The 288358-nt window shown below is 42.5% G+C and overlaps 1 protein-coding gene and 1 pseudogene across 2 annotated transcripts in view; one reads left to right on the forward strand and one right to left on the reverse strand.

The window, feature by feature from the left end:
* The first annotated feature begins 30011 nt into the window (after positions 1-30011).
* LOC103563958 (ER degradation-enhancing alpha-mannosidase-like protein 1) lies at positions 30012-151724 on the forward strand (annotated as a pseudogene).
* A 114574-nt stretch (positions 151725-266298) lies between these two features.
* Positions 266299-288358, reverse strand: part of HS3ST4 (heparan sulfate-glucosamine 3-sulfotransferase 4) — a 74055-nt gene continuing 51995 nt past the window's right edge. Inside the window, exons 1-2 of one of the 2 annotated variants that reach the window (XM_070568276.1) lie at positions 273707-273785; positions 266299-268314 (exon numbers count right to left, since the gene is read on the reverse strand). In XM_070568276.1, coding sequence (XP_070424377.1) covers positions 267678-268307 — 630 coding nt within the window. In that variant the 5' untranslated portion in view covers positions 268308-268314; positions 273707-273785 and the 3' untranslated portion in view covers positions 266299-267677. Of the gene's footprint in view, positions 268315-273706; positions 273786-288358 lie in introns of those variants that run through there. The other variant, XM_070568274.1, reaches the window with a different exon arrangement.

The raw sequence follows: 288358 nt of genomic DNA on the forward strand, positions 1-288358 counted from the left end.
ATGCTCCCCCTTGAATGACATAAAGACTGATCAGGCCACTAGTGAATTCCACTAATTAAAATTTAGCAGCATCCTGGTTCCCTCCTAGTGAAACACAAGGAGTTGTCTGTTGTGGGAGCGCTCTACACTCGGGGACCAGACTGTAACCTCATGTAATGGGACACTTTATAAGGTACATAAATCAAATGAAAACGTGAATTACATTGAGATTAATGACTCAAGGTAAACCATCACATCATTATATTTGTTTCTTTTGTAGCTAATCTTCATCAGATTACCTTCTTTAAAATCTTCATTTACTCGTTTATTTTCCGTTACCCCTATTTAGGGGCGGGGATCTTGTCTCTCTCAGGGCTATACCGTCAACGCCTAGAACGGAGCTTGACACATAGTAAGAATTGTATATATTTGGTGAGTACATGTATTTTGAATGAGTGAACGAAGTTATCCCCTAATACAAATATTCCTACAATTGGAGAGAAAACAACTTGAGGAAAACAGGTAGGAGAGACCTGGAAGGCCACTTGAAAGGGGGGCAGAGAGTGGGACAAAGTCCTTTTGTCTTCCCTCCTTCCTTACTGTTCATGTTTCCAGGTATGTGGATGTTATGCCTGGGGCTGCTGCAGCCATCTTGGACTGTGACCTTGAAGATGAAAGCCAGGTGTCAAGACCAGCAGAGCAGAAACACAGAAAGAACATGGGTCCTTGCTGACTCCAAGGAGATGTCATCCTCGGCTAGACCAACTACATTCAAATTTTTTGACATTAAAGATAAAACTCTTTTGTATCTAAATTATCAATAATTTGGATTTTTCTCTTTTATGTTGACAAACTTAATCTTAACTGAAAACTATGCCCATTATAGGGAATAGGAGACACAGGTGTTGGTGGCTTCTATTTACCGGGGAACAGCTGCAGATGTTGGAGTCAGCTTATGGATTTCTTCTAAGCTGTATTTTCTGAGTTTCCTGGGCCCCAGGCTGGATCTAGAGACAGACACTGCAGTCAGAGGAGGCCCCTGGGTCTTGTCCGGTCAGTGCGATTTCCTAAGGCTCAAAAAGAGTCCCTAGGGATAAAAACACATTCTTTGGGTTCAAATAGCAACTTGTCTCCATAAAAAAAATCCTCCAGAGTCAGATGGCTTAAGGTCAGATTCTGCTATTTCACCTGCCCGTTGTGTGAACTTTATGAAATTGTCTAACCTCTCTGTGCCTTGGTTTCCTCATCTGTAAAGTCAGGATAATGATAGTAGGTACCTGAGAGGTTGGTGTGAAAGTCAAATGAGGCAACCCATATTAAGCACATAAACAGCCCCAAGCACTCGGGTAGCGTTTAACAAATTAGTTAAAATAAATACCACAATCTCATTTATAGGACAGAAATCATCATCATCCTTCTCCCATGGGGTTGTTATAAGGAACAAATAAGACCAGACATGGGCGGAGACTGAGCCTCCCAGCACATAGTAAGCACCTAAATGTGAATTCTCTTCACCCCTCCTAACAAAGTTCAGGAGATGGCTGCCCTGGACAACCAGTTTGCGCATCGGCCCCTGAGCCTTGTAGCCACAGATAAGGCAGCCTGATATTCCACAGAAGTGGGGATAGAGGGCTTCCAGACAATGGACAAAATGTTGCCCTCAAAAAGCCCAGGTAAGGGGCCAATCCCGTGGCTGAGTGGTTAAGTTCCCACACTCTGCTTTGGCGGCCCAGGGTTTCACCGGTTTGGATCCTCGACAAGGACGTGGCACCACTCATCAGGCCATGCTGAGGCAGCGTCCCACATAGCAGAGCCAGAAGGACCCACAACTAGGATATACAACTATGTACTGGGGGGGCTTTGGGGAGAAGAAGAAAAAAAGGAAAAGAAGATTGGCAACAGATGTTAGCTCAGGTGCCAATATTTAAAAAAAAAAAAAAAAAGCCCAGGTAAGAGAGATCCCTTTGAATTGTTTCTGAAAACATGGGGAAGCATCCAGGAAGGAAGAAAAATGCAACCATTAAGCAGAGGGGCTTTAACGTGAAACTACGCTGGGTTAGGATCTCACCTTCACCACTTGTGAGCTGAGCATCCTCAGTAATCCAACTCCTCTGAGCCTCATTCCCTTTGTGTGTTCAATGGAATAAATAATGTGTGTGAAGATAATCTGTGAGTGGCTCTGAGTATGGTCATGGCCATATCAAAAGCACTCAAGAAATGGTTCCTATGAGTCTAACTATTGGTACAAATCAGAAGCAACTAATTAGCAAAGCATTAGAATGGGCAGAACCTTGAGTTTGATGTCGGACATCCTCAGTCCTCTGCAGCTGGGGGAATTGACGGGTCTCTGTCGTAGGCTCCTCACTACTCCATTTCCACACTTATCATGACCCAGGCAAGAGGTAAGTGCTTCATCAGACTGAGGGGGGCAATTGGGAAGGGAATTATATGTGGCTGTCAATCCAGACACTTCTGGTACCTGGGAGGAGTCACAAAGCTTCCAAGTTATGTCACATCATATACATTCATCAAACATTTTTATTTTATTTATTCTTTTATCCTTCTATCCCTTTATCTTTTAACTGAAGATACATTAATAATAGTTAACTTTACACCTCAGTATTTACATTAGAGTGTATCAAAGGAGAAATGTGAATTAGCTAGGAGAAAAATAAATATCACACAAGGGCAAGAAAAAGGATTTTGAATTCTTTCTTGGGGAAAAGGAGAGTATGCTTTCTCTTACATATGTGGTAGTTGTATCACGTCATGCAGAAGTATAATGTTGTTATTGTCATTATTCGAAGATTAAGTAGGTATAAGGAGATGTGTGTGGGAGCCAAGTTGACAGGAGATGGGGGTATTTGTGCTTCCACCAACTTGGCTGGGGTGAACTACACTTCCCCAAATTTACTTCCTTGTATGTTTCTGGTTAGAGTGGACGCAGGAAGATTCCTGGGAGATTTGGAGTGCGAAGGGAAAGAGAAGCCTTTTTGAGGCTTGTCCATGTTGCTGCTGATCTCCTGGCTCACCTCCTCGGTGTGAAGCAGTAGCCTGGCCCTCTGTTGCTTTAGCTTCCCCTGGATTCTCCTTTAGTTTCTCTGACCAAGGCTAGAAGTGTGCGTTTAGCTCCATGATTAAGTGCCCCAGCTTGATCAGGATTCCTTCATCACCAAGAACAGAGGCAACGAGACCGGATACAGGTTTCAATCCATCCCCTTGGAGTTCTAGCTCGTGCTTATGTGTTCCAGCCTGCTCCTCATCTTCCATCCCTGACTGCCTGCTTTGCGAACTTCAGGCATCAGCATCAGACATGGACCCAGCAGCTTACAAAGACTGCTTAACCAGCTCCCACAATTGCATAAGCTGATTCTCTAACAAATCCCTTAAATATATATCAGGCACGATTCCTTCCTCTGGGGGCTCATGCCCGTAGCACTGTAGTGTGGGAGACAGATAAGTACCCTGATAGTCATTTCATAACCACAAAACAGAATGTGTGTATGTAAGTATATACAGATATACATGTATATGTGTGTGCACATGCATACAGACACACACACACATGTAATCTCTTACTGGTTCTACTTCTCTGACGTAACCCTGACTGATACACAAGCTTCCCCACAGACTAATTAATACCTGATGGCATCAAAGACTTCTCCACAGAAGATATAGGATTCTTGATCTGGCATTCCAGGGAGACATTATAAGGAAGTTAACTGATCATTGTTTGGAGCTCAGAAGACTTTTTTGGGGCGGGGCAAGATTAGCCCTGAGCTAACATCCGTGCCCATCTTCCTCTAGTTTATATGTGGGACGCCTACCACAGCATGGCTTGACAAGCGATGCGTAGGTCCATGCCCGGGATCCAAACCAGCAAACCTTGGGCCACCAAAGAGGAACATGTCAATGTAACCACTGGACCATCAGGCTGGCCCCCAGAAGACATATTTTTGACACCTCATTTAGATGCTTAAAAACTGTATGACCTTGAAAAAAAAAAGGAAAAAAAACTGTCTGACCTTGGAGGGGGCAGGCCCAGTGGTGTAGTGGTTAAGTTCACGTGCTCTGCTTCAAAGGCCTGGGGTTTGCCGGTTTGGATCTCGGGCACAGAACTACAAACCACTCATTAGGCCATGCTGTGGCAGCAACCCACAAACAAAATAGAGGAAGATTGCCATAGATGTTAGCTCAGCAACAATCTTCCTCAAGCAAAAAGAGGAGGGTTGGGGGGCAGATGTAAGCTCAGGGCCAATTTTATACACACACACACACACACACACACACACACACACAAAAATCCTTTATGGCCTTGGATAAGCCACATAACTTCTTTGACCCATAGTTTCTTCCTCTGTAAAATGGGGGAGCACAATACCCACTTGTGTCCAAAACATTTACTGTCAAATATTAACATTGTCCCATCCACCACCCATTTTCCAGCCTTCTTGCAGTCAGGCAGGACCACGTAAATAATTCTGGCCAATGAAGTGTGAATGGAAGTGATGTGCCATGTCCTGCTGAGGCATTTAAAAGCCAAGGTGCACCTCTTCAGCTCTTGCTCCCCCGATACAGCAATTGTGGAGGCTGCATGATGAGCGTCCATCAGCCTGGGTCCCTGAGTGACTATGTGGAACAAAATTACCCACTGACATAACTGGACACCTAGCATGAGGAAGACATAAACTGTTGTTGAGAGAAGCCACTGAAATTTCAGAGTTAATTGGTTAATTGCAGCATAACCCAGAAAGTCCTGACCAATATACAAGATGATATTGATTTGAGGACCATATGAAAGTATTCAAGTGAAAACATCCAACAGGGTGCTAGACATAGAGTAAGTGCTCGGTCATCATTTTCACCCTTTTGTTTACATCCAGTTTCCTATTTGGGTGGACCAAAGTCATCATCTCGCGTTCCAGCCCCAAGCTCGCCTTTCTTCCCCGCATGTGAAAGCCCATTTAGGAAAATGTGAATCTGTGAGGCCTCTAACTGAGAGCAAGAGAATTTTCTTCTTGGCAAAACGTTCTTTCTTTTTTAAGCAGGACTCGGCGTAGGAGTCCTTGGAAACAGAAGGTGTGTCTGTACAATAGATATGTTTGCTGATAAATGGCGGGTGAAAGCCACCTGCTCTGGAACCTGCCAATTGTGTCACCAAATGAGCAGCTGGCTGCAGGTGTTATTGGAGATGCACAAATGTTTTGTGGTAACAAAAGCCCCGAGACCTGAAGAACAGCTTCTCCCTGAGACACAGATAGCAAGGCGTCAGCATTCTGAGATCCCAAACAGCATGATTTTATTGTCATTGGACCGCGTAGAGTGCAAATTGCAGCAATGGTGGAATCTTTGCAATGGTACAGTTGTACAGACCATTTAGAGTGGTGCCTGGCACAAACTGAACACCGATCTCAGCTCAACACTCACTACCTGTGTGAGCTCAGGCAAAGATTGAACCTCCCCGAGCTTCAGCTTTCATCTGTGAGATAAGGATAAAATTATCCTGCCTACGTTACGGGTTATTGAGAAGACCGAGTAGGATAGACAGGTAAAGCAATTATTACAGTGTCTGGCACATAGTCCATTCTCAATAAATGCTTACAATAATAAGGATGATCCGTATCATCATCACCATTATTATTTTAAGAATGCTGTCTGCGACATCACTCTATCTTCCATGATTACACAGATTGTTTTTAACGTGCTGGTAATTACACCTTAAAGGAAATTCTCCGAGTTCTTCTTATATCTAGTCCAAATTTAATTTAACAAATTAACTCTTTATCAGGCACTGTATTGTGTGTTCACAAAGGTGATTTCGATTTATTCGTATAAAACCTCTATATAATAATTAAAACTATACAGCTAGAAACACATAGGCTCCAGAGGGTTAAGTAACTTGCCCAAGATGAAACAGTTCATATTTTTTGTATTTTAAATCTTAGAGAGTACAAACTAAGATCTTCTGATTCTATAGCCCTTGTTTCGCCCATCCTTCAGGATAATTTCGAGTGACTCAAGATAGCCACTTTGAGATTTGGGTGGTCCCCTGATACAGACATTGCTTCTCTAAAATTAAACGTTTAGCAATATTCATAGATATTATTTCCCTGTGCTTTAATTAAAAATGCATTTACAGACAGGATCTTGTTTGAGTCTTGCAATAGCTGTCTCGTCCAATAGAAACCCATTCATTGTCTTTTTCCAGATGAGGAGATGAGTGCTCAGAGCAAACAGGTGGCCTGCCTGGGGTCCGAGAGGTACTCAGCGGCCATGCGGAGAACGCAACACAGGTCCTCTCATGCCCAGCCCTCGACTCCTCCTCTTGTAGCCATAATTAGAGGCCATCTATAACTGTGTTCTCACCATCACAATTAGAGAAAATAATATTAAATTTGTGTTCCCAAGTGCATCCCAGGAAGCACAAAGCACTCAACATTCTTATACAGCCAAGCTCTTTTCCAACTATTTCGTTTTCATTGCTGTGACGAAAATGCCAAAGGAAATGCTTCGTGCTAGAAAATAACCCCCAGGGGTATACTGATGAACATTTTGCCTAAAAACAAGCTGAGTTTGGCAAGAGCAGCTGCTGTTTCCTAGGAAGTAGCTGGGGGACCACAGCTCTGAGGCCCTCAGGGGTTTGTTTCCTCTCGCTTTTCTTTCCAAACTCCCTATGTTCTCTCCATTTTTAAATCAATGTCACTGAGGCATAATTAACACACAATCAAATGCACATATTTTAAGTGCACAGTTCTATGAGTTTGGCGAATACATAGACCTCTCTAACCATCACCCCAATAAACATAGAGACTGTTTCTATCAGCCCAGATGGCTTTGGCGGTAAATCTCCCCTCACCTCACATCCTGGGCAACCGCTGACCTGACTTCTATCACTGTAGACTGGTTTTGCCTAATCTTCAAATAAATGGAATCATGCTTGTTTGTTTGTTTTCTATCTGACTTCTTTGCTCAGTATAATGGTTTTGAGTTTCATCCATAATATTGTATTTTCAGTAATTTGTCCTTTTGTATTGATAACAAGTCTCCAAGGTGCAAATACCTCACATTTTTTTAATCCATTCACCTGTTGATGGACACTTGATTGTTTCCAGTTTTTGGTTATTATGAGGAATGCTGCTATAAAATATTTGATGTACTAGGCTTTGGGGGAACATATAATTTTATTTCTCCCATAAATTGCCAAGTCATATAGGAATTATAGGTTTAACTTTGTAAGAAACCTCCAAACCTTCTTCCAAAGTGGTTACAAAGTGCGAAGGTTGTAAGTGCACCACATCCTTCATCACTCTCTTCTCCCAACATGTCCTCAAGCGGCCACTGGTCTGATGTCTGTCCCTACAGGTGAGATTGCATTCTGCGGAATTCTATAGAAATGGAGTCATCCAGTATGTATTCTTTTTGTCTGGCTTTTTCATTCAGCAGAATGACGTTGAGACTCATCTATGTTTTTACATGCACGCATATTTTGTTACTTGTTATTGCTGAATAGTATACCATCATGTAGATGTGCCAAAATTTGTTTACTCATTCACCTGTTGATGTACCTTTGAGTGATTTCCAATCTTTGGCTGTCGCAAATAAAGCTGCTATAAACTTTTATTTACAAGTGGTTGTGTGGCCATATGCTCTCATTTTTCTTGAGTAAATACCTAGGAGTAGAATAGCTGGACCATATGGTAATTGTACGATTAATTTTTGAAGAAACTGCTGTATTGTTTTTCAAAGGGGTTGTACAATTTTGCATTCCCATCAGTAGTATATGAGAGGTCTCCTTGCTTCCTATCTTTACCAGTATTTGTCACAGTCGGTCTATTTATTTTTAGCTGTTCTAGTAGCTATGTAACATTATCTCATTATGGTTTTAATTTAAGATTTCCCTATGATTAATAATATTGTATATCTTCTCATGTACTTATTTTCCATCTATATGTCTTTTTGTGTGAAATGTTTGCTCCAACCTGTTGCCTTTTTTTAAAGAAAATTGGGACATCTGTCTTATTGAGTTGTGAGAATTCTTCATCTTTTTTAGACTTGTCCTTAGATGGGTATATGTTCTATAAATATTTTCTACCAGTGCATGACTTGCCTTTTCATTTTTCTAGTAATGTCTTTCGAGGGACAAATTTTTAAATTATGCTGAAGTCCAACTTATTAATTTTCTTTTATGAATTGAGTTTTTCATGTCATTTATAAGCAATATTTCCCTAATGCAAGAGCACAAACATTTTCACCCATCTCACCTTCTAAGACTATTATAGTTTTAAAATTTGCATTTAGGTCCCTAATCTGTTTGAGTTCTCCTTTTTTTTCTTCTTCTTCTCCCCAAAGCCCTCCAGTACATAGTTGTAGATTCTAGCTGTGACTGTCTCTGGTTTTGCTATGTGGGACACTGCCTCAGAGTCACCTGATGAGCGGTGCCACGTCCGCACCCAGGATCTGAACCGGCAAAATCCTGGGCCACTAAAGCAGAGCGTGCAAACTTAACCACTCAGCCACAGGCCGGCCCCTTGAGTTCATTTTTATGTGGTGGGGGATATAAGGTCAAGGTTTATTTTTTTGCTTTTGGATATCCATTTGTTCCAGGACAAGTTTTTTAAAGACTATCATATTTCATTGAATTGCTTTTGCACCATTTTTGAAAATCCATTAATCATTTATGTGTGCATCTATTGCTGCACTCTATTCTGTCCCAATGATTTATTCTGATACACTGGTTTTATTAATCCCACATTGTCTTCATTACTGTAGCTTTACTTGTAACTTTGCTTTTAATTATTTGTTTTTAAATTCAGGAAGTGTAAGTTCTTCAACTTTGCTCAGTTTTGGAAAATGTTTGGATTATTCTTGGGTTTTTCTGTTTGGTGACATAAATTTTAGAGTCGGTTTATTGATTTCTGCAAAAAAGAAAATGCTACTAGGGAATTAGATTTGAATTTCACTGAATCTCAGTTTGGGAAGAATTGACTTCTTAATCATATCATGTCTTCCAGTCTATAAATGTGGAATTTTTCTCCAATTATTTAGATCTTCTTTGATTTCTTTCATCAGCGTTTTATAGTTTTCAGCATACAGATGTTGCACATATTTTGTTAGGTTTCTAAGTATTTCATGGGTTTTTTTGCTATTGTAAATGGAACCATTTGTTAAATTTCACTTTCCAGCTGTTCACTTCTAGTATATACAAATATAGCAGATTTTCGTTCACCTGATGTCCTGCTAAACTCATTTATTAATTCTGATAATCTTTATATAGGTTCTTTAAGATATCCTATGTAGGCAATCATTTAATTGTGGATAGAGAAAATTTTATCTTTTTATTTCGAATGTGTACGTTATATATATTTTTCTTGCCTTATTACACTGGCTGGGACTTCTTTATAATTTTGGATACAAGTGGTGACAGTGAAAGGACTTGCTTGGTTCCTGATATTAAAAGGGAAAGCATTTGTTCATTCACCATTAAGTATGATGTTATCTCTAGGGTTTTTGTTTATTTGTTTTGTTTTTGTAGATACTCTTTATAAAGTTGAGGAAATTCCCTTCTATTTCTAATATTTCTAATTTGCTGAGAGTTTCCATAATGAAGACTGTCAAATTTTGTCAAATACTTTGCGTGTTTGTGACTATGGAGATAATCACATGATTTTTGCTTTTTTGGTCTTTTGGTCTGTTAATACAGTGAATTACATTGATAGAGTTTTCAATGTTGAACCAACATTAAATAAATCTCACTTGCCCAATTAATGGTTAATTTTATGTGTCAACTTGACTGGGCTAAGGGATGGCCATGTAGCTGGTAAAATATTATTTCTGATGTGTCTGTGAGGGTGTTTCCAGAAGAGATTAGTGCTTGAATCAGTAGACTGAGTAAAGAAGATTGCCCTCACCAATGCAGGTGGGCATTACCCAAACTACTGAGGGCCTGAATAGAGCCAAAGGTAGAAGAAGGGTGAATTTGCTCTCTTACCTAAGCTGGGACATCCATCTTCTCCTGACCACAGACATTGGTGCTCTTGGTTCTTAGGAGCTGGACTAGGACTTTACACTCTTGGCTTCTCTGGTTCTCAGGCCTTCATATTTGGACTAGAACTACACTACCAGCTTCCCTGGCCTCCAACTTGCAGACAGCAGATCGAGGTTCTTCTCAGCCTCCGTAGTTACATTAACCAGTCTCTCCGTAATAAATGTCTTTCTATCTATCTGTATATATCCTATGGATCCTGTTTCTCTGGAGAACCCTGACTAATGCAGTCATCCTATATTTTGTTTTTCATACATTACTGAATTCATTTTCCTCATATTGAGGTCAGGATTTTTGTGTCTACCTTCATGAAGGATATTGATTTGTGGTTTTCTTTTGAAGGGTAAAAGTTTTAATTCTGATGAGATCAAATTTTTCTTTTTTTCTTTTATAGACCATGACGTTGTTATCATAGCTATGAAATCTTTGCCTAACTCAAGAACTTAAAGATTTTCTCCTATGTCTCCTTCTAAAATGTTATTGTTTTAATTCTTACATTTAAGTCTATATAAACGTCTTTTTTTTCTCTGGCTACTGTCAAGTTTTTTCTTTTTGTTATTGTTGGGTTTCAGCAGTTTGACTATTATATGCTTAGGTGTACTTTTTTGCACTCATTCTGCTTGGTTTTGCCAGAATTATTGGATCTATAAGTCAACGTTTTAATAAATTTGGAAAAATTTCTGGCATTATTCCTTCATCTATATTTTTTGTCTCATTCTCAATCTCATCTACTTCTGGGACTCCAATGACATGTGTGTCTTAACTATATTTTCTCATAGCGCCTAGGGTTTTGTTCATTTTTCTTCAATATTTTGTCTCTTTTTTCTTCTTTACATGTCTAGCAGTTTTTGACTGTATGCTGGAAATTATAAATGACTTGTAGATTATATTTTCTTTTTCTAAAGAGTGTTTCTCTTTTATTGCTAGACAATCCAATTATTGATTTACTACCTTCAACTTGTATAGGCTTAGTTGTGTTAGAGCAGATCTGTAGAATTCCCAAGTTTTCCAGACCCCTCTAACTTTTAAGATCATAACCACCAAACTCTGCCTCCTCTGCAGACCTATTAGTGCATCATTATAGAGTTTGTTCAGGCAGGTACAGAAAGGTCTTACTCTAGGGTGATATTATTACTCTTAAGCTATGGCCTTTCTGATTTCTCTTACTAAAGACTGGGGCAGGGTAAGTAACAAGTTGTTAATGAATGAAAACTCTATTCTGACCAGGCTGGATTTCTAAAATACCCTTGATATTTTCACTCTAGTTTCTGTTTCGCTTTCATCCCTGTAGTAGTCTCTTACTTGTAAGCCTCACATCGTCTCACCCTGCATATGTGCAGCCTAGTCTTTAGCTATGGACTCATGAGGGACGCTCACACAGACTTCTGGGACACTCTCCTTTTATTATATTGTATTTTATTATTATATTATCTATTGTATATATTATACTATTATTATAAATAAAATATGTCCCTTTTATTTATGTGTGTCAAGATCTCAGCTTCTTCAGCTACCCTAGAGTCTATTATCTGCTTCCTTGGCACAGTACAACTGATGTGCTCTGCTTAGCCTAGAGCTTATTCTATTCATTTGGGAAATTATCTCCTTACAGAGAGCTAGGGCAATTTGGGACTCACCTTGTGAATTTTCCTTCTTTCAGGGATTGTAGTCTTGTTTTGTTTGAGGTCCAATCCCTGTAAACAGTCGCCTCATTTATGTTGTTTAGTTTTATAGCTGGTTATATTGGAAAGGTAAGTCTGCTACCAGCTACTCTGTCACAGCTGGAAATGGAAGTTCTCTCCAACGTTTTTTGACAAACGAGAATAAAGAAGGCAAATATGTTCATTTCATCTGCCTGTCCTAAATGACTGGTCGTGCATTGAGAAGGATTTTGGATCTGGGTTCAGAGTTTTGGGACTGATTAGTAAGTTCTTCCACAGATGATGGTGGTGAAAGTGGCGACTCATATTACATACCAGCAACAGCCTTTGTCTTGAATCTTAGCTCCTCAAAGAAAGAAAGGTCTTCAAAGGTCATCTTGTTTAAATATCCCACAGGACAGTCAATCCTTTTGGATACATGAATTTCCACTTTATTTTGGCCCAAGCACTCCTATCATCCAAATGTCATATTGAGAATTTAACTCTTGGCTTTCTCTGTTCCAAACTTCATGTAGACAATTCCCAATGGAGTAAAGACTGCTAGTGCTCACCTCTGTTCAATCCTGCTCTCATTCTTGGAAACACAGAAAGGCTATTATTCCCAGCTCATGGCAGTCAGGCAGGATCATGTGACTTGATCTAGGTAGGGACATGTGAGCAGAAGAGATAGGTGTTACTTCTTAGTTGAAGCATTAAAGAGCTGACGTGCCACCTTACACCCATTCTTCTCAAGCCACGGTGATCTTAGAAGCCACATGTTAAAGTGGTAGCAAGAAAAAAGGGAAGAAGATTGGACCCCTGAGTCCCTGGATGGAACAGAGCTCCCACCAATCTAAACTGGCCCTTTTAAAAGTGATATATAAACTTCTATTATACTGAACTACTGAGATTTGAAGTTTTATCTGTCACAGTAGTTATTTAGTAGTTATTTAGCTTATTACACTCTGTTCCTTCATAAATTCTGTCTTCTGTTTCATTAAAGAATCAGCATTCATCCTTTTTTTTCTCACCATCCTTGGATTAAAGTTCTAAATGCTTAAGATGACTTTTACAAGTGGTTCAACTTCTCCCATTATTAGTGAACTTTAATCATTTTAACCTCAGCAACTCTAAGCTCTGCAGTCCTGTGCAATGGCATGTACCTTTCCATGACTATCTTAGGTTTCATTCTGGCACTTCCAGTCAACCTCACAACACACAATCTAAAATGTGAACCTAAATCTAAAAATTTGAACCCACAATCTAAAATCTAAACCTACCACTTCTAGTCTTGCCCTCCATGGTCAGGTAGCGTGTTCCTGTTCTTCAAGGGCCTGATTTCTAAGCTGAGGTCTCACTCAGGCCTAATATCCAAAGGGAGAGACAAGGGATATTTTGAGGAAATGAACTACTGCCTTGAGTGTGAGAGGCAAATATCCTGAGGCAAATCCATTGAGTGCTTTGACATGGCTTTCTTTGATTTGGAGCTTATAAAACCTCTCTATCTGAGTCAAGCCTAGGCTAAGACATACTCATGTCTCCATGGCCACGGGTGTAGTATGTTTGCCAATAATCTTTATTAAGCCAAATTGTCCCTGTCTAATTTAGATTATCCCAAGAAAATGCATCTAAAAGTTTTGGCAAATATAATCACCATCAACGCACCCAACACTCTCAACAGCTTCTCCACTATCACTACCATCAGCTTGAGTTTCACCACCATCACCATGACATGACCACCATTCCAATTAAACCCAGTATCACATCTTTACTAGTGACATAAATGCTTTCATCCATATAATGATCACTTCTGTAGCTATTTCCACCATTGCTCCATCATCGTCATAATAATCACCTTTAAAATCATTATCATTATTGCATTCTTTACGTAAGCAATTATCACCAACATCATCATTACTACTATTCCTTTATCAGTAAACTCATTCATTGAACAAGCGTATATTGCCTATCTAAAATGGCCAGGCACCATAGTAGATATTTAAATAATAGTGATGAACAAGTTAGAAATGCTCCTTCTGCCAGTGAAGACAGATATTTAAACAAATATTTACAGAAAATATCATTAATGTTGTTATATAGAAAGTATATAGAAATATAGTGTATATATATATAATGTTATATAGAAAGTGCTGTGACAAGACATAGGGGACAATTTTGTCTGGATGAGTTAGGGACGATCTCTGGGAAGAAATGATTTTAAGCTGAGCTTTAAAGGGTATGTGGGAGTTAGCTAGATAAAGATGGTATGGAGACAGAGGAAATTTTAGGCAGAAGAAATGGTATTTCACAAAGGAAACCAAAAGCAAATGGTAAATATATGATGCATCAGCCTCATTAGTAATAAACACTTAAGTAAAGGAAGCATCACGGTCGCCTGTCAAGTTGGCAAAGATTAAATACTAATGCCCACTTTTGTTAAGAATGCCATCAGAGTAGCATCCCCTTAGACTACAGAACACCTAAACCTTGCATAACTTTCTGGAAGGCATTGTAGAAATATATCAAGAACTTTCTAAAACTGTTACAATTTTTAGAATTATCTTCTAGGAATTTATTTTGGCAAAAAACCCCGACAGACAGGAAAATGGTAAAAAAAAAATTCTGGTGCAGCCACAAAATGAACGAATAAACAAATATTGCACAGTCATTAAAATTATGATTTTGGAGAATGTGTGTTGATGTGGGAATTTGCATATGATAAAAGTAAAGTAAAATGACTAAAAGTAGAACGTGAGTCTGTGTGTACAGAGTGTGCTAGTCAAGACAGGCTAGGGCACGCTGTATTGGAACAGACTCTCAAATCGCACTTGCCTAATGCAGCAAAAGTTTATTTCTCACTTGTATCCCAATCAGGTGCAGATCACACAGCTCTCCTGTTTGGCTCTCCGTTGAGTAGTAACCCAGGGAATCAAGGATGCTTCCACCCTAAGACAAATGAGGCAGAGAGAGCTTGGGGCTGATTGCGAAGGGGGCTTTGACGCCATGGCTAGAAATGGTGTGCGTCACTTCCACCCCATCTTTTGACCAGGCTCAGCCTCATGGCCCAACTAACTTGAAAGGAGGTGGTGAAATGTAGAGGAACACATTGATAGTTGGTAAGAATGCACAATCTCTGACACATTATCATCTCACCTTTTAGAAAATCAATCCGCATGGCTATTTACCATCTGTCGGACCACCCTCCTATTCATCCACCCATGCCTTCCTCCACCCATTCATTTATCAACTTGTATTTAAGAGGAGATTGGAAGGAATACATGGATGTGCTTCTAGTGATTATAAACAGACATAATGGGTGATTTTTTTCATTATCTTGTTCTGAAATTTCTAAATTTATTACATTGTAGGTGCACTTACATAATCAGAAAGAAAGGATGTTCTAGTTAATTTTAAAAAGGGCAAGCCAACACACTTCAGTAATCTCCTTGATTGAGGGGGAGGCTGATTTGAACTAGCAGCATCCTGAGTTAGAGACTGTTTGCAAAGAGATGCAGGTTTATTACTTTTAACTAGCATCTTGGACCTGCTTTAATGAATAGGTAGAAGTGATTTATAATTAACCTAGTAATTGTTTGTATCTAATTGAGTACTTCTAAATTGGCTTGAGAACTTTCTTATGTGCTTTTTAACATCAACTCAATTTGTCTTTCAGTATCACAAATTCTTGAATGGGTACAATCCAAATTCATGAGATTTTATTGTCAACAAATCAAAATAAGTGCTCACACTAACAGGAAAATAAGATTTCATGTTTTGGGGGGCGAGGCATTGACCAACAGCAGGTGTTTACCAACGTTCTACTGTATATAATATCTTGAGATAATCCCAGGAGTAACATGATTTTCATCATGTGGAAACTCACAGGAGTATTTTTCTCCAGCCCGTAGACACAAAGAGGTTAGACTCTACCTGTAGCCCTAAGGCAGACTCAAAGACATCTCTTATTTTCATTTCACTTCCTGGAGGAAAGTCTGAATGTGTTTAACTATCTCTTCTGCTTCATCTCCGAGCACACACTCTCTCAATCTTGCTTTACAGCTGCAGTGGCCTTCCTAATCGATACACTTTTTGCCACCCCAGGGCCTTTGCATATACTCTCCACTGTGCACTCATTGAGCTTCTTTTCTCCTTTTCTCTACTTAACTCTTACTGATACCTCAGAACTCAGTTTAATTTTCTTGAGCAAATGCCCTGTTTAGGCCAAATCCCCTTATTGAATGCTGTGTATTTCTCTTTCAAGTACTCATCACAGGAATAGCTTTACAATTTGCTATGTGGCATTTTGATTTGTGCCTATTTCCCCAATTAAAATGCAAGTTCCATGAGGACAGAATGACTTATTATTTTGTCCTTCTTTATTTCTCCAGGGTTAAACACTGGGCTCAGCTCAGAATAGGCGTTGAATAAACATGTGGTGAACTCATGGGTCAATGAAGGATTTGGTGAGGAAACTATGGCACAGAAAGGTTAAGTAACTTGCCCGAAGCCTGGCAGCTAGGCAGAGCATTCTGCCTCCTGAGAGATTTGTATTATGAAAATAGAAAAGAAAACAATAACTGATAGCTCACATTAATAAATAATGCCAGAGATGCCTGATAAAGGTCACCACCACCTATTGTCTCAGGCACTGTGCCAAGTGCTTTATCATCTTACTCAGTCCTCATAGAACCTCTATGGTTGGTTTCATTGCCCACATTTTACAAATTGAAGGTTAGGGAAGCTACCTTTGGGGGCTTATAAAAGTTGTTTTTCAAATAAGAAATATTTTAAATTTATCGAGAATAACGTGACAAAGAGCCATGAGGTCAGAGAGAACTAACCGGCAGAGTGACGATTCCAATTCAGGACTTCCTGACTCCAAGGACCCCAAGTCTAACTCTTTGCCTCATAAAATTCACGCAAAGGTAACCGAGCTACATCATAGCGAGTGATCGGGGAGGGACGGGGATGCTGTGAGAGTTTACAGAGTGGAGAGACAAGTCTTGACTGGAAGAATGCGGGGAGGCTTGGTGGGAAATTTGACATTTGAGTCAGTCCATCTGTGAACATGTGCAGATGAGCAGGGACAGGCATTCTAAGCAGAGGGAACAGCAGGAGCAAAGGCCTGGTGGATGTCAAGTGCAGGGCACATGGCTGGGGCCGCAAGTGCAGTGGGGAGGCACGTTGAGATGCAAACGTGTGTGGCTTTCTCTACCCTGCCGTGGGATTTAACAGCCTGGGAGGAGTCACTGGCCACTCAGATGATCAGGTGACCAGTCTTCGTAGCTGATTAGAACAGGGGTAACCATGTGATCTCATGATCTACGAATCTATGGGAAGCAGCCTACAAGTGGCTCAGAACTTTCTGAACCAAGCAGACACTCAGTCTTAAGGAGTTTAACATGCAAGATAGAGAGGGAGCAGTTTACAGCAGCTACCCTCTGAACCGGAAGCAAAAGCAAGGAGAGAAATAGAGGGTAGAAAGGGAAAGCCAGGAGTAGACATGCATAAGGATATGTCCTAGGTAGCAGGTGCCATGCGAAGGCAGAACTATCATATAGAGATGGGACTACAGATGCAGGACAACCTGGAGACACAGTTGCTCTGTTACCAAAATGGCTGAGCCCAGGAATACAGACCAGTGGAGGCTGACGTTCAGATCTGTGCTCACAACAACCAAGATTCTGCTGCTGAGAGGCTGGCTAGATGCCCTGGATATGACAGAGATGCTGTACCCCAAAAGCGTCCAGATGTTCCACAGTAGTTTTGGGGTTCCTTTTCTTCTCAAGGATTCTTAGAGAGAAAGATGCAGTTGCTAAAATTCTGACTTGAAACCAGATTACCTGGATTTTTAATCATTACTCTACTAATATATCAGTTAAATTGCCTAGGTCATAGGTCAATAATAAAAAATAATAATATTAATTTTTTATAGCTTAAAACAATAAAGTTTTATTTCTTGCTTCTTTTACATCTTCATTGAGCGTCAGTAGGAGACCCTATGCTGTGTCGTATCACATTGACCGGGCTGAGGAGGCCGCCACCATCTGAAGTGACTGCAGATGGGAAAAGTGAGCATCATAAATTGAGGACTGATCCTTAGAGCTTCCACCCCTTGGTGACACATGTCACATCTGCTCACATTTCATTGGCCAAAGCAAGTCACATGGCTCATTAACTTCCAAAGGGCAGGGCTGCCCAACAACTCCTTGTATTTAGAAAGTGAAAAGCCAGGCATATTTGGGTGAACCCCACGGAAGAATACTATAACTATTATCAACTGTGTGACCTGGAGCAAGTTTCTTAACTTCTCCGTCCCTCAGTTTTCTTATCTTCAGAATGGTTGTAATTATAATACCTAATAAGCTGTTGTGAGAAATAAATTCAAGCCTGCAGAAATGCTTAGCACAATGCATAACTCTTCATACATTTTCGATAAGTATTGGTGTTATTATAGTTAGGAATTAAGGAATTCCTCTTACTTGAAGTGACTTGGCTCCATTTTCCTCCTGGTCTAAACTAATACAATGGGACATCTCTCCCTAGAATTTGTGTAGACTAGGTTCTCTCTGATTAGCCATCCATCTTCAGGATGTCAAAAAGTTACGTCCAGGAATCTATGGCATTGTAAACAGTTTCGGGTTAGTGAATCCAGAAATGCAGCTAAACTTTTTGCTGGGTCATATGTTGCGCCAAGGAAAGAAAAGCATGTAATTTGGAGAGCTAAAAATTGGACAGAGGGAAAGCACAGCAGGAGAAATGGGGCTAAGAGGTGTGTCTCCACAGCTTGCTCAGTGCCAGGGACAGAGGCCAGGGAAGCTCACGATGCAGAAACAGAAGGATGAGCGGGAGGCAGACGAGCAGATGGGAGTTATTTTTAAAAAGAGGCAGCAAAAAAGTGGTGGGAAGAGAATGGTATAGACAAGGGAGCTCTGGAGCTACAGGTTGGAATACAGTTTGGGAGTCCTATGGAGAAAAATGTCTGTCTGGGTTGAGAACCTGGACCGTTATCCTGGGAAGAAAGAACTTCTCTGAGATAATAGGAAAGCTGATACTGGAAGTACCTCTCATTCTTCGTGCCCCATGCTCCAAGAATAAGAACATCATCATTTAAGTCAGGAAATAGCTTTCAAGTGACAGAACACTAAGTTTGAGCTGGTTTAAACAGAAAGGAGGTTTTATTGGTTCCCACAATTGCAAAGTCCAAGATAGGGTTTAACTTCAGGCAGAACTGCATCCATCTGAGCGTTGGAACAGTATCATCACTGTTACCGATTTCTTGAAGCTGTGTTTTCTCGTTGTTGGTTTCATTCTCAAGCAAGTTTTTCCTTCCTGATGCCAGATGGCAGCTAGCACCTCTCGCTTGCATCCTATCTTCCCTTTGTTCTTAATAAAATAGGGCACCTCTCTCCCAGTCAGTCCAGCAAGAATTCCTGGGATTTTCTCTCACTGGTATGCAAGCACATTCCAGAATTGATCACTATAGCAAGGTGGGTATGATTTTCTGATTGGCCAGCCTTGGGTCACGTGACTAACCCCAGGTCACAGCTGGAATCAGCTCCACTTGAACTGCATGAACTGAATAAAAAAAAAGAGTAATTCTCTAAGGAAAAGTTACGATGCTTAAGATCCACAAATCCAAAAAAAAAAAAAAAAAACCCTAAAAATAGGAGTAGGCAAACAAGAAACGTGCACCATTTTTATACACCCTAGGGACAACTGCAGTGTTCATCAGCAGCAGCACCACCACCCCCTTTGTATAGCACCACTCTCAGCAGGCATGAGTGACTGTCATCACGTAGGCTCATCTCCAGCCTGGCGGGAGTTCCAAGACCCATGTCTTGGAACCCCAATCTCTACAATCTTACCAATGAGCATCGGTTTCCCTGCCTAGCTCCTTGGTTTCTCAGAGGAGCCCAGACCTTTCTTGGAATCCCAGAACAATGGCTGAGAGCTTGAGACCATGCCTATTTGTTGCTTGCTCCACGTGCCTAGACCTATGCATCTTTCCCTAAGATATTGCCTTGATTCTGGCTCTATATCAGAGAGAGAACTCAGAATCCACACACCAAACTCACATGACGTTGACTGCCACCACTTTGGAGCGGGACTTAAGAGGCAAAATCCAATCTTATTTGGAGAAGAGACTTAGAAATGTCCCTCAGAGAATGAGGACTTTCCTTTTCATGTTGGATCCAACATAACGTAATCTAAGCTGTGCAGAATGGGGAGTGAAATAATAAGCATCTTATTCAGGACCATTCTTTCTCATCTGGCAAACTTATACTAGTTCTTCAAGGCCCATTTCAAACGTCGCCTGCTCTCTGAGCCATCGCTAGCTCCCCTAGAAGCAATTAGCTGTTTCCTTTCACCCTGTTCCCACAATGCATGGATCATATCTGCTACAGCGCTTGAGTTCCTGATGTCAGTCTTTCTTATTCCTTCTGGTATCATCAGTTCCTGGGTGGTAGATAGGTGCTTAATATAAATGTGGTGGATAAATGGATGAATTGTTTATGCAGATTAAGCTGGAGGAAACTTAGGAATTTATAAAACCCAAACCGTTGATTCTACAGATGAAGAAACTGTCAGCCAACAAGGGCAAACAACTCACGCTAAAACACACAGAAAATTCAAAGCTATGTGAAAATTGAGGTGTCCTGATTCTCAGTCTGAGGCTCTTTGCATTATGACTCTGTCCTACAGGGGGCATCGGTCTTAGCATTTTACGTACGTTATTTCATTCATTCTTCCTGGTAAGCCTTGTTAACCCTATTCTAATGATAAGGAAGCAGAGGGTCAGAAAAATGATTGCTCAAGTGCAACTCTGTGAATGCTTCAGGGACTGATGGTCCAACTCGGCCTCTGATAGACTTCCTTATTGGTGGAGACACTGAAAAGCATCTGGAGCCCAGCCTGCCTAGTAGAATGTGAACTCCTGTCTGTCTCCTCTCCCCAGGCAGAAGGCCTAGTAACCTGAAATAGCAGTGCTTGAGTACAAACCAGCATAGTGATGCCCACGGCCTAGAAGCCTGCTTCTGGCTGCCAGAGAGCAGGAAGTCTTCGGGGATTCGCACACTCGTTCTGTGGTGGCGGCAGAGCCAGACCCCAACATATAGCTTCCTACACCTCCAACCTAAGGCTGTTAGATGGAGAGAAGAAATAAGCAGACACAATCCAAAAAAAGAGATAGCTGATGCTGAAATTTTCCGTGAAGTGTCGTTATTTTCTTCCCTGGAAACACAGTAACTAAGGAAGGATATATTCATTCTTGATCATAATAATAACATCTTACATATCACCTGCCATATGTGCATTATATATATTCTCACAACCTCACAAGGAAGGTACTATAATTATCCCCACTTTATCGATGATGAAAAAACGAGTCTTGCTATGTTAAGCAACTTGCCTAAGGTCACCCATTTAGAAACTGGTGGAACACAGGGTGGGTCCTCGGAAGTCTGACTCCAGAGTCCACGTACTTGGCCACTCAACGAAAGTGTCTCATGATACGGTCAGAATATTTGAGGCCACATTCTGTTTTGAGAGTTCTCAGCTCTACGACTGTGCAAGCCTTGGTTTCCTCATCTGTAAAATGGAGCTAAAAATACCTAACTGATAAGGTTATATGATTATCAAATAAAGTGACATACACAAGTGTGTATTATGAAATGTAATTTTTTACAGATGTAGCATAGAAACCTTTGGAATTAAAACATGTTTTCATATCTAATCTCCTCAATTTACTAACTCTCTGTCCATAGTCAAATTATTTAAGCTCTCTGAACCTCAGACTTGAAATTAGATGTGAAAAATTTTTGTCTGGTAAATGAGAATAATAATTGTTGCTTGTTAAGGATGGTTGTGAGAACTGAATGAAAAACCATGTGGAAACCTCTAACGTAGTGCCTTGTGTATAGTCAGCTCTCAAGAATGCTAATTTCCATTCTTTCCCTTTTGCCAATTTATTGCCTGTTACTTCCTTGATTACTCAGCCTGAATCTCCCAATGAGGAGGCCCAAATCCAAACTCCACGCAGTCAGATGCAGACTGGAAGCTCAAAATCCGAATGTGGAGAGAAGGTGCTTAAATGATAGGAACATTTTGAGAGTACAGATGAACTCAGAGAGATAATGATGGATTTTAAAGGGCACAAATACAAATGGAATCCATCAGATACTTCTTAAGTCAAGAGCTGCTTAAGACAAGCAAAAGTTGAGTAAATGAAAGCTGGAAACAACTTATCTAGCTTTTGTTGCTCTTAGAAGCTCAGGGTTTGTCTTAAAGGCAAAAGTAGAGAATTCTGGCAGTGGTCAACACTTGCAGTGGCCAACAGAGCTGAGCTGCAATTTCACAGCTTAACAACAGATGTCAGTGTTGGCCATAACGCACATTACCATGAAAATGCACTATGTTCCAAGCTGTTCTGGAAAATAAATTAGTTGTAAGTTTACATAAGTCAATAAAGTTTTTATTTGAATAAGGGGGTCCCCATACTCTTCACCCTGAATGTAACATGTGATCATGGAGGAACAGAGTTCCAGTCTTCTCAGGCCTCCTCAGAGATGATTACTCTGATTGTGGGCTAGGAAAAGATACTCTAAATTTTTAAACTTCATATTCAGCCGAGCTCATTAATAGCTCATTAATAACTGCCCAAGAGACTAGGTGGAAAAGGACAGGAAAGTATGATGGGGTAAGGAGAGAATTAAGGACACCAAAGTGGCCAATTTTACTACTTAGAATCTTAAGCCAAGATCCATATATATAAAAGTGTAAATATCACATGGAAAGATCACATACAAACACACACACATATATGAAATATGGAAAGGAAGATTTCCTCTCTATAGAAATATGTGCATATGATAGGAAATTTAGCATAGCGGTTAAGAGTGACAGTTCTGGATGAAGCATCTAAGTTTAAATACCAAAGCCATCACATACTTGTTGACTCATACACATTTATCAACCTCTGTGTGTGTCAGTTTCCTCATCTATAAAATGTAGATAATAATAACACCTACTACACAAATCTGTGAGGATGAAAGCATCCATGTTAAGTGCTAAACAAATTGCCCAACATACAGTGAGTTCTCAGTAAACACTAGCTATCATGTTTGCAAATAAACATATGTCTTTTTTGCAGGGAAAAGACCGGAAGGCTATACATAAATGTGTGGATAATAGTCATTAGAATTTCTTTTTGTTTTCCCATTAGCTTTTCCGTTACCTAATATTCTCCAGCAAATACTTACTATTTGTCTCAAACAATTATTTAAATGGGAATAAATAATTGGTCAAAAAAAGATATCTTTTGAAAAATGGTAACAAAAATTTAAAAAGCGGACCTCCAAAATGTGTCATTTATTTCCACTGAGACTAAGGTAACTTCTCCATAGTTAAGGTCTCTGATATTTCTCAGACCTACCTCTGCAACATGTGATCTCTATCCTTCTTTACTTTCTCCTATAGGGCTTTGTACAGAAATCAACTGTATAACTTACCGAGACACCCTAAGAGGTAGGGATTAAAAACACACTTTGGAGATAGAGTAATGTGTTCAAATCAAACTCTGCCACTTGCAGGATAAAGTCATTTAAAGGCAGACTGAGATGACACTAGAGGAATCAGTTACAGAGAGTAGGCCAACAAAGGAGATAAACTGTAATCACAGAAAATTTGATTAATCAAAAAGAAGGCAGAAGGAGTTAAACAGGAACAAAGAACAGATGGAAATAGAAAAAAACTATATGATAGATTTAAGTATAACCATATCAACGATAACATTAAATGTTAATGGTATAAATACCCAAGTTAAAAGGCAAAACATTGGCAGATTAGACTTAAGCAAGACCCAAGCGTATTCTGCCTACAAGAAATACGTTGCAAATATGAAGACACAATAGGTTAAACTTAAAGGATGGAAAAAGACATACTATGTGAACACTAGCCCAAAGAAAGCTGGAGTGGTTACAGTAATGTCAAACAAACTAGATTTCTGAGCAAAGAACATTACCAGGGATAAAGAAGGCCATTTCCTCATAATAAAAGACCCAAAAAGGACATAACAATCACAAACTTTCATGAACCTAATCACAAAGCTTCAAAATACATGAAGCAAAAACCAGTAGAACTGCAAATGGAAATGGACAAAGCAAAAATTATAACTACAGATTTTAACACCTTTCTCTCAATAATCAATAGAACACTTAGAGAGGAAATTAGGAAGAATATAGAAGATTTGAATAACACTATCAACAAACTTGACATAATAGACATTTATGGAACACTCCACCCAACAACAGTAGAACATACATTCTTTTCAAGGGCATATGTAATATTTACCAAATAGACCACATTCTGGGTCATAAAAAAAATCTCAATAAATTTAAAAGGACTTAAATCATGCTAAGTATGTTCTCTGACCACAATCAAATTAAATTAGACATCTATAACAAAAGGGCTCTGGAAAATCCTCAAATATATATAAGCTAAATAGCATACTTTTAAGTAACGCGTATCAATGATGAAATTAAAAGGGAAATTGCAAAGTATTGTGAAATGAAAACTCAACACATAAAAATTAGTGAGATACCACTAAAGCAGAAGCAAAGGAAAAACTTACTGCATTAAATGTTCATATTAGATAAAAAGAAAGATCTCAGTTCAACGACTTAAGTTCCAACTCAGAAGAATGAGAAAAGGAAGAGCCAATTAAATGCAAAGAAGGAAGGACGTAAGAAGGAACAGAGCAGAAAACAGTGCGAGAGAAAACAGAAAAATAATAGAGTAAATCAATAAAACAAAGTCTGGTTCTTTGAGAGGAACCATACTATTGATTTACCCCCAGCTAGGAAAAAAATTGAAATCACAAATAATCGATATCAGGAATGAAAGAGATGCTATCATCAGAGATTCTACAAATATTAAAAGAATATTAATGGAGTATTATGAACAACTTTATGCCAATAAATTTGACAACTTAGATAAAATGGACAAATTGCTTGAAAGACACAAACTACCAAATCACATGGAAGAACAAATAGCTATCATGAATTAGCCCTATGCCTTTTAAAGACTTTGAATTTTTAGTTAAAGAACATCGCACAAAGAATACTCCAAGCCCAGATAATTTCTCAGGTGAATTTTACCAAATATTGAAGGAAATATTATCAATTCCATACAAATGTTTCCAGAAACTTGAAAATGAGGAAATACTTCCCACCTCATTCTATGAGGAAAGTGGTACCCTCATCCCCAAACCAAAAATATTACAAAAGAAGATAACTACAGATCAATTTCCTTCATAAACACAGACATAAACATTTCAAACAAAATTTTAGTAAGTTGAATCTAATAATATTTGTTAAGGAGGATATGTAAAGATACAATGATCATTACATATTCCTGGGTGCTTATCTCAAGAATATAAGTTTGGTTTAACTTTCAAAGAGGAATCAATTGTAATTCACCATGTTAACAACCTAAAAATAAAAGCATATAATGATTCTATAAATGCAGAAAAAGTATGTGACAAACCATCATCCATTCCTGATAAAAACTCTCAGTCAAGTAGGAATAGAGTAGAATTGTCTCACCTTAGTAAAGAGCATCTTGAAAAATCTACAGCTAACATCATACTTAGTACTAAAAGGCTGAATGCTTTCTTGAGCGTGACATCTCACAAATTTTTGTGTGTGTAATTTTTAATTCATTTAAAAATGCTATGTAATTTCCTTATTAATTTCTTCTTTGACCCGTGCTATTTAAAAGGTAAGAATATTAGCTTTTGCCACTTTTATTTGTAATATACTGAGGTTATAGCCACTGCAATTAGGGAAGAAAAGTAAATAAAAGCATCCATATTGGACAGAAAGAATAATACTGTTTTGATTCATAGAGGAAAAGGTCCTATATGTAGGAAATCCTAAGAAACACACACAAACACAAAACTTCTAGAACTAACCAACAAGTTTAGCAAGATCACAGGATTCAAGATCAATATACAAAAATCTGTTGTAATTTCTCTATATCAGCAAAGAACAATCCCAAAATGAAATGAAGAAAACAATTCCATTCACAATAGCATCAAAAAGAATAAAAATGATTAGGAGAAAATTTAACAAAGTAAATGCAAGTTTTGTACACTGAAAACTACAAAACAACCCTGAGAGAAATTAAATGTGACTTAAATAAATAGTGAAATATACCATGTTCATGGACCAGAAGACTCAATATTGTTAAGACTTCAGTTATCCCCAGATTGATCTATAACTTTGGTCTAATTATGTAAACTCCCTGTCACTCAGTTTTCTCTTTGGCAAAATATGGATAATGATAAGACTTTATACGATGAGACCTGAGGAGAATTAACGGAGTCACAGAAGATAACCACCAAGAACACAACTCAGTTAAAGCACAGGGCCTGACGGACAACAGGCATTCTGTAAATATCTATTAGAAGAAAGAGGACAGGAGTTGTCCAAAGTGGCATAATTTTCTCAATTTTAATTTAGAAGAGATTGGTACCAGAGTTTCAATCCAGCCCGTGTGGCACAAGAGGGTGAATTATTATCCGAGACTGAGCAAATTAATGTACATATATCTATACACATACATATATATATCATATGTATGTATAATATGCATATATGATGTATATATGAATATACACATAATATGTATTATGTATATATAATTAATATATATGAATATAATATATAATTTTTCATATATTTATATATTCTGATTGATTGCAGAAGTAATAAAGAGAGACATGTTAAAAATCATTCTAGTTTCCTGGTGTGAACACTGCGTGAATAGTGGAAACTTTGAGAAGATGGAGCTCCAGAGAGAACTAGCTTTGGATCCTCATCAGCAAACTCAGCTGTTAAGAGCTGGAGACGAAGAAACATGTATGAAGGGATCAAGGAGGGCAAACCTATGTCATGTAAATCTGTTTTCACATTTTTTGATATCGCATTTGGCACTGGGCTACTTTGATTTCCGAGAGCCAGAGTCCTTGCCCGCTCCATTCCTACCAGGGGCAGTGCTTTCTTAGGTGGTTACCTACACAAAACATCATCTATAACCTCAGCAGGCACACACCATCAACTCTTTAAGCCCATCCTCAAGTGTCTTGGGGAATTCAACTGGGAAAATCCACCAAATTAGCAACTGATCTAAAATGAGAAACAGCTGTAGATTCCCAATATTTTCAAGAAAATCTTCAGCTTTTAATCTGGGTCCCTGGCATGAAGCTCTGTGTCCTTGGCCCCACACGTGCTCTTCTCAAATGCTGTTTATCTGTTTTGGAGCTTCTGTTTACAAAGAGGTTAATGATGGTGGATGGAAGACTGTGTAAAATATGGGCCGATTTTCAAACACGAAGGTGATAAATGAACAGATTTTCCCCCAGATTGCTGAGCAAACATCAGCAGAGCAAACGAATGTAAAGATATAATCGTGATTAATCTCTTGATTAAAATAATTAATCTTGGTTAATTCTGCATTTAATCATTTCTTTTTATCAATGTCTAACATGCAGCTTTATAGAAATATTCATTTAGACTAATGGATGCTTCATTCCTCCAATTAGTCTGTTTATTCTGAGCTTCTAACTGCCTCAAATTTCAGCTCTTCCATTTGCAGCAAACTTCACTCTATTATCATAGCTTTGGGCAGAATGTTCTTTTCACACGCAGAAGTCCCTACAGTGCTTGGTTAAGGACAAAAAGAGGAGCATGTGGGAGGGAGTAAAGGAGATCTGAAGCCTTCAGAGCCTGCAGGAGGCTATGGGGATGATCCCCATCGAACATTTGCTTAGGGACCCAGAGTTTTACTTTGTGGCCACTAACAGCTTGTCATAGTAATAATAATGTCATGTGTTTGATAGGAATTTACAATTCATTCTTTCACATCTAACATCTGTCTTAATTCCTGCTAAGACAAGGATTTGCTTTCTCATTCTGTTAATGACAAAATAGAAGTCTAGAATGGTTATGTGGCTTCCTCAAATTCATATAGTTAACAACAAAGGTATCACTGGATCTTGGCTTCTCACACTGTCAATGTTCTCTCCCAATGTAAGTTATGGAAAAACCAAACATGGCCTAGAAGGTCAAGGTCAGTTCTTAAAGAGGCTCTAAAGGGGCCATACTGAGTGAGGCTGAACAAGCATTTCTCCCTTCTGTGCGAAGACGCAATAGATCGTTCATGCCTCCTATTTAGGCTCATCCCTTCAGTGAATATTTATTGAGCATCTACTCTACGCCTAGCACTATTCCGGGAGTAAGGAAACATCAGAGAACAACAAAAATGTCTAAAACTGTGACGCCCAATCCTAGTGAAACTATGGGGATTTCACGTTAGTGCCCGAATCGATGAATCAAAATTTTGTCCAACCCAGCACTATGGGAATAAATGACAGGAGAGGGTTCAGGGAAAAGAGGTGGCAAAGAGAGGGTGGTTGGGTTGGGGACAGGACTGGGGGGCATGAAGTTTCCCCTTCTTAGTAACTCACTGTAACATCACCCTCTCATCCTATTTCTTTCCACAGTATTACATTTGTTTTCATCAGATTACTTGAGCCATATGAGCTTATCTGATTTATTTATTGTTTTTTTTTTTTTTTTTTTTTTTGTCTCTCTTCCCACTAGAAGATAAGGCTCAGGGTGAATAAATTGTATCTTGTTCCTTGCTATATGCTCAGTACATAAAACAGTGGCTGACTCATAGGAAGCACTGGGTAAATCCTTGTTGAATGAATAGAGGGGAGAGTGTAGCATCTGTGGGACAATGGGTAGCACTGAGTGAGCACTAATTGTATACCATGCTCTGTACATGCATTATTTCGTTTTATGCTCACAGTATCCTTACTTATTATTGTCCCCACTTTACAGATGAGAAAACTGAGGCACAGAAAAGTGATTAAGCAGCTTGCTCAACAGCACAGAACTGCCAGACAGTCTAACTCAGGGCCTGCCTTCTTGACCGTGCTGCCAGGATGCCTCTGTGTAGTACCTATGAGATACCCTGGGAGGATCCATCAACCCTAAATGACACCTTACAGTGTTCTCAGCTGCTAGGTAGACCACAGGAGATCCTGTTGCCCAGAGCTTCTCCACCCTGGTGTATAACCATCCCTTTGGGAAGGATGTTGCAAGTACCACAGAGTTTAATGTATTTACTCTTTCTATAAATCATAGCAGATTCAAAGCTATGATTATATAATAAGTCCCTCTCCTCTGATTTCTTAGTAAGAACTGAAAAGCAATGGAGTGTAGCTAAAAACGTAGATCTTGCCCATTGCTCACCTCCCCATTCATTCTGCAGTAGCTTGTGGGCAGCAGATAGGGCTGTGCTAATATGAACAGCCCTATATCCCTAAATAACGCTTCGGTGTTATTCAGACGTCAGAGAGATGTCACCACAATGTAGATGCCCCCTGGGGCTCTGTCACACGTGCATATATCTTCTGTTATGTAGAAGAAAAAATGACTCTGATTTAGTCGTGTCCCCGCCCCCCCGTGGCTTTGCTCATAAGTTATCTGAGCCTCAGAGAGGGAGCACAACTTATTCAAAGTCACACAGCAGCTTTACAGCAGTAAGGCTTGTCATCAACACTGCAATGCCTCTCATTCAGAATTGTACCTGACACCTATCTACTGGCTGAATCAGCGATGCTCTTTCCATCACCCCAGCTGCATTCCTCTTTGGATCACAGCCCTTCCAAATCCTACTCCACCCTCCCATGAATCTGCCTTTGCTCAGAGCCCCCCATGGACTCTAGACACTGTGGGGCTTGACCCCCACCTCTACTTTTAAAACAAGATACAAAATTTATAAAGCAATTATAAAACATATTTCAAAATAATTTCAAAGCCACCTGCAACTCGAAAACCCTCATTCATTTTATTGCCACATTATAACTTCTACTTCAGTGTTCCCTTTTCTTAGAATACCTAGATATGGTCTCCTAGCCCCAAATAGCCCTCATCCATTGCCCTTACTACCTGAGGGCCTGTCAGCTAAGCCACCGACACAGAGATAGAATTACAAACTCTTGGATGGGCCATGAGAAGTCACCTGATTTGACCACTGACAGTGATGCAATTCACACAGCTGGTAAACGGCTCAGTTGGGATCTAAACCCACCCTGTCTGTCTAGCTCTCATTTCCTTTCAGCAGTATCCATCCCCTCTCAAGAAAACTGTTCTGGACCCCAAAGCTCTTTAATGGCCTTGGGGCAATCAAGCCTGCCAGGACTCTCCCTTGTATTCAAAGGCTCAAAAGCCAGCCAGAGTCACACTCTCTTAACAGCTGCCACTTATGGAACATCTACCATGTGCCAGTCACTGCAGAAAACTCAGCAAGAACAGCTGCAATACCCCTATGGGGTACATGCTATTACCCCCGACCTGCGGATGACAAAATTGAGGCATAGCAAGGTAAGGAGACCCATCCAAGCTCTTATGGCTGGTAAGTCATGGGGCGCATGTGAAGGGGTCTGTCCCCACAACTCATTTGTGTTCTTTCCACTGCACGTTTCCCTCTCTTGCAAGACCAAAAAGTTCATAAGCTTGAGAGTGAGATGCTTGTTGCTTAGGTATTATCTTAGAGTAGCATGACTTTTCAGATTAACCCTAAACCAAAACAGGATTGGATAAAAGGGGACAGGAGACAGATAAACTTTCTGTAGAAGTTTCACTTATTCATCCACTCACCCAGCATTTTAAGAACACTTCCTAAAAGCCAGCCCTTGGCTGGGATACAACACTGGACAAAGAGTTGTGACCCAGGGATAAGATTGAAGCTCTGCGTCCCCAAGCTGAGGGTTTTTTCAGGGTCTTTTCTTCTTCTCTCTGGACTCTAAAATTCCAACCTCCTGTGTAATCCCTATGGCCAGAGGGTCCCCGTTCTTCCCTCTGCTGGATGGGAGCTCTTCTCTCTCTCTAGAAAGGCAGCTCCAACAGTTCGGTTCCAGTCTTCATGGAGAAACACTCTTTCCCTATCCTCACATTGGGAGTGCTCAGTGCTGTGGGCTGAGATAGGCTGTGGGCCTCAGATTTGGGCCCATGTGGCTGCCTAACCATGCTTAAAGCTATAGGCTTGGATTTTTCCTAAGCTGGGCTACAGGACTTTTAGATATAGGTGTAATGTCCAGTAGCCTTTAGAGTAAAATCCTGATAAAAATGATTCCCAACTTCAACTAACCTTCAGAATTAATGGGAATGAAAACAATAGGAATATTTGTCCTACACCCAGAAATTCTGTTTCAAAGTCTGGAGTGATAGTGGTACACATCCAGAGCTGAGGGCCATTGTGTTTATAACAATAAAATGAATGATTTTGCTTGCAGTGTCCCTTCCCCATGTCTATATTTTGGCCTGATGGCAGGGGAGACAGCTGGCTTGCGATCTGAGCATTTGGAGATCCTAGGAACAAGCCGTACACCATCTCCTCATTACCACTGGGGTTGTGTGAGGTACTGAGCTGGCCTCTGAGACAGTTCTTTACCTTGAGGATTTCACATTTGTAAGCAGCATGAGGACTCTGGAAGGGGAGAATGGGTTGGAAAATGATGATGTGATGGCATTTCCTTCCCTCTCCTGCCCCACCCACCAAGAACTCAGATCTACAAGGGAACCTCAACTCTTTCTGCTTCAGAGTCATCCCTAGCAAAGAAGATGCCCAGCTTCTCTTTTAGTGAGGCATGGAATGAAGTTTAAATGAAACAATTCCTCCGAGTTCAGAAGAAGAGCTGTGATACTCTTCTCTCTAGGGAAGCAGAGGTACAAGGCACGCTTGGAGGCAGAGGGATGGCCTGGATGACCTCTCACCTCACTAGCTCCAGATGCACTTGGGGTTTTTCCACCTCAGCAGACAGAAGTGCTGTGTGTCAGCATGGGACTGGCATCCTTTAATTAATCTCACAACCTTACTTGTCCAGGGGGTGCAATTACAACTTTGAGAGCCATCAGATAAAGTAGATGGGAGTGTCATTGGCATCTAGACATACAGCTAGCTGTGTTGTAGAGGTGATTGTGCTCAGAGGTCTGGAGCTGTGGGGCAGAGGGGAGGAGGATAGAGGACATGCGTGCCATTTACAGTATTGAAATTGGATTCTTCCTTGCTGGGGATCTCTCACCCTGTGGAGTCAGATCAATGTTCAGAGCACGACGCAAACTCATGCTGGGTCTCTACACAGGCATCGCTTCCACCCTAGCTTTTGATAGTCAGTTGTTAAATCAATAAACAATTACTGGGCACCCTGCTGTGTTCTGGGCCCCGGGCTGGGGATTTATTTATTGCTGCTAAGTTCAAACTGTGCATGGGACACTGGGCTAGGTATTCCTTCATTCATATGCTCTTCTTAAACCTCTATAGTAGTAACTATTATTACTGCCCAATGTAATGCTGAATTTTTACCAGAGGCTGTTCTAAATGCATATATATATATATATATGTATATTAAAATAGTATTTGATCCTCCCAATAGCTCTATAAGGTTGATATTATAATTATTCCCATTTTACAAATGAGGAAATCAAGTCCTGGTGAGGTTACAGAGCTAGTCAGTGAGAAATTCAGTGATCGAACCCAGGCTGTGTAATGCAAGAATTAACACTCTTAACTACTCAGTGTATGCCTGGTAGAGTGTTAGGTCCATATCGCGATATGGGAGTAAGGACATTGAAGTCATTCAGGGTCTGGATGGTAGAGTTCACGCTGCCTCAGTTGAAGCTTGTGTCTACTACTTACTTCTTGCTTCCTGCAAGTCATTTAAACTTTCTGTCTCTCATTTTCCTCATCCTTAAAATGGGGGAAATAATAGTTGTGATATTCAGAGTCATTGTAAGGATTACATGGCAGGGTGTGTGGCACTTTATCAAGCATAGGGTATGGCAGGTAGTTATAAATCAGTAAACATTAGTGATGACAATAATTATTAGTTATAAAATATAATACAATAATATTATTAATTATATAATATAATGATATATAGTAATATATATCTGCCCTTGAAAATTCATAGTCTATTCCAAGAGAAAGAGTTGCCATTCTTAAACGTTTTATACTCTAGCTAATTTGTGTGTAAGAGTTGGAGAGTGACAAAGATGCGCAGAAAGATGGTTCTCAATAGGTTTCTTGAGGGCAATGAACTTGACTGTCTTGTTTGCTGCTGCACCCTCAGTTCCTAAGCATGTCTTTCATGAAGGAGGTACAACATAAATATTACATATTTAAGCAGTCAACTGACTTATGAATCAATGGATGAAAATGCCAGACCAGATCTGATCTATGTTTAAGAACCATGGATCCATCATACCTGTGCCGGTGTTCAGAAAAGGGAGAGGAAATCTTTGAGCCATTTTGCAGTCTGGATCTTAAAGGGCTATAAGATTGCATAGATGGAAAGTAAGGTGGTGGGCATGTCTGGCGTAAGTGACCAGCAAGACATTAAACAGTTTGGGATGCATTTAGAGGACAGAGACACATCAGTCTGGCTGAGACAGAGTATGTCATTTAGGTTAATAGTAGAATGAGACTGCAGACAAGGCATGGAGCTCAGTTCTGAAGGGCTAGGAAGGAGTTTTGACTTTATCCAGTCATCATTGAAACATTTCTACTGGTTGTGACATAACTAAATAAACCTGGAAACTAGCTAGATTGGAAGGGGCATGACTGGGGCCTGAGATATTCAACAGAGACATTTGTAATAATCCAAGTGAGAGGCAATGACTCTTTGGACATGAAAGCGTTGGCAAATGGTTGAGAGAACACACCGCAGCTTTTGAGAAACATCTAGAAGAACACTCATTGGGCTGCGGTACATACCAATGTCCAATCCAGGGCCATCTCATATGTTTGTGACCTACAGACCTATTAAAGTTATGATTTTTCAGCAACAAGACCAGATATACTTGGCAAAACAAATGCTAAGTGAACATCACCTGATTTCGCTCTGGAAGAGAGATTTTTTCTGGGTTTTTATAAAGCTGCAGCATGACAGGTACCAACATGTTCTGGAGAAAAAAAAAAGAGCTCCAATTCCTTTTTTATTGCAGATGTCTGCTTCAAAGGAGCAATTTTCCCCCAACTTTCTTTCTGCCTCTTTTTCCCAGAATCAATCACAGGTTATTTTGGTATCTCTGTATCTTTATCTTGCAATCACTGCCCCAAATATAGATGCAAATATTGTTTTCTTCATCAAAAGCACCTCCTACGCTCACACAGTGACTTAGCAGCTCCCTGCCTCCCCAGTGCTTGTGGCAAGCCTCCCATATTCTTTCATAGGGTGGTCTTCTCTTGACCCAGTTCCCTGCATAGACGAGGCTGGGCAAGAAGGCTGCTGTCCCTGGTGCTGAAAAGAGATCAGCCCTGCTCTTCCTACCCACCCTCCTAGAAAGTGACACAAAATATACAGAAGGAGGAATAGCTCTGACCCACTTAGATATTCCCCAATATTCCCTGGAAAGCCCTGTATTCCCCAGAACGTTCACTCTGATCTACTGAGGGGGCACTCATCTGCCCCATAGGTTCAGGCTTGAGTCAGACCTGATCTGAGCTTTAGCTAAATATTAGAGTGAAATGGTGCAGCAAATCAGAACAAGGAAGCTATAGGAAACCATAGACTTCAACACAAGGCTCTCCTTAACCCTCATTTGAACATCAAATGCAGAACTGGAACTTTCATTCCATGTTTTTCCACGTTTCTCTCCCTTGAACGTTGCTTCCCTTCGTCTCTTCCTTCATTTATTCAACAGGCACTGTTCTTTGCTGGGTCACTGTTAATGTGAAGAGGGTAAATACATCAGGCACAATCCCTTCATCTGGGAGATCATACTGTAGCATTACTGTATGGGAGACAGATACATACACTGACAATAATTTCATGACCACACAGCAGGACGTGTGTGTATGTAAAATTTTGAATAAAGGTATGCTCAATAAAAAGCTGAGTATAAGCTGAGGCAGCTAGTAACTTTGCTAGAGGCAGTAATCAGAGAAGTCTTCCTGGAGCCTTAACATTGGAGTTGGGCTTTGAAGGAAGAGTAGGAGATCAACATGTAGGCCAGGTTGGGAAGAAGCAACAAAATATGAAAGAAACAGACAGAGAGGCATAAAGACATATAGGTCATCTAGGAAGTAGCGAGTACTCCTAGGTCGCTAGACTGAGCAAGAGTCCACCAAGTTGATGATAATAGCAAGGGGATTCTGGTAACTGAATAAGCATTGTAAGAGTGGAGACTACAGAGGGGATCTGGGATCAGATCGTGGAAGGTTATGTCCACAGGCTAACGTCCTGGGAGCCCATGGAAAGCCTTTGTTCAGTGGACATGTGTATACCAACCATTTTGGTACATTGTGATCACTGGTACAAGAGCTTGTTCCAATAGTTATGGAGAACCTGGAGGTCAAAGAAGGGCATATGAAGATGTTTCATCAAGTTTTGGAAGATAAACAGCAATCTTTTATGCATTTTATTATATATGAATTATTTATTATTCCTCAATAAAATTTATTTCAAAAATAAGTAACATTTCCCTTAGGAATGAGTTTATGCATTCTTTCCATTTTTTGGAAACATTAGAATTTTCTCTACTGTGAGCTCTCTATTCATATCCTTAGACGCCCCCCCCCCTTTTATTTTGGTGAGGAAGATTGGCCCTGAGCTAATATCTATTGCCAATCTCCCTCTTTTTGCTTGAGGAGGATGGTTGCTGAGCTAACATTCATGCCAATCTTCCTCTATGTTGTGTGTGACCGCTGCCACAGTATGGTTTGATGAGCGGTGTGTAAGTCTATGCCTGGGATCTGAATCTGCGAACGCTGGGCCGCCAAAGCAGAGCACACAAACCTAACCACTGTGCCACCAGGCAGCCCCCTTAGCCCATTTTCTTTCCTATGGAAATGTAGGTCCTTTTTTCTTATTGATATATAGAGGCTCTTGATAGATTTACAACTTTTTTGTGTTGTGTGCTATATTTTTGTTGCTGTTGTTTCCTAGATTTGTCATTAATCTTTTACTTAACATAGTGATTTTTAAAACAATTTTAGATCATGTCATGCTTCTGATTCAAAATAGCCAATGGCTCTCCTTTTCCCACAGGGAAATTATGGAAAACAGTATATCATAACAGTTATGAGCTTAAGTTTGATATTAGAGACCTGAGTTCAAACCTCAGTACTCCCACTTTCTAGTACTTTCTCCTTAGGAAGTTTTTATGACTTTTTAAGAACTCCCTTTTATCATTTGTGTATTGAGGATAACACTTCATGGGTGCTATTTCTAAATAATGTAGATTGATTCATAAGAAATTTTTATGTTGGTATTTCAAAACAATGAAATATTGGCAATTACACATGATGTAATGTGTGTTGGGCCATATATATATGTATATGTGTATGTGAGTATATATATATACACTTTCTCTCTTCTTAATTTCTGAAGGACAGCTTTGCATTTATTATGCCTTCTTAAATTTCTTTCAGTAATGTTTTGTAATTTTCAGTGTATAAGTCTTTCACCTTATTGGTTAAATTTATTCCTGGGTATTTTATTCTTCCTGATGCTATTGTAACTGGAATTGTTTTCTTATTTTGAGGAAGATTAGCCCTGAGCTAACCACTGCCAATCCTCCTCTTTTTGCTGAGGGAGACTGGCCCTGAGCTAACATCCATGCCCATCTTCCTCTACTTTATATGTGGGACGCCTACCACAGCATGGCTTTTGCCAAGCGGCGCGATGTCCGCACCTGGGATCCGAACCAGCGAGCCCCGGGCCGCTGAAAAGAGAAACGTGCGCGCTTAACCGCTGCGCTACGGGGCCGGCCCCTGGAACTGTTTTCTTACTTTCCTTTTTGGATTGCTTGTTGCTGAGGTACAGAAACACGTGTGTTTTTTGTGCATTGATATCGTACCCTGCAGCTTTGGTAAATTCACTTATTACTTCTAGTAGCTGTGTCCACGCGTATGTATTCTTTGGATTTTTCTACACATGGGATCACGTCATCTGTGAATAGAGATAGTTTTACTTCTTTCTTTCTAATTTCGATGCTTTTTATTTCTTCTTCTTGCTTATTTTCTCTAGCTAGAACTTCCAGTACACTTTGTAATAACAGTGGTGAAAGCAGACATCCTGGTCTTTTTCCTGATCTTAGGAGGTAAGCTTATTGTCTTTCACCATTGAGTATGATGTAGTTTATTTCCTTTTAACACTCAATAATATTCTATTGCCTGATTTTTAAAGTTAAAATATTTGCTTTGCCTGGAATATATTTGTTAGAAGGAATGAAGTAGGGATCTAGGTTATTTCCATATGGCTTCTAATTCTCTCAATAAGATTCATCAAATAATTCATCTTCTTTCTTACGAATAAGCATTTCCTTTATCATTTGTTAAATTTCCCTCTCTATTCGCTTCAGCTTTTACATTCTCTATTTTCCTCCTGATCTGTTTTTATTTCTGTGCTGGAACCACACTAGTTTAATTATTGTAGCTCTACAATATTTCTGTATATCTGATAACATTAATCCTCATCAAAACTCTTATATTTTTCTTATTTTTCTTGGATATTTTTATCTTTTGGTAAGCTTTAATGCAGTTTCTTTGGTTCAAAAACAAGACTGTTGGTACTTTTTAACAAAATCCTATTGAATGTACAGATTAATTCAGAGAGAATTAACAATTTATGATTTTAGTCTTATATCCAAGAAAAGAATATGCCTTTCATTTGTTTATGTAATATTTTGTGTCCTCTACTATCTTTTAAAGATTCCTTTCATGTATGTCATGTGCACAATTTTTAAAAATGTATTTCTAGGCAAATTGAATCATTTCCCTCAGGAAAGCTTTCATCTTTATTTGATTTTGTGGTTTGGAATATCCCCACAAGCACCCAGTAAATCCGGTGTTATTATCCTAGTCCTGGACAGAGAATCTCAGAGCCGACACTCACACCCAAGTCTGTCTGGCACCAACAGCTGTGTTCTTAGTCACAACGTTATGTCACATGGTGGAGGGGGATGGATAGGGTTACATATAACAGGTCAGTCTTTCCCAAAGAAGATTGGAATGTACACCCACTGTCTGTGCATAGAACTGGAGCTTTGAAGCTGAACTAATAAAAATTAAAATACAAGTAGCCATTCTGACTCCATTTGTTTAAGAGCCGTCTTCAAAAAAAGCCAGTCAAGCCCCTCTCCTTTCGAAACCCCACTCCCCTCAGTGACTCATGTATCTATTTCAGTGCTAAAAGCCTAGGAGAAGAAAACAGCCTACTTGTACTGGTGAAGGAAGTGTTGATGGAGATGATCTTTGAGTCGAGGCTCCAGGATGCCAGAAGGCAGAACGGTATAGCCTGGGACATACTGCGTTCTAAGGCTTTTAGTAAAGTTAGATTTTGCTCGTCAAATGATACTATTTGTACTATCAGGACAATGAGTTCAGTATGAAGGAGGTGGGGAGCTATGAAGTAAAAATGGTAACATTTCTTGGATGGTCAATTTTACTGGAAATACGTGAAAAAACTTTTTTCATATTAATATCCACGTATTTATGGGGCCTGAGTTCTGAAATTTTTGCAACAACAACACAGCAAAGAAACTTTGCCTGCATAGTGAATCTGGTGAGTTACTGCTCTTTAATGCAGTGGTACTTTAAAGAAATTATGATAAAAAAAAGAAAAAAAGAAATTTCTCCACGTGGTAGGACACTTCAGGCTATGGTTTCTTATTGTTTGAGGACATAAGTTTAGTCTCTAAGCATTTAGGGAATTTTCAATGTATGAAGCCCCTACTGAGGAATAATTAATGTTAATACCTTGGTACATTTCCTCTTCTATCTATTATTAATGTTTGTGTGTGTGTGTTTCTGTATTAAGATCATTCTGCAGCTCACTTTAATTTTTTGTATAACAATACACCTCATATTATCAAACATTTTTCAAGATATTATTATAGAGGGGGCCAGCCCCGTGGGGTAGTGGTTAAGTTCGGCACATTCCACTTCAGCAGCCCAGGTATGTGGGTTTGGATCCCAGGCGTGAACGTATACCACTCATTAGCCATGCTGTGGCAGCAACCCACATATAAAGTAGAGGAAGATTGGCACAGATGTTAGCTCAGTGCTAATCTTCCTCAGCAAAAAAAAAAAAAAAAAAAAAAAAAAAAATATATATATATATATACACACACACTTGTACGTATGTATGTAGCATTCCATATTATTGTCATGATTTCTTCTCTTAGTCTTTGTATGTGGGGTAATATTTTATTATTAAGAATGAGGCTGTGTAAAGCATATTTATGTTGTGTTCAACTCTACTGACAAAATCAAGCCAATATTAATGTATTGCCTCAACCTCAAAATACAGACTGTGGACAAACGTACAAATCAAAGGTCCACATAAGCCCACTTATGCCAGCAGCTTTGCTCTGTACTCTGAGATGAACCAATTGACAAATACCTCTGGTAGTAATTTTGACTTCCAGGAAGATAAACTAGAGAGGAAATATAATATTAACATAATAACAGATAGGCTTTCGGTGCATCTCGGTGAAAGGTGAGACCTTTGCAGGGACTGAGACATTGGTGGTAGCCATTACTGTGACCTGGTGCAGGCGTGCTGACACAGACGCTGGCAGACGCCATTGGAGCTCTTCCCCTGGCCTGTTAGCCCAGGCTCTGCCCTGCTCACTAGAGCACAGATTTAATCCAGCTAAGCCATGGTGGGCAGCTTGCCCTAGGGACTGCCCCCACCCAACAGCAAGCCCTTGGACATCTCACGGGCCTGCATAGGCTGGGTGCAGCCAGGTGGGTGGGTCCACCTCAGCAGAGCAAGGCATGAGGAGCAGGTGGAGTGTGAGGGGCATTGGTGGAGTATGCGGGGCCTCTGCAGCGGGGCAACTGGATCTGCTTCAGGGGACCAGGGTGCACACATGGAGCAAGACTGTTAATGGTGTGTGGCCCTGTGGGTGGTGGGGCTTGTCAGCTGCAAAAGACTTGTGCTTCTCAAACGGTCACATAGGGGATCAGCCCCATCTTCCAAAGCCTGAAACAATGGGGGTGCTCCCCTGCCTGGGGCCAGCCCCAATCAGCTGCAATCCTGAGAGAGCTGACAAGAGCCTTACAGATCAGGAGCCTACAGCAATTGTAAGCCCCTGAGCCTAGCAACCAGCCACACTGGAGCCTACTAACAGACAAAGCACAACAGGAATGGTTTATTAGACCTTGCAGTAAACTGTGCTGGGGTTCCCCACACCCAATAAAGTGACTGAAGGATCCATAGCACCACAAGTAGCTGAACATTACAATCAGCCGGCCAGGGGTCAGCCTGGCCTCCCTGGGCACCTGGAGCAAGAGCAACCCTGCCACAACAGGAGGACACATGTAGCCCACACAAGGGCTACTCCTGGAACATTTGGAATTGGTGATGAGAGGGAAGCACACTGCTGGGCCTTATAAAGCATCTCCTACATAAGGCCATCTCTCCAAGATCAGGAGACGTACCTGACCCACCTGGTACATAGATATAAGCACAGAGAAAGAGGCAAAATGAGGAGGCAAAGGAATACGTTCCTTGTAAGGGAACAAGACAAAACCCCAGGAAAAGAGCTAAATGAAACAGAAATTAGCAATCGACCTGACAAAGAGTTCAAACAAAAAGTCCTAAGGATGCTCACTGATTGTGGACAAAGAATGAATGAACTCAGTGAGAACATCAACAGTCAATTGGAGAATATAAAAAAAGAACCAATCAGAAATGAAGAATACAATACTGGAAATGAAATTTCACTAGAGGGACTCAATAGCAGAGTAGAGGATGCAGAAGAACAAATCAGCCAGCTAGATGAAAGACTAGAGGAAATCTCCCAAGCTGAACAGATAAAAGAAAAGGCAATTAAAACAAATAAGAACCGTCTAAGGGACCTCTGGAACAACATCAAGCATACTAACATTCATATTATAGGTGTCCCAGAAGAAGAGAGAGACAAAGGGGCAGAGAATCTATTTGAAGAAATAATAGCTGAAAACTTACCTAACCTAAGAAAGGAAACAGACATCCAGGTATGGGAAGCATAGAGAGCACCAAACAAGCTAAACCCAAAGAGGCCCACACCACGACATATTATAATTAAACTTTCAAGGATTAAATATAGAGAGAGAATCCTAAAAGTCACAGAGAAAGGCAACAAGTTACACACAAAGGACACCCCATAAGGCTATCAGCTGGCTTTTTAGCAGAAACCTTACACACTAGAAGGGAGTGGCAGAATATATTTAAAGTAGTGAAAGGAAAAAACCTACAGCCAAGAAAACTTTACCCAGCAAGGTTATCATTCCGAATGGAAGGAGAGATAAAGAGTTTCCCAGACAAGCAAAAGTTAAAGGAATTTGCCACCAAGAAACCAGTTTTACAAAAAATACTAAAGGGACTTATTTACGCAGGAAAGAGAAGACCACAAATAAGAATAAGAGAATTATTTTTAAAAAAACCAATAAAATCACTGGTAAAGGGAAAAATACAGTAGAGGTAGCAGATAAACTACCTATGAAGATAATATGAAGGTCAAAAGACAAAAATACTAAAATTACCTGTTGCCATAAGAGGGTAATGGATACACACACACACAAAAAGAGGTTAGATATGGTATCAAAAATTTAAAATGTGGGAAGAGGGGAGTAAAGAGTACAATTTTTAGATATAGGTCAAACTAAAGAGACCATCAACTTAATATAGATTGCTATATACATAGGTTATTATATATGAACCTCATGGTAATCACAAACCAGAAACCTATAATAAATACACAAAAAATTAATAGACAGTAACCCAAACATAATATTAAAGAAAACCATCAAACCACAAGGAAAGAGAGCAAGAGAAGAAGAAAGGAATAGAGAAGAACTACTAAAACATCCAGAAAAAAAAGTAATAAAATAGCAGTAAGTACACACTTATCAATAGCTACTTTAAATGTCAATGGACTGAATGCTCCAATCAAAAGACATAGCGTGGCTGATTGGATAAAAAAACAAGAGCCATATATATGCTGCATATAGGAAACACACTCTAGACCTAAAGACACTCACAAACTGAAAGTGAAAGGATCAAAAAAGGTACTCCACGAAAATGGCAAAGAAAAGAAAGCAGGGGTAACAATACTTATATCAGATGAAATAGATTTTAAAACAAAAACTGGGGGCTGGCCTGGTGGCGCAGTGGTGAAGTTCACACGTTCTGCTTTGGCAGCCCAGGGTTCATCTGTTCAGATCCCCGGTGTGGACATGGCACCACTTGGCAAGCCATGCTGTGACAGGCGTCTCACATATAAAGTAGAGGAAGATGGGCCTGGATGTTAGCTCAGGGCCAGTCTTCCTCAGCAAAAAGAGGAGGATTGGCAGTAGTTGGCTCAGGGCTGATCTTCCTCAAAAAAAAAAAAAAAAAACTGCAACAAGAAACAAAGAAAAGCACTACATAGTGATAAAGGGAACAATCCAACAAGAGGATATAACACATGTAAATATCTATGCACCCAACATAGGAGCGCCTAAATATAATAAAGCAATTATTAACAGATTTAAAAGGAGAAATAGAGAGTAACACAATAGTAGTAGGGGACTTCAACACTCCACTTACATCAATGGATAGATCATCCAAACAAAAGATCAATAAGCAAAGATCAGCCTTAAATGACCAGATGGACTTAGTAGATACACACAGAACATCCCATCCAAAAACTGTAGACTATGCATTTTTTCAAATGCACATGGAACATTCTCCAGGATTGATCACATATTAGGCCACAAAACAAGTCTCAATAAATTGAAGAAGACTGAAATAATACCAAGCATCTTTTCTGACCACAAAGGTATGAAACTGGAGATCAACTACAGGAAGAAAATCAGAAAAGCCACAAATATGTGGAGATTAAGCAAAATGCTACTGAACAACGATTGGGTCAATGAAGAAATCAGAGGAGAAATTTAAAAAATACCTGGATATAAATGAAAATGAAAATACGACATATCAAAATTTGTGCAATACAGCAAAAGTAGTTCTAAGAGGGAAGCTAATGGTAATAGAGACAAACTGGAAAAATCTCAAATAAACAATCTAACAGTGCACCTAAAGGAACTGGAAAGAGAACAAACAAAGCCTAAAATCAGTAGAAGGAAGGAAATAATAAAAATCAGAGCAGAAATAAATAAAATAGAGACTAAAAGAAAACAAAAAGGAAAAAAATAAATGAAACCAAGAGCTGGTTCTTTGAAAAGATAAACAAAATCAACAAGCCTTTACCTAGACTCACCAAGAAAAAAAAGAGAGAAGGCTCAAGTAAATAAAATCAGAAATGAAAGAGGAGAAATGACAATGGACGCCTCAGAAATAAAAAAGATTATAAGAGAATGCTACAAAAAGCTACATGCCAACAAATTGGACAACCTAGAAGAAACGGATAAATTCTTAGAATCATATAACCTTCCAAAACGGAATCAAGCAGAAATAGAGAATTTGAATAGACCAATCATCCATAAAGAGATCAAAATAGTAATCAAAAACCTCCAAAAAATGAAAGTCCAGGACCAGACAACTTCCTTGGTGAATTCTATCAAACATTCAAAGAGAACTTAATACCTATCCGTCTCAAACTCTTCCAAAACATTGAAGAGGAGGGGAAGGTTCCTAACTCATTCTAAAAAGCCAGTATTACCCCAATCTCAAAACCTGACCGGGACAACACAAAAAAAGAAAATTACAGGTCAATATCACTGATTACTATCAATGCAAAAATACTCAACAAAATACTAGCAAATAAAATACAACAATACATTAAAAAGATCATACACCATGATCAAGTGGGATTTATTCCAGGGATGCAGGGATGGTTCAACATCTGCAAATCAATGTGATACTTCACATTAACAAAATGAAGAATAAAATCACATGATCATCTCAATAGATGCAGAGAAAGCATTTGACAAGATACGGCATCCATTTATGATAAAAACTCTGAATAAAATGGGTATAGAAGGAAAGTACCTCAACATAATAATGGCCATATATGACAAACCCACAGCTAACATCATTCCCAATGGAGAAAAACTGAAAGCTATCCCTCTAAGGGATACCTCTAAGGGAAACCAGACAAGGATGCCCACTTTCACCACTCTTATTTAACATAGTATTGGAAGTCCTAGCCAGAGCAATCACGCAAGGAAAATAAATAAAAGGGATCCAAGTTGGAAATGAAGAGGTGAAATTGTCACTATTTGCAGATGACTTGCTTTTATTTATAGAAAACCCTAAAGAATCTACCAAAAAACTTTTAGAAAAAATAAATGAATATGGTAAAGTTTCAGGATACAAAATCAACATACAAAAATCAGCTGTGTTTTTATACACTAACAATGAAGTAGCAGAAAGAGAAATTAAGAATATAATCTCATTTACAATTGCAACAAAAAGAATAAAATACCCAGGAATAAACTTAACCAAAGAGGTGAAAGATCTGTACACCGAAAACTATAAAACATTCTTCAAAGAAATTGAAGAAGACACAAAGAAATGGAAAGATATTCGGTGCTCTTGGATTAGAAGAATTAACATAGTTAAAATTTCTACACTTCCTCAAGTAATCTACAGATTCAACGCAATCCCTATCAAAGTTCCAAGAACAGTTTTCACAGAAATAGAACAAAACATCCTAAAATTTATATGGAACAACAAAAGACCCCAAATAGCCAAAGGAACCCTGAGAAAAAAAGAACAAAGCTGGAGTTATACTTCCTGATTTCAAAATCTACTACAAAGCTATGGTAACCAAAACAGCATGGTACTGGCACAAAAACAGACACACAGATCAAGTGAACAGAATCAAGAGCCCAGAAATAAACACACACATCTATGGACAGCTAATTTTCAACAAGGGAGCCAAGAACACACAATGGAGAAAGGAAAGTCTCTTCCATAAATGGTGTTGGGAAAACTGGACAGCCACATGCAAAAGAATGAAAGTAGACCATTATCTTACATCATACACAAAAATCAACTCAAAATGGATTAAAGACTTGAATGTAAGACATGAAACTTCTAGAAGAAAACATAGGCAGTACAGTCTTTGACACTGGTCTTTGCAGCATGTTTTCAAGTACCATGTCTGACTGGGCAAGGGAAACAATATAAAAAATAAACAAATGGGACTACATCAAACTAGAAAGCTTCTGCACAGCAAGGGAAACCACCAACAAAATGAAAAGTCAGTCTAATAATTGGGAGAAGATATTTGCAAACCATATATCTGTAAGGGATTAATATCTAAAATATATAAAGAACTCATACATCTCAACAACAAAAACTAACACTCCAATTAAAAAATGGACAAAATATCTGAACACACATTTCTCCAAACAAGATATACAGATGGCCAACAGGCACATGAAAGGATTTTCAACATCATTCACTATCAGGGAAATGCAAATCAAAACTACAATGAGCTATCATCTCACTCCCGTGAGAACTGCTATAATTAACAAGACAGGAAACAACAAGTGTTGGAGAGGATGTGGTGGAGAGAAGGGAACACTCATACACTGCTGGTGGGAATGCAAACTGGTGCAGCCACTATGGAAAACAGTATGTAAATTCCTCAAAAAATTAAGAATAGAACTACCCTACAATCCAGCTATTCCACTGCTGGATATTTATCCAAAGAACATGAAAACATGAATGCGTAAAAATACACGCACCCCTATGTTCACAATAGCCAAGACTTGGAAGCAACCTAAGCCCCCATCAAGGGACGAATAATAAAGAAGATAAGGTATTTATATACAATGGAATACTACTCAGCCATAAGAAAGGATGAAATCTGGGCATTTGTGACAACGTGGATGGACCTTGAGGGTATTATGCTAAGTGAAATAAGTCATGGGGAAAAAGTCAAATACCACATGCTCTCACATGAGTAGAAGATAAAAACACCAACAAACAATCACATAGAGACAGAGATTGGATTGGTGGTTACCAGAGGGGAAGGGGGGAGGGAGGAGGGTGAACAGGGTGATTAGGCACACGTGTGTGGGGATGGATTATAATTAGTCTTTGGCTGGTGAACATGATGTAATCTACACAGGAATTGAAATATAACGATGTATACCTGAAATTTATATAATGTTATAAACCAATGTTACCGCAATATAAAAAACAATAATAATAATAATGCTAACAAGTAATACTCATAAAGCGCAAACCACATGCCAGGCATTATCCTAAACACTTTCCATGTTGACTGATTTAATCATGACAACAATCCTGTGAGATATCTTCTATCGTCATCACTTAATAGGTAGTGAAATGAAAACACAAAGAGTTTTAGTGACTTGCCCAAGGTTGCACAGCAAGTAAAATGGCAGAACCAAGGCTCACATCCAAGTGGTCTGGCTCCAGAGTTTGTGCTCTAACGGCTGCACCAAACTCTCTGATGAGACCATAAAATCAGATACAAATGGCTAATAAGGAAGACAGAAAGGAGGAGAGAAAGAAGCTGAATGATAGGAGCGACGGTGGAAGCTGCAAAGATGTACTGGCACTGTGCTGGTCACTTTCACACATCCTATTCAAGCCTCCAAATAACAGTGAGTGGTAGAAATACTTATCCCAATTTACAGATGGAGAAATTGAAGCTCGAAAGGTTTGATTTACTTGCCTGAAGAGACTGAGCTCACTTTGGACAGAGCCTGCATTCTCTCTAGGAGAGCCCCCGCAAGAGCTACAAAAGGAGCCCTCATGGTTCACACTTGGTTTTCATTTGGGTGCATCTTTAAGTCGCTTCAAGCCTTTTGCATGCACAGCCACATAGCATCTCCCAGGCTTGCACTCTAAGGAGACATTTATCAAAAATGGCTCTCTGGCCACCCAGCCTATCTGTTGAAGACCAAACATGCTGAAGAATTGCTTACCACCTGATTTTATTGACTGTAACCCCAAATCATCTTTCTTTAAACAGGCTGTTTTCAAAGGGTGAGTGGAGAGATGTGACATTCTATTGCACAACAGCCAAGACAAATCGTCAAAGAGGTTGGCAGCCTGGAAGAAAACCCTTCCTGAAGTTACAGATGTGGAATTAACCTTTACATCCATCCTACAAAGCTGGAAGACACACGCAAGTGAGATGTAACTGGGGAAATGAAAAGAAGATTCTTACCCAATGTTCAGACAGAAAGCAGAAAATGCCAGAGGAATCTATTACAGTCTTGGGCGGGCATCTTGAAATGTTACAATAGCCACAGGCTTGGCTTCATCTAGCACCTTTCATTGCTGAGCTCTTTACAACATATAAATATGCTGAGCTCTCTTCACTTAGTGCTGTGAAGTTGCCACCTCTGAGAGAAAATGTAACGGTCATTTAGCACCAGCTCCGCTACCTCCAGCATCTAAAATTCCCTCTTGTAAAATACCCTCAGACAAGATGCCTTCTTCAGGAAGCCACATGACTCCTCCATAATCGGTCAAACCTTTGACCATGCTACATTCGTCTTGCATGATCTGACGTCTGCTCGCTGCTCTGACGTCATCTTTTACCACCTGCCCCTTTTATCTCTACACTTCAGCCACCTTGGCCAGTCCTCCATGTCTCCAAAACCTTTTCTGCCTCAGGACTTTGGATCATTTCTCCCTTCTACTTTTCACAAGAACGCCCTTCTCTCATCCTTCAGATCTCAAAATATCACCAAGCCCCTAGAGACCTACTCTGTCTATCTACATCATGTAAATTAGAGTCCTTGCCCCTCTCAATTCCAGTTACCCTCCAGCACATCGCTTGCTTGGTGTCTTCATAGAACTTACTGAAATGCACCCTCTTCATTTGTTTTCTTGCTTATTGTCTGCCTCCCCCATTAGACCAGAAGCTCCATAGGAGCAAGGGTCTTGTCTCTCTGGCTTCTTGTATCCCAACACCTGGCAGAGTGTTTCATTTGTAGGAGACACTCAACACAACAACACATATTTCAATGAATGAATGACTCTGTAAATGCATTAAAAATATTAAGTAGTCCCAACAGTTAGGTGAGCTCTCCATCCTCTTGCCGTGGCTTAAGCCCATTGGCTCTGTTTCAGTTCCCAGTAGAAGTGGAAAATATCCACTGAAAAGAGTGTAGGCCACAGGAAAGATCACTAGAACTGGAAGGAAAAGAAAAGATTCTAAGTCTTATCTCTGTCACTTAACTGCTGAGGATTTTAGAGAAATTCAAACTCTCAGAGTATCAGTTTCCTAACTTTTTTATAAGGGAGTTAATGGGGGCTTCTGGACAAAGGCAGCAGGCTCAAGCTGAATCGCACATCCAAATTTCCCCAATACTCATGAAATTAATAAAAATAGTAAAAGCCACCAAAAACTGGTAGCAGCAACCATACAATGAAAGGAGTTCAACTTAATGTTAAAAACCTTGAAAAATGAGAATGAGAAAAAGAAGCGGAATATTCTGTGACTGTAGCAGAGCTCCTAACCCAGCCTGCATTCACCAGAACAGTACTGGGGCTTCGGGGAAGGGGGTGAGTCAATAAAATGCTTATCAATACTTAGTTTAAGGAGATATGGCTTGAGGAGCTGCCCATTAAAATTTATAGAACAGCTTTCAATCTTGGCTACTTATAAGAAAATTCTTTTTGCTGAGATAGGTGGAACCATTAAGGTCTATCTTTTTTTTTTTTTTTTTTTGAGCCCTCTAGACCTAATTAGACATAATATCCAAAGTGTGAATTAATCTTCTCAAGTCATTGAAATAACACCTTCAATGAAGGGAAGAAAACCTATATCTCAGGCATTTAAGAAGAGAGAGACAGAGAGGGAGAGGGAGAGAGAAACAGAGAAAGAGAGAGAGGGAAAAAGAAAGATGGAGAGAGAGAGAATCAGCCTTGATGATGTAACAATTTCTACAGCTAAGCTTCCTCCTCGCCCCCACCTCATATTCTTTTCATGTATGAGTATGTGTGTGTATGTAATAGTGCACGTAAGCAATATACAGACTCAAGCTCCTGCTCATCAGAAAGAGAAGCAGTTTTCAGATAATGACCAAAAAGGGCAAAATAAACTCACTAATTTTTTTTTACCTCAAATAAAAGTTGTGGAAAGAGCACTCATGGTTAGTACAGACAAGAAGCTTATAAAAGCTTTGAAATACTGAAAATCTACTAATGCAATTAAAAGACAAGAAATAGAGAAATATGCAACATAGATCACAAAAGACAGATGAAGAAAGCTGTTGGAAAAAAGACAATAGCTCACAGAATTGCATGAGGAGTACTTTAAGCAATAGAAAACAATACCAGTTAGAACAAGATTTTAATCATACGAAAGCTCAAAGTTGAGATAATAAAACAACAGAATGGGATGAAAGGGGATATTGCAGATTTCGAGAAACAAATTGAGAACTCAAACAACATCATTATAAAATTAACTAATTAAATAGAAATTCCAAGAATAAAATAGGCTCAGCTACAAGTAAAATAATTGTACAGAAAAATGGCTTCAGATAACCACATTAAAGAAGGGGGAAATATACAAAAGGTTAAAAGGTTAAAAGGAAAATCGTAAGTATGCTTTTTCTTATTTTGCCACCACGTGGGGAAAGTCTATTTCAGTATAAGACCAACAGATAATAAACAGGGGCCAAGAGATAAAGACAGATTCCAGACAACATCACTTAATCACCTGGTTCAACTGTGCCTGAAGCTAGAAATTCCCCCTTCGGACTTTCTAGTTACCTGAGCAATAAATCCTCCACTTCTTTGCATAACACAGTTTTAGTTATATTTTTTCACTTGCACCTAAAAGCAACCTTCTTAATAAAATATTTAGAGCTGAATGGTCTAAAGTGGCATTGCAAGCTTTCAGCATCTTATTTCCTTACCCGCAGCAGGGAGAAAATAATTACATCTACCCCTAAGGCTGTTGTAGGCACACATGTACAGTAGCTAGCACAATGTCTGGTACCTATTGAGTGGTGTTCATGCAAGCTGTTATTATTGAGTTCAGTGTGATGTCTACTATGCTAATCTACCTAAAGTGGAGAGATAAATTGTTTCCATATTATTTTGTCCTGAAAGATTTTATTGACTAACTCTTATATGGCACTTAATATATGACAGGTATTTTTTAAAGCATTTTTGCATACATTAATTCATTTAACCCTTACAAAACCTATGGATTAAGTATGTTATTATTTCCATTTATTCTCATTTTACAGAGGCACAAAGAGCTTAAGTAATCTTCCCAAGGTTACACAGTTAGTTAGTGATGGAGGGGGATGGCTCCAGAAGCCATGCTCTTTGCCAGAACTTCATGCTGTCACAAAGACAGAGCTGTAAGAGCTTGTTGCAGTAGGAAAGAATTGTCAAAGGTTTCTGAGCTAAGAAATGACATTATAGGAGTGAGGTATGAATTCCAGGTAGCATAATTCAAAAACTTCAAAAAGAGGTGCTATTGTAGCAGTATCTGTCAAGCATGTCTGTGAATGAGTATCTCCTGTCCACCCTCTCAAAGGGAATAAAGCAAAGACACCCTGTGAGTTCAAATTTCAGCACCTCGGAGAGAACTTTAGTCATGAGCCGAGCTCTGTCTGAAGACTTCCAAGCAATCCTGCCTCTAGCATCTAAAATAATCCTTTAACAAAGATAATTAAAATGTTCACAGAGCAAATATGCCTTTATTGAGAAAATTTCTGAAATTCATGAAATGTGACTCTTTTCTCTTGTGATATATAGTCAATCATCTTAACAATATAACAAGTTACCATTATGCATCTCAAATGAAGAAGGAAGAATAAAAATTCAAGGAAGGGCTGTTAGTGGTTTGAATGAAGGCAGCTGCCTCTCTAAGCTGTGGGGGTGAAGAAGGTGCTGATATAAACCTGACAGCAAAAAGGTGGGGGTGGAAGGCAGAGGGCGGGTGCCAAGGAGCTATCTAAGTAAGGAAACAGGGTGAAAAAAGAAGAGGACAGATTCAAAGGAACAAGAAAAAGGAAGAACATCTTCTGTATGTTAACAGCCTACTCTGTCCAGGTAATGTTAGCAGTCTTAAATGTATTTGTCTAAACCTTAAAACGGTCATGATGATACAGTTATTTTTCCTTACTTTACAGATGTAGGGATAGGAAGCAAGAAAGGGTAAGATGTGGAGAGAAGGAATGTGTAAAACAAGGTGGTGGGGGAGAAAGAAATGGAAGAGAAAAGAGAAGCAAAGGATCAACATACGCATGGAGAGGTTAAAAAAGGGAGGGGGGTAAGATATTATCTCTTAGAGAGGTAACAAAAAATAAAGAGAAAAATAGAAAAACACAAATCTAAACCCTAGTGATCTTAAAGATCAGATAAGCCGAGCTCTCTTTTCCAAGACAGCTTCCATGGAAAGAGAGAGATTGTTTCAGTTCTTGTCTGTGCAGAGGACACATGAAGAAGAGACACCACACCAGTTGGAAGAGGACAAAGATTTGGAAGATGCTACCAGGAAAAATCTGTCAGTGGGTCTGCTACTATGGCCTGGATGCTTGGTGACTAGGGAACCAGTTTTCTGGAGTGACCTCCTCTTTTGAAGGAGACTATCAAGGCAATCTTGAGGACCAATTATCCCACCCAACCCTCACAACAAACAACCTTAGGGGATAGATACTGTTGTTAACACCATCACAAAGCTAATAAGCAGCTGAGGCGGGGTTCAAATATGGTGTATTCAACTATAAATCTAAAGTTGTAAACACTACTGTTTTTATTGTTGAATGAGTAGAAAGAAAATTATCATAATTTACTCATCCTTTGAGGATCACTGGATAAAAACATTCACTCTTCCTCTTTATTTTCCCTGCTCAAACTCTGGATGAATAGTTCACAGGGCTGGTCTGGAGGCATGCCTTGCTGAAAAGTTTATGCGAGTTTATTACAAAGATATCACTCACTGCTTGCAACCACTGTGTAGATGTGTTTTGTTTGGATCACATAGCGTTTCTTTTTAAAAATTGAATTAGTTACAAATGTTAAACTATTGGGAGATTTCACATAAAAACCCAAATAAGCCCTCTTCACATGGTGGACCCTGGAAGCTATAGGAGACCCTTAAACAGAACCCTTCTCTCAAAGTCTGACAGACATTGGCTCTCAACCCATGAGTGCTTCCTTGTGGGTTAAATGCTTTGACTTAACGTTTCTGAATCACCTGTATATAAACATTAACCATTTATTTGCAATGTCTCAAATTTACATTTTCCTCAAGCTATTATTTGTCCTTTGATTTTATAGCAGTGCCTTTTTCCTTCATTTATTTTTTCAATAGTGGTTTTTGAATGTTCTATATCATTTAAGAAGTTTTCTTTCAACCTGAGGTTTTAATGATCTTTTTCTTAAATGTGTATTCATATTTTGTGTGAATTATTTTCATTTTTACATCTCTCATCCAGCTGGAGTTTATTTCTATACATTGTGTACTGTAGGGGATAAGCTTTGCATCTTCCCAGACAGAGGCCTGTTATGCCAGAACCTCTTATTAAGTGAGCCTTTATTTGCTCCTGTGAATTAAAATATCATCTATATCAGATATTAAATTTATGTATATACCAGGATCTATTCTGTATTTTCTATTGCTTCCTACTACAATATCATTCATTATGCTTTCTACTACAATATCAGTTATTATGCTTTCTACTACAATATCAGTTATTATCATGCTGGCTTGATTAGAGCATCTTTAGAGTATGTTTTTATACAGGTGGTAGGGTAATTCTCTCTCCACCATTCTTCCTTTTCAAAAACTCCAAATTTGTTCTTTAACTTATTTTGTCCCACTCCCCTAAAAAGTAATCCAAAAAATAAGCAAAAAGGAAAAAATTTAAAAATAAAACATGAGAATTCAAAGAGAAAATTTGGTAAACTGTTTTTTTTTTTTAATTTGGAAAGAGTGAATATTTTATGATACAAAGTCATCCCATTCAGGAGCATGCTAATGTTTTTCCATTAATTCAGATCATGTTTTATGCTCTTCAATAAAATTTTATAGTTTTATTCAGATAAGTACCATGTTTGCTAAATTTATTCATAGATATTTTATAGTTTTTACGACTATTGTGAATGGGCCTCCCCTCCTCCTGCTTTCATTTATAACTGGATATTTTTAGTATTGAATGATCTTTGATTTGTTCCTTCTGTCACTCACACTCCGTTAGAAAGTCCTCCCCATGGTTATTGCCATAGAGAATGTAGAGGATTGCAAGCTTCCAGTGTTTCCTTTATTCTGACAAAATCCAGAGCTTCAAAAACTATGCATTCTAGCTGGGATATCCTGGGAACCAGATTTTAAAACTGATGGACTACAAGTTTCTTGGGAATGGGTGAATGATCAATTTATGGGGAGAAGTTGAGCTAAACCAACTTCTCTGTGACAGCTGAGCTTGTCTTTCTTGGAAGGGCATGGTAAATCTCTTGGGTAGGAGTCACACCTAGGAGTATATAATGGAGTGGTCAGAGCAAGTTCCAAATGATGAGCTCAGGAAGAGCTGGGCACTCACGACGAGGACATAAAAAATGGGACCAAGAACACCATGCAAGGGGCCAGTGAGGAGGATGGGACTAAGGCAAGTAATAAAAATATTCAAGTGATCAAGAGAATAATTGAGCAGAACAAGGAAGAGACCAGTGGAGAACCCAGACAGACAGACTGGTTCAAAGTACTGTTATAAAGGTGGAGGATACAAGTCCAATTGTATTTCTACGTAGTAGCAGTGAACAATTGGAAATTTTTTAAAAAATGAAATATATAGGGATAATTTTGATGAAAGATGTTTACCACCTGTACATTAAAAATCATTAAAAAATCGACAAGAGAAATTTTAAAAGACCTGAAAAGTGAAAAAGTGAAGAGATATATTGTGTTCGTGGATCAGAAAACTCAATATTGTTAGATCCCTATTCTCCTTGAATCTCGATAAAAATGTCAGCAGGCTATTTTCTTGTAGTGACTGACAAGCTGATTCTAAAATTTATATGGAAATGTGAAAGATGTAGAACAGCCAAAACAACTTTGAGGAACAGAGTTGGAGAACTTATACTATCTGATTTTAGGACTTATTATGAAGCTAGAGAAACCAAGATGGTGTGGCATTGGCATAAAGACAGATGAATAGAGATCAGTGGAACAGAATAGAGTCCAGAAGTCCAGGAATAGACCCACACATATATGGTCAACTGGTTTTCCGCAAAAAGGCAATTCGCTGAGGGAGAGAATAATCTTTTCAGTAATAATCAATTATCCATATATAAAAGAAAGAACCTCAACACTTGTCTCACACACAGATTTTAACTCAAATGGATTATGGATCTAAACGTAAGAGCAAAAATATAAAAATTCTAGAAAAAAACACAGGAGAAAATCTTAGTGTCCTTAAGTTTGACAAATATTTCTTATACAGAATACACAAAAAACCCCAGTAGTTTTAAAAGGAACTATATCAATAAATTAGATTTTATTTAAATTAAAAATTTTTGTTCTTCAAAAGACTTACAGAAGTCAAAAGCCAAATTGCAAACTGGGAGAAAATATTTTCAAAATATGTATTTGACAAAAATCTTGCATCTAGAATATAGAAGGAACTCTTACAATGATACTAAAAAAAATTAATAATCTAGTAAAACAACGGGCATGAGATTTGACATACACTTCATCCAAGAAGACATACGGATAGCAAATAAGCACACCAAATATGCTCATCATTAGTCATTATGGAAATTAAAATCAAACTATAATGATATACAACCACTGGAACGGCTAAAATTGAAAAGACTGTCTATACCGACTATTGGCAACAATATGGAGCAAGAAGAATTCTAGTGCACTGATGGTGGGAACATAAAGTGATATGAAGTACAACCACTTTGCAGAATAGTTTGTCAATTCATTTAAAAGGTAAACATTCACGGAATTCCAAGATGGCGCCGTGAGTAGTCCTCTTTGTCTCTCGCCCTTCGAGTCTACAATTATTTGGACACTTATCGCTTGACAAAGGATATCCAGACAGCATCTCAGGACGTCTGAGACACCCACGCGACTATACATCGGAAGGCGGACGGACTTTCCTCCGGGAGGATGTGGAAATAGGTGAAAACTCTCCGACCCCGACGGGCAGCCTAGTACCCGCAAGCGGCTTTCTTCCAACGGACGCCCCCAGAGGATCCACACACATCTAGGGCAGGAGCGAGAACACAACAGAGGAGCGACGGTGGAAACAGGTGACCAGAACCCTACTTAAACCCCCCGCAATTACTCCTAAACGCAGAGGGAAACTTTGGAGTTGCACACCTGAGCCTGCGGGGAGAGTCTCTCCCCGCCATTGGCGGGGAGACCCGGCCTGGTGCTCGGGGCGCCCGGAGGGTCCCAGAGAGAGACACGGAGGGCACGGAGGTCTCCCAGCTGCCGTTGCCCGCCCCGTGGGACTAGGGATTGCCGGAGATCTCGGAGAGGACCGGGGCAGGGGAACTTTCAAAGGCGGGTCCGGCGACCCGGAGGGGAAGCGCCGGAGCTCCGCCAGGCAGCAGACAAAACTCTCTGTCTGCCGGTAGCAGAGGGGCCACGCCCAGCATTCAGGGCTCCCGGCAGAGGCTCGGACAGAAGCCCAGAGGGCGGGGCGTCCCCCAGCTGCCGTTGCCCGCCCCGTGGGACTAGGGATTGCCGGAGATCTCGGAGAGGACCGGGGCGGGGGAACTTTCAAAGGCGGGTCCGGCGACCCGGAGGGGAAGTGCCGGAGCTCCGCCAGGCAGCAGACAAAACTCTCTGTCTGCCGGTAGCAGAGGGGCCACGCCCAGCATTCAGGGCTCCCGGCAGAGGCTCGGACAGAAGCCCAGAGGGCGGGGCGTCCCCCAGCTGCCGTTGCCCACCCGGTGAGGCTAGGGATTGCCGGAGATCTCGGAGAGGACTGGGGCTGGAGAGAGTTCCAGAGACCCAGCTTAGTAGCCTAGGGGGAAACCCTACAGGCTCACAGAAGCCTTAGGGAAAGCCTCTGCACAGCACCAGTAGAAGGCACCCAGCCGCCAGCCACAAGGCTGGAAGACCCCAGGGCAAAAGCAGCATAGCTAGGTGTACTAACCACAGACTGTAGAAGATGCCAATAGCTCTCCTGCGACCCATAGAGGACAAGTGAGATTTGGTGGGTGCCGACAGCAACCGAGCGACAAATAAAAGTGATCCCACCCCTGGCCGCTGGAAAAGCCCATAACACCGTTGCAGACCCCAAGGAGAGAGCGCATCTAGGTGGGCAACAACAGTAGGCACCTGCAGCCTGAAGCCCCCCGTGACGGCCCCCACGGCAGAGGAGGGAATCCAAAGGGCCACTGTGGCTACGAAGAGGGGCCCAGGCCCAGTTAGCAACTACGGACAGGGTTCCTGGTTGGTGAAGTATAAACAGCTGCTCCCCCCACCGCAGCAGCTGAAACAAGTGAAAGGAGCAACTAAACTCTATCTCCATGCGGAGGCACAAATCAACATCATCAAGCAATATGAAAAAATACATTAAATCTCCAGAACAGAAAGAAAGTAACAAATACACAGAAAACAATCCCAAAGAAAATGAGATATATAACCTAAATGATGATGACTTCAAAACAGCCATCATTAAAATACTCACTGAGTTAAGAGAGAATTCTGACCGACAACTCAACGAGTTCAGGAGCTATGTCACAAAAGAGTTTGATACGATAAAGAAGAACCAAACAGAAATACTGGAAATGAAGAACACAATAGAGGAGATTAAGAAAAATCTAGATGCTCTGAACAGTAGGGCCGATAATATGGAGGAAAGAATTAGCAATTTGGAAGATGGCAATATAGAATTGTTGCAGGCAGAGGAGGAGAGAGAAGCAAGACTTAAAAGAAATGAAGAAACTCTCCGAGAATTATCAGACACAATTAGGAGATGCAACGTAAGGATTATAGGTATACCAGAGGGAGAAGAGAAGGAGAAAGGGGCAGAAAACCTATTCAAAGAAATAATGGCTGAGAACTTCCCAAATCTGGTGAGGGAGATGGATCTTCAGGTGACAGAAGCCAATAGATCTCCAAACTTTATCAATGCAAGAAGACCAACTCCACGGCATATAGTAGTGAAGCTAGCAAAAGTCAACGACAAGGAGAAAATATTAAGGACAGCCAGGCAAAAGAAACTAACCTACAAAGGAACCCCCATCAGGCTATCAGCAGATTTCTCAGCAGAAACTTTACAGGCTAGAAGAGAGTGGAATGATATATTCAAAAATCTGAAGGACAAAAACCTACAGCCGAGAATTCTCTACCCAGCGAAAATATCCTTCAAATACGATGGAGAAATAAAAACTTTCGCAGATAAACAAAAATTAAGGGAGTTCATTGCCACAAAACCTCCTCTTCAGGAAATCCTCAGGAAAACCCTCATTCCTGAAAAATCCAAAAAAGGAAAGGGGCTACAAAACCAAGAGCAGAGGAGATAAGTAGAAGGACAACAACAGAGAGTAGCAGCTCTACATCAGAACAGATTAAACCATGGGACGAGAAACAAAGGAAACTGAAGAAAACCGGAAAACAAGACACAAAATGGTAGTGGTAGGCCCCCACGTCTCAATAATCACTCTAAATGTAAACGGATTGAACTCCCCAATCAAAAGACACAGAGTGGCAGGATGGATCAAAGAACAAGATCCAACAATATGCTGCCTCCAGGAAACACACCTCAGCCCCAAAGACAAACACAGACTCAGAGTGAAGGGATGGAGAACAATACTCCAAGCTAATAATGAACAAAAGAAAGCAGGTGTCGCTATACTAATATCAGACAAGGTAGATTTCAAAGCAAAACAGATAAAGAAAGACAAAGAGGGACAGTATATAATGATAAAAGGGACTCTCCACCAAGAAGACATAACACTTATAAATATATACGCACCCAACACAGGAGCACCAAAATTTGTAAAGCAACTCTTAATAGAACTAAAAGAAGACATCAACAACAATACAATAATAGTAGGGGACCTCAACACACCATTAACACCAATGGACAGAACATCCAGACAGAAAATCAACAAGGAAATAATAGAATTAAATGAAAAATTAGACCAGATGGACTTAATAGATATATATAGAACACTTCATCCAAAAACAGCAGGTTACACATTCTTCTCAAGTGCACATGGAACATTCTCAAGGATTGACCATATTTTGGGAACCAAAGCAAACATCAATAAATACAAGAGAGTTGAAATAATATCAAGCATCTTTTCTGATCATAACGCTATTAAACTAGAAATCAACTACAAGAAAAAAGCAGAGAAAGGTGCAAAAATGTGGAGACTAAACAACACGCTTCTCAACAAACAATGGATCATTGAAGAAATTAAAGAAGAAATCAAATATTATCTGGAGACAAATGAAAATGAGAACACGACATACCAAATCATTTGGGATGCAGCAAAAGCAGTCCTAAGAGGGAAATTCATCGCAATACAGGCTCACCTCACTAAACAAGAAAAAGCTCACGTAAGCAACCTCAAATGACACCTAACAGAACTAGAAAAAGAAGAACAAACAAGGCCCAGAGTCAGTAGAAGGAGGGAAATAATAAAAATAAGAGCAGAAATAAACGATATTGAAACAAAAAAGACAATAGAAAGGATCAATGAAACAAAGAGTTGGTTCTTCGAAAGAATTAACAAAATTGACAAACCCCTAGCCAGACTCACCAAGAAAAGAAGAGAGAAATCGCAAATTAATAAAATCAGGAATGACAGAGGAGAAATCACAACAGATACCAATGAAATACAAGAGATCATAAGAGAATACTATGAAAAACTATATGCCAACAAATTGAACAACCTGGAAGAAATGGACAAATTCCTAGACTCCTACAATCTCCCCAAACTGAATCAGGAAGAAATGGAGAATCTGAATAGACCAATCACAAGTAAGGAAATAGAAACGGTAATCAAAAACCTCCCCAAAAACAAGAGTCCAGGACCAGACGGCTTCTCTGGAGAATTCTACCAAACATTCAAAGAAGACTTAATACCTATTCTCCTCAAACTGTTCCAGAAAATTGAGAAAGATGGAGAACTCCCTAACACATTCTATGAAGCCAACATCACTCTGATCCCCAAACCTGACAAGGACAACACAAAGAAGGAGAACTACAGGCCGATATCACTGATGAACATAGATGCAAAAATCCTCAACAAAATTTTGGCAAACCGATTACAGCAATACATCAAAAAGATTATACACCATGATCAAGTGGGATTTATACCAGGGACACAGGGATGGTTCAACATCCGCAAGTCAATCAACGTGATACACTACATTAACAAAATGAAAACCAAAAACCACATGATCATCTCAATAGATGCAGAGAAAGCATTCGACAAGATCCAACACCCATTTATGATAAAAACCCTCAGTAAAATGGGTATAGATGGAAAGTACCTCAACATAATAAAGGCCATATATGATAGACCCACAGCCAACATCATACTCAATGGACAAAAGCTGAAAGCCATCCCTCTGAGGACAGGAACAAGACAAGGGTGCCCACTTTCACCACTCCTATTCAACATAGTTCTGGAGGTGCTGGCCAGAGCAATTCGGCAGGAAAAAGAAATAAAAGGAATCCAAATAGGTAACGAAGAAGTAAAACTCTCGTTGTTTGCAGACGACATGATCTTATACATAGAAAACCCCAAAGAATCCACAGAAAAACTATTAGAAATAATCAACAACTACAGCAAAGTAGCAGGGTATAAAATTAACGTGCATAAATCAGTAGCATTTCTATACACTAACAATAAACTAACAGAAAAAGAACTCAAGCACTCTATCCCATTCACAATCGCAACGAAAAGAATAAAATACCTTGGGATAAACTTAACCAAGGAAGTGAAGGATCTATACAATGAAAACTACAAGACTCTCTTGAAAGAAATAGGCGATGACATAAAGAGATGGAAAGACATCCCTTGCACATGGATTGGAAGAATAAACATAGTTAAAATGTCCATACTACCTAAAGCAATATACAGATTCAATGCTATCCCAATCAGAATCCCAAGAACATTCTTCACAGAAATTGAACAAACAATCCTAAAATTCATATGGGGCAACAAAAGACCGCGAATTGCTAAAGCAATCCTGAGCAAGAAAAACAAAGCCGGCGGAATCACAATCCCCGATTTCAAAACATACTACAAAGCTACAGTGATCAAAACAGCATGGTACTGGTACAAAAACAGGTCCACAGATCAATGGAACAGAATTGAAAGCCCAGAGATAAAACCACACATCTATGGACAGCTAATCTTCGACAAAGGAGCAGAGGGCCTACAATGGAGAAAAGAAAGTCTCTTCAACAAATGGTGCTGGGAAAACTGGACAGCCACATGCAAAAGATTGAAAATTGACCATTCTTTTTCACCACACACCAAAATAAACTCAAAATGGATCAAAGACCTAAAGATTAGGCCTGAGACAATAAGTCTTTTGGAAGAGAATATAGGCAGTACACTCTTTGACATCAGTTTCAAAAGAATCTTTTCGGACACTGTAACTCCTCAGTTGAGGGAAACAATAGAAAGAATAAACAAATGGGACTTCATCAGACTAAAGAGCTTCTTCAAGGCAAGGGAAAACAGGATTGAAACAAAAAAACAGCTCACTAATTGGGAAAAAATATTTACGAGCCACTTATCCGACAAAGGGTTAATCTCCATAATATACAAAGAACTCACACTACTTAACAACAAAAAAACAAACAACCCGATCAAAAAATGGGCAGAGGACATGAACAGACATTTCTCAAAAGAAGATATGAATATGGCCAATAGACACATGAAAAGATGTTCATCATCGCTAATCATCAGGGAAATGCAAATCAAAACTACACTAAGATATCACCTTACCCCCGTTAGATTGGCAAAAACATCCAAAACCAAGAACGACAAATGTTGGAGAGGTTGTGGAGAAAGAGGAACCCTCATACACTGTTGGTGGGAATGCAAACTGGTACAGCCACTATGGAAAACAGTATGGAGATTTCTCAAAAAGTTAAAAATAGAAATACCCTATGACCCAGCCATCCCATTACTGGGTATCTATCCTAAGAACCTGATATCAGATATCTCAAGAGTCCGTTGCACCCCTATGTTCATCGCAGCATTATTTACAATAGCCAAGACGTGGAACCAGCCTACATGCCCAGAAACTGATGATTGGATAAAGAAGATATGGTATATATACACAATGGAATACTACTCAGCCATAAAAAAAGACGAAATTGGCCCATTCACAACAATGTGGATGGACCTCGAGGGTATTATGTTAAGCGAAATAAGTCAGTCAGAGAAAGACGAACTCTATATGACTCCACTCATAGGTGGAAATTAGTATATTGAGAAGGAGATCTGATTGGTGGTTACCAGGGAAAAGGGGGGGTGGGGGGAGGGTACGGAGGGGGAAGTGGTGTACCCACAACATGACTAACAAAAATGTACAACTGAAATCTCACAAGGTTGTAATCTATCATAACATTAATAAAAAAAAAAAAAAAAAAAGGTAAACATTCACTTATCATATGACCAGATATTCCATCCCTAGGAATTTCCCCAAGAAAAATGAAGGCAAATGATACAAAAAGACTTTTGCATGAATATTCATAGCAGCTTTATTCATAATAGACCTAGATGGGAAACAATCCAAATGCCACCCTCAAGAGATGAATGGATAAAATACTGTGGTATATCCATACGATGGAATACTATTCAGCAATAAAAAGGCAGGAACAACTAAAACACACAACAATGTGGATGAAAATTAATTATTCTGAGTTAAAGGAGCCAGAGCAAAAGATAGAGTACACACTCTATGATTCTGTTTACGTAAAATTATGGAAAGTGCAAATTAATCTATAGTGACAGAGCAGACTGCTTGGGAATGGACTGGAGGGATTATGAAATGGCTCAAGGAAAGTCTTGGGCATGATGTTTGTGTTCATCAACTTGATTTTGGTGATGGTTTCGCTGGTATATGCATCTATAAAAACTCATTGAGCCAGCCCTGACGGCCTAGTGGTTAAAGTTCAGCACACTCTGCTTCAGCGGGCTGGGTTTTGTTCCTGGGCACAGAACCACACCACTCCTCTGTCAGCAGCCATGCTGTGGCGGCAGCTCACATAGAATAACTAGAAGGACTTACAATTACAATATACAAGTATATAGTGGGGCTTTGGGAAGGAAAAAAGAAAGGAAAAAGAGAGGAAGATTGGCAATAAATGTTAGCTCAGGGTGAATCTTTTCCAGCAAAAACAAAACAAAGCAAAATCATCAAATTGTACACTTTACATAATACAGCTATAATATGTCAATTATGCCTTAATAAAGCTGTAAAAAAGTACAAAGTTTCAAACAGTGCCACTCTGTTCACCTATTGCCTGTGCCTTCCTCTCAAGCAGGCTCTTCTCATGAGCTGGAAGGTTTGATCCAGGAATTCCAAGTTTCCATGCTACCTGTTTAATAACAACCCCAGTGGAGAATGTCTTTCTCAGTAGCTCCAACAAAAGCCTGCATGGCATTGGGCCACTTGGTCACACATCCATCTCTGAAACATGTTCTGTGACTCAAGTAGTCCAAGATTGTGTCATGGGTGCACATCTGGAACAAGAGAGTGGGGTCAACATGATACTAACTATAAGGACTGAAGGTTGGAGGGTTCACAAAGGAAAACTGGGATACTGTTATGAGAAATATGGCGGGAATAGCTTCAAAACACATTCAGTCAAGAGGTGTCTACTGACATTGCTCATCACAGGATTCCATGCGGATTTGATGATAAAACAGCACCAAGCCCCACTGTGGAGTAACTTCTGCTACCCTACCTGTTCATAGAAGGACTGGCTCAGGAGCTAGTGATGGTTTCAGCCTGTAGATGTGGCTTTTGAGAGGAACCACTCCTAGATAAGAGTACATGCACAGTTGGTAACTGATGTTGAAACCACCAACTTCAAAATGACTTTAATTCCTCCAATGTTGAAGGTCCTGAAACAACTGAAGCTAGTGAGAGAGGTGAAAGTACTTGGGCTCTACAATAAATATTCTGCACATGCGGCATCTGCCTGGGGCCATAACAGCCCCAAGATGAGTAAATTAGAGCACCAAATACTAATAAAACATGGAGCCAAATTCAAAAAGAGTGAAGTACCAAATGTTGGTGAGACCATGAGCAAGTGGAACTCTGTACATTTCTGGTGGGGGTATTAAATGGTGCGACCGCTCTGGGCAGACAGAGTTAATCAGCAGATTGTGGTCAAGCCATTGCACTACAAAGCTAGTCAGCAGTAAAAAGGAAGCAACCACAGAGACACAAAATTATAAACATGATTGTAGCCCAACATTCACTAATCACAGAAAAATTATGTTGAGGAAAAGAAGGAAAATACACACTCAAAAAACACATTTTACGATTCTATTTCTATAGCTTTCAAGAGGAGAGAAAACTAATCTATGATGACAAAAGTCAGAAAGCGATTGCTTCTTGGGGAGGGAACACTGACGGGAAAGGGGCATGAGGGAAATGTCTAGGCTGTGGGAATGTTCTGTGTGTTGTTTCAGTGGCGGTTCTCTGGGTGACATCACACTGAACACTTGGAATCTGTGCATTGTATTGTATATAAATCATACCTCAATAAAAATTGTAAAACATGTGAATAGTGATAACAAAGCAATTTTTATTACTATAGTAGCTAATATCTATTTATTCCTTACCTGAATTATCTCATTGAATCCTTATCTCAACTCTGAAAAATAAATATTCATATTGTCCCATGTTTCAGTTGAGGAAATTGAGGCTCAGAGAGTACGCGCCATGTCCAAGGTCACACACTGGTAAGTGGCAGAGCTGGGATCCAAAACCTGACTTTAGAGTCTCAGATCTTAGCTACCTCTTCATACCATCAAGCACATTGGATTTGAGTCAGAGGCGCAGTGCCTTTGGGGTGCCTCCAGGGTGAAAGAGGCTGCAGTGGGTGAGCGCTGAGATCCCAGAGCCTATGGCCCTGGTGAACTCAGATGGAGAGGGATGACAGATGAAAGCTTCACTTGGTACTAGCATGGTAGCCTCTCATCCATGGAACTGATCTGCTCCTGGGCGATTTTGCTAGGCCAGAACATGCAGTTTAAAAGATAGGGTGAATTCTCTAGGACTTCTGAGGGACTGGGTTTTTTTTTTTTTTTTTTTTTGTCCTATGGCATCTCTTGAAAGCTCCTCTTCATCTTTCAAGACACGTGCTTGTCTAGGGTAAGTTAGAGGGAGACCATGTCTAGAATATCAGCCCCTTGAGTGTAGGGATCTTTCCTGTCTTATTCATTGCTATCCCTCCAAGGTCTAGAATAGACTTCAATAACTATTAAATAAACCCATCCACACCTTCTTCCATAATTTCATCAACCCCACGCTCACTGACAACTGTCTGCCTTGTTGAACCTTAACACAAAGTTAGACCTGGAATGTACTATTGCTCGTGGCCTTGTTAAACCTTTCAGAGGCATCTCTCAGACTCCAGATATTTGCTAGGACAATGGCCTTGCTTCTGCAGAATAAGGAGAGTGGATCACTGTGGCCCCTGCACAAGCCAGTTGGACCAGGACCCCCAATCTCTCCTCGCCTGGTCCTATGCCTGCTCCTGGAAGCTCACTGAACCAGCGTTTGACAGGATTAAGATTTGATTTGACACTCCACCGGGGCACCATGCAGGAAGTCAATTGTGCCAAGCAGTCAAGTAGCACTTATTGGTTTCAGAGGGGATGGGAAACCATTTAAGCAACCTCTGCTCTCTTCAGCCCAGACGCACACCATTGCCTGCTGACTGAGGAGCAGCTGCTGACAGTGAGCAGAGACAGGAGCTCTCTATGAAACCCCATCCTCGTCTGTCTCCAGAACATCAAGGAAAACCGGTGTGCACAGATCAGTCAAAATCCTTTCTTTGGACCATCCTTCTCATTCAAGTCCTCAATGCTTTCCTCAGGGAAGGCAGGGCAAGGCTAGGCGATGTCAGGAGGCCTTGAGTCTGGCAAGGATGAAAGGCAGTGATACTGTAAGGGTTTTTTTTTTAAAGGTATGGCTTAGGCTGCAGGGAAAGCTGAAGAACTCTGGACAGGCAAAGGGAGCGAAGAGGTGACCCAGGAATTGTAACTGAGACCGAGTGGGTGGATGGCCTCATTACGGGCAGGGAGAGGCACTGGCACGAACTTATTTTCCAAAGTTCAAAGGGCAGAAGACAACAAAAAACAAAGAAACAAAAACAGTTGCATGCAGGTCGGAGTAATATCCAGGATGTTACAGTTAACCGTATTTGACTTGACTGAACTGAGAGATGCTCAGACACACCCATTATTTCCGTGTCAGTGAGTGTGTTTCCAGAGGAGATTAGCATTCGAACCAGTAGACTGAGTAAAGAAGAGCACCCTTCCCAATGTGGGTGGGCATCATCGAATCCATTGGGGGCCCGAATGGAGCGAAAATGTGGAGGAAGTGTGAATTTGCTCTTTTTTGTCTTGAGCTGGGACATCACCTTCTCCTGCCCTTGGACATTGGTGCTCCTGGTTTGGGGGCCTTTGGACTTAGAGCAAATGATACCTCCAGCTTTCCTGGTTCTTCAGCTTGCAGATAGGAGGTCAGGGCACTTCTTGACCTCTGTACTCACATGAACCAATTCCTATAACAAATCTCCCAATTTATGTATCTCCTTTTCGTTTTGTTTCTCTGGACAACCCTGACTAAAGCAGGGGATCTGGACTGCCAAGGTTTCTGGCTAACAGAGATTTTCAGAATCAAGTAGAAATGCAGATTCTGGGTTGTAGAAACTGTGATAACAAACACAACACCTAAAATCTTGAGTCAGTCCAACTTGGGATATGGTGATTGCAGGAAATAAGACATGTAAGGACAGCCATCAGAAGTCCCTGGATTTTAGGGTTAGAATTTAGGTTCGTTATGAATCTGGCCTAGTCCCTATCTTCAGGAAGTTCATAGTCTAATGGAATGGACACACAGATCTGCCGACAACAGCGAGTTGTGGAACGTGCAGTGCTTAAGAAGCACAGAAGAGGGTCAAGTGGAGGTCAGCTGAGTTTCCTTGAGGATGTGAGCAGGCATTATCATAGCAAAGGTGTGTGTGTGTGTGGTGTTTGCAAACATCCTAGGAAAGGATGACAATTGGAACAAGAGCGTGGAAGCAATGCACGTGAAGATCCAGGTGAGAAACTATAACAGCCCCTGGAGGTAGAGTTTAGAGCAGTGGTTTCAAACCTGGCAGCAAATTGGGATCTCCAAGAAGGCTGTAAAAAATACTGATGCTCAGGTGCCACCCCTAGAGATACCGATTTAATTGGCTTTGGGTAGAATTTTAGAATCTGAATATTTGTAAAGCCCATCAAGTGACTGTAATGTGCAATCTGAGTTGAGAGCTACCGGTTGAGAATAGCTGGTAGACATAAGTGGATTTCTTTTTTTGGCCACTCAGCATACACCCTCACTTCTTGAGTGACAGTCCTTAATTCTAGTTTGAGGAATTACTTCTCGCCGTCTGTGAGTAATACTGACTAAGTGGCCACATGTGGTTATGAAGGTTGTGCACTGCACAAGTGTGCCTGCTCAAGGCTGAATTGGGGGCTGAAATTAAGCCCTGGTTCTGTTCACCACCATGCACAATGGTGGAGGGCTCTACCTATCTCAAAGGAGGGCGTTTCCCCTAAACTTGTGCCAAGATGCCATATGGGCTGGCAGCCACCCAGGTTGTCAATCAAGATGCCCTGCTCTCCTGTAGCCAAGAATGAGGTACATGACCAAATGTACGCCAACAGGAATCTATCTCTCCTTGACTTTGCATCAAGGATGGAAAACTTGTGGCAATTGATTCATGGCAGCAACCTGAAGCAGTCAATCCCAGCAATTTCTGCTACAAGAACCTCCCCAAACTCTGTGGGCCCTGCCCTTGTCAAACGTTTTCTCCCACCTTCCCATTGATTTAGCACTTTGGAGAAAACTGGTGGGGTCTTAGGGGACAACATGGGACAGCAGGAGAGGTGCTGGTTTGGATAGGATGGCCAGAGCAAGCCTCTTGGTGGAGTTCTGATGGAAGCATGCTCCAAGCAGTGGGAATAGCAGGAGAAAAGGCCCTGAGGTTGGAATAAATATGGCAAGATGGAAGAACAGCAATAAGATTAGTGAGACTGGAGCAGGGTGAATGAGGAGGACATTGTTAGGAGACCACAGACAGCATTTGGTGCATTGTAATGGAGGAAATCTTGCTCCGGAGCCAGTCTGGAGTCCCTCTCAAATTCACTGCCTTCAAGCTGTGTGCCATTGGTCAAGTTATTTGACCTCTCTGTTCCACAGTGTCCCCATGTGTTAATGGCACTAAGGAAAGAACCTACCCCGCAAGATCGTTGTGACATGTTAACACACGTCAAGTGCTTAGAACAGTTCCTGGTATATAAGTGCTCAATAAAGGTTACTTATTGTTGCAAATCATGGTGAAGATCTGACTTTTCTTCTCAACGAAATGGGCAGGCCTTCGAAAGTTCTAAGCAGGGGAGAGACCTGGACTGATTCCCAGTGAGAACAAACATTCTGGCTGTTATACTGAGAACAGCCTGAATCGGGCAAGTGGAGGAGCAGAGATCCAGGCAAGTGACAGTGGTGGCTTGGAGTTGGGTGACAGCAGTCTCTTGTTCCTACTCTGCTTCAGTTAGTCAGAACCACTTCTTGCTGCTTCCAAACAAAGATCCCTAACTGTTAAAGAATGAGGCTCAAGGTGGTGGGAGACGAGGCAGGAGAGACAGGCGATGGTCAGATCACACAGGGCCTTAAATGGGATTCTAAGGGAGCTGACCTTTTGTGGGAAGGCAGGGGGAATCTTTGGAGGGCCGAAGAATGAAAAAATCAGATTCGCATTTTCCAAGGGTCCCACCGGTGCTATGTGGAAGATGACAGGAAAGGAGACATTTAGAGATCAGAGATCCAGAAATGAGCATCACTAAGCAGGAGGCTGGAGGGAGAATGCTATGATGGTGACGCTAAGGTCTTGGGAATAATGACTAAGATCACTTCTTGCCCCTCTCAGTGGCGGGTTGGGACTTCTAGTAGGAACTTCAGGTTCCAGGGTTACAATGGGCCGAGTCTGCTAGAACATGGAGAAATCCTGTGACAGACTGACTGGTTTGAAGACAGTGCTGGGAGAATTCTCTAAGGCAAAGGCGGCAGGACTTAATCAAAGCTACTGGACATAACCTCAGCCTCCAGCCTCCGGGCCAGAGGCTGTAACAAGGCAGCAGATGGGCTCAAAATGACACAGCCAGGCTGTGTTTGACCCTCTCACTATTTAAAAAGGCAAATTAGTTGCTATGCACATTTCATATTAAAATTGGAATTTTCTATGCAAAAAATCTGGCTGACCAGGGCGGGGACGCACTCCCATGGGTGGTAATGAATTGGAGACAGGAAATGGTGGTGCTTGATCTCCAGTTTGCCAGATCCCCCATCTAGCCCATCTGCGGATTTACCCTATGACCCAGTCCCTGTAAGCCTTTGAGTTTGCGACCCCTGCAAAGACGCGCTCCGCTTCTTTAGTCCTCTGGGCTGAAGAGAACAATTGAAGCTGTGAGGAAACTCAGTGCCACCGGTACACGAAAAGGCCTGCGGTACGTTACCTGTTCACCCTGCCAAATGTGCCCAGCCCCCATTGACACCCCATGCTTTGCACCCGACAGTGTGCTGGCAGTTGTCCCAGGGCGCGTGCCCACTGTCAGCCTCACTCCCTCCCTTCACTCTACGCACCACTTGTGCCCGGCTTCCAGGCCCTCAGAGTAATTGGGTCTGAGCAAGCATTCCCTCCATAAATATTAATTTGGATATGCTTGGAATACTCTGCTTCTTTTAGATGAATTGTTAACTAGTTTTCTAATCTGGAGCTTCTTGATGAGCAAAGGCAGCTCTCTCTGCCGGCTGCTTCCTTTATTGGGAGTACGGGAAAAGGGAACTCGCTAGAAGTTGCAAGTTTTCATTTAGGAGAAGCAGGCAATGTACGGTCAGGCTCCCTGAATCTGCAAGCACTCAGAGGCTTCTGAACCATTTCGAGAGGACCACCCTTGGCAGGAAATCAGTACTGGTTAGGAGACGGGCTTTAGCAACTGACAGATCATAATTAGAACCTCAGCTCTGCCACTATGAGGCTGAATTGGGGAAAGCTACTTCACCTCTCTGGGGCTCGATTTTCTCATCTGTAAAATGGGGATGATAATGTGGGTCTACCGTGGCTATAATGGGGATTCAGTTAGGTAGTGTCTGTGTTAGATAGTGAATAACTGCTTCTCAGGAAAAAAGAAATATTATTAATGAAAAAGAGAGGATTTTAGAGCAACTTCAGAGAAATCAATGCCTTTAGACACTCCTGGCCACCCATACCAACTTCACAGCTGCAGTTGAAGCATTCCTAGTTAGAGCGTAGAAGTGGTCCCACCCCACGGTTGGCATGTCTAAGTCATGATTGTGCCTTGAGGTAGCGAATCCACCCACCCACTATTCATTCAATGAGCAATTACTGAGTTCCTACTATGTGCCTTGTATGTTGACAGCCCTGAGGATGCAGGGGAAAGTGTGTGCAGTGAATGGGGCCTAACAATGGGAAAGCGTTTGTTGCTCGGAGCTGGAGGGTCTGATGGTTAACAACACAGACCTTGGACCAGAGAGACTATTGGCTTTACCACTATGTGGCTGTGTGACCTTGAGCTCACAAACGCCCCAGCTCACCGAAGTTTCACTTTCTTCATCTATAGCTTGAGAACAACATCTCCCACCAGAATTGAAGATACTTGTTTCTGCTTTTCTTGCCTACCAGAACCTACTTTTTTAAGTTTCAAATTCAATAAGCCAATGAATGTGAACTTGCTTTGCATGCTGCAAAGTACAAATGAATGTGCAGTGTTCCCTTTGGGAAGGGAAATTCACCAGGTCTGGCTTTCTCAGCGTTTACACCAGGCTCACATCATTGTCACAGGCAGCCCTCTTGGATTGACCAGCTGGCCAGGAATCAGTCCTCTCTGCGCCAGCTGCCAGTCACTCTCATTTCCTGGGGGATTGGGGAGGCAAGGAAGGTGGTTCAGGCCACCAAGCTTCCTTTGTAAGTAATCACGTCTGTGTGTCTTCCCTAAAGGAACGTAGAGCCCAGGAATCCTCCAGAAACCCAGAAGACCCTCCCCGTCTACACAGTGTGGACTTTCACTTCTCAATGGAATTCCAGGCCTGGCCGCAGCACTGCCTTCCTGCACAAAATGGCATTGGCTTGTTAACCCTTCTGGAGAAACTTCTAGACTAGTATGTCCCTGGCAGTATAGCATAGTGTTTAGCTGCAGAGGCTCTGAAGCCAGGCTGCTGGGTCAATACCTGCTCTGCTTTGTCCTTGGCTGTGTGATCTGTGGCTGTTACGTAAACTTTCTGGATCTTAGTTACTTTGCACAATGGAGATACGCATGGTACCTAAGTAACAGGTGTGTTGAAAAGTCAGGCGAGCTAAGGCAGTTAGCATGGTGCCTGACACACAGCAAGAGCTCCATTAATCCTGGGTATTGCTCCTTGAGGTCCTCATTCCCGGAGCTCCATGATGCCAACAGCTCAGAATGGGCCATTGCTAAGCATGAGATTAAAGGCGATAATATAAAGTGACTGGTGATAGAAGGGCCTCAATTAATGTTTTTCATTTCTATCTTTAACTATTTGTCACTACTATTATTATTTATAGTGGAGTGAAAACAAAGCTGGCACCAAATATGGATGGGGTAGCCTCTGGTTCTCACCCACAGGGCTCTGAGTACTGGTGAGACTGTGCACCAGACAGCTCGGGGAGGAAATGCTGAAGAGAAAACCAGCCAGGCCCAGAGGGTTGTCGTCATTTCCATTTGTTTATTGTTCCAGGAGAAGTTTCCGCATGAGCTGAAAACTGTTTCTGTTGAGGACAGCTGCCCCTTCCTTGACCTGGGCTCAGATGGACATTGCAGAGGCATCTCACACAAGCAGAGCAAGCCGGCAGATGCGATACAATGTTGGGGTGTGACTATCCTTAAGGCATTTGGGGAAAACCCAGGCAGGAGCAGCCCCTCAGGCTATGACCTTGCCCTCTGGCTGAGCTGCTCCACTGTCTCCTCCTGCTGAGGTTAAACATGCTTCTTCCTCTACTTTCTCAGGGCAACTTGGTCTGGCTGTGCCAAAAGAGTCTCCAAGGTGGGTTTTCAGCCCAAAGGAAGCAGCAAGGTGTTTATTCCTCTCTATGAAGAGTTGACCAGAGAATAATGTGTTAGCCACCACCCCATCGCACTAGCCTTTGAGCACCAGGAAGGCAGAACCCATGTCTGTTTATTTGTCCTCTGCATCCTCAATGCTTAGCACAAGGCAGGTGCTGGGAAGTATTGGATGGATGGATGGATGGATGGATGGATGGATGGATGGATGGACCACTGAGATTCTGTACATCTCCTAGTTGCAGCATCCCCGCAGCTGTGTCGCCCAATGTCTACAGACAATTATAGCCTAACTCCCAGACTTTTCTCCTAAACGCAGAGGTTTTACAGCCCAGTCATTCCTTGGTGCTTCCACCAGATGCGCTCAGTCCCATCTGTCTCCACCCCATTGGTTGACTCCATCCCAGGCTCCTCAGAGCTGACCGGACCTTAGAATCCCAGCACATACTCTCTGACATCCGTGCCCTCCTCTACTTATATTCTGAACACAGATGTGTGGGTCAGGGTAATTCAATCCGGTTGCTGCAACAACCCCTGTATCTCACAGACTTAGCACAGTGGTGTGTTTCCTGTTCATGTCACAATCCAATCAGCTATTGAGCCAGCAGTCTTACATGCCATAATTTAGCAATCTGGTTTCCTTCCACCTTCAGGCTCTGCCTTCCACATGGGGGTTTGCGTCCTAAGCTGGATTCTTATGCTCGAAATAAAGAGAATGAACCAAGGATCTCCTGAGAGATTAGGGGCCAGGCCTGGAAATGGTATACATCTCACTCGCTCACATTCCTCTGGCCAGAACCAGCACATCCCCTCAGCTTAATAGCAAAAAAGCCAGTGACCAGTTTTTCCTCAGGCTTTTTGTATGGTGGAGGCCACACCATGTTCTTACATGTTGCCCTCACCAGAGTCTGTAGCTCTGTCCTCTGAACGCCAGACTAGAGTCTGAGGTTCTGCTCCCCAAGGGCCATGGGCCTGGCTTCCTTATTACTGTGCCTGCCTATCTTCTGAGAGGCCTGGGTGTTTCCTTCACCATAGACCTCAGTGTCCGCCATTTACTTATAAATGACAAACGATGACCAGGATCCTTGGGTAACACTCCTTGCCCACCGGGATATCAAGCACGCCAATTTGTGAAGCCATCCACCCAGTTGCTCAAGCCAGAAACCCAAGAGTAATACTTGATTCATCTCTTTACTTCTTGTCCCACATCAAATCTATCAGTACGGTCTATCGGATGTTTAGACCAACCTCTAAAACATGTCCTTACTAAACCATTTGTGTTAAGTTTGTCGTTTAGATATAATTTACACACAAAATTATGTACAAATCTTAAAAATCAAGTTCCATTCATTTTTACATATGAATGCACCTGTGCTACCATCTATAAGATACATATTTCCAGCATCCCAGAAGGTTCCTCCATGTCTCATTCCAGTGAATATCCCTCTAAAGGTAACCACTATTCTGACCTCTGTCATCTTTCCTTGCCTTGCATCTTGACGGACCCATACACTGTATACTCTTTTGCAATTGGCTTCTTTTGTTCGATAGGATCTATGTGAGTTTCATGCATGTTTTTGGGTAATTCAGTAGTTTGTTTACTTATCTAGTCTCTTGTGGATGGACATTTGGTATCCAGTTTGCGGCTTCCGTGAATACAGCTGTTAGAAATTCTTTTACGCTTTTTGGTGAACATGAGCACTCATTTCTGTTGGGCGTATTCCCAGGAGTTGACTTCCTGGGTCTCAGGAAAGAGGTTTCTTGAGCTTTAGTAGGTCCTGTCATCAATTTTAAAACTGTTTATACCAATTCATACTCCCAGCAGCAGTGTATGAGAGTCCCATTGTTCCACCTCTTTGCCATCACTCAGTATCATTAGTCTAAAACTTTAGCCATTCTGGGGGTTGTAGAGACAACCATATCTTATCATCTCCACTACTACTGCCCTGCTCCAGGGCACCATTGTCTGTTGCCTGAACACCTGCAGCAGGCTCCTAACTGGTCCCTTTGCTTTTTCTCTGGCCAAACACCCTTCAATCCATTTTCCACCCAGTATCCAGATTCTATCACTTCCTTACTACACCCTTCAATGGCTCCTGGTTGCACTTAGAAGTAAATCTATGCTCCTATGGTGACCTTCAAGCTTCCACATCTCTCTTCTCATCATTTAGATTTCAGCCCAAATAATGTCTCTCCATTGGGCTTTTCCTGATCAAACAATGTCCCCTGCAAATCACCACCTATCAAATCCATTGCTGTACTTTCTACGCATCTCTTATCACTACCTACATCATCCAGTTCATTGGCTCACCTCTTAACTATCTTTTCCCACTTACCTGAAGCTCCTTGAGAGTGGGACCTGGTGTGCCAACTGTTCCCTGCTGTGGCCCAGCATGCAGCCCAGTGCCCAGCATGTCGTAAACCATCCATAGGTGTTTGTTGAGTTCACTTGCCTTCATCTAGGGATGGGGTCTTGTGAGGCCCCCAGTGCATGTTCTTTCAGCTTTTTCTGTTGCCATCAAGCACTATTTCTCAAGTAAAGCCCAGACTATGGTAAGTGATATTAAAAGCATGAGAACTGGATGCTCGATTTTCCAGCCAGATTGGTCTAATTGGAATTCAACTCCACAAGGAGATTCTGACCAAAAGCAGACCGAATCCACAACTTGGCAGCTCAGCTACCCTCACTCGAGGCTTTTTACCCACGCTTCCTTGAAACACACACTGACTCCTCAGTGTAAGCATCTCCCCCTCCCTGAACATGCTCTCCCCGGCTCCCCTCCACAGCTCTTATAAAACCTGCCTTCCAGGGAACTCCTGGAGAGTAGAGATTTACTCTCCCCTTCCAGACTCACTTGTGAGGGTAAGAAAGGTATTGCTATTATTTTCTCCATTTTCCACTTGGACAACCTGGGGCACAATCTAATGGAATCTCTCTCCTCCCCCCGAACCCCTCCTCTGCAGGATAACCTGGAGGCCTTCCCACCTCGCCACAGACCTGAGATAGACCACCAAGAGCCCATCTACCTCTCTGAGACTGCATTTGAAAGAAAGCGGAAACAGAAGAGCTGCTTTTAGCGGTTTGGGAAAAAAATGAAGTCTTTTCCTAAGCAATTTCTAGTCATGTAGAGGACTGACATACCATCAAACAGGCAGGACAATCACAGCTTGCGGGGATTAAAGCCACTCTAGGATAGAGAGATGCTCCGGGCAGATAGCGGGGGCCAAGAGCTGCAGACATCCTCTGTGCTGGGCGGTGGCTCCTTTCTCTGACTCAATTTCTCTTTCTCTGTCTGTCTCTTTCTCTCTCCCTTCTCCTGACCCTGACCACCACAGCCCATATGGACCTAAACTCCAAAATGTTGCAAATAATGTCTCTATCCTTCCTTCCCTGAAATGCATAGGCAGCCCTGAAATGAGAATCCTCAGAGGTACCTCTCAAAATGTTTCTCTCACTTACACACACACACAAATAAAAACACAAATAAACACAAATGCACACAACCACCGTGCACACTTACAGAAAAAAAACAGGCAAGCATACCCACCCACATACACACATAGTCATATACCCCCTCTGCCCACATGGAGCAACTCTTATGTGTCATTCATTCACTCCCTTTCTGTCCCTGATTCTCTTCATTACTTAATACAGACCCAGACCTGTGAAATGACCAAACTTGGAATCTTCTTTCTGAATACCTTGGTTTCCCTCTGTCTCTAGATGTAGATATGCCTGTGTTCACACAAGGACCTATCTGGTCATCTTCCTGCTCACAGAACCTTCGTCACACACCTGTGGAATGGCAGCCCCTGCGTTCCTGCCCCACTTTGCTCCAGAGTGGAGCTTCAGTGCATTGTTTCCGCAGTGTAGCGGATCCCTTGGTGGACAATGCACAGTGGCGACTTCCATCAGCCTATTTTGAAGATGTCATCATAATTGATGGCAGTAACAGATGGCCCTGGCTTCTCTGCTTATTGGGAAAGGGTCAACAACAGCATGACAACAGCCGCATGGAGTGGAGCAAGGACTCCTGCAACTGAGGTCAGCAGAGTGGGGTTCTAGTTCTGCTCCCAGGCTCCCCTGCCTGTATTTCCACTGGCCAGCCGTTTTCCCCTGAGGACCCAAGTCTCTTCGTCTGCAACTTGAGGGTGGCACAGGATTCTTTCTTCATATACAACAATGGCCTATTGCCTATCATTTTTCACTTGCTGTGTTGACAGAGAAAATCTTAGTCAATGAGCTTCTTACAGAAAATCAATATCTCTCTGAGTTCAAGCAGCAGGAAATCAAGAACAAAGGGCACACATTGTGTATGCCCTGTCATTCAATTACGCATCCATTCATCCATCCATCCATGCGTCCAACCATTCATCCATCCACCTCTTTCTACCTCCGCTTCCATCCTCCTAGTCAAAGCCAACATCATCTCCATCCTGTACCACTGCAATGTCTTTCCAGCTGGTCCCCTGCCTCCCTTCGTTCTCACCTTTCCTACAATCTATTCTCCACCAACCAGTTTGAGTGAACTTTTAAAAATATAAACTGATTCATGTCACTCCTTGTCTAAAACCCTCCAATAACATCTCATTGACCTTAGGATAAAATCCAAACTCTTTACCCAACTTGAGGTTCTGAGGCATCTGTCCTTCCCCTCCCTATCTGGCTGTCCTTGGACAACAATCCCTCTGTCCCACTATACTTCAGCTACTTGAGTCTTCTTTCAGGTCCTTTAACACATCAAGACCTCTCTCACCCAAATGTTTCCATTGTCACCTAGATTTCTGTTTCTTTCAAGCAACATGGTCTTGTTGGACTCTACAATGACAATACTTGACTAATTAAGTCAGAGTTGGCCACAGTCCCTGGGATGGCCTAGTGGGCCATGTCACAGCTGGGCAACATTCTCAATTCTGATCATACACAAATCCTTACTATTTTCTGCTCCCATTGAACCAAATTAATGAACTTCTATCTGACATAATTAATTTAGATTATGACACTATTTGATTCAAAGTCAAGTTACACTAAATATTTTTGGGCTCAGAGCTCAGTAGATGAGATCTATCTATAGGATATGACATTGGTAGACTTTCCAAACGTGAACAATAATGTGCTCTGTAACTAGTCTCCAAGGAGGACAGCAGGATCTTCTATACAAAGGGCAACTAACTGGCTTTTCTTCTAAGAGTGATAGATTTGACCTTGACCGGGCCACCGGCAGGAGCTTGAACTCCATGTCCTCGAAATACATCTCCTCCACTTGTTGATGTCAGAATTCCATTGCAATTTCTCAGCTGCATGCTGGGCTTTTCATATCACTGCCTTGGATGTAACAAGCATTCTCAACTCCTCCTAATCTTATTAAACTGCTGTTCCTGCAAAGTAACTGGGTGATTTTCAATCCATGCATGTTGGGATTTAGTGCAGCCCCCAAGCAGCTGAGCTGATGTCAACTTCTGAACCCTGAGCAGCCATATGCACCCAACCTCCTCTGCCACTACCTTTGATGGCTGAGGGCTGGGGGACACCCTGCCTCTCTGGCTCTTGGGAATGAGGCAAACAAGGTCAGAGGTGGCTGAAGGGAGGCAGAGGGGAAAGATTGTCTCCTGGTCCTCTCCATCATGTGGAAAAAGAAGAAGGCTGGAAATTAGGAGCCCTGTGTCCTGCCTGCGGCTCTACCCCTCCCTTCCTGGGTGATATTAGCCAAGTCACTGTCTGTATTTGGGCCTCAATGTGGGCCCCAGTTTCCTCATTTATGAGAAGAGAAGTTACACGGATAGTTGTGAGTCTACTGCACTCAAACGGGGATCAAGTTCTCTAGGTTATGACCTGCCGATTGTCCGAACCAGAGGCTGTGACAAGTCTGACAGACTGGCTGAATAGTTGATTTCTCCATATATATATATACACGAAATTATAGAAGTATAACTCAGAGAGGAACACAATTGGTCTCTCTAAAATATTGTCTGCAGGATATTAGGATCTAAAAAAATTTTTAAAAACATTTATCGGGGCCGGCCCAGTGGCCGAGTGGTTAAGTTCGTGCATTCCGCTTCCGCAGCCCAGGGTTTCATTGGTTCGGATCCTGGGCGCGGACATGGCACTGCTCATCAGGCCACGCTGAGGCGGCGTCCCACATGTCACAACTAGAAGGACCCACAACTAAAATATACAACTATGTATTGGGGGGATTTAGGGAGAAAAAGCAGGAAAAAAAAAAAGAAGATTGGCAACAGTTGTTAGCTCAGGTGCTAATCTTTAAAAAAAAAAATGGTTTATTTCCTTCTTCCCTCTGTCTTTTCCTCCCTCCCCTCTCCTTCTATCTCCTTCCTGTCTTCTTTCCTTCCTCCTTCCTTCTTTTTCTTTGTCTTCTTTTTCTGTCTTCTTTTTTTCCTTCCTTCCTCATTTTCTTCTTTTCTCTTCCTGTTATTTGATAACTATGAGCCAGACTAATTTTTCTCCTGGAGTCCACTTGCCTTACACACCTCAGTGTTTCCAGGAGGTTGGAGAATATCAGTATCCATTAGGGTTCTCCAGAGAAAGAGAATGTGTGTGTATGTGTGTGTATGTGTATGTATATGTATATGTATATGTAAAGGAAGTGGCTCACAGGACTGTGGGGCTGGCAATCTGAAGTCTGTAGGGCAGGCCAGCAAGCTGGAGCTCAGGCAGGAGCTAATAGTGCTCTCTTGAGGCAGAATTTCTTCTCTGGGAAACCGAGATGTTTGCTCTTAAAACCTTCAAATGCAGTCCACCTATATGATTGAAGATAATCTCCTTTACCTTAAGTCAATTGACTGTAGGAGTTAAGCACATTTGTAAAATAACTTCACAGCAATACCTAGATTAGTGTTTGATTAAATAACTGGGTACTGTAGGCTAGCCAAGTTGACACACAAAACTAACCATCACAGCATCTAACCACTGGGGGTGTCTAAGACCTCCAGGCCTTTTCATCAAAATCCCATAGGTTCACCCTGACGTGGCACTTCATTCCCCTTTCTCTCCAGGACAGGGGACTGGAAGGCAGTGGCTGCAGCTGCAGCACTCAGCCTCCAGCTCGGGGAAACTCAGGGAGCCTTTGGGGGGCCAGCAATGTAATGGCGCTGTAAAGGCAGGCCTGGAGAGTTGAGGGAGGCTGAGCATGGACACACAGCCCTGTCCCCCATGTTGGGCTCCGGGGCCAGCAGGGCAGGAACTGCTGCAAAGGGGGTCTTTTCTTCCTAAGCCAAATTCATGTTGAAACTCTGATCTCCCCAGCAAGAAGGCAAAGAAGAAATGGCTGGTGCTCATGATTTGAGATAAAGATGACACAAGAGGACGGGGATGGTATGGGTTTCATCAAAAGGGTACTTCATCATCATAAGCATAATCAGAGAAAATGGATAGCCTTGGGTTTAGGGAGGCTGAGAACTCAGTAGAGAGAGTTTGAAATGAGGACTGGTTGGGAAGAAGCCTCTAGAACCATGAAGCAGCCCATCTGTACTTCACAGTAATGGCGGTAGTGATTGAAGCATAGTGGTCACAGGAGCAGTAACAGCGAACACTTGCTCATCTCATACTATGTGCTAGCACTGTTTAAGCACTTTATGTGTATAACTCGTTTGATCTTTGCAGTAATATTGTGAAGTACTTACTATTATCTTTCACATTTTATATATGGGGAAACTGAAGCACAGAGAAGTTAAGTAACTTGCTCAAGGTCACAAAGTTAGCAAGTGTCAGAGCTAGGATTCAAACCCAGGAAGTCTGGCTGCAGACTCTGTGCCTATAACCACCATACTATACAGCCAGAGGGCAGGGTCCAAGAGATGGGGCAAATTCGGAGACCATACTCAACAACAATTTTTTATTGAGCAGTAATTAGGCTCCTGGTGTTTCTATAGGCACTAGCAATGTAATGGTGAAGAGAATGGGGCAAGGGCGTCCAGTCACAATGGGTGGAACATGGCAATCACAGGACCTAGTAGGTACTTCCAGTTTATTGGTTATTAGCCACATACAGATCCAAGTATATCTGGATATCTTGGCAGTACATATACAGATCTAAGTAAATCTTAGTCCCTAAAATAAGAAGGTGGGGGAAGAAAAGGAGTCATTTTCTTTTGTCAAATTTGAGAAATACGGGATAATGTGCTCAAGGTCCATCTATGTTGTCGTAAATGCCTACCATTTGCAACATGGATGGACCTTGAGGGTATTGGTGCTAAGTGAGGTAAGTCAAACAGAGAGAGAGAAGTACTGTATGATATCACTTATATGTAGAATCTAAAAATGTCAAACCTGTAAAAAAACAGGGTAAAGCGATGGTTACCAGGGAATGGGGGGTGGGGGGTAAGATTGGTGGGGTTTAAGGGTGCAAACTTGTAATGAGTGGTAAGTAAGCCATAGAGATCTAATTCACAGTGTAATGAATCTAGTCAATAATACTGTACTATAATGATGTGCTAAATATTGCTTCAATGACAATCATGTTACAATATATAAATGTATCAAAGTACACGCCATACACCTTAAATTTACAAATTGCAACATGTCAAATTGATCAAATAAAAAGGTAAAAAAATAAATATTACCAAAGGAAAAAAAAAAAGGAAATATGGGAGACTCAGTCATTTGTAGATCATTGGTTTGATATTGACATTCACAAGGACAATGTCGTAACTTAGTCATCTGAAGAATGAACTCTGGAGCCAAAATTCCGGGTTCAGTCCAGGCTCCGATGTTCATTAGCTGTGTGACATCGAGCAGGCTGTTAAACTTTGTGTGCCTCAGTTCTGTCGTCTGCAAAACAAGGATAATAATAGGAAACCTCCCTCCTGGGATTATGAGTATTTAATGTGTCAATATTTGAAAATACTTAGAATTGGACCTGGTCGACTGTAAATGCTGTTTGAGCGCTAGGAAAATAAATTCTATCTTTTATTTCAGTATGTTGAAAACCGAGTGGATCATCTCTTTATAAATATTTCTTTTTTGTCTTCCCTACTTCACCAATGACATCACGTTTGCTCCAGTCTTTCGGTTCACATGGAGCCTGTGCCAAGCGTCTCCCAGCACTGTCCTGATGGGGCTTTGATGAGACAGAGCTGTGGAAATCTAGTTCTTAGGTGACACCCTCAAATTCCCCAAGGCTCACCTCTGAAATGAATCAACTCCTTTCCACGACTTGCAGGCTGAAAACATCTAACGGCTCCTTAACAACAATTCTTCAGTTTAGCATTTTACATGTGTTATGGTCTAGCTATCTAGTCAACCCTCCGTCCCACACCTCTTTGAGAGGTTCCCAAAGTTCTAACCTTCCTGAGCTACATAATTCCTCCTTTTCCTGTCTCCAGACCTTTGCTTACATTATCATTTATATCTAGGGTGCATCCTCTTTTCTCTCTCTATCTGACCAAATGTACCCCTTCCATCAAGGGCCAACGCACGGTCACCTCCAATATGACACCTTCCCTGATTTGCCACCCTTCACGGTGGTTTGCTCCCTTCTCTCAGCCTCCCGGGTGAGATATTTGCACCACATCCAGTGAAGCTCACATCTGCCTTCGACTCTGGTTATCAGGAAGACAGTGGGTCACAGGGTTAATGGCAGAGATTCTGGAGTCGGAACATTCTGGCTCTGTCCTCATTTTTCCACTTACTAGGGTCGAAACCAAGGACAAGATTCAGCTTCAGGCCTCAGCTTTTCTTATCTACACAACCGCAATGATAGTGCCTGTCCCTTAGGACCTCCAACTGGTCCCCTGTTTCTACTCCTGTCCCCTCAGTGCATTCCCCACACTGCAGCCACAGTAACTCTTTGAAAACTTAAATCAGTTAATGCTACTTCTCCGCTTTGAAGCCTCCAAAAAAATTCCATTGTCCTCAAAATTAAGTCCAAAGTCCTTCCGTTGGCCTATAAGGCTTCAGGATCTTGATCTCATTTCCCACCATCCTCCCTCTCTCACTCTGCTTCAGCCCGCTGGCCTCTTGGCTGTGTCCTATGGACAATCCAAACATGCCTCAGGGCCTTTTCACTTGCTGTGTCCTCAACCTAGAAGGTTCTTCCTCCAGATTTCCCTGTGACTCACTCTTTTATTTTGCTCACTGGAGTCGCTTTCTCAGAGCTGCTCACCATAACATGACACTACTGTCCCTCTCCACTTTGCATTTTAAGTTGTTACCTCCAGGAATATCCTATAAGCCTTTGTTTATTTATTTCCTGTAAATCTCTCTCCTCAGCACCACCATAGGGTATATTAGCTTCATGAAGGTAGAAGACCATTGTGTTTTTCACTATTTTATTCCAGGCACCAGAAACAAAAAGTTCTTGGCACATACTTGGCACTGAGTAATAATGATTAAATGAATGAGGGAGGCTTAGCATCGTGCCAGGCTCCAGGTGGGCACCCAGTGTGCACGAGGCACTATTATTGCACTCTTCTTGCTGGAGCTCACATCTGTCTTCCCCGCTGGTTTGTGACCTCTTCAAGGGCAGAGGCTGGGCCTTCTTCATCTCTGCGTCCCCCACAGAACCAAGCACAGAGCGGGAGCCAACCCGCGCGTGTTAACGTCAAAGACCTCTGCAGACATCAGAGGGCAAAACCAAAAAAAATGGAGCAAAAGCAGCCCCTTGGCTGGCTGTGCGGGCACTTGATGGATTGGGGACATTTCAGCACCCTGTTATCTCTGGCAGCGAGGACACAGAGCCCTGACAGAATGGAGAAAGAAGAGCTCCAAGAACTGCCGTGGGGCCCAGGCCGTGCCCGTGGGGCTGTCCGCCTCCAGGAGGAGCACACGGAGGAGCGTCCCTGGGCCCTGCCCTGCCTCCTCCTGGCCTTCCACTGCTTCCTCAGGAGCTCTGTCTAGCAAAGCTCAGCCCCCGCTCCAAGACCTCAGCCCCCAGCGGAGCAGAGACACAAACTCCTTCCTACATAAGCATCAGTCACTCTCCAGGAGAGAGCTGTGACAAGACCCCATCTGAGCAGTGCCCGGGGAATCCGGCACCTGGGGAGCCATGTGTATTTTCTCCCAACTCTTTGTCATGCTGTGAATGTTATTAAAATGCCCTATTTATCAGAGTGAAAAAAAAATCCCAGCTTAAGCCAAACAATATACAGGCTTTAAAATACAGGCTGTGAATTTAATTTCCCCAGAAGCAGTGGTGAGCAAGTAAAGGGAGGTAATTTATGATTCTCCTGAGGGAAAGCCGAAGGCAAGCCAGACACTCAGAGGTGGTTCTTTTCTCTCCTCCTGCCCGGCTCACACCCCCGCCCCCCCAGGCCTCTGGCTGGGCCCTGTTGTCCTGGAAGCAGTGCCTTCCCTGGGTACAGCGGAAGTGCAGAGCCCAGCTGGTGGTGCTATTGATGGGAGCCATGGGTGAGCGTGCCAGCTGCAAACATCTGGAACGCCCCCAGGTGTGTTTACCTAAAGAGAGAGGGAGCATCATGTATTAGGGAAGTGAAGGATGGTGGTTTAAAGAGGAAATAAAAAGATAGGTAATATTTGTCCCCTAAACTTGGTATCCATGCAAGTGAACTGAGCAGAACTCAGCTTGATAATAGTGGCTCGCCTCTAGGATTGTTTATGATGGACCACGTGTCAGGCTCTGTCCCAAGGGCTTCTCTTGTGTTACTTTATTTCATCCTCACAACCACCCTGAGGCAGGTACTTCTCTTATTCTCCTTTTACAGATAAGAAAACTGAGGCTCAGAGAGGTTAAGAACTTACTCAAGGCCACACAGCCTGTGGGTGGCAGGCGGACTGGAATGCAGACTGTCTGCTCAGCCAGACCCCGTGTTGGAGGGGAGTACTGGATCCTGCCACCACTGTAAACCTCACCTCGAACTGTAGTTTCTTCTAATGTTCAGAATAACAATAACAATAACTAATATTTATTGGCACTTAGCACGTGCTGCACTGAGCACTTCTCAGGTTTTGCCTCGTTTATTTCTGACAGCAACCTCAGGAGGTAAGTTCTGTCATTATCCCCACATTTCAGATACGAATGCTGAGGATCAGGAATGTGCAGGGAGGTGCCCAGCACTGCGCCACAGATAAGGGGTACAACCAGAAGGCAAAGCCGGGCAGCCTGGCTCCAGAGGCCACCCTAACATAACAGCCTGTGCCCTCACGGTCACTTCAGGTGCAAGAAGAGACTTATGCGAAAGCCTGAGCTTGCTCCTTAACGTGACACCAGAGTTTCTCCAGGAGTGACGTATGTAATGCATTAGGTGGCACGTGGGAGGACCATCTTAATTTTCCCAAGTGTGTATTACTTTTACCGTGTAATCAGGGAAAAGACGTAGGCTCAGTCAGTCACATACTAGCTGTGTGAACGTGTGCAGATCACTTATTTTCTCCAAGCTGCAGCCTCTTCAGTTTCACCTGTGAAATGGGAAAATAAGGCCTACCCTGTACAGGTGTCTGAGCAAGCGCCTGAGGCATAGGAGGCCCTCCGAGTATGGGAAGGGAGAGAGGACCGAGGGAGGAAGGAAGGAAGGAAGAAAGATGGGAAGAAAGGAAGGGACCGAGGGAAGGACAGAGGAGGGAAAGGAGGATGGAGGAAGGAAGGAGAGTCGGAGAGGACAGGAGGAGGGGAAGCAAAGATGGACCACAAACTGATGTGTATCGTGGGCATTTAAAAATATCTCTAAAGCCTTAACAACACTGCAACTGGCACTTTCTCTGTACCAGGCCATGTTCGAAGTGTGTGCCTGTCTTCCAGTCCTTGTGATGACCTTATGATGTAGCTAACATTCCCTCCACCTTGCAGATGAAGAAACCGAGGCACAGAGGGGTGACAGGTCTGCCGAGGATTGCTCCGATGCAGCTGCCACAGCCGAGGCTTGAGCCCAAGCCGTCCATGCCACTAGCCTGGAGCTGCTGCAGTGAGGGGAGAGAGGGAGGGGAGCGGGTGACCTTCGCCCACACAGAGCTCTTTCTGTTCCCTCGTGGTGGCTGGGCTGGCCCGCCCACCCCTCAGTGGGCACTTTGTAGGCCCCCTCAATCAATTTCGCCCTGTGAGGATCTCCCTTACCTGTGAGCCTGGCATTAGGAAAAGAGGAGGATGAGACAAGTGCGTATCGATATCTCCTATGTCCTGTGCTGGGTTGTGGCCTTACCCTCTTCCATGCAGACAGTCCCCAAGTGCGGCCCACATACCACTGAGGTAGCAGCACATGGAGAAATCATTCAGTTTTTGAAGTTATCTACTATTTTTGTTGGCTGAGGAAGATTGACCCTGAACTAACATCTGTTGCCAATCTTCCTCTTTTTGCTTGAGGAAGATTGGCCCTGAGCTAACATCTGTGCCGATACTACTCTAGTTTGTATGTGGGTCACCACCACAGCATGGCTGACAAGTTGTGTCGGTCCATGCCCAGGAACCAAACTCAGGCTGCTGAAGCAGAGTGCACCAAGCTTATTCACTAGGCCACAGGGCTGGCCCCAAGTTATCTACTATTTTAATGTATGTTAGAAAGAGACAATGTTATTGAGATTTACAGGATGCTCTTAATAAGATCATGGGTAAATAATATGCAGGTTAAAAACAGAAGTAGGTCAATTTAAAGGGTAAAAATTAAGCAAACTGTAACCCTGGAGGTACAATTAGGTGAAAACAAAACAAGGATAATAGAAGTTTAGGAAATAGCATTGTTTCATCTAATTCTCTCTATAACCCTACGTATGAATCACTTATTCCCATTTTAAAGATGAGGAATGACAAGGTTTAGATCAATCAAGCTTGCCCAGGGTCTCAAAACTTGAAGTCAGCAAAGTGGAGCTTTGAATGCAGGTGCCTGACCAATGCAGGGTTTTCCTCCCACTGTTTCAAGGGTTTGCTCCTCCTCCTCCTACACTTGACCTTGAGATCCAGAGCAGACCCAACCCCGCTACCCTGACTTCCCTTTCTGTCAAGGTACTCATTGAAATCTGGAGGAGTTGCTAAAGCCAGTGCAAGTGTATTTATTTAAATTGTCAAGATAAATTAACTTTTAGAGCCCCACTGGAGGAGTCCTGCAAGTCTGGGCTGTGGGTTGGGAGCCATGAATATGCAAGCGCATGCAGCCGTTGAATTAGGCGGCTGCAAACATATTTGGAGGCAGCTGCTCATTTAATAATCTGGGACAACCACAGGAATAGACACCCGGTTGCTCTGGCCCATTTGCATGGGTAAAGTGATAATTTTATAACACAATTGCAGCAATTAGGTTTCCCCAGACAAAGCCAGGGGAACACCATTTGGGAGCAATCTTGGGTGTTGTCAGCTGAAGCCTACTGCAGCCTCGCCCCAGCTGTCAGACATAGCAACCTGTTTTCTGTAGATGCAGCCTTGTGAGGCGGAGGGGAGGGTGGCTCTGGGAGTCAGGCAGACTCAGGTTTGAATCTCAGCATCGTTCCCTATGAGCTACGGAACCCCCAGCTGATTGCTCAGTCTCTCCAAACATCAGTTCCTTCCTCTGTGGATGGGGATACCATTGGTACCTTCCTTTAATGGGTGGCTATGAGGGTTAAAAGTGATCATGCATCTATAAAGCTTTTGGAACACTGGCTGGTCCAACGGTTCTCAAACTTCTCTGAGCATCAGAATCACTGAGGATCCTCTAAAAATTTTTGATGTCTGGACCCCACTTCTAGAGATTCTAGCTAGAACGTGAACATTGGAATCTTTTCAAACACTACAAGTGGTTTCAATGTGTTGTCAAAGCTGAAAACCACTGTTCGAGTACAAAAGATCTGCATGATAGACAGAAACTGGAGTTATGATTTTCTCGTTATTATACCTGCGTTCGTGGAGCCATGAAAAACTCCTTTCTCACTTATAAGGGGCTTGAGATTCATCAGCAATTCAACCTTGGTCCTCATCCCTGGTCTAGTCAGAGTCCACTCTTCTTAGAAAGGAGGAAAGTGGGATGTGGTCGGGTGAGGGAGCATATCTTTGAGGGGAACCGGTGATGATGGGTCATTACCTCTGAGCACATTTTCCAAAACTGGAGGCTTTTAAATGGCCACTAAAAGTAATATATAGATAGAAGGTTAAGACTATGGTGAATAGACACTGGAGAAAGCAGTGTTCAAGCAAGGCTATGAAATACCTAGACAAAGCGGTCAAAGTGTGTTATCTCTTAAAATGCTCACCCCCCTTCCCCACTACCAAGGGATGCTGCTGAACCAGTTACCTTGACCTTGATGCCCTTCCGGCAGTCCTCTCCCAATACTATAACTTGTTCTTCCTGGAGAGGCATGAGGCATGAACCTACCCCCTGGGCATACATGCAAGACACAAGCTGTAGCTTCCTTATCTAACTACTTGTGGCCTTGGTTCTAGTCCTCTGCTCGTCCTGCTGCATTTCCCTGCTAGGACTGAAATCCATCCCAAATCCTGGCCTTCTCGACTGGGTCATTCACCCATGCCCAGCCTCATCTCGTCCTGCTTCTGACATCCTCCTTTTCACCTGGGCTAGAACACTAAGTCTAAGTCATGTTAGAATATATGTTCTAAGTCATGGACACGTGTCGGTGGAACAACCAACAGTCATTCCCTGCTCTTTTTGCTGGCAGAACCCACTTCTCATTTTAGAGAACAAAATGCCAGATACTCACTCATTCTCCCAGACTTCCTTGCAGTTAGTGGTAGCCCAGGGCTGGCCAATGCGATATTGACAAAAAATCTTCCAGAGGGCTTTGGAAAAAGATGCTTCTCTCTGATAAAATGAGAGAAATATATGAGGAGAGGCCTGTGATCCTGCCTTTGGTCCTGGTCTGGAATGCTCTTGTGTGAGGATATGGTACTTGGAAATTGTAGGAGGGCCTGCAGTGCTCCCTAATATCTGAGTTTCTTTCTGTCCATGTAACACACCTATGCAACATTTTCCAGCTTCCTTTGGAAAAGGAAGTTTCCCTGACTAAGTTCTAGATTGTCAACAGAAGTGATGCTCTCCACCTCCAGGCTTGGCACATCCCATTATGATTCTTCCTCTTTCATTCTCTCTCCACTGGCTGGAGACAACTCTGAGGACTCAGAGGAGAGCACAGACACAAGATGGAAGGAGCCTGGGCCCTCGAGTGACAGAGAGGAAAAGAGTTCCCTCTTCAACTTTCTCCCATCAACCCTCATTGAACTATGATATACGAGGGAGAAATAGTCTCTTTCTCAGGATAACTGTTATTGCCACCAAAATTTTAGGGTCATCTGTTATAGCAACTACACTACTGTAACTAAGAGAGAACAACTGTGGTCATTTTGCCACCAGATGGGAGAGAAAGAAATCTGACTCACTGAGAATGACAGACTGGAAGATAGAAGGAACTTGTGATCTGACACATTCTCTGAGCAGCTACACCAGCCTGAAGACTCCTGCTTCCAGACTTCTTGTTTTATAAGGTAATAATAAGCCTTCCTGATCCCCACCCAAGCTCCCATGAGACTAGGCAAGGGCCAGGGGTGGGCCTGGCCAACTCGACCTGGGGGCTTGTGGCTGAGGGACTATAGGCCAGTTGCTGGCGCCACACAAGGGAGTTTATTAAAGAGGAAGTGAGCAGGGCTTTGTGGTAGTTTGAGGATGTGATGGTCAGTGGGGGAAGTTCCTCTTTCTTTAAAATGGAGCCCAAGCAATCATGCATTGATGATCATTCATCCTGGGACTGATGCTCATTAGGCTCAGCCCCCACGGATGTTGTGGCTCACGTGTAGGCTGGCACCCAGCATGCGCTCTACCAGAACCTTCCCCTCAACTCAGTTTCCATTTGTTGCCTGCCTTGGTGCTCCCAGGCCAACAGAGGAGGCAGAGGAGTGCGGCTGCTCTCAGGGCTGCAGCGCCCCAGCCCCAGGGCTGTAGATGATGCTCTCACCCCCACTGCTGTGGCCGAGGTCTGACAGTTGAGCTTCAGCTCGGAACCTCAGTAACGTCCTAAGAAACTATTCATTGACTCTTGTTGACGCATTGGATACACTTTCAGTAACGGGGAATTCATCTGAGTTCCAGAAAGCAGCGAAGTTAGTGATGAGCACAGCTTTATTTCACACAGAATCAGCCTTACAAGTCTTTGAAGCTACAATAAGGGTCCTGGGAAGTCTTGTCTGACTATAAAATGCTAGTAGACTCTGAGAAGCCCACTGGTGATAGGACAGTTAAGGATTATGATAATGAATTATTGCACATGGCCCATGACCTGGCCATGTTACAACTCCGTGCCTTTGAAAACACTAAGAAAGGAGTCCTGTATTTTCTGACCCAAAGACAGCAATAGTGCACAGCAGGAAGTGGCTCCCTGTTGGTGGAATTTGGGATTCTTAGCTGATGACTAGAGGAGGCTACATGGACATGATGCCCAAAGGAGCAATGAATGCTCTTTGGAACCTCTGAAGCAGCGATACGTGATTACTAAGGAATGCTGTGAACATCCAGAGGGGCTGTTGGGTTGGAAAGCACAGAGGCTTGGATGCTGGGCTGGATTACTTCTAAGAGTATCTCTTGAAATATTTCTCTTTGAAGAAAAAGAAGATCTACAGATTTTAGTGCTACTGCTATGGACTGAATTGTGTGGCCCCAGAATTCACATATTGAAGCCCTATCCCCCAGTGTGACTGGATTTTGTGACAGGGCCTGTAGGGAGGTAATTAAGGTTAAATGAGGTCATAGGGTGTGGCCTTGATCCCATAGCATTAGCGTCCTTATAAGAGACACTAGAGAGCTGTCTCTCTCTCCCTGCCATGTGAGGACGAAGCAACAAGGCAGCCATCTACGAGCCAGGAAGAGGGCTCTCAGTGGGAACAGAATGCACTGGGATCTTGATCTGAGACTTCCAGCCTCCAGAACTGTAAGATAATAAATTTCTGTTGTAAGCTCCCTAGTCTATGGTATTTGTTATGGCAGCTCAAGCTAACTAAGACAGCTACACATCAGAGGATTCAGAATTTCTCAAGCAGAGGTCCAGAGGCCTCAAACAGAGGAGACACCCTTCTCTAGTCAAGTGAACGTGTCCAGTGGGCAGCCAGTAAACTCCGGGCTGACTCTGAAGACCTGCTTCCCTGGGGGAGGTTCTAATAAGGGTCGCCATCTGCCTCCACACTTTTTACTATTCCGTGTAGAAAAGATACAGAGCCATCGCTTCCTGAGAAGTTTAAGTGGTATCTATGGTTCTCTGATGTTCTCTTCCACCTGTCGACACCAGAATTAGTGGAATCTTCATATCTCCTCTGTCAGGCAGCCAAGACTCTCCTCTACATTTATACGTGAATCGATGTCCTACAGAGCCTGGAAAATGCACAGAAGTCCAATGTGGGTACAATCCACGGCACTGTGGTAAAAGCAAATCAAAAGAGAACTGGATTTTACATGCAAGGAAAAGAGACTCAGAGAAGTTATTTAACTCATCCAGGTAACTAGAGAACTAAGACATAACTCTAAGCCCATGGTCATAACCGCTACACGGTATTAGAAACAAGGTGTCGTATAAACGAGAAAATCAAAACCACTCTTCATCCCATGACCCAAAGATCATAATTGTTAAAATTTAGATTATTTTTCTCCAGTTTTTAGAACTTGGGATTGTATTATATATATTCTGCATTCATCTTTCATTTTATCTAATATCATAAATATTTCCCATGGCATTAAATATTTTTTCTAAGACATGAAAAATATAAAAGAGGACTGAATGGAAGTTTCTTTTTCAGGAATATGTGTAAATACTTTTATCTTCCATTTCTTGAAGAGCATCCAGTACACAAATCTGAAAACAGATGTATGTTGATAATCGAAGGCCATATTATATCTGTGGACAAGCATCTCGGGAAATCACCATGTAAGGAATCCTTTTCTGAAGGAGAGCAGGACCCAGGGGAAAATCTGTGCACGGACCTAAACCTCATTAATGAAAAGCCATCCCTCCCAACGATGCTTGGCGTCGTTTCTGATGAGAAGAGGGAGTCCCTGCCTCAGAAAGCAGCTGAGACACACTGTTTGCTGCTCTGTCATTTGAAACCAGACACCGACATTTTAAAACAAACATCAACCGAACCCAAACTACACTAAAATTCAGTCTGAAGTGGAAGTAAGTGGGCAGAAGTATGTCATCCATGATGGTGTAGAAATTTCTGTCCAGGTGCATACCCACCATATCATACAGTCTTGCACACTTCAGTGTTTTATGGTCAATAAAATATCTGTATTCTTAAGGAACAGAGGAGTAATAAACATTCTTCTTATCAGTGGGGTTTTCTATTATTTATAGACAAATACTGCATAGCCCCAATTAATGTAGGCAATAAAGACCTTTCCTGTTCTCTCAGATGAGATTCCATGTCCACTCAACCAATCCCAGCTACTCCTGATTTTCTCCATCACGGATTTCTAGGCTCCCTGGAATATAAACCTGCTTGACTAGAATAAGCACTCTGTGAGGAAAGGGGCTCTGTCTGTCTTCCTACCATCATATCCATGGCGTGCAGAATAAGCCTGGCACACAGCAGGTGCACACTAGTGTTTATTGAATGAAAATGTTCCTGGACGTCTTCCACCAGAGTTACTGTTTCCTTCATTGGGAGCCGCCTATTCCTTTATCATGTCCCTCATCCTCCTCCATCCTTACTTGGACTCCTGAGAGAAACGAAGGGAGGCTGAGGCAGTAGGCACGGAAGAGAAAGAACACTGACCTGGCAATCAGAGGAACTGATGGATGGTCCACTTACCGGCCATGTGGCCTTGGGTAAGTGTTTAATTCTTTTGACCCTCTTCTGCTAAATTATAATGACGATGATGATCATTGATAATCAATGAACTGATTAATTAATTCAGTGATAATCATTGAATTGATTATTAATTAATGAATAGTGTGATAGTCCACCTAGCTCCCCTTTTCAGGGCTAACACTCATCCCCCAGATACTGGAAATATTAGTTGTTGACAGCACTGCTCTCATGGCCTTGACCAAACTTATGCCCCCTCTATGGGGTGGCCCCAACCTATGAGTGGCTGATGGGCAAACACAAAGGATCAGCCCCATGATGCCAGTTTGGGATCACTCTGAAGGCCATCCCACTCCTGAGTTCCCTGTGGGAGCTTCTGAGTCTTCAGCTGCAGCCACGAAGCAGGTCAGCTTCTTTCTCTGCCCAGTCCTGCCGTCCCAGCTTCCTTACAGATGTATCTCCAGAGAGAAATCCCAAGTAAACCTGCAAGCAATTCTCCATTTCAGAGTCTGTTTCTAGGAAACCTTATCTACAGCAATGCTGATGATGTTGAGGATAAGGGTGATAGCTTGTCCAATGGGGCTATGGGCATCTGGGATGGGGTAACGAGCACTGAGAGCGCTCAGAGTCGGCTGTCCAATGTGTGTCAGTTAAATCTGAATCTGAAGCCTTTCTTCGGCAGAGGAAAAAAAATTGATCCCCTCGAGAGACATTTGAAGAATTTATTCCTCCTTATGATGTCGTCCCAAGAGGAGATCCATTAGTCTTTCTGTTCTGGTTGTTGCTGTTCTGGCTCCCCAGGGGGAAGTTACTCCCCAGGGTGGGGCTGTACCCTCTAATGTGCTCCCTGAGTCCTTGGCGTTCTGTATGCTGTGAAAGTCTCACTCCCTCTGGGCTGTTCCATCAGAATCCATCCCCACAAGCTAAAAACAGCCCCAATCACCTCCTTTCTTGGATTCCAAGAGAGCTAATCCTCTGTCTAGTGCTTTATCAGGCTATTGAGAAACACCCAGAGAACCCTGCCAGTCTAAACAGAACATAGCATGGGAAATCACATTAGACCTCCCTGTAACTCACCCAACACTGCAGGCCTTAAAATTCTAACACCACCCCGATCCTCTTACTGTAATGAGAGTAGAAATTGATGCCATGTCATTCTATTCTTATTGCAGTATTAAGATTCTCCTAAATAGTACATTGAACTCAAACTCTGGGGAAATTCTCTGCTAACCTACTTGAAACTGCCCTAGAATCAGCCTTAGATTGTTCAGGATTTCTAGTCTGATGATATCAAGGGAGGATTGTGCCTCTTTAAAAAACTCATTCCCGCTGGGATCTTGAAATAGAGGCTTTGAGAAAATTCACTAACAGAAGAGGGCCTGATGGGATGGAAATGCAGGAGGATGACTTGAGACAAGGTGCGTGTGAGTGAATGTTGGTCCATATTTATTATTATCGCCTGACAGCATCTTCAGGCCCACCTGTTGAAGAAGGACTCAGTCATGGCTCCTGAAAAAAGTACATAATTAGAGATGGAACCTGGGTGGAGGGCAGGTAGATGGTGACAGGAAGAAGATCACACTTCCAGGCAAGGCAGAGTAAGTGGAGAGACTTCCAGGTGGGTGGCTGTCATGGGATGCCACACAAATTCACATTTCATAGAAGAACCTGAGCTAATAATCAGGAGGAGGTGGCGGAGTGTGACGGTGGCCACTGGATACCATTTCGGTTTCTTCATTGTTTCCAGAAGCCTGATTTTGATCAAGTAGCAATGTCCCCAGATCAGGGAACAAATCACATCTCTAAGCCAGTCAAGTCAATCTGTGGTTGGTGGATTGTTTCAGGGTAGGCTTGTGACAAGTCAATTACATGAAAGAGAGAGGCTGCTGGGGGCTTGTGGGAAAGACATTCCTCCGGGGAAAAAGAGTCAATCCTTATGACCCTGCCCTTGCACTCCTAGGTTATCCCAACACACATGCAGATGACATACATTCACCAGAATATACCTATGGGGAGTCATAGCAGCACTATCCATGATCTACAACACTTGGAAGCAACTCACATAACCATAAACAATAGGGTAAATAAATTCTGGTATATTCATGCAATGGAACATGACACAGCAATGACAATTAACAAACTATAGGTCCTCTCAGCTATGTAGATGAATTTCACAAAGCAAAAAAAGAGAGTCACCTAAAGAACATGCTGTGCAATTCCATTTATATAAAGTTAAAAAAAAAAAGGCAAACCTGGAGCCAGCCCAGTTAGATAGTGGTTAAGTTTGCATGCTCCGTTTTGGCAGCCTGGGGTTCATGGGTTTGTATCCCAGACATGGACCTACACAATGCTTATCAAGCCATGCTGTGGTGGCATCCCACATACGAAATAGAGGAAGATTGGCACAGATGTTAGCTCAGAGCCAATCTTCCTCACCAAAAAAAAAGGAGGGGGGCAAACCTCATCTATGGTGTTTGAAGTCGGGTTAGTAATTTCCCTTGGGGGCCAAGGGTTCTTCCGGGGTGCTGGTAATATTCTGTATCCTGGTTTGTGTGTCTTTTTCATGGCCTGGGTTTACTTTGTGAAAAGTCATCCAATGTACACTGTTGATTTATGTACTATTTTTATGTAGGTTACACTTTGCTGAACATTATATTTAAAGTTAAAAGAGAGGGGACCTGTCAGGAGAAAGCTCTGTTACTGCTACCCATTCCTTTGCTTCCTGCTTTGATGCTGTTGTGTGAAGAGGCAGTGGCTTGAAGACTGACAGCCACTTTGCAACCTTAAAGAAACACTCAGAAGGATGAAAATTCAATTTTCCAAGGAGGGTGGAGCAGAAGGATTAGTAGCTCCAACCCTTGATGGCATGTCTGAGCTGTGGAATCATCCTTGGCAATGCTTACCTCTGAACTTGGATTTAAGACGAGAATAAACATCTTTATGGTTCAAGCCACATTGTTGAGTTTTCTGTTACTTGCAGCCCAAGGAAGCCTAATTGATTCTGAGAGTGGAAGGTTTATGGTACAGACCCTTGTAGGATAAAGAGGTTTGGAAGCATCAGAGAGGTTGTTGGGGCAGTAACTTTGTAACCTGGGTTCTAAATCCAATTGATATGGGCTTGGAGGAAGGTGGAGGGCATGCTGAGATTCAGCAGTAAGACCTCTATCAGACTGAGTGTTAGTTCTCTAGCAGAATTCCTCATTCCAGACCAACCTCTTTGTAGAGCTGAGGCTATGGCTGGACTTCTTGTCTTTGTCAGAATTGGTTCAGGAACTGGATAACCCCTCCAAGGCGGGGGATGGACATCAGTGACAATGGCTGGGCAGGACTTAGACAGGACCTAAACACAAAGCCACGTTTTTTCTTGCTTTTAATGTTATGTTTTATTCCCCTTTCCCATAGAAGTGATACTGTGTTTTGGGAAAATCCAAAGTCTCTTTAGTCTTTGGGCTCTAGAAAACCCTAGCCACCACTTGTGAGTTCATTGCTTGGCAGAAGTTCCCCTCTGAATATCTCATTGGAAAAGCTTACAAATGCAGGTTGCCTTCTCTCCCGGGGCCTTTCAGCAAATGATGTTCCTTTCCCTGCTGATCTGATAATTAAGCTTCCAGAGCATCAGAAAGGAGGGGAACCTGCAGACATGGCTGAATCCTGATGTCCCAGCCCCAGTGAGCTACGGAGACTTTCTCCTCCCACCTCCCTTGGAGAGAACAGGTGGGCCAAGATGTCACAAAGAACCCCACAGGTTCCTGTGTAAATCCCACGTGACAATGACCCATGACCCATGGTTCATGTTGGGTTCTGACAACAGCCCAGGTGCAGAATTTGTAAAGAAGCCTGATGGTTGTTGTCCTTGGGAAGATAGAGGCTACAAGGTCACCTGATGTCAGGTCCCCTCCACCTTGCTCACCCTCTCCTGAACATAAGCTTTCTGCAACCCAGGGCTGGGCTCACACACAGCACCGGGGCACCAGACTTGGAGACCTTAAGGAATCAGAAGCTCCCTCCTCCCTCCCAGGATGGCCTTGGCACCCATCACAAGGCACGACATTGATGATCACATCAATTACAATAGCACACACTATGTGTCAGCTATTGTGAGAAGCCTTCCCATTACAGTATTCATTTGTCATGATCATCCTTTTATTATCTCCGTTTTGTAGATGACAACATTCAGTGACACAGCCTAACTGACCCAAAGTCACATAATTAGTGCAGAGCTAGAGTAGCGACTTTTCCTCTCCACTCTGTATTTGTAGGGTGCAAACTAGGAAAACAAAACTGGTGGCAGCAACAACACCGGGGGTGTTGACCTAATTCTGGGCCATTTATCTGTGAGGAATTGAGCAAATTCCTTCCTCTTTTAACCACTCAGTCTCCACCTGGAAAATAAGGGCTTTACACAAGACCCTTATTTGGAAGATTTTAAGTTCAATCTTTTGGAAACCAACGATTTGATAATAAAGAGTGTGCTCAGGACCACACAGAGGGGAATATAGGGTTTTAAAACAGGGAGCCAGAAAGTTAATAGGAAGTTTAAGGTCAAGAAAGAAACTTGGATCCATTAGGTGTGTTACGGCCTGAGTTGTGTCCCCCCAAAATTCCTGTACTGGAGTCTTAATCCCCAGTACCTCAAATGTGACTGTATTTGGAGGCAAGCCATTAATTAGACAGTTAAGGTAAAATGAGGTCACATGGGCAGACCTTAACCAATATAATAAGAGGCCTTATAAGAAGAGGCCATTAGGACGTCGACAACACAGACCAAGAGAAGACCACGTGATGACTCAGTGAGAAGGCCACCATCAGCAAGCCAAGGAGAGAGGCCTCTGGAGGAACCTAACCTGCCGACACTTGGATCTTAGACTTCCAGCCTCCAGAACTGTGAAAAAATAAATTACTATTGTTCAAGCCACCCAATGTGTGGTATTTTGTTATGGCATTTGGAGCAGACTCAATCAAAATGCTGCCAGACGTTGGGCAATATGAAGCACCTTAGACACGTCATCTTCCCCGTTAGACCTGTTTGGTCATTCTACACCTTCATCACGCAGGAGAGTCCCCTGGGCATTACAGATGCGTGTGTTTAAGCCTTTCTCCCCAGGGGTACTATTTCAGCTGCTCTGGGGGTGATTCTCGTGGGCATCTAGGACTGAGAACCTTCTTTCCAGATCGTCGAGTCTTTGGGTTTCCTACCACTCAAATCTGGACTCAAGGGTCATGTCCAAAGGGAGGCTCCCCGTGACACCCTCATCCAGGGCAGTCATTCTCTCTCCAATCACAGTTTTACTTTCTTCAGAGCATTCATGACTCTGTTAAATGATCTTTGACCTATATGTTTGTTTGTTTTTTATCTCTCTAGAAATATAAGCTTCATGATGTCCAAGACCTGGACTGCCGTCTCCTTTAATTCTGACAACAGTTCCATGAGTCACAATTCTGATTCCTGTGCGTGGATGGGGACGCCAGGGTGCAGAGAAGTTCGTGACTCACCTCCCCGCTCCACCACACACATCACAAGTGGTAGAATCTGGGTTTGACCCCAGGTTTGACTGAATTCAAAGCCGCCCTTCTGGGCTACTTACACATGGATTATTTCCTTGCCACATTATAATTTATAAACCATTTTATTTCATCACAGAAGCTCATTTACTCTCACAATGGAACTCCAACATAGGAACTATCATTAACCCCATTTTACAGATGAGAAAACTGGGGTCTTAAGGGGGGTTAAGTGATTACTCACGATCACAGAAGCCCAAGGCGGGCGAAGACGTTTCCTTTGTCCACAAATCCCCTTCTTTTCCCCAGTCTATTATTCTGTTTTCTGTTTCCTCCCCTCGTCTACCTGTCAACAATCCTCTTCTTTCTGCTAAGAGGGGAGGGGGTCCTGGCTGGTCTTCTTGGTGAAGCAGCAGTAATCCTAGTCAGACCCATGAGGAGGAGGGGCGGCCCACCAAGGCACATCCCAGCAGAAGTGCTCCTAGCAGCAAGCTGTGCCTGGCTTCTCGCTGGCAGCCCCGCCAAGCCAAGGCTGCCTGTTGGCACTTCAGTGCTGAATTAGAAAATGATCAGGTTAGAACATTCTAGGAGAAAGTAAAAAGGATTAGAGCCCCATCCCTCCACGGCTGTGAGACAATCAGTGGGAATGAAATGACAAAGAGCTTATGGAAACAGAGGGACAAGAATTGGCATTTATTGGGCACCTACGGTGTGCCAGATGCTTGTCACACATGAGTTCATTTAATCCTGAAGTGGCCTTGTGAGGGATGAGCAGGAAATAGAGGAGTCGTTATTGACAGCTTCCTCTCCTCACTGCCCAAATTCTGCTCGACGCATCACGTAATACCGCCTCTCACTGTGTCCTCTGCCCCCACCCTAGGACGCGCTTCCATCAATTCTACACAAATTTCCTTTGAACCAGTCTCTTAACATCTTCTCTGTTTCCCTTCCTATTTTTACCCATGCTACAGTCAGAGCGGTCCTTTCAAAATGCCAGTATGAGCAAGGCTTTCCTCCGCTTACAAACTTTGGCAGCTCTCTGCCTTTCTTAAGATACAGGCCAACTCTCAAACAAGGTGTCCTGGCAAAAATTCCTGGAGGACTCAAATTCCGCCTACCTTTCCGCCCTTCTTTAGAGGCGTGGCAGTTCCTGCAACACGCCGTGTCCACTCCCATTACCAGGGCTTTACACAAGCTGTTCCCTCTGCCTGGTATACTACCCCCCCTACCCCACCCCCCACGGCCCTTTAGCAATTAACACCTGCTCTTCCCTCAGCTCTCAACTCACTGTCCCTCCCTCAGAGCCCCTTGACAAGGACACGGCCCCTTGTCATCTGATCCTGCTTCTTGCCTTCCCAGCCTGGATCGTGCATTCATTAGAGTGATCCACTGAGTTTTTATCAACGTTCTTGAGAACAAAGACTTTACCTGATTCTGCCCTATCCTAACCTGCAAACCAGCACAGTGCTGAGCACACGGTTGGTCCTCAGTTAATGTCCAATTGCATGAAATGTATGTCTTCATTTTACAAGAGAGGAAATTGGGACTCAGAAAGGTCAGGCCAATGCCTAAGGTTGCCCAGCAGAGCTGAGACGAACTTCTCAAGTGCTTGAGACAGAGCCTTGCTCAACCTGCAAATATGTCAGCCGACCGGGGTGTTGGGGGGGAGAAGAAGAGAGTGGCTGCTGAGCATTTCGGCTCCTAGGGAAATAAATGGATTGTGCTGCAGTCGGGCCCATCTCCACTCCATCACCAGCCACTTAAGAGGCCAGGCTCCTCAGAGCCGCCCTCAGCTGTGGGGGAGAGACTGACGGTCCCTAAAGACCCATCTCATTATCCCAGGGGCCAAATTGGGACCCTGCGAAAGGATAACTGGCCCATAAATAAACCCCAGACTAATTCTGCAACTACACAGGGCAGAGACATTGACCAAGGGCCCACTAATACGGCCTCTTGGCACCCTCCCCTCCGGGGCTAATGGTGATTCTCAGAAAGTAAATACAGCGCTTCCGGAGCCCTAGAAGCCATTTGCTGTAATGTGGCGGAACCGTCTTAAGCGAGTGCCTGATGAATTAATGGGCCTGTTAAGCACAGTTCATGTGCATCTCCATTCACAGGCTGTGTGCACTGGTCATCAGTGGGAGGTGTTTGGAAGACCGGTGGCAGATAAAACCAGACAGAAGTGACAGGAGGCTGCCTGTGCACGCACATCTGTGCATGCCCCCGCATCTGCAGCTGGTCTGGGCCTCTGCAGACACGTGTGCCTGAGCATGCACGTGTGTGTGAGCGTGTCAGAGCACATGTAGGCAGGTGGTGCAGGAATGCGTGTGAAGATTTGTTGCTTGTGGATTTGCACCCCTGTACAATTATTCCAGTGCCTGCAGACCTGTCTTATTATCCAGCGTGTAACGCATGGTCCATGGGAGTTACTCAATAAATGCTTGTTGTTCTGATACATAGTAAAGGCTGCCTACTCCTACCACTACTACTGCAGAGAGAACAAAGTCTTTCTAGACAGCACGAAAAGGTGGAACATTCTCACAGCCGTTAGCCAGCTAAAGGGGCTTGGGGAGAGCATTTTCCTTCTCTGATCCTCACTTTCTCACCTGTCAAAGGAAGACTGCAATTAGCACGGCAAGTAGGAAGTTGAGAGAATTTGTTCCCACAGGCCACTCTTTTCTTGTAAGAGACCAAGCCATTCCTTGAGAAAGGCGTTGGCCGGAGGATCACGTAAGAGGATCTGAGGACAGGTGGCTAAATCTTGGAGGATTCTTGTTTCCCGAGATGAATAAGAAGGAGAGAGGGCCAAGGTCAATAACAGGATTACTGAGATGCCCTGAGCGCCCAGGTGAGCTTTGGGGTGGGGGCAGGGCGCCATCCTGTATTCTCCGATGCGTTTGTAGGTCCATGAAACAAGGAACGTGGGGGACTGAAGATGCCAGCAGTAGGGCAGTTACAGCGTCCAGACTGAATGCAGTGGGAAGTCCGGTCAGGAGGACGAAAGGAGGACCAGAAGAGAGAAAGAGAGGAGGGGTCTAGAAGCTTTCAACCAGCTGGTAGAGCAGAATTAGCAGGAAGAAGGGAGAAAGCTGTTTGGCCCAAAGTTTGTGGTCAGGAAAGTCAGAGGCGACTATTTTGGGGGGTAGAGCAGGTGGGGAGGATGACAAGAGGTCCGTGATGAAAGTCAAGTGGAGATGAACGTCACTGAAGAAAGGGAAGCGGGTTAGGGCCTGAGGCCTAGGGCAACAAGTGGGTGTTTTTAGGGGAGATAGGGCTCTTACAAATCCTTGATAATCTTATAAAGATTACAGACCCTGTCCTTGCAGAAACGCCTCATTCACACTCTTTCGCATAAGAAGGAAAGAACTCAGAAGCTCCTGGCCCCACTGGCCCCCTGGCCTGGAGGATAGTGGATAGCTGGCTAGTCCCCCCACAGTGAAGGTGGGGCTGGGAGTGGAGAGGGATCCTGGGAAGCAGGAGTCCAAGTCCTGGCTGAAGGGAAGGCAGTGATGGGGAGGTAAAGTGACAGGGAGGCAGAGGGCGCTGCAGCAGGGCCCAGGGCTGGGATGCTGGCTACTAAACCGTCCTCATGGTTCCGAGTGGAACTCTGGCAGCAAGATTTCCTGGTGGAATTGTGAGGAACACGAGGCACTCTTGGGCCTGATTCATTTACAGCTGCCATCTCATGGTCGGTGGGTATTGGACAGAAAGATGAGAGTCACGAAGACGGTCCCACAGCTGCTGCCTTCTCGTTTTTCTGAGCATGACTTATTTCCATTTTTTATTCCTGTTACTTCTATTCCAGGATCTGCCTCCAGCTGTCTGTCTGCCACCTCAGAGTGCTTTGGTGTCCTTCTCCAGCTCCCACTGGAGGGTCCCTGGCCTGCCCCTCTTCCCTGCTGTCTCTGAGCACCCTCTCTCCAGGGCTCCACTTCACTCACCTCCTACCTGAGGTCCTAGGTGCCTTTTTCCCAGAGGGACCCTGTGCAAGCACCCACAGCTTCCCATCCCTCTGTCCTCCCTCCCTACCGGGTTTCTGTTTACCTCTCCACTTTCCAGAGCACATCCAGACACACCTCCGAATCTGTAGAAACTGATGGCGGCTCATGATTTCTCTCTCTGTCTCCAGCAGAGCCAAGCTGCTCAGTGGGGCCTGACCAGTGGCTCAGAAAAACAAAACGTTGGCTACTCACCAGTTACTCAAAGGAGCGAACGCAGGGCCTGCCTTACCACCTGCCTGGCCGCGGAAAGCAGGCGAGCAGAGCTTTGCCACTGAATGGCAGCTTCAGTGTCCATTGGGCATCAGCCTGAATTTCCCCGCTGCACTGGTAAGAGACCCTCCATCTTGCAGTAGCCAAGGGCTGAAGCAGATAAGAAGGACAGGCCAGGAATCTGTGGGCACCCCTGAGCCAGGACTGGAGAGCATTTTTGGAAGAGTCTGAAAAACTTGTTGTCAGCCAAAAAGTGAAGATGAGGAAGTCCTTGGGTTTCTTGTCCTTGTCCCAAGAGAATGTTGAGGATCCAAGATGGGTCAGGAACCCGTGCAAGTGGTTCGGGCACTCTCCTGGAAGCCCTTCTCCTTGCCGCCACTACTTTGCACTCTCCTCGCACCAAGGATGTAGTCTTCTGTGTTATAATGTCCTGCTGACCAGACAGTTTGCTTGTCAGACCCTGATTTCCCTATGGGAATGTATCTTGCTCAGTTGTATCTCCATTGTCCAATATAGGGCCCAGTGTGTGGCAGGCTCTTAGTAAGTGTTTGTTGAGTGAATAATGAATGGAACAAATGATGGATGCTATCATCCATAATTCATATCCCAATAATGCATTCAGGAAGAATTCAGTGTTACAGACCACTTCATTTAAAATCTGCAAATGCCTGGAATTTAGTTGTAAGAATGGTCAACATTGTTCCTAATTAGAGTTTATTTATTCAGTATCTATTCTATGCCAGGTTCAAAGTGCTGAATTGCACAATGAGTAGACTAAAGTTTGGAGCATATAAAGGCTGTGCATGGGGAAAAGGTCGAACACTTGAAGGTTTATCTCAAGAACTTCCAGGGAAGTCTGAATTTCAAGTATTCTTCCACAGCTCGTATCAAACCAAACGCTGGATTACGGGCCTGCTTTGGGGGTCATGAGTGATAGAACATTAAAACAGTTAGATTAAAATTGCGCCGAGGTCTCCCACCAGATTTGAAGCCTTAGGCCTTTTTCTTCACAGAGAAATGTTTATTTTTATTTTTCCCACTTTTCCTTGAATGCAGAAGTCAACAGTAAGTGGAGTTGAAAGCCAGGTTTACAAGAATAGTAGGGCCACTTCCGCCACGGTGCTGGGCAGAGTAACTCAGTATGAGGATAGAGTAATAAGGGTGGTAGGACCAGGGGGATCACGGCCACTTTTTCAAGTTACATAGCAAGAAGCAGTGCAAGGATCAGGAGGAGGTGCTCTTCTCTGCAATGCCCTTTTGTCACTCCCTGCTGAGGGTCATCAGGCGCTGCTGGCGAAGAGGCTGGAATTAACAGACCTGAGGGGCGAATGCTCTGTAGCACACACAGCAGCAAATGGGGGATTAACCCAAGATCACCAGCTAGGGAGGCGCGGGGAGCAAGAGGATCCAGGACAATCGACCCCAGCTCAAGGCCGAGATGCACCGTGGAGACTGGTGACAATAGAGGCCAGGAAAGTGGGCTTGATGTAATAGGAGAGTGCCTGAAATTCGGAGTCAGGTAGACCTAGGATGAAACCTCTGCTCCGTGTCATTCTTGCTGTGAAAACCCCCGGTAATTTTCCAAACATCACTCATAAAATGGATATAATCACATTTGCCGTGACAAGTAAATGTAATCTATATGGGAAAACACCTGGTTCGTTCGTTCATTCTTTCATTAAACACATTTGTGATCGATGATAATATCTAACATTTGTTGGGTGCTTACTATGCACTAGATGCTATTTAAAGCACCTCCATTTGTATTAACTCTTTCAATCCTTAGAGTAGCCCTATGGGGTAAGAATTACTATTATTATCACCATTTCACACAGGAGAAAACTGAGGCACAGAGAGGTTCAGCAACAGGACAAAGATCACACAGCAAGTGAGCTGCAGACCTAGGATTTGAACCCAGGACAGCTGGCTGTGGAGGACATGTTCTTAGCACATATGCTTACTAAGGACTAGAATGGCTCTAGGCATAGGAGATACAGTGGTGAATAAGACTCTCAAGACCCCTGTTCTTATGGTGCTTACATTACGGTGGGGGTGAGAGAGAGTAAACAATAAACAAAGGGAATAATTGCAGGTAGTGGGGACGACCATAAAGAAACTAAAACAGGCTGATGTGATTAGTGACAGGAACGGTTACTTCTGATGGGGCGGTCGGGTCAGCTTCTCTGAGTAAATAAAATTTGAGCTGAGTTGAGATTCCAATGACTAGAAGTCAGATGATGACTTACGGGAAAAGCGTCCCAGACAAAAGGAACAGCAGACCAAGGCCCTGAGGTGGGAACAAGCTGGGAAAGGTCAAGAAACAGAAAGAATAAGAGGCGTCCTATAGATACAGCTTGTGGTTTTGGTTTTCATTTCCTTGACGATTAGTGATGTTGAGCATCTTTTCATGCACCTCTTGGCCGTTTTATATCTTCTTTGGGAAAATGTCTATTCAAGTCCCATTGGTGAAGATACGGACAAATTGGAACCCTTGTACCCTGTTGGTGGGAATGTGAAATGATGCAGTCACTATGGAAAAGAGCATGGAGTTTCCTCAAAAGGTTAAAAAAAGAGTTACCATATGATCCAGCAATGCCACTTGTAGGTATTTGCACAAAAGAATTAAATCAGGATTTTAAAGAGAAAGTAGCATTTCCGTGTTCATTGCAGCATTACTCATCATAGCCAAGAAGTGGAAACAATCTGAACGTCCATTAGCAGAGGAATGAATGAAGAAAATGTGGTACATACATACAACGGAATATTAGTTAGCCTTTAAGAAGGAGGAAATCCTGGCATATGCAACAACAGGGATGAATCTTGAGGACATTATGCTAAGTGGAATAAACCAGTCACAGAAGGACAAATACTGCATGATTCTACTTTTATGAGATCTCTAAAATAGTCAAACTCATAGAAGTAGAGAGAATAGTGATTGCTGGGGGCTGGGGCAAAGAGAAATGGTGAAATGCTAACCAACGGGTATAAAGTTACAGCCATGCAAGATGAATAAGTTCTAGAGATCGGTTGAAGAACATTGTGCCTATATCAACAATACTGAATTGTACACTTAAAAATTTGTTAATGGGTAGACCTCATACTAAGTTTCGCTATCACCCTGTATATATATACATGAAAGAAGAAAGAAAGAAGAAAGAAACTGGACAGCAGGGAGCAAAGGGAGCTGTGGTAAGTTACAAAACAGGTGAGAAAACAGTCGTCAGATCAAGTAGGCCAGGATAAGAAGCTGCATAGCGAGGATAAGAAGCTGGATGGCCAGGATAAGAAGCTGGATTTTTCCGAATGCCAAGGAGTTACCACTTGCATAGTCTTTAAAGGAGAATAGAATGATCTAATTTTACTTTTAAAAGATCACTCTGTCAGCTGTGTCAAGAACAGATCAAATTCCTGCCTGGCAGAGATTAAACACTCAGGAAACACAAGCTGCCCCCATGCGCCGGGAGACGCCTGGAGAAAAGACAGGGAAGCTGAAGTCAGTGGGATTAGTGCACCTCTCAAAGTCCTTTCTCCTCCAAGAATCATGGATGCTGTAGGCTCCTGCAGGGAAAAAGGACTTTGAGCCTGTTTTGTTAGGCTCTCTACTTCAGGAAGATACCTTGCTGAGAAATGAGGTGTTTTCTATTTGCCAGGTTCTACCCTCTTTCTAGAAGCCTTCCTTGTGCATCTTGGCTTTGTGTGGTACGTGTCTTATGTCACCTGAACTAGCAAGTTCTTTCAGAACAGTACTCATACATTAATAGCCCAAGTAGACCAATCAATTTAGCAGGGGGCAAAGGCAGTCACTTTATGCCCACTGACCCTTCAAGGCATCTCTAATCAAAAGAGTCTCTCCTTGGGCTGGCTGCTGAGATGTTAGTCCCTGATTCTGCTGTCTGATACTGTTTTCTTCCCACTCTGGACCAAGAGGACTGACTCATTCTTTTGGCTGCCAAAAACAATGATGACAAAAAACCAAACTTATCGTCTTTAAAGAAAGAGAGGCATTGGATTTACCAGGAAGCAGTGCACTACAGCAGGAGTGCAATGCATGTTAGCCACGGTCAACCCAAAGATGCTGGACATTCCGTCCATGTACCACCTCCCCCTGCTCTTCTGTTCTCTGCTTTTGAGCAGCTGCCACAGGACCGGAACCAGACCTGATAAAGGTCAGAGCTCAATTATGTGCTCATAAGCCACACACAGATCTTGCTTCTCCAAACAAGAGTCCCTCAAAATACCTTTGGGTCTTTCAGTTTCATGACATCCGTGTGCTGTGGGGTTGAAGTTCATGATTGGCGGGAGTCCTGACTTGTAAGACAGTCCATAAAGGGCTACAGGTTTAAGCCTGGATGTTGGCACAGCTTAAAAGTGATAACACGAAGCTGCAGGAAGCAGGTGCTGAAAGTCAGTGCAGGTGTCCAGGTGAACAAGGTTAAACAAAGATGTCGTGGAAAACTCCTTTTCCATGCTCAAAACCATGACATTCCTAGATAAAATCATTTCAAATAAGTAGAATACAATCTGATGCCAAAGTCAGGAAGGGTAATCCTCAGGGAATCTGGAGGTGGTGAGGGATCTTACAGCTTCAGTGGAGAGCAGGACCTGAACCTCTGGGCTGAGATGTCAGTGCTCTCAGAGAAAATGTAGTCAAGGCTGTGGCCTCTATGGGCTGCAAGGAGCAGGAATGAGGACTCCTGAATAAACTAGGGTGCCAGGAAAGATATGCTAAGTCTGTAAACAAGAAAGATAAACCACATTCCAGCCCCAGGACAGGGTCCAGAAGTGAATGTCTGCCCAGGTGGCTGATGGAAAGTAGTTATTTATTTATTTATTTTGGTGAGGAAGATTTGCCCTGCCCTAACATCTTTGCCAATCTTCCTCTGTTTTGTATGTGGGTCTTCACCCCAGCATGGCCACCCAAGAGTGGTGTAGGTCCATGCCTGGGACCTGAAGCCGTGAACCTGGACCACCAAAGGGGAACAGGCTGAACTAAACCACAGAGCTCTCCATAAAGTATCAGAACCCTGGATGTGCATAGGGCGTGGATGATAAGCCTGAGTTCTAACTCCTCACACAGAGTAGGAATTCCAAGCCACGAAATTAACATAAAAGCCAGCCAGGAACTGGGGAATCTCTGGCAGAAGTAACTGTAAATCCAGGCACGCACACGACTCCTGCAGACGACAGCTCCTGCTGAAGTGAGCTCACAGGCAAAAATTACAAAGTAAACTAGGCTGAAAACTGTGTAAGGACTAAGAGAATTTGCTACCAGAGAGACATTTGCTGAAGGAAATAACCTAGCAAGAAGAAAATCAGATGCAGGTGGAAAGAGAAGGATGCAAGAGGCTAAGCAGAGCAAAGAAATAGAAGCAAAGTCCGTCTGCCTGAGTTCGCTCAGCTCTACCACTTCCTAGTCGTATGTCTGAGTTTTAACAACTGATATGGAGAAATCTCAGTGTTTACCTCAAAGATTGTAAAAGAAAAGAGTAAAGTAAATACGGCCCTTCTTGGCCAGACAATTGACATGTTAGCCAGTGAACAGAGCTCTGGCTAGAGATGCTCCCACATGGACAGGGCTGTACCACAAGAAGCAGAGGGAGCTACCTGTCCAGCTCCAGCTCCTCCCTCACCTCAGACAGCTGGCTGCCCTCCGTCTTTGGAGCCAGAAGCTGTTCCTGGTTTCCTTGGCTACAAAGTCTGTTTACTCACAGCATCAAGGTGTTTGCACCAGAGTGAGTGAACAGGAGGAGAACGCTGGCTTTACACATCAATGCAGCATGCCGATGCATGGCCTGACCCACCCACCTGCTCCACAAAATACACTGAAGTATATCATTGTGTTTAGTGCATTAAGAAGTTTAGGGAAGTCAAGAGCTTTACCCCTTTATTCTTCTTGTTTTTCACTACAACATCTGCTGACCCAAGCATGGCCTCTATAGAGCACGCATGAGCCAGAGATGGCAATGGTAGACAAGTCTCATGATGTCAGCAGTAACCTATGCATTTGGATGTGAACCTGTTGGCAAATTATAGCCTGTCACTCTTGAATGAGTGAGCTGAGATGGGAATGTCAATTTGAGCAGGCGCCTTTTTTCTCTTTTTGCACTACAATTTAGGGAGGTGGCACCAATATCATAAAGTGCATGCCTAATATATGCGTTTTAAATTCAATAGTGAGAGAGGAAAGATGTAGACAAAGAAAGGGGGTGACAAAAGGATTTCTATGGTTTACTGAGCAGCAAATATGGGCGATGTAAGAGGAATAACTTGGACTGGAGAGATCAGCTCTTCTTCATTCAGGGAAGATGCGATGAAAATGATTGGGGCTTCGTTTCAAATGCAGCAAGTGAGCATAGAAAAGAGAAGAGAAGTTCGCAACAATAACAGGAAACTCAGCCTGAGTTCATCATTTAGTATCAAGGCTGCTAAGGATGCTCTGGGAATCTTGAGCGCAGAAGGAAGTCTCCAACATGGAGGACAAGAAACTGGCAAAGTGTCTGTGGAGGGGACTATGACACTATGTGAGAATAAAGCCCTTTTGGGTCCCTTTTGAGTCCGATGATATTAAGACTTGAGGGAAAGCAATTTCTGTGCTTTAAGCTCCCCAAAGTAAAGAAAACAGGTTACAATAACAGTTTCTAGCAAGCAAAGCATAGGATAAGAATGTTGTTTACATTAGGAAAGTGTTCTTTCTCCCTGCCATAGGCCCCAGGCATGTGGAGCAAAATGTAAGCATTGAAAGAGAGCACAATAAGGCAGCACTGTGTTAAGGTCCTTGATCCTTCCTGAGTCTAGTCCAGGAGGTGGGAGGCCCCGGGCGGGGGGCGCTGAGAACCTTAGAGGGAAGGTCTCAGACTTCATCACGTTTGTGCACAGGAAAGCACAAGGTTAGGGTGAAGTTTACAGGAGATTATTAAAGGGATTTGGGGTATGCTATTTTGGGCACCCAGATAATGGGTGGAGGATATTTCAAGCCATTTTGACCTGTATTTCTCCCCTTGTTTTCCTCTGGGCAGTGTTTCCACAGTTCCCAAGCATCCTATCTTAGCTTCTCTTTTACGTACTTTCACAGCCCAGAAATAATTTGAGCTGGAAGCTTTCATCTTTCCCCTATTTGATGTGAGCATTGAGTAAGACATATAAATAATAAAAACAGCAGTTCACACTTACCGAACACCTACAAGGAATCAGGGATTAGTTTATTTAATCCTCACGGCAATCTTTGAGGTAAACACTGAGATTTCTCCATATCAGGTGTTAAAACTCAGACATACGACTAGCAAGTGGTAGAGCTGAGTGAACTCAGGCAGACTGACTTCAAATATGCAGGCTTCACCGCTTCTCCATCAGGTGGCCCATCTAAATGGCTTACTGACTGCCAAAGGGATCGGAATGACAACTGCATCTTGTTCACACCAGGTGACGAAAGCCAGGAAAAGATGATTCAATCACCAGATGAAACCCCTGAGAAGAAATACTGATGAATTCGAAGGAAGGTTGCCATTTCCGAGGTAGCTTTGCCCCCATGTGCTGATGGCATCCTGTTAGGAATAAGGTATAGATCACCTCCTGGCAGACTTTAAAAAAATAATTAATAGGTTTCATCTGTCAGTACAGTTTTAGTTTTACAGAAAAATTGAGCTGACAGTAAAGAGAATTTCACATTCACACCCCACCCCCACCTCCGCACCCCATTTATCTTGTTATGACCCATCTTGCATTTGTGTGGCACATTTGTTACAACTCTTTTACATTGTTATTAACCAAAGTCCTTAGTTTACATTAAGATTCTTTCTTTGTATTGTACACGTCTATGAGTTTTGACAAATGCATAATGACATGTGCCCACTATTATGGTATCCTACAGAATAGTTTCACCACCCCAAAATTCCCTGTGCTTCACCTGTTCATGCCTCCCCTCCCTCCCCCAAACCCCTAGCAACCCCCAATCTTTTTGCTGTTTCTCTAGCTTTGTCTTTTTCCAAAATGTCATATAGCTAGAATCATATAGCATGTAGATTTTTCAAACTGGCTTCCTCCACTGAGCAAAATACATTTAAGATTCCCCCATGTCTTTTCATGGTTTGACACCTTATTTCTTTTTATTGCTGAATAATATTCTATATACAGCTATATCACAGATTATTCATTCGCTTATTGAAGAGTGTTGCTTCCAGATTTGGGCTATTGTACGTAAAGCTGCTATAAACATTTGTGTGCAGGTTTTTGCGTGTGCATAAGTTGTCAGCTATTTCAGGTCAATCCCCAGGAGCATAACTGCTGCATCGTATGGTAAGCCTATGTTTAGCTTTGCAGGAAACTGCCCTTCTGTCTTCAAAAGTGGCTGTACCATTTAGCACTCCTGCCAGCAAGGAAGAAGCATTCCTATTGCTCTGTATCCTTGTCAGCGTTTGATGTTGTCAGGTTGTTTTTGGATTGGAGTCACTCGAACAGGTATGTAACAATATCTCGTTGTTGTCTTAATTTGCAATTCCCTGAGGACATATGATGTTGAACATCTTTTCGTCTGCCTATTTTCCATCTGTATATCTTTTGTGGAGAGGTGTGTGTCAGCTCTTTTGCCTATTTTTTAATTGGATTGATAGTTTTCATCACATTGACTTCTAAGAGTTCTTTGTATATTTTGGAAATATACAAACTTACAAGTATGTTCTTCCAGCCTGTGGCTTGTCTCTTCATTCTCTTAAGAATGTCTTTTTCAGAAAGAAGTCTTTAACGTTAATAAAGTCCAACGTATCAATTTTTTTCTTTTATAGAGTATGCCTTGGTGTTGTATCTAAAAACTCATAAATAAACCCAAGGTCACCCACATTTTCTCCCATTTTATCTTCTAGACGTTTTGTAGTTTTGCAATTTACATTTAAGATCTATTTTGAATAAGTTTTGTGAAAGATTCTTTTTTTTGACATACAGATTCCAAATGTTTCAGCACCATTTTTTCAAAAGGCTATCCTTTCTCCGTTGAATTATCCTGCTCCTTTGTCAAAGATCAGTTGACTATATTTGTGTGGCTCTATTTCTGAGTTCTCTATTCTGTTCCATTGATCACCTGCATACTCTTTCACCAATACCAAGCTGTTGTGATTACCGTAGCTTTATAGTAAGTCTTAAAGTCAGATAGCATCAGTCCTCTCACTTTGTTCTTCTTCAATATTATGCCGGCTAGTCTGTATCTTTTGCCTTTCCATATAAACTTTAGAATCAGTATGTCAATATCTACAAAATAACTTGCTGAGATTTTGATGGTCATTGCATTGAATCTGTAGATTAAATTGGGAAGAATTGATATCTTAATGATATTGTCTTCCTACCTATGAATATGGACTATCTCTTCATTTATTTAGATCTTGATTTCTTTCATCATAGTTTTATAGTTTTCCTCATGAAGATCCTATACATATTTGGTTAGAATTATGCCTAAGTCTTTATTTTTTGGGTGCAGTGAAAATGGTGTTTTGTTTTTAATTTCAAATTCCAATTGTTCATTACTGGTATACAGGAAGAAATTGACTTTTGTATGTTAACCTTATATCCTATGATCTTGCTATAACTGCTTAATAGTTCCAGAAGGGTTTTTTTGTTGATTCTTTGGGATTTTCTACATGGACAATCATGTCATCTGCAAAGAGAAATAGTTTTATTTCTTGCTCCGTATACCTTTTATTTCCTTTTCTTGTGTTATTGCATTTGCTGGAACTTCCAGTACAATGTTGAATAGGAGTTGGTGAGAGGGGACATCATTGCCTCATTCCTGATCTGAGGGAGACAGCATCACCATTAAGAATAATGTTGGCTGTAGGTTTTTAGCAAATAATTTTTTCAGCAAGTTGTGGAAGTTTCTCTCTTTTCCTAGTTTTCTGAGATTCTTTATTATGAGTGGGTGTTGGATTTTGTTAAATGCCTTTTCTCCACTTATTGATGTGATCATATGATTTTTCTTCTTTAACCTGTTGATGCTATGGATTACATTACTTGGTTTTCAATGTTGAACCACTCTTTCAAGCCTGTAATAGATTCTACTTGGTATGGTGTATAATTATTTTCATACATCATTGGATTCTCTTTTCTAATTTGTTGTTGAGGATGTTTGCTTCTATATTCACGAGAGATATTGGTGTGTCACTTTCTTTTCTTATAATACCTTTATCTAGTTTTGGTATTAAAATATGTTGGCCTTATAGAATGAATTAGGAGGTGTTCTCTCTGCTTCTATTTTCTGGAATACATTATAGAGAATTGGTATTATTTCTTCCATTAAATACTTGGTGGAATTCACCACTGAAATCATCTGTGCCTGGTTTTTTCTTGTTTTGAAGGTTATTAACAATAAATTCAATTGATTTATTAGATATAGGACAATTTAGATTATCTATTTCTCCTTGTGTGAGCTTTGGTAGTTTGTGTCTTTCAAGGAATTGATTTATTTCATCAAATTTGGGAACATAGGGATGTTCACAGCATTCATTTACCATCTTTTAAATGTCCATGGGATCAGTAGTAAAGTCCTGTCCTCATTTCTGACAGTAATTTGTGTCTTCTCTATTTTTTCTGGGTTTACCTGACTGTATCTGTCTTTCTGTCTTCGCAAGTTTGCCTATTCTGAATATTTCATGCTGAATGGTATATTTTTTATAAAGCTAAATTCAATCCTAACGTGTAAGTGTACCTAGTTTTATCTTTTAACTTACTAATGTGCTTCAAGTGGTCTTCCATATACTCATGGTAATCATCACGTTAAGTGCTGCATGATATTTTATTAAGAAAGTGTCATAACTGACTTAATCGTTTCTATTTTGGGTTTATTGAAAAATTTCTTTGTGATTTTGCTTGGTTTTGCTGCTATGGCTAACACCGTAGTGAACATCTTCATATGTTCACGTAGCTTCTTTCCAGGTTGTAGTTGTGTCCTTGGATCTGATTCCCAGAAGCGGAATTCCTAGAGGGAAGTATGAAGCGTCATAGCAATCTTTAAGCTCTCTTTTAACATCTCCAAATTACTTTTTCAATAGGGTTATGTTAATTTTCAACATTGCTGGCCATACGTGAGGTATGTGTTCCACCATATTCTTGCCAGGAAGGGCCATAATTTTTTTTTTAATCTCCCTGGCTTGTGACAGAAGACTTTGAAGACAAAGATGTTTTTAGTTCCTCTATTTCCTCACCACTGGCAGAGCGATTTTCTCAGAAAAACTGGCATATCGAGCCAGATAACATTTCCAATTTATCGCTCCCATGAAAGTGGCTGCAGGATAAGAACAAATACAGTCTGTGTTCAATCTATTCAATTAGAACAGAACAAGGAATTTATTTCAACACATACAAATCAGCAAATCCCATTCTGCTTGAATCCCATTTAGCATTTATGTAGGCTTAATTAAATCACCGATGGGGTTTCTTACAAGGAGAACAGCCTTCAGAAAATATGCTTGCTAAATACTCTTCAACAATGGTCGGGGGGTAATAAATAAGTGATACGGGCTGCTTCTCAGAGTCCCTCGCACCAAGTGTCAGATCTCAGCTAGAGCTCTGAGCTTGTAAACACACAGAGTTGATGCTGGGGTGTGGGGCAGCGGAGCATTGTGTCACCAGATTCATAATCATGAGGCTCTCTGTGCTGACCTTTTAGGAGTAAGTATGCCTTCTAACACAGGGCTAGGATTTTTCTACATAAACAACATGGCCCTCATCAGGCAGGAGGCAGAGAGAAGGAAGCCATTACCAACAATTCTTGTGAAAGTCAGTGGCTTGCTCAGTGCTCACTGCCTGGCTGGATAGCCAACAAAGCACAGTTTCCAAAAGTTCCCATTTATTTATCTCTCTCTTTCTCTCTCTCTCCAGTTGTAAAGAATCTAAGACAAAGTGGTAAATGACTCTAGTTGTGAATAACAAGGTCCCTGGGCTTCCACTGCCCAAGCCAGTATGTTAACGTTCTGAGGAGCTTGGGCATATGGCCCTGTGGGCTTCACTCTTGATTGGTTGAGCATCTCACTACCTTCCTGCTATGGGTCTAAGCCTTACACGGACTCATTGGATCACACCCAAAGAGGAAAGTACTGTAATTATCTCCATTTTACAGAGAAAAGAATGGGGTAAGAGAAGTTAAGGGATGGGAGTTAAACACAGACGTTTCCTGTCTGGTTGCTGAGTTCAAGCTTTTAACTACTGTCCTATACCCAGATTGTGGAGAAGAGAAAGCTAAGGATGACTTTCCCAGGTATATGTCTCTCTAGGATAGAGCCCCAGAAATGTGCCAACATAATCGCCCAAGAATGTTCTCTCCTGAGAAAGCTTGAGTTTCTGTATTTTGAAGCCTCTAGGAGAATCTTACAGCTAATTAGGCCTGAGGGTGAGATCCAGCATATTAACAGATTGGCAAAATAAGAGGAGTTTTTAAAAATTATGCTTCAATGAGTCAAATCTTGTCTCCCTAATTTCTTTTCATTGAACTCCCACTCTCCAAGAATTTTGGTCTTTTGGGGAGAGACAACTGCCCATAGGTCCCTTCCCAAGAAGGCAGAAAGGACCTTGGAACCAGTTCATCCATTCCCCTCAATTTACAGATGAGGACTCAAGGAGGGAAGTCCTCTTGACAGTATCACACAGAGCCAGAGCCAGCCTCTCAGTCATTATAGCCTCAGCTCCGTGTTCCCTACAGGAGAGCAATGTCATTTGTCTTTTCTTTGAAAGACAGAGGATGGCATTTCCCTGGGACTCATGAGTTCCAACTCCAGCGGTCCTTATTTACAGAGATGCTAACTCCATTTGCTTTGCAGGCCTCAGGTGGTGGTGATGTGGTAGGTTAATAACCTCTTTGAATATGAAGACATGTGAATTGGGAAGCAGCTGAGTGTAACAGAAAAATAAATTTGAGAGCTGAAGACTAGGGCTGGGACCTGGTTCTGCCGCTTGCTGCTTTGATCTCGAGGAGCTGTATATTTTCTCTAAGGCTGTACTTCACTAGGGTATCCCAGGTGTCTATGGTAGAACCTGACACATATTAGGTGACACCTGCATACATTCAAATATAACTTATTCTTTCAAAAAAGGTCATTGAGGGGCTGGCCCCGTGGCCGAGTGGTTAAGTTTGCGAGCTCCACTGCAGGCGGCCCAGTGTCTCGTTGGTTCGAATCCTGGGCGCGGACATGACACTGCTCATCAAACCACGCTGAGGCAGCGTCCCACATGCCACAACTAGAAGGACCCACAACAAAGAATATACAACTATGTACCGGGGGGCTTTGGAGAGAAAAAATAAAATCTTAAAAAAAAAAAAGTCATTGAATAATCACCATTATGGTCACTGTTATCAGGCTGCCTGGCTCAACTGTGTGCTAAATCTGTGACCCTAGGAAATAACTTAATAATGCTAAGCATCAGTTTTATTATCTAGAAAATAAGAGTAATAATAGGACCTACTCCAAAGGGCTATTGAGAAGACTAAATGAAAGTGCAGGCATAGAACCTGGTACTTAGTGTACATTCAATAAACTTTTTCTGTTATTATCTTTTCATACAGATGTGAGAAGAGATGGCAGGAGATGGAGAGAGAAAGTTCAGAAGGGACCATATTTTGAATGACCTTGAATGCTACACTGTGGAACTGAGCTTATTTTTATGAACATCAAATTTTAGGGAACTAATTCCAAATTGTGCAAGACTTGGGAAGCCTGTTTCTACCATGCTAGAAAGGTGTCCATGACAAGCATATCAGAAAGGCTAATGGGTCTTCCTTTCCTCCTTCTTTCCTTTTTTCATTCTCCTTCCTTCCTTCTTCAGCCTGGACATCAGATGGCAGATCTCATTTGCAAACTTTTCCCTTTTGGTTGCCAAATTCCCAATGGGTTGCCCCCTCCCAGAAGCAATTCGCCAAACCCCAAGTAGGTGGTGAACACAGGGAGAAGTTTAAACCCATCGCACTTGGCAGAAAAGCAAAATCCCCAAATCTTATTATAATCTCCTGTTCTTTCTCTCCTCTGTTCCTTGTCACCAAGGTAGTTGGAGCCTCTGTCTTCAACCTCCTCCTCCTCCTCCTCTCATCCTGTCTGATTCATGTGTTGATGTCTCGATTCTGAGCCAGCTGCTGCAATGAACTGTGATATCACAAGCAGGATTTACTAGTATCAAAAGCATCTGTCAGGAGAGAGTGGGAGAGGCTGGGGAATGCTCCACAGGGAGAGAGAAAGACCGAGCTCAGGCTGGGATGATGAGTGAGGCCATTGCTGTGCTGGTATCTATTAACATCAAAAAAATAATAATAATTAATAACATGTACTGAGTGCTTTTAAGCGCATTAGCTTCAATTTTCTTAATAACAAGACACGCATTATTATTTCTATTTTATAGATGAGGAAACCAAGATTCAGAAGCATTTGTAGCTTGCCCAACTTTGTGTATCTAGTCTTTGGCAAAGCTAGGGTTTAAACTTAGGTCTGAGGGAGTATAAAGTCTGTGCCTTTGACCTGAACTTTCTCCCACTCAAAGACCCTCCCCCAACAGAAAAGGAAATGAGGGACTGTTTCTTGCACATCCTCAGAGGTGAGAACAGGGATAAAAATAGCAAGACAAGTGGGGAGAGGTGTGAGGATTGGCACTTGGTTATGCAGGGAGCAGTGCATAAGACTGGCTGGGATCAGGCAGAAGACTTACCCTTTAGATCAGACCAGTTACTGAGAAATTCATTCTGGCTGCAGATACTGACCTCAGCTGCAAGTAAGTAACTGAAGGGTGTTGTTAAAGCATAAACTTACTTCCAACAGTCTGAGATTATAGCAGACCCTGGTAATATAAGGGTTAAATGAGAAGGTAGCCCTATTTAGGCACTGGGAATGGAAACAGAGGATCGGACTCTAGCCCTGGTGAGGAAGTCTGGCTGGAGGCAGGCAAGGCAAGGTGGCCAGCACCTTGGACAGTGACAGAGGGCAGGAGAAATCTGTGGCGTAAACCAGACAAAACCTAGGAGCAGAGCTCAATCACATTCACGGTGATTCTTGTACTGAGCATAAAGGAATCAAAGATGCTGTCCATGCACTGAGCTGTTAGTCCACAGTCTACTAGCAGACAATTGATATGCAGCATGACAAAATCTAGCTATCGTGGGGAAGCATGTAGCCCCATGAAGGGGGCTTGAAGTGGTGGTGTCAAAGAAGGCTTCATGGAGTAAGCGTATGCTGCCATCTCAAGAAGAGGAAGAAAGGGGTAGGAGGCAGAGGGAAGTCTGAGCAGAAGGAGCACAGATGCAAAGACTTGAAGGTGGGAAACTGCTTGATGCCTATTGAAAATCACAGATTACCATGACTGGAGGGTGAAATGCAGATAGGGGTGAGGGGAGAGAAGAGTTTGGAAAGACAGAAAGAGAAGCAAAACCTAAAAGAGCTTTGAAAACCCTGATGAGAAGGTCAGTATCTGGACAGGGTTCTGAGGTTCTCTAGCATTTATAGGTCAAGCAGAGGAGTATGAGTGCAGAAAAGATTCCGAAAAGAGGCAGCCAGTGAGATTGGAGGAAACCCAGCAAAATGTGGTATTACATCAGTTCAGAGAGGAAAATGTCTCAAGAAGGAAGCAAACTGTGTCAAATTCTCCTGAAAAGCAAAGTAAGATGGGGACCCAAGTGCTCCCTGGATTTGGCAACATGGTGGGGGCAGTGACGATTTTGAATCATGTTAATGAAGTTGTGAAAAAGAAACTAGATTGGAATGAAATGAAAAGAAAATGAGATATAGGGAGGTTGATCTATCAAGAATAAGCAATGTTATCAAGAAGTTTTGCTGTGAAATAAAGAAATAAAATATTATAGGAAGCAGTCATGGATTTATAACTAACTATATTTGTTGAAGTACAACATACAGAAGAGAGCATAAGTCATAGGTATGCAAATCAAATATTTTATGCAAAGTGAACACACCTATGTCACCACCACTCAGATCTTAAAACGGTCTTACTAACATCTCAGGAGCCTTCTGTTATGGGCTGTGTGTTTGTGTCTGCCCAAAATTCAGATGCTGAAACCCTAATCCCCAGTGTGATGGTGCTTGAGATTAGGCCTTTGGGCAGCTATTAGGTCATGAGGATGGAGTCCTCGTGATAGGATTAGTACCCTTATAAGAAGAGACAGGAGAGAGCTTGCTTCTCAGTCTGCCATGTGAGGAAGCAATGAGAAGATGGCCATCTACAATCCAGGAAGAGGGCCTTACCAGAATTCAAGCATGTCAGCACCTTGATCTTGGACTTCCCAGCTTCTAGAACTGTGAGAAATAAATTTCTGTGGTTGAAGCCACTCAGGCTGCAGTATTTTGTTATGGCAACCAGAGCGGAATAAGATGCCTTCCTTGTACATCCTACTGTCTCTGGTGTGATCTGCTCTAGAGACAAACTTTCAGCTTTTATTTGCTTTATATTGTCTTTATTTCATCTTGATTTTTGAAGGATGATAATTCTTTTCACAAGGATTATAACTCTTTTCTTTCAGTACTCAGAATAAACCATTACATTTTCCTCTGGATTCCATCATTTCAATTGGGAATTGGGCCATCAATCTTATTGCTATTCCTTTTAAGGTAACATATCCCTCACATTCTATTCCAGTTGCTTTTACAATTTTCACTTTGTATTTGGGTTTTAGAAGTTTTCTATAATGTGCTTACATGTGTTGGGACTTTTTGTTTATTGTCCTGTTTGGAGTTTGTAGTGATTCTTGAATCTGTGGCTTTTATCTGTTTTGGAAAAATCTATTTTTACTCCATTCTCTGTGTGTGTCTCTGTCTCTCTATGTCTCTATCTTTATCTCTCTCTTTCCTCTCTTTTTGAGATTCCAGTTATGCAAATATTAAATCATTTTCATTTTGTCCAATGTGTTTCTTAAACTCCTTTCTTTATTTGAGTCTTTTTCTCTTTTTATGATGCAGTCTGTATTATATTTTATAAAGTACTATTTTCCAGTTCAATTATTTTCTCTTCAGTAGGTTCTAATCTGTTGTTAATCCCATCCATTGAGTTTTAAATTTGATTTACTTTCTTTTTTATTTTCCAATTTTTGATTTCATACTATTTAAGTACATATTTCAGTTCTCTGGTAAAATTCTCCACTTTGTCTTTCATGCAATTAAACATATTATTCAGAGTTATTTCAAAATATATACCTCATAAATCCAATATCTGAATCATCAGTGAGTCTGTCTCTATTGCAGTTCTTCTGGCTCCATTTCCTTATATGCCTAGTAATTTTTGACTGAATGCTGGACATGACACATGGAAAACTGTGAGTCTATGGATGATGTTATTTTCCCTGAGAGTATTTATTTTAGGTTCTAGAAGGTAGTTAGATTGAGGTGTATTACCTTAATCCAATCAAGTATTGAGTGAATTTAAGGCTGGGTTTCAGAATATGTAAGATCCTATCTCTAATTTACCTTCAACACTAGGGTATAGCCCGTTAGGAGTCCCTACTAGGATACTGAGTATTTTGGAGGCTTTGAAAACAAAGTTCTTCTTATATTCTAAGCCTCTTAACAGAAATTTATACTTAGTTTCTTCTCCTGTGATGCTTACAAATTGGCAAATGCCTCTGAGGGGAAAGTGTCATAGAGTTTCAGGCTTACTTTTCACTGGCATCTTGGCCTTTCAATTCCTGGCTGCTTTGGTAACTTAGAACCCCAAGTTTCATTTTTCTAGCCCCAAGAGACCGCAGGAAGTCTGTTTATCTGTCACTTTCTGCTCTGGTTCCTCGCTTCTTGTCCTGTGCTGCTTAAAAACTTCAAATTCCTCCAGGGGTGACTGCAGGTAGAAGATTAGCCTTCCTTCAAAGAGTTCCCATCTCTCCAGGACCTTAGCTTGTCAGATTCTGGCTGTCCTGATGGCTCGCCTCTGTCTTCAGATAAATGAGGTGTTATTTGTGTGTGTGTTTGTTTGTTGTTTTGTATTTTCTTCCTCTTTTTTGACTGTTCTAGTGGAGCATTTGTTCTATAGGAATTTCATCCATCATATCCAGAAGTAGAGCCCTGGGAAGTTTCTGTTTTAAATTTTTATTGTTAATGGATATTATTGTAATACGTTTATATGATGTAAGGAATGATTCTATGGAGCTTACAATAATGATGATTAAAAATGGGGGAAATATCCTTTAGAGTTCTGGCAAGAAACACTTGGCATACCCAAAGGGTAACAGTGAGAACTACTTATGAAGGGGAGGGTAGGTGAAACACTCACAGACTAGCAATGAAGGGATAGCATGACCACATACGGGCCTTAAAGAGGGAAGGAAGGGGACGGTAAAAGCTGGAGTCACAAAAGTAGGGGCTGCTCAACAGATATTGTGCCTATAGAGGAAAATTTCTATTACCAGATCTGTGAGCAGGCAATTCAGAACATAATCTAGTCATCTAGAGGATAGGAGGTAGTCTTACCGAAGACACACTGTAGGACGGTAGAGCAGTATTGAGCATGTGAGGTCTGTGGTCATGAATTTTAAGTGAAACTAGTTGGTTTGCCTGTTTGATTTTTCCTCAGTAATCAGCTAGTGAGGGAAAATTCAGCCCTCTGAACAGGATAAAAGAAGAGAGAGAAAGGGAGTTAAGATCTTTTCAAGGGACTAATTATAAAAATGGGTCACAAAATCTAAGCTGGATAAGGAGACAAGTGAACACAGGTAACGACTGATGAACAGTGGAAAGGTGATGTGGCCAACGGAGCAGAGGATTGTAAAGACAGAAAAACTGCTACGTTGAGGGTTCTGGAATAGGTGAGCAAGGATATTAAGTGACAGTCTAAGACAGAGTTGCTCAAAATATATTTTAAATGTGGAGAAGGGGTAAAATTAGTGGTGGTGCAAAGTTCAGGGTGTGAACACTGGAGGGGTGACAGGGGTGGGGTAGAGGAGGAGAGTAGGTCAAAGAACCAAATGACTAGTCATATGAATTTTTTGGCTACCAAGAATGATGAGAAGATTTGGGGTGGGAACAAAATTTGTGAGCCAGGAGCTAACATATTGAGTTAATAAAGAAATCCAAGGGGTCTCTGCCTCCACTTTCACACACACACACACACACACACACACACACTCACAGCTCAGGTGTGTCAGAAGGCATCCAGACAATCAAACCTCCTGCCCTTTAAAGTAGCTTTGTGCCAGCATGAGATAACCTTCAGGCGTTCATCTGGATTTCCACGTGCCTCACTATGAGAGGGATTCTGAGATACTGGCAAAGCCAATATTAAACTACTTTTGGAAGCTAGCTTGTACCTACACACGTTCTCTCTAATCAAAAAAAAAAAAACCTATTAAGGCCTCGACAGAAAGTAGCTATACAGGAAATGTTGGCTTCCTCCCCGATATCCATTTATCATATTGAGAAGCAGCTGTGTGGTTTGGGTGGAATTGACTCTGCTCCCGGGTGAATCAGTACAATGTCCCTGCCCTTGGACATGATCGCCTTAGTGTTAGGCAGGCAAACTCGGTTACACCAAGCAAAGGAAGCCTGGGGCTTTTATGGTTGGGAAGAGACGAGCTCTCTCAGGCTCTGGGCTCTAATATGAAGACTAGACTTGCTTCAGCTATTTGCCTGCCATGAGGACAAAGTCAGGAGGGAAGCCTGAAGAATGACAGGATTTGAAGAACTCTGATCAAACGCTGCCTGAAACCTCATGACTCTAGATTTCATTTTTTATATGAACTTACAAACCCTGTCTATATTTAATCCATTTTGTTTAGGTATTCAGTAAATTGCACCTGAGAACATCCTACTAGTACAAAAATATTCGACATGCCCCCTTCTGTGCCTAAATTAAATAGAGGCAGAGCCAGAGCGTCTTCAAGATGGATGATGATATTTAACGAAGGCTGAAGTGTGACCGAAGCACACACTGATAAGCTAATGTTCTGTTTCCTGCACGCTTTGGCAAAAATTCTCCTATGGGAGTTCTCCAGTAAAATAACTGAATGCTGAGTGACCCGAGGATTTAATTTGAATTTAGATGCACCTGTTCTCGTGAACATCCGCTCTGGCACTGTCGATGCAGGCTCTGGTCTGGTTTAAGGCGAGGAGCAGATTTTGTGCAAACACGCTCACCATCATCAAAAAGATTCTTCTCTGCATATACAAGCTTCCTCCAACATTATTTTTTCTTCAGGCCTCTGCTCCTTGAGATCGGAGCTGATTTATGCCGTTAGATTGTGAAATATAGCTTGCTCTGATGCCCCGAGGGAACTCAGTGGAGAGACTGCTGGCAGCTGATTAGGTCAGAAATGCAGCGGTATCAAACATGCCCATTGACAATCTAGCTTGAAAGCCGGAGCTTCCCTTGCCTATTAGGAGGCTTGAGTGGCTTCATCGTTGTGTGCAACTAATGAGGAAAAGGATTCAGGAAGAGCTCATGGAAGGACAGTACCTCCCTCCAAACCCGAAGCTACGCTTGCTGTTGCATAAAGTGCCATCTGATTTACCTACGGGAGGAAGAGCTGGTGTTGGAACAGCTGTAGGATCTAGAGAAAGAAGCAGCCTAACTAGGCTTTCCTTTAGAAACCTGGGCTTATTAGACTAAGGAACAGGCAGGACCCAGGATAGAAAGGGCAATCCTTTTCGCTAGAGTTTTACTTAATAAAAAATGAGTTTCCACTCCTGATTTCCTTCACTCTTTTTGGCTGCAGGTGTTTTTTAACTTCAACATGCAGAACAGCCCTTCCCAGAAACTAAGACGCAAGGTAAGAAATACATCAGGAGCTCCATTTGCCTAGAAATAGCATTTTAAATACATGTCTATTTTACAGATTAGGAGGCTAAAAAGTCGAGTTAAATAACTTATCCAAAGTCATAGAGCCAACAAAGGTTGCAGCTGAAATTCAACCTGAGCTCAACTGATGACAGACTCTTTCTCCTATGACAATGGTTCTCACCCCTGGCTGCACATTGGAATCACCTTGGGACATTTGTTATGTTACTGATAAAGAGGTCCTACTGAGGGCCCCACCCAACTCATCAGAATATTCTCGAGTGGGGCTTGGACATCAATCGTTTATAGGATCTCCAAAGATGGGCTTAAGTTGCTGCTGGAGATGAGAAAAATGAGTCTATAGAAGAGGTTCTTGAACTCTAACATGCATAGAAATGATTAAGGAATTATTGTTAAAATGCAGATCCTGATTCAATAGGTCTGGGCTGGGGCCTGAGACGCTTCATTTCTGAGAAGCTCCCAGGTAATGTTGATATTACTTGGGGCCACACTTTGCGTAGCGAGTCTCTACAATGTTTCTCCACTTTGGTGTGTATAAGAATCACTTAGATTCTGCTAATAAAGAACACAGAAGCTCAGGTCTGTTAAGGAGAATAGGACCCCAGCTTCTGTCTTTCTATCAAGATCTCCAGAGTGACTGCATTAGTACAATGCATTGGTTCTCAAACTTGGCTACATATTGGAATCATCTGGAAACTTAACACAAAAGTGATGCCCGGGACCCACACCCAGAGGTTCTGATTTAATTGATCTGGGTTGAAAAAACCACTGGCATATGCAGCATTCTCCAAACTTACCCAAAAATAAGAATGGCGGGTTCCTTGGCCGTCCCCCAGGCATTCGCTGTGAATTATCATCAATGGGAGGTTTACCTGAGAATCTGGAATTTTAGCAAGCACCACAGGTCGCTTTTGGGTCATGTATGGTTTAAAAATAAAGATAAATCCTGGATATGAAACAAAGTGACACCAGGAACATATAAAGAAAGTATTTTCCCCTTTTCTTTGGTTCTGGAATGATTTTAATCTCTCATGTTGAATCTTGGAGATTTGAGTCCATCCTGTAAAACTTGAAAGCTAAACTTTGGTTATTGTTTGGTCCCTGCCACTAACTGTGGTCGTTGCTTTGTCTCAGCACTCTTGGGACCTGTTCCTTCATTTATAAAATGAGGATCGTCCCACTGTCCAGCCTCTAAGGACTTTTCTGTAACTATACTATAGGAAGAAGTTTAGAGAAATAGACTGCTGTTTGCCTCCCCAGAGCTATTCCACATGCTTCCAGTAGCAGTCCTTGTTTCCATCTGAGGGTTTTCTCCTCTCCCATTCTCTGACGCAGCTGCAGGAATTGGTACGTGTGTTAGTCAGAGTTCTCCAGAGAAACAGAAGCAATAGGAGATAAATATACGGAGAGAGAGAGACTTATTATGAGGAATTGGCCCACAGGATTGTGGAGGCTGAGAAGTCCCACGATCTGCCGTCTGTGAGCTGGAGACCCGGGAAGCCAGTGGTGTGATTCAGTCCAAGTCTGAAGGCCTGAGATCCAGGGAAGCCAAGTGGGAATCCCAGTCTGAGGACAGGAGAAGACGAGATGAGATGTCCCAGCTCCAGCAGAGACACAGAAAAAAGAGGAGTGAATTCCTCCTTCCTCTACTTCTTCTTCCATTCAGGCCTCGAGGCATTGGACGATGCCGCTCACATTAGAGAGGGCATTCTACCTCACTGAGTCTACCGACTCAAATGCTCATCTCATCTGGAAACACCCTCATAGACACATCCAAAACAATATTTAATCTGGACAACCCATGGCCAGTCCAGGTGACACATAAAATTAACCATCACAGCAGAGCATGTAAACTAGAACTAAATTAAATGATGTAACCCATGCTCTGGCCCACCACTTGGTTCAAGAACGGGAATGTGAATAAGGTTGTGACCCACATAGAGTAAAACAAAACAAAACGAAGAGTTTTTTCTTCTTGGAGACAAGCAAGTCCTCCTTTCCTATTGGGACTGAACCTGATAGCATGTGAAGAGGAGCAGCTGCATTCATCTTGCTTTCTGAGGGAGAGCTTGGGCCATTGAGCCTGAGAATGAAACCAACATCATAGTAAAACTGAAGGATGGAGACAAACCAAATCCTGGATACATTGCTTAGCCTCTGGATCCAGCTATGCCTGAAGACAACACTATTGCTTTTTCTATAATGTGAGCTAATTCGAATTTTGCACAAGCCGGTTTGGATTGAGTGCCCTTCCACCCGGAATCAAGCAAGACTTCACTGAAGTAGTTTGTATTTGGAAGGTGACTCAGGTATACTCCACAAGAATATGGAAACTGACCTAAAACCCAAAAAGAATATAAAAACTGATATGTTAGCAGAAAAATCTACCTCCTTTGGATATTTTTCACCACTTAATAAGGCATTGGGAGACAGATAAGAGTGTGGTTCGCAGTGGTAGCTGTCTTACATAATGGTAAGAGACAATTTTCTTTAAAATATTTCATTAAAATATTTGAAAAGTTCAGAATACTCTCCCTAGAGCTGTACCTCCTCATTGTACATCATCAGCCCCTTTACTGGTCATCCAGTGACTGCAAAGACTACGAGTTTGGGGTCTTTCTTTTAAAGATTCACCATAATTTTCTCAAATAATAAAATTAGCATATAACATTTTATCAGTTATTAATAAGGACAAAAACGTTCATTCTCACTAGAGCAGTGGCTCTCAATCAGGGGCTATTTTGCCCCTAGGGGATATTTGACAATATCTGGAGACATTTTTGGCTGTCACACTGGGGCAGGGCGTGCTGCTGGCAAAGAGTGGAGCAGGATCCCCAACATCCTATCCTGTGCAGGAAACCCTCCTGAGAACCAACTAACCCCAAATTACAAGAGTGCCAATGTTGGGAACCCTCAGCTTGAGGTGTGACTGTGTTTGCACTCCTTCACCTAGATTAATCATAGGGGAATCAGCACGGGTGAGATTCGATATCCAAAATTATATAACTCTACCAAATTAGAGGACCCCAGTGCACTATTAAAGAAGGCTAAAAATAATACGAAAAATTTAGTAGCTCCGTCATGTAGCAAGGAGATGTGTCAAGAGTAAGTAGACATTGAAAGCTATTCAGGAACTAAAGTAAATCAGGAGACTACTTTCTCTGATTCTTTTGTCTTTGTTGGCTGTCTTTCATGGTACTTCTCTCTTCTCTTCATCTGCGCCAATCCCGTCTCCTGCTGGCTGGCCAATCTCTACCATATCTGTCAGGCCAATTGTTGTGGGTACTGGCCAGGCCAACGGTGCAGGTGACAGAGCCAGCCTTAAGTCCTCAAAGATCTCAAAAACAACTCATCAATTGACATAACTTAGTAACAATCCCTTCAATTTGAGTAGTTCTTTAAGATCATCAAAATGTGTTCACATACATGGTCTCAGCTGGTCTGTGGGGTAGCCGTGTGAGGAAGACAAGATGGATGCCGTTAGACTGAATCACATCTAGAGGTACGGAGATAAAGGCTCAGAATGTTTAATTTACTTTCCTGATGTCACATAGCTATTTATCGGAAGAACCCAGAATAGAGCCTGGTCTCTGTGACTGCTATTCTCATCCTACTTTTTAAAAGATATTTGCTTATTTTGTTTTAAATCACAAAAGAGTTTTTATGTTCTCATTAACTAGTGAAGCAATAAAAGTACATGAAGAAACACTTAAAACTCTCTCCCTTCATTTCCAGTTTCGGAAGCAATGGTTGTATATTAGAACCATCTAGGGCAGTTTTAGAAATGTAATGCTAGGACCTGCCCTCAAGGATATTGGAACGGTCTGGATTAGGCCACAGGCATCCAGGTTTTTTAAAAGTTCTCCAGGAACTAAAAAAATGAAACTTAGGGGCTGGCCCCGTGGCCGAGTGGTTGGGTTCGCGCGCTCCGCTGCAGGCGGCCCAGTGTTTTGTTGGTTCAAATCCTGGGCGCGGACATGGCACTGCTCATCAAACCACGCTGAGGCGGCATCCCACGTGCCACAACTAGAAGGACCCACAACGAAGAATATACAACTATGTACTGGGGGGCTTTGGGGAGAAAAAGGAAAAAAATAAAATCTTAAAAAAAAAAAAAAAGAAACTTACCTTAGTAACTATGGAAAACGGTCCTTTAACCAGAAACTGTAAGGCTAACAGACAAAGAACCTTACATTAACACTTGAACTCACCTGCTTTTCATAGGCCTATCGGTTACCAGTTCTCAGTACTTTACATCCACACTAGGGTTGGACAAATAAGTGAATGAATGTGGATAATGGGAGCCAAATATCTCACCGTCAGCGAAAGAAATTACAATAAGCAAGAAGAGCAGGGGAGAATGAATCCTGAGATACTAGAGTCAGAGACATTAGTATGACCTTGTGTTTACTTTCTAAAAATTATATATATAACTATATATATATTATATATTATCTATATAGAGAGAGGAAAAGAGAAATAATTATAGACATATGTGTATACATGGGTTATATATACATTTTTCTTTTTTTTTAACTTTTTTTTTTTTGCAAGGAAAGATTTGACCTAAGCTAACATCTGTTGTCAATCTTCCTCCCTTTTTCTTCTCCAACCCCTCCCCAAAGCCCCAGTACTTAGTTGTGTATAGTTGAACATTCTTGTAGGTCTTCTGTGTGAGCCACCACCACAGCATGGCTACTGACAGACAAGTGGTGTGGTTCCATGTCTGGCAACCCAACCCAGGCTGCTGAAGTGGAGCGTGCTGAATTTTAACCACTAGGCCATCAGGGCCAGCTCTACGTATATTTCTTAGCTCTGTCTGCTGAGAGGTCCCAGAAACAGCGACACTCCTATAGCAATGAGAACTTCTCTGCCCACATCTTTGTTTCCAAATATCATTCTCCTCAGAGAAGTGATGGATTCTAAGGCTCAGGCAGGAACTATACAAGATGAGACTGGAATATCTTCTAGTTCCAGAAAGTAAGGAAATACTTTAACAACAAGGATAGAGATATGCCAGAGGGACACAGGAGCCCACCTGAAAGAGCTCCCAAGGCCGAGGCTGGAACAATCTCAGTAACAAAATAATGTGCTATTGGATTATGATCTAAGGTATAAAATAAATGTACACAAGTCCATATTGATATAAATAAGTGATTGAATACATAAATAAATGGGAGATAAGAGACAAATCTTCCTCACAGAGGAATTCTAAATAATACACAGTCATGTGCTCCATAAGGATGTTTCAATCAACAATGGACCGCATATACCATAGTGGTCCCATAAGATTAGTACCATGTAGCCTAGGTGTGCAGCAGACTATTCTAGCTAGGTTTGTGTAAGTGCACTCTATGGTGTTCGCACAACGATTAAATCACCTGACGACACATTTCTCAGAATGTATCACTTTCATTAAGCGACGCATGACTGTGTGCATATACCCCTCCTCATCCAGGAGGTGGAGCTTAAGCCTCTCCCCTTACTGTGGGCTGGACTTAGGGACTCACTTACAAAGAACAGAGTATATAAACGGAGAAACAGTAACTTCATGGTGGAGAGACCTGGCAGACACCATCTTAACCAAGTGATCAAGGTTCGCATCACCAGTGACTGTTGGTAGTAGTGACTGTGGTAGCACATACTCCCAACATGACGTGATGAGAAGGGCACATCAGCCCTGCTATTAATCCCCAAAACCCATGGCCTCAGTCTAACCATAGAAAAGCATGAGAAAACCCGAACTGAGGCACATCTAACAAAAAACCTGACCAATATGCCTTCAAATTATCAAAGGCAGGAAAAATAAGGAAAGAAAGAGAAACTGACATAGACCAGAGGCGACCAAGGAGACGTGATGACTAGAAGCAACATGGTACCTTGAATTGGATCCTGGAACAGAAAAAGAACATTACGGGAAAAAATACAACAACTAGTGAAACACGGATAAAGTCTGCAGCTAGTTAATAGTAATGTACTATTAGTACATGGAATAGCAATGTAGATAATAGTAACGTTGGTTCCTTCGTTTTGACAAATCTACCACGGTTGTTAACCACAGAGAAACTGTAAAGGATATGCAAGGTTGTACGTATATCTTTGCAGAAACCTTTCTGTAAAATTATTCCAAAATAAAAAGTTTATTGAAAATATGTAATTTCCCGGTTTTAAACTTCATGGTAGCTATGGGGGAAAAATTTTTCCCAGTTGATTCTAATATTCAGCCAGAGCTGAGAACGAACTTCCCAACAACATTTAAGAAGGTAATCTTCCACACTGGTCTCCATGAGTATACATATATGCAAACACATAAACACATACTTTTTAAATCATCGATGTTTGCTTTAAATGGATCATACTAAACACGTTACTTTACAACTTGTTTTTCTCATTTAGCCGCATAATACCCCCACAAAAATACGCGTATGCCACCATTTAGTCGACCATTCTTTTCTTTTCTTTTTTTTTTTTCAAGATTGGTACTTGAGCTAACAACGTTGCCAATCCTTTTTTTTTTCCTGCTTTTTCTCCCCAAATCCCCCAAGTATATAGTTGTATATTTTTTTATTTAGTTGTGAGTCCTTCTACTTGTGGCATGTGGGATGCCGCCTCAGCATGGCCTGATGAGCGGTGCCATGTCCGTGCCCAGGATCCAAACTGGTGAAACCCTGGGCCGCCAAAGCGGAACGCGAGAACTTAACTACTGGGCCATGGGGCCAGTCCCTCGACCATTCTTTTCTTGATAGACATTCAGTTTGCTGCATTCTGTTTTCAGTATGTCCCACTGTCTTGTTCCATCAAACATGTCTGTAATGTTGATTTTAATGCTTTGGGCTAATATTTTCATGGATGGTTGTGTGATCCCGCCCTGACAAAAGGTATATCTTCTCTTTTTGTCTGTTGCAAATCCTTTTCTGTTCCAAACTGAACAATGGCACATTCTGAAGGGTTGCTCACATTTCTGGTTTTGGATTCACTCTTTGCCCTTCTCAAGCTTTAGACTGAAAAAGCATTGTTCCCTGTGCACTGAGGCGAGAGGCATTGTGGGTTGCTCAGCAACATAGGGGCAGTGAGAATGAAGATCAAGAGACATAGCAGAGACTGCTCAGAAACAGGCTCCCAGGGCAGGGGAAATCAAGATTGGGCCCAGAGAAGGCAGTGGACGGTCCAGACACTATGGCCTGGGAGAAGCACTCTTGCTCTTTTCTCTACCTGGCTGCCAGACGGATTGTTAGAAGATGTAAATCAGATCTTGCCCTTCCCTCCTCCTTGCTATGCCAACTCTTCTGTGATTTTCGTTTCACTTTGAATAAAATGCAACCTCCATGCTGTGACCTCAGGAACGTGTATTTTCTGCTTTTTCCTCTCCTCCTCTGACTGCACGTCATGCCCTTCTCACTGGCCTTACTCCACTCCAGGCATGCTGGCCACCTGGCAGCTCATGGAAGGCTTTGAGCTCCATCCCACCTCAGTGCCTTTGTACTCAGGTTTCCTTGAGTGTTTGAATGACTGGCACCATCGCATCTTGCACCACCCTACCCTAGTTTACCTATTATTGCCTATTGCACATTATGTATTTCCCTCCTAGCACATTTCACAGTCCTTAAATGCTTCCACTTTACATGCCTTCTTCACTAAATTGAAGCTTGTGAAGGCAAGGCCTGACTATTCGGTTCATCTCTGTATCCTTAGTGTCTGACACATGGTAGATAATCAATAAATATTTTATTGAACGGATAAATAAGTGTGTCAATAACTGTGAAATGTCTGAGATGTTTCCCTGTGTGCAAACTAGTAAGTTAGCCGTCCATGGTTTCATACACACTGGTGGAAGACACAAGACACCTGGGCCAGAAACGAAGGAAAGTCTATTACTCACAGCAATAGCACTAGCCCGAGTATCAGCATGTGCAATGGTTCCCTGAGCCCCAGTTTCCACAGGATGATGCAGAGAGAGCAAGATGACATCTGCATATGCAGTAGGGTGCATTACAGGAAAGGAACGTTGAGCTTAGGGAACCTGAATCTTTTATAACAAGCAGTAAGCATGCCTGCTGAGAGCAAACCTACTCTGTACTCCAGCAGGAGACATGATCTCTATCTTCCAAGGCTGATCACTGTACAAAGATCCTTGAAACGATTATCCAGAACAAAGTCAGTCAGTCCCTTCACTCTCAAGACATGCAGAGATGCAAGAGACCCATGGAGACTCGTCTCCTCTGACTATTTCCCATTTCCCTCTCCACTCAGTCACCAGCAACCACCATTGTACTCTCTGCTTCTATGACTTTGACTCTTTTAGACTGATCACATAAGTGGTATCATGTAGTATTTGCCCTTCTGTGTCTGGCTTAGCTCACTTAGCATAATGTCCTTCAGGTTCACCCTGTCGTCCCAAATGGCAAGATTCCTCAACGAAGTGATTTAAAAAGTAAGACTTGGCTATTAACAGAAAGGGTGGATATTTTATTTCAGAGTTTAGGACCCGTGGAGGCAGTATGCACCCCTCATAGATGGGAACTGGGTGCTTTGCAAAGCAGCAGGGCTCCAAACACATGGGATTCAAGATGAAGTTCTTGAGATCAATGGGCAACAGTTATAAAATGGAGAAGACCAGACTGGCTGTTTGATCCTATGTACTGGACAAGCACAGGTATATAAAGCTCATGAGCATGGGGAGAGCATTCTTCTTGCTCATCCTCACGTCCTCAGCACCCTGCATTTAAAAAACAACAAATATTGGGTCTGGCCCCATGGCCGAGTGGTTGAGTTCGCGTGCTCCACTGCAGGCGGCCCAGTGTTTCGTTGGTTTGAATCCTGGGCGCGGACATGGCACTGCTCGTCGAGCCATGCTGAGGCGGCGTCCCACATGCCACAACTAGAAGGACCCACAATGAAGAATATACAACTATGTGCCGGGGGGCTTTGGGGAGAAAAAGGAAAAAATTAAAATCTTTAAAAAAAACAAAAAACAAAAAACAACAAATATTAATTATTTGTAGAATTAAAAACTGGGTATTGGAATGAATGAATAAACCAAAGAGGGGGAGGTTTTGGTTTTGCTTCTAAACAAGCACGTAGTTGTCGTCTGGCAAGGTCTCATATCCTAGAAATCTCAACAGCTACACCTCGGCTCCTGATTCCCAGGGCTCAAAGTGGAGAACAAAAGTTAATGTTCTATTTTGGCCACATTTTCCTGAAAACAAAGTAAAACCTAAACGTGGCCTTTAGTAGGCTCAGCTGGGTGGAGCTGAAGACTGCAGACACAAAGGCAGGGCAATGGAGGCGCTTACTGTGCCAGCAGGGAGAGAGAAGCACTCATATTTTCACCTGCAGGTTAGCAAGCACTTTTTTTAAAAGTTTAATTTTGAAAACTAATGGTGAGACTCTGAAGAAACAGTGAATTTCAGATACTGCTGAGAAGAATGTAAGTTGGCGATATCGATTAAAACCAGAAATGACTAAGTGGTTCCGTTATTGCTAACTGCCCTAGAGACACACCTACAGATGTATGTGGCATCGCTTACTTTAATGAAAAATTAGGAACAACCTAACCTACTGGGAAGATCCGTTAGGAGGAAAATAAGTAAATAAAATAGAATGAAATATTATAGAGCTGTGAAATGGAATATTTTTGGATGAAAAAACAGTTTCACGAATGATAACATTGATTTAAGACACACAGAGATTCTATTTATTTCATACCTGCAACAAATACTTCCCAAGCTGATGATATCTGCTAACTTTGGGTATGGAGAGAAGAGATAGGGACTGGATTGGTGATCGAAGGAAACATTAGTTTTACAGGAAAAAACTTTAATTTTATGGGAGAACGAATATATGTGCAGTGCAGCATAGCGGTTAGGTAGGGGCATAATCTTTAGAGGCAGACACCTAAATTTAAATCCTGTTTTTGCCTTTTACTAGCTGTTAACCATCAGGACATTGCCTAACCTCTCTGTGCCCACTTTCCTCATCTGTAACGTGGGATAATAATATCTGCCTCATACAGCAGTAAGGAGATTTAAAGAGTTAATGAAAGGAAAATACTTAGAAAGGTGCCCAGCACATAGTCAGCCTTCAATAAATGTCAGCTATTAATATTGTCTGTTACTTGTATAATTAAAATCAATTTAAAATACCATTCAGGAAATAAAGGAAAGGAAGAAGAAAAGAAGGAAGAAGAGTTTATGTCTCTCTTTTCAAAGTAAGGACAGGCTTTGATGGGAAGAGTGTGTTTACAAAACAAAATGTCCTCTTGAATCATCCCGAAATGTCATCTTCTTCCTCCCACAATGGGGGCAATTATCGCTGCTGGGAGCTGTTTCTCGAACACACACCCAATCACGCTGTGGCAGCCCAAGGGTTCAGAGACAGGGAAATGTCTTTCTTTCTCTCGCTCTCTCTTTTTCTTTTTAACATAATCTAAATTTAACAAGCCCATTAAAGCAAATGTTTCAACAGGCGACACTGAACTGATTACAATATTTAATAAATCCTACTCCCAAATGAGGGTTTTTAAATGCCAGCAAGGAACCAAAGTTGTACTGTATTCACCCTTTTGTGCCAAGATCTCGTGGGAGTATTAGATGGGGAACCCCCTTTGTGCTCCATCAAAGAGAGGGAAATAATTATGATCACCTTTAGAAGTGCCATTTATAGTTCCCAATTCACTTCATAATGCTTGATAAAGTTAAGATCCACATTTTTTTCCCCACAGCAGAGTAAGATACTCTTTCAAGGGAGAGGCAAAATCCCACTGTTATGAGACTCTAAAACATGGCCAAAGATGTCTAGTTCCAGCCTGGCCTCTGTACTGGAGATGTGACACTGGGTGAGCCACCTGGCCTTTCTGGACTTTGCTCAGCTTCAAAACAAAGGAGTCTGACAAAATGAGGATTTTGCTTGGCTTGTTTACGCCTCTGTGATGGCAGTTCTGAAGTCACCTCCCTTTGCTAAGTGACTGGGGGGGAAGGACAAATTTCCCATGAAAGTCGATTCTGTGAATACACAGCCTTCTGGTCCCTGTGTGCAGCTCCTCTCCTGGATACTTACTGAGGTCCTTGGGGCTTAGTGAACAGTTTTCCTGCGGGGGGGTCTGCAAGTGACTCATCAGCGTGGCAGGTAGCGCCTCTCATTGTGGAAAGTCTTTCCTGGAACGAGGAAGAAGTGAATCTGCAGACTGGAAATAAGAACAGTGGGAGTGGACCTCCTGGGTATCTGGCCCTGTCCTTGAGAAGGAGTGCATCTCCCACGCTGTCTGCCTCTCAGAGCACCTGAGGATAGCAGTGGCGCTGAGCCTCTGTGTGTCTGGGTTTCTGGCTCTTGCGCCCCTCCTTTTCTGACAATATCCAGTCCTCTCGGGTGTGTATGTCTCTACACCTCCAGCATTTTTGTCTCTCAGGCACAGCTCTCTTCCTGTTCCGTGGAAGCGTGTGTCTCTTGGGTGTTAGCATCTCCGTCCGTCTCTGTACATTTCCTTCTCATTCCTCTGCACTTTTTTTCTTTTGGGCCTGAAATTTACTGACCTTTGTGTCTTATGGCTTGTGTGGGTGTTTGAAATACTTGGGGCTTTTAAAGATTCAAAATTTGCAGCCAGATAAAAGAAAGAGAAAGTCAGCCTCTGAAAATCTCAGCACAGGGTACCAGCCCAAGGGTAAATGCCCTCGACAGGCAGCATTCACAGCCTTTGGGGAATCCTCCTTCCCTCAGAGGCCCTCGGCCAGGGGCCTGATGGAAGGCACCACAGTGAATCAGCCAGGCCCCAGTTCCCCAGAGGAAGGGGAAGAAAGTGGGAGAGCTATGCATCATCTGTGTTTTCCTGCCTTGTGGTTGTGGGCTGCTTAGAAAGCAGCCCAGGGAGGTCTCTATATCAGACGGGCTGACGGCCTTGCGCCCTTCTGGTTCCCAGGGAAATCATGCTTTGGTTGATCATAGGATTTTCACGGAAAACTAGCCTAGGCATAAATACACAGCAGAAAGGCGGGTACCCTCCTGGAAGACGTACAGTATGTTCCTGAGGCAGCAGCCAGCAGGCCTCTCCTTCCCCGTCCGTCTTCCAGCACCCGGATGCACAGGGAGCGGTTCTTCCCAGCTGAGATGCAGAGGGGACCGTGCCTGCTAAGGCCATGCATCCTCCTGATTAGCCATTGCTGCATTCTTACTGCTCACTTCCCCCAGGTCCGAGGCCACATGAGGGCACAACCTGGTTTGTACCCCAGGATCTAACGTGATGCTTGGCACAGTCAGGAAAAATAACAATTTGCTGGGTGTGTGAAAGGTTTAGATCCCCAAAGAGACACAGAAGGAAGTCTCAGTCCAGGCAGAAGACTTCGTGGCACTCCCCCACCGTTCCCACCCAGGGCGGCGTCCTTTCCCCTCCCCCCATTTTTCTTCTTCCAAAAAAGCAGAATGTACACAAAAAATAAGGAAAATGACTGCTTCCAAGCAGGACCTGGGACTCGCGAGGGGTGGACAGGAGGCTTAATTTAATCTGTATAAAAACAAACTCTGATTTTTAAAAAACCATATATAGGAATTGTCCTATCACATAAATATAACTTTAAAATTTGATTAAGTTATATAATACTACACACTGTGAAGCACTTTAAAAGTACAACTATGTCCAGTGACAGTGAAATTGCCCATCTACCCTTGTGGTCAGCAGAATCATGGTCTGAAGAGACGTCTGCGTTCTACTCCCCACAACCTGTGTATAGGTTACCTTACACGACAAAAGGGACTTTACTGGTGTGATTAAGCTCAGGATTTTGAGAAGGGAAGATTGTCCTGTGTTATCCAGATGGGTGCAGTGTAATCACAAGGATCTTTTTAAGAGAGAAGAAGGAGGGTGACTGTCAGAGTCAAAGAAGGAGACGTGACGATGGAAACAGGGTTGGCGATGCAGGGCCACAAGCCAAGGAATGCAGCAGCCGCTCAAAGCCGGACAAGGCAGGGGAACAGGCTCTCCCCTAAGGCCTCTAGAAGGAATGTGGCCCTACCAACCCATTTTTACCACTTCTGACACCCAGAACTGTAAGATAATGTGTGCTGTTTTTAACCACTAAGTGAGAGGTAGTTCGTTAAATCAGCAGTGGGAAATTAATACAAGCTCTGAATTCTCAGTTCCCCTTCCCAGAGGCAATTACTCCTCCCTGTTCTTTTGTCTCCTTCCAGAAACAGTAGAGTCGTGTGCAGCATAACGGCAATTCGGTCAGCAATGAACGATATATTCAACGGGGGTCCCATGAGATTGGTACCACACCATTAGCCTAGGTGTGTAGTAGGCTACATCATCTAGTTTGTGCGAGTCCACTCTGTGATGTTCGCATCACCTAATGATGCGTGTCTCAGAGCCTGTCCCCATCGTTAAGCGACACATGACTGTGTGTTTGTGATAAATACCTAGATGCATAGTTGCAGACAGAGAGATGGATATATAGATACATAGGTATCATAGATAATGCATATGCCATGTATAAAACATAAAAGATAACGAAGTATGTGTGCATAGGTACACGTGTGTATTTGCTTTGTTTTACACAAATAACATGTACTGCACATCTTTCTTCACCATTCTTTTTTCCCCCAACAGTATATCTTGGAGACTTTTCAATATCAGTGCACATATATATGCTTTGTTCCTCAAAATAAATGTTTTAATAAAAAATATGAAAAAAATCAGCAAGGAATTCCTTGAGACTCAGTGTGCTTGATTTCTTGTTTCTAGCTACACTGGCCTGTGAGGGTCACCTTCTTTTATGCCCCTTCTTCAGCTTCCTGAAGGATGTCTAGATAATTCAGTGGGCAGTGACTAAGGGGAAGAATGCTCTTTGTTTATGACACTCTATCTTCTTCTCTCTGCCCCTCTCTCATATCTAGTGTCTCCTTCTAACAGGAAGAAAACACAATCAGGCCAGAGGCGGTGACGTAAGTAGTGCCTGGACACAGTGCACTGTCCCATGTGTGTACTTGGTCATTTGGAAATTACCACCCCAAGCAACACTCATTTCTCCAAAACCAGGCGGCCCCAGGTTCAAACTCTGGATGAATACTCGCCCGCTGTGAGACCCTGCCCAACTGCCTCATCTTGGAAGACAGCCTCTGAGTCTATCAATTTCATTGCTTGGTGGTGTTGAAGATTAAATTGAAGGAGACGTCGTGAATAAATCGCCTTGCACAGTGCCCGTGTTGGAGGTCCCCAAGACCACCCTCAGGCTTCAGGATTCTCTCGAAGAACTCGGAAAAGCTGTTATACTCATGTTCCAGTTTATGACAGTGAAAGGATACATATTCTAATTAGCAAAAGAAATAGTCACAGAGGACGGAATCCTTCCAGTTGTGTTCTCCCAATGGAGAGTGCTTAACTCTCCCAGCACTGAAATGTGGCAGCACGTGTAAAGTATCGCCAACCAGGAAAGCTTGCCCAAGGCTTGGTGTCCAGGGTTTTTATCAGGGATTGGTCACAGGCACGGAGTGCACCCCCAACTCAATGTCAAAGGGATAGGGATGCCCCAAAGCCCCAGGCATACAAAAACGATCATTTGCCATAATCACATTTCTAGTGTAAATGAACTGTCGTGACTCAAAATCTGATACACAAAGACACTCTTATCAAGCAGGATATTCCAAGGATATTCACAAGTCACCTCCTGGGTGCTGGTCAAGGGCCAGTCCTGACAATCTTTGGAATATGAAGGCTTTGGGCAAACCAGGCCTGCTGAGTTAACCCTTTCTGCACAATACCTATTAGAGTGGGTAAACAAAGGCTTGTTTCTCTCCTCTCTTCTCCTGACTCAAACAAGCTACCAACACGGAGTTCTGTCCTTGGTGCCAAGCACTGTGTTCAGTGTCATCCTATTTAATCACCACGATAATTCTCAATGGTGTCGTTTGTTTGTTATTTTACAGAAGATGAAACCAAGCCCAGAGAGGCTGAGTAATTTACTATCACACTGCTACTGTGTTCAGCGTAAGGATTCAAGTCAAGCCTTTGACATGAGAACCTACACAGTAACCACCTCTACTTCCCTCTCATTTACTAAAATGGACACCAAACAGAGACAACTGGCATGGTACTTTCGCATGGATGCACAGCAAAGTCATGAAGTTTCTCATCTCTTTTTTAAATGCCACTTCCCCAAGGAAGACATCTGTGGATCCTCAAACTTAATTCAATCGACCTGTCAGCACAGTCACAAGCAATTTGTGCTAAGGACAATCTGGGAGAAATGAAGACTTAAGTTATGAGACGTGGATAAAGACAGGATGTCTCATTTGCTGCCAAGAGTCAGTGGACACACTGTCTGTGGCCAGGAGGGTGGGCACAACCCCCTCCACCACTGTCCAGGAGGCTCATCCCGGAGCAGCACCTGACTGCTCCTGTGGCTGGGCGTGTAACAGAGTTAGAAGTCATGACGATGCATTTGCTGAGGGAGAAAGGGCATGACATTTGTGCAATCTTTTAAGTCATTACTTTAAATGTTAAATGTTTAAATGTCTTGGACCCTGGGCCAAAGTCCAAATCATCCTATTATTTAAAGCTCGCATAGTAGTACATTTTATTGCTTCTTTCAAGTACACAAGAAAACTGTAATAACAATTATTTAAAATTCAGAATAGCTATTTTCCTAATATATATTATAAGTTGCTTGAAAGCAAGAATAATTTCTGACTTATGCATCATTATATCACCAATGACTAAAACTGTGCCTGGCACTTAGCATACATTCAGTAAATATCTGATGAATAAATAAGTGGATAAATTAATACAGTGTAATAAGAGGTATGTTCTCCTTAGGATAGTTTCTTACATCCTCCAGGAGGGCTGCCCACTTAAGGATGAAATGTTGCTCTATCAGGATAGACAGAAGGGTAATATGGACTGAATTGTGACCCTCTCCCCTTCATAAATTGAAGCCCTAATCCACAATGTGACTGTATTCAGAGATAGGGCCTTTAGAGAGGCAGTTAAGGTTAAATGAGGTCATAAGGGTGGCGCCCTGATCCCATAGGATTAGTGTTCTAATAGGAAGAGACACCAGAGAGCTCACTCTCTCTACCATGTGAGGACACAGTGAGGAGGCAGCCATCTACAAGCCAGGAAGAGAGCCCTCACCAGAAACCAAGCTGACCACACCTTGATCTTGGACTTCTCAGCCTCTAGAATGTTGAGAAAATTAATTTGTGTTGTTGGAGCCCCCCAGTCTGTGTCATTTCCTTATGACAGCCAAGGGAGACTATTACAGGGGCTATGGAGGTTAAGCGCACAAGGTCACACACCAGATTTGCCTGAGTTCAATCTCCATCTCTGCAACTTACTAACTCTGGAAGCTTCATCATGTTAATTATCCTCTCTCTGCCACCATTTCCTCAGGGGTATGATGAAGATGACATTAATCTATCTCACAGGGTTTTGAGTGTTAAGTGATTTATCACCATGTGGAAATGCTTAGAGCGGAGCCTGGAACATGGTATGGGCAACAAGAATGAGGCAGACCGTGTTTCCAGAGATGGCCACATCCGGGTCTCATCCCCACACTCTTTTGCACCTGCGGACCCACAAAGTCTTGAAAATAATAAATTATTGTTGTTTTAGGATATAAAATTTAGGGTGGATTTTACACGGCAAGAGAAAACTCAAACAGAAATTAGTACCAGAAGTCGTGTTCTGTGTGACAAAATCCTAAAACACATGGCACTAGCTTTGGGCTTGGGAGACAGCATAGGGTGAAGGGCAGCGAGGAGACTGTTAACAGAGGCTGGACAGGCAGTGACACAACAGTTACTGAACGCTTGTGAGAAGCAGACCTGTGTGACGTAATGCCACAACATTTGGCAACACTGTACCTATGGTAAGGTGAAAGAGAAAAAGCATACCTAATAAATTTATGGATCTGATTAAGGAGATTTCCAGAATAACGTTGAAAAATGGCTTCTTTTCTTTAGCTGCCCATGATGAAGTATGGGGAGAACAAGGTGGTCTAAAGGAGAGAATGTTCAATATTCAAGCAGAAAATATGGAATATGTTCTCAACTTGCAGGTTTAGAAATTAAAATCGTTTCTCAGCTTCTCTATGGCATAAAAGTCTCAAAGTAAATAAAACCTGGAGCGAAGATCAAATCTAAAGTGTTGTCACTAAAACGTAGCCTCAGGTCAAGACCAAGTAAAGGGTATGGCTGTAACATTCTTTGTTGACGCCTCAGAAAAATGTGAAGAGGTGTCTCCTAAACCCCATCACTATTAGACAAAGGACTTCAAAGAATGTTAAAAGTATTGTGTTACAGGCTCTTGACCACACCCCAAAGTAGAGAGACATCTGTGGGCGTGTCTTTTGTCTAGTAGTGTGAACTTCAAGAAGACTCATGAAAATCGACAGCGTTTCGAAGAGAATTGTGCAAATGGGAGTGACGCCAGCTTGAATTAAAAGAGACAGAGACATTTCAAAATGAAAAAAGACCTCTGAACCCCCTAATTTCTATGAATAGGGAGCAGGCCAAGAGCAACTCCACTATAAAAATAGGCCATTTCTAACAGAAAAGAAAAAAATTACTCAGAAGGGACATTCCAGAGGCCAGAAAGCAGAGCTAAAAGCTACTGAGAATGATTCCCACAAGCAGAAATAGACCCTAATCAATATAATTTCTCTGCCTGCAGAGCAGGGAGAATTGGCAACATGTGCACTGGATTTCAGAATTGCTATGGGCCAGTGACTAGCATGGGCATCTAGTCATGCTGTCCTGTGGCTCTATTTTACGCTGAGGATGTGGAGGCAGATGGATTGTCTTTTCGGCTCACAAGTGTCTTCATCTGAGGAACCACATCCGGGAACTGCACCCAAGGATCCTGGTTTAGATTTACATGACAAAGTCTTGAACCTTGAGGCCAAGCCTGATGCTATAACGAGATGGGAATATTAAAGCCTTGGGAGGAAATGACTATGGTTTGCATGCCAGAGGAACTTAAATTGTGACCACAGGGCAGACCATGCTGGATCTTGCATCCAATGAGAGCAAAGGCAATGCCTCCCATCCCACATGCCCTTTTGCAATGTGATCCTGAAGGATATTTGTGACAGTGACAAATCAGAAACAACCTAAATGTCCAAGAGGCTGGGTAAATTGTGGTACGGGGCATTGCAATAATGTAATAGTTGAATATTTAATGGCATAGAGCAAATGATGCTCATGACAAAATTTTGTGTGTGTGTGGTTTTATACACATCACTTTGTTTTTTATTTTTTATTTTATTTTACTTTTTATTAAGATTATGATAGTTTACAACCTTGTGATTCAGTTGTACATTATTGTCAGTCATGTTGCAGGTGCACCACTTCACACTTTGTGCCCACTCCCCCAACCCCTGTTTCCCCTGGTAACCACCAATCAGTTCTCTTTGTCTATATGTTTAACTTCCACCTATGAATGGAGTCATACAGAGTCCGTCTTTCTCTGTCTGGCTTATTTCACTTAACATAATACCCTCAAGATCCATCCATGTTGTTGTGAATGGGACGACTTTGTCCTTTTTTACAGTTGAGTAGTATTCCATTGTAGATATATACCACATCTTCTTTATCCAATCATCAGTTGATGGGCACTTAGGTTGCTTCCACCTCTTGGCTATTGTAAATAATGCTGTGATGAACATAGAGGTGCATGGGACTTTTGGAATTGCTGATTTCCAGATACCCAGTAGTGGGATGGCTGGGTCATAAGGTATTTCTATTTTTTATTTTTTGAGAAATCTCCGTACTGTTTTCCATAGTGGCTGCACCAGTTTGCATTCCCACCAACAGTGTATGAGGGTTCCTTTTTCTCCACAACCTCTCCAACATTTGTCACTTTTTGTTTTGGTTATTTTTGCCATTCTAACAGGTGGAAGGTGATATCTTAGTGTAGTTTGATTTGTATTTCCCTGATGATTAGTGATGATGAGCATCTTTTCATGTGTCTATTGGCCATCCGTCTATCTTCTTGGGAGAAATGTCTATTCATGTCCCCTGCCCATTTTTTGACCAGCTTGTTTGATTTTTTGTTGTTGAACTGTGTGAGTTCTTTATATATTATGGAGATTAACCCTTTGTCGGATATATAACTTCTAAACATTTTTTTCCCAATTAGTGGGTTGTTTTTTTCTTTCAATCCTGTTTTCCCTTGCCTTGAAGAAGCTCTTTAGTCTGATGAAGTCCCATTTGTTTATTCTTTCATGACAAAATTTTTAAAAGAAAAAAGGCAGAGTACAAAACAAGTCTGTTTTACATGTATTTATATATATATGCAAAGCATAAAAGAAAGCATAAACATAGAAAAACAACTGAAAAGGTAAAAACCCAAATGTGAAGAACATTATCTCTAAAGTGGGATTACGGGTCATTTTGGCTTGCTCTTATTTGCATTTTCTAAAAATGAACATCTGTACCTTTGGGGGTATATTTTTATTACTTTTTAATAATAATATATACACATACACACAGAGCACCCTGATATTGTCATGCCTCCCAGATTCTCAGATCTCAGAGCTCATCCCCTTTCTAATGAAAGGTCTGAGGGGCCAGCTTTGCAAATTCCTGTCACTGAGCCTCTGTTTCCTCATCTGCTGGCCTGTGACCTTTTATAGCCAATGGAGCGTGGTGGGAAGGAGTCATGCAACTTCCAAGGCTGGCCCTGAAGAGGGCTGCAGCCTCTGCCCCTATCTCTTGGAACACCCACCTTGGCACCCAGGTTCCACACTGTGAAGAAGCCAAGAGGCTGTGTGAAGAGGCCGACGTGGCGGAGAACAGAGGCCTCCATCCTAAGCTCGGCTGAGCTCCCAGACAGCATCCAACACCAACTGCTCCCCACAGGAATAAGGCCGTTTTAGAACATTTAACTTTCCTCTGCTGCCCTCACCAACATCACATGAAGCAGAGGAAGCTTCTAATCAGATCACAGAATTATGAGAAATAATAAGTTGTTTATGCAACTATGTTTCGATGTGATTTATTACACAGAAACAGATTAACAAAAATAAATAAATAAATGTTTGTTTTTACTGTGATTTTTTAAAAATCTATTTTCATGGTGTTTCATTCGTCCTTGCCTTGGCTCCAGCCCGCAGTGGATTCAGTGGAGAAATGGGGGCTCAATGTGTTCAGTTACCACTCAACCTTTCTTTGCAGGGAAGCAAGTCTGCAAATCACCTCTTACACAGTCTGCTGGAACCCAAATAAAGTCACAGACTGGGAGATGCAAAGATGACACAAATCCCTGCCAGGGGATATGATGGAGTTTAACAAGGATGAATGCAAGGCCCAGAATTTGTATTAAAAAGCCAGCTGCCCAAGGACATGCGGCTTAGCAGAAACACACATTTAAAAACTCAGCCTTTTCTCTTTTTTTTGCATTAAGCATATAAGTATTGCTAGAGTGATGAGATTGCCAAAAAATCTGATGTGGTTATACACTCTCTTAATAGAAGTAAACAACACAGAATAAGGAAGGCTATATGCTTACTGTAATGAGGTCAGAACACACTTAGAAGATTCCGTTTGGCCCACAGCACTTAAAAAGTGAAAGGTACAAACTGGAGCAAATTCCGGGGACAGTGGCAAGACAGTTTGCAGTACTCAAGAATTCACATACTACTTTCATTAAAAAGAATACTTTGAATTAATGAGTGTATGAATGCATAAGTAAATGACCAAGGGAATAAGTTTTAAAAATTTGAAAATAGCAATGCTACATCTTGATTTCACCCATGCTTTGGACAAATATTTACTGAATAGATACTGGATTCCCAGCATTCTTCTAGTTATTAGAAAGAGAGCAATGAGTTCCCCACCTTCCTGTGGCTTGTATTTTAGATAAAACCAAGTGAACCTACACGATAATTTGGGAGAGTTCTGTGTTAGGAAGCAAGTAAATAGGGTCGATTGGGTAGAAAGCCTCTGTGGGTTTGAAAATTCTCTACTTTGGTTACTCAAAGAAAGACTTTCCAAGGAAATGACATGTGAAATGAGATTTAACTATTAAGAAGAAAGTTATGCAAAAGAATTGGGAGGTATCCTTCCAGGCAGTAGGGGCAAAAAGTGGAAATATCTCCCAGTAGGGACAAGTTGGCCTGACAAAAAGCAAAAAGAAAAACAGAGAAAAAGCCGGTGTGGCTGGAGCGTAATGACGAGGAGAGTGGTCTGAGCTAAGATTCACCAGGTGGGCATGTCTACCCTTAATCTAAATGCTGTCCTGCTGTCCCCAAAGTGTTGTTATCCCTGCCGTGTTTTGGGTCTTGAAGCCGGGTTTGGGGTGTGACTAATTCTTGACAGATTCTTGTACGTAGAAGATATAAGGAAAGGGACGTGAGGAACAGCCGTAGGAATATTCTAGTTTCCGCAGGAGCATCTTCAGCTCTCTGGAAGGCTGGCATGCAGAATTTGGGTAAGGGGAGAGTCAGGGTTTGTGTGTCCCAAGTGGTAGCTCTATGATCTCAGTTGGTGGAAACTACAGCAGGTTGTTCAGCTCAGCAAAAGGCGGAGTTTTCTAATTTATATCTGTATCCAATGACAGACTCCATCCTGGTAGGTAATGAGTTTCTCATCCCAAGAAAAGTCCAAGTTAAAATCTGGATACTGCCTTGAGGTTACAGTAGATGGAGAGTCAAAACTGGTGTTAGACTGGAGTTAGTGTTTCCCGACGGGTGGGGCAACACCACAGTCAGATGGGAGATGTTACACAGATGTGCCATTAAATAGCGTCAAATCAAGCAGGAAAAAGGTTATTCCTTTCAATTTCCTTTCAATTATTCCAATTTTGTCCAGGAGAACATCTCATTTGTCTTTAATACCTAACTAACCCTTGCTTTGTATCCATTTTTTTAAAAGGGAAATAAATCTTTAGGTGAAGACTCTTTTGCAGGTAATAGTATCTTGCAAGATTTTAAAACATTATTTCTCTCTCGTTGTATTTATTTATGCATATGTTTCCATATTTAAGGTAAGTGATGTGGGGTTTATGTTTACGGCAGTAATATAAAGATTACTTTTAGAAATAAATTACCTTACTAAAGAATCATACTCTTTTAAAGAAAAATATCACACGCGTAGGCGTGGATATTGTATGTTGTGGACCATATCGATGGGGAAAAATCCTTCTAGTACTAGTTCAATAATTGACATTTAGATAACTCTGGTTAGACATTAGCCTTTCCCAGTCCTGAGCTCCTTAGATTCCATAGAACAAAATTAGGTGTAAATTGCTTTGCTGATTTCCTTGAGCAAAGTCAACCCTTTCTAAGAAAGCAGAAAGCCAGGATTCAGTTCTGTATGTTCAGCTGAGCGCCAGAGTCATCTCTAAGGATTTTTAGCCATCTCCTGTCTCTTTCTATCTTTTCGGTTGCAAGATTCAGAAAACCCAACTATGCCAGTTAATTTTGTGTGTCAACATGACTAGATTACGATAGCCGGTTGTTTGGTCAAACACTAGTCTAGATGTTGCAATGTTGCCTAAAGGTCTTTTTTAGACATGATTAACATTTACACTCAGTTGACTTTAAAACAGAGTAGCCTCCATGATGGGGGTGGGCCTCATCCAATCGTGTGAAGGTCTTATGAGCAAAGACTGAGGTTTCTCAGAAAAGGAAGAATTCTTCCTCCAGACTGCAATACAGAAATTCTGCCTGAGTTTTCAGCCTTTGGACTCAAGACTGCAACATCAACTTTTACTTGGATGTCCAGGCTGCCAGTTTGCCCTGTGGATTTCGGACTTACCAGCCCCCACATCATGTGAGCTAATTCCTTTAAATAAATGTAAGTCAACCTCTCTCTCTCCCTCTCTCTCTCCATATATATATATATATATGAAACAGTAACAAAAACCTTAAAGGAATTTGTTCTTTCATGCTAGTAACAATATAGATGTGGACTTCAGGCAATAGTTGATCCAGGGGCTCAAATGATAGCACGAAGGTTTATTTTTACTCATTTTTGACTCTGATTTTTGATTGCAGATTCATCATCAGCCTCTACAAGGAGGCTCTTGGAAGCTCCAGGCTCCCATCCTTCCAAGTCTGAAAACAAAAGTGAAGATACTATCTCATGCCCCAGCAGTTCAAACAATTGTTATGGGCCTGAATGCCTCTGGCCCCAATTAATCACATCCTCATCCTCGAACTAGCCCCTGAGGTCAGAAAATGGGACACACTGACTCCTTCACCATGGGCCTAAGGGTGGAGTGATTTGGCTCCCCCAAAGGAATGAATTGAGTGTATTATTATCAGAAGTAGGGTGAGAGGATTGGAGATGGGAATAACAGAGCCATTGAACCAGTGATGAGGATCAAGGTTGCCCCAGGGAGAGCCCAAGGCGTCCTGCCCTACATACCGATCTATATCATCCTCCTGGAAGCATAGGACATCCTGAGCTGATCCCCCCTGATTCCTATCCAAAGTCATAGGACCACCCATAGCCAGACCCCACCTGCACTGATACCATTTTAATGACTTTTTCACATGATCTTTCCTTTGTCTTGTAAAGAATAACTAACATATCTATGCCTTATAAATTTAGCCCTGCCCTCAACCCATTGCAGCTCTTCACTGCCCATGGGTCTTGTCCCCATGCTATTCTCTGAATAAAAGAGCACTACTGCCAGACCTTGAGAGTCCAAGAAATCTTTCGACTCCTCGGCTCGCCGAGTTTGCATCACCAGTACTTCTCAAACATTAATGTGCACAAAAATCACCTGGGGATTGGTTAAAATGAGGATTCTGATTCATCAGATCTGTGATGAGGCTTGAAATTCTGCATCTCTAATAAACTCCAGATAATTCCGATACTGCTGGTCCATGGGCCACACTTTGAGTACCAAGCCATATGCCACATATCCCTGAGAGTGGCTGACAATCATTTCTAATTACATCCGTGGTCAAACCAAGAAGGGAGGGAGGTTCTGCCTCAACACAGTGTTTTACCAGCCTCTACCCATTGCTGCAATAAGGCCTTGGCGTTCTCATCCGGAGGGAGGCTGTCTCTTCCTTGCCTGCTGGAGGCATGGACAGAAAGGTGGTCAGGTACATACATCACGTAGCACGAGCCCCTGGGGCTGCTCAGTCGTGCTCAGGGTAGGTGAGGACAGAAAAAGATGTCCCTGTTCCCCGGATGCCTTTGTATGGAAGTCTGCATTGCTCAACATTACGCAATTCACCAGCTGGATCAGAGAAACAGCCCAGAGCTGGTGTTTGTATTCTAAGGGTGAGATTCACTGGAGAAAACCAGAGGGCAAGGTAGAGTCATATAATTTCATGGTTGAAGACTTCAGCCCATACTGCATACTTCTCAGATAAGGTGTTTATTGCTGTAGGGGAAATTTGAACTTTGTTGGACAAAGGAGACGAAAGTCTTTTACTTTTTAAATACCATGTTAGTCTTTCAGCCAAAGGCTTACAGTCAGGCTTCTGTGGAGGATTTGGGAGGTATCTGACATGAGAGAATCATTGAGCCTTATAGAAAATGTCTACAATTGGGCCGAATGTTCCAATTTCTATACCGGACAATCAATAGCTCACTCAATCAGGATTTCAGCTAGAACAAGGAATAGTTATATGTTTGTCATTGGGGGAATTTGATTAGTCTTTTCTTGGTTGATCCAATTCTCAGATATTGACCACAACGATTGTCAAACAAATAAATAAGATAAACACACACACAAAAATCCAGTATTTTTAAAGGAGTGGTGATTTATGTCACAGGATCCTGGTATGACTTGGAATAGTACTTTCTAGCCACATTTTACAGAGAGACAAAATGTTACTCAGCCAGGTAAGGAGGGCTTGAGTTCATGGTAAGGGGTAGGGGTTGAGAGGTCAAGCCGCATACCCCTGCTTCTTTGTCCATCAACGTAAGTCTGAAATCAATCTCCCTTGGTAAAATAAATTTGAAATGATGGGGGTTTATTTCTAACATATCTTACCTAATTTCATTTAATCGTTTGATTTTGAAGTTCATTCATGTGTTCACGTACTGCTTTCCAAGATGAAAACAAATCTATTATGGAAAAAGTTATTAATCAGGAATATTTGAGTATTTTCTTTGATTGAATCTACTTCCCATGAGGGCAGAGAAAGTCAGTCTTGTCCAACACGGATGTCTGCCACCTAGCACAGTGCCTGGCACATAGGAGGCATTCAACTGTGCTAGCAAATGAGTGATATAATAGACAACTGGATTAAAATATCTAGAAAGACATTTTTCCTCTAAGAGAGCTGGATTTCCACTGGGAAAGATAAAATTGTATAAGGAAATAAAAATGCGTGTGCAAAAGAACAGAGGCATAAAGCTGCCTGGTCTGTCTCTGAACAGGCAAAGGTTTTGATACAAATAAAGCGATGAATTGCACAGTGAGGAACGGTGAGAGGTAAGTATGAAAAGAAAGAATAGGACTAGGTTGTGATGTGCGTTTGTCAAGCCCTTTCAGCTGCAAGTGACAAAATACAACTAAAATTGGTTTAGGCATAAGAGAAATTATACTGGCACATGTAACTGAAAAGTCCAGAATATTTGGATTCAGGCATGGCTAGATCTAGGTGCTCCAATGATGTCATCTGGAATCTGTCTGCCCATATATCTTAGTTCAGTTTCTTTCTCACTTTCAGATAGGCACTCTCCCAGAGGTGAAAGAAAGGGTCAGCATCAGCAGCCCAGGCTTACATCCTCCTAGTTGAGGAATCCCACTGGGAGCAAACAACTTTTACCCACGGTTTGAACAAGACACTAGGGTCTGATGCTTCTTAGCTTTGATCTGTAGCCCGTTAGGTCATATGACCATTCTTTACCCAATCGGTGGAACCCAGGGAATATGCTATTCTCATTGGCCATCCTGGTTCATGCTCTTATCCCTGCATCCTGGAAGTGTGATCGGTCCTTACCCAAATGGCATGGATCGAATTTGGGAGAAGTAGGAATTCCTAAAGGAAAACTAGATTAAGTGGCAAGAGATGTAGAAAAGAAGAATTACAAGAGGGCCAGAGAAAATGTTTGAGGTGATGCATATTGTCATTATCTTGACAGTTTCTTGGGTATATCCACATGCCAAAATTTATCAAATTATATACTTTAAATATGTGCACTTTATTGTGTGTCATTTATACTTCAATAAAGCTGTAAAATATTGTAAAAAGAGGGAAAGGATGATGGTCAGGCAAACAGTTGCCCAGGACAGTATGACACAAAGCAATAAGGAGTTGGTACAAATTTTTAATCAGAAGAGTAACATGATTAGGAGTTTGAAGCTCATTACAGAAACTATATGAGAAAGTATTAGAGTGACAATGGTTAGGGTAGAAACAAGGAGACTCATTAAGGCATATCTTTCAGAGGTGTATTGAAGGTTTCTTGTGCCCCACCTTACATCTCTCAGCCTACCTTGTACTTGTATGCTTTGGCGTGGCTGCTTTTGCGCAGCTGTAGCCTGACAGCACCTCACCTCAGCTCTCCCACATTTCTCACTTTCTGCCCTATACCTTTTATGTAGCCAAAGCTGGGAAGCCTGCGGCACCCAGCCTGGGCTTCAGGCATGCCCACTGACAAATAGAAATGGCAAGCAATAGGATACACTGGAGTATATGAGGAAGCCATTTGGTGTAAAGCTAATTCGGCCTGACTTTTTTTTTTCCAAAAGGGCCTGACTGTGGCCATTGAGCATGCATTATATATCTGCTTTAAACATTTCCTATGGCAAGAACAAATGCCCTTAAGATAAAGGTGCAACTTCCCCCCACATCGGCATTTCCTTAGGGATAAGCATCTTTTCTTAGGCTAGGAACTGATTGCTGTGCTCCCCTTTGACCACCCAGCTCACCTGTGACCACCCAGCTTGAGACAACAGACCCGCCACGCTGCTGTGTCCACTGAGACAGCTGACCTACCTGCTGTGTCCATCAATCGCTGTGCCGACAGAGCAGTCTCATGACTATTGTAAAAGGGACATTTCAATCCTATGTGAAACACTCTGTTTGGGGGTATATAACCACTCTGTGCACCCCACTTCTTTGGTGCCCTTTCTTCCTTCGGGAAGGAAGGCCCCAGGCCATGGTCCTCACATTTTAGCTCAGAATAAACTCACCCAAATTTTCATTTATAGATTGGTTATGGATTATTTTCGTCGACATCACCCAGGGAGTAAATGGGAGCTAATGCCCCACAAAAGATGCAAGCCAAAGGATAAACGCTCCCTCTTCCATCTCTTGGGGGGATAGTTCCTTGTCATGCTCTAATCACTCCTCAGAAGCTTCTAGCTGCATCTAGCCCCAGTCACCCACAGCGATGGCCAGCTCAATAGTACCCTCTTCTGTTGGTTTCTCTTCTTCTCTATTTCACAATTCCGTCACTAAACTGCCTACAATGAAAGCTGTGGGCTCTGCTTTCCAGGGCATGGGGGAACCTGGGGAGGATGACAGGTGAATGTGGTCGTCTAAGTGAGTAGTGCTCAGTGCTGACAGCCTGAACTGAGGCAATGGTGGTTTGAATGGAGAAGCCGGGAAAGATTTATCAATGGAGAAAAGCTAGGACATTGATGATTGGACTTGTGGAGAGTGGGAGAGATCATAAACGTCTCATTCATCCAGGAGGTCAGTAGAACCCACAGGAAACCAATGACAAGAATGATTATTTTACAAAGAAAAATATAGTGTCAGAATTATCTAGGACCCGTGATTCTGAGAAGGAGTTAATATTTCTGTTTGCTGGACATTTAAATTGTGGACAATTTAATGTAGATTTTTTTTTAATGCCACAGTGATGCTTACGAATGGCTAAATCTTCAAAACTCGTTGTGTATTCTGTACTTACAGTATATCTTCAACTGGATTGGTGGCAATCAGATCATGTAGCTACAGACAGTATTCTGTTTGAAGCTATTCTGATGGTAACTTCTAAAACTCTAAGTAGTAGGCTGACATCACATATACAATCAGATGCTAAAACCCTCCACTCCTGGAGACATTTTCTAATTTTAGGGATTGTTTCTCTAGCTTCTGTCTGGGGGTCTGCTTTTCTGCTGGATCCGTTGAGTAGGGTTAAGGGTATCTAGAGGGGAAAGTTAGCTGTTCTAGGCTGACTCAGCAAAGAGGCCTGAATCATTCACTTTAAGTTTGGCATTCTCCCCATTTCTCCTCTCTGTAGTAGCCAAGTGTATTGGGAATAGGTAATTGGTGGCTTAGTTCCGAAAAATAAAATTCCACTCCTGCTTTCTCCCTCTGGTGCTGGCGCTGTGTCGATCCCCAAAGGGCAGGCCCTCAGCAGGTTGGGAGATGGAAAAGGCTTACCTTCAGTATCCTTTGCCCCTCTTATCAGCTTCCCCACTGCTCCAGGGGTCCTTGAACAATGTCAACAAGACTAATCCCGTCCCAGGGAAAGATGAGTTGAGGATGGTCAAGTCCCTTTCCACACTTACAGCACAGAACATATTCCCTTCCCCTGCAAGTTCTTCCTATTTTAGCTGCTTAGAAAACCGTCACCCACCCTTCTTGACCTGACACAAATGTTAATTCCCCTTGAGAACCCTCTTCCAACACCACTAATCTCCCTCTTTTTTTCATTCCAAATTGCCTTGTAGATCTTCCTTCTATCAGAGCTCTTAACACTTTTTGTTATGATGCTTTATTCATTTTTCTGCCACCTCAATATATTGCTACATTTTCCAAGAAAAAGACCATGCCATTCATCTCTTCACTCCCTGCGATTATCACAAGGCTTTTCCCATAGTAGGTACTCAGTCATGGGGCTCCTTTGGCTCATTGAATAGAGGAAAGCTAATTGGCCCATATGGGGGAATGAATGTGTGACCTTGGCTTTATCTCTATGAGCTTAGAGACAAGATTTGCATGCTTTTGTTGTCTTGGGTCAAGGGAGCCACATGGAGTTCAAAGTATTAAGGGTTGAATGTAGGGATATTGGACAATATACCTCTTTAGTTAAATAAAGGGGACCTATTCATATACTGTGGAAAGGGAATCAATGAAGTTCCTGGCCCCTTTGCCTTTGACAATAGTCTTTCTGAGCAGCAGAAAGAGAGAGCTTCTAAGAAGGTGATTAATGTGAGCTCCTGCTGAGGACTTCAAATTGATCTTGGCAAAGAAAATGTCATTTCTCTGCCTGTCCCTTGGTTTCAGAGAGAAAATATGGAAAGGAGAGTTTCAAACAGACTGAAGAGGATACACAAGATATTTTTAAGGAAGACAGAGGATATAGTAAGGCTGTCTGGGGTAAAAACAAGAGGGTTCATCAACTTCATAATAAAAGTTCATTTCCATAGTTCATTGCCTCCACCCTGAGTTGTCTTGTTACGTCTTATCAACTCTAACAATGACACACCTGATCCTTCATGTGACACCCTGATCTCACAGGCTCCTGATCCCACAACTCCAGTGGCTTTCATTCATTTTTTTCAGGTGTGTAAGGAGTACATACTATTTGCCTGACACTGTCCTCAGCTCTGAGGAAGAGGAAATAAATCAGACATGGTCCCAGCCCTGAAGAAGCTAATATTCTGGTGGAGAAACAGATACAAAAATATGAAATTATAATCCACTGTCATAAATACGGTATTAGAGATGGCTATGAAACGTATTGGTGACACAGAAAAGAGAGTATTTACTTTGTCACTTTGTTGATTCATTCAATACATATATCTAAATATAGCTAGCAATGACCATGTGGCGCTCCAGGCTCTGGGGTTATAGGAGTGGAAAGAACGGTCAAAGTTGCTTTTTTGAAAGATCACTGGGCGGATAACGCTTGGATTGCTTGGAGACCTGAAGAGATAACAGTGTGGCTAGAGCTTAGTTGTGAAAGGGCAGAGTGGCATAAAATAAGCTTGCAGAGCTGGGCCACATCACGAAGGGCTTTGTAGGCTACGCTAAAGTCAAGACTGGAAGCAGAGAGCTCAGTTGGGAAATTGCTGTAGTAGTTTAGGTGAGAAATTATGATGCATTCGACTCAGAAATGACAGTAAAGATGGAGAGAAGAAAATGCGTGGAAAGGCATTCTCAAGACTTTACAGGGGTTGACCCAGTGGTGCAGTGGTTAAGTTCGCCCCTTCTGCTTCGGGTGCCCAGGGTTCACCAGTTCAGATCCCAGGTGCGGACCTACGCACCACTTGTCAAGCCATGCTGTGGCAGGCGTCCCACATATAAAGTAGAGGAAGATGGGCACAGATCTTAGCTCAGGGCAAGTCTTCCTCAGCAAAAAGAGGAGGGTTGGAGGCAGATGTCAGCTCAGGGCTAATCTTCCTCAAAAGAGAAAAAAAAGAAGACATACAATAAGGCAGTGATGAGCAAGAAGAATCCAAGAAGATATAAAATATATGGAGGCAAGAAACAGTCGAGGGAAATTTATCTTCTCCCTAGTCACCAAGAAGAGCATAATTGTACCAGAAACATCACAGCCGCCACCACCATCTTCACCCCCACCACCATCATCATCATCATCACTACCATCACCACCATTATCACCATCATCATCTCCACTACCATCATCATCACTATCACTACTATCGTCACCATCTTCTCCATCATCTTCATTCTGAATATCATCATAATGGATAATGATTTGTAATGCATATAGTTCTATATACAGTAAATTTTATTTAGCATTAACTCATGGGAATTTCTCAAGGTGGCTCATTAATTTTGAGTACAACTTTCTTATTTGAAACGTCTTTTCCCACCACTCCATTTGTTGTTGGATGTCCAATCCTTAGATCTCTCCATTGTCATAATGCTTTTTTATCTCCTCCATCTTTACATGTCTTCCTTTCTAGTTTTATCACTTGGCCAGATATCCCCAAACTGTCCATTACAGCCTTGTGGATTTAGTCATTCCTTTAATATCCCTTTACATTCTAACCACTCCTGAACTTGGATCACTTGGAGCGTTCAGTTTTTCTGACGATGAGCATCACAAAATGTTGAAGAAGGTAACACTGTGATTTCACTTTCCTTACTTAATCTCATTAAGAAATGTCTTTCACTTGTCAAATCATCCCCACACCATCAAGCCTAGTGTCCTCTTATGCCCGCTCTATTCAGCGTCAGCTCCGTGGAGAACCTTACCCCCTATCTCAAAGAAAAGATGAAGCAAACCTCCACATAGGTCCCTCTACCTTCTCTACTCCGCAGCTTAAAATCTTTCTTCAGATCACTCTTTTTATGATTTCAACTTATCTTGGTATCCAACCATGTCTTTTCTCAGTGTGATCAATAATGGAATAGCAAACTAGTTACCTGATTTCGTTACTTTGATTCAAACTTCTAGCAGCTTATCAGAAAGAGCTGCCTTTTGAAGTCTTTAAATTCTATTTTGACTGATTCTGGTACCTAGAGACCATCTGCCTTAACGATATCTAAGGTCATCACTATTTTATCATCCTTATGCAGAGTAAAATTTGGGGACTTGATCACCCATTTCTAATACATTTCTGGACAAAGCCACATCTCTAGATTGCTGGGGACCTAGACGATGTTGTACAGATTCCTGAAAAATTATTTCTTCCAGAATTATGCATCAATGCGATAACTTCAAACTGGTGACAATCATTATTAAAAACAAACAAACAAACACAAAAGTGTTGTTGGGTACACTGCTCTTCATATCACAAACATCCTCTTTATAAGGGTCTCAGGGACACATTCCAACCAGATCTTTGTGCCAAGAAGATTTTACTCCCCCTGGAAAACTGGCTTGTTTTTATTTCATGGGTTTCATGGGCATGGCGAGTAATGGAAAAACAGTCAAAATTCCCTTAGGAAGCTCAAAGTCAAATATTGGCCTCATTCTTTTCTGCAATGCAGACCACGATAGTCCACACTTTAACCTCATACCAAGTCCTATTGCCCACTCTCTGTCTTATTCATCTATTAACTTTCACTCTACTTTTAATCAGTACCACTTTGTGGTGTTGTGTGTACAGTTGGAAGCCATTGGGAATCCTTTCCTAAAAAGGTGGAAGCATAAATAAATAAACCATGTTCTTAGTTTCTAGTGCCACTGAATTGTTGCATCACTTTTTATGCTTTTAAAGAACTTCAGTAAAAGGTAGAGGAGGCTATGAGAACCACTTTGTTTTTGACTAGAACTCTAAACTGATTTTTAGCATTTTGTTGGACTAAGTATATTGATGCTGTCTAACTTTGAGATGAGAAAGACAAAGCAAGTTCATGGGAATCTTCCCCTGGAGATGTTTATTGTTTCTCTGGAAATGACTTGAGCTATGCTCATACTAACAGGCAGTGTTTAGTTATTGAGTATGTTTTAGCCAAAACGATATCATGAATCAAAGAATGGCTTTGTACTGGTGAGCAGGACTCAGCCAGAGGGAAATAAAGTTCTGAATTATTAAACCTGTTCCCAAAGCAAGATAGAAGAGTAGAACAAAAACAATTGGACAGCTGCTCCTCTGTTTGGGTCTCAGAGGCTGATAAGCATCCCCACATCTGAAGAAACCGTTTGAGAGGCAGGGAGCCAAAAGGAAGCTAATTTTATTCTGATGGAGTGGGACGGTCAGGACAGAAGTCATGAACCCAGTTCAGGATCTGTGAATGCCGTGATTGGCATTATGGATAATACTTTGATGCACAACAATATTCCTTTTGCTCTCCCTACACAGCCTAGCCATGACCTAGAGGAATGTACGTCAACCACATCCATCTGAAGAGAGACACACCAAGCTCCATCAGACTATTGGTGATATTTCTTTATGTATATCTCTGAAGTTTAAAGGGTGCTGGCTGAGTGAACAGTGAACAAAAATAAGCTGTAATAATTGCAGTTGGTCCACAGAAGTCATTCTGCATGACTAACTCAAATTCCCCATGGAAAGGGAAGAAAGAGTTTAAGCACAGAAGAGGCACCAAACCTCAATCCTACACATTACAGACAGAGGCTCTGGGGGAGGACAGTCTGGGTTTGAATTCTCTTTTAGCCACTTCCTAACTTTGTGACTTTGGCTTAGTTGATTTGACTCTCTTCTCCAATGTCATTTCTGAAATGGGACTAATCACAATACCCGCCTCATTGGGTTTACACAGAGGTAAAAATGTATGTGAAGGTAGAAAAGGTTTGTAAATGTGCAATGGAAGAGTTCTTGCCACGTACTCAGCACATAATAAGCATGTTGCTTGAATATTGAGACATAGTCTTTAATTCCTTTTCACAAACGAGGAACTGAAGCTCAGAAAGCTGATACAATTTGTCCGAGTTTTCCCCACACCCGTGATATTGCAGCTTTGCAGGCATGTGTGGTGTACACACACACTCATTCCTTGTGGATGCCCTTAATCCTTTGCCTGAACAACAGTGATAGCTTCTGTGTTCTTATTATACAAAACTCTGAGCACTTGAAGGTTCTCCTTAGACCTGAAGAGCTTTCAGTAATGTGCTAAATATGTCTTTCTTTGCCTCCAAGAGCGCTAATAAGCGGAAGTTGCTGGGAACCAGCTTTAGAAGAACAGAAGTTGGAGGAGTTAGCGTTTCTAAGACTAGCTCTTCCCGGTTGCGGCTTCTGGTCTCTAGTGCTCAAATAGGAAATCATCTAGAAGTGACAGAGGATAGGAAGTACAGATCCAGAAGCGTGCCGTAAAAACCAGGGAGACTGAAGGGAATCGTTGGGAGATGAGGCACAAAGCTGAGCAGCCGCCACAGGACCTGCAGAGTTGAGGGCAAAGAGCAGAGGACTATACGACTTTGCAGAAGTTATTTGAACTCTCTTAAACCCAGTAAACTGTAAATAAATAAAATAAAAGCACATGTAAGTTGGAGAGAATATGTCCAACTTACGCATTTAAAAAAAAAATGATTCCCATTTTACTTATTTTTATTCTTAGATTTTTGCCGTAGCCTCCAGGAACAGTCTCTTGACTGCTTCTTTTTTCTTTCTTTTAAATGACTTTATTGATGTAGGATTGACATGTGGAAAATGGTACATATTTAATGTATACAATTTGGTAAGTTTGGGGATAAATATACACCCATGAAACCATCAAAGCCATAGACATATCCATCTCCTCCCAAGGTTTCCTCCCACCTCTTTTGTTACTGTCATTATTATTATCGTTATTGTTACTTTTTTGGTGATAAGAACACTTAGCGTAAGATCTAACCTCTTAGCAAATTTTCAGTATACAATACAGTATTGTTAGCTATAGGCGCTATGATGTATAGTCGATCTCCAGAACTTACTTATCTTGCGTAACTGAAACTCTGTACCCTTTGGCCATCACCTCCTCATTCCCCCATCCCCCCAAGCCCTGGCAGCCTCCGTTCCACTCCCTGCTACTTCAGGCTCCTCCCATCAGTGAGATCATGCAGAGTTTGCCTTTCTGAGTCTGGCCTATTTCATTTAGCATCCTGTCCTCCAGGCCCACCCACGTTGCCGCAAATCCCCCTGCCTACTTCTTGGCGCCCCTTATTATCCTGCTTCTCTGCCTAAACTCCATTCACATGGTTTCCACATTTTCTTTGAAGATGTCAGCCCCTCCGTGCTTCAGGGCCTTTGCACGCGTATTCCTTCTGTCTTGAACTCTCTTTCTCCACATCTCCCTGACTGGCTCCTTCTCATGACTCAGGTCTCAGCTAAAGACTGTCCCTGATCATCCACGCTCGAGGTCCTAACCTAGCACATCTCCCCACTTACCTCCTTTTCTGCACTCTTGGCGGTCCTTTATCCCGTTAGTTGCTTGGTCACTAAACACTCCTTTCGTATAGAATGTGAACTTGATGATGACAAAGTCATTTTACTTTTAGTTTCTCACAGCCTAGCTACCTCCTCTCATGGAATCTGGCATACAGTAGAATCTTAATGTACAGTAAAAATAAGAATAATTGACATTAATTGAGTCCTTGCACACTTACATGATGCTAAGTGGTCTTCACATACAGAACAACTTAATCCTCATCATCACCCAAAGAGTTGTTTGTTGTTGTTATTATTATTATCCCTATTTTATAGGTGAGGTAGTAGGCTCAGAAAAGTTAATTAACTTGCCCAAAGTCACACTGCGACTGAGTGGCAGAGCTGGAATTCTGCCTCCAGAAATTTGGTTCCAGAGCCCAAGCTCTTGTCCCACCATCCACATTCATACCCACAATCATCTTGATATTATAATGAATGAATGAATGAATGAATAAATATCCCAGGGATGATTGAGTTTCCTAGGACCCAGATGATCTTTTTCTGATTTCCCAGCCACATTTGCTTGCACTGGAAACTTTCATTAAAAACACTTGCCTGGGCAAAAATAACCAAAACGAAAAGTGACAAATGTTGGAGAGTTTGTGGAGAAAAAGGAACCCTCATACACTGTTGGTGGGAATGCAAACTGGTGCAGCCACTATGGAAAACAGTATGGAGATCTCTCAAAAAATTAAAAATAGAAATACCTTATGACCCAGCCATCCCACTACTGGGTACCTATCCAAAGAACTTGAAATCAGCAATTCCAAAAGTCCCATGCACCCCTATGTTCATCGCAGCATTATTTACAACAGCCCAGACGTGGAAGCAACCTAAATGCCCATCAACTGATGACTGGATAAAGAAGATATGGGATATATATATATATATATATATATATATATATATACACACAATGGAATACTACTCAGCCATAAAAAAGGATAAAATCGTCCCATTCACAACAACATGGATGGACCTTGAGGGTATTATGTTAAGTGAAATAAGCCAGATAGAGAAAGACGAACTCTGTATAACTCCACTCATAGGTGGAAGTTAAACATAGAGACAAGGAGAACTGATTGGCAGTTAGCAGGGGAAAGTGGGGGTGGAGGGAGGGCACAAAGGGTGAAGTGGTGTACCTACAACATGACCAAGAATAATGTACAACTGAAATTTCACAAGGTTGTAAACTACCACAATCTTAATAAAAAGTTAAAAAGAAAAAACACTGGCCTGGGGAGGCTCAGGCATCAAGTGGTCTCGAGACCTTGACCCCATTAATTTTTCTAGGCTGGCATACTCACCACAGCAAGCTGACTCATTAGCGCCAATAAAGGCCTTGTGACAGGAGGGTTACAAATCCTGCAACTGCTGTTGCGTTATTAATGACTGGGGTGGTCCTTTGCCATTTGACTATTCACAAAGTGGTGATGAATTTCCCACATCCCCGATTCAGAGTTGCTCCAGGAAATTCTCTGAAATCACTCCTTACCCTCTGAAGAAGTGTGGAAGCAGGGTCAGAAGCTGCCCTCAGCCTTTCTTCCTGTTCCCTATGCCTCCTGGGTAGTCTCTGAACACAGGAGTCAAGAACCCTGTGAGTTTTGTGTTCATGTGGGGGAGGGTCCCCCTTAGCACCTTCTCACAATTCTTTCCTAAATGTCTCCAGAGTACCGGTCTGAACACTGTGAATGGGCCCCAGGGAAAATGATCTCTTTTCACTTCAGCTCGTGGCAGTTTTATTCCAACAGTGTCATCAGTATTGACTATCTGTCTACTCTATGCATAAGGATAATACTAATAACCTGCAGTTATACAATCCATGTAGACCCTTATGTTCGCCAGGAAGCTTGAAGGTCATCAATTCTAACTCGGCCGACACTACCCAGCCTCAGCGTCGACTGCATTTTTTCAATTCTCACAACCATGAGAGGTAAGTTTGACTATTGGTCCCCTTTTAAAGGTGGAAGGACGCAGCAGGAATGAGTTCCCCAAGGTCACTTGAGAATAAATGACAGAGCTGCTCAAACCGTTGTCCTTGTAAAATGACACGGTGTGATAGACATGACAACCTGCTGACTCTACCTCGTATGTATTAGTAAGCTTCTGCTATATGACACAGCTTTCTAAAACAGTGGCGTAAAACAGCAGTCTTTGGTTACCATGGATTGGCAAATTAGACTGAGCTGAATGGGGTGGCTCTTTGCGTCTCTCCTGGGCTCACTTGGCCATCTGTGGTCAGCTACTGGGTCAGCTGGGAGCTGCTGGCCTGGCATGGGCTCAGCTGAGAGGGTGGGTCTCTAACGGTTTTGCATCTTCCGGCAGGCCAGCCTAGGCTTTCAGTGGCTCCTGGTAGAGTCCCAAATGGGAGGGAAGTTGCAAAGTCTCTTTTGGCCTAGGCTCAGAACTGGGACAATATTACTTCTGCCACATCCTATTGGTCAAAGCAAGTCACAAGACCAGCCCAGAATCAAGGGAAGGGAAATAAATTTTCAAGTCCTCCACTGAAAGTCTATGAACGCAGGGAAGGGAAGCGTTTGTGGCCTTTTGTTTTTAATCCACCACAGGGTGTTACAAAAAAACTTTTAATATATTTTACATTTTTTTATTGAGGTTATGATAGTTTACAACATTGTGAAATTTCAGTTGTACATTATTATTGGTCAGTCATCTTATAGGTGAGCCCCTTCACCTTTGTGCCCACCCCCCACTCGCCTTTCCCCTGGTAGCCACTAATCTGTTCTCTTTGTCCGTGTGTTTGTTTGTCTTCCACACATGAGTGGAATCATACGGTATTTGTCTTTCTCTATCTGGCTTATTTCACTTAACATAGTACCCTCAAGGTCCATCCATGTTGTTGTGAATGGGATGATTTTGTCATTTTTTATGACTGAATAGTATTCCATACATATATATATATATATATATATATATATATATATATATATACACAATGTGTATATATATATATATATACATGTATATATACACAATGTGTATATATATATATACAATGGAATACATATATGTATATAATGTATACATATGTATATATATACGTATACACCATATCTTCTTTATCCAATCATCAGTTGATGGGCACTTAGGTTGCTTCCACGTCTTGGCTATTGTGAATAATGCTGCAATGAACATAGGGGTGCATGGGACTTTTGGAATTGGTGATTTCAGGTTCTTTGGATAGATACCCAGTAGTGGGATGGCTGGGTCATATGGTATTTCTATTACAAAAAAACTTTTAATTTTTAAAAGACGTAATCCATACACTCAGGACATTTATATTCCAAAGATTATATTTATATCCCAAAGATACCTCTTTAAGTACAAATATATGAAAATAACTCACATAGAAAAGTTGAATTTAATATATGTAAATTACACCCTAATAACAAATGAAAAAATAAGCCTTAGAGACTGATCACTCTCCTCTATAAATATGTTAATACTTATTTTACCAGAAAACTACTATTTCAAGGTATTTACCAACAGATATAAGTAACCCCAAATACAATTTACTCTTTTCAAAGTCCTCTCACCTCTCTTTTCTCCAGTAGTCAAAGAACAATCCTGCAGTAAGGCAGAGGAGTTATTGCCATGTTCTACTACATCTGAGAAAGCTGAGATTCAGAGAACGTCGGAGACCATCTAAAGCCACACAGTAGCTTGCGGCTCTGGCTATTGTCCATTAGCTACTGAGTTAAACATGCTTTGTGATACACGCAACTGCCCCTTGCTACATGAAGGGTTTTTGACACCACAGTGATGGGGAAAGGATGTAGAAGTCCATTTATCCTGAACACACTCGTAAAATCCTAACTGCATCTTACCCAGTCACTGGTGAGAGTGTGAGGTGTGAGCCCTGCTCCTCACCTGTTTAGTTACTTCAGCATAGCTGAGACACCTTCTGTCCCTGTCCTAAGGACTCCCAAGGATTTTCTCCACTATTTCAAATAGTTATCATTTTTTAAGATCTGTATAATGTTTTAGCTTTTGCAAATCAGCATGCATAGCTGTAATCCATTTAATCTTCATAATTAGGGATTATTATCCACAATTCATAGATCTGTAAATCAGGACGCTTGTGGTTGCCAGTGACAGAAATCTAATTCAAACTGGTTTAAGCAAAAGATCAACAACGACAACAAGAGAATTTATTGGTCTATGTCCTTGGGACACACCATAGGTCATGTGACTTCAGTTGTGCTTGGCGCTGCAAAGAAACTCCCGCCTCCTCATTTCAAGCCTGCTTTCCTGGGTATTGATTTTATTCACAGGTGGAGTCTTCCCTCACGATGGTAAGTACAGCCACCACAAGCTCCTGGCTTATCGTCTAGCAGTTTAGGAAAACCAGCAGAATGAAGCCTCTTATTCCTGATAGCTCTTAACAAAATTCCTGGAAGGATCCTCATTGGCCTGGCCTGGGTCATGTGTCCATGCACGAACCAATCACTGTGGTGAAAGGAATGCAGAGCTCTGATTGGCCAGGGCTGGGTCATGTGCCTGACACTGGAGCAGGGGCAAGACAGTCCTTCAGACCACATGAGGAATGGTTGTACAAAATCAGGTACCAGAAGAAGAGGACAAAGATGTTGGGCAGAAAGACAGCGACAGTTATCCACAATAGTAAACAAGAAAAGAAAGGTTCACATTAATGAGGTAGTTTTTCTAAGATGGCCCAAGTCTTGAGAGCAAAGTCCGAAACTCCAGCCTGTGGTCTGCACACCATCCCTCTGAGAAGGGAAAACACTGCTGGTTTCCTTCACACTGAACACGATACTCCAAACAGTTCTGTCCTCCAGATATGTGGTAGTGTTTTCCACAGCAAGCAATTCTCAGCGGACACTGACTGGGTGTCCTATAATTTAACTCAATTCTGACACTGTCTACTTGGAGTTAGCATCAGATCCCATGGGTTAAGGGCTCATCCTACAAGACTTCCCCCATTTAGATGCTGATCACAAGTCCAGTTGTCACCTGTGCTTCTGATCAACCAACTGTGGATCTGAGGTTCCCATGAACCCCTCTTTGGGTTTGATTAGTTTTCTAGAGCAGCTCAGAGAACTCAGGAAAATAGTTTACTTACTAGATTACTGGTTTATTATAAAAGGATACAACTCAGGAACGGCCAGATGGAAGAGACGCACAGGGCAGGGCCTGCAGAAAGGGAGTGGGGCTTCCATGGTTGTACTGTGGGCACTGCCCTCCCAGCACCTCCACGTGTTCACCAACCTGGACACTCCCTGAATGCCCCCCACCCTGCCTTTTGGGGCTTATGGAGGCTTCATTACATAGTCAGAAGTAATGAAATCATTGGCCACTGGTGACTGAACTCAACCAGAGGCTGGGGGCAGGTGGGTGCTGAAGCTTCCAACCCTCTAATCACATGATTGGTTTCCCGGGCAACTAGCCCCCATCCTTAAGTGATTTCCAAAGTCACCTCATTAACATAAACTCAGGTGTGGTTGAAAGGGATTTGTTAGGAATATCAAAAGACACCTTAGTCACTCATTACTTAGGAAATTCCAAGAGTTTTTGGAGCTCTGTATCAGAAATGGAACAAAGACTAAATACAAATTTCTCATTATAAATCAGTATATCACCCGCTCAGTGCCATTTCCACAGAACTTGACGGTGTCCCAAGCATTTATTCAGCAAGACGAACAATAGTAGTAATAATTATCGTCAACATTATAGTAATCTCAAGATGATGGTTTTGCGCCTGGCACTGTTCTAAGCCCTTTACTACTTGTAGTAACTTATTTAATCTTCATATCAAGCCCATTAGGTGGAATGTTTATTATTATCCCCACTTTCCAGATGAGGAAACTGAACCACAGAGGATTTTTAAAACTTGCCCACAAAATACTTCTAAAGACAGAGAAGAGTGAGTGCTCAAACACCTCCCCAGTCAGCAATAAACATCTCTAACGTCTCCTGTCGTATGCTTTTTTAATCTATGAATCTATGCGTTATGTTGGGTGAAAACATACAAATTAAATGATTGCGTTTATATGATATTCAGGAAGCTGCAGGACTATAGAGACAGAAGATAGAGGGTGAGTGGCCATGGGCCGAGGGGAGGGAGAGAGGCTGATTAGAAAGGGGCGCAGAGGAATTTGGGGGAGTGATGGAGGTTTGTGTCTTGTTGTGGTGCTCATTACCGAAAGGTAGGTGTTTGTCAAAATTCACGAAACTACGCACCAGGAGATTGAATTTAATGTGTGTAAATTACACCTTAATAAAAAATGAAAGAACAAGCCTTAGAGACTGATGATTCACCTCTGTAAATATATTAATATTTATTTTACTAGAAAACTAGTATTTTAATGTATTTACCAACAGATATAATTAGCCCTGTTGGAAAACTGGCTGTGGTTTCTTCTTCTCTTCCCATAAGGAGTTAAAGCCATCAACTTTGGAATCCAAATGATCTTAGGTCAAACACAGGTCAGCCACCCATGAGTGCCAGCTGTGGGCAAGTCACTTAGCCTTGCCTCAGTGTTCTAGCTGCAAAAGGGGGACGCCAGTGATTTTATAACTAGGTCAATTGTCTGGAAGAATTCTCTTCTTGGTCTTGGTACCAATTGTCCTTTCTGCAGTGTTAACGCATAGCTTATGACCAATAAAAGGTAGTGATTATTCTTGTGTTGCTGGTTGGGGTTTGTTTGCTCTCAGGTTGGTTTCTCGCCCTCGCTCTGCTCTGCTCTGTAGTTCAGTGGGGCTTCCCCCCATGCAGCTGCGTTTCCTAGGCTTCTGAAGGGGAGCAGAATATGCCACTCCAAATCTGCCTCTTGACATAAGGATTATCTTGAGCTGGTTATTTTAAGAAATGGTAGACACAGGAAAAGCTCTTAAAACTGAGTGAAAGTGAGCCTTTCATAGGAGACATTTACATTTATAAGGGAAATCTCCCTCTCTGAACCACGAAGAGGAAGATGACAAAATCTCTAGAAACTGTTATCAATGGAGAAAGTAGCAAATTAAATCTGTGTTACCACCTTACCTTGTTTTCTGTGCTTTTCCTGGTACCCTCTCATAACTGGCCTTCCTCTTGCCCCAACATCTTTTGTCTATAGCTGGAGACAGTATTTGAGGTGGTGGCTTGGGCCATTTGGAGGAGTTACTTAGTTTTCTTGGTTATCTCCCATGTATATAGGAAGTATATGTATTAATAAACTTCTGTTTGTTTTTCTTCTGTTAATCTGTCTTTTATTACAGGAAGTGTCTCAGTCAAGAACCTAGAAGGGTAGAGGGAAAATTATTTTTCCTCCCCTACACTTCTAAGGCAAGCTGGCTTCCTATGGGGTTTGGTCAAAGGCAGGCGGTGGCAGGACATGGGATAGCACGGGGAAAGGAGACACAGGCATTTGCCCCCTTCTACTCCACGCGGTGGTTTCTAGGGCACGGGCTGTGCATCTCTGTGGCGTCAGCTCTTCCCGGATAGATCCACCATGGTTCCAGCTTCCGCCAGGTGCCCCTGAGCTCTGGTAACACCGCCTCTTCTTTGGAGCTCTCCAGCCTAGAGTTGCCAGCAATTCTGCTGTAGCTCATCCCTGCATAACCTCTTTATCCTACGTCTCTGCTCAGCATCCCTCTCATCTGGGTAAATAGTTCCCTCTGTTACCTTCCTTCTGTTTAAAATACCTGAAGTCATTTCCATCTTCCTGCTTAGCCTCATTAATATAGTCATCATCCCTGAGATATTTGTGGGCCTCAGTTCAAAAAGCGCAGAGCTGACTTTTGATTCCTAGTTCATCACGAATTCACTGTGTAGATTTGGCCAAGGCAATAAACGGCACTGTTCTCCCAGCTGTAAAACAAAGGTGTTCAGAGTGGTGATCACTAAGGGCCGCTATTGTGCTGAGAAGCCTCTTTCCACCGCCTGGACCAATTTTTTCGTCATTAGTCTTAGTAACATATTTTTGCACTCTCTTCACCACTAGCTTCTGACTGTGTGGTTTGTCTAGGTTCCTGAGCCAGTTATGAAATAAACTGGGCTGGAGCCAGGTTGTGGAGGATGAGCGGAGTGGCTCAGCAAGGTGAAAGCGTCCCGTCCCTTGGGGAGGACCAGACAGCCAGAGCATCCGCAGACCACACACACGAGGCCTGCCCCATCCTGTAGCCGTGCGTCCCACAGTGGGAGGAGTCCCTGGCTCCTTCACTCAGCCACCCTAAGGCACACAGCCAGTGGCCCTGCTGGCTCTGTGAACATCACAAGCTGAAAAGCCTAGAAATGGGGACACTCCCCTATCTGAGTTAATTAAGATTTCAGCCTCCAACAGATGCTACTGTGACTATGGAAAAACAAATAAAAAGCCCCAATTTTCTTCCTTTCCCAAGCTCTTCCTTCTCTTCATGTAGAGGTGTTACCTTGAGATGCTAGTAGAAGGACCACTGATTCTGACTCAGTTCTCACAGACCATCGTAACTCATAATCATAACCATAACAATAACAACAGTAATAATGATGATACCTTCACTTCCTAAATGTTTTCTGTGTTGCAGGCATCTGGTCAGGTATATTCAAATTTAGCACCTCACTCAATCCCCACTGCAACCTAAAAGCTGAATCCTATGTTCCATATTTTCAGCGGAAATCGATCTTAGGAGTAGTTAGATCACTGCTCGAATGCCTGCCACTCTATCAGAGGGTCTCCCTGGCCCCCCGTCTAACAAAAGAGCCCTCACACACACACACACACACACACACACACGCATCCACATGCTTTCACTCACCTAATCTGCTTTATTTGTTGTCATAATTCTTATCACCGCCTAACACATATGTTCACTTTTTATTGTCTTTCCCATTCAAATCTTCATTCTATGAGAATAGATTCTAGTTTCTTCACTCTGTATCCCCAGCACCTGGAACACCACCTGACGAGTGGCGGGGGCTCAGCAAATATCTATTGTGTGAATTCATTATATGAACCACGCATTTCCTTCATAGCATTTAGTATTATCTGGAGTTGTTCTGATTATTTATATGTCACCTCTTACCATCCTTCTCCCTGCGCCAAATGTTAGATCCAGGAGAACAGAAGCTGCGTCTCTTCAGCTCACTACTGGATTCCTTGTGCCTAGAACAGTGCCTTGCACCCAGCAGGTGGTCAGTAAATGTTTATTTGGGAGCCAGAGCTGAGAAAGAACAGACCTGAAAGTGAGAACTGAAATGACCTCTCTTTGATTCCAGATGCTCCGCTTTGGTCTTCTAGCTTCAGGTTAGTCCTCAGGCTAGTTGCATCACCAACATCCCTGGAACATGAATGAGAAGGTGCCAGCTCAGTGTCCTTCCTGACAGAGAACTCCAGAAAGTGAGGCTGTTAAAACAGAGACAACAGGCCCAAAATGGAGTCGCTCGTTCTAAGCCCCATGTCAGCAAACCAAGACATAATACCTAACCTAACTTCAGTTTCAGCCTCTCCCAGGAATGCGAACTTTAACCAGTCCATCTAGAATTACCTGGTCAATACTAGTGAAGTAATCTGCCTGATAGACCCCCCTTTCCCACAAAGGAAGGTGACCCTGCCTGAAACAATCCATTCTTTGCTAGAAACTTCCTTTTTCCTCCCCCTTCTGCCTATAGAAGTCTTCCATTTTGTACAGCTCCTCAGAGCTCCTTTCTATCTGCTAAGATGGGATGCTGCCCAATTCATGAATCATTAAATAAAGCCAATTAGATCTTCAAATTTACTCAGTTGAATTTTGTTTTTCAACGGGCCTACTCGCATAGTGTTTTCCCTTCCACCTCCTCAGCATAGCCATGGCAACAGGGTCCAGCCAGGGAGCCTGGGAACGTGAATCACAGCCAACACCATCAACTCCCAGCTTTCTCTGATGAGAAGATCGGTGGAGGGACTGCCTGAGTATTAGGTGGAGAAGAATAGGTCCGGGCATATACTTGATGGGATAAATGAGGAATAGAGCTGTTAGTTTATTCACAAATGTTTACAGAGCACTGACTCAGTGGTAGGCCTTATTCCAGGTGCTAGAGATCAGCGGGCAAAAAGGAACATAACATTGTCCCTGCCTTCATGGAACTCAAATCCCCACAATGTGCCCAGGGTCCCAATGCCAAGACCTTAGTGCTAGTCCATCTGATCTCCCATCTGTGCATTTCTGTGTCATGTAGATGGGGGCACACATGTCCATCCTGTTGGAGCAATAATGAAACCTGAGGATCAGAAAGGCTCAAAGACTTATGCAACTTCACATAGCTAATCAGTGCCCAATCCAAGATCATAGACAGCAGGTAGGGTCATACTGAGCTAACACCGCAGACACAGGACGGAACAAGGCAAGTGTGGTCCCTCATGGAGGAAATAAATCATTTCCCCTCCTCCTTTGTACACATTGAACTAAAGCAATCCATTTAAGGAGTTCTGTCCTTTACAATTGGTTTTCTTCTCAACTGGAAATTGGAGCAGTCCATTAAGTGGGTCTTCACATTCGAAACTTCTTTCTTCCTGAAAATGCCTTGATCTTGACCTGTTCTCTCAGAACGCTGCTGCTCTAGTCAATGTTGCTTCTCCCCATAAATCAGAGAGGCCAGGATGTTTCTCAGGAAGAGGGCTCTCTCCTGGGAACCTCTAAGCCCAGGCCTCCTGTTCTTAGCATAAAATCCACTTTCATGGCCCCTTAGGCCCCAGTTCAGATCAACCTTGAAGTCTGTTCAAGCCATGGCCTCCCCTTCATGCAGGTTCCAGGATTTACAGTCTACAAGGCCTGCATTACTTCATCACACCCTAGAGTCCTCCTCTCGCTCAGGTTTGTTTCACTCTCCCCCTTTTCAAGGTGAGAAAGCTGAGGACCACTGCCGCTCCCAGCCGATCCCAAGTCAGGCATCCACGAAGCTGGACTGTGACCCTGACCCACGCTTATTTTGCCCTAAAAATGTTGGCTGCCCTCAAACTGTTTAACCTGAGCCAAATTAATGATGGGAAGCCCACTATACTCTTTTCTTTAATTAAACTTTTGAGATAATTGTAGAATCACATACCATCGTAAGAAATTATACAAAGAAGACCCCCTATATCCTTAACTCAGTTTCTCCCAGTGATAACATCTTGCAAAACTACGGTACGATAACACAACCAGGATGTTGACATAGCCACAGTCAAGACGCAGAACACTTCCATCACCACAGAAATCCCTCCTGGTGCTTTTACAGCCACATCTTCTGCCCTCCTGCCTCCACTCCCTCCTTAACCTCCAGCAACCACTAATCTCTCCTCCGTTTTTATAAAGTTGTTGTTTCAAGTATGTTATATAAATGAAATCTTTTGTCTCATTGATTTTCTCTATTTTTTTTTCCAGTTTTTAATTTCATCAGTTTCTGCTCTTATCTTTATTATTTTCTTTTTTCTGCTCTCCTTAGGCTTATTTTACTTTTTCTAAATTTTTGACGTGGGACATTAGATGATTGATTTGAGTCTTTTCCTTTTTTTCTAACGTATGCACTTAGTGCTATAAATTTCCCTCTTAGCACTGCCTTAGCTGTTTCCCAAAATTTTGATATGCTGTATTTTAATTTTCATTCCATTCAACTTATTTTTATTTCTCTTGAGACTTCCTCATTGAGTCATGGCTGATTTAGAATTGTACTGTTTACTTTCCAACTGTTTGGAAATTTTTTGTTATGTTTCTGTTATGGATTTCCAGCTTATTCCATTGTAATAAGAAAATATTCTGTGGTTACTTGAGCATTTTTTTAAATTCCATTTTGATTTGTTTGTAGTGTTTTTTGAGAGTATCTCCTGTGCAGCTTTTTTAGTGATTGCTCTAGATATTAGCTTTTATATACATAAATTATCACAGTCTACTGGCGGTGTTATTTTACCAATTCAAAGGAACTCTTACTCCTTTTATGTCCCTTTCCCTCACCACTTATAATATAATCATCTTAAATATTTCCTTTATGTACATTTAAAACACATCAGTGTTATAATTTTTTCTTCAACCATCAAATATAATTTAGAAAACTCAAGAGGAGAAGGAAAATCTATTGTATTTATCCATATTTTTGCTTACCACATTCTTTCTTCCTCCCAAGGTTCTTTCTTTTATATTTCCTTTCTGTTTAGAGAACTTTCTGTAGCCACTTTTTTTTTTTTTTAGGTAGATCTGCTGGCAACAAATTTTTTTAGTTTTTCTTCATCTGAGAATACGTTGATTTCTCCTTCACTCCTGAACAATAATTTTCATTCAATAGGATTCTGAGTTGACAGTCCTTTTTTTTCAGCTTGAAAGAAATTATTGTGTCACTTTTTCAATCTCCCTGTCTGATGAGAAATCCTTTGAGGTTCAAATTATTTTCCCCTATAGAATAAGAAGACATTTCTCTCTAGTTGCTTTCAAAATTTTTTCTTTGTTTTTATTGTTCAGAAGTTTGACTGTGATTTTTCTTGGTGTGAATTCCTTTGGCTTTGTCTTGTTTAGGATTCACTCAGTTTATTGAATCTATAGGTTTATGTCTTTAGCCAAATTTAGGAAGTTTTCAGCCATTATTTCTTCCAGTGCTTTTTCAGCCCCACCTTCTTTTTCCTTTCCTTCTGGGACTCAGATGACATATGTTAGATCCTTTGTTAAAGCTCCACGAGCCTTGGAGGATCTGTTCATTTTGTTCAGTCAATTTTCTTGTTACTCAATTTGGTATTTTCTCTTGTTCTGCCTTCCAGTTCACTGATTCTTTCTTCTGTCCTCTCCATTCTGATGTTGAGCCCATTCATTGGAGTTTTATTTCAATTACTGTATTTTTCAGTTCTAAAATCTACATGTAGTTCTTCTTTAGAGCTTCTATTTCTTTGCTGAGAGTTTCCTTTTTATTTTTAAGATTGGCACCTGAGCTAACATCTGTTGCCAATCTTCTTTTTTTTTTTTTCTTCATTTTCTCCCAAAATCCCCCCAGTACATAGTTGTATATTCTAGTTGTGGGTCCTTCTGGTTGTGGCATGTGGGATGCCACCTCAGTGTGGCCTGACGAGTGGTGCCATGTCCGTGCCCAGGATCTGAACCAGCGAAACCCTGCCTGCCACAGCAGAGCACACGAACTTAACCACTTGGCCATGGGGCCAGCCCCCAGAGAGTTTCTTTTTTTTTAATGTGTTTTTAGCATGTTCATAATTGCTCATTGAAGCATTTTTGATGATGATTGCTTTAAAATTTTTGTCAGATAATTCTAACCTTTCTGTCATTTTCATTCTGGCATTGATTAATTATCTTTTCTCATTCTAATTGAAATTTTCTTGGTTCTTGGATTCATGAGTGATTTCAGTTGAAACCTGGACTTTTTGGGTATTATGTTACGAGACTTGGAATCTTGTTTTGACTTTCTGCATTAGCTGGCTTTCTGTGACACTGCTCTGGTGGGGAAAGGGGCTCACCAGCACGTCACTCTGGGTCGGGGCAGATGTCCAGGTTCCTCACTGAGTCTCTGTGGATATCCAAGTAGCAGGTGGAGTAGACTTCTGTTGGTATTTTCCTGGCTGGGAGAGGCAGGTGTGCATAATTGCTGCTTTCCACGTGGCCTCCACTGACACAAGGTGTGGCCTCCTTGCTGGGCAATGGTGAAAGTCCTGATACCACCCCCGTGGGGAACATGAGGGGCACTTCACTGCTGCTGGATGGGAATGGAATTCCGGGCTCCCCGTGTGGTCTCCCCTGACTCCACAGCGGTGGAGGAGACTTCTCGACGGCCTGGCAAGGGCAGAAGTAGGCTCCCCACTCAGGCTCTGCTGGCTTGGATGGTCATGGGGCCATAGTTTCTCCTATGGAGTTTGGTTAGAGTAGAACAGTTATTGTCTACAAGTTGTCTGTTCTCCTAGGTTGCCCCTTTCATGGCCCTTGACTAGAGAGAGGGCTTTTGTTGGGGCTTTTCTTTCTCTGCACCCCTTGATGTTTCCAGGTTGCTGGCTTCTCCAGCTCCGAATCTGGGATCTATAATCATAAAAACGAAAACTGGGACTTCGTCTAGTCAAGGTACCTAGCCAGTCTGTGTAGGTTTTTGATTGTATATAGTGAGAGGAATAGGAGAAATTACATCTACTCCACCTTCCCAGAAGTGTAAGTCCTTATAAGCTTTAAATGAATTACTAATTCAAGGCCTGGCTCCAAAATTCTTAAATGCTGTGGTCTCTACCTACCTTTTGCAATCTTATCTTCCACTCCCATTTACATATCCGCTCCACTCTACATTCAAACAAAACTACCGAACCAGTGGGAACTGGGAGACCAATAGAAGCAGGATTTCTAGGGGAGGATGCGGAAGGATGAGATGTGAGGTGAGCCTGGCCCATCTGTCTCAGCAGGCGATTACCCTGACACCATCCAGTGTGCATACATCCACCTGATGTCCCATGAGAGTGTGAGCAAACCTACCCCGGCCAGATCACCCAAAACATAGTGTGCGCTGGGGAAGAGACGCATGGGAAGGATTCCTGCCAGGGCAACTCCACGGGTATGCTGGTATGTGGAGACAGTCTCTGGGGCCTCGTATCATGGGGCAATGTCCCCAGTGGATCCAAGGAGAAGCCGGGAGTCTACACCAACATCTGCAGACATGGCCACTGGATCCGAAAAACCATCCAGGCCAACCGACCCTGACATGTGACACCCAACTCTTGACCTACGACCTTTACTTGCTGGCTCCAGAATATCTCTGACCAAGACCTTGCCTTCCCCCTACCTGCACAGACCTGACCCTTAACGCTTAATAAAGGCAGTGACGAGGCAGCACCAATCCTCCCTGATTTCAGCCCATCCTTGCATCACCGGCTGCGAGTGCGGACATGGGCTAAGGTCTTACCCCCTCCACTAGAGAACACAGGAAAATCCCTTCCAAGCGTCCCTCGCTCCCTGATCATCCCATGGGCTCAATTTCTTCCTGCAGAGGAGTGCTCACAAGCCTGGCAAAACCTGAGCTGGAATCCCAGCTCTGCCACTGGCTTGCCTGCACCCTCAGGAGGTGACTTCCTCCACTGTGTAGATTTTCTCATCTGTAAAATCAAGATAATAGTAATGCAGTTCCCATAAGGCGATGGCTGTTACTGGGCAGATTCAAAGATGAACGTGTGAAACATGTGACAGTGCCTGGCACACTTGTGTGAGCAATAAAGAGTGAATTTTATTATAAAACAAACATACAAACAAACAAAACCCAAGACAAACTACTTCCTTGTGGGTGGGGAGCTGGGTTTCAATTCCCATTCTATCGCTTCCTTTGGATAAGCTGCTGAGCTGTCTGTGCCTCAGTTTCCTCACCTATAATGTCGGGAAAATAATACTGTCTATATCTTAGGGCTGTTGTTTTGAAAAACAAGGTGTAGTTATCGTTATAAAGTAATTAACAGTACCTGGCTTCCAATAACTTTCAACGTGTATAAGCTATTCTTGTTATCAGGCTTGCTTTCCTCCATGCCCTTTCTCCTCCAGCCCCTACTTCATTCCAGCCCCAAATGTGACACACCTTTACGTTCCAGGCCCAGTGACACCTCTTCCATGAAACCTTCCTGTATTCTCTCAGCTACAAGTGGTTTGCTTTCTTGTAAAATTAACGGAATATTTTCTATCTTCTCCTCCATGGCTGGAGTTAATTTCATGTGCAATATTCGTACAGGATTTCTTTAAGATAACGACTACGCTATACTCAGCCCTAAATGTACATATTTCTAGCTCATTATAAAGACTCGTGTTGAGTGAATGAATTATTACAGTAGTCCCCCCTTATCCACAAGGGGATACGTTCCAAGACTCCCTATAAATACCTGAAACTGTGGATAGTACCAAATCCTATATACACTCTTTTTTTCCTATACATACATACCTATGATAAAGTTTAATTTATAAATTAGGCATAGTAAGAGATCAACAGCAATAACTTCTATTTGGCATATTCGAATTGCCAGCATCACTACTCTTGTGCTTCGGAGCCCTTATTAAGTAAAATAAGGGTTACTCGAACATAAGCACTGCAATACTGCAACAGTCAACCTGATAACTGAGGCAGCTTCTAAGCGACTAACAGGCGGGTAGTGTATACAGCGTGGATATGACAAAGGGATGATTCACGTCCCAGGTGGGATGGTGCAGAACTGTGTAAGATCTCATCGTGCTACCCAGAACAGCATGCAATTTAAAATTTATGAGTTGTTCATTTCTGGAATTTTCCATTTAATGTTTTCAGATTACAGTTGATCACAAGTAACTGGAACTGAGGAAAGCCAAACTGCAGACAAGGGAGGACTGCTGTAATTAATTAAATAGAACGAAAGGGACAATCTATTAAGTCTTAGGTGCCTGTGATAGACAAAATAATGGCCCCATCCTAGTCCCTGGACCAGACATGGAAAAAGGGATCTTGACTTTGCAGATGTGATTAAATGAAGGATTCCAAGGTGGTGAAATGATCCTGGATTATCTGGGTGGGCCCAGTGTAATTACAAGCATCTTTATAAGTGAAAGAGGGAGGCAGGAGATCAGAGTCAGAGAAGGAGATGTGAGAGTGGGAGCACAGGTTGGAGTGAAGTGATTGCTGGCATGGAAGATGGAAGATGGAAGAGGTCCATCAGCCAAGGAATGCGACAGCCTCTAGAAGGTGCCAAGGTAAAGAAATGGATCCTCTCCCAGGGCCTCCAGAAGGAACGCAGCTCTGCCAACACCTTGATTTTAGCCCAGGGAGACCCACTTTGGAGTTCTGATCTCCAGAATTGAAGACCATGAATTTGTGTTGTTTTAAGCCAACACATGTTTGGTCGTTTGCTACCGCAGCAACAGGAAACGAGTACAGTGCACGTTGTTGCCATCGAATAAGCAAGCTCTTTAACAGGATTATGATGAGGAACAAATGCATTCATTTATTTGTCCATTTATTCAACACTTATGGAGTACCTACTATGTGCCAAGCACGGTCCTAAGCGCAGGAAGGTGACAAGGTGGGTGGATTCAAACAACATCCAAAGCTGTCCCTGCCCTCAGGACGCTCACTGTAAGGGGACATCGTACCCATGGGCAATGGTCACAGGATGCAACGACTGTCAGTGTGCACAGACTAGTGGAGGCTCCGAAGAGTCTTTTTATGCAAAGAGAGAATGCATCTTTGCCCAGCACTAACTTGTTCCTTTGCCGAATATTCTGCTTGCGGACTGAGGTAAAACAAAGACGAAGGACTTCGGTGTGCTAGAACAGTGGCCCAGAAACCTACAATGACGCATCACAACCATGGTCCATCCCCTGCCTGTGTTCAATCCTGCTTCCGCCATTTACAGTCTAGCTGACCTCGAGCACTTTACATGAAGATAATGGGAGCGCCTATCTTTTAGGATTGTTATGAAGATTAAATGAGTTAATTTGTGTAAGCACTCAGAGCAGTACATGATATAGAGTAAATGGAATATCCCAGACTGTTAAATTTTAAAAAAATCCTGAGTCTGACCCCAGATCAGAATATCTTGGAGCAGCGTTTGGAAATCTGTATGTTAATCTCATGCGTACTCAAGATGGGGAGCTGTGGCGCTAGCCTACCCCATTCTACCCTTCAGAATAAGGCAATCATTCAACCACTCCACATGCTTTCTTGTTTTCCTTTTTGTCGTGTTTTCTAGAGAAAGCCTTTATGAAAGTTACTCTGTCAACATTTTCCTTCCTGGACTCGAATTTTCTTGTAAGCTAGCTCAAATTTCATTTGTTGTAAATTTACTGTTTTTTAAATACCTAAAGTTGGTGCTTTCTAGGGATAATCAATGAGAATTATCTGTTTCATTGTATAACTCACTCATTCATTTGTTCACTCATCCGGCAGGTACTTATTGAGTCGTACCCTGTGCTAGATAACGTGTGTGTGTGCTGGAATTACATTCCTTTCTGGAACAGGCAAAACCTTGAACAGCAAATAGAAGTCAACCAATCAAATGTCCATGTGAGAGGTATTAAAAAAAAGAGATTCTAGGCAGTCAAAGATAGTCTTTCATTCAGAAATCTCTCCAGCCTCAACTGTTTCTGCTATGGGTGGAGAGAAAAACTGTGTCCCATCCCTCGATTCAGCAGCTGCAATGCAGGGCATAGCAAAGCTATACTCACAGATGCAGCAACAGCTGGCATCTGAGGAAACAGAAATTCTGTATCAATGTCCTTTCATGGTACAGGATGGAGCTGAGTGGAGGAGGGAAGAAGCAGCGGGAGGCAGTAGGACAGAGGCCAGGGAGTCACAGGGGTGGACCAGTGTGGCCAACATCCCAGGGCTGGGAGCTAGACGTACCTGGGTTCAGATCTTGACTCTGCTATCTACTGGCTGTGTGAACTTGGGTGATTCCTCAGTGACGTATAGACATATAGTCAACACAGTAAAATATAGCACAAGTAAATTGTACTTCCCTTAAGGATTTTGGGAGGATTCTTGATATAATGCTTGTAAACATTTAGCCCAATGCCTGGCACATTGTTCTTAAAAAAGGTAGTTGTTGGTATTGGTGGGTTTGGGGCTGATAAGGAAGAGCTGGGTGTTTTCGTTTGTTTCCATGTTGTTTTTATTCTTTATTATCAAAGTAATAAATGTAATACAAATTCATTAACAGGTAAGGAAATACCAGGTGCCCATGTTTTTCCTTGGCCCTGTCCCCTGGCCACCTAAGTTACCTCTGCAGCACACCTAGCACTCCACTGACCCAGCTAAACACCAATCACGCAGACAAAGGAGGCCTTCACGATTGGCTCAAGGAGATCCTGAAGTCTCTTAAACCAGTGCCTCCCTCTCTCCTGGCCTATTAGGATGGGGCAGTTTGACTAAGAACCCGTGATGGGACTTATTTAGGAGGTAATTGTCCTTCCACTCCAGCCCCTGACCCTGGCTCTTGGAGTTTCTATTGGGCAGAATGAGAAGATGCTGCTTGACCTGTCTCCACTGAGCCTTCAACAGAAGGCGAGCCTTTCCCTGTCTGATCCTGGAGGAGGCATAAGCCCTTTTTAGAGCTCTATAAAACACCAGCAGTTTGTAAACTGTGGTCTCGGAGGCTGTTGAGCGCCATCGTTTCCCACTCTCCACATCTGCTCCATTCTGCCTGCACCACACAACATGCCGAACATTAGGCCACATTAGGGCAGCAAAGTGCTCCGAATGAACTAATCATTGAGCACCTACCATGTTCCGCTTTCTTAATAAATAAGTAGTGATGGATATGAATTAACCAAAGGCAGTAAAACTATCTAGAGAATAGCATGTAAATATCAGCGAGGAAAAATAACATGAAGGTTGAGGTCAAGGACCGACTGGAGCCAGAGCATTCGGGTCAAATTCTAGCTTGGCCATCTGGGTGACCTTAGGATGATGACAACCTCCATGTGGCTCATTTTTCCTCACCTATAAACACAACCACATTATTATCATGAAATAATAGCGTGTATTTCACAAGGGTGTGGTCAAGACCAAATGAAGCTCCCTTTTGCACCTATGTGTTTGATTTTTATAAACTCTGCTTGGGAACGCCCTGACACAATCAGCAAGTTCCTGAGTCTCGGGCTTGGGGAGAAGGGGAAAGAGGGCAAAGAATTACAGAAGGTGAGAAGAAATAGCTCTCAGAGTCTATTAAGGAGTCCCCACATATAGCAAAGAAATAGGTATTTGGAAAAACAAGAAATCAATGTGCTGACTGAATCACTCGATCGGTTCATTCACTTAGTGCATAGCCTTGGCTCTTGGCATTTGGGCCAAGAATGGATTTTTATTGCTTAATTCCCTGTAAGTGAAGGACTAGTGAATTGTAAAATCCTGTTGCTTAACATGTAACGTTAAGTATTGAACTAGCAAAAAAAAAATCAATTTCAGGTTTGGTTGCCAATTAGCTTTTCTCAGGGAATTGAGAGTAAAGTACCATTATTGCTCTTCTCTTTAATTCACAAAACGGCGTGTGAGACACCTTAGCAAACATGTTTGCCATTGTCGAGCACAGTTTCCATTCAGTGACCAGAATTCTACAGACCCTCCATGGGCTCACGCATGACACGGTTCCAGTGGCTGCTTAGGGTGACTCAGAGTTTTGGAGATGATGGGCTCCTCAGTGTGGATGTGCAGAGTCCACAACTCTAGAGTAATTCCAGCTTCTTGGGGATATTCTTTGAGCATCAGCTCCTTGCCTTCCCCAGTTCCAGTTGACTGCATATCCAACCATCCTACTCAGGCGTTCAGAGCAAAAGGACCTTTATCTCCATCTGTAGGTGGTGTCTACAAGTAGTTTGCGTCCATAAACCCTGCATTGTTATATTGGGAATAAGCATCTGACCCCTGCCTGCCCTTGGACCTGCAATCTTCTAGCCCCTGTGGCAACACAGTCTACTTGACTTGGCCAACTCTTGGTTTCTTATTCAGTGATCCATGTCAAGAGAAGGCAGAAATCAATACTTTTATGATATTGCTTATTTTCACTTGTTTACATTGTTGTTATAAACTCTGCCTTACAATTCATAATTGTTTGCAATGATTACTGACTTCTTTATGCGTTTATATTATACAAAATACAGCAATGATTTGCTGCCAAACAAAATATACCAAAGGCCAAATTCAATCAGAATTTTGTCATCTCTGAGATAAGACTTCCTATGACCCAAGAGTTCTTTTCTTTCCACCACAGACTGTTCTCTTTTCCTGAAGCATATCTTCTATACGTTTACTGATTAATTTCCTCACTGAGAGACCCTACGTTTCCAGGTCTCTCTTTTTAAATTGCTTACACAGTTACTAGTTAGTATAGCCATATTGCTGCTTGAGCTAGTCTGTTCTAGAGAAGCCTTCTCTTTCCTCCTTCCCTTCCTTTTCCAAAAAATATTTATGTGCTGACTTTTTTTTTTTTTAAGATTTTAGTTTTTTCCTTTTTCTCCCCAAAGCCCCCCGGTACATAGTTGTATATTCTTCATTGTGGGTCCTTCTAGTTGTGGCATGTGGGACGCTGCCTCAGCGTGGCTTGATGAGCAGTGCCATGTCCGCGCCCAGGATTCGAACCAAGGAAACACTGGGCCGCCTGCAGTGGAGCGCGCGAACTTAACCACTCGGCCACGGGGCCAGCCCCCAGAACACAAACTTTGATCGTGAAGGACTCACAGCCAAGTGGAGTAGATAGACAGACTATTAGGGCATTTTGATACAGCAAGATAAGCATCAGAGGATTGGAACTCAGAAAAGGAATATCAACTCTACCCTAGGGTGGGCAGAGAAGCCTTTTCAGAGGAGGCAACACTTTGGGTGAGTCTTGACAGATGAAAGGGAGATGAAAAACAAAGCCTAAGAAGTCATTCGGGAAGGTCAGATACGTTCAAGAGATTCCAAGGAGCTCATCAAGAGGAATGACCCCGAAATTGACAGACAAGAGACAAGGGATGTTGGCAGGGCCCAGATCAAGAAGGGCCTCATTCTCCACGTGAAATTGTTCTTGATCCTGCCAATGATAGGGACCATTTGTAGGTTGCTAAGCTGAGAATGAACACGTTTTGGTATGCTTTTAAGAAAGTTCCCTCTGGCAGAAAGGTAGAGAAGGGATTGAAGGATAGGGAGAGACTGGAGGCAGATAGGCAAGGTGACAGACAACAAGGACAAACCAGGACAAACCAGCAGGGATGGAGAGGGCACCATAGATTTGAGATGAACGTAGGAGGGAGAGTATCTCTCAGTGTGTGGCAGCTGTCCTGATATGGGCTGTCCTCGTTTCTTACCTGGATCACCACAGCAGCCTCCTCAGTTGTCTCCCTGCCCATGGTCTCTCCCTCTCCAATCTGTCTTCTACTAGAAAGGCCATTCTAAGAATCAGCATGGATCAAGTTTACTCAACTGCTTAAAAAACTATTTCTTCCCTTTAAGCTATAGCAGTGGTTCTCAAGGGGAGCAGACGGAGGTATTTTACCCTCAAGGTGACATTTAACAATGACTGGAGATATTTTTGGTTTTCACAACTGGAGGCCGGAGGGGTTGCTGCTGGCACCTAATGAATCGAGATCTGGGATGCTGCTAAACATCCTGCACTGCACAGAACGGCCCCCCACAACAAAGACCTACGTGGTCCAAAATGTCAGTGGTGCTGAGACTGAGATACCCTGACTGTAGTAGGAAATTCCAAGCTCCTCAGTAGGCCATGGTATAGACCCAAATGACTTCTTTCTCTCTAGTCTTATCTAATTTTTAAGAAACTTTTTTATATCGTCGTGCCTTTGCATACGCTGCTTGCTCTCCCTAGAATGCATTTTTTTTTAAAGATTTTATTTTTTCCTTTTTCTCCCCAAAGCCCCATGGTACATAGTTGTACATGCTCTACAACCTGTCTAGGACATCTTTACAAGTCAATAGGTATAGATATAATCTTTTTTCTAATTTACTTATGCAAATATATGCATATATCTGTACCAAACCAAAAAAGGGATCATATCATAAGTGGGGAGTTTTATTTTTCTATTATAATGTTTTTCTTGCCCCACTCCCAAATCCCATAACCATGTAACCTGTGCTAACAAAACAGCTGTAAGTTCCTCTCTGCCTTTCTCCATCTTCATGTAACTATTTGCAAACTTATACACACACACACACACCTTGTCATTGTTAGCTTAATAAAAATAGTGTCATATAAAACACATTTCTTTACCTTTCTTTTTTTACTCCACAATACCTCATATAAATTCTTCTACCTGTTACAGCTGTAATTCACTCTTTGAAGTGGCTGCAAAAATATTCTATTATATAGATTTTTCAACCCTTTCTTTGTCATTGGCATTTATTTTTGCTACTACAAGCAATGCTGCTATAAAGATTCTGGTATGTGTGTCCTAATGTATTGATGTTTTTATTACTATGGGTTACATTCCCAGAAGTGGAATTTCTGGGTTTAATAGCATATGTACTTTTAATTTTACGAGATACTTCCATCTTACTTTCCCAAAAGACTGTAAAAATTTATACTTCCTCCAGTAACTTTTGAGACAGCAATTTTCCCCTCATGCCTACCAGGAATAAGCATTATAATTTTAATTATTTTTTGCCAAACTCTTGAGGGTAAAGTGATTTTTTGTTGTTATATTGATTTTAGTTTTCTATGAATGAGCCTGAACCCCTACCTCACATCATATAAAAATAAATTCCATATCCGCAGAAAGACTTGCACCGGAATATTCTTAGCAACATTATTCAAAATAGCCAAAAGTTCTCCATCACCTGAAGAATCAATAGACTTATAAATAAAACCTAAATTAAGATATTAGAAAACAATCAAAGATCCTACATCTACAGATTCTTAGGATAATAAAGCCTTGTTAATTGGGAAGGATACACAGAGACTACAGAAGGATATACAGACGATTTGAATATAATTTCACAATGTTTATATGTCAAACACACTGTAAAGAAAATCAAAAGCTAAATGATAGATTTGGGGGGGCATTTATAATATAGATGCTATGCGATGGCTAAAAATCTGTTAATAGTCAATAAGTTCTTACATATTGACAATAAGAGGCCAATAACTCAGTAGAAAAACGGACGATGCCTATCAAATCCCAGAAGAGCAAATCCAAGTGGTCAGGGAAAAGATGTAAAAGGATTTTTAGTTACTTACAAAATAAATACAAGATCATCATGAAAAAGTGAAATCAACAACACTACGGAAACGTTTAGAGTGCAAAGTTAATCACCTCCCGTATGAGACATGCCTGCAGGAAGCAGATGACCCACTCAAGGGGTTTAAATGAAGAGAGTTAACGGAAGGTGCAATATGCAGAGACGTGGGGGCAGCGACGGGAATCGGCAGGGATGGTGAAGCACTAAGAATCAGTAGAATCGGGAAGCTCTTGATACCCGAGGTTGAAAGTGGTCAGCAGAAGAGTTGATCAACAGCTGGACCCACGGAAGCAGGGCCATTTGACAGAAGCTGAGACCACAGAGGGATGCAGGCTATCCCAGAAGCACTGCAAGGCAGGCAGGGAGTAGGGGAGAGGACATAAATACCCATGCCCTCTCTCCTCCTGCCCTCTGATCTATGGTTGCTGATGACCATTACCCAAAACCAACTGAAAAATAGAGGATAAGGGAACCCTGATAATTCACTGCAAAGATGTCAGTCTCCCGAGGCACAGAGTAGGAGAGGAAAGGGTGAAGAATGGATCAGGCTGGGGAGGCAAACCAAGAATAACTAGCACTTCCCTCTTGCCCTCTAGCCTAGTCCCCAGAGATAAAATAACGATTATTCATGGATTGGGGTTTATTCCACCAGAATGTTTTCTATGTACATTCTTAGCACCACTTTTTTTTCCCCAAAGCTAATATATTTGATATTTAAATAACTTTAGCGGATCAATTAAAAAAAGAAGAGGAGCATCCAGTAGAAAAGAAGCAAGAGACATAAATTGACAGCTCCCAAATGAAGAAATACATATGGATAATATAAGGCTAAAAGAATCAGCCTATTTTGTAATCAAATGCATGCAAATTAAAGCAACAACAAAATGCCGTTATTCATCTATCAAGTTGACAAAGAATAAATTTATATATGGAATGCCTCCTGTTGTCAAGAGTGTGCTGAGATAATACATTCACTGATGGCAAGAGAATAAATTGTTTTATCCTTTCTTGAGGGTAATTTGGCAAGATATATCAAAAGGCTTTAAAAAGTTTTTATATCCTCTCTGTTAGTAATTCTACTTCTAGGAATTTATTCAAAGGAAATACTCAGAAATGCACGTGTGATATTGTCACAACATTATTTATAATAGTGATAAATTTTAAAAAATAAATATTCACAATAGGAGATTTGTGAAATAAATTATGGTACGGCCATACAATGAAATATTATGAAGCCATTAAAATCATGTTGCCGAGAATATTTAGTGGCATGAAGTAACACGTATGGTATTCCATGAAGAAAAATAATCTGAATATAAGCCAGGGTATACTGTATATTCTATCATCCCAGTTTTTTGGGGGTTTTTTTGTTTTTTGTTTTTTTAGGAAGAGTAGCCCTGAGCTAACTACTGCCAATCCTCCTCTTTTTGCTGAGGAAGACTGGCCCTGAGCTAACATCCATGCTCGTCTTCCTCTACTTTATATGTGGGACTCCTACCACAGCCTGACTTTTGCCAAGCAGAGCCATGTCTGCACCCGGGATCCAAACTGGCGAACCCCAGCCCGCCAAGAAGCCAAACTTGTGAAATTAACCATTGTGCCACTGGGCTGGCCCCCTGATCTTAGTTTTGTAAAAAGCAAAGTGTGTCTGTTTGTGTAAGTATACACATGTAATTTCAGTTTGTAAGTACACAAACTATCTGTATATAGATATCTATAAACGCTGGATTTGAAAAACACTGGATTTGGTGTATAAAAATCTAAAATATCTATCTATACCTTTTTATAGATATCTAATCTCTCTGTATCTAGAGAGAGAGAGACAGAGAGAGGAAAGCTAGAAGGAAATATACTAAATGTTGACAGACGTTCTATCTATGGGGTAAGATTATAGATAATTTTCATATTCTGTATACTATTCTGTACTTTCCCCAGTGAACATATTTTGTCATCTCTATGCATTTTGTGGAAGCTGGCTAACGTATTCCACCAATCGGTTCATCTTCTGTTGGTCATATGCAGGGTTCATTTCTCCCTTACGCGTGCACTGAATTGGTACGTATGTTAAACTCCCAAATGAGAGGAAAGGTTCCTAGAATGCAAAGGAGAAATGGCAGTACTCTTCCGAATACATTAGTATACTGAGCTTTATGAAGTAATTCCTTGGACGATTTTCCTATTGATGTAAAAATAAATCGCTGGATTTTTCAGAGTGTCATGTAAATGGAATTATATATGATGTAGCCTTCGATTTTGGCTCCTTTCTCTTGGCATAATAAATTTGAGATTCATCCATGCTGTTACATGTATCAGTAGTTCATTCCTTTTTCTTACTGAGTAGTATTCCATTGGGGGAACTGACTGTAGTTGATTTATCCATTCATCTGTTGAAGGATATCTGGGCTATTTCCAATTTGGAGAAATTACAAAGAAAGCTTCTATAAACATTCTCATAGACTTTTTGTGTGTGTGTGTGAACACAAGTTTTCATTTCACTTGGGAAATACCTAGGAGTGGGACTACTGAGCTGCATAGTAAGTTTATGATTAACATTATAAGAACCTTTCAAACTCTTTACATCATGGCTGTACTATTTTGCTTTCACACTAGAATATATGAGAGCCCCGTGTGCTGCTCACCTCACTAACACTGGCTATTTCAATGGGGGAGGGGGCATTTTATTAGGTATGTAGTGACATCTCATTGCATTTTGCTAATGACTAATGATTTCGAGAATTTTGTGTGTGTGCTTATATGCCATCTTTATATCTTTTTTGGTGAAGTGTATGTTCAAATATTTTGTCCATTTTTTATTTGATTGCTTTCTTATCATTGAGTTTTGAGAGTTTTAAAAACATATATATAGATATACTTTTTTAAAATCAGAATCTCTGGAGTTGGCACCAAAGAATCAGTGCTTTTTGCTTTTTTCTTTTTGGTGAGGAAGATTGGCCCTGAGCTAACATCTGTTGCCAATCCTCCCTCTTTTTGTTTCTGTTTTCTCCCCAAAGCCCCAGTGCATAGTTGTATATCCTAGTGGTAGCTCATTCTAGTTCGTCTATGTGGGCTGCCACCACAGCACAGCTTGATGAGCAGTGTGTAGGTCCATGGCCAGGATCTGAACTGGTGAATGAACCCTGGGCCACAGAAATGGAGCATGCGAACATAACCACTTGGCCCTATGTATTTTAATATATATTCTGGATACACATCTTTTACCAGATAAGACATCTGAAAGTATTTTCTTCTACTCTGTGTCTGGTTTTATCATTTTCTTCCCAATGTTTTTTGAAGAAACAGAAGTTTTAAATTTTGATTATCTTTTAATTATCTGTTGAGTCTACTGTAGATAAAGAAAAGATAATACAATAAGATAACAAAAATAAGATAAAGTTTCTCTGTATGATTCAAAAAATGCTTAAAACAATAATTATAAACATATGTTGAGAAGCACAAAACATTTGAAGATGTAATTTGTGACCATAACCACATAAATGAAGTGAAGATATAAAGGAGCAGAATTTTTGTATACTATTGAAAGTAAGTTGGTATTAATTCAAACTTTATTATTATAAAGATATTAATTGTAATCTATAGGGTGACCACTCAGGAAATATATATATATTATATATATATATATATATATAATATATAGTACACACACATGAAAAGAAATGAGAAAGGAATCAAAATGGTATACTGTTAAAAAAAATCACAAGAGAAGACAGAAATGGAAGACCTAAGAAACAAAAAAAATAGGATCTATAGAAAACAAAGAGCAAAATGGCAGAAACAAGTCCTTCCTTATCAGTAGTTATATTAAAATCTCCAATTAAAGGGCAGAGATTGGCAGAATGGATAATTCAAAGAAATATGATCCAATTCAATGCTGACTCATTTTAGATCTGAAGACAAAAATGAGAGGAAACTGAAAGGATGAAAAAATCTATTTCATGCACATAGTAATCAAAAGAGAGCTGGAATGGCTATACTAATATCACACAAAATAGACTTCGAGACAAAAATTGTTACAAGAGACAAACAAGGACGTTATGTATTGATAAAAGGGTCAATCCATACAAAATATTTAACAATTATAAACATACATACACCTAACAACAGAGCCCAAAATATATTAAGCGAAAACCTTATTACTGTGGAAATATAAATTCATCAATTTGATTAAACCTAAATTTGTGTTTTTCATAATGTTACCCAATAACTAGAACCAATGCTAGCCTATGTAATCAATATAGGTATAAGCATAACATGTATAAGTTTCTGAGAAATATATCCCAATCTTTAAAATAATGATACTTATAATATATTTAACACTTGATAAACCAGAAAAGACATAGTTGTTTTTATTAAACCCTAAAGATGAATCTTGTCTTATTTGCCAAAGATTTACATAAATTATGTGAATTTGAATTGGTGAAATGGTTCTGAGTTGGTTTCTTGGAGAACATGGGGTTTTTTGGTTTTTCCTGAGGAAAATTCACCCTGAGCCAACATCTTTTAGCAATCCTCCTCTTTTTTGCTTGAGGAAGATTAACCCTGAGCTAACATCTGTGCCACTCTTCCTCTATTTTGCATGTGGGTCACTGCCACTGCATGGGTGACGAGTGATGTAGGTCATCACCAAGGATCCGAACCTGTGAAACCGGGCTGCAGAAGTGGAGTGCACCAGACTTAAGCACTCTGCCATGGGGCCAGCCCCTCTGGAAGAACACTTTTTAATCTAATACATTTAAAGTATCAGTAATCCAATATATTTATGTTCTCGGAATTTTAGGATTAAATTTATGTAAGCGTTACTTATCTACACATGCAAATCAGAACAGAGGTCCTTTAAGATATTTTATAGTCTAATATATTAACACTACCCAGAGGTAGAAAAACATTCCCCATTCACACAATCAGAGGTGAAGGCATTTCTGAATTTAGGCACATAGACACGGTGGCGCAGAGAAATCGAGCTGGTAACTTCAACTCTATAATTTCAGCCACGATCAAGAGTGAACACAAACAAAAATGCACTGGCCCCGGTATCAAAGAGCTGTTCCACTCCTGGAATGCATGAAATTCTTAATTGATGTAACCTCACAAAAAGACAAAAAAACAAACAAAAAGACTGACACACTAGATTCTCTGTTGTCTCTCACTCAACATGGACTGTGTCTCTATAAACCGCTAATCCATTTACAGATATTTCCAATAGTCAGACCTTAAAAATCAATTCCCGACCACTGCTGCCAACAATTGGGAATGATTTATTGGCTATGAATGTACCAAAACAAAAATAAATACAAAATTAGTAGAAAGGAAAATTAAAATTAGAAAGTCGACAAAGTTCTATCAGAGCTTTAGATTCATCGAATGAGAACTAAAAAATGACTCTCCTGGGCTTGAATCACACAAGAGGTGCATTCCCCGTCAATGATATTTACCTGGCTCTGGTAGGTCAATCCATTTGATAGGTTCTCATTGTCAGTTTCAAAACAGTTAAAGGATATGTTCAAACAGGATAAAATCAAAACATCCATAGAAATATGAAATGAACATGTTTTAGAATATTCTATTCGACATGGGGGCATGGGCAGATATCATAACTGGTTCAAAAGAAAATCAAAAATTAAAAAATAAGACTGGAATATTGACAAAAACTTGGAAATGGATATGTAAATGGAGGCACAATTGGTTTTATTACAGTGTCACAGGGGAGACAACTGAATATCTACTCAAGAAGGCATGCTACATGTTTACCAGTGACCTAAAGCTTACAAAAGCATTGTAAAAGTGCTTCAAGACAACACAATGCTAGAGTCGGATAAGCTGGAGTGGAGAAGCTCTGGAGAAGGCAAAGTCTTCAACTGAAAGAGCTATTTATTTCCATAATGCTAAAGTCAAGTAGAAAGAGTCCCTTCAAAAATTGGATCCGGTTGTTAGGGTGATAGAGTCTCTACCACAGACATTTCTGGGACCCACGTCTGATCAGGGCCAAGCCGGCCCCAATGACTAGTCTAGGTGTCACAAAGGCCGCTCACTAGCTGCAGGGGCTGGAGCCTGGGGATCCAGTGGATGGGACTGAGAATTGGTGTCTTTAGAGTTCCAGACCAGCTGGAGAATTGAGCTGGCCCAATCAGGGGAAAACCCACCATCACCATACTACAGGCACAGGAAACAGATTAGCTCTTGCTCTGAAAGACCTGAGCTATAGTTCCCTGTGAGCTTCAGGGACCACTTTCCATGGCAGGGCCACTATGCCCAGCACTTGTTTTCATCTACATCCAGTTTCCTCACTGTCATTCCTTTTTTTTTTTTTAAATCGGCACCTGAGCTAACAATCTTTTGCCAGTTGCCAATCTTTTTCTTTTCTTTCTTTTTTTTTTCTGCTTTATCTCCCCAAATCCCCCCTGGTACATAGTTCTATATCTTAGTTGCAGGTCCTTCTAGTTGTGGTATGTGGGACACCGCCTCAACGTGGCCTGACGAGCAGTGCCATGTCTGCGCCCAGGATCCAAAACAGCGAAACCCTGGGCCGCCGCAGCAGAGTACGCGAACTTAACCACTTGGCCATGGGGCCGGCCCCCTCACTGTCATTCTTGAGGACCTGACAGCTTACATGGGCAACGAGGCCTGCGACAACAGTAAGAGATGCATCACCTCAAAACATGTGTCTATGGCAGTGTACAAAAATTCCGAGCTTAGCCACCTATTTAGGAATGCAACCATCTCACAGGTGAATAAGATGCCCTGATCAAGGAAACTCTTGACGCCTGGGTCTCATTGCCTGGCATGAGACCACATAATCTCGTTCAATATTAAAGGCACTCACGGGTGAGGGCTCCCCAGACTTCTATCAGCAAATTCAATTAAAGTTTAAATCTAGACTTTATATCTGATTCCTCTCAGTTTCAGCCATTTTGAGCTAGAGGAATCTACGAGACACCCGAGCAGATATATCCCACGGATAGTAGGAGATGTAGAAGGTAGTGGTCAGCCTGGGGCATTTGAATCAGTGATTTCAGAGAGGAGCAGTCTCCGATGGTAACAGCACAGGGAGTGTGTCTGGGTAGGAGGAGCTGGCTCAGGTGGATGGATCCAGAAGACTTCCTCATTGGCTCTAAGAAGTCAAAACCTTGCGAAACCATGATGATGGCTGGGGACCTCTTTGGCATGTTTAGTCTCAGAATGATGGTAGCAATTGGGGTGGATCTGAAGACCGTGACTGAGGCACCAAAGTCTTTATTCATTACAGGGGACGTCTAAAGGTCAGATGGCAACGGGCTTGAGAGGGGAGAGGACAGCATAATGGTTGGCTTGAGCTTAAATGAGACAGGAGCTTTACACGAAGATTGAGAAGTGATGGGGGAAACAAGAAGAAATATTTTTTTAAAGGGGGAGAAAATGAAGGGAAAAATCACCCATAATCTTAAAACACAAATAAAACCACAACTTGTCCTATATCCTTCCATATCTTTTCCTAAATATAATGTTTTTTTCCCCAAAACTTGTCTCTAACAATATCCCGTTAACATCTTTCCATGGCAGTGCTTCATCAGTTATATTATCACTTTAATAACTTCTATTAAATGGATTTATTTTAATTATTTTCAATAATTTCTTATTGTTGAAAGTTAACAGTGTTCTTTTAATCTGAAAAATACTACTATGATAAGAGCAAATCATAAGCTAACTCTCTTCACGTCTTTAAAAAAAGTAAAAATAACCCATTCATAATGCAACACTCACACTGGATGCTGTTGGGGCTCACGGTGGAGTCGGCTGTTCGGGATGCAGTAGCTTCTCGATCTCATCTGCACTCCAGCCTCTCTCTCACTCAGGCCCAGAGGTCACCCTCCTTGATCTCGCTCCCTTCATTTCAAGGTACTGCTTTTCTGAGCACAATCTCAAAATACCAAGCCCCACCATCATCTAAGCTTTGGCAAGATGGTATCTGTCATTTTTCTACCTTTAGTTTAGTTAACAAACATGAATGCTTACTCTGTGCCCATGTTGTAAGAATTTTACAAATTTGCTAATATATCCTCCTGACAACTCTATAACGGAAATTTTATTATTATTCCCCCATTTTAAATATGAGGAAACTATGGTACAGAGCAGTTACTTTGCACAAGGTTACCCAGTTGGCAAGTGGCAGAATCGAGATAAGGAGGCAGTGCCAGCCCCTCTCTCTTCCATGTACCTTTGTTGATGGGAAAGAGTGAGAGCTATTGCATCAAAGTAGCATAAACTGTGGACTCCAAGGTGTGTGTGTGTGTTTTCACAGAGGAGAGTACTTTTTTTTTTAACATTTGAGAACCTCTTCATCCTTATTTTCTTGAATGATATAATCACCAGCCACAGCAGTGATGGACTCTAAGGGGCCAGAAAGCTGTGACTTTTACAGTCTTGCTTCAATTAAAGGAAGCACATCCTTTCTGTTAGTGGCCAAACTTATTAGGACATAACCTTTCAAACCTGAGAGAAAAGGTCAACTTTAACCAGAGAACACAAGAGGGCTGTGCATTTGAGTAGCTCTGTTAGCGTCAGTCCTCATTTCCCGCCCCCCCAGTGATGTTGAGAATTCAGCCACATTTGTAGGAATCCAATTACTCCTGCAGATTACACAAAGATTATCAAAGTTGTAAACGGCAGAATATTTGCCGAGATCGATGGAGCACGACAAAGCTCATATTTAACAAGAGAAATAAAAGTAAGAGCGTATCCGCAGTCAGTGACAGAGGGGCGTAATGTCACATCATCATGCTGAAGGTTAAGACGTAATTGAAATCAACGTTGGAGCACAATGTATCCTCCAGCGTCCGTGCACTGTGAGAGAGCCATTCTAATTTCATATCTGAGCAATTCATTTGCCTTAAGCAGTGCCCTATTAGGAGGGTGTTTTTATTATGTTGCCTCGCCATGAGATTTGAATTCGGTTAGATAGTGGCAAATTAGGTCGTCTTTCAGCAAATAAGATGATGATAGATTGTTCACGAAACCACTGCATCTTCATATCCCCAAAGACTTAGGCGCAGGGGCTGGAGGCAGGATTCTGCAGTGGTTATACGTGTGGGCTTTGATGCTGGAGAGGTGTAGGCTCCAGGCTATTCCACCACGTGCTGGTTGAGTGACCTTAAGGAAGTCACTAACCATTTATGTCTAGATGTCACCCATAAAATGGAGATTTTGGGGAATTAAGTGAGATGTCATATGAAGGGTTCGCAGCAGGCGTTCATAGACATTATTTTGCACTTGTGCCAATGCAATTTTTCAAGCCCATCAGTCATGACACCTCTTCCAGGAAGCCTTTCTTAATTTCCAAAGCCGGAAATGATTTCCCCACTCTGAGTTCTCTCTGTATTTAACTATTTTATTAATAATTTTATTGAGGTATAATTTACACACCATAAAATTAATCTGTTAAGTATAGAATTTAATGATTTTTAATAAATTTGCTGAGTTGTGACACCACCACCATAATCCAACTTTAAAACACTTTTATCACCCCAGTAATATTCCTCATGCCTGGTTATAGTTAATTTCCATCCCTACCCCGAGACCCATGGTATATCCATACAACAAATTACTATTCAGCTATAAAAAGGAACACAATACTGATATGTGCAACAACATGGAAGAACCTTGAAAACACAATGCCTAAGTAAGGGAAGCCAGACACACACACACGTGCACACACACACATATATTGTATGAGTCCATTTACAGAAAATGTCCAGAAAGACTATTTCTATTTTTACCCTCTTTTGACCTTTGATCCTTTTGAGTCCCTTTTCCCTTTTAATTGACCTGAAGGAAGGGAGTAGATTCATCACTGTCTGTCCCATGACGTCTAATGAAATGCCTTGTAAGGGGCCCGACTAATTTAAAAATCTATTGAAAAGTTAGATCAACAGGAAACCAGCTAAGCTCTGTTGCCGATAGCAGTAAGCATTGGTGTTGAAGTTATGGGCATGTCCTTTTAACGTCAAGTAAGAGCACTGGTTTTCTAGGAAAGACTACTTCACGAAGGAAGGAAGGGCCGATTTGCCCAGCAGTTGGGAACTGCCCCCATTTCTTGGGTACCACTTCTGTAGACAACTACCATTGACTGAGCTCTTTCCACATATCAGGAAGTGCTGGGTGTTTTACTTTCTGTTCTAACTCTTACAATAAACAATAAGCACTTCAAGAGTGGCGTCCACATCCCTTGTTCCTCCATCCAAGCATAGGGCATGGCCTGATGTAGGCAACAAATTCTTGGGAAATTTTCCTAGAAAAGCACTGTGAGAGGGGCAAACATTCACATGGGAAGGGATGAAGATGGCATCCTCTGGGCATCCTTAAGAAGAGCCCAGAGTGCTGAAATAACTCCAGTGGGCGAGAAAGAATGTGCTGATCCTGGAAATCAGGACACTCAGTTTCTGCATTTAGTCCTGGCACTAACTTGCTCTTCAGCATTCATTTACTCATTCTTTCATTCAACACACATTAATTCAGCAGCTACCATGTTCAACGCACTGATCTGGGTCCTGGGAACACAGTAGTGTGCAAGACAGACCTAGTCTCTGCTACTCGCAAAGGAAAGACAAACAATAATCTAGTGATCACAAGGGTGATGAGGGTTATGAAAGGCCAAAGGCATGATGCCAAGAGAGCAAAAGCAAGTGACTCTCTTTGCCCGAATGGTCCAGAAAGGCTTCCGTGAGGAAGTGGCTTTCGGATGAGGCTTAAAAGGAGAGTAGAAGAGGGTCAGGGAGAGAGGAGGGGGGAATGTAGTCCAGGCTCAGAAAATGGAAGGGGCCCCATGCCAGGTCTGTGTGTTTCTGTCCTACTAACAAGAGTTGGTCATTAAGTGGAAGCCCCAAAGAAATGATGGAGTCTGTGTTTGTTCTGTGCAGGATTGAGGAAATAAAGGAGTTGACCTGCAGGTGCAGATATTAAAAGCAGCTTTACAGTAAATCACAGTAATTAAGACCTTCGTGCTCAAATAGGCTTGAGTTTGAATTCCACCTCTTAATGCTGACAACTTCTCCTCTCTGAGCTCGTGTGTGATCATTGCAATGCAGACACTGGGCTAGAGCTCCACGGTTGCTTCCAGCTCGGTAATCTTTAAAAACCTTATGTCTCTAACCAATTGCTTAACTCAAGTTCGTGAGGCTTCTCTTGGATCCACAGATCAGGATCTCACTCTTGCCTGCTGCTCTAAGATCGTTTTCTGCTTGGAGATATTTTGTTAAAATTGGCTACAATTCTAAGCAATGTCTAGGCACTCAAGTGTTGTTTGTAGGTCAGTTCTCCAGCCTGAAGCAAGGCAGTACCGAGTCAGCAAAGCCATCACCTGCAGTTCCCTAATGGCCTTATCTTCTGTAATGCCTACCACGTCACAATAGATTCTGGAACGTGGACAGAGATTACACGAATATATCTACATCTATATCTATTTGTATCTATCTGACTATATAAACACATATATACATATACATGTAGAAAATGAGAAATATGTATATATATATGTATGTATAGGCTTATTATAGAGTAAATCGTTAAGAAACCACTTGAATTTTTTAGCTAATTTGTATGTGAAGATTTAACCATATTTTGGAAGTGGGTTGGAAGAGGCTTAGACAACGACAGGATATTGTGGATTTAATCACTTATCTTTCAGACAAGTCAAAAAAGTCTTGGTGGCCATGAGTCTCAGCTGTAGGTTTTTCATGGTCACCTTAAAGTTTCCAAATTGCCCATACACATGTGTTTGGACCATGGAATTCTTCATTTCTATTTCAGTAAGCAAGCCTCTTGGGGCTTGTGATACTCAAAGCCAGGCAAGCAGCAGAGCCCCAGTTCTGGGTTATCAACGCAGTCACAAAGGGTCCAGGCTAATAACTATAGCACAGGAAGTAGGACCTGACCTTTAGGTCAAAGGCTCCAAGTAAGTTGGCTAAGATTCAGGATTGTGATCCCTTCTTTGTGAGAAGAGAGAGAGAGCGCTTAGGCAAGAATGATGAGAAGAGCCCAGGTGATAAAGCACATGGCTTGTGATCCTAGCAGGAGACTGTCTCAGGAGCTACGTGGACAGCCAGCGTCCTCCCCATCTCTGCAAACACCAGTTCTACACCACAAAGGAAGTGAAAAGATAAACCACAAACTGAGAATATATCTGCCACGTGAATAACCAAGGAAGAATCCATATCTATAATATGTAATGAGCTTCTACAAATCACCAAGAAAAAGAAAAAACTGCACACTAGAAGAATGAACTTTCAAAGGAAAGGAAAGGAAATATGGACAGCCTATGAATATATTAAAATATTTTAACATCATCATTAATCAAGAAAATTCATTGAGATACCATTCTACCTCATCAGATTGGCAATACTGGTGAACAAAAAGTATAACATTATCAGGCATGGTGAGCATGTGGAACAACAGGGACTCTCATAGCTAGTGAACATGGAAATTGGCACACCCACTTAGGAAATGATCCGTCCCCACAGGATAGAGTTAAACATGCATATTGTTAATGCCCAGCAATTCCACTCACAAGTGTACATTCTAGAGAAATTTTTGGGAAACATGTTCGATAACTTTTTACAGCAGCATTTGTAATAATAAAAAATAAATATTCCAAATGCCCATCTTCAAAAGTATGAGTATACGAATTGTGGTGCCTTTGTGCAGTAGAATGCTCTATGGTAATGAGGATGAATGAACTAGAAAGCAGCAGGCATGGATCTCAAATTATAATTATAGCCACAAAAAGTCAGTTATAAGAGAATGTATTCTAGGGCCGGCCCCGTGGCCGAGTGGTTAAGTTCACGCACTCCACTTCAGTGGCGGAGGGTTTCACCGGTTCAGATCCTGGGCGCAGACATGGCACCGCTCATCAGGCCATGCTGAGGCGGCGTCCCACAAAACACAACCAGAGGCTCTCACAACTAGAATATACAACTATGTACTGGGGTGCTTTGGGGAGAAGAAGAAGAAAAAACAAAAAAAGATTGGCAACAGATGTTAGCTCAGGTGCCAATCTTTTAAAAAAAAAGATGTCTTCTATATGATTGTCTGTATATTTTCTAAAACAGGCAAAAACAGTGTTTGGGAATGCATACCTCTGTGGGAAATGTATAAAGTAAAGCAAAGAATGAGAAACACAAAATTTGAAGAGCATTTACCTCTGAGAAGGAGAAAAAAGAGGAGGCAGTCAGAAAGGGGCACAGAGTTGACTTTCAAAGTTGATGTTAATGTTCTATTTCTCAAGCTAAGTCGTAGATACATAGGTATTTATTTAAATATGATTCTAGATTACACATATCCTTTTATACACTTTTACGAAAAGATACATTTAATAAGTAAAAAATAATTTTAGAATGAAGTACAGTTATGAGGCAGTAAGGCTAGTTCCAAACCAGCCTCAAGATGGCCATTGTATAGTCCCTACCAAGGAAGAAGGCTGGCTCAGAAATGCCCGTCATAGCATCAGCCAGAAGAAGAGGAAGCAGGTGAAGTTATCCCTACATGGACACCCAGCAATTCCTTCACAGTTAGGAATCCTCTAGAACAATTTTCCAAATCCAATGTTTGCAGACAGCGGTAGGGAAGGGTAGAGAAGCCTGCATCCTTTTGGAAGGACTGAAGCCATGTCACTCCACCAGTAATAAGTAAAAGGTAAAAGCTAATATTAGCTGAGCACTTATGACCATCCATCCACTCTCCTAAGTGTCTGTATAAGAAGCACTTCATTTAATCTTCACAATAACTCGATAAGAAGTGTACTAATATTAGACATATTTTACCAGTGAAGAAGGTGAAGCTAAGATACTTATTTAAAGTGAAGCTAGAAAGTGGTAGAACTTGAACTCAAACTAGATACATTTCGACCCAAATCCTTTATTCTAAACCGTTATGCTAAACTGTCCCTTTGAGTTTTATATAATTGTACTTAACATAGGAATCTGAGTTCAAAAGATCCCATTTACTTCTCCCTCCTTTTTTTTTACAAAATAAATGCACTCACCCTTCTCTCCTTGGGACCTCTTACTTTCAGTACCAGCTACATGAGCAGAGCACAGAGTAATGAGTTTTGGCATAGGAATCCACCCGTGTTCTCTCTGTCTTTGTTGGTAATTCTAAGATAATATGAAAGGCAGACTGATACACACCTCCTGGGAGTTCTTCTAACTACCTATTAATAAATCTACTATTATGAATAATAACTTTCTCTTTATTAGCTTTTCAGTTGCCAATAATTTTTTGCATTATTTAGAAGATTTAAAAAAATGAGTTTGTATCCTGTAAACTAATCACTTTTATTTCTAAGAATTTAATCTAAGAAATATCCAGATAAGTGTATCACGGTATCCATTTCCGTTGTCCAGCTTCCATTCTCTTTTTTCTCATTGAAGTCCTTGGATTTTCTTCGGGAAATGAGTCTTTCTCTTTGAGATTTTGGTATGACTGCAAATAAAGATGCCGGGTGTTCTCTTGGCCAAATGGTGGACGTGGACACAAAGGAAACCTTATGGACCCACTTCCTTAGACTTCGATGGAGGTGGTCAAGGTCAGAAAATGCTTGAAGTTGATTCATGTCCCTGGTCGTGGCCTCAATGGACTTTCCATTAATTTCTGCTACTTGGATCCTCAGAGCTTCCAGATCCGTCTCCTTTCGGATGTCTAGTTATTCAGTTTGTGATTCAAAGTTGTGTTACCTTAATCAGCCCAATAAATTCTTTCTTCCTCCCTTCAAGTTAGCCATAATTGACTTGTTTTTTAAAATTAAAGGATCCCAATTGAAACATTATCCAAAAATATATTATAAGATACTCATCATTGTATTGTTCATTGTAGTAAAAATAATATCTTACATGAGAATAGTTTAAATAAATGAGTTTATTCAAACAATGAAGTATTCTACAACTGCTCCAATTGGTGATGGAGATTTATAACTACAGACTTGCAAAATGTTTGCAGCATATTGTTAAGTGGGAAAAGCAAGTTACCCAGAAATATGTGTAAGATGATCCATTATGTAACATTGTACACCAACATATTAACAGTGATCGTTCCTGGGCAGTGGAATTATTAAGGTTATATTGCTTCACTATATTTGCTACTGTTTCTTCAATAAATTTGTGTTTCTTGAGGGGAAAAATATTATTTTAACTTATGCTCATTTGAACAAATAATAAATTTTTCCACAGGAAATTTTAAGTCATAGATCGAGGAAATAAAGATGAGAATCCCAAGTACATTGTGCTGATAGTTTCAGTAAAGCACCACAGATTTCCATGGGACTAGATTCCTGGTCCACGATTTTTGCAGCCTAAGCGAAGAGCCAAATCAAAACCAATGAAAATTACTTGAGAGAAAAGTATCAGTGGCTTAAAGAAGGGAAAAATTACTGGTCAGCTTTATCACAAATTGGATTACGATTAGTTAGCCTTTAAAAAATGTCAGAGTTATATAGTGGGGAAAAATCACTGACCTGGAGTCCAAAGAAATGGGTTTTCACCCTGCGTCTGTCACTAACCAGCTCTAAGCGTTGGGTAAGTCATTTAACCTTTTAGTCCTACTCATACACAAAATGAAAGGCAGAAATAGATTATCTGTGCAGTTTCTATAGAGTCTAAGAGTCTTCAATTTATCAAAGGCAAAAGGGTATAGAAACCAATTTCTATGTTCAACCTGTTGCATTTTCTGTCTAGCATCTCTTCTGGTTACAGCACCTGGCATTGAAATGAGAAGCCAATCTCACACCACAGGTGGTTGACAAATCAAATACGGTCAATAAGCTTATTCTATCTAATGGGGAGTCAGCGGTTGGTTCAGATATCAGTGTGTGCCCTAAATAGAACCGGTAAGATTGACACCCAGGACATTTCTAGGATGGATTGGCAAAGAAGCACTTTCTTTCTATTAGAATTAGTAAAATGGCAAGATAATTGCCATTGGAGCAATCTTTGCCACCAAAAGAAGAGAACTTGGATGAAAATTATACCAAGAAAGAGGGAAGTGAGTCAAAGATAGGCAGAAAGAAAAGACCCTAATAATATAATTTGAACAACTGAATCCAGCTATTCCTGAAATCATTATGATAGGCAATCAATTAGCTTCCCTTCTAGAAAGCTTAAGCTTATTTAAATTGGGTTGTTGTGATGGTTAATTGTATGCTCCAACTTGACTGGGCTAAGGGATGCCCAGATAGCTAGTAAAACATTATTTCTGGGTGTGTCTTCGAAGGTGTTAAGGGAAGAGATTAGCATGTGAATTGGTGAACTGAGTAAAGGAGATGACCCTCCCCAATGTGGATGAGCAATATCCAATTCATAGAATAAAAGGTGGAAGAAGGGTGAATTTGCACTCTCTCTCTCTGCTTGGGCTGAGACACGCATCTTCTCATCTTCTCCTGCCCTGGGACGTCAGTACCCCTGGTTCTCAAGCTTTCAGACTCAGATGGGGACTTATATCATCAGTCCCTCCCCTCAGCACAACTCCTCCCTCCCATTCTAGGCCTTACATCAGCAACTTTCCTGGTTCTCCAGCTTGCAGATGACAGACCATGGGACTTCTCAGCCTCCATAACCACATGAGCCAATTCCTATAATAAACCACATGAGCCAATTCCTATAATAAACCTCTTTCTCTTGCCTTCTCTCTTTCTCTCTCTCCTAGATATATATCTCCTATTGGTTCTTTCATCCTCATTCTCACAAAAATCTTGGAGGGTATTATCTTCATTCTAGGGACAAGGAGTTAGAGGTTTAATGAAACAGTTTGCCCAAGATAAGACAATCAATTTGTCTTACTTTAGAAAGAACAGAGATGGTCAGTGATTGGCAATTTCTGGATTCTTTGTTCCTCATGAAACTTGTTTACAAAACTAGATTTGGTTTTCATGTCTTTGGGTTATGACCTAACATTTATATAGCATTAGTTTTTGGCAAATATGTTGGTTATTTTCCATGATTTATTCCTTATAAACAAGTGTGTGTGATAAAAACCAATAGTTGTCCTCACTGCCTGTTCTCTGCCTCTCACTAGTAACAGGAACATTACAAAGCACTGGCGAGCAGGGAACATGATAACTGGGGAGAAAACTGTACTTCCTAACTTCCTTTGCAGTTAGATGTGGTCATGTGACTAAGTTCTAGCAAATGGAATGTAGACTGGAAGCGTCATGTGGATGCTTTCTTAGGATGATTGTAATTTACCCTTTGCCCTTTCTATCTTTGTTCATTTATCCATCCACTGCTTGGAACATGAATGTGTTGAGTGAAGATCTAGCCGTCATCTTGGATCATGATGGAGATGCAGTTTTCTACAAGGAGCTTGGGTCCCTAAAGATTTTGTGAGACCACCATTCCAGCTTTGGATGGCCTTCCTCTCAATTTTATATGAGAGATAGAAACTTTCATTTTTTTAAGCTATGGGTTTTTTTAGTCTCTCTCACTTGTTGCCAAACTTAACCCTAAGAGATGCGGTTTATTTGATGGACCAACTGACGTATCATAGAACTGTCAAATTTTAGAGCTGGAAGGCAGCTTTCAGGTCACTAAGTCCTATACCAAAATTTTAGAAATGAGGACCTTGAGTCTTTAAAGAGAGGAGTGTTCTTTTAAAGATGAATCAATAATCACTTTAGTTGTCTTCTCCCTTGATAAGTTAAATACCCTTTCCTTTAAGGCACAAATTTCAAAGCATCTTAACTTCTCTGATTATTTAGCCAGTTTTGAACTTTGGCTTTAAACTTTATTTGGAATGAATAGGAATGATCAGAAAGATAAAACATGATCTGTGAGTTCAGCTAGTCATGAATTTGGACCCCAATATTAGCCACTTTTTGACTCTGAAACTTCCTGGTCCTTACTCAGTTCAGTTACTTATAAATTTTGGTTGATAACAGCTATTTCATAGGATTTTAAGATTAATAAGATGATATAATGAGTTGATGTCTATGAAAAGACCAATGTCTGATACATAATAGGTGATCAATCAATATTATTTTCTTCTTTCACGTGGGAACACGGCTCCAATCGGCAGTTTTAACAGTGTGGTACGATGTAGTAAACATTTATTTGGAAGGGAGACACAACCTGGGTTTGAATATCATCCATTTGGTATGTGATTTTAATGATACTTAACTTCTTAAACTCTCATTTTTCAAGATGCAAAATAGGGTTAATTGTGCATCACATGGGTTGTGACAATGATTAGATATAATAACAGGTGTTCAACCAAGAGAAGCTATTATTAATATTGTGGTTCCACCGTCACGCCCTGCAACACGCATATCTTAATATAATAGCAGTCTCTGTGGGCTTGCTGAGGAAATGAGAGGCGGACTAAAAACAGTCTGACCTGAGGAGGGGTCTTACAAATTTTTTATTGCCCTTACTGAAAGACAAGTCCTTTTAAAGTACATTTAGAGGAAAAGATAATAATCCAAATTAGCTCATTTTCTTTTGGTTACAAATGAGGGAAATCTCAATGAATACTAACGTGAGCACACCTGCCCCAAAATCCTATTGGCTACGGAACTGAGAAGTTCAAGGTAGACTCAGGCGTGGCTGAATCTACATGTTTAATCTGCACATCTCACGATTCCATTATCCGCTCGCTCTCTTCTTCCCCTCTCTCTCTCTCTGAGTCATAGCACTGTTTTAATCTATTCTGGCTTTTTTTTACTAGGTTGTCCCCACAAGATGGCAAAGATGTCCACCAGTAGCTCCAAGCTAACATCTTATCAGCTTAGCCACCTATCAAAAAGGGAATGCCACTTTCCCAACAGTGTTTGAAAATTAAAGTAGCAGAGAAGTAGGTTATGAAGGGCTTTGTGCGCATACGAAGGACTCTTGACTTCGTCATGAAAGCCATGGGGAAACCACTGAAAGTTTTCAAGTTGGAAATATTCTCCCTCTGGAAAGAAAATGTAAGAAGGTGGCAAGAGTAAAAGTTTGGAGATGAATTAGAAGGTAGCTGCAGGAATTTAGGTGGGATATTAGATTATAAACTAAAATGATAGCAATGGAGACAGAGAAGAGAATTCTGAATGAAGAAACAATTTTGAGGTCAAGTTGATCGGATGTGGCCACCTCTCTGGGAAGGGAGAAGCAGAGAGAGGGGTTCAGGATAGTTCTAAGTGGAGCAGTTGAGTCGATCTTAGTGGAGTTACCTGAAACTGCTCATATAAGACGGATGTTGGCAAGGGGAAATGAAGAGTTCAGTGGGCATTTTGAGTGTGACCTGTCTCCACAAGTAGAGATGGTCATCACTGGGAATATGTCCAGAGCACTGTAGAAATATGGAGACCAGAGATACAGTGTAATAGAATATTGAAGACAATTCTCAGAGTCACACTTCAAGTGGATAATTGACAAACTAGAACAAATCCAGGGAAGGAAACCATGATTATGAGATGCCTGAGAGTTACATCAGGTGGCAGAGTATTTTATCCACTGCTTTTTAGACTTTCCTTGGCAGCACGAAATACTCAATGGAAGGAAATTATTATTAAGGATCAAGGAAGGAAAGAGTTTGCTTAGCTTTAAAAAGCAAACCTTATGGCAGCTGCTAAAGGATCAAGTGATATACTACTGCATGTGTATGTATATCAAATCATCATGTTGTACAATTAAATGTAATTTTGTCAATTATACTTCCCTAAAGTTGGAAAAATTATCTTAAAAATCATTTAAAAATATTTTCAAAGGGTGGAAAAAGACATCCTCTGTCTACGGAAAAAGAAGGTCCTGTGAACACTCCCCATGACTGAGTAACCCTGCTCTTGCCCTTTGGGACTTTGTAGAAATAGGTGACCTAAGGAAAAGGCAAGCAAAGTCTAACAGTGTTCATTAGACCCAGAGAAAATAGAATAATATAATGTCAGTTGTTCTCTGTTTGCAATTGAATACCTTCTGCTTATGCCAAGTGAGGCTTGTCAGGCTAATGAGATTTGGCCTTTGATGGCATCTCTACAGAAAATGAATCGGAGGTTAGACTCCCAGAAACTTTAGTACCGGAAGTGCCTGAGAGACGTTTGGAACAACCCACTTGCTTTATAAATGTGAAAGCGAAGCCCAGAGAAGTCAAATGACGTCCTCAAACTCTTAAAGCTAGTTTAGCAGAAGAGAAAGTGCTGGAACCAGGTCATCTTGAACATGTCTTTTCTCTTTCATTCTGTAGAAAGTATACACCCATCGCTATGGGTGCTGACCTGCAGGAATGGGTTATCCTTACATTGAGGGTCACACACAAAAAGAAAATAATTATTTGATTTGATTGTAAAGGGATATCTCTCCCCTTTTTCTTTGTAGTTTGAAGAGAACTATGAAACATTCAACTTGTCTACTCTCAAAATTAGTAAAAGGAAACACACTTTTCATGAGCAAGCATTTAAGAATGTGTTTGGGCCTTTGAGAGAGGCAGAGAGATGAAAAAGAGAAGATAGAAAAGCAGAGGAAAAAAAGGACATATGTTACAGTGTAATAAGGAATTGGAAAGCTGGCAGACGGAGAGCAGGGAAAAATCAGAAAATAAGTAGACAAGAAAAAGAGGAAGTAATAGAGAGAAAAAGCGAAAAACCAAAATGGAAACCATCAATTCAAATGTAAGGAAGAAAGGGAGCAGATAAGGAAACAGAGAAAATAATACTCCAAAATCAGGGAGAAAACACAGGGTAGGTGAAATGAACTTACTGGATCTGAAATAGTGGTATTAAGAGTTATTACCTGGCCGTTCACCTGGGAAATGATGTCAGGAATAATCATGGCCACTTAACACTATCCTTTGGGTAGTATTTTCTATTTTTTATTAAGAAACAATAATGTCTACCATTTTTAAAGCTCCTACTATGTACCAGGGGCTCTACAAAGATCAGTGCTTACCCTCAGGACTGCGAACCATGTGAGTATTATCACCCTGAACAGAAAACCAAGGTCGTGGGAGGTTAAGTAACTTGCCCACGTTCACCGGAAAATAACTTTCTTCTTTACATTCAAAAGTTTTATTATATGAGGAATAAGGTTAATTTCTCCCCCCAAATAAATCCAGAAGATTTCACAAACTATAAAGGGAGAACTTTGATTAGAAATCCTTTTGTTCTGTAAATCAGCACCAGGAATGATTCTCAGTACATTTTGAGCACTCAAACCACATTTGTTGAATAAATAAGTGAGTGGATGGATGGATAAATCCACCAGGATTCACTGAGCATATATGCACCCCGTGCTGAACACTGAAGATACAAAGATGATTACATATGTAAGCAATTATAAGACAGTTTGATTAAAAATTGGAGTTGTAATGAGAAAACAGGAGCAAACCAAACAAATGCAGATTCTGGGGTCCCAGACACTGAATTTCAATTTCTTGGGGGTGAGAGATCAGAAATCTGCAGTGTAAAAATTTCCCCAGATGACTTTCATTCACATGAAAGTTGAGAACCACCACTAGGTGTAGGGTTTCCCAAATTTGCCCAATCATCAGAATCACCCAAGATTAAGCATACAAGTCCAGGGTCTCAGCCCAGACCAAGAGAATTAGAATATTTAGCAGAGGGAGCAACACTGGGTTACTGTTTGTGTCTTTTTTTGCTGGTCAGCTGGGTCTTGCTGCATTTTTGACCAATCTCCTGATTCTAAAGGGAAAGAACTAAGCAGAAAGCCAATGACAAATTGTGGGATGAGTGTTTCCCAATTGAACTGGTGACAGCCCTGGTTGTGATTTTCTTCTTCGAGATGACTCCTGAACAAGAATTCCAAATACAATTACAGTAATCATTAATTAGGAATTTCCTCTTTGCAGGGCACTGGGCTACAACCACTCATCCAACAGCATCTCGTTAAATTCTCCCCACAACACGAGGAAGCCAGCGTTGTCAGCACGCCCTTGTTAGAAATGAGGAACTGAGGCTCCAAGAGTTTGAGAAACTTGTGCAAGGACTAACTGGGACTGAGAGAGCTAGACATCCAGGTCTGACCAGCAGAAACTCTCCATCAATAATCACTGTGATCTTTTATTGACAACAATTTTGTTTATTCTGCTCTCAGCTTCACACCGGCCTGGATTTCCAAATTTTGCCTTGCTGCCATATAACCTCCCCAGGAACGTTTCCTCTCCCACTAATTGTTACTTTTAGCTCCTGATAAGATCCACTAGAGGAACTCTGCTTTGGAGTGAAGTTGGCCCAACGGTAGATGCTGGGAAGCTGATTAGGAGGTTGTAGGATCACAGGTAAGTCTTGTAACTGCAGACGAGCCCTTGCTTATTTAATCTGTCAAATAGGGATATTGAAGTGTACGTTGCTAGGCTGTTGTGAGAATGAAACAAACAGCATAAATGAAGAACTTGGCACATGGCTGGCAGGGCTCTGACAAATGTTAATTCCCTCCTCTTTTCCAACGGCTGGAGCTGGACTTCTCACTAACTCTGGGTAGCAGAAAGTTCTGCTGTGACCAGGAATTAGATGCTCACAGAGTGATTTCAGGTGTATCTTCAGTGCATTAAGGACCACAACCTTCCTTTCATCCATCTGTGTCCCTCATGCAGGGCCCAGGGCTGTGTCTGGCACATAGCAGGTATCAAATAAGTATTGAACGAAAGACTTCCCAATGAAGAAATGCCAACCTGGTCCCATCCACGGTCTCCCTCAAGACTCCTTACAAGCGTAGAGAGCTTAGCCCAGAGGTTTAAAACATGGACTCTAGAGTCAAACCGGTTGCTGTTAAACCCTCCCTCTGGCATGCACTATCTGTGTGGATACTAAGTGACCTGGAGCATGTTACATAATGTCTTTGTGCCTCAGTTTCCTTATCTATAAAATGGGATGATAATCTACCAACGTACGACTGTCACGAGAATATAATGCATTAATTTATGTAAAGTGCTTAAAACAATGCCTGGCACACAGTACGTGTGATAAAAAGCCAGTTATCAGCATTACTGAATCTCCCAATCTTACAGATGAGAAAGCTGAAGCTCAGGGTATTCAAATGACTTGCCTGCAGTCATAAAGAGGGTCTGTCACAGGGCCACCGTCCTGGACATCTAGCCACATCCTCTGGCCATTTATCTGGGCTTCTCAAGTTTTCCCTTGGGCTTGGAGAAGTGCTGTAGAGAGTGGGAGGCAGGAAAGGAAGGCAAAAGTCAGGCATTTTCCAGAAGGGAGCCCCGGATCTGTTACCCTTTGTCCCCGTCCTCTCCCTCCTGCCCACCCCTACACGCATACTTCAAGTGGCTGTTCTCACAGCCCGATAGCAGCAGGATGCCAAACACCCACTGAAAGAAATGACCTGTGCGATGCACCCACGGTCTCAACGCAGCTTTATTAAAAATTAAGTCGCAAATTATAACACTCACTGGGGAAGACTTGCTTTCCTCCCAATTACAGTTAATAGAAGAAAATTAATGTAGCAATTAATGTGGCTGCTCTTACAGCTCAATGTAGTATGTGTGGGGCCACAGCTCCTCGTCTCACCGCGGCCTGATAACAGGACAGCTCAGGCCACAGCTTTAATAAAGTTTTGCCTTTCCTGTGTTTAAACTCTCGGGCCATAACTTACTTAAGAAACACACAAAAAAAGAGATTATTTAACATTTTAGAGGTTTCCGTGAGCCATAAATCATTTTCACACGCGCCATATTTGTTGAAAAGGACAGAATACATTCAATTTTACAGTATATTAAACTTCATCTAATTTGAACGTAAGAACAGACCAGCAAAATAAATGACCAATTTCTGAAGCAGAAATTACCATTTGGTTGGTGCCATTACAGAGCTGCTGGTATTTTATCATGTTCTTAACATAATATTGCTTGTCTAGCGATGCATAGTTATAATGCTATTCCAAATTAGAAGGCGGTGAAAGAGAAGTGCACACAGTTTTTTTTTAATAGGCGTCATTTGTCAGATGTTATTCTGAGGGCTTTGTGCTGATGATAATATGCAGATTAAAGCAGAAGTAAATAGGAGAAAAAAGAAGCTGCCACCAGGAGGAAAGAGGTTCCCATTTCTGAGCTTCGAGACCCTCAGCTGTCAGGGAGAGAGGGATGGCCAGGTGGCCACGGCCCCCGGACACGGAAACGGTAATTAATTTACGCTGAAGACTTCCAGGGAAAAGAGGCCTATGGAGCTCAACAAAGAGAAAAATGCTGCCTGGAATTCCAATGCGAGGTCCCAGCCTGTGCTGTAACAACTGTAATCACCAGCAGTGGCAGAGCGCCATGTCATTTACAGAACGCATTCACATCCCTTATCAGGCTGGCTGTGCAAAGAGAACCCAAGAGGTGGTCACCTCCTTTCCTAATTAAACCTACATGAGAGAGGAGAGGGCTCAGGCTTGGCGAGGTACAGGGACTCGCTCGTGTGGTCCAAGCTGGGCAACGCAGGGCAGTGAGGCAAGGCCAGGCTGGTCAGGCTATGCTCATCAATTCAGTCGTTCATCCCGCAGATGGGAATTAAGAACCTATCAGGTGCCAGGCTCTGTGCCAGGTGCTGTGAATAATACAGAGCTTGGACCCTGACTTTCTGGAAGGCCCATGGTCTAACAAGGCAGCCAAGCACTCGGGTTAAATGCATGGCTTTAGAATTAAACTGCCTGGGTTTGAATCCCAGTTCTGTCACTTACAAGCTGTGTGACCTTAAGCAAGTTACTTAATCTCTCTGTGCCTCACGTTTCTCACCTTGGAAAAGGACATACTAGCAGCACCTACAGCATAGACTTGTGAAAATTAAATCAGTGAAGCTGTGCTTTGGACAGAACCTGGCTCACTGTTAGCTGTTATGATCCGCTTTCTGTGCAGCCTGTAACCTCCCAGTGCGAAGCTCAGCCGGGTCAGCATCATCTCTCACCTGGAGTTCTCTGCCTCCTACCTGCTCTTCCAGCCTTCTCCAGTCAGTTCTGGAGAGAAACGCCCTTGGGAACTTTGGAACGAGAAGATCTGATCCCGTTGCATCCCTGCTTGGCTCCGCCCTGCGGGGGAAGCCCAGACTCTGTCCTGGCTCGAAAAGGTGCCTCCAGTCAGACCCTGCCACCTCTCCAGCGTCTTCTCTCTCCACTCACCTCTCTAAATGAATTCTGCCCTCCAGCCGTACCGAAGGACAAACTACTCCCTGCTTTTCCACTTTCTCTCTTTTGTTCTCTCACACATTTCTTTGATTTTTCAAAACCATGCTCTCTTTCTAGAAGTCTCCTTCATGTCTCAGCTTAAAGATGCCCTCCTCTGGAGAGCCAGCCCTCATGCTCAGGACCAGCTTGGGGGCCGCCCTGTGTGCCCCCAGGGGACCTCGTGGTTCCCTCATGACCCACTTCTCACGCTGTAATACAAGTACGGGCTGTCTTGTCGATGGCTCCCACTGGAGTAGAAGCATCAACAGAGTCAGTAAGTTCTCACTTGTAGCCCAAGTACCAGGGCTGGCGCAGAACAGGTGCTCAACAATCATTGGCTGAATAAATGAGTGAATAAATGAGACCCGGCAGCCTCCAAGCCCGAACCTTGCCCCCGCCTGGTAAGGTCAAGCCCCACAGCAGGATGACAAGGGGCTCAGGGCTGGTGCTGTGCTAGGCTGCATCGGGGCTTCCTGCACCCTCAGATTTATGCCCCACACTCATGGCTGTGTGGCCGGCCTCCCAGATCGCATCAATCACCATGCAGCAATCTGGCTCCCGATCTGGGGAGCCGCCTAAACTCACAGCACTTTGCAGGGGAGCCACTGGAATTAGGCATAAATCCACTTCTTGATTGAATAAGCAAACACTGCACTGCTTGAAATGATTTACTAAATTACAACGCACAGTGACAGACCTGGAGGCTCAGAGCACGGACCTGCTCAGCAACGGACCTCCTCTAACACACGGCTTTCTCCACCTCTGCCCCTCCCTGCTTCCTCCTGACTTCTTTCCATCCACTCGCCCAATTGACCAACATTCATCAAGCACCCACACCATGCCAGGTTAGGTGCTTACACATACATTATCTCACTTAAACTTAATCTATGCAACAACCCCAGAAATTTGGTATCATTTCTTTCTCCTATTTTTCAGATGAGAGAACCGAGGTTAAGAAACTCACCCAATATCACACAGCTAGTGAGTGGCAGAGTTGAGATTCAACTCTGAAAATATCCATCAACAAGCCCATGAATCTGTCTACTGCAGACTAGATTCTCTGTTGTCACATTTATTCTTCTTTGTCAGCAAATATCTCATTTCATTCCCTCTTTTTATGCTTTTTCTTTCTCCACATTTTCTTCCAGCTTTATTGAGGTGTAATTAGTATACAAAAAACTGCACATAATTAATGTATACATTTAGATGAGTTGGGACATAGGTGTATACTCATGTTCCCATCAGTACCATCAAGGTAATGAATATACCCATCACTTCCAAAAGTTTCTTATGCTCCTTTATTGTTTTTTGTCTCTTTCTTGTTTTTTGATTGTTTGGGTTTTTGTTTGTCTGTTTTGGCAGTAAGAACACAACATGAGATCTACCCTCTTAACAAATGTTCAAGCACACAATACCTTCTTGTTAAGTATAGGCACTACATTGTACAGCAGATCTCTGGGATGTACCCATCTTGTGTATCTGTAACTTTATACCCTTTAAACAACTCCCCATATTCACTACCCCATCCTTTGCTCAGCACCGTTCCATTGGCTATTTCTGTATGTCAGACTGTATCAGATGTCTTATATCCGAGGAATCGAGCAGCGTTTGTCCTTCTGGGACTGACTTATTTCACTTAGCACGATGTCTTCAAGGCCCGTCCGTGCTGTTGCCCTTTTTTCTGTTTGCCTCATTGTACGTGTCAGGATTGGCTCAGTTATGCAGAAGGAACGGTACCCCCACATCTCAGGGGCTTAACACAACGGAAGGGGTTCTAATTCTTGCTCCACCCACATGTTCAGTCCAGTCTGGCTTGGCGTCTTCACTCTCCACAGGCTCTCAGGGTCTCAGGCTGGTGGACGCTCCCCTCCTGCCATCGCTGGGAACACAGGGCCACGCTTCAGCGAAGGAGAGAGCGGTAGCTTCGCACAGGAATGAAATGCCTCCGACTGAAATGTCACCTGACCCTGCTGCTCGCAAACCACATGACATAACTAGTCATGTGGTGCCACCGACCCACAGCAGGATTCGGAAGTAGTCTTCCATACGCCCTAAAGGATGTGATCACTTGTCACTGGTGAGCACCACACAGCACCCCCACGCCCCTCCTCTCGGTCTCGTTCATTTATCCCTTCATTCAGCAGACATTTGCTGAGCTCGTGCAATGTGCCAGGGCACTGTCGAGACGCTGGAGTACAGAGGTGAAGCAAAACACACACCACCCTGCACTCCAGAAGCGTGCCTCACGATGAGGGACCCATATATTAATCCAATAAGCACGCGAGGAAATTAGAACTGTGTCAAGTTCTACGCAAGGTGAGCAAAAGGTTTTATGAAAAACTGTAACAGAAGTGTTATAGTTTTATAGAGAGTTATATCTCACCTGGGAATCAGGGAAGGCTTTTGTTCAAGCAAAGAGTTTGATTACAAGCAACAGAATCCATCTCTGGCCAAATTAAACAGTCAAGGAACGCAATCAGAGGATACTGGATAGCTCGCAGGCTTGAATCTGCGAGCCCCTGACTCTTTCCATTTGAAATCTGGGACACACGCTTTTGTTTGCTGGAGCGGAATCTCCTTTCTAGCTGCAAGAAGTTCTGGAAACAAAAGGATCTGGCTTTTTCAGATGCCAAAAAAGAGTGACAAATGTCCGTTGCAGCTACTCTAAGAAAGTAACAGTGGAGCTGAGATTTAAAGGAATAACAGGAGATAACGAATGGAATAGGAAAAGGAGAATCATCTTATACCTTCCCTCTTCCGCATCTCAAAAAAATCAAATACATACGAAGGAGAGACGATAATATAACGAAACTCCACGTACCGCTCACTTTGCTTCAACAATGAAGAACTCAGTCTGGCTTCGTTTATACCCTTACCCACTTTCCCCATCCCTGTATCTATATATCTTCTTAGTCCCAGACATCATGTAGCTTATTCATATATATTTATGAAAAATAAGAACTTATTAGAAAAACAACATAGCCTTGATGCAATCATCACACCTAGAAAGACAATAATTATTTGATATCGCCAAATACCCAATTAGTATTTATATTTCCTTGATTGTCTTAAAAATGGTTATACAGTATGATTGATCAGAATCCAAATGAGGGCCATATATTGTGAATGATTTATATGTCTCTTAAATCTCTTTTAACACATAGGTCTCCTCTCTGGATGTTTTTCTTGTAATAGATAGATAAGGTACAGATGCAAAGTCAGACCAGACATAGATGCAAAAACGACATAGACATAGTCATAGGCATAGACACAAATATAGACAACTAGAAAAAACAAACTGACTCCTTTGTTCTGAGGAGTTTCCCATAGTCTGAACTTTGCCGATTATTCCTCTATCCCTTGTATTTCTTAAATATTGGTGGCAGACCGACAGGCTTGATCAGATTCAAGTTCAACTTTTTGGCAAGACTACATGATGGGAGATGTGTCCTTCCATTAGAAGGCATGTAATTTCTGATTGTCTCCATTTTTGTGGTGCCATTGTTAATCAATGACTAGATCTATGAATTCGTCAGGAGTTGCAAAACGGTGATATTTGCACAATATTATTTCTTCTTTGTTCATCAGGTGGGATACACAATTAAAATAGGAGAATCAGGATAAATGCTTAATTCTTCTCTTTATTTGCTAGTTTTCAAAACAATAAGTTGGTTCTCCAGCATTTTCCAACAGTAAACAATAAATTGTTTATTTTTTTTGGAATCATCATAGACTCATGAATTTAAACATATTTGACCCACTTTAACCTATTGTAGTTAATATCCTTACTGATGCTCCAAATGCCCTATTTTTGGCCAGTGGGATCTTACTCATGCTGGTTTCAGAGTCCTTGACTCAACCCTAGTACTCTCTGATAGCTTTCTTGCTTTCCAGAATGACAAGATGCTTCAGGCTCATCTTGCCCATTTTTCTACCCTGGTCCTAGATTCAGCCATTTTGCCAACTAGTTTTGGTTGCTTCGAGTGGGAAATGGTAGTTAGAGACCACAACATGGACACTGGGGGTGCTCATTGCCAGTGAGTTGGTCATTGTTTCCAGGCCTTTTCAGTGGACTCCCTTCCTAGTTATTCAGCCTCTTCCTCCTCTCTACCTCCCCCATCTTATCTTTTAGAGAGAGAGAGAATGACTTGTTCCACACCTCAGATATGACTACCCAGTTCCCACTGTCTCCCATACCGTGGATAAGACTGTCATAATGGAGGAAAAGAAGCACAGATTCAATGAAGGAATGTGGACTCAAGCTCATGTTAATGTTAGGGCTAGCATTCAGGTTAGAGCCTGGTAGTTACTTACACTAAGTTTCTATGAGATAGAATCTATAAACATCCTGTAACCTCATCTCCTCGAACTCGAGCAAAGTGACCCAGTGGAGGGAGTGGTATATAAAAATAAATCAATATCATTCATTACTTAAGTGCTATCATAGAGCTTTCTACAAGGGTATGGATTTAGTACAATGGAGTGAGGGTCTGGTTGACTGAGATAGGAGAAATCCAGGGCATTTCTCATGGGAGAAGTGACATTTGTGCTACATTTAAAGAATTAATGGAAGTTTGTCAAGCATGGAAGAAAGATAGGCCCTTTAGGTATAGGTAGGAGCACATCAAAGGAATAAAGTTATGGACAAGTATAATGGTTACATGTACATACTTCAGCCCGAACTGGAATCAGCAAGCTGCTACAGAAGCTACTGCAATAGACCTAGTGTGTAATGATGAAGGCCTGAAATAGAGCAATGACAACAAGAGGGCAAGAAACTCAGGTATGTGGGAGATAAATAGGTGTGAACTATAAGTGTTGAATATATTTGATGAGGCAAGGGGGAAAATTCAAGTTTTCTGGCCTAGAAGACCTAAGTCAGAGTAGGAATCCACGAGAAAAATAAGGCTTTGATGAGGAAGTTGAAGAGTTTATTTCAGGATGTGATGAGTTTGAGATGCTCAGGTGGATAAGCATAGAAAAGAATTGGATATCTGAGGCTGAAGCTTGGCTGAATTAGAGAAGAGTCTGCGATTCTCAGGGTGCCTCATACATCTATAGACCAACAGTCAATGAAGTGGCCCAATATGGGGATCTTGCCCAATGTGGACATGCTGTATTACACAGTGACTAACCGACTATATTGGAGAGTAATTAAATTGCTCAATCAGAGTATTTCTCCTGGGAAGTTCACATAAGAGATAGAAACACACAAGATAGCATAAAAATCTAGACATCCACAGAGACAAGCAATAAAAAGAGTGAGAGATGACAAGGACTGAAGTGGAATCACACAGATTCCCAGTAAACACAGCACAATCAGAGATGGAGGAATTTTACTCCAGGGATCAATGAGACCCAGAGATGTTGATGAATTCTGAATGGTCTTCCTGTTCATTCTGGAGAACTAGAAGTTTAGCACACCAAAAGTTTAGCACAGAACTACAGACAGAATTCTTACCAAACTCTCATGGACCCCAACACTGTTTTAATAACTCGAGGATGAACGCTTTGGGGAAGATTAGGAAACCTCTGAAAAAACTGGCATTTTTCATATATGCCATTGACAATGGAAGAGAAGACGTCAGTGGAATGCAGACAGCGAGAACACAAGAACACAAGTGTATTTTTTTCCAGTTTTCTTTGAGACTCCCTATGAACTCCCTGCATTGTGCACGGAAGCCATGGGAGAAAGCAGAGTTTTCCAATATCAGGTAGGGCCTAGGGGCCGGCTCCATGGCCGAGTGGTTAAGTTCGCGCGCTCCGCTGCGCTGGCCCAGGGTTCGGATCCTGGGCGTGGACATGGCACCGCTTGTCAGGCCACGTTGAGGCGGCATCCCACATCCCACAACTAGAAGGACCTGCAACTCAGAAGATATACAACTGTGTGTGTGGGGGGGGGGGGGCGGGGGTTGGGGAGATAAAGCAGGAAAAAAAAAAGATTTGCAACAGTTGTTAGCCCAGGTGCCAATCTTTAAAAAAAAATATATATATATATATATCAAGTAGGGCCTAGAGGTACAGAGATTTGCATATTGGTGTTAATATGCCCTCATTTGTAATCACAGGATAGCCCAACCGAGGGCCTATTGCTACCTACACTCCCTTTGCATCCTTACAATAAACTCCGTGTCTCTACAAGTATCTTTGCTTTGTAATTGTAATGAGCCTAATTAACATTGTAAGAGGAAATGAAAATATGGATTTGACTGTCACTGGCAGCATACAGGTGGCAGCCAAAATCTTTTCCAATTAACCCCTTCCTGCCCGATGCTTGATCTACTTCGGGCTTCCACGGACAGCTCAGAAATCTGGCGGTTTAATTTATTAGCCCTCTGTTTTGTAATAATTGCCCTCAAGCAATTGATGTGGCCGCCTTTGTACTGCCCTTTCTCTTAGAATCTCAGTGATGGTAGCAATTGGACCAGTTCTTTTCACATCTTTATTTTCCTACCATAAAGTTGCCAGCACAGTAGCAGGGCCAAGAAGATTCTCCATAAATGCTTCTCGTTGACAACTGGATGTAAATTTTTTTCTGTACCCTTCTATACCTTTTTAAAAGTCAGATAACCAGTCAAGTACCAGGTGATGTAAAAAAGTATAGTCTCAAGTCATTCATTGTACATTTAATGTCTTTCTTGTCTACGCAGAAATTTCCCTTGCTCAGCATTTTGGTCTGGATCACATGCACTTGCTGGGGCATTTCCGCTAGGGCCCATGGCATCAGCCAAAGCCGATGACAGGAGCAGCCTTTATTCTATTTTGCTACTTCATGTAATTTTTCTTGTCCCCTCTCGACCTCTCTGAGACGTTCCAGTAGCACTGGCAGCTGTGTAAAGCTGCAGCTGGATTTATATTCTGTGCCCTTGAGGAAGAGGTGGTGGGGGTGGGGAGTGGGCATCTCAGCCTGGAAAACCTGCCGACATCTTTCAAAAGCATCCACAGTCCAAGTGGTTTCCTTACGTTAGCGTAAGTTCCCATCATCATAGCCAAATTGAGGGAATAGAGACAGACTGTTCAGAACAAGGCGAGATTGCTCAAGGCTGGGGCACGATCCAGCAGGCATTGTATGGAAGGGGGAAGAAAGACCAATTTTGTTCTAGCAGACTTGTGAATTATTTTATTTGGTTCACAAACAGACCTGAGGTTTTCACATTGCTACCCCCATTTCGCAGACACGAAAAGAAGGCTCATCTAAGCAATAACTAGTAGATTCCATCCCAGGTTTTCTTGACATCAGAGACTATGAGCTCTTACCACTACACTTAACTGCGAGTTGCCAGGGTCCAAGCAGCAGGCAGTAGCAAATCTAAAGGCTGGTGGTAAAGACACTGCAGGCGGCCCAACCATCCAAAGGAGAACCCCACAAAGGACTCAGTCTCCCTGAGGCATAGAATTGACAAGAAGTTAAGCATCATGTTTATCCTCTGCCAAGCAGGCAGGAGTCGCAGGAAGAGCCTGATGCCCCTGGTTGAGAAGTAAGTCGCTCCTCAGCTCCTCTCTCCACCTCTACTGCCACCTCCTAATCCACCCCTCCTTCATCTCTCACCGAGATGGGAGAGCAGCCCCCTGACTGTTCTCCCTGAAGCCTGTCATCAACACTGCAGCCGTGACGGTCTAAAACCTTAGTGAGATCCCGCCTCTGCTTTACTCACAACTCTCCAGTGGCTCCTCCGCCCTCTCTGAGTAAAAGCCAAAGTCCTCACCAGGACGCATGGCTGTTCATTACCAGCATCATCCTCTCTGTGACTTGTTTTTACTGCTGTGTCCTCAGTGCCTGCCATGTAGAAAGCCCTCAATAAAGGCTTGTTCAGTGCAGAGTAAAGGAGGCAGAGGTCCCTTGCAGGTCAGTGGGTTGAGGTTAATACAGCAGGGAATGGCTCTCAGTGACCCCTGCCTCCTGAGGATCACACCTTTGTCTAATCTCTTCCTTTTGAGCGTGGGCGAGACCTGTGGCTTGCTGCTAGCCAGTAGAATACGACAGACAAGACGGGCTATATGCGATGACGTGTGCGAGATTCTGTGCTAAGACTGAAGTGTTCATCCTGCTGGAGCCTCTCTCTCACGCCGTGTGGGCTGTGAGTGAGCAAGTTGCCACGTTGTGGGCTGCCTATGTTGGGAGGCCCACACATCCAGGCACTGAAGGTGGCCTCTAGGAGCTGAGGACGGCTCCAGCCAACAGCCAGTAAGAAACTGAAGCCCTCAGTCTGATAATCACAAGGAACAGCAATGATCCCACGAAAGCAGGTCCTTCGCTGAGTGTAGCCCCAGCTGACACCTTGACTACAGCCCTCTAAAGCCCTGAGCAGGGGACCCAGCTCAGCCATGCCTGGCTCACAGAACCCTAAGGTAACAAGTGTGTGTTGCTTTCAGTGACTAAATTTTTGATAATGTGTCATGCAACAATAGAAAACTAATACAAATAGGCTAATACTCGTGGTCCATTATCCATGACATGGAGGATCTTAGGTCTAAGATGATGTAGCAGTTAGCTTTTGCAGTGTGACAGGCCACTGAAAGAACTTAGTGGCCTGAAACAGCACCGTATTTAGTTTATGACTCCGAGTTAACTGAGATCTGGGCCGCAAGGACCCATATCTGCTCGACTCTCCCACGCATCTTTGGGTGGCTGGCAGTCAATAATAAATTTGAGTTCCTACAATAAACTAAGACTGAATTAATTCTTCCATTTACACAAGCCACTATCTCTTTCTTATACATGATCTCTTTTTTATACATCTTGCCCAAACATGCATAAGCACACTCACGCACCCCTTATTCTTTTAGACCCCCTTATCCTTTTACATTTTCCTTCATGCTTGTCAAGTGGATCTGAAATAAAAGAAGGCTTTCAAAACCTGCTATTCATCCCCGGAATTGCACTGTGGGAGAGAAGGAAGCACTTGCAGGCCAAAACATTCTGGAAACTTGCCTTAATGGGTAAAGGTAGGGTATCCATTTTTGGACACCCTTTCGAGTGTGCACTACACCCATTTTGATAGGAATATGAAGAAGAAAGAGGTAAGATTTTAGTTGGGTCTTCAATTTTTGGTTTTCTCTGGACAAACTGGGACTCTGGTTGCCGACACGACTTTCTGTGATGGAAATAAGCATTGGGATTACTGAATTAATCCATTCAACATATAGGTATTCAGTGTCCACTCCATGCCAGGCACTGTGCTGGGGACTGGGGTGGCTGCGGGGCACAGAAAGTCTGAGGCTGTGGAGAGAGATCCATGTTTCCTAAGTGAACACACAGATGCACAAGACACTTTTAAACTGCAGTAAGTGTTATTTTGGAAATAAAATAAGGTTAAGGGGGAGAGGGTGACCAAGGAGGAGGGTGGGGTGGTTGCTGTTGATGGGGTGGTCAAGGAGATAGCTCTTTGCGTGTTTCTGGATCCTAACTAGAACCCATGTGTGGAGCAAAACAGCCGAGGCAAGGAAAGGTCACTTTTCCTGGACTTTTAGATCCATGGTGAGAAGAATGACAAGACAGGAAGAGGCACAGCTAAGGCGTGCAGCCAAACAGTGTCCAAAGTCAAGGATTAAAAGTGGGAAGGAGGACAGGGAAATAGAGGGATCCCCGCAGAGACTAGTCCTGGCTTCCTACTGGGATCAGCTGGGGAGTTTTAAAACACAATAATATTTGAGCTCCAGACCCCGGTGGATCTGATGCCATTGGTCTAGAGCGGGTCCCGGGCACTGGCCTGTTGGAAAAGCTCCTCTGGGGACTCTACTAGGCAGCCATGGGTGAGAACCCCTGGGTCAAGGAACATCTGAAAGGTTTAACCTCTCTTGCTACAATCCAAGGAAATTCTTAATTCTCAGCTTGCCTCCTGCACCCTTTTCCTAATGACCCTGCTGTTGGTCTTGCTTCCCTGACTCGTCCGTCCTCCCACACTCCTGGGCCTGTTCTAGCCTCTTCTGTTACCGTGAGCTTTCCCACCAACTGCAGCCCGATGCTCCTCACTTTCCTGCGTTACGCAACGTAGCATCACAGTGAGGACTTACAGTGGGATGGAAAGAGCACCACTTTTGGCGTCTTTGAGGAAAAACGCAACAACGTAATAAGAAGACAGCAGGGGAACTCAAAAGACTCAGTGCTATGGAGAAATCTGGCATAAGGACAACAATCCCACCCATTTCAAAGAGCCCGAACTAGAGTAATAGAATCTGGTGCAGTGGTTCTCAAAGCGTGATCCCCAGGCTGGCAGCATCAGCATCACCTCGGCGTTTGTTAGAAATGTAGAGCCTCGGGTCCCACCCCAGACCCACTGAAATAGGATTGCTGTGTGGGGAAGGGAGGTGCAGGACTCTGTGTTGTAACCAGCCTCCAGATAACGCTCACGCAAACCCAAGACCGAGAACCACTGTTCTAGTGGATGCTCAAAATGACGGCTATGCAAAGAGTTAAATTATGCTTTGGGATGCCTATGTATGTGCAATACATTTTAAAGCGATTCCCACCTCACATCTAAAGTCTGCACTCCGGTGCCTCTGATGAAGATTCTCCCGCATTTATTTCACCTGTATTCAGTTCTTCTGTTCACCCGCTCTGAGAAATTACTGGGCACTGACTTTCTCCTGGGCATGCATCTCCTGCCCTGTCTTGGTGGGGGAGACGTGCAAACAAACAATTATAACACAGAGGATAGAAGTCTCTAGACTTAGATCATGCCTTTGAAGCCCAGCAGAGGGAGGGGCTGACAGCTCTGCCTGAAGCACCAGCAAGGTTTCCAGAGAAAGTCTGCCTGACCCGGGTCTCGAGAGGCGGCATTCATGGACTCGGAACGGGGCAGGGGGCCCAGGCAGCACAGCCGGCCAGGCCAGGGCACAGAGACAGAAGAAAACACAGTCTGCTCAAGGCTCAGCAGGCCCCTGCCAGTGTTAGAAATAGGATGGGAGGCTAGAACTCTGGGATATGGTGAACACACACAAAAATGTTTTAATCAAGATTCTGCTGCAGTCGAATTTTGCAGAGGAAAAGTGTAATCTTTTCAGCCTGGGCTCCCCCTTTCCCACCACTGGATCCTTCAGTAAAACCTGTCAGCTCCTGAGATCAATATTTCTGTTTCTTCTCCTCAGCCTGTCTCCCAGCTTCTCTTATCAGGATGCTTCAAACAAGGCCTGTATCTTTCTCAGCTCGCACCTGTCAGCGCCTGCTGTAGAGGCGGGAGTGTGTTATGGAAAGTGGGCCAAGGCCTCAGAGGTGCATTTCTTGGCTGTATCTGTTCACAATGGGAGTGTGTGTGTGTGTGTGTGTGTGTGCGGGAAATTTGGAGCAGAGAGGAAGGAGGCATGACAAAGAGACTGTCATCATGGCAAACTTTTAGGGCAAGAAAGCCACTTAAAAACCATCTGGTCCTCCCTCTTTCAAATGTAGGTAAAGCAAAAAGTGACCCAGAGAGGTCAGCGATTTTCCAAAGACGCAGAGCGATAATCACATTGGCTGGCTGTGTGGAGTAGTTAGTGGTTTCCAAATCTAGCTGCCTATTAGAAACTCCTGGAAAGCTTTTAAAAATTAGATTGTTAGCCTTTGCTCAGACTGGCTGAACTAGAATTTTTTAGAGAATCTGTATTTTTTGTAAAGCTCTCTAGATAGTCTGCTGTACAGCCGAGTCTGAGAGCCATGATACGGGAGAAAAAGCAAAGGATTTGGAATGTGATATATTAGGATTAAATTCTCATTCCAAGTTCTTAATTCATACTGGCAAAAACCAAAACAGGGATTCGCTGCTCATGAAATTAATTCTAGGATTAACGGCTTCAGGCATGGCTGGATCCAGGAGCTCTGAATAATGTCATCTGCAATCTCTCTCAGCTCCGCTTCATTCTCAGATGGGTTCTCCCCTATAATGGCAAAAATGGCCACAAATGACTCACAGTTTGCATTTTATCTTCTTAGTAACCCTGGCAGAATGAGATCATCTCTTTCACAACTCCATCAAAATTATCTGGATTAGGTCTCACTGCCCTGCCTGTCTCATGCCTTATGCCCATGCCTGAATCAATCACTGTGCTGGAGAAGTGCTCTGATTAGCCAGGCCTAAACCACTTGCCCAACCCTGGATCCAAAGATTTGTGGAGCATATCCTGAAAATTGGGCAGGAATAATTCCTAGAGGAAGAACCTGAGCTACCAGAGGAAGGGGGGTAAGATGCAGGTCAAGAAAGTAACAACAACAAGAGATATTCATTACACCTGGATCCACATTTGGAAGCCAGAAGTGCTGGAGATGGGACCAGAGCTCCAGTCTCCTTAGTAGAGTCTTCCATCATAACACCAGGAGGGGTGGCGTGCCATCAGCCTTGAGTAAGAGCCTGACCCAGCTCTAAGCACTCTCTGAATGATTGGGCTCTCACTCCTGGCCCTTTAAACAGACCCTGAACACACGCCTTGTAAAATCCCAGCTTGCAGCTTGCCTCCTCTCTCTGTTTGAAACGGATGGCTGGTTGTTTCCCACTATCATTCTGTCTTGTAATACAGTGTCAGCTGGACACATTTCCCAGCCTCCCTTGCAGCTACCTGTGGTCATGTGACTATAAACTAGCCACTACTCTGAAGTGTTGGGCAGGGGCTCCTCTCATCGCCTCTCTCCTCCTTACTAGATGGGAGAAGGAGAGAAATGGGGCAGCTGATTTGAACCACAAGAGGAAGCCGCATGTTGAGGGTGGCAGAGCCATCTGTTCAATCTGTCTACACCCAGTTACCCCTAGACTGTTCTGTGAGAGAGAAACAAAACTCCAATTTAAGTCCCTTTCATTTGGAGTCTTCCTGTGATAGCAGCTTAGCCTTATCCTAACTGAGAAACCATCCTTGTGATTCATCCAAATCATCTCCCTTTAGCCCCTTTCAACCTACTGATCTCCATTCCATCCTTTCCTGATTTCCTAACTCATGTTTACCTTAGCTCAGGATGTGGGTCTCAGGACCCCGTCTCTGAAGGCCCATTTTCCAGATGTGAAAAATAAGGACCAAAGTCATATGGCCATTGGGTGCTGGACTGAGGAACAGAACATAGCTCTCCCAACTCCAACCAGTTCTTGGATCGTTTCTAAATCGCTTCCAGTCACCTCAAGAGCTAGCATTCCCAGCTGTGAGGATGTCAGGGGTCTTCAGAACACAGGTGAAACCTCTCTCTAGTTAATACCTAGGACAACGAGACCCCAAGGAAAATCAGCTGGTCAATCCAATGGTCTCTTTTGAGGCTTTTCCACACAGTGTGGACTAAGGGGTTTCATGAGCCAGAAGAGAAGAGAAGATCGTTACAGATAACATTGTAGCGGAAACCTTTGTATATACAGATTGTTTTCTTATTTTGAATTACATCTAGAGCACTTTTTTGAAGACATATGTATATGTATATATATGTGTTTGTGTGTGTACGTACATATGTATATGCACGCATATGTGTATATGTATGTGTGTATATATATGTTTTAAACTTTACTTTCTAAAAGGGGAGCATTAATTTCCATTGCTATTTATATATTATATAAAATGTATTTAAATGTATTATATACAATGTACATGTGTGTGCACACACAGACACGCCAAACGCACATACATTACGTAAGCCACACAGTTGATTCATTGGACTTCTTTGGATTCTGTTGAGAAAGAACTTTTGTTTCCTTGTTTTGTTACAGTTTATCTTCACTGTCCTAATGATGGAGATGGTCATAAAATCCACGATAACCATAACAAATAAGATTTCTTGAGAGCTCACTGGCATATATTGTTTCATTATAAGTCCTCTCTAGACATTTTTAGACCCAGGAGGTAGGTAAAATTAGTAATTCCAGTTTACAAATCTAAAGACTGAAGTAAACAGAAGTTGAGTAACTTCCCAAGTCAGCAAGGGTGGTGCCGGAGTGCGACCCCATATCCGAGGCCAAAGCTCTGCTGTTCTGGAAACAAAGATGAAAAGCCACAGAAGGTCTCGGCCAGGCTTTTTCCATGCAGACAACTTTGCAGACCCCGAGGGCCCCATGGAGATGCTTCACCAGCAAGCTTTTACGAGGCTAATACATCTTCCTGCCAGAGGGCGCTCCCTAAGTATTCGAGGGGGTAACACACATCTTCAATATCGGGGTGCCCACTGCTTGTTATGCCCTGGGCATAAGCTGCTTTCATGGGTATTCGTATTCCTACTGTTTTTCATCATCCCAAGTATTGGAAGGATACAGCCTCGTGTTTCCCAAACTTTAGTTATTTCTTGCATACCACCAGCATGATTTGGCACAACCATGCACTATCTGTGCTATAATATTTATGAAATACAATACTAATCCAGCTATTGAATGCATATTAAGTGCTTACCATGCATTAACTCACTTCATATTCACTACAATTCTATATGGTAAGTGCTACCATCCCCTTTTCTCAAAGGAGGAAACTGGGGCACAGAGAGTTTAAGTGACTTCTCTAAGGTCACAGGGCGGATAAGTGATAGAGCCTGCCTCTTAATCATCAAACTCAGCTACCACAAGATGGTTATATTTTTCCTAACCTGAATAGCCTTGTTTTTCTTTTTAGTCATCTATCTCCCTCAGTCTCATACTAAGCTCAAGAGCCATGAGTCACAGGTTTGATAAGTCGGTTATGTATTTTTTTCTAAACATGAAAATAGTCACACAATTATGACCATAAAGAAATGATCACCATGAAGGCAGCTCATCCACCCCCGGAAGCACGAGCGTGCACTTATGAAGCCCCGTGAGCAGACAGAGCCCTCAGGCTTGGGTTAGCGCCCTGCGTTCAGCCTTGACTCTCCCAGCTGCCCGGTGAGCGAACCCCGCCCTCCTCATCACCTGCATGTGCTGAGGCTCTCTTAAGCTGCTGCTTCTGGAAAATAGATATTAAAGCGCTTATGTCTGTGAGCAGGGGTGAGGGGAGATAATACTTAAATGAGAAACATGAGGAAAACAGCTAATACCATGCTTAACACTGAGTGATTTAAAAAAAATATGCTAGCATATGTAGTGCCTGTTCTGTGCCCAGAACTGAGGAAAGCATATGTGCGCCTTTTGATTATATACGTACATTTAAATCCTCGTCCTCGTAACAGCCACAAGATACACATGGCCATTTTAAAAGTAGAAAAATAGAATCTAAGAGGCTAAGAAACGTCCCCACAATGGCACAGCTGGGAAGTGAGGTAGTCAGGATTTGAACCGGGTCTGCTCATATCCGAAGGCTGTATTCTTTATTATTTCCAAATTGCATTCGTTCATCTTGTCATTATTTTTTCAACAGCACGAATGGGCATAATGGAGCTGTGTTCCAGACACCAAACTAGGCACAGAACAGCACACAATAAGATATGTACTCCGCCATTGAGGAGGGCAAAATTTGGGGCCTGAGGAGAGGGATAATCAAATACCACAGTGTCGAGTGGCAAGTCCCATAAATGAGATTTTCACAGGATGTTTTGGGGCCCAGAGAACTTGAGAGAGACAGGAGCTGGGCAAATGCTCCTCAGGGTCCTTTTAGCTGTTTGCTTCCCAGGCTGGACTCAGACGGCCTTTACTAGGGTTTGGTGAGGGGTCAGGGAGGGGCCTCCTTCAGCTCGAGGGAGGCAGATGCTGCACAGGTGGCAGGCACAGGAATCGCCAGCTCTGCTCCCTCTTATGATCTCACTGAGGGAAACGCATTCAGCAAACGTATGACGCCAATCATCTGTCTGAGGAGAAGCAACTTCCCCCCAGAAAGCAGGAATGGTGCAGGTTCTGGTTCATTCATCCACTCAACAAACGTTCACAGTGGAGGCACAGGCAGGTCCCCACTCTGCCTGGCCCTGTGCTGTAACCTGGGATCTCAGAGATGCTCTGGCGCTTATGAGGGATGCAGGGCCAACACTGAGGTTGCAGGGTCATCCGGATCCAGGCTGTAAAGGTCCACAGTGGCAGACTGTGAAGTGGGGGCATATCTCATAGGTAATGGGAGCCATCAAAGGCTATTAAACAGAAAAGAGGCAGGAACAGCTCTATGCTTTACAAAGATCATTGAGGGAGAATTATAGAAAATGGAGACACACGGTTGGAAGCCCGGAGGTCAGGGAGCTCTGACCTTGGCAAGTTCATTTGTTTCAATACTTTCAAAAACCAGCAAAGTTGGACTGCAAAAAAGAGAGCAGATTCACGTTTTATTTACTCTGAGGAAGAACTAGAAGTTGAAACATATAGTTGAAACACATGAAAAAGTCAAGTCATTTTCCAGTTGCAGCTGATGAAGATCCAGCTCTGACTGGGGCCAAAAGGGACTTTCGTTGTTCACGTAACTGAAAAGTACAGGGATAATTCAGCTTTGGACCAGACTCAGTCCAAAGGCTCAGACAATGTCCTCAGGAATCTGCCCATGTCTGCACTGTTTTCCTCTGCATTAGACCTATTTTAGGTGAACTTTTTCCTCATGTTGACAAGATGGCTGCCAGTAGCTCCAGACCTACCATTTTCTCTGAACCTTCAGCAGAAAGAAGGATTCTGTTCCCTAGCATTTCAAAGATAGTTCTCAGAACCAAGTCTCACTCTTGCAGTCAACCCCACCTAAACCAAATATTCTGGGGGAATGGGTGAGAAATAGGAATAAAAAGAAAATAAGAGTAGCGGTTTTTTTGCTTGTTCAGGTTTGGTGTTTGTTTTTGTTTTACTTAGAGAAAAGAAAATGGATCCTAGGCGAGCAAAATCTACAGATGTACGCTGCAAGCATGCCCACGTTCTATTGGTAGGATGGTTCCAAGTCAATGATTCTCAACCAAGGGCAATTTTGCCCCACCCCAGGGGACATTGGGCAAGGTCTGAAGACAATTTTGGTCTTTACAACCTCGGGCGAGAGGTGCCACCAGCACTCAGAGGCCAGGGATGCTGCTAACATACCACGAGGCGCGGCACAGTCACCTGCAACAAAGCGTTATCCAGCTCAGTACAAGTTGGAGGAGTAACAGGATATTAACTACAAGGTGGTTATTATTTCAAAGGATGGAAAGAGCAACTTCACACTGAACAAACCCAGCAGACCCAGCCTTAACCAAGTGATCAGAGTTAACGTCACCAGCAGTGAGACACACAGACATCATGAGCCTCTGAATACGATGCACTGAGAAGAACACAGTGTCCCTTGTGTGGCGTCTCTGCCAAAAGTGCGCAGCCTGGATCTAACCACAAAGAAACATCAAACGAACCAAAAGTGAAGGCCATTCTTTGTAATAATTGATTAGTACTCTTCAAAAATGTCGATGACATGAAACACAAAGAAACGTGAAACACAAAGAAAGACTGAGAAACAGCTCCAGGTAAAAGGAGGCTTGATTTAATGTATGATCCAAGATTTTCTTACTATGGAGACATTTTTGGGATGATCAACAGAGTCTGACTGAGGTTTGTACTTAGACAATATGATTACATTAGTGTTAATTTCCTGATTTTGAAAAAGAGTAAATTTAATAAAAATTATATGTATATACATATATTCTGCAACTTACTTTTTCCATATATATATATATAACACACATATATATACTGTTATTTAAAAATACATTAAAATGCATAGATATTAATTTTCTAAGCAAAAGTAAAGATAGGAAGTGTAAAAAAAAAAAAAAGAAGAGTCATCCAGCTCGAAGTGTCCACAGTGCTGAGATGGATAAGCTGCTTTGGAATTTGGGGAGCTCCCAAGCAGGAAAGTGGTCAGGCAGAAACAGCTTAGCAGTTCATTTGGCAAGGCTGAATTAGGGATTTAAGCCCAAAAAGAAGGTCAGATGACACCAGAATTTCTCCTCTCTTCGTTCCCCCTTGCCGCGGCATACAGGCTGCAGGTTACGTTTAGTTAATTCTTCTGGAACCACCTGCATTTTCCCTCTCTCTCCCCTCAGGAATGCACAGTGTCTGCTTATTTAAATTACACAGTATCCCACTGCTCTCACTTAAACACAGATACAGACTGGATCTTCCTCACGAAGGAAGCACCCACCAACCAAACGCGGGAGTCACCAACATTGTTATAGGGTCTCTTCTCGTCCTGCATTTCATTATTCTAGGCATTAGGGCCTTAAAAAGTGAGGGCAATGTAGGGGAAAAGTCTTAACAAGGGTAGACTGCAGGCCCTCAGAATTCATTCACTCATTTCTTCATATAACCATTCATCAACAAAACTTACCAAGCACTGTGTACTCACCGTGCAATATTGTAGGTGCCGGGAAAAAATAGGAAATGAGATATATATTTACCCTGCCCTCAGGAATATGCAGGTTTGATAGAAGAACATAAAACAAATAGAATAATAATTATAAAACAGTGTGATGAGTCGATAGAGCTCTATTAAAAGTATGCTCTGGAAGCACAGAGTAGGGTCATCTGAGCCATCCTTGGGTAGAGGGAAGCCTTCCAGGGAGGCGACCTTTAAGCTGAAGGATATGGAGGAGTTATCCAGTGGGAGTGAGGGAGAAGGGCCAGGCAAAGGAAGCAGCATGAGAAATGGCTCAGAGGTAAGAAAGATCCCAGTGGTGAGTGTTGGCCAACTTCCAAACCTGCACCACCGAGAGGCAGGCTGGCTGGAAGACACTGATTTCCTGGCTCTCTGGGCATACTGCCCAGGAATCCAGTTTTGGGGCATGACCCATCTGTCTTGACATTTCCTTCTCTCCAGAAGTGAATCATTTCCCACTCACTTCTGGGGTGACATTTTTCCTCTAAAACCATGATCTGTAAAATTAGATGTCTCGAGCAGCAATTCCCTCTGAAGGGAAGAAGGCATGTTCTGAGCCCAGGCTGGAAGATGTGCATGTGTTTCTGTGTTCTGCCAGAAGAGCTGGATGGATCCCAGACACGGCAATTGCCAGAGACTTTGGGGAGGAAACAGTGGGTGTGAAAGACTCTGGATTTTAGTATGGGATAGGCTTACATCTCTGATGTCTTGGGTGTAAGGACACTCAGAAGGCTAGAAGCCTAGTGAGGAGGCTTAGACCAAGAATATACACAGACCTGCATATTGCAGAATTTTAACACGTCATAAAGACACTTGATGACCCAACTCCTCTTTGTTTCTTCATCCTCATGTTCTGTCACTGTCACTGCCCCCAGCCACACTGAAACCCTTTTACTTCCTTCAAGCCACCATATTGTCCCTTCATCTCAAGCCTTGGTCTCCCTGTGCAAGAATATTGGAATATTCTTCCCCTGTGACTTTACCAAACCAGCTCTACTCAGCTCACATGGCCTTTCTGGGCCCAGTCTATCTTTCAGGACTGCTCTATATGTTCATGCATCGTCCAGTCTACTTATCCTAGTGCAGTCTTTATTACACAGCAGCATAATTGCTTCTAAATTTGTCCATCTATCCAGCTAGACCCTACATTCCACAGACAGGATTATGTGTATCTTGCTCATCGTCATGTATCTGGCAAGTAATAAAGTGCCTTATATATATTTTCAATAAATATTTGATGAATAAATGAGTGATTGAATGAAGATGTAGAAGAAAATTTAGGGCTAAAATAAGCCACACCGTCATCTTACATAGGAGAACCTGAGGTCACAGAGCTAGTACGTGAAAGCCAGGACTTAGCATCAGGCTTCCTTGTTTCCACCCAGGCCAGGCCAATTTCCGCTGCAAAACTATAAATTGAAAAAAGCAAAAGTGCTCCCAGGGAATTACCATGTTTGTTTGAATTTTTAATTTCAGAGGGGGAGGGCAGTGTCTAATAATGGGGATTTGAGAACCGTGACGCTGTGAAGCGAAGACCTGAATAAATTCCTGTGGAGTGCACTTGTTCATGGTCTATATGAAGCCTTCCTTCGAGGACCAGGCACCCAGCGCTCTGCCTCTGTTGGTGTTTTACTCTTACGACCTTACCATCCCCAGTTTATCTCAAGTAGGAGCCCCAGAGCATCCCCCATGAGATCTGCCCTTCATTCTTCCCCGAGGCACAGAAAACACGGGCAGTCTCAACACTTGCCTTTTCCATTGAGAAGGAAGTCATCTTCTCCCACCCCAGACACAAAGACACATCCTTTCAGAAATTTCCAAACACACCCACCCTTGACACCACTTTTTACGTCAAAAAATCTGGGCATGGAACAGTAGGAATGTCTGTGTAAAGTCTCATTCCTGGAACAGAAATAAACAGGAATTGTATTAGTCTGGGTTTTCCAGAAAAACAGAATCAATAAGATATGCATACATATATACAGAGAAGATATACATATGTATATACACACACATACTAGATACATACATATATACATACTATGGGTGTATACATGTACACACATATGATATCGATTTTATTTATCTATTTATTATAAGGAATGGGCTCACATGATTTTGAAGGCTGAGAGGTCTAGGCCCAGGCGAGCCAATGGTATAGCTCCAGTCCAAGTGTGAGCACCTGACAAGAAGGAGAGCTTCTTCTAGTGCAAGTTTCAGTCTGAGTCCGATTCCCACGGCAGAAGACCAATGTCCCAGCTCCAAAATAAACGTTCTTCAGCATTCAAGGCCAATGGATCATGAGCAGAAGTGACGCGCATCAATTCTGGGCCAAGGTAGTTAACAGTTGGTGTGTATCCTTAATACCTTTCCCTATAGTGAGGTCTGTATTTTACACCTGGCCTAGCTCCATAATAGTGGAGGGCCACTCAACCCACATCACATTTTCCCCAACAATTTATTATGAAAATTTTCAAAAATACAGAAAGTTGGAAGAATTGTACAGTGAACTCTCATATGCCCATCACCTCGATTCTATAAATAATATCTTATTATATTTGCTTTATCACATATCAATCCTCTGTCCATCGTTCAATCCATCATCATTCATCTTTTTTTTGAAACTGCGTCAGATTTAAGGAGAGGCAGTAACAATCCTTGGTTGGGCTGAACCACTGAGATTTCAAGTTTTTCCGTTGCGTCAGCCAACATCAGTTATTCTGGCTACTGAAAATGATTCATATATAAAATCAACTTATTTAATGCTGAAGAGTTGAGGCACACAACAAGTGGTGGAAGCTACTCAAAGACTGCTTTCTAGCTTGATACGCTGGGTCTGCAAGAATGAACAGAATTTTGCAGGTAGGAATGTAGGAAGCTCTATATCTCTGTGGTCCCTGCAGGTAAGGCTTAAGTGGTCTATGAGTAAGTAAACTTTTCTGCATAAGGGCTAATAAAGCAGAAGAAAACAATGATAAATTTATCAAAAGAAATTATTTCATGATATAAGACAATTCAATGTGTGTAAATCTCCTTGATCATTTATTTAAGCCTCCCCATCTTTGAAAGGTTTCTATTTTCACTTTTACATAAAATTTTTTATTGAGGTAAAATTCACATAGCATACACTTGACCTTTTTAAAGTGTGCAATTCAGTAGTATTTAGCATATTCACAATGTTGTGCACCCACCAGCTCTCTCTGCTCCAAAACATTTTCACTACCCATAAAACATCTCATGCTCATTAAGTAATTAATCCCTCCCCATCAGCACTCCCCACTGTCCCTGGTAACTTCTATGTTGTTTTCTCTCTGTGGATTTGCCTAAGGGCTTAATATCTACAATATATAAAGAACGCTTACAATTCAACAACAAAAAGACAAACAACCCAATTTAAAAAATGGGCAAAGGACTTGACTAGACATTTCTCCAAAGATAGACAAATAGCCAATAGGCACATGAAAAGATGTTCACTGTCATTGATTAAGGAAACATAAATCAAACCACAGTGAGATACAGCTTCACACCCACTACGATGCCGTTAATTTTTTTAATGTAAAATAAGTGTTTATAAGGGTGTGGAGAAATAGGAACCTTTGTACATTGCTGGCGGGAATATAAAATCATGCAGCCACTGTAGACATGTTTGACAGTTCCTCAAAACATTAAACATAGGTTTCCTATGTGAATCAACACATCTACTTCTAAGTATATACCCAAGAGAAATGAAAACATGTCCACATGGAAACTTGTACACGAATTTTTACAGTAACATCATTCATAATATCCAAAATCTAGAAACAACCCAAATGTCCATCAATGGATGGACAGATAAATAAATTGTATACATGTACAATAGAGTATTTTCATTTTTAAAGATAAATCTCAGAAGCTATTTTTCCTTTAATTTATTTATCATTCCTTGACTGACTCTATGACTCTCAGATACTTAACTGCAAAATAAGATTTGCTCCACCATAACTTTCAATGTTGCATTATTTTGAAATAAAGTATATATTTCCAATTGCAAGCAAAGCAAATGGTAATGCTTTTGACACTCACAAAGATGTATTCCTCAATACACTTTCACTGAAGGTTTCTTTCATTAGTTACATTTCTATTATTGGTATTAACCATAACAACAATCTATTCGGAAAAATAACCCTCATCAGTTTCCTTTTCTCAGACCAGAATTGCTCTTTACTTTTCCCAGTAAAGATCTTCTTATAGGATGGACCGTACAGTATATCTGGGACTTATGCCTCCAAGGTCCTGCATAATCTAGTGCCTGACTAGATTACAAACTAGTGTATCAACTAATCTACAAACTTCTTGGTCCTCTCTACCCCTTGTTCAATCACTACCCCTTGTTACTCCAATCACACTGGGCTCCTGGGTCAATACAAGCACAGTTCCATTTCGAGTCCTCTACTTCCGCCAGCAACATGCTTGCTCTTGCTATTTCCATGGTTTCCTCTCCTTATTCAGGTCTCAGCTGACTTATGAGCTCAAAGAATCCTTCCCTGACTGCCTTCTCTACTGTAGCCTCCATTCCAGGTCACTGTCTTTCATATCTTCATGTTTAATTCCCTGTATGAAACTTAGCACTCTCTCCAATTACCTTGTTTATTCGTTTGTTTCTTTCACTTTCTGCTTCTCCACCCTAGAATATGTCTTCCATGAGGTCAACAAACTCCTTTCCCTGGTCTATCTCCAGTGTCGTAATAGTTCCTGGCACACCATGTGCTCCCAATAAATATTTGTTAAACTAGTGAAATAATTATGCTACCACTCCTCTGTGGACATCTACGCAGAGCCTGGGAATTCTAGAAGTCTTTCTAAAAGAGATGGCATTTAAGACCAGTCTTTAAAGGTGAGTAGAATTTGTTGGATAGGAGCAATTGCAAAGACACAGAGGAGGAAATTAGCATTGATGGGTGTCTGGAGATCACTGAGAAGCTCCAGGCATCTTAAGTACAGCAATTGCCATGTGCCATGCAATGTGCTAATTCAATATCACCTTAATTAATTCTTATAACAATTTTACAAACATGGCAATATTGTCATTACCATCTTCTAAATAATGAAATAGATTCTCAGAATGTACTGAAAAAAACGTGTACAAAGGGGCACAGTGGTTATGAGTTGGGGATGGGGCTCAAACCTGATACTCTTATGCACTGTGCTTTATGGACACAGTGGGTAAGAGGAGCAGGAGATAACAGTGGGAAGTTGTGGTGAGCTATGTGGTTGAAGTCTTCGTATGCCAAGGTAAGAAGTCTGGATCCAATTCTATGAGGACTTGAGGTTCCTTCTAAGGCAAGGGAAACCACCAGATTTGCATTTTAGTCATATTACCAACCAGTGTGAGGATGAAAGTGAGGGAGGCTAAGATATAAAGAAATTAGAAAGTCTGAAAGAGAGATTATGATTATTTTGAGCAAAATAGTGGCGCTGGAGATACAGAGGAAGGTATGGATTTATGTGATTTGGGGAGGGGCTTTAGAATCAAGAGGATTCAACAGCTAGTTGGATAAATAGGGAAGTGGGCTCCTTAAGAGGGAAAAATAAAGATGCTCAGCCTCTGAGAATCAAACTTTAACACACAGCGTGGAGTAGTACATTGAGGTCTGCTTACCCCTCTTTGTGAAAGGTAGAGCCAAACTGTCACAGGTCCAGAGGAGTCTGCCAGGCCTGTTACTCAACTCAGTGAGAGGTACCATCCACCCACCGGCTCAAGGCACATCCCTTTCCTCACTTCCCACACTCAATTAGTCATACCATCCAGCCTGTTCTACCTCCACTTCAATCTCCTACATCTCTCCACACATGGATGTTCCCATGCCAATACTGTAGACAGATGCTATCACCTCCTGCCTGAGTGGTCTCCCACTTCTTCTCTTGATGCACTCGAAATTAATACCTTTCAAAAGGTTTGATTGTTCTTCCCCAAATCTGTAAGCTAATGTACAAGGACCTGCAAGGTGTCTGCATTCAACTCTTCCTACCTCTCCAGGTAACCTTGATCGTGTAACTTTTTATTTGAGTATTTTGGTATAGTTTCAAATTTATAGAAGGATTGTAAGAATAATACATGGAGCTCTCATATTCTCCTCACTCAGATTAATCTATTATTTCCATTTTGTCTCATTTGATTTATCATTTTCTATAGATAGATAGACATTTAGATAGATAGATAGATTTTTTCTGAGATTTTTTTCATGTGTATTTCTAAGAACAAGACCATTCTCTTACATAGCCAATTATCAAAATCAGAAATTTTAACATTGATTCAATACTATTATCTAATCCAGAGTCCATATTCAAAATTTTTCAGGTGTCCTCATAATATCCCTTCAAGCTACTTTTATTTTCCAGTCCAGGATCCAATCCAGAATCTTTCATGGAATTTATTTGTCATGCATCTTTTAGTCTCCTTTAATTAAGAACAGTTCCATGTCTTTCTTGGTCTTTTTTGACCTTGACATTTTTTTTTTCTGGTGATAAAAGATTGTCCCTGAGCTAACATCTGTGCCAATCTTCCTCTATCTTGTATGTGGGATGTCACCACAGCCTGGCTTGATGAGCAATGTGTAGGTCTGAGCCCAGGATCTGAACAAGCAAACCCTGTGCCACTGAAGCAGAGTGCCTGAACCGAACCACTACACCACTGGGCCAGTGCAAACCTTGATATTTTTGAAGAGAACAGACCAGTTACTTTGTAGAGTGTTCCTGAATTTGGCTTTGCCTAACATTTCCCTGTGACTGGATTTGCGGTAAGAATTTTGGCAGGACCTCCACAGAAATGATGCTGTGTTCTTCCCAGTGCACCACATCATCAAGGCCCATGACGTCATGTTGCCCCAATGTCTGTGATGCTGACTTTGATCAACTGATTCAAGTTTCTCCACTAGAAAGTTTTTATTTTCCCTTTTGTTATTAATAAGCATCCTGTGAGGAAATATATAAATATCTCATTCCCCATAAAACATTTACCCACTAATTTTATAATCCATGGACAATTTTCTAACTCCGCCATTCCTTTAATATTTATTAGTGACTTTCTTCTGGAAGAACGAGCTGCCCATTTCTGCAATGCTCAGTATGTATTCATTCTTCAGTTTAAGACATAATCGATTCACTGATTTTTATGGATTAGAATCCATTTCTAATCATTATTTATTTTGATGACCAAATTATCCCTGATTTGGCTAGGGGTTGACCCTGCAAGCTGGCTCCTTGTCCTTTTAATATGTCCCTATCATTCTAAGCAAGTTATTGCTACAAGGCATAAAATGTCCAGCTGCAACATGGCCAATCTTATGCTTCTCTCTAAGACAATCTCTTATCCAGTCGTACTGGACGTTTTCCCATTCTTTAAGTAGTATGAGATCTTCCTTCTGTTTTAGGGCTTTTGGGCATGTTTGTCCAGCTCTCTACAGAATTTTTCCTCCCATTTTTCTACCAGGTACATAGTAGGAGCACAACAGATATAGTTGGCTAAATGAATAAAAAGTATGAAAAAAGGAAGCAGATTTCTATGTGGGTTCAGAGGACAGAAATATGGATGCAGGAGTAGCAATTACAGGCGAGTGGCAGGATTCTCTTCATACAACAAGGAACGTGGGAAGGTACTCAAGCAGGTATTGACCTCTGGCCAGCAACGCCACAGAGAGGAACTTTGCTTGGTGGGGAAGGAAAGGAATGGACCAGATGACCTCTGAGATTTCTTCCTATTCTGAGAAGCTATAATTCTGGTATTCTATAAAACATGCTTGGGCAGAGACATTTCTAGCATATCTCAGAGCCCAGCATATGGGTGGATTTCTAACTTTCCTTTTCTTTCAGAATTTTCACTAAGATTTCCTGGAAAGTGTGATGATTTTAGATGCGGATTTTCCCGTCATGGTTGTCATTAGTTAGGAGGAGTTAACAAGCATACTCAATAAGAATTCACTTGTGGCAATTTACTTTTTCCAACTTTAGAAGGCATGATTACATGCCTTTCAACATCAAGGAGGGATCCAACCACTAACAATCTTTCACCCTAGGAATCAGGGTGGTACACAGAAAGGGGAGTTGGACCAGTGGCTGGCAAAGTTGATAGTCCTACAGCTTCCACATCTGCTGGTTAAGATACAGGGCAGAGTTAAGATGAGGCTCCTAGCTTAGCTACCCAAGAGATGTGGGAAATTTATGATACTCCAACTCAGTGAACCTTAATTTCCTCATATACAAAATGGGGAAACAAAACCTGTCTATGAGGAATGTTGTAAGGATTAAATGAGATAATACTGGGGAAACAATTGGCAAAGAACAAGGCACATGGTAAGTGCTAAATACATAAATGGTTGCTGTTGTTGTATAAATGACATGAAGCAAGTCGCTTAAGCTCTCCCAGCCTCACTCTCTACATCTATTACACTGACCGATAATTATACTTATCTCAAAGGGTCATGTTGAGGCTTCATTGCACTATGGCATGGGTAAGTCTCTAGCATACTGACTTGTTCTAAGGAACGCTCTGACATGGTTAAAATTTAATCTGATATGTAGCAACTTATACAAGAGGGAAGTTTAGGTTTTAGCAATATGACGTTCTTTTAATTAAATTCTCAGACCAAAGATTGGCAAAATATAATTTTTTTCATGCAGACTTTCCATTTTCAAATTTACACCAGACAGGACTAAATTGAAAAATACCTCTTTCTATTTGTTTTCCAAAATATGAAAGTAGCTAAAAAGGCTGAGATTTTTTAAATATTTCACATATGACTGGGAAAATATTTTTTAATGCAATATGGTTTGGGTGTCTTGTTTTTACTAATGAGACTATATGGGTGATAGGAATTGATTTTGTGACAAGTCCAGGGTTGACTTGTCCTAACCTACTCCTTTTTATTTCTTGATCCTATTCTGTTCACAGAGTGTCCTGGATAATTCACCACACAACATGCAATTATACTTTGGGTTCTATGTAGTGTGGGTACCATATGTACTGTAAGTCTAATATACTCCTCTCCTTGGCAGCATTTTACACAACCTATCATCCATCTGGAATGTCCATCCTTACTGCCACCCTACTCAACCCCGTCCTCTGCAAAGATTCCTACCCTGGCTTCAAATCCAAGCTCAAACAGCTAACAATCCACCCATGCTTTGTCAAACTTGGAAAGGTGTATTAAATATACCATTTGATAAGCAGGAGAGACTAGTAGAATTAACAAGAGTAATGATAGACCTACACAGAGAAAAGAGGAAGCGGAGGGAAAGTTGGTGTTGGGGGTGACACAGAAAGTTAACTCACCATCTGTTCAGTTGGATGCCAATAACAATGTGTAAAATTGATAAATCAAGAAATAATAGAATGAGAGTATTATTTTAAAATATGGAGGTAACCACCAAGAGAGTTAAGAATGATACTGGTTGAAAGTAGAAGCAAAAATGGGGGGAAAGATTGAAGAAATAATTATTGGGTTTTTATTATGGGCTTTCCTATTGTTTTATACTTTTTTATCATATTCATGTATTGTTCTGATATAACAAATTAAATTAAATCATTTCTCTCATGTCCCTGGATAGTCATTCCTACATCTTCAGATACTGTAACACATTGTTTATAATTATGTTTTTACGTGTAATTCTTTCTTCAAACTGTGAGTGCCTCTTGGGCAGCTACTATATCTTAGTTATTTCAGTAGCCCTAAAGGATCCAGCACACAGTAAGCATACAGAAAGAGATTGTTTGGAATTGAATTCCAGAGTACTGGGGTTGTGGAAAGAAAGTAAAATTGACATGAAACTTACATTTCAAAGTTAATTAAATCATCATACTAATGAGTATGTAACAACAAACTGACAACAGTGCTCTGAGTAACAGATATAGGGTGCTAGGAAACAGTAGAATAAACGACTTGAGTTAGCTTAGTGGGAATGGTAGGGATGGTCAGGGAAGTCAGATCAGAGAGAGTCTTTCTTAAGGAAACAATGCTTATGCTGAAAGCAGGTATTAAAGAGCCAAAATAAACAGAAGGGACTCGCTTGCAAGAACAGAACAAAGGAAAGGCCAGACCCATGGCCTAGCAGTTAAGTTTGGCGTGCTTCACTATGGTGGCCCAGGTTCAGTTCCTGGGCATGGACCTACACGACTCATTGGTGGCCATGCTGTGGCAGCAACCCACATACAAAACAGAGGAAGATTGGCACAGATGTTAGCTCAGGGCAAATCTTCCTCAGCAAAAAACAAAGAAGAGAACAATGGGATGGTCACTAGTTTAGGCTTAACATTCTGCTTTTATAGTTTAGGTTTAACATTCTGCTTTTATTGCAACTTACTTAAAGTCTCAGGACAGAGAAAAGGAACCTCGAGTCAGATGTTTTCTGAGTTCAAGCCAGAGAGAGATTCAGCAGCCGTATACCATGAATAGCAAATCCGAAAAATGTCCCAATCAAAAACTGTTGGAAGAGGAAGAGACTGTTATGGGAAATGGTATGAGACACATCATAAATAGCATTCAAAGGGAAGGGTAGGGAAATGGTGTTTACTGCTGCAGTATGTTCTTATTTCTCCCATTAGAAAAAATGTTTTGACGCCCCTTCTCCTGACAGCTCCTCTCCTATTTCTTTGGTTTGGCAGTAAAATATATAGTTTTCCTCATTTCCTATCTCCAGTTCCTCTCTTCGCTTTCTCTCTTAAACTTGCTTCACAAGAACTGCTCTATCTCAGATCAGTAGTGACCTTCAAGTTGCCAGATCCTGTAGTAACTTGTTGGTCTTCTTATCCCTGAACCACGGGCACACCATTGTTCATTCCCTCCCCGGACATCCTTTCTTACTCCACTTTCCTGGTGTTTCTCTCACCTCATTGGTTACTCCTTGACAGTTTCTTTTGTAGATCCTAATCTTTCCCTAATCCCTTAATGCTGGAGTGCGAAGCACTTGGTCCTCGGGCCTCTCCTCTTCTCTGTTTATACACACTCCCTTGGCGTTTCATTGAAATCTCATGACTATTCCTGATGACTCCCAATTTTGTATCTCTAACTCAGAATTCACTCCTAATCTTCAGACTCATCAGTCAGGCTGTTTAATCAGCACTTCTGCCAGGATGTCTTAAAGACATCTGAAACTTACCATGTCCAAAGCTACACTCTTAACTCACCCAAATTCTGCTCCAAACGCAGCCTTCCCCATGTCATGTGAAGGTGACCCCACCCTGCAGCTGCAAAGGCCAAAAATCTTGAAGCTGTCCTTTTTATTTATATCCCCAGGACATCTGCCAGGACATCCTATTGGCTTTACCTTCTGTATACATCTAGAATCTCCCTACCATTCTACAATAAACAACCATCATGTCTTTTCTAGATTACTGTAGTAGATTCTTAACAGCTCTCCCTGCTTATATCATCGATCTCTAGTCTATTCTGATCACAGGGCAGCATTATCTATCTTAAAATATGGGTTAAAACAATTAACAACCATCTTCACAGATTCTTTCAGAAAATAGAGGAGTGAACACTTCCCAATGCATTATTTGAAGCCAAAATTACTCTGATACTAAAACCTGATAAAGACACTACAATAAACGAACTTACAGAGCAACGTTCCTCATGAGTAAAGGCACAACAATCTATAAGAAAATATTGACAGATTAAATCCAACACTATATAAAAAGGATAATGCAGAGGCCATCCCAGTGGCATAGTGGTTGGGTGTGTGCATTCCACTTCAGCAGCTCAGGGTTTGCCAGTTCAGATCCTGGGCAAGGACCCGCGTGCCATTCTTCGAGCCATGCTATGGTGGTGTCCCACCTAGAAGAACTAGAAAAACTTAACAACTAGGATTTGCAACTATATACTGAGCCTTTGGGGAGAAAACTAAAAGAGGAAGATTGGCAACACATGTTAGCTCAGGGCCAATCTTCCTCACCAAAAAACAAAACAAAACAAAACAAAAGGATAATGCATTATAACTAAGTAGGGTTTATTCCAGGAACACAAGATTGGCTTAACATTCTAAAATCAATGAACATAGTTCATCATATTAACAGAAAAAAGGAGGAAAAAGATGTAATAACTTTAATATATTAAGAAAAAATAATTTGATAAAATCCAACACTCATTTGGGATTAAGAAAAAAAACAAATACACAGCAAGCTATGAATAGACGGGAACTTCCTCAACCTAACAAGTGAAATCTATGAAAAATCTACAGCTGACATCATATTTAATTTTTAAATATTGAGTGTTTTTCTCCTGAGGTAAGGAATAAGACAAGGATAAACCACTTTTATTCAAAACTACTGGAACCAGTGTAATAAGGCAAGAAAAATAGACATGAGGCAACCATATTGGAAACAAGAAGTAAAACTATCTCGTGCGCCAGCTGTAGAAAATCCTGAGGAATCTACAAAGCAATTACTGGAACTAAAAATTAAATTTAGCAAGGTTGAAAATAAAATATACAAAAATCAAAAATATTTTTGGTACTGGCAGAAATAATTAGACAATAAAATTAGAACAACAGTTCCACTTACATTAGTACAAAAAACTTTAAATACTCAGAAATAAATTTAGCAAAAGACATGCAAGGCTCTTCTTTGAAAACTATAGACTATTTCTGAGAGAAATTAAAGCCAATCTAAATAAATGAAGAGATATACCATGTTCATAGATGCAAAGACTCAATATTGCTAAAATTTCAGTTCTCCCCAAATATATTTACAGAATTAATGGAATCCCAATCAGAATCCCAGTAGCCATTTTGTAGAAAGTGTCAAGCTGATTCTAACGTTTATATGGAAAAGTGAAGGAACTAGAATAGTCAATCCAATTTTGCAAAAAACAAACCCTAAAATTAAAAAACATCAAAATTAGAAGAGTTATACTACCCTATTTAAAGACTTACTATAAAACTACAATAAGTAAGAGAGTGCAGGAGCTAGGCCTATGGCTGAGTGGTTCAAGTTCCACACGCTCCACTTCAGCAGCCTGGGTTCACTGGTTCAGATCCCAGGTTTGAACCTACTCCACTCATCAGCCAAGCTGTGGAGGCGTCCCGCATACAAAGTACAGGAAGACTGGCACAGATGTTAGCTCAGGGCTAATCTTCCTCGCACACACACACAAAAAAAGTGTGGTACTGGCAAAATAATACCCGTATAGATCAACGGAACTAGAAAGAAAATCTAGAAATAGAAAAACAATTTTTGACAAAGGTGCCAATGCAATTCAATCAGGAAATGATTGGTTTTTCAAGAAACAGTGAGGAACCAACTGGATATCTGGATGGAGAAAAATGATCCTTATCTAATATCATTCACAAAAATAACAAGATGAATCGTAAAGCAAATTGCAAAAGCTAAAACTATAAAACTTCTAGAACAAAATAGGAAGAAACATCTTTGTGATCTTGGGTTAGACAAAGATGTCTAGATAGAGCACAGGGACTCACCATCCTATCTCTAGTAGCAGTGATTTGAAGGGACTGCTCAAGTCTCAACCATTCAAAGAAAGCACTTTCCACTTGGGGTTTCCAGAAAGCTGAGGAAGCGGTGAGGCTGCGATATAAAGGGAGGGGTCTTCAGAGAGCTTTAAAGAAAACATCAGCCCTACCCAAAGGTCCTTACCACTTCCATCTTGTTCCCTGAAGGTAGAACAAAGACTCCTGGGGTTAAGATTGGCTCCAGAGCTGATGCTCTCTTTAAAATTGTCCATTCAGTTCAGTTCAACAAATATTTCATTGTGCCAGTGTCATGCTAGGGCCCTGCAAACAGAGGTGAGCAAACAGGGTTATGTGGAGGGCAGGTTGAAACTCAGATTACTAGGCCCCACTTCAGACTTGCTAACCTAGGAGCTCTGGGGCGGCCCAGGAATCTGCAGTTCTAACGTGTTCCTAGGTGATGCTGATGCTGCTACTACTAGTCTGGAAACTGCACTTTAAAAACCACTGCTTTAAGGTAAGGATTAAGAGCACATGATTTCTTGTTAGATCAGTGGTGTGCTGGAGACAGCTTCTCCTGGCTTACAAGAGCCAACAGGGAGCTTGGAATCAGCTATGATGTGAATATTTGCATCGGAGAAATTGGCGAACTCTGCAAATGAGGACTGTTCCTATGTCCCAAAGAGCTCTTGCCAACCTTCAACAACGTGCTGCGGATCAGACACACCTATCTGTGTTCCAGTTCTAGCTTTCCTCTATCTGTTAATACAGCAAACCCTTGAGCAAGGTAGGTAACTTCACTAAGCCTCACTTTCTTCATCTGCAAACAAGCATGCCTACCTCTACAGGATTGTTGTAAAGATGAGTTGACAATGGAGTCAAGCATTCAGAGCGTGGGACATATTTATGTTCCCGTAATGGAGCTATTATTATCAGTGGGAGGAGGCTGAGAGGTAAATACACAATGGAGATACAGTTGGACACATGCTTTCCTGGAGGGACGTACAGACTGTTACCAGAGCACAAAGGAAGGCTCTGACTTCCAGATTAGAAAGGGGCGGTCAGAGAAACTTCCTTCACCATCTCTTTAGAACCCAGCAGGGTGGATGGAGAGGGGAAGTGGAAGGAAGGGACTAAGGAGCTCGGGCTATCATCGAGGAACCTTATGAAATTAGGCAGTGGCACTTGATTCCCACACAGTGAAATCCAGGTTCTGCACATCGTTAAATACGTGTCAGATTCAGTTTGTCATCTTTGATCACTTTGAGAGCCCTGCTCCCGTCAGCTCAGTCTTCACAGCTGGTTGCTCTGGCATTGCAGCTGTCTACCCAAGACTTTCGTAATGAAAATGAGTGGGGTTTATGCAATACTTCACAGTTTGCACGGTATTTCCACTTCCTTATCTTATTTCATTTTCATTAACCACATTGTAAGAAATGTAGACTTACTTATTCCTTTGCCTATGTATTCAAAGAACATTCCCCGAGTGCCTACGCTGTGCCAGGCACTACCTAACACACTGAAGATGCAGTGGTGAACAAGACAGACAGGGTCCTTGTGCTCGTGGAATGTACAGATTTCACTTACTCTTCATTCATTTCCTTGTTTAATTACTGTCGGGAAAGTAGAATGTGAGCTCGTAATTAGGAAATTCATACAGTCTGAGAAAGTGACATTTACCCTGATAACTAAAGGATGAAAGGGAATTCGCCTGTGATGTTTGGTGTAAGATTCGGAGGAGGCCTCCACGCTCAGAGAGAACCTTCCACCAAGGCAGCAGCAGAGACTGGTACTGTCAGAGAAGTGAAAGAAGGCAGTGTGGCGAGCGATCAGGACGCAAAAAAGAAATGGCATGAAATATGGCCGGGAGAAAAGCTGTGACGTGATTACACAGGGCCTTGCAAGCCATGTCAAGGATCTGCGTCTTTATCCTGAGAGAATTAAGGATTCTAAGCAGGGAAGTGACATGATCGGATCTGCATTTTTAAAAGCTCTCTGTAGAGAAGGGAAATGTCTGCGAAAGAAATTGGAAGGAGAATCTGCAAGCTTCTTCAGTCTTTGGATGTAGGTGGTGAGAGAGAGGGTAAGGTCAGAGGTGAGTACTAGGTTTAGAGAGGAATATCTGGAGAGGTGGGAGGTTCTATACTGAGATTCAGAACAGGGCGGGCGGGGGGTGTGGTTTGGGAAAAGGAGGTGTGGCGGGGGAACTGGAACCATGAGGGCAATCTTGCAGGTCTGGTGAGATATCTAAGTGGTGACCTCCACCTGTCAGTTAGATGTATTCGAAGGGACCTCAGAAGAAAGATCTGAGTAGAATGATAAATTTCCAAGGTATCAGCAAATAGCTGACAATTAAAGCTGTGAATGTGAATGCTATCGCCTGGGGGCAGGGAGGCAGGCCAAGAAAAAGCAACTGGAGCCGTAGTAAGTAATTACAATTAAAGAACCTGAGGAGGAGAGTCAGAGAAGTAAGAGAAGTGTGGTGAGAATTAAGCCAAAGAAAGAAAATGTTTCCAGCAAGAGAAAGTGGTCAATATTCCAGGTCAGTTAAGGTGTAAGCGGTAAGTAAAGCCAGGAATGGAGAGAGGTCCTTGGACCTGGCCAAACGGAGTGATTAGTGACCTCAGAGAGAAACCACGGGGATTGTTGAAGGCAGGAGCCAGGCCGGAGGAGGCGGGTTGGTGAATTTGCTAAGGCTCCTCCTTTGAGTTTGCTGTGAAGAGGAAGCAAGAGAAACCCTTTTGCTAGAGAGCTGTGGGTTCAGGGCATTTTTTCTTTTATGTTTCCATTTTGTGCCTGTTAGGATGCCTTTCTGCATCAAGTAACAGTGGCAAATGGATCATTCAGCGAATTGATTTTTTTTTTTTTTTAACCATTTGCTTTTAGGTGAACTGGCTTTAGGGAAATTGATTTTCAATAAATTGACCTAGAGCCAAATTCGGAAGTCCATGTCAATGAAAACCATCAACTACTGAGTACTTACTATATGTCAGGCATCCTGCCAGGCACTCCGTTATCTCATTAAGTCCTCACAAATCACTAGGAAATAGAATGGTTTTAGTCTCAATTTACCACCCAGGAGCCTGAGGCCCAGGGAGGGTATGTAACTTGCCTAAGGTCATACAGCTTGCAAGGGGTGGGGCCTGGATTCATCTTGGGTCTCCCTGGCCCCAAGCCCAGGGCTCCTCCTTGCCATGCCTCAGCTAGGTTCCAGGGCACGGGAGCCATCTGAGATACCATACCCCAAAGCATCAACCTGAACTGGGAGCAGCCAGGGGCTGCTTTAGATCCTTGAGTGAGAGCTTGCTCCTAGAAAGGCAATAGTTTACGGTTTCTCAGATAACTGGGAAGGGTGGACTTACGTTGGGGGGCTTTCCTTCTTCTTTTCACCTTTACTGAAATATACTATTTCACCTCTCAGATTTCAGTGTAATTGTCACTTTCTCAGGAGCACCTCCCCTGACCTCACTGAGTAGGCGATTTTCCTTTTTTAGTGTGGAATCTCATAGCTCTGGGTTTCGCTCCTCTTCGGCCCTTAACAGTTTTCATTTTATCTCGGTATGAGTAACACTACCCTCCCCACCCCACTGAAGTCAGGAACTGCGTATCCTTCTTTTGCTCATTGTTGTATCCCCAGGACATAACACAATCCTTGGAACATATTAGTGCTCAGTAAGCATTTGTTGAATTAACAGGCTCTGGGAGCATCTCACCAGGGTCACAGGGATGGGGGTGAAGCTCCATCCCAACCAGCTCATCCTGGACACCCTAAAATGCTGGGATCTGCAGGATGCAATTCCCTAGGAAAAAGACAGTCTGGGAAGGGAAGAGGGGAGGGAGGGCCCAGGCACTTAGGCCTAAGGATCTGTCTCGGTGAATTAATGAGGCCAAATGGCTGGTCCAACTTTAAACCCCCTGCTGTGGTCTCCCGGCTGATGAAATTTGCCTTCAGATCAAAAGAACCTTGAACTGGAATCATTAGAGTTTTCTGCTGTGGTTTTTAAACTGAAGGACCTTTAGTATATTTGGCAGGCTATATACAGATGTCAAGTCAGCCTTACTTGTCTCTACTTGGGTAGGGGGACGGCGGGTGGGGCACAATTATCAGGGTGCCCAAGTTAGCTCCTTAACCATCCTAAAATTCTCCCTCCTTCCTCTCCCTCTGCCTCCCTCTACAGATACGCACAAGCTCACAATTATGGATTCTTCCTCATAAATCTCTTGCAAATTCATCCTCCTCTCTTCAGTCCCATTGCCTTAGTTCAGGATCTCATTATTTCTTACCTAGGCTTTCTGCTCAACCTGCCATTGGTGTCATCTGCCACCAGGCTATAGCCAACCTTTCGCTCAGCAGGCGTGATCTTTCTAAAACACCAATCTGATCATGTCACTCCTCTTATAAAACGCTTCAGTGGCTCTCCATTGCCCTTAGGATAGAGTGCAAACTCTGTAGACAAGCAATAAAGTCCCCCCACAATCGAGTTCCTTCGGATCCCTCCCACTCCATCTCCTGCCGTTTCTCTGAAGGAGCACTGTTGCTCTAGCCATGAAGTCCCTGGTAGCTCCCGATTGTATACCTTATGAATAGTCAAGAAACCACACCTCTGAAGAGGCCGTTTCCTCCACCTAGAAAGCCAGGTCTGTGTGGCAAAGTCCTGCTAATTTTTCAGGACTCAAATCATATGTTTATCCCCTTTGTCAAGCCATCCCCCAAACCCTAGGATAATTTAGTTATGTTCAACTGATATTCAGATAATAATCCATTGTCTGTGATCCTATGGCACCTTATGCAATAATCTCAGAGTTCAACACATTCTGTTGTATTTATCTGCATGTCTGCCTTCCCTGTTGGATGGTGGGAAATTTAAAGGAGGTTCAGGGCAACAGAGCCCAGAGGTTGAGAATTCAGGCTATGACACAGTCACACAGTTCTAAGTTTAAATCTAGCTTACACTGTAGCATGACCCCGGAGAATTTATTTAAGTCTCTGCACTTGAGATCTTTTTCACTGGAAAAAGGCACAATAGCGACCAACCTGTGTTCTTCTTATCATGTGGATGTAGTGTAGAATGCTTAGCAATTCCATTGCTCGGTTTAGCAAATAACACCTGGTAAATGTACAAAGATAATCCAATAAAAATAATGATCAAAGATAGGTTTCATGTCCATTTATCTTGTCATCCCTACAAGTCAGTGCTTACAACAAAGGAAGTATTAAATATTGTTGAATGAATGAAGTAAGCTTTCATAGGGAGGTCTGGGGACTAGGAGATATACTCATTTCTTCTATCTGTACTCACAGCCTGAAATTTTATCATCCAGCTTTGTGCTCTTCTAAGCACAGAGGCTGGAAGGAGATTTGACATTTTCCTTGTCAACCAGTATTGAACCCCGTCTATGTTCCAGGCGCTGTGCTGTATGCTTTCATGTGTGAGCTAGGCGTGAGCATCTCCGTGTTCAAACAAGAAAATCGAGATGCAGAGAAGACAAGTCAGTTAGTGCCACTGGAAGGGCTTGAACCAAGATCTGTCTGATTCCAAATCCCAAACTCTAACTCCCATAGCCAGCAGCGGCAGCATTACTCCCAACTGGAAAGCTCTCTTAGGTTTCCCAGGCGGCCCTGGCATCCCTGTGCAGAAAAAGATTCAGAGGATAGTCCATTATGCCGATGCTGTTGCCTTGAAACATAAATAGTCACTCACTGTGGAACTGTTTGTTATGAGGAATGTGCGAGCTGCAGAGAAGTGAGACATAAAATCATTATTTCATGCAGAAAGACATTGCCAAAGGGATAGAATTACTTACTATATTAATTTTGTCCTTCAGCCCCCAGCTCATCTCTCTGCATAATGACTTAGTCACAGAATGTATTGTTGGCAACATTTGGGGACATTTCCATTATGATTTTTGCAGAAATTGAATAATCTAAGACTTCCCATTCTATTCTCTTTCCCTCTAACTACCTCCTTTCTCTTCTGCTGGTCCTTCAACTCTTCTCCCTTCACCCCTACCCCTCTGGCAATTCCTATTTCTTCCCACCAACCTCCCTTCCGTCTATCATTCACACTTATTCTCCTCTTTCTTCCTCCAAACCCTTTTGTCAATCCTGTTTCTTCTCTCTCATTTTTCCATCCGCCAAAGGTTCATCTTCTACAACAAGCTGGAGGAGCTCCCAGTGGAAATTCCACACTGGTTTTTAAAATGGTACTGTGGGGAGAGTGCTTATAGGCCATCATTTAGAACCATCGTATAGAATCACCCTCTAGAACCAACACACAGAACTGTCATGTAGAACTATCATAGAGAGCTACCCTACAAAGCCATCACATAGAATCTCAGAGTTAGAATGACTAGGATTAAGATAGTGGAGGAGGTAGTCAACATCTGTTTACCCTTGATTTACATATTCAGGAATCACTCTTTTAACCGCCAAATCATACTTAATGGCAGAACATGATAGCACTTTCCACTTCAACCAGGAATCAAATAGCTTTCATCTGATAAGTAGTTGAATGGATCTGCTAGGAAGTGTAAAGCAGGACTGAGCAAAAAAGAGTTAAAGCCACAATATTCCAACTTGGGTCGTTTGCTATCCCATTGCCTTATTGCCACACTTTAAAAGATTTATAGACTAACCGTACCAGGTGATTAAAGAGTTGTCTTGTAGAAGAGGAATTTTCATCATGGTCTAGTATGGTCCCGATTATCTAATGCTGTTCTACGATTTCTTTTAAATTAACAACAGCTCTTACCACCACGTGTTGAACACCTGCTGTGCTGTGCACTGCTCAGGGAGCTTGAAAGTTACCACCTCATTTAACCCTCACAGCATCGGTGAGAGGCAGGAGTGAACATGTCCAGTTTAAAGATGAGCATCAAAAGTTCAGAGAGGTGAAGTACTTTCCCCAAGATTACAATGCTATGGAATATAAACAGTAGTTATAGCTGTTGCAAAGGAGGACACAAAAAGTTCAAGATTAATAAAAAATTGCTACAAATATTTACTGAGCATTCATAAAAGTAGACTTGAAAAAACAGAGACTTCGTATGTTTTTGTTTGGAAGAATAACATTTTTTAAACATTAACTCTCCTAACGTATATGTGTAAACAACTTCAATCAAAATTCTAATAATTTTTGCATCTTAACAAAGTGATTTTTCAATTTTAAAAGTAAACATCCCAGAATAACTAGAAAAGTGAGAAGAATGTATGTTAGTGTACTCATAGATTAATTTACTGGTATAATAATGTAATGTTTGCTATTAGATAATATGCAAATAAATAATATTAATAAAATTAATATACTTGTTTAAAATATTGTGAGAACTGTTCAAGAATGGATAGTTTGATCAAGGAAAAATATAGATAACCCAGGAAGAGATCAACATATATAAAGATGTACAATATGATAAATATGGCATTTCCCATGAGTAGAAGATGGAAGAATCATTCAATATGTGGTGAATTCAGTATTCATTTAGAAAAATAATAATAGGAAGAGGAAGAAGGAAAAAGAGAGGCAGAAAGGAGGATATGTTGCATGGTTACTTGAATATATGAAGCAAAATAAATGAGAGATGGTAGATTAAAACATTGTAATGTTATAAGCAAAGGAAGGAAGGGAGGGAGGGAGGGAGAGAGGGATGGAGGCATGACGGTGGGGATGAGAAGGAAGGAAGAAGGTAAAAATAATGAAAGATACTCTAGGTAACCAAACTTGGTATGGACACAAAGACTTTTTTAGCGTAACTCAGAGGAAAAGAATAAAGGAATATCAGAAACATCATAAACAAAACTGAAAGGCCAATTACAAACTGTGGAAAAGTTTTTGTAAACTATGTACAAGAAATAAGATACTTAAATTTTTAATGTTTATAGTCATTCTATTGCCATTTATGCAACAGAAATAGAATATTTAAAATATGCAGGACTCTTACAAATCAATAAAAAATTATATAAGCCTGATGGGAAAATGGGCAAAGGGTATGAACTAGTTCACAGAAGGAAAAAAACCCAAATACTCAAGAAACATATGAAATGTGTTGGATCCATAGAAATTAAAAAAAACAACAAACTATTGTGAAATTTGTTTCACACATTAACTTGGGAGTGAATAAAAGAACCATTGTTGATGAGTGTGTCGGGTAAAGACATGCTCACACAATACTGGGAGGGCGAGAGGGATAAACCGTTACCACATCTTTTAGTTTTGAAGGTATTATACCTTTAGATATCACAAATCTTATGAAACATGTGTAACACTTAACACAGCGATAAACATATGCACAATCCAACCCAATGATTCTCCTTCTAGAAAATGGATTCCAAATAAGCCATCAGAGATGTACTCAAATATGTATGTGGATGTAGCTATCTCGGCTAAAGATACAGATATTCATATCAGCCCATGGTAGGCAGCTTCTAACCTGACTTCTGTCTTCTGGTTTTCACACACTTGGGTTACTCCACTGTATGTGGGCTGTACTTAGTGACTTGTCTTGAAAACAAATAGAATATGGCAAAACAATGGGAGGTTTCTTCTGTGATTAGGTTCCAAAGACTGACTTTGGTCTTGCTGGCACTCTCTCTCTCTCTTGCCCTCTGGCTTGCTCTGGTGAAGTAAGCTGCCAGGCTGTGAGCTGTCATATGCAGAGGTCCATGTGGAAGGGGATGAAGGGAGGCCTCCAGCCAATCAATAGTCAACACTCCAACCACCAACCCACAAAGAACTGAATCCGGCCAACAACCACATGCGTGATCTAGGAAGTGGATTCATCCCAGTAGAACCTTGAGATGAGACCACAGCCCCAGCCAACACCTTGACTGTAGCCTGGGAGAGACCGAGAGCCAGAGGACACAGCTAAACCACGCCCAGACTCCTTCCCACAGAAACTGTGAGATAATAAATGCTGTTTTAAGGCGCTAAGTGTTGCAGTAGATTGTTACACGGCAACAGATAACTAATACACAGCTTTATTTATAACAATGGAAACAATAAAAATGTTCATTAAGAAGAGATCAAGTAAATGAAGGACCCAGATAATGGAAATACTGTGACTATATTTTAAAATGTTATTTATCGCAACAGGAAAAAGTTTATGACAAATAGTAAGTATACGCAATATGTATACACAATATGTATACATATTGTATATGCAATATGACACTACTTTTATAAATTAAATAAATCCATATGAATGGAAACATACCGAAAGACTACACAAAACTTTCTTCATTATCCCTTTTGGGGAGACTTGTTATAAATCTGTGGGTGGCTGGAAGATAGCAGGACTTGGACAGCCAGGCACTCATTCATTTAACAAGCCTCCCTTTCCGTTTAACAAGCCAGTGTGGACAGAGTGGACAAAATGGGCAGGACTTGGACAGCCAGGCACTCACTCATTCATTTAACAAGCCTCCCTTTCCATTTAACAAACCAGTGTGGACAGAGTGGACAAAATGAGGTCCCCGTCCTCAGGAGTCTTACATTTTAGCAGGAGAGACAATCAATCAACCAACCCATGACACAGAGCCGTGATAAGTGATAAGTCTATGCAGTAGACTTATAATAAATATAGGGAATAAAAAATAAAGGAGGGAGTGCTATTTCATATAGGGAGGTTGGCAGATCTTGAGATGACATTTGTGCAGAGACCTGAATGAAGTACGAGTGAGTCACCCCAACATCCAAGGGAGGTGATTTCCAAGCAGTGAGAACAGCAAAGCCCCTGTGGCAGAATCATGCCCCTAAAACCCAAAGTTGTCTTTGCTGCAGTAGCATACAGATTTCACAGCCCCAAGCCACAAAGACAGAGTTCAAGGGCTCAACTCTGCTTCCTTCCTGGGACCCTTGAAAGAAGCTCACTAGACAATTTCTGAGACCCTGATTTCCAAAGTCCCTCCTAACTGAGTCTAATCTCTTCTCAGGCAACCTGACCAGTTTGGGAATTTACCGTTGGCAGCTGAGATCTGGACTCGTAATTATGGACCAGAGCATAGAGATGGCCTTCAAGGCACAGCATCTCCCTGCCTCTTTCCTGTGGCAGGTGCTGTGTGATCCAATTCCACTCTGTCTCCGATGGAGCTCTGTGAAGGATATGGGCCACTGTACGTAACTTGACTTCTAGGCCATTCTCTCCATCTCTAGTTGATTAGCCCAATGCCCAAAGCTCTTCTAGTCTACTTAACAGTGACTATTTCTCTAATAACGGACATTTATTGAGCACTTGTTCTATACCAGGCTCTGTGATAAGAGCATCGTAGACAGAATCCCGTTGAATCCTCTCCACAAATGGGTGAGGTAGGTATGACTGTGAGAAAACTGGGGCTCAGCATGGCTTGAGCTCATTTAGTGTCATGAACTTGTGAAGCATCAGGACTGAGATATGAAGCTAGATCTCCCGGTTTCAGAATTTTTCCTGCCTTTCCCCGGGAAATCACATTTTGATTTCCTTATTTTTTTCCCTCTCTTCCTTCCTATCTCATAATGTCTGATTCTGGATACTTCTTGGTGTGTAGAGCTCCATCCAGGCAGAACTGTTTCCTGATCCATACAACCTCTATCCCCACGATGCTAGCCTCTGAAATTTAATCTGCCCCTCCCCCCAACCTCATCCCACTCAGGCCTTGCCTTACTCCCCCGCACCCACACCGTTCCTGTGCTGTGAAACTAGAGAGGCTACTGCAAAACAAACAGTCGAGTGTTGAATACATGAGGGCAATCCTATGGACGATGTGAAATACTCAAGGCTTCTGCTCTGGGCCCCTGTGCACAGCTTGTTGTTCAGTGCACAACCTGTGCAGCCGTATGGGGTGGCCCTGCATCCCCTATTGTAGGTTTTAGAGTCTAAAAACCATTGGTTTCCTCTCAAACCTAGGCTGCATAGCAGAGTCATCTGACATGCTTGTTAAAAAAAAAGAGATAGAGAGAGATCCCTGGGTCTTACTGCAGACCCAGAAAACGAAAATGAGAGAGTGGAACTGGGCATCTCTATTTTTAATAGGCATTTCATGGAATTTTCAAGAAGCCTTTCTATGGTCAGGCATTTCCTTTGCCTAAATGGATTATATCTATAGCACTGTTCAGATGATTGTGCGGCTGGGACCCAGGTCCTAGAGCTGATTATCCTGGGGGTGTATTGTTCAGTCTCTCCCACATCCTCCAGCCTTCGCTGCAGACTGACTGAGCCACAGAGGGTGGAACTCCAGGCACGACTGGTGAACCTGTGGGAGGTCGTGTTGAAGCACCAGGATGCTCACCGTCAGGGGATGACCGCCGAGCCCTCTATTGGCTCTACCCCTAAGCTGACGTTGTTCCTGAGCCCAGCCAGGCCTTGATCTAACAATCCATGATGCTCAGAGACTGTAATGGTTTGCTAGGGCTGTGTTATGGGCTGAATGGTGTTCCCCCAAAATTCATACCTTGAAGTCCTAACCCCCGTGAACCTCAGAATGTGACTGCATTTGGAGAAAGGGCCTTTCAAGAGGTGATTAAGTTAAAATCCAATAGGACTGGTGTCGTTACAAGAAGAGAAAAATACCCCAGGGATGCATGCCCACAGAGAACAATTGTGTCAAGGGGCAGCAAAGGGAGGCCACGTGCAAGCCGAGGAGAGAAGCCTCGAAGGAAAGCAGCAGTGTTTGTTGAAGCCACCCTGTCTGCGGTGCTGGTGTGCGGCAGCCTGCATTAGTCTGCTGGGGCTGCCATAATGAAATACCACAGGCTGTTGGTCCTCTGTGTGTCTGTGTCCTAACCCTGTCTTCTTATAAGGACACCAGTCACACTGGATTAGGTCCACTCTAACGGCCTCATTTTAACTTAATCACCTCTTTAAAGATTGTATCTCCAAATATAGTCCCATTCTCAGGTCACATCCTGAGGTCACATTCTTGGGGTTAGGACTCCACCATATGAATTTGGGGCAGGGGGCACAATTCAGCTCATAACTGAGACCTTAAGAAAGAGAAGGAGGGAGAGAAGAGCACTGGCTTCTCTGGATAATGTACTTTGGGCTAAACATCATCCCAGGTACATTCGGAAGTGCTGGGAGGTAAACCATATGGTCTCCCTTTTAAAGGTGAGCCAGCAGAGGCCTGGAGAGTAAACATCCGCTCACTCTCCCAGGTGGGAAGGGAAGGGCCTGTGGGTGTGAATTTCTTCATAATTTAGCCCTGGGCCACCTAACCAGCCTCTTTCCTAAGCATTAACAGCTCCCAACCAGAACACATTTTGCAGAATTGGCCAGTCAAAATTGGGGTAGTAATGGGACCGAGCTCTTAGGCTTGTTGTGGCATGAGGTAACCACGCAGAGCGCTTAGCAAAGTGCTCAGACCTGGCAGAGGTTCTAAGCACTGATGGCTTTTCTCATCATGATGATTATTTTTAAGCCTTGAAAACTTTAAGTGCAAGAAAAAGAGGCTATCAAATTGGTGATGTTCCCATCTACTTCTAGGCACCTCAGCAAACACCGGGAAACGAGACTGGGGATGTTCTCACACCCATCAGCAGCCCTGGGAAGGAAGCAGCATTGTTATCTTCGCTGTCGTGATAGGTGGTCCTGCTGCCCCCAAAGCTGTGCGAGGCCCCGATGAAATTGCAAAAGCCCAAGGTTTATTAGCTTACTCGCATGGGCTCATCTGAACAAGGCTAACCACCAACCTTGGCCGTGGTCCCCCCCGCACCCCTTCACACACCGCACCCCTCCATCCCAGGCTGCCTATGGAGCTGCCGGAAATGATAAGTCACTTAAGCCTCTTCTCATCCAAAGAACACAAGTCCTCACTCTTTATCCCACCTGAAACGCTCCTTCAAATTTTCATTGGCCAAAGATTCTTGGCTTGAAAGGTCAGGCGTGCAGCTGCACTCCAGAGACCTGCCCCACATCCCCTGAGGAATCTTCAAGATTGAGGGGAAGAGGAGAAATATCTAATAGTTATTAGGCTGAGGCTGGACCCTCCACACACCGTATCCCCTGTGGCTCCTACCTAGTCTATGAGCAGGCAGTCTGGGAGGCCCCGATTTCACAGATGCGCAAACTAAGGCACAAAAAACGTTCAGCAACTTGCCAAGTTCACTCAGTCACTTAAGGGACAAACCCAGGCCAGGCTGCCTTCATCTTTCCAGAATATATATACATTTATATTTTACTATATATGGTTCTTAAGCCTCCGACTAATTTTACCAATAAGGAAAGTGAGACCTGGAGTGGTTTGGCGACTTGCCAAGGTCAGTTAGCTTCCAAGACGGAGCTGAGATCAGAAACTAGTTCTCCTAAGTCCAAGAGTCCACTCAAGGGTCATGCATTTATTCCACATAAATGAATTGAGCTGAAACATGGAAGCAACCCAAGTGTCCATCAGTGGATGAATGGATGAGCAAAATGTGGTATATGCACACAATGAAATATTATTCAGCCTTAAAAGGGAAGCAAATTCTGACGTATGCTGCAACGTGGATGAACTTTGAGGACATTAAGCAAGTGAAATAAACCAGTCGCAAAAGGACAAATACTTATGATTCCACTTGTATGAGGTCCCTAGCGTAGTCAAATTCATAGACACAGAAAATAGAATGGCGGTCACCAGGGCCTGCAGGGAGAGGAGACAGGGGGAAGTTTTCTAACAGGCACAGAGTTTCAGTTTACAAGATGAAAAGAGTTATGGAGATGGACGGTGGAGATGATTGCACAGCATTATGAGTGCATTAACACCCCAGAACTGTACGCTACAAAATGGTTAAGATGGTGCATTTTATGTTGTATGTATTTTACCACCAAAAAAATTGGAAAACAAATGGGTTGTCCATCTACTATGCACCTGGCAGCCTTCTAGGCACCGAGAATTCAGTGCCATCCCTGCCTTTCCAGTGGGGGGAAATGGATGGTTAAGAATAAACATAATAAGAACTTATCTGGATAACATGTTAAAGGTGGCAAAAGTGAAAAGGTATGTTAAAATGGTTGCAATTTTAAATGAGTGAGAATGTGACCTCTGAGCACAGACTTGAAGGAATGAGACTTGTGGCTATCTGGGAGAAGAGCATCTCAGAGACAGGGAAGAGAGAGTGTGAACCCGGAGGCAGAGCACACTGGCATGCTTGGGCACAGCACACTGGCACCCATGGGCACAGCACACTGGCACGCTTGGGCACAGCACACGGACACGCTTGGGCACAGCACACTGGCGTGCCTGGGCAGAGCACACTAACGTGCCTTGATAGAGCGCTCTGATGCACTTGGGCACAGCACACTAGCATGCTTGGGCAGAGCAAGGAGGTCCCTATGAGTAAAGTAAGAGAACAAAGGGAGTCATAGGAGATGAAGACAGAGAGGGAAACAGGTCATAGAAACCATTAGAAACCCTCATAAGGGTGGGCTTTCTATAAGACTTGGCTTTCTAATATGAGAAAGACAGGATTGCCCACAGTCAAAGACTCAGTGGCCCATATCAGCCAGGCAGGTAATGTCATGAGCAGCGTGGCTCAGGCGGGACTGTGGCAAACAGCTGTGCCTGCCTCATCTGAATGGGGCAGCCCCCACCCACTTTCATTGCAAGTGTCCCTGGAGGAGAAGGCAAGCCTGATCTTCTGCTTTTCAACAGAAGCCAGAAATCTGGACTTTTACATGAAGCCTCCGATTTATTTAATATTTATTTAATATTAGCAATGAATTCCATTTTATCAAAGCAATATGTCTCCCTTGGCCCAAAGCCTCCAATTATAGAATTGTGACAAATTGACCAAGTTTGAGGCCTTTGCATTACACCATGTTGCCATGTGATCCTAACATCACCAGGCTTGCCCGACAGGTTCTGAGGCGTTAGGAAGAATCAGGCCATTATCTTCATCACCTGTACCCAGACACGAGCTTCAACTTCTCCCAGCGTAGTTACTTCTTGGCATTGCAGTGATCTGTGTATGTCTGTTTCCCTTACTAAACTGTGACCTGGTTGAGGCCAGGGACCAAGTCTCCCTTGGCTCTGACCCCCAAGAAGAAGATACGCACATAATAGGAATCCAGTAATTATTTACTGAATAAAGCAATAATGGTGAATGTATAAAAATAGCTTGCACGTCTACGGAGGATGAAAGGGAAAGACACAAAAATAAAATTTGCGTTGTGTTAGAGGTTGGTATTTAAGGAAGTTATTTTCTTTGGTTTCCCAAACTCCTCATTCTGTTATTATATTGATTTTATAATTGTTAATGGGAGAAAAAGATTACAATAAAAAAATCAATTAGTCTTCTAGGCCTCTCCTTTCATAGCTGCTCACCCTGGGATACAGATCTTGCTGGGGAGAATTCACTACATCATCCCACTCCTGGCCCCAAGCACTTACTACCTCCACTGAGCTCGCAACCAAAGCATTTAAAATTTGATGTTGTAGTTTCATATGGGAATTCACATGACCTCTTTGTATTGTTAAGACCTGATATCTTCCCTACACCAAAGAGCCAATCCAGCCCAGCCCAGATAATTCCCACCAAAATTTCTAGGCTTATTCTGAAAAAGGTTATATTTAAGAAATGGTGAGGCTTCTGCAGTGAAGATAAACAGAGAGAGAAGGCAGGGTCTGGGTGAAGGGACAAAACAGGTGACATGCTGGCCTCACAGATCATAGTGGGTGGTCCAGGCACCATGTCTAGAAGGAAAGATTCAAGTTCTAACTCCAGAGTGGTGTGGAAACTCAATCCAGCAGCCGAGGGGCACAATGGAAGCCAAGAGAGAGTCAAACACTGGGGACCAGATGCATAGTAAACTTCCATCCACTTCTTCCTGAATCTACCACTTCACCCACTCTCATCCACTGGGAAACGATGTGATTTGGTATTTGTAAATGGTGCCTGTAGCAGTAGGGACCTGCCCTATGAATGGGGGTCCTTGTGGGCTCCGATGAAGAACACAGCACTGGTATCTTAAGCAGGGGAAGTGATCAGTCCTAACAGGAAGCACCTACGAAGAATCTCTCTCCTATGGATTGAGCCAACAGCTCGGAGAGGAAAATGGAACCAACTTGCTCCGATGGCTTCTGGTACTTAAGACCCACGTCAACCCTACTCCAGGGTCTGACTAAACAAAATAAACTGACAGCCAAGTGAGAACTCAGCCATCAGCTTTACTAATACCCCAACGCCACCTTGACTCCTTCTCTCTGCAGAGGGAGACCATCTGGAGAACATTACGGTAGAGGTTCCCAATTCTACTCCCCATGCCTTTGGGGTGATGTCGTTCTGTATAGCAGACCCAGAGTTGACCCACAATTGAATGGAAGGAAGCTGGAGAACAGAGCCATCTCCTCCTCCAGTCCTTCTCTCTCAGCACAGGCAGGTCCAATAGAGCAAGAGAGCAAGGTCCAGGGGATACATGAGCGGTGACTAAACCTACAGGCAAATGCTGCCCAATACAGGTCATGTTCTCAGCAGTTATATTGGCTACCCTACCTCCCTTGTGGAAGGACAATAAAATTGGGTGGAATCTTTCCTTATATGCTTTCTTGAAAGGTTAGAAGCATTGACCAAAGTTACCTTTTCTGTGGAAACACAAAAATGAGCAGGAATATACCTACTGTGGATTAGACACTGTCCTCTGTGCTTGACACGAGTGCTATGCTAGATTGAGTCTTTTCCAGGGCTCCAGGCATCTTTTCATATATTCACTCATTTAATCCTCAGAACAATCTTAGGAGGTGACTAAGATGAGATGAGGCACAGTGAAGCCAAATGATACAGCTGGTAAGTGGCTGAGTCAGGCTGAGAACATCATACCAGCGCCTCCACTCTGAACCTCTGAGCCAGAACTGGTGTGTGCAACCCTGCACCAGCCCTTTATTCCTGTTTGTCAGGTGAGGAGCTTGAAGTTTGCCCACGATTCCAAAGAAAGTTGGGTCTAGAAAACAGGCCTGCCTGAACCACGGTATGTTCAATTACACCATGAAAGAGGTGCTGCGAATAAGTGTTTATAAAGACCCACAAGCCATGAATCTGGTGGGCAGGTAGAGACTCACTCAAGAAGACCCCAGATTACAGTTGAGACAATGCATCACGGCTCTGGCTTGCTATTTAATGCTAAACTCCGGCCAATGAGAGGCCAAAGAGAGGCACGCGAGACAACAGGAAGGCGGAGGTTAATGTGCTGCCTCTGTCTCTAGTTTGGAAGGCCTGAGCCTGCAACTGTGAGTGGCTGAGGCTGTGGTCGTCATCATTGGTTGCATTTTAGAACCACTTAGGATAAATTAAAAAAATTTTTTTTAAATGTTCCAATGTAATTGGTCTGAAGTAAAGCCCTGACCTAAAGGCTGTTTTTGGGTTTTTTTGTGTGTGCTTTTTTAAGTTTCCCAGGTGATTCTAACATGTAGCAATGGCAGAGAAACACCGGCAGGGAAATGCACCCCAAACTGACAATTAGAATTGAAATCTTCCCCTAAACTAACCTTCGTCTAAGGCGCCCGGGGCTTGACTGGGCCATGACCCTTGAATTGGAAACAATCTGCCATTATTTATGGAGTTTAATTTCAGCTCTTGATACTAATGTGGAGCCTTGGAGGAGGGCTGGCAGAGGGAAGGGTGGAGGGGAAGGTGAAATTGAACGACGAGGCCACACAGATGGGACAAGAATCTGCAATATGCTGCCCTTGTTTGGTAAACACACCCTGTGCTTAATGGTGCCTAATGGTGCCTGTAATTGATGTCTAAAGTTATTTAAAAGTAAATTTACTAGAAAATAATTAGCAATTTTATAGTTCACTACTTCCTCATTTTGTGGATAAAAATTTTTTTAATGGTGTCATGAGGCACCACAATACAACGTGCTGTGGGATCACTTTCCCAAAATGGAGGTAGACATGGGTCTCCTAAAGAGATGAACACATTTAAAAAATTGTTTGATTAGCTATTTTCATCAACTGGAATGCAGGTCTATCTTTCCCTCCACCACCCGCCCCCCGCCCATCTCCCATTTGAATCTGCAATAAATTTTCCTTAATCAACATCAAGGGAAAGTTGTAGGAAGGCAGCTTGGGGATGGCTTAGCTTTGACCTTGGGAGTTCTTAACCTCAGCAGTGGGAGTAGAGAAGAAAATTGTTTTCTCATTAGTCCAGATATTTCTTTCCTTAATGAGCTTGTAGAAATATTCATTACAACACATTGGCTCATCTCTCCCTCTCTCCACCCAGCTAGCCCAAAGCTACAAGGAGAAATGGAGTGATAAAAATGAATTTACTGAAGATTTCCTAAAGATTTCCTAAAGAATTTGCTCGGATGTCTCTCTCTGGAGGCTTCCGCTCATGACCAATAGGGAAATGCGTTGCAGTTGTTTTCAGTACAGGTAGAGGCTTTTGGGGTCCTTTACAACCTTCTGTAGATGATAACCAGTTTCCACCTTTGAGAAATGGGTGAGATAATCTTCCCCTTGATTGCTCCTAGAAAGCACGGGCCATAAACCAGCAGCGTCAGCATCCTCAGAAGCTTATTAGCAAGGCAGACTCTCAGGCCTTCCCCAAAACTATGAAAGAGAATCTCTAGGGTGTGGACCGGATATTTGTGTTTTAATAAGTTTTCAGGTCCCTCTTACACACGCTTGAGTTCAAGAACCAATGCCTTACAGCGATACTGTGAGCAGCAAATGAAACCACAAGTGAGAAGATGCTCTGGGAAAAACTTGGAAGATGCTATAGAGATTCTGGGTACTATTGTCTCCCTTCATATTATTAAGTGTAAATGTCACAAAAATATTATGAGGTATAGGCCTAGAAAACTCATCCTGTAACATCATCAAAACTCTCTGTGTTTGAAATCTTGAAACTTTCAGAGGCAGATGCATATCATAAAGCAGGCTGATGTGAGACTCTAAGGACTCCTGGAGGCTGGGGCGAAGTAGTGATCCACACGCTGCTTGCAAGCATTCCAACTCCGTTCAAAATCAATAGAATTGTGCAGGCCAGATAAAATAATTCTGCAAGCTGAATTTGGTCTGAGGACTAATATTATGCACCATACGAATGTTTGGACTGCTCCACAAAAATGTGTCCCCAGTATCCCTTTTATTACTTTACTTTGTTTTTTGACATTATAGGACCTAAGCATTTAAGAGTCTAGTGAATTCCAGTAATTTCCCTGAGTAACAGATTATTTGGGCCATTTCCCCATGGTCTAATAAAGTCATCTCTGCGCAGATGTTATCATTTCCCTCTGGGTAAGAAGGCTCTGTGCACTCTCTCTGGCCACAAAGCACTCCATAAGTGGATCAAGAATCTAGAGAGGGGTTAGCTAGAAAAATGTCATCTGGGGGCCTCTTGCCAAGGTCAACCTTAGCAATACTGGCTATCCATGAGGAGTAGCCTCTCCAAGAGGAATATAATGATATAATGACTATTTTAAAAGAGGAACTCTGTGAATGGAAGGGGTCGCACTATCCTTTCAAGAAGTTTCATTCTAGGAGCTGGCCCCGTGGCCGAGTGGTTAAGTTCGCGCGCTCCACTGCAGGCGGCCCAGTGTTTCATTGGTTCGAATCCTGGGTGCGGACATGGCACTGGTCATCAAACCACGCTGAGGCAGCATCCCACATGCCACAACTAGAAGGATCCACAATGAAGAATATACAACTATGTACCGGGGGGGTTTGGGGAGAAAAAGGAAAAAAAAAAAACCTTTAAAAAAAAAAAGAATTTTCATTCTAGCAAAAAGGACCAACAGGGGCCAGCCCAGTGGTGTGGTGGTTAGGGTTATGCTCTCCACTTCAGTGGCCGGGGGTTTGCGGTTCTGGATCCCTGTTGTGGACCTACACACTGCTCATCAGGCCATGTTGTGTTGACTCCCGAAGTACAACGTAGGGGAAGATTGGCACAGATGTTAGCTCAGGGCCAATCTTCATCACCAAAAGAAAAAAGGAGTAATAGCTTTGTGTAGTCTGGGTGTCAGAAGTCCTTGATGTAAGTCCCTGTTCTTCCTGTATGCTCTCCATGTGGCTATAAGCTGTTCACTGCCTGTGGAGACAAGTAGGGAAAAGGGGACTGAACTGAGCTGAAAAACTTCCTGTGGGACAGGTCACTTACCCTCTCTATCTTTTGTTTCTTTTCCCACAGAATGGGAATCGTAACTAACTCAGAGGCAACTGACATCACGGAGGGGAAAACGATTTACAACCTGCAGCCTGCAAAGCAGAGGAGTCAGTTCTGTAGCTCATTTGTGTTGGTCCAGAAATAGTAAATCTCTTTCCTCTAGGGTCCCCACAGCGGCTGAGAAGGGCTGGCTACCCCACTGGGAAATGGCCCACTCTGTACTCAAGAATATAAGATCCCGTCTCTGCTTTCCTGGTGAAGCCCAGAGATGCCCCAAAGAGAGAAATGCTCAACTGGACCCTGGGTTGGAGTCCTGGCTCTGCTACTTATTAGTTATGTGACCTTAAGGTGACCTCTTAACCCCTCTGAGCTTCAGTTTCCTCATCTATAAAATGGGATGATGTTAGTGCCTTCCTCATAGGGTTGTTGGGTAAAATTGAGTTAAATAATCTTTGACGGGTGCTGGTTAGTTCTTCAATAACATGGAAATATTCACTGAGTGCTTACTGGATGTGAAGCCCTTTTGTAGAAGCTGAGGACAGAGTGGCATACAAAAGCCAGAGGGTGTCTGCCCTCCAGGGATTATGTTCTAGTGGAGCAGACAGACAGCGAGCAATTGAACACACAAAGGTGATGTATACTGTATTATAACAACAGGCACTGAGAAGTGCAACGAACAAAAATGTTACAGGCTAAAGGGACAGAGTTGCAGGGTGGAGGGGTTACGATTTTAAATGGGGTGGTCAGGGAAGGCCTTTCTGAGCTGGAGACATTTGAGCAGAGACTCAGCGGAGTGAGGCAACGAGTCACACAGATATCTGGCAGAACACTCCAGATATAGGGAATACACTTGACACTTAGTAAGTGCTCAATAAACACCAGCTCACAATAATGAGAAAGCTCTACAAATGGATGGCATTTAGTCAGATATAAAGGCAGAATTCCCATTCATGATGATAAAATGCTAAAGGAGCATTGAAGTCTGGAGTCTCTAAGGCACTTCAGGAAGAGAGAAAAACTGTCTTTCCTGGGCTGTTTACCTTGCCTCTTGAAGTCCTTAATGACATTTTCCAGTGAAAAGTTAGATGCCCGTCACAGCCTGGCAAAACATACAGTGGAAATGTGAACAGCTCTTCTCCTTCATTTATTCATCAAGTTAGCTCTCACAGGAGATCAGTACACTTAGAGGGTAAGGAGGCAAGAAGTGGGAAGTCAGATTAAGAGAAGGTAAAGGGCTTATTGGAGGTTGAAGAATAGATACGTGCGTTGTGGGGAGTGGGCTCAAATGAAGACTGTAGACTCTTTGCCTGGGGCTCTCCTCATTTAAATAGTATATTTACTCATTTGCTAAACCCTTCATTCATCCCTTTGTTCCCTGTTTACTGTATCACTCCTAAGACTGGGCATCAGTGGAACAGAGATGAATGAGACATTCCTACCCCCAAGGAGCTCACAGTCTGGTAGAACACAATGGCTCAGATAACTGAATCGCAGGGTCTTAAGTGGCATTGTAGAGTGTTTAAAGAGCAGAGGATGTGACAACCAATGCAGCGAGGGAATCATGAAGGAACATTGGCATCAGGTCTTTAAGCATGAGTACTATTTTGCAGGAAGGAAGGATCAGTGTAGGGAAGGTGTTTCAAGTACAAGGTACATAAAAACTGTGTTGGGGATGATGACAAACCAGTGTGATAGGAGCATTAAGTATGCAGTAGTTGCCAGGGAGGAGGCTGGAGGGGTGGCTTGGAGACAGATTGTAAAACCTTTACTTGCTAAGCTGAGGAATTTGGAATCTAGACTGTAGCCTATAGGGAACCAGGAAAAAACATTGTATTGGTTTTCCCAGCATCTCTTTTTGGATCATTCTCTCCCATTTAATAATTATGTTTCCCAAATCATAAGGGCAAGGACTGGCTCTGCCCCATCCTCAGGTGTAATTTAAGCCCAGACTATGAGAGTGCTTTAGATCTTTGGCCACAGTGATTGGTTCCTGAGTGGCCATGTGACCCATTTTTGATGCAGCTTTTAGGAAAACGTTTTCTATGGAATTGTTGAGAGTGGTGTAGGCTAGACTGCAAGCAGTCATACAAATATCATGTGGAAAGAATCCGAGAATGATAACACTCTTGTCACGTGAAAAGAGATGAGTGGAGGTGAAATATTGGAAGACAGAGAGGGTGCGGGAGAGGGGATTGGAAAAGAGCAAACTTACTGTTATTAGTAGGCTCCTGGATGCAGCCATACCTTAAGCCAGTCACCTTTTGGAAATCTCAGTTACATGAGCCAGTATATTCCCTTTAGTCCTCTAATGCTGTTTGAGTTGCGCTGTCTGTCACTTCCAGTTAAAGTGACAGATTAAAGTAGAGGTTAAAAGTTAGGGATTCAAGGCAAAGTAGGAAATGATGAGACGTAGGTGGAGGAATTAAGGATCATACCACAGCTAGTATTTTAAATTTACAATAATAACAATAACAATAGCAAGCCTGTTGGTGGTCAGGGAACCACACCACCCATCTATTGATTGTCAGACTGCGATGGCTGTGTTTTGCTGTGATGCTGAAAGCTCTGCCACTGGTATTTCAAATACCCGCAGGGGCACCCATGGCAGACAGGTTTCAGTAGAGCTTCCAGACTAAGACAGACTAGAGAGAAGGACGTGCCCACCCACTTTCAAAAACATTGGCCATGAATAGCAGCGGAGCATTGTCTGATAGAGCGGGAGAAAGGGAGAGGATGGCGCAGAAGGAGGGGCAGGGTTCCCTCTGCTGTGCACAGGGGCGGGAGGAGTCGAAATCCACTCGATGGCACTAACAACAAAAATTGGGCTGTTTCTTTTTGCCAGTTCCTCTTTTAAACTTCTTGCACATATCTTCTCACTTAGCCCTCAGACTGTCCTGACAGGTGGGTGCCATCACTGTCTCCATCTGAAGGATGAGGGAACTCAAGTGCAACGAGACGCGGGGAGAGACTACCTCAACTTTCTCCATGAAGCCAACGCCCTTGACCAAGGGAACAAGGGGAGGCGATATGGGTAGAAATAGAAAACTTAAAAAAAGGTGGAAATCTCTGAAACAAATACAAGGGACCTGGCCAAAAGAGCTGCCCAGGGGAAAATAAAAGGAATGACTAGCAGAACTGAAGGCCTAGTTGAGGTTAGAAACTAGAAATTTACAGAGATCCCAATCTGCATTCTCTGCCAAGAGCACCAGAGCAGAATAAATGCATGACGGGATTCATCCTGGCTTGGGGACTGGTCTGTGAGTCCATGATTTAGACTCAGTCCTCGGATGTGCTGCCTATGGCATGAACAGTCCCCATTTTATTTTTCTGCTTTTTCTTTCCTCTCAGCAGGATGGCCAGTGTAATGAAAGCCCTTATTTCCAAGGCCCTTCCCCTAAGCATTCCCAGAAGCACATCCTCTCCCCTGGCACCCTTTATAGGCATTTCTACTGGGATAAAAACTAAGGAAGCTTTTCTTCCTTAAATGATGGAAAAGAAGCCATCTTCTGCTCCATCAGAAAGTCTCGCCTTTGATCGTCAAAGCCACAGTGGAATCTGCAGCCATCGTCTTGAATGCTACATGCTCTTTCCTCTCGAGATGGAAGGAAGCAAACTGATTGCTAAATATTGCTTTTTCCATGAGTTATCAGAAGGAACACACACCACTTTTTTTTTCCTTTATACCATTTATTGTAGTTTTTTTTTTTATCATCCTAAGGCTGTTCCCGTGATCTTAGGAACAAACTGATGACAAAAGCTCAGCCCCTAAAGACATGTACATTTAAGGAGGAAATATCCTTTGTTACAGAGACACTGGTATAATCGAGTTGCAAGTGAAGATGTGGCAGAGATGGATCTGCCAAGGGGACTGGGGCTGGCTGAAATTTTTTAGGGAAGAAGACTAAATCCTCCCATCCAAGACGAAGCTGTGCAAAGTGCTGTGTCCTGTCCCAGCCTGGCCTCTGCGGGCCCACCGACAGGACAAGCAGGATATGAAGCGATGTGCTCTCGACCTTTCAAGAACCACAATTTGACATTTTCCCAGCCTGGTTTCAGCCTAATCCTGCAATTCCAGTTTATGTCATTCCCTTTTTTATAGGACATTTTGTGTTTCTTCCAGTTAGGGCGACGTTAAAAAAGAAACAAAAAAACTTAGCTGAAAGTTAAGAAGTTAGTTAGAAATTCTCAAAGAGCTTAATACCAACTCTTGTCTCAAATTCAGACCTAAAGGAAGGAGATATCCAGTATCTTCTACAGCCCAAGATCCCTTTAATAATCAAATTCCAGAACTTAATGTGTCCTGGGAAACCATCCTATCCCTTCTTGCTTATTGGCTGGATTGCTTCTGTACCTTTCCAGACAGAAGGGTGTCTTTCTCCTGTTAAAGCTTCATGAGAACAAATAATGGGACTTCTGGTTTACAACCTTTCCCTAACACCTAGCACAGCTATGATACATAAGTGCTTGTCAAATAAATGATGGAATGGAATAAGTGGTGGGAATTTCACAGCCCACTTGGTTTGCTTTAACAATCACTGCTGCCTAAAATTTCCTTCTTGGGTCTAATTTAGTTGATTCTGGATAGAAATGATTCCCAATGACCTCCTTCGGACTTCATCTTACCCCTTATCCAAAGGTCCCTCTCCTGGTTGACAGACTAAATGTAGACTTGGCAAAGAGCAATGGAAAGCTATGTGTACCGGTCAAACACACACACAGGCCTAGGTCGACCCAAAGATGTGCTCCTTCCAGAACTCTGGAACACTCTCAGCCTAGCATGGTTACCATCTCATAAGGTGGGGCCTCTGACTTTGGGTACACCACTAGGAAAGGCTGAACTGCACTCAGAGGAGGTGAGTCTGGGGCACATTCAGAATCAAGCATCAACTCAACGCTTGCTTCCTGAAAATTCTCCCTGTTAGCATTGGTAGAAGCATCCCATTTCTGAGATCCACCTGTTAGGCAAGGCTACTTTTGAATACCCTTGGTTTGTCTTCTTAATCTCTGAGGTGAGGATAGTGGAAAGTACACTGGGTTAGAAGTCAAGTGATCCAGGTTGGAAACCCGGCTCTTCAGCGTTACGTTAAGTGAAACAGGATGCTGCCAAATTTTGTGTCTATCAAATGAAGACAGAAGACACGAACTCTGAGGGTTCTTCACACCAAATTTCTCAGCCCTACTCTGGACTCCTACATCAACTTCTTCTAGTTCTCAGAGCACCCCTAAATGTTCTCCCTGATTTTCCATTGCCTTTTTTCTCGGTATAGCCTACCTGGGAGAAATACTACAGGACCCAGGTTCCTGAGGCAGATGAATAGAGAATCTGGCTCCCTGTAAGGGGAGGCTTGTCTCAGTAGAGACAATGAGATATGTGGGTGTTGGAAGACAAGAGCAAAGAGCAAAAAATTAATTAGGGAAATAAGCTGTCCAGGAAAGATCCATGGAGGAAACCTACAAGGAAGTACTTCCTGGAGCCAGTGGCTAATGAGAGAGGTGTCTACTGCTGTGGGTCTCAGTGTGAATGTAAATCTTTATTTAATTTTGGACAAAAGGCCAGGGAATGGGTTCACGATGCTTGACACTTGCCAGTGAAAAGTGTTAACCCAAATAAGCTCCATGACTCACATTCAGTCCTACTTATGCCCCACAGTTATCACAGCAGGGTATTATGAGCCTCCTCAGAGCCAGAAAGAAGCTGTGCTGAAGATCCTTCTGTACTCCAAAGACAGTAAACTGTTCTAGCTCTAGTCCACTCATGGCCTCAGGGATGAGCTCCTCACTGGTCATTATTCTATTTCAAAATCATCCTTTTCCAAGTGGTCCAGAATGATTAGATGGAATCAGAGCTATTCAAACTGACCTTTTCTGGGCTTTGAGAAAAGATTCTGAAAATATCCTTTGAAATCGTGTTTACTGCTATTATTCAGGGCAGGCTGTCCTGGCACTTCTCTCTCCCACTAGCCCCAGGGCAGCAACCTGTTTTGTGGCTTTCCTTTGGTCATTACACTGCTGTGGAACTTTAGGAAATTCCCTTAAATTCTCAAACCATCGCAGTCCCCATCTGTAAAATACAGACCCTAACCTAAAGGACAAGTCTATATCATCTTCTAATCCAACTTAAGATGTGTGAGTGTGTAAGCATGTTTTCATCTGAGCTATTATTGATTTCAGCACATTTTCAAAGAAGTTAGGTTTCTGTTGGTTTTGTTTCCTTCTCGCTATATGAGTCTACAAGTAGCTGACAGCTAAGTGAAGAGGGTTTTCATCTGACCTTGGCCTTAGACAATGCCAAGGAAGCTATGGGTGGTCTCTGGAAGGATTTATGTTCCCTATTAATGACTTGGTTATAGTCATTTAAAGAAAAGACCACAGCAGCTTCTCTTCTGAGAAAAGATTATCCGTGATAGCAATGGCCCTCGTGCACACTTTTCTTTTTCTTTCCCCAAATCGCTGCCGTTTCGCCTTCTTAATCACCCAATCTTGTACTTTTTTTATCTTTCATTTTGCTAGTGTCTACCTCTTGTGCTTTAGTCTAACTCTGGAGCGTGAGAATAGTCCTATGATTGAGGCAAAATGCTGCTGAGGATGGTCTTTGATGCCGCAAGGACTTGGTGGCCTCTCCTTTGCCTTAGTTAGTTATCACCCCCCCCCCCACCCCGGTTTCATGTTTCCACAGCACCCTGGGCATCCCCTCTGGTAACTCTGTAAACCTTACCGTACCTATTTCTTTCACGTCCATCTTCCCTACTTGGCTGGGAGCCCTGTTGAAGCAAGTCAGCTTTGCTCTCTTCACATCTCTTTCAATTGCCACTTGGTCACTCTGTACATATTTGTGGAATAATAGCCTGAATGAAACATGATTGACTACAGCAGTGCTGTTTTCCTGTACCAGGGACACTGGAGATTCTTGCCTGTTTTCTATCAGTGGACACACATTTCATACATTTTCTCGGCCTTTATTTCCCACCTTCATGACAGATGATGTACTATTATAAGATATTTCACTATTAAAAAAGGGGTTTCATGTACATCTTATATGTGAAAATGACACATCCTTACCCCCCTGAGAAGCTGGAAATCGTATGAACTCATCTCTCCCCGCCCCGATTTGTTACACAAAGAACCTGAGGAGATTCCCCAACCCCACTTTATTTTCAGAAACGTGTGAGACCTGCTCCCAAGCACCTGCCCTGGTTCTCACTCTTCTTTGTCTTCCACCTAAACTTTTAGGAGTCAGAGCTCCAGGTACAGAATTCACAGCCTGGAAGCCTGAAAACTTCACCCCATTGCCGTCTCAAGAGGATCTGCTTGGCCCTGTGTGAATGAGCCTTGGTGCCTCGTTGTATCTAAGAGAACCTTGAGTGTGGAGCGAGGGCAAGGCCAGAGTGAGAACCTGTCTGTGTGCGGGGTGGGAGGAGGGTCCTGACCCGGGTAGGAAGAAGGTTGTGTATTTGAATGCCTGAAATCCAGCCGGGTCAGTGCTATGTATACACAACTTTTCTTCTGGCCCTAGCTTTGAGAAAAATCAACGGTGCTTCACTTTCTCTTAGCATTTTCATAATTGTCCAGTTTGAGTAAAGACATACCCTTGGAACGCTATAAAGACATATTGTTCTGGAAGGGGTATCTAATCTCCTCCCTTCTCTCTTCCTCCTTCTTCATCTCCTTCATGATCATGATTATGATCACCATCTTCATCACCATCTCCTCCTCTTCCTCCTCCTTCTTTATCTTCTTCATGACCATCATCAGCATCACCATCATCGTCATCACTTCATCACTATCTATTGAGTCGATGAAGTGTTTTATTCTTTTCACATGTCTATTCATCTATTAATTCATTTTGGTCATTACAGAAACTCTGTATAGTAAACCAGTAAGGATTAAATATGCCTATTTTAGAGATATGAAAATTAAGGATCAGATAGATAATGCTACTTGTCCAAGACACAGATAGTGGCAACAATAAACCCAGCTACCTTCCTCCTGACAGTAGTCACACAGTTTTCTTTGGGAACAAGGAGGTTGAGGATGGAAAATGAGAAAGGGAAGGAAAGACAAGAAGATGGAAGAAGCAAGGTGTCGAGATTGTAAAGAAGTGAGGCTCAGATTAGGACTCCTGGTCCAGGGTACTGAGCAGGCCACTCTCCTGAACTTAAAATTTGATCTGAGAGGCCCCTGAAGGTTGCAGGGAATTCTCAGTGAACAGCCACATCTTTACTACTTTGAAGCTGTGGTTTTCATATAGTCTAAAGATAAATGGGGCTGCTGAATGTATTTGTTATTATCGTTGCTATTTTTTGAGCTGGTAGGCCTAAATACAAGGTCAAGGCTTCCATACCTTTGAGGTATAGAACGATACTGGCATAAAGAGATTCATACAGGAACAATGACAGCTGCACCATTTGGAAGGTTGAATTCTCCCTTTCTTGTCTCTGAACCACATGCAGCAAGCTTTCCAGAGCTGTGAATCATCCATTCAAGGGAAGGGAGGAGAACAGAAAATTAAACATAATTATGCTTTACTAATTGAAATCAAATACAAAATTCAATCTCCTATGAGTTGCAATGCTCATGTTTAAGTAGGGTGGAAGTATTATTAACCTGACTCTATTTTAGCAGGTTGACTTAGCTTTTCTGGATAGGAAATAATTCTTTTGTTGAATTTCCCTACTGAAGAAGGGGACACGGCTTAGTGGCTCACTCTGAGTCACAGGGATCAAGCTAGAGCAGACATTGTGGAAAATAGAACTTAAACATGTCAAGTTTGCATTTCTTTTCAGAACCATGAGCTTTCAACCATATCGCCAAACAGACCTTTAAAATAAAAATCCTCAAGATCTCAAGGCTTAGGCTTCTGCTCGATTTCTCCAGAGAATTTTAGCCTACGGTTACATGCAAGAGTGTATGAATACTTTAAGAGGGATCCCCCACTTTTATTTCCCAGGTCAGAATGGCTTATTAACCATCAGCCAACCATATTAAAAATGGATTTGCTTGTCATATTTATGTGAGGACACATACTTACTAGGTTTCTTTATAAGCAGCACTTAAGGTCTTGATGTTCTGGGTTTACGGGGACAGGTAGACAGCCAGGGAGGTGGAAAATGGAGAGTAGGTGTGACTGAGGGGCTGATCAATGTGTGTCTGTTCAGGATAGAAGAGATGAAGGCAGCCTAGAGTAATGGTCATTCTTAGCTGGCATAAAAACATCTGTAAAGCTTTCCTACAAGAGATGCTCCTTTGACCCCCTAAGGGATAATCTCACTCCTTACCTAGCTGCCACTGAACTCCAAAAGAGCCCATGTTCATCCAAGGAAGCCAGAAACCCTGAGGGCCACTTTTCTTGGAAGTAATCCCCACAAAAGCATAAAAGGATGGGAGGGAGGATGAGAGGATAAAGAAAGAAACAGGTAAGACTTTCTTCCAGTTGTTCTCAATCCCAGCTTCCATAAGCATGTTTTTGAAAGGATGGATGCCTGGGCCCCACCTAGAGATTCTGATTCCTCAAGAAGTCTGAAATGGAGCTCAGGAAGCTGTCGCTTGAAAAGCTGCACAGCTGACTCTGGTGTGTAACTAGACCCACTCCTTTCTCTGCTCATAAAACAAGGCCCCAAATGAGCCAGCCCACAGGACACTCTTCTGAACAAGAAGGAATTTTCTTCCTTCAAACAGGGGTATGTGTGTGTGTGTGTCTATTTTTATCTATATCTTCTTTTACTTTGGTAGTGAAGGAAGACATGTTACTTTCAGTTCAATATCCACTTTCTTATCTGGAAAAAAATTATGTGTAAGGTTGTTCCTGACTCGGGCCTGTCAGTCCATTCCTTGCCGGGACTGGTTAAGATAAGGAAAGCTGTACCCCTTACAGGGACCACTTCCTTTGCGCTGTTTCAAGAATCCTCCTGCCCTGCAGACGGGATTCCCTGGAAGATTCTCAAATCTGCGTCTTTCTGGCCATATCAGAGACGGGATACTCCCAGAATTCGAGGGATGGGGGTAGGTGTGGGGATGGAAGTGACAACACAAACACGCCATCAAAACCCGTTAATCAGGTTGCATTAAGCTTTATAACAACACGGTTTTCATTTAGCAGGAGAAATGACAGTTTAATAACAGCTGAACAGATTACCTCCCCCACTCATACATATTTCCAATTTTACTAGAACAGTTCCCGGTTTTGGAGATCTGTGAACAGTGCTTCATGTCGAATGCTGTGTTTTGATGGAATCGAATGAATGGAAGGGACACTTTATTCAGCAGCCCTTGATGGGGTGTCTGCAGACAGCCCTTGCGCTCCCCCACCCCCATGAACTGCATCTGACAAATGGAGTCAGCCCTTTTGTCACTGCCCCAATATGTGCCAGCTCTGAAAACAGCAAAGGAAGTGTGAGACGACTGTGAGGGGGGAATGGTGGGGCAAATAGAAGACAGGTGACTGGTCCCCTCCTCCTTGTGCTGCTAAGGGTTCTTCATAACAAAAGATATGCCAACTTTCGGGTCCTTGCCCCTCTGGGGACCCTAAAGGACAGAGCCCACCCCAAAAGCATGACTCAGAACCATGGTGCTGAGAGAGGGTCTTCAGGTGCAGAAACCTCCCACCAAGAGGACTGGCTTTCTTTTTTCCCTCCCAGATGTGGCACTCGTCTTTCCCAACTTCAGGGCTCTGAGGTCAGCTGCAAGCACACTGCTCTGAGAGCAGCCCTGCGGGCCTTAGTGTAACACCAGGGCATATGCTGGGCTTCTCCACAACCTGGGCTGCTCATGAAGAGAGAGACTCAACCCTCCTTAGAGGGCTCTTAGAAAGAAGGCTTCCAGGGGTATTGGCTTTTTTTGGTGAGGAACGTGCATGCCTCTGCCTTCATAAGATGAAGAGAGAGGAAGTCGAAGGGTTGTGGGATGAGACCTTTAAAGAGAAGGCTAGAGACACCTTAGAGGGAGGACCTTGCTCCTTCGGAGTCCTGGAGCACTCAGCCACAATTAACATTCTGGGGAGACGCCAAAGCGGACGTTTATACAGCAGGGGCCTCTGCCAGACACAGGGCTAGAACTCAGGCTTCCCAAAACAAAGTGAGAGCCCCCAAAGGGAGACCTTCCTTTCTTTTTTATCACTTAAACATTCATGGCACTGTCTCTGACCTTGACAGCTATTTGTTCCGTCTTCAGACTCTATTAACTAGCAGAAGACGAGAATTAGCAGTGGATTCTGGTGGCCATCTGGTCAACCAGATGCTGCTGGTTCCTCTATGAGGATGCCATGGGATCCATCCCTTTGCCTAAGCCAACAGCATTGGAAGTATTCCTGACTGGATAAAGGAGGAGATCTACTTGGCACTCTAGCAAGGCTGAGGTTGCAGACCCTGGGAGGTTCAGGACTCAGGTAAGGAGCCTCCTTAACTATTCACTTGCCTTCCCTCCACATCTCTAGCCTCATTTGTCACCCTCTTCCTGTTCCCACTGGAAATCTTGGCCAGTCATTTGGTAAAACATCATGTTGAAGGGTTTGTAGAATTTCCGCAGTCTGTGGATCACATCTGGGTCGATGCGGGGATGAGTCCGACCTTTGCTCTTGCCTAAGCACCTCGGGGCACTGCTGTCTTCCGGCTTCTTTAGGCAAGGGAACCCCTTGGTCTTGTTGAAATAGAAATGTTTCTCAGTCACAACACGCTTGAGGCCTAGAAAATCCTGTACTTTGGCCATTTCCCCAGCAGGGTCCACTATGAGCCGCTCGCCACTGACGAAGAGGATCTGAGAAAGGGGGAAGTACTGGAGCCAGTTTTCCAGGTGCAGAGCGTAGATCCCGATTCGAATGGCGCTCCAGGAGGCATCGATCAGCCCCAGGGTCCGGTTTTTGAAGGCCAGCACCTCGAAGGTGGGGATCTCCGGTTTCTTTGACAGTGTCTGGGTGTAGTCAGAGATGGCCCTGGTCACGGGGTCTCTCACCACCACGATGAGTTTGATGTCCTTGGCCATGGAGTGGATGCGCTTGGGAGCCTCACTGGTCACAAAGTAACTTGGCGTCTTCTCCATGGTTATCTGTCCATCCAAAGTCTTAGGCATCACATTTCTGGAAGAGGGAAGAAAAGGAAAGACCCTGGTTATTCCTATCCAGAAATATCTTAACTTTGGTATGAAATGTGTGAGATAAATAGCCTAGTGGGGAGCTACTAGATAAAAGTCATTGATAAACACTTGGCAGTTCTTTTTAACTATATGTCTCAGTATAGTTCTGACTATAGTATTATCAGAAAAGGCAGCAAAAGGCTTACGCGTTCATTCTCGGGAACCTTATTCACCTGGCTTAAATTGCCGCTCCTCCTCTGACCAGTTATGTTTAACCCAGATATACTCTTAATTTCTCTATGTATTAGTTTTATAATCTCTGAAATGGAGATAATAACACCTACTTCACACGGCAGTGTAAGGATTAAGGGAGATCATGCTTGTAAAGTGTTTAGCACAGAATCTGGCATGTGTAAGAGCTTAATAAATCAAGGATATTATTATTGCTGTAGTGGCTTTCCGAAAATGTTTGAGCTCAACAAGACCTCAAAGATTATCTAGTCTAGGGATTGGCAGACTACAGCCCGCCTTCTGTTTTTGTAGGGCTCGCAGCTAAGAAGGACTTTTAATCTTTTTCTTTTAAAGATTGGCACCTGGGCTAGCAACTGTTGCCAATCTTTTTTTTTTTTTTTCTGGCTTTATCTCCCCAAACTCCCCCTGTACACAGTTGTATATCTTAGTTGCAGGTCCTTCTAGTTGTGGGATGTGGGACGCTGCCTCAACGTGGCCTTACAAGTGGTGCCATGTCTGCGCCCAGGATCCGAACCCTGGGCCGTGGCAGCGGAGCGCAGGAACTTAACCACTCGGCCAGGGAGCCGGCCCCCAGGACTTTTAATCTTTAAATGGTTGGGAAAAACCCCCAAATAATAATAATAACATTTTGGGATGCGTGAAAATTATACGAAATTCAAATTTCAATGCTCATAAATAAACTTTCATTGGGACATACCTACACTGATTCCTTTATGCGCTGTCTGTGGCTACCTTTGCAAGGCAACAGCAGAGGGGAGTAGTTGCAAGAGAGACCATATGACACACAAAGCCAAACATATTTACTATGTGGTTCTGGAAGAAAATGTTTGCTGACCCCTGACCTAGTCCAAAGGCATCATTGTGCAAATAAGGAAACCGAAGCCCAGATATAGAGAATCACACGGGCTTCATGACCTCAGGAAATTGAATTACATCCTCGAGCCTTATTATCTTCATTTGTAAAATCCTCAAACTTACCTCAAGTTCAGGTGAGAATAAAATAACATATAATATGAAAGCATCTAACATAGGTTTGGTTCTTTTTTGGGATTTCTTCTTTCTTTGCTCCCAAAGTTCCCCAGTGAGCCAGTGGCAGACCCCACACTGGGGCCCACGCCTCTTGGTTTCCTTGCCCAGTTGCATTTCTAAACCCGCCCCTCCATCCTTGTTCACCTTCAGAGTGGCCTTGTCTTATCTGGAAGGTTCAAGATATTGAGGGAGTTTGATGCTCTTCGTCCCCCAATCCCGATGTGGCAGGCCTGTCACCGACACAGCGAGGCTCAGGTCTATTACACAGTCAATCTGCTATAGGCACGTGCAGACCAACGTTAATTGACGATAAACCTGTTCAATACCTGTCAGGGCAGCAGGCCATCTGCCCCCATGCGCTCCATTAAGCCTATTCATTTGCAAGCCTTGCACCAAAGTGCTACGTTTAGGATTACACAAGCCCTCTTTGTTACGACGACATGCTTTTAAATGTCTCAGCTAATAAAACTTAATGCCGACGCACATCCCTCAGCTTCCTCTACCATAATTAAATTTATTTACTATTGCGTGTGTGGAGAAAGAATGACTTTTCTTTTATCTCTAATTCACATGCTCTGTCAATAATTAATTGCTACTGGGTTTTGAGCTTTCTCAGCAAGCACTTTTATGAGGCAAGAGGAATTTGCCTGGTAGAGAAATTCACACAGAGCTGGAAGTCGTTAGTGTATAACAGCTGGGCAGCATGAAGCTTTCAGATCAAAGCAACAGCCCCGGCCGGAATCATGCTCGTCCTGGACGAACATATTCTCCAAAGTATTTTGCGTGTCTTTGCGTTTGTGAGCCTGTTTTGCTCTCACCAGATTTAACTGTCTCATTTGGAGGGACAGGGCCAAGGAACATGGCCTTGGAGAGCCACATGTGCTCTGACTACCCATGTCACCTCGATGAAGGTACTCAACCCACTTTGAATCTCAATTTTCTCATCTACTAAACAGGGCTAATAAGAGTCCCTCCCTTACAGGATTGTAATGAAGATTAACTGTGATAATGCAGGTAGATCACTTAGCATAACGCCCAATTAATGTCAGAATTTTTTTAACTTAAGCCAGGTGCACCAGATCATTGGCACAAAAATTCTTAGAGAAGAGCAAGGAAAAAATATTTACATTTGACCAAATGGACAAGCTGAACAATCGGAACTAAGGAACTGATCTAGCAAAAAAGTATATTCTGACTCAAGCTAATATCATCAACCACACTTCCCGATCTGGAGGCTGGTGACCAACGAGGGACCTCCTGTTAGCTCAGCTGGGACTGAAGGAATACACTGATGTCCTACTTTTATTTCAATGGAAGCGATGTATTCTCGTACTATGGAACTCATGTCATATTATGAAAATATTAAATAAATGTTGATGCAAAAAATACCTGAAGATAGTTATTTTTGCACGGCCCTTTCCAGATTTTAGTCCCTCAGATGTATTTTAGCTTGTTTATTTTTTTTTTGCATTTTTGTTTAGCGCAGGAACAGCTGCTCGGTTTTTCTTCCCGTTCGTTTCTCTGCTATTCATCTCTTAGACCTCAGTGTTTGTCTTTACCCTGTGCCCTGTTTGAATTTATCTCCTTCACTTCAGCTAATTGCCACAGTCTCTCAAGATCTTTGCGTATCTTGGGACTTTTATCTGAAGCAGCTAGGATGAATTGGTAGCCAGCCTATAAGCCAGTGTGTGTAGGAGAGTAAGTGCGTGCCTAGCCCAGTGCCCAGTGCAAAAGGGAATGAGAGGAGCTGAACTAACTTTGATCATCATGTTACAGATGAATTAAACCATGCAATTTAGGAGAGCTCCTCCATTTGGGGCACACATGGTAAGACCATCACATTGAGCCAAGATACAACTGCTGTGGCATAAACTACCCAGGATTTTTGCCAGTAAGAAGATACCCTTAAGCTTCTCAAAATCTGTGAAGTAGCAGTATCCCTTCCCAAAACTGATTCTGAATCAGTTACATTCATTCACCCATTGGTTCCATAAATGCTCACTTCCATAAATGGCAATATAATAGTGAACAAAACAGACATCGTCCTTTCCTCCACGGACCTTCCAGTCTAAGTACCACATCAGAGAAACGTAGAGCTCTTTATAGCATCACATAAATAACTATTTGAATCAACAGAGCAGGCATCATTATTATTCCAGTTTTATAGAGAAGGAACCAGGCTCAGAACCTAAAGATATTTTTCAAGGTCTCACTGAGTGCGTATGTCTTTGGTTTCTAAGCTCAGTGGTTTAGCAAAAGTAACTCAATACCAGCGTCAGTGCCTAGCACTTATTCCTGGTAAACAGCAGGTGCTCAGTAAATATCTGTTGAATGAATGAACGAATGAATGATGACAAGCCATTCATCTCCTGTCCTAAGGCGAGGCTTTTGTTGAGATTGGTTTTGTTGTCTTAATCTGCCTTTTCTCAGCCCTTATCCCCTCGCCAGTCTTCTCACCTGGTCCCTCCATCCAGCTTCTATTTCTATTTCTACACCTCTCCCAGTCTGCCTCTTCCCCAAAAACTAAAGGACGCAGCTCTCCTACTGGATGAGACCAGGGCAGGTAACAGATGGTGGAGGGCGGCCATGGAAAAGACACTGGGTTTTATTCTATATGTGATGAGAAGCCACTGAAGAATATAGAAATGGACACTGTGATATGATTTACATTTTAAGAGATTTGTTTCTGGCTGCTTTGCTGAGAATGGACAGAAGTGGGCCAAGAGTGGAAGGAAAGCCATCTGCTAAGAGGCCCTTTCAGGAGAGCAGGTTAGAGATGGTAGTGGCCCGGATGCAGGGATAGAGGGCAACGTGGTAAGAGGTGTTCAGAATTGGGATGCATTTTCGAAGTAGGGCCAGCGGTCCTTCATGATGGGTGGGATGTATGTGCAAGAGAGAGAGTGTCATATAGATGACTCCAAGGTTGTTTGGCTGAGCTAACGTTTAAACAGTAGTGCAGTGTATTGATGTGGAGAACACTGGGAAAGAGGCAGGTTTCGGGGGAAGGTACCAAGTCTGACTTTGGACTTGTGATATGAGATATCTGTTCCATACCCAAGAGGAGGTATTGAGTAATCATCCTGATACAGGAGTCTGAAGTCCAAGGGAGACCCAAGTTGGAGATGGACATTTACGTCATGTGTTCACTGTCCACCTGCCAGGGACTAGGGAGAAGGAATGTCTGACTCTTTACCTTCGCCAGTAGAAGAGGGGACCTGACCGTTGCCTATTTTGGGAGGAAAGGTATTTAGATGCTGGGCGTGCAGAGAAATTTTAAAAAATCCAATCACAAAGATTTTCACTAATTGTTTTTCATTCCCAGAGTCCTTGGTAACTACCTCTACACAGAGCTTAGAATAACGTCATAACATGATTTGTTCCCATGTTCTTCATGACTAGTCTCAGTTCTTCGAAGGCACGGGCAATGTTTTATTCACCTTTATGTCCCCAGGGCCAACAGTACCCGCCCCATGGTAGCTGCCCCATAACGCTCTGCGTTATTGGCTGAAAAAATGAACGGCATTCCAATAGAGACGTGGTCCCTGGCAGCCGGGAGAGCCGCAGCACTTTGCAGGGCATGGCCCCTCTAAGGAGGTTCTGCACACGGGGGTTCGGCGTTTGAGTTCCACGCCATCCCCGTCTGAAGACCATGCACTTCAGCGTGCACCATATGGTGACAAAACACGACATCTGGGCTTGGAACAGCTCGTTAACAGTATCTGGGGTGCTCAGAGCAGCCGTGACATCAGCGTCAACACACAGTCCTGAAGCGAGAATCCTTCCGCAGGATCACACAGCTGCTCTCACAGCCCCGAGTGTTTACGAGACACTCTCTCCAATTCGCTCGCCCTGCCCCCACCCCGCTCCACGGAGCGGGGCGCTTTGCTCAGCACAAGCCCGGTCCAGATGTGGGTCAGCATCTGGCGGCCTCACAGGAAACCACAATAACGGTAGTAATCATGACAATATTTATCATACACCATTTACTGACTGCTCACTCCGTGCTGTGTTTTGTGGTTGAGAGTTCAAATTCTGATGCCAGACCAACTTCTGTAAGCAGTTTCAGACACTGGACTCCACAGTCTAGCGCTTGAGAACATAGACTCCAGACTTACTGAATTTGGATCCACGTATTAGCTGTGTGGCCCCGGGCAAATCACTTAACCCATGTAATTTGTGTCTCAGTTTCATTATCTGGAAAACAGGCATGATGTTAATCATACACATTTCATAGGGATTTTATGAACATTAAATGAGTTAATATCTGAAAAAGGGCCTCACGTACAGCAGGTTCTCAACACATTAGCTGTTAATTTTTGTGTGCGTGTGGAAGATTGGCCCTGAGCTAACATCTGTGCCAGTCTTCTTCAATTTTGTATGTGGGATGCCGCCACAGCATGGCTGATGAGTGGTGTGTAGGTCTGTGCCCAAGATCCTAACCCTTGAACCCCAGGCTACCGAAGTGGAGTGTGCAAACCCAACCACTATGCAACCAGGCCAGCCCCTAGCTGTTAATTTTTAAAACAACTTCCTTAAGAAGGTGCTACTGTTACCCCCACTTTAGAGATCAGCAAACTGAGGCCCAGTGAAATTATTAATTTGCCCAAAGTCACAAGAGGTGGAGTTGAAATTCAGTGCCAGCTCTGCCTCACACCACAACCCAGGCTCCTAGTTACTGCCCAACAATGCTTAACCAGACTAGAGAGGCTCAGCAAGATTACACAGCTGGCCCAAGGTCACTCTGCTGGTAGGTGGTAAAGCTGAATCTTAAAATGAGACTCATTATGTGTGTTGTAAACGTGGGCTGTCACCGACTTATTATTGGGAGTTACAGAAACCCAGGCCAGAATCCCTAGAAATTCTTGCCAGATCAAGCTACATCGTTCAATTTGTGATATCTCTCTCCGGGGCCTCCTCCACTGAAGCAAATGGATACCATCACGAATGCCGAGGGAGAAAGCAGTCACCCGTGTTAGATGTTAAGTGCTCATTCTCTCCGGAAGGGTCAGCGGCACGGCTTGCCTTTGGCTTGCCTGAATTAGAGGTACGTGGGCACCTCACATTTTCCCAAATGCATTATCCAGGGGAACAAATGGTGCATAAATTAGCAATATTTTCTGAGTCTTCCTGATGCACTGTAACCCAAGAGAGTGGCGGTTAGAACAAGGGCAGGAGGCAGGGCCATCTCCTCTGCACTGAAGAAAGAAACTCACTCAGAAATTCAACGGAGCACCTGCTCAGCTGCCAGCTGAGCAAGGCAGTGTCACGTGTTGTCCCGGCTGAACCTTGCAAGTACTGATGGTTCACTGAACCCATTGTAGAGATGTGGAAACTGAGTCAGAGAGACACTGAACCGTGTCCAAGGACACACAGCCGGGACCTGGCCCTGCCCAGTTCTGTTGGAAAGTTCATTGTGCTTTTCAAACCCAAATTCATGAATCCTGGAATCCCTGAAGGCAAAAAGCCAAACCATTTGCAAACTACGTTTCTTCTATAAAGACACCAGAAGAGCAGCATGCCTGGGGCCGCATGGCTCTCAGCCAGACTGAAGCCGAGGGAGAAGGGATGTTGAACCGATGCGCTGACCTAACAACTAACTCACTGAGTGAATTTAGGAGGAACTTTCCCTCCTGGACCTGTACAAGCAAAGGGCTGTGTTAACATGAATTCCCTCATTAATTCTGTCGAGTATTTATTGGTGCTTACTATGCAGCAGGTGTTGGGTATAGAGTGAGATAAAGCACGCATGGTACCTGCCCTTCAGTAGACTGGAAGTTCTTTGAAGGATAGGCCTGAATATCCCAGCTTGCAGAGTGGTCTGTGGTTCACATGGGGCATCTCCGTGGTGGGCAGACATCTTTCAAAGAAATCCTATCCGCTGAGTCTCAGCCGCATTCCTGTGTGCCCACAAGAGGGAGGAGGAAGAGACAGAAGCGGGGGCAGGGGAGAGGAGAGGAGGAAGAGGAGAAGCAAAGGCTGAAGGAGATGAGAAGGGAGAGGAGAAATGCAGACCAGAGGGAGGAAAGAAGTGAGGAAGAGGAGGAGCAGGAGGAGACAGGGAAGATGAACCTGGGCTCTGAAGATACGCAAAGAATCTAAATGACCGGAAAAGAATGAGGAAAGCGTTCCAGTTTTAAATGACGCACGACCAGCAGCTCTCAGGCGTGTTTGCTGTTTTAAAGTTTGGGCCAGGCAGGTACAGGTATGTCACGACTAGAAGGTTTGTGATGGTCTTTGTGAGAGACACTTCGCTGAGGTGGTAAGAGCACTAGCCCTACTAAAGTAGGCTGAGAAGGGAGACACTCATTGTTCCTCATATTACCAAGGAGTAAACTGAGACTCAGAGAAGTTAAGTGCCTTGTCTAAGATCACACAGCACATATGTGGCAGCGTTGGGATTTGAAATCCAGCAGAGCCTGGGCTCCTCACCACCATTCAATATGATAAAAGACTGGAAGGTCCAGAGTGGAGCTAGAGCATGGAGGACGGGATAGGACAGCGACCTCCGGTGGACAGAGGAGGGTGCAGCAGGCATTCGTACTGCGGGAGAGAAGCCCTGGTATCTGCAGGCGTGGACGTTGAAACGGTCTTGAGATTTGGGAGCTGGGATGTGGGAGAGATCAGAGAGATCCGTATTTGGGAATTTCCTGCCTAATGGCTTTGACATTCCCAATGACAGAGGAGTAAGGTCATCTGCTAAGCTTGAGGCCTCGGGAGTGGGGTTAGAGGACTCAGAGAGAAGAGAATGGAGCTGGATGAAATATTAATGATTTACGGATTATGGTGACCTGTTGAGGAACTTTCCTGTGTTTTTGCCTCTGGAGACTCACCTGGAAGAAAAGGCAGGCCACTCATCACGACTCTCACTCCACCACCATCAGACATCCCTGTCTCCACAGAGGGTAGCCAGTCCTTTATTCCCAAGGCTTGGCTAATTTGGATCCCCTGGGGAGGGGAGCAGTTTATGCATAGACTGAAAAAATATCCGAGTGCCCTGGACAAACCCATTGACTGAGAAGCCGTTACGTTTCAAAGACCTAGGCCTACCCCGGGGTTTCTGTCTCAGCGCTGTCAGCACTGCGGGACGGAGGGTTCTTTGTTGTGGGGGGGGCTGTCCTGGGCACTGGAGGATGACGAGTAGCATCCCTGACCTCGACCCCCTGCATTCAGCAGCAGCCCCCAGTCATGCCAACCACAAATGTCCACGGACATTGCCAAATGGCCTTGGGGGTCAAAATCACCCCCAGCTGAAAGCTGCTTGTCTAACCAAACTGCCCGGGTGTAAATTTGGGCACTTATCATATGTAACGCTTTGGACAAATTACCTAACCTTTCTGTGCCATTTTATGGGTGAGGATGATAATAATTGTGGTAGCAGTAGTGCATATCTCAGAAGTTTGTTTTAGAAATTAAATGAGTTCCTGTACATGCCGCCTTTATTGCCTGACACATGATAAGCACCATCTAAGTGTCTGCTATCACTGTTGTGGGTGTTACTCCACTGAGACAATGAATCTGCAGTAGTCTGGAGGCTGGGTCCCAACTCCTGGAATGGAGAACATCCGAAATTACTGAATACACTGGATTTGGGAAAACTGTGTAGATGTTTGTGTGGATGGGTGCTATGTGCTGAGTCTTTGAAGACCTTCTAGCCAAGCTTGGCACAGAGAGGGTGGGGCCACCAACAGTCAAATCCCATATACCCAAGATTGGGGCCATTTCCTATGTCCCTGGGCTGCTCCACAAGAGGTGTCACAGGTAGTTCTGAATAGTGATCAATAAAGGACTTCTGTTCAAACTAGCCATATGGGTTTCAAGCCGGGTTTAATTTGTATTAGAACAAAAAATTTTCTTGAAACCCAAGGGTCAAGGAGTAATTTCATCTGTTTGACACAAGAGAATTATCAACGGGCATTGAGTGCCCAGCTGAAGCTGGAAACCATAATTTGAGTTGACAATTATCTACTCAGTGCTCAGGGGCCAGGTGTACATTCAGGGATTGTGCCAGGCAGGTGTGGCAGAATGACCAGAAACAAGGAAATTGAGGATGCCTGTGAGCATTTGAGCCTTAGGCCATATTCATGTCTCAACTAAGTGATGACTGGAGAAGCTCGGTGGGAGCTGAGGGACAAGAAGACAATGGGCAGCAGAAAGCACTAGAGGTCTTTATGTAGACGTTGGAAATGAAGAGTTGACTACTTTTCTGGGTGAAATGTGAAGAAAGCACTGAATTCTCATATTTTTCCTGATGATCCTACTAAGGCAAAAACAATACAGATGGATTTCTGAAGATATTATCACAAATGAATAAGGTGAGCGTGCAGGGCGTGAGTAGATGACAGCAATCAGAAAGGGGGAGAGAGGAATATGAGAATATAGTCCACTCTGGGAGGGGAATTTACTAGGAAAAATGATGCCTGTTACTCTCTTCTGAGGACCTCGAGTGTCCTGAACCACTTGGGACGGAACTGATCTCAAAGAATCAGAAGGTAACGACACTGCCTATCCTAGGTCCTCTTTTGTGGCCAGAGACACAATACAAGACAAATAAAAATGGAAAAAAAGGAAGACCCCTTTCAGGCCACTTCCAGCTCCACAGCAGATTGGCTCACAGCTTTTCAAAGGTATCTCTTATTTTCCCAAATGAGTACAATAAGGACTTCATTGTTTTTTGTCAATCTCATGGTGTTTTCACTCCCTGAGTAGTCAGGAGCTGGTCCCACAGAATATTAAGGTTCTCATATCCATGTTCTCGCCTCAGGACCCCAAGAGAAATTGGTCTGGTGGATTCAGGCTCGCAGCACTTCTCTGGAGCTCAGAGGAGGTTTAGGTGTCCTGGGTGTGTCCAACTACCCCTGGAGGGCGGGGAAATGGCAGTCTATCGCGGAGAGCTGAATGCCTTCACTTCCACGTCCTCAAGTGATTTCCATATTGATCTCTCATATTATACATGTTTCCCTTCATGGGATCTAAGTTTTGGAACCAACTTCACTTATCCAAATAATTATATATTTATTATTTAATATTGCATATACCAGAACTATGTACAATTGCTTATTAGGGTTTCTTCACAGGAGAAAATCAAGATCACTACACTGAAACAAATTTTAGCCAAAAACAAAAAGAGAAAAATATTCATTTGTTCATTAACTTGTCAACTATAGTGTGCCAGGCACTGTGTTAGTATCGGGAGAGAAAATGAAGAAGATCTCGCCATGAAGAAGTTTGCATTTTTTGAAATAGTAAAAGTAATTGGAAAGGTCTACCCTCATCTTTTGGGATTCACAGAGGTCCATGAGTTTTAGGCTGGGAATCACTGGCTGAGGGTCAACTTAATTCCAGGGTCCACAATCACCTCCTTTGGAAGCTTGTAAGCGCATGTTCATCCTGACCAAGGTATGTGGCTAAGCGTTGGACTTTGGGGTTCCGTCTCTGGACTGTACTCGCTTTGAGCAACTCACTTAATGTCTTTGACCCTCAATTCTGTCATCCGTCAAATGGGGACAATAATATCTATTCATTCACAAGAAAAGGTTTCAGGCATCCTGGCGCAGAGCTAGTATTGGTAATACTAATTAGTACATGTACCCTCTTCTTATTACTGCTAGAGTCATGTAGCACACAGTAGGTACAAACAACTCTATTCGTTGAGTGACGGAGAACAGCCCTGCTCAAATCTGAATCTATATGCCTATCACAGGCTGCCTGATATATGCACCGCTCTGTAAATGACGACTCTGGGTCTCACAACCCAACTCTCAGACGGCATTGATAAAACCCACTCTTAGAGCACCAAACAGCTTCAGTTTGGCATAGAGTCCAATGAATTACTAGAAATCTCTTTCTCCTTGCTACCCCCAGTTGCCCAAGCATTGGGGAAGCCTCACTGCTGAGCAGACCGTGGCCACGTCATGGGGCCTTTGCCTCACGTTGCACAAATTGTAGGCATTGCTTTCATTTCTCCCTGTCATCCCTGACTGTTCCTGGCACGATCATCCGTCTCAGCATCAGTAGATCACCATGTGACAGAAGCTAACTTGTTCATATGGTTTGATTTAGAAAACACATATGGACAGAAAGCAACTCTGAAGTCAACAATCCTGTAAATGAACTCGTGATTGAGTCATCACCATTGAATCTACATTTTTGAAAGGTGTGTGTGTGTGTGTGTGTATTTATTAGAGATTTTTATTGATTTAGTTTATTATACCTAATGTTTGGTATCTATAGGGATGTGCAAGTCCCTTGCAATAATTCTCAAGCCCATAGCTTGGGAAGCACGGTTCTAAAATCTACAGTGTTGCCTGCCTGCAACCTCAGCTTCCATCAGCGCCTTCTTACCAACAGCTCTTCCTCCAACCCTTTCTCTTTTGTTACTGGACCATCTCACCCCAGAGGTTCTAAGACAAGATGCTCCCTGGTTTTGAATTAACGAGATTACGGAGCATACGCTTCGCCTGCCCCTGACTGGGGGTTTCACCCAGAGTGTGCTTCTCTGATCCTTTATTCACACTCATTCAAAGAGTGCCCCACCGCAGAACACCAACTTCGATTAGTGGGGTTGTTGTATTTTCTCTCCTCGGGCTCAGTGTTTCAAAGGGCAGATGCCACAATTAAATGATGATTACGGAGATGTCAGCATGTCTGCACAGGCACCTTGCGCTGACGATTTAACAGACAATGACAGGAGAGGGCTCCTCCCGGGAAGCCTGCGCTCCAGGTCTCTCTACCTCATGCTTCACTCTCAGCTGTGTGCCAGCCTGTCACCGCCTCAGGGATGCTGCCAGCCCCGCTTCCTTCTCACCTGCATCCTGCTGCTGATCCAAGCCCTGCTGGCTCTTGCCCAGTCTGCCTCTGCCTCTGGCAACCCTGTACATGTCTAAGCCCTACCACCTCTGTGTGGGTCACCATAACGCTCAGCCTCGAAGTGATGAAGGTGCTGCTCTTCATGAAGGTGACTGCCAAGACGCCAGGTTCTCACTCAAGCCTTGCCTTTTCTTGGATTACCCTGTGCTTTGTTCCACCTGCCTCTCAGGACACTCGCATGTCCTTGTGGTGGAGGCCCATCACCATCTGCTTGCCTAGCGCGTCACTGGTGGACCATTTGTGGCCCCGCCTCCTGCCCACTAGGCAATGTCCCTCAAGCCGCTGCAGCTGACACTCGCCGTCTGCCCCCGGGAGCCTGGCTCTGTCATCCTCACTCTAAAGGACTTTGGGAAACCCATTTAACCACCTCCAACCTCCGTTTCCTCATTGTCTACAGTGGAGATCACAGGCAACACCAATCTCAGAGTGTGTTTTCTCAAGACTGAAAGGGCTGGTGCTTATGATGCTGCTATAGACTGAACATTTCTGTCCCCCCAAAATTCCTACACTAAATCCTAATTTATGTGTGATGGGAGTAGGGGGCAGGGCCTTTGGGAGGGGATTAGGTCATGAGGGTGGAGCTCTCATGAATAGAATTAATGTCCTTATAAAAGGGACCCCAGAGAGCTTCTTGCTTGCTTCTGCCCTGTGAGGACACAGTCAGAAAATGAGAAGACAGCGCTCTCTGAACCAGCAAGCGGGTCCCCACCAGACACTGAATCTGCGAGCACGTTGATCTTGGAATTCTTAGGTTCCAGAACTGTAAGAAATAAATGTTTGTTGTTTAAGCCACCCAGTTAACGGTATTTTTGTTACAGCAGCCTGAAGAGACTAAGACAGACACACTTAGTGCAGTGCCTGAAAGGAACAACTGCTTAGCACAAGTGTTCATTATTGCTGCTGTCCCAGTGAGGCCCGTTTCTTCACTGTGCATTCTCAGAGAACGCCATCTCAGGACCTGTGCTGACAGTGAGGTCGTTTGTTACCTCATGTGCTTCCTTAAAACAAACTTTGCTTTGTAAATCATTTGTACGTATTTCTTCCTTGTGAGTCGAGGAAGCTGGTCAGCTAGACAGATAATGCTCAGTCAAAGCACTTGATGTTTTATTGGTCAAAGGGTTACCCGGTTCGACTCATGCCTGGCCACAGAAACTTGTAAAATAAATCGATCAAGATGGAAGCATCCATCCATATGAAGGACAGGTACGAAGGGCGCTATGAAGAACAATGTTTTGTCACACTGCCATGCACCAGCTCCACTGTTTGGTTGCAACTGAAATATGGTGTCAAAGAAAACTTGAACTGTCAGCTGAGAGAATGCAGCCTGGGAGCCCCTACTTCCCGACGTTTGGCCAGGATGCCAGGACAGCCTCTTCCATGAGGTAAGAGCCTTCCGTGTTGTCCTTGAGATATTTCCTTCATAAAGTTGCATCCCCAAACCAAGATCTCTAGCTTCAATGATGTTAAACTACAATCATAAATTAATTAGTGAAGCCAACCGTGCCTGTATTTAGACCTGACTTTCATAGCTTGGGGCGCATGAAACACTAAACAGATTTTCAAACCAATCAATCTGATCATCTAACAGATGGAGAAATGACAGATAGATAGGAAAGAAGATCAGCGCACACCTAGAGAGATACACACCCACACACACACACACACACACACACACACACACACACTATGCTATGAAGATTGAAGATTCCTATGTTATCTGATATTCATGCACACCAATCCCCTACAGAGTGTCTCCCTCTGTCTCTGTCTCACATACACACACTCACACACATACACACACACACACTTCCCTCTGCTCTTCCCATAATTGATCCCTTCTCACGATTCAGGTGTTGGCTCAGACATGAGGCACTCAGAACTCAATCCCCTTCCCCGGGCGCCATCTGAACATCACACTCCTTCACACCATCCTCTTTTGTTCTCTTCATAGAGCTTACTGTTATCTGGAATTATCTTATGTGTTCATTTTCTCATGCACAGTCTGTGTGTCCTCCTAAAAAAGCACGCTCCAAAGAAGGAAGGCAATCTGACACTTTGGTCTGCTGCCATATCCCCAGCACCTCACACAGTGCCAAGAATCAAATGGGTCTCAATAAATATTTGCTGAATGATGGAAGAAGTAAAGGAAAGAAGGAAAAGAGGGAGAATAGTTGGAAAGAATAAAGGAAGGAAAAAAGGAAGGAAAATGAGCCCAAATTGAGGCACAGAATTACACCCAATCGCTTTCCTCTGCACACCACACCGCAGCCTCCGCCCTTCCCCATCAGCCCAGCTGTTATCCACTCCCAGTCTTCCCAACCTCAGGAAAAGGCACCACCATCCACCCTGTCACTCAGCTCAAAACCTAGGAGCCATCACTGACTCTTCTTGGCCTCACCACCCATAGCAATCCAATTACTTAGGAAGCCCTGTCTGCTGCCTCTATTTCTAAAACATATTTTAAATTTAACCCCTTCTCGCCCTCATTCCATCATTCCTCTGGCACTTCCCAAGTCCACAGCACTGCCATCTCTTGCCTCTTCTCTGTCCTGTTCCCTTATATACCATTATCCACCCTGAGCAAGAGTGAGTTTTCAAAAGCTTGTATTAGCTGAGAGGGAGGGGATGCAGCATGGCGGTTAAGAGGGTGGACTCTGAGCCAATTGCCTTGGTTCATACACTAATTCTGCCACTTGCAGACTGTAAGGCATATTATTTAACCTCTGTGCGCTGAGTTTCCCCATCTAAAAATGGAGATTTCAGTGATAACAGAAATATTTCATTGGTTCTATTGACGATTGAGGAGTGAGGAGTGAATTATACATGAAGGCCACTTATTAAATCTACCTAAACTTTAGCTATAATTATTATGATTATCATTATGATTACATCATTCCCCTGCTTAAATCCTTTCAATAATCTCTCATTATATTAAAAAAAAAATCCTAGCCTTCCTTTCATGGTCTATAAGGCTCTATATGAAATGTCCTCTAAACTCAATCTCATTTCCTCAAAGTCCCAGCAACACTTGCCTTCTCTCTGTCCCTCAACACTCCAAACTCCTTCCCTCTGCATTTGCTCTTTCCTTATCCTGGAATAGTCTCCCCCAGATCTTTGCATGGCAGGCTTATTCTCATCATTCAAGTCTTATATCAGGTGTCTGGCTCTGTGCTGTCCAATATGGAAGCCACTAGCCGCATGTTTCCATTTAAATTTACATGAATTAAAATTAGATAAAGTTAAAGACGCAGTCCCTCAACGACAGCAGCCACACTTCCAGTGCTCAATAGCTGCAAACGGCTAACGGCTACTGTGTGAGAGATGCAGATGCAGCATGTTCCACCATCACACGACGTTCCACTGGATAATGCTGCTCTGGGAAACCATCTCCTGAATAAACCATTTGCTGTACTGTTTGTGACCTCTACATACCACTTAAAAGTCATGTCTCAGAGAGGCTTTCCCTGGTCATTCCACCAAAAATAATGCCTGTTGCAAGTCACTCTCTATCCCACTGTTCTGCTTTCTCTTCGCATTTCATGGCATTGGTCAAGATCTGGAATTTTCTAATGTACTTATTGGTACACATGATTTCTGATGCCTCTCTACCTAGAATTAAGCTCCACAATGGCAGAACATTCTCTTAATCACTAGGTATTATGTCTATCTATAATAGCAGCGTGATACATAATAGGTGCTTAATAATGAACAATGAATAAATGAATAACCCCTCTGGATATACACATTCACATTTTCACACACATAGATGCTCATTTCATACACCCAAAGAGGCCAGAAGAAGAACAAGGGAGGTGAAGTCGGTTCTAATCTGGTGGTAGGTAAGCCTCCATCTCTTTGTCTGCAGGTGGTGAGAAGGTAGGAAGGCTGAGGCTGTCCTGCTGATGCTGCTGATGCTTACTCTTGTCTCTGGCCAGGGCGGCAGGCAAAGTAGAACTAGTTAGAGCTGGTGAGACCTCAACCACGAAATGCACATGTAACATGGAATCACGTATGTCCAGTCTTTGGAAAGGCAAAGCAGAGGAAGAGTTGGGGCTGGAGTTTGAACCAAAGCTCAATGCTAGAGTTCATGCCTGAGGTCACATGGCAGGTCAGGAACAAACTTAAGGATTAAGAACAGGGACGGCAGCTCACTGCAGGGCTCAGACTGTTCCTTCTTCAGAGCCAACCACCTCCCAGGAGGCTCCATTCTCTGGAGAAGAAACAAGTTGAACTTGCTGCTTTGTTTGTGGTTGTGGGGCTGGAGGCCTGTATCGCCAACAATTTTTCCATCTGCAGTTCTGCTGCAAATAGATTGAGGCCCTGAAGTCCCCACACCAGTGATCGCAACTCTGGAGGTGCATTAGAATTCCTTGGGCCCCACAACTGGGGATTCTGATTCAATTGGTCTGTGATGGTGCCTGGTCAGTGGTATTATCTGAAAGCTCTTCAGGGGATTCTAATGTGCAGCCAGGATTTAGAAACACATCACTAAACCAAATTGCTTGAAAGACAAGAGCACCTCTTTTCCATCCCTGTAACCGCAGAGGACAGGGCAGGGCTAGAACTAGACCCATGTTGTTCCATGAATAGATGGACAGACAGACCAGAGGACAGGTGAGATGGTTAACTTTATGTGTCAACTTGACTGAGCTAAGGAATGCCCAGATAGCTGGTAAAACATTATTTCTGGATGCGTGTGTGATGGCATTTCTGGCCAAGATTAGCATTTAAAGCAGTAGACTGAGCAAAGATCGCCCTCACCGAGGTGGGTGGGCATCATCCAATCCATTGAAGGCCTGAGAAGAACAAAAAGGTGGAGCAAGAGTAAATCGCTCCTTTGGTCCGAGCTGGGACATCCATCTTCTGTCCTCAGACATCAATGCTCCTGGTTCTCGGCCCCTTGGACTCAGACTAGCATTTACACTATCGGCTCCCCTGGTTCTTAGTCCTTTGAACTTGGACTGAATTATACCACCAACATTCCTGGTTCTCCAGCTTGCAGATGGGCAGATCATGAGACTTCTCTGCCTCCATAACCCCATCACCAATTCCTATAATACATCTTTCTCTCTGCTTCTCTGTCCATCTCTCTGTCTTTCTCTCTATATCTACATCTGTATATTAATACCTATATCTATATTTATATCTATATATTATCTCTATATTTATATAGATATATTTATATGTATATGTATGTGTATATGTATATAGGGAGAGAGAGATGTCCCCTTACAGAGCTCAACACACATTTGATATGCTGCCTGGGGGGACAGACTTCCTCGTTCCCTGCCAACCTCCATGGATACGTTCTGAATAAGACTCAAAGCTGTGCCCCTTGAGTTGGGATAGATACACTACTCTGATTCTAGGGGAATAAAATGTTTCCCTTTTGGGGTCAAAATGAAATGGCCTTGTGCAGAGAAAAATAACTACCATTGCCTCCTCTCTGGATAGACGTTTCCCCAATTCCCACGGCTGCCCACCTGCTTTCAGTCACCCCTGGCCCTACTTCCTCATTCGTCTCCTGGCTTCCCACTGCTGCACAGAGCCCTGTGTCTGAGCTAAAGTCTTCTTTTGGGTGAGTGCATGTGCATGTGTGGGAGTGTGTTAACACAAATAGTATCATACCCTATGTAGCATGCTAAAATTTGGGTTTTCTACTCAATAATACTTCTTGAGATCTTTCCATATCAGTGCAAATTTCATTTAAAAATGCATGTTGAGGGACTGGCCTGGTGCTGTAGTGGTTAAATTTGCACACTCTGTTTTGGTGGCCCAGGGTTTGTGGGTTCAGATCCCGGGAGCGGACCTGCACACCACTCATCAAGCCACACTGTGGTGGCACCCCACATACAAAACAGAGGAAGACTGGCACAGGTGTTAGCTCAAGGACAATCTTCCTAAGCAAAAAGAGGAAGATTGGCAAACAGATGTTAGCTCAGGGCCAATATTCCTCACACACACACACACACACAAATGCATGTTACACTCTATTGTATTTGCAAACCACTGTTTATTTAGTCATTCCCCTGTAGAGGGTCCTTTAGTTTGAACTAATTTTCTATTATGACAAATAAGGCTGAAGTGAGCCCCCTGGCATGTGCCTCTGTCTGCACATATTTGAGTACTTCCGAATATGCCCCTAGAGAAGTCGGATTGTTGGGTCCTGGGAGTCTGTGTCTAAAGGCTTTAATGGAGACTGGCAAGTCACTCTCCATGGTGGTCGTGTCAAATTCTGCTCTCACTCACCATGCATGGGAGTACCCATGTCCCCTCACCAGCTCTTAATGGTACTGAACCTCTTAATGTCCACCAATCTGGTGCCAATAACCATCATTCAGGACTCAGCCCAAGTGTCCTGTTTTCCCCAGGGTGACAGGATGCCTCCCTGCTCTGGTCTCTGCTCTATTTCCGATTGACCCATCACGCCATATGGCACGCATGTGTTTCCTTGTCTTCTCCACTAGCCTTTGAAGTCCTTGGGAAAAAGGCCAAAACAGACTCCCAGGAAAAGTTTGCTTAGTTGGACCAGATTAACCCCCCGCTTTTTCCAGATGCTACAACACGTCTTTGCCAGGAGTTCTTGTGCCCCTGGCAGCACCAGGAACAGGTGGAGTTTCACATGAACTTTTGGCATCGAGAAATATTTATGTGAAAATAATTATGCATGGAAATTAATGTGGTTCAGTGTAAATGAGCAGAAATAGGAGAGACAAAACTCAAAGGAAGGGTCTGCTGGCAAGAAGAAATATTATCCAGGCCCTGCATTTCAGCTCCTGAGTGAGGGGTGCTGTATTCTGGCCACAGTCCTGCCACATGCCTCCCACAATCTGCATTTGAGCCTCTTAGAACTTCTTGCCATTTTCTGGGTACACTAAATTTGGTGGTGTCTTGGATTTTGCATATCATGTTCCAACTTCCTAAGATGCCCTTCCTTTCCTGCCCACTGTCTGGGCCAACTCTTGTTCATGGCATGTCTGATCCAAAGGCCTTCTCCTATACAGCTTCCCTGGAATGTATATATAATATATATGAATAAATACATATGAATCCATAAATTACTGATGTCACTGCATCTATCTGTGTGAAGCCCCCCACCATCTCAAACATTGCCTGGTGTTGTGCCAGAAGGATGGATGAGAGAGAAAGAGGGAAAGGATAAGGGGAGGAAGAGCAAGTATGTGAGCTTTCTAGAACATATCACATTGCCAATGAAATGATCATCCTGGAAATGATTTTCATCATTTCTGCCAATTGACCAAAACTCGTCCTATGATCCCCACCCACCTGCCCACAAGGGAACAAGCAGGCTGAGAGCTGCTAGAGAACTGCCCTAAAGAGTAAGAGAGTAAGACACTACTCTACTGAATGCCGTGTTTATCATTCTCCCATGGGTGTATATATCATATGTTTAATTTCTAAATAATATGCTGTTTTGCTGTTTTTTGAAAAATGTCATAATGTTCTATTATGTTAATTTAAAAAAAATAAGCGATATCTTTGTAAAAGTGTATTCACACTATTGCATTTAGTGTTAATCAACTCATTTTTACTGCTGTATTATATTCCATTGTGTGAATATGGCATTATTTATCCGTTCTTTTGATGATGGGCACTGGGATTGTTTCTAGACTTCTGATTTATAAGCAATGCTGCTGTGTAAATTCTTGTGCATGCCTCCTGATAGAAAAGGGCAAGAATCTCTCGAGGGTATTTTCCAAGTAACAGAAATGCTGAGTCACGTGCTCTGTGACACTCACCCTTAGAAGATGATGACCCTTTGTTTTACGAAGTGCTTGGAGCAAGTTACACCCCTCGACCTGTGCATAAGAGTTCACATTCCTCTTCCTCATGAGACTTAGCTTGTGCTACTGTGCTAATTTGAATTTCTCTGAAATGAA

The sequence above is a fragment of the Equus przewalskii genome, chromosome 12, assembly GCF_037783145.1.
Source record: "Equus przewalskii isolate Varuska chromosome 12, EquPr2, whole genome shotgun sequence".
Taxonomy (NCBI): domain Eukaryota; kingdom Metazoa; phylum Chordata; class Mammalia; order Perissodactyla; family Equidae; genus Equus; species Equus przewalskii.